The sequence below is a fragment of the Neoarius graeffei genome, chromosome 9 (assembly GCF_027579695.1).
Source record: "Neoarius graeffei isolate fNeoGra1 chromosome 9, fNeoGra1.pri, whole genome shotgun sequence".
Classification (NCBI taxonomy): domain Eukaryota; kingdom Metazoa; phylum Chordata; class Actinopteri; order Siluriformes; family Ariidae; genus Neoarius; species Neoarius graeffei.
The window spans coordinates 32,637,591-32,925,948 of record NC_083577.1 but is presented as its reverse complement, the minus strand read 5'-3'; the positions used below and the strand labels follow the sequence as shown (position 1 = coordinate 32,925,948).

Below are 288,358 nucleotides of genomic sequence, written 5' to 3'. Positions count from 1 at the left end.
AAATAATTGCCTCATTCCAGCTAGGAGGTATTTGTGCTTTTTTCAAGGTCCAGTTTAGTGTAGGGAGTATGACCGGCACTAACTCATTTTTAAACTCCTTGTACCACTCTGCTGTATAGCCATCCGAACCTGGAGATTTGCCTACTTTGAGCCTACTACAGTAATTGCTGCTAGCAGTTCGCTCTCTGTTATTTCAGCCATCAACTTTTGGCTCTGATCTTCTGTTAGAGTGGATAATTGCAAAGAGTTCAGGAAGGTGTCAATCTGAGCCACACTTCCTCCTGGGACTCTTGTATATAAGCCTTTGTAAAATGTCTCAAATGCTTCATGAATCTCATTTAGTCTGTTTTTAATCTCCTTTGTTCTTGGATCTTGTATTCTATGAACTGTATTTTCAGCTATTTTTTTCTTCAACTTCCATGCAAGTATTTTCATTGATTTTGAGCCACTTTCATAGTGTCTCTGTTTTAGATACATAAGGTTTCTTTTAGTATCTTGTGTGGTTATATTTCTGATTTCATTTCTAACTTTTTCTATTTCCTGAAATGTATTTTTATCTGAATCCATCTTGTGTCTCATCTCATCTCATTATCTCTAGCCACTTTATCCTGTTCTACAGGGTCGCAGGCAAGTGTTTTAATTCTAAATTCTTCAATTTTTGCTGTAGTCCTTCTAATACTTTCCTTCTTTCTTTTTTATTGCATGAAGCTATTGCTATAATTTTCCCTCGTAAAACAGCTTTCATTGTATCCCATAGTATGGGGGATGTGACCTCCTTGTTATCATTGAATTCTAGAAAAGTATTTATTTCTTTTCTAATGTCCTGTTTAAAATTAGGATCATTCAGTAGGCCAGAGTTTAACTTCCATATAGTACTTCTGGGTCGCTGGTCTAGGTATATGGGCGCAAGGTCACTCAGATCAATTGTCCCAATTTCGCAGGAATATATATTATCTTTATCTTTTCCAAATGTTATAAAATAATCTATTCTTGTGTATAAGGAATGAGGGGCAGAGTAATGGGTATAATCTATTCTTTGCGGGAACAGTTCTCTCCAGATGCCAATTAGTCCCACATCTTTGAAGAGTGTGTTGACTTTTCTATATAGGGACTTTGTTTCATTTGTTTTTCCACTTGAAGAATCAAGTTTTGGTTGTAAATGAATATTAAGATCCCCCCCACATATCAGCAGGCCTTCTGTTTCTGTTATCATAATATTAGTTATCTTTTGAAAGAAAGAAATATCACTTCCTGGAGGTGCATATACAACCCCGATTCCAAAAAAGTTGGGACAAAGTACAAATTGTAAATAAAAACGGAATGCAATGATGTGGAAGTTTCAAAATTCCATATTTTATTCAGACTAGAACATAGACGACATACCAAATGTTTAAACTGAGAAAATGTATCATTTAAAGAAAAAAATTAGGTGATTTTAAATTTCATGACAACAACACATCTCAAAAAAGTTGGGACAAGGCCATGCTTACCACTGTGAGACATCCCCTTTTCTCTTTACAACAGTCTGTAAACGTCTGGGGACTGAGGAGACAAGTTGCTCAGGTTTAGGGATAGGAATGTTAACCCATTCTTGTCTAATGTAGGATTCTAGTTGCTCAACTGTCTTAGGTCTTTTCTGTCGTATCTTCCGTTTTATGATGCGCCAAATGTTTTCTATGGGTGAAAGATCTGGACTGCAGGCTGGCCAGTTCAGTACCCGGACCCTTCTTCTACGCAGCCATGATGCTGTAATTGATGCAGTATGTGGTTTGGCATTGTCATGTTGGAAAATGCAAGGTCTTCCCTGAAAGAGACGTCATCTGGATGGGAGCATATGTTGCTCTAGAACCTGGATATACCTTTCAGCATTGATGGTGTCTTTCCAGATGTGTAAGCTGCCCATGCCACACGCACTAATGCAACCCCATGCCATCAGAGATGCAGGCTTCTGAACTGAGCGCTGATAACAACTTGGGTCGTCCTTCTCCTCTTTAGTCCGAATGACACGGCGTCCCTGATTTCCATAAAGAACTTCAAATTTTGATTCGTCTGACCACAGAACAGTTTTCCACTTTGCCACAGTCCATTTTAAATGAGCCTTGGCCCAGAGAAGACGTCTGTACTTCTGGATCATGTTTAGATACGGCTTCTTCTTTGAACTACCGTAGAGAGTTTTAGCTGGCAATGGTGGATGGCACGGTGAATTGTGTTCACAGATAATGTTCTCTGGAAATATTCCTGAGCCCAATTTGTGATTTCCAATACAGAAGCATGCCTGTATGTGATGCAGTGACATCTAAGGGCCCGAAGATCACGGGCACCCAGTATGGTTTTCCGGCCTTGACCCTTACGCACAGAGATTCTTCCAGATTCTCTGAATCTTTTGATGATATTATGCACTGTAGATGATGATATGTTCAAACTCTTTGCAATTTTACACTGTCGAACTCCTTTCTGATATTGCGCCACTATTTGTCAGCGCAGAATTAGGGGGATTGGTGATCCTCTTCCCATCTTTACTTCTGAGAGCCACTGCCACTCCAAGATGCTCTTTTTATACCCAGTCATGTTAATGACCTATTGCCAATTGACCTAATGATTTGCAATTTGGTCCTCCAGCTGTTCCTTTTTTGTACCTTTAACTTTTCCAGCCTCTTATTGCCCCTGTCCCAACTTTTTTGAGATGTGTTGCTGTCATGAAATTTCAAATGAGCCAATATTTGGCACGAAATTTCAAAATGTCTCACTTTCGACATTTGATATGTTGTCTATGTTCAATTGTGAATACAATATCAGTTTTTGAGATTTGTAAATTATTGCATTCCGTTTTTATTTACAATTTGTACTTTGTCCCAACTTTTTTGGAATCGGGGTTGTATATTTAGTAAAGTTATTATATTTCCATCTACATTTCCCTCAACTAAGACATACCTGCCATCCTTATCTTTTATTTCAGACATCTTTTCAAAATTGACCTGCTTAGAAATAAGAATCGCCACTCCTCTTCTATGACCTGGTTTATATGATGAAAAAAATATGTTGTTAAAGCCCATTCTTTTTAGTTTTCCATGTTCTTTATCATTTAGGTGGGTTTCCTGTAAGTATACCATATGTGCCCTTTCCCTTTTCATTTTAGAAAGACTTTTGGAGCGCCTGATTTGGTTTAACAGCCCATTAACATTATAAGAAATTATTTTAACTTTGTCACTGGCCATAGGTCATGTATATGCATTCTTATGTTGAAACAAAATTTAAGTGATATACTCCCTGAGAGAGCAGTCAATAACATTTTCACACAATAAAACAAGAAACAAACTAACAGTGATTCCAAGGCTGAGGTCCTTAAATGACCCTTAATTAAGCTAGAAGGAACATCTAGCTCCGGAGGAAAGCCTCTCCTCTCAACAGGTTGAGGGCCTCCACTAGGATTTCCCAAAGAGGAAAGAAAAAAAAGTCTCTGTCCATCCAAGTGCTAAGGCTAACTTAAGGACTAACTCCTCCATTGTAGCCTAGGTTAATTTGTATTTGTCAGGGAAAAAATTGTCTCAAACATAAATAGAAAAAAAAGAAAAGATTTGGGACATGAAATATTTTCACAAACATCTTTTAACCATATAGGTAGCCTACCCGTAGCGGGGATGGTGGGGGGGAATGTCCCTGTTAACTCGCAGAACTCATTCTTGCTCTGCATCCTCCCCTCTCCGTCCACAGGACTCTACTCTCTCCCATGCAGTGCGTGACAGCTCCACGATTAGATCCTCCTTTGGTGGAACCCTAATCGTGTTGATGGGGAGTCCTCTGTTATTCATACCTGTCGTTGCTTCCTCTGCTGATTGGTAGAGCCGTGTCCCATTCTCGTAGTACACTCGCAGTTTGGCTGGAAAAGGAGTTTGGAAACGAATACTGTTTTGTTTCAAGACTCGTTTTGCTTTGGCATATTCCTTTCGCTTCTGTAAAACAACTGGGGGATAGTCGTTGTCAAAAAATATTTGTGTCTCATCATCTAAGAACACTTTTTTTCTTCCCCCACGCTTTGCGTAGGATTTCTTCTTTAGTTTTGTATCTGAGAAATCTGATCACTATTGACCGTGGCTTGTCTTCCTTATCTCCCGTAGGTTTAGGCACAAGTGCTCTGTGTGCTCTCTCAATGTCGATATTTGTTGTTTCAGGTATTTCCAGTTTATCATGCAATAGCTTTTCCACAAAGTCCATCACTGATGATCCCTCTGCGTCTTCTGGGACATTGTATATTCGTATATTCTTTCGTCTGGATCTGCCTTCTTGGTCGAGTATTTTATTTTCGAGTCGGATCACTTCTTTTATCAGTTTTCCTAATACTTGCTCCACATTCTGAGTGCGGTCTTCTACTACACCAATTCGATTTTCCACCTCCTCAACTTTTTGGTCCACTGTAGTGAGTTCAACTTTGATGTCATTAAGTTGTTCCTTCATATCTTTGCGAAATTCCTGAATCTCCTCTATTACTTTTGTCAGGCTAGCTGCCGTGACTTGGTTTAAGCTAGCATCGTCACGAGGTGAACTAGCATTATCGCCACCAACTGCACTAGTCTGTCCAGTACCTTTTTTTCCAAGCTGTTCCCTTGTTTTTTGTCTCGCCCTGATATTTTGATCATGTATTATAAAAAGTCAATGGTATTTGACTACTTTTTGGGGCGAAATAGCTAAATTCTTGGGGGAGCTGTTATCTCAAGCAGCCATTTGCTGTGATGACGTCACCGGAACCCATATAGTTTAAAATATAATACCTACAATTAAAAACAGTTTGCTTTTATTGCATTTATTTAATTCCTTGACTCCCATCTGTAACAGGGGGTGATGTTGCATCCCATTAATACACTTTACAGTAGATTATTAGATTCTAATAGAATAGATGAGCCAAAATAATTGGGGATCTTTTTTAATGGGCCCCGACTCATTACAAGTATAAATATGTGGGCCTTAAAGCAGAAAAGGTTGAGACTCCCTGCTGTACATAATATTAAGAAATGTGCAATATCTAATCTTTTCTTAGTAGTTACTCTTTAATGTCTCTTTTATTTTCTATATAAAGACACTATATGGCATTGAAACAGTATTATGTATGAATTCAACAAGTAATTTGATTAGAATAACAATAACAGTAGTAAGTAATAAAAAATGTACAAGTAAGTAATATGTAGTTTACTAATTAAAGGTTAAGTATTAATTAAAAACCAGTTAATTAACAATTATTAATATTTTAGTGGGCGGCACAGTGGTGTAGTGGTTAGCGCTGTCGCCTCACAGCAAGAAGGTCCGGGTTCGAGCCCCGTGGCCGGCGAGGGCCTTTCTGTGCGGAGTTTGCATGTTCTCCCCGTGTCCGCGTGGGTTTCCTCCGGGTGCTCCGGTTTCCCCCACAGTCCAAAGACATGCAGGTTAGGTTAACTGATGACTCTAAATTGACCGTAGGTGTGAGTGTGAATGGTTGTCTGTGTCTATGTGTCAGCCCTGTGATGACCTGGCGACTTGTACAGGGTGTACCCCGCCTTTTGCCCGTAGTCAGCTGGGATAGGCTCCAGCTTGCCTGCGACCCTGTAGGACAGGATAAAACAGCTAGAGATGATGAGATGAGATAATATTTTAGGATCAGGTAAAAATGAAAGTTTTAGTTAAAGCTAGACAGCCTTTCAATTTCATAAAATCGGTGAAATTTATTTCCCTCTGAAATGTGGTCATTGTGATATATGTTTATTTCTGTAATATCTCACAAAATATCAGGCCATTCTGTGGCTGGGAAGTTATTTAATTTGAGGGGATTCCTGAGCAAATAATGTGCATGAAATCGCTTGCTTCGCGCAGTCAAGCAGACAGAGGAAGTCCGTATGCACATGCACAGGTTTACCTTCTTCTTCTTTTGGGTTTTATGGCAGCTGGCATCCACAGTGTTGCCTTACTGCCATCTACAGGTTTACCTTGACCGTGTACTGACAGTTACATCATTTTGTCTCTAAACGAACAGCTGATCACACCGAGGTGCTCGCTGACCGCCAATATTTATTAGTTTGGTCCTGCATTTCCTTTCCTTCGCAACATAACGTCTTTTCTTCTCACTTTTTGTTACTGTAGTCGGGCTTTCACATTTCATTCACACACTCATGCCCTCCATTTTTCTCTCTTGTTTCAAATTTGTATCCCACAATGCTTTGCGTGAACAGGGAAAACCCACCACGTGATGCATGATGTAGTATCTTGAATTGGGTCATGGTGAAGCAGGAAAAAATACTGGATAATTTTGGGCCACGTGGCCTTAAATTCATTTATTGTTCTATTTAAAAAAAACTAATAAAATTGGAAGTGTGATTTGAATTCAGTAGCTTTCGGTCCACTAAACAAAAATAATTGGGTGTCGGGAAATTTTTGTTATGACCTACATTTGAAAAATCTAAAAGGCAGTCTACCTTTAATATTAAGACATCAAAAGACTTTGTTCATTTAATTATGATTTAAAATGATTTTCCAGCCCAGTATAAAGACCATTTTCTCTGCACCACTTCGAGCTTCATCTGCTCTCAGTACAGAGGTGCAGTGAAAATATACTGTAAATCTTTGATCCTTAGATCAAAGATTTACAGATGAAAAACCCTGTCAACTTTCTAAATATCTGCTTTCAAATTGTATAATAAAATTAATGCATATTCTAGTGTTTCCTAAAATATTAACATTATATTATTACCCTTAACATCTCATCTCATTATCTCATTATCTCTAGCCGCTTTATCCTTCTACAGGGTCGCAGGCAAGCTGGAGCCTATCCCAGCTGACTACGGGCGAAAGGCGGGGTACACCCTGGACAAGTCGCCAGGTCATCACAGGGCCGACACATAGACACAGACAACCATTCACACTCACATTCACACCTACGGTCAATTTAGAGTCACCAGTTAACCTAACCTGCATGTCTTTGGACTGTGGGGGAAACCGGAGCACCCGGAGGAAACCCACGCGGACACGGGGAGAACATGCAAACTCCACACAGAAAGGCCCTCGCCGGCCCCGGGGCTCAAACCCAGGACCTTCTTGCTGTGAGGCGACAGTGCTAACCACTACACCATCGTGCCGCCCTACCCTTAACATATTATTTCATATTACTTTGACATAAATTGTTTATTACAGAACACTGAATTAAAATGTTCCCAGTACGTCTGAGTTTGCCTCCAGAAAAACGATGTGAGAATCTTTTCAGCTTTTTATGTCAGATTTGAAGGAAAGCACACTAACCAGCCTTCAGTTCTCTGTCTGTAAGATGTCTGCATATTTTAAGAATGAAAAGTTAGGACTTTAAGTTTTACAAATGACCATCATTAGTACAGATAGGACACTGTCATTAACAACTGGAATCAAATAACTGACTGCTAGAGTGGGAAAGAAATGTGTAAACACAATTTGTTCTGCATAATTCTCTAAGCAGCTCTCTGTGGCCAAACATCAGACCATGGAAATCTCTTGACTGCTGTTTTCTGATATGTGTGTGAAGTTAGTGTCCCAATACGATGTGCTGAAGCAATTTTCTTTTTAATATTTTGTGTCAAGTAATTCATTTGTTTTTCACAAATGGCAAGAATCGTATGCCTCCTGTTACTGAAAAACTGAATGTGTTCAACACTACATCTCAAGGTTCCAAACACGTAGTGATACAAATGGAAATATGCAGCTGCTGCTTTCAGTCAAAATTAGGGTAGTCAGTGCTTACAGGACAATGGAGAAAGCAATTTTTTTGTAAGAAAATTTTCAATGACTTTCAATGAAAAATTCATGACCACACAGAGTTATTCTAAAGGTAAAAAAGGAAATATCACTTGGTATTGCAAGGATGTGAATGACTGTAGCAGTATTAAAACAACAGCAACAACAACAACAACAAAATAAAACAATGACTTCCTGTTCTTTTGTTCTAATTAACACAATCAGATTTCTTCACCTTTGATTGATTTGACTTTCAGCCTATTGCGCTCACTTCTTGTTATGAAGATTTTTGAGCAGATTATAAAGGCGGAGATCTTGGGCACAACTCAGAGCAGTTTTGACCCTCTGCAATTTGCCTACAGAGCGGGGAGGGGTGTTGATGATGCTGTTAACACCCTACTCAACCTGGTACTGGGCCATCTTGAGGGGGTACATACTTTTGCTCGTTTGCTTTTTATTGACTTTTCTTCTGCTTTTAACTGTATACAACCACACATTTTAGCTGATCGTCTTAACAACACACACAATCTTGACCAGGGTATAGTAAGCTGGTTAGTTGATTTTTTAACTGACCGACCACAGAGGGTGAAGGTTAATGGCGTTTTATCCAACATACTTTTATCCTCCACTGGCTCCCCTCAGGGCTGTGTCCTTCCACCACTTTTATTTATTTTATATGCAAATAAATCCAAAAGTCAGCATTCTGATAGACACATCATTAAATTTGCTGATGACTCTGTGATCGTCTCACTTCTCAGCAATCAAGACACCAATCACGGTCCAGTGGTGAGTGATTTTATTGATTGGTGTGAGTGCTCATCTCTGAGCATTAATGTCTCAAAAACTAAGGAGATGATTATTGATTTTAAGAAGAGGCCTCCATCAAATTCCCCTGTTTTTATTCATGGCCAGGCGGTCAAAATTGTACAGCAGTACAAATACTTGGGTACTATCATCGACAGTAACCTGACGTTTGAGGCAAACACTGATGCAGTTTGTGCAAAGGCCCACCAGCGCATGTACTTTTATCGAAAGTTGAGAAGTTTTAGTGTGGATACCTCTTTTATGAAAATGTTTTTTTTTTTTAGTCTGTTTTAACCTTTTCTTTTATTTGCTGGTTTGGGTCCCTCACATTGAAAGACAGGAACAGGTTGAACAGCATTGTTAAAATGTGTGGTAAGATTGGTGGGATCTATTTTGAGGAGCTCTCTGTCTTGTACAGAGTTAGAGCCATCAGGAAAGCAGAAGCCATCCTGGCTGACCCCAGTCACCCGCTGTTCTCTGAATATAGGCTGCTGCCTTCTGGTCGTCTGTACTTGGTACCAAAATGTAGGACGAACAGATTTAAAAGTTTGTCACTGTAACTATTGGCTTCATAAACAACAGTCTGTCATGATCGGTCTCCCTGTAATGTCTGTGCACCTTGTTTTCATTGTGATTGTATACTGTATGTTTTGTTGTATTGTGTTTTATTCTCTGCTGGCTGGTTGACACTGCAGACCTAAAGAGGCCTCCAGATGGCGCCGTATTATGGCGACTCAGTGTTGCTCCTTGTTTGTTTTCTGTTTATGCTGTTTTGTGTTCTCCCAGAATCGTGCAATGGACAGAACGGAATGACAGAATGGAACTCCTCCACATTCGGGACATTATGCCAGTTCCACAGTCAATCGTCTTGGATCTACCACCAAATCTCTCCCGTGGGCGACTGAAACACCCGCCGAGGAAGAGAGGCAAAAAAGGAGGGGCGCTAGCTCGGCTGAGACGCCAGGGCCACAGACTACCTTTGCCGAGCCTCATCCTATCCAACGTCTACTCGTTAGCAAACAAGAAGGACGAGCTCACCTCCCTTATCCTCTCCCAACGGGACTTCAGAGACTGTGCTGCCATATGTCTGACAGAAACCTGGCTGACTGCAAACATCCCTGACGCGGCGCTTCATTAGGAGGGATTCACGTTCCACCGAGCTGATCGCACTAGAGAATCCGAGAAGCAGTGCGGCGGAGGTGTCGGTATCTACATCAACCAGAACTAGTGTACTGATACCAAAACCCTTTCATCCGGCTGCTCACCCGAACTGGAGCGTCTCATGGTGAGGTGTATCCCCTTCTACTCGCCAAGGGAAGTCTCTTCCATCATCCTGTGTGCAGCCTATATTCCTCCGAGCGCGGTGGCAGCTTCAGCCTCACAGCAACTAGCCGATCACGTCCACACCGCGGAAAACTCCAACCCGGACTCGGTTATTCTGGTGCTTGGGGACTTCAACCATGTCTCCATGAAGAAAACACTTCCTAGATACAAACCACAGATTCACATCCCCACCAGGCTGGACAAAACACTCGACCAGTGCTACTCCTCCATACCGGAGGCGTACCAGGCTCTAGTTAGAGCCCCAATTGGTGAGTCTGATCACAACACAATATTTCTTGTTCCTAAATACAGACAGAGACTTAAGACCTCGAAATCAAAGACTATGAGGGTCAAGAGGAGCTCTCCTGTGGCTATAGATATGCTATGATGCTGTTTTGATATCACTGACTGGGGCATGTTTGCTGCTGACTCGAACAATATTGACTTTTTCACTGATTGCATTATGTCTTACATCTGTTTCTGTGAGTCTGTTTGCATCCCCTCAAAGACTATTAGCATCTACAATAACAACAAACCCTGGTTTAACCGGGAAGTTAAGCGCCTCTGTAAGGAAAAAAATGACGCTTATAAGAGTGGGGACAGAGAGCAATACAAACTTCTCAAATACAGACTACAGAAAGCCGTAAACACAGCAAAACACAACTACAGAAACAAACTTGAAAATAAACTGCAAGACAACAACATTAAGGGGGTCTGGTGGGGCCTCCAGGAAATCACAGACTATAAGGTGAAACACCATATCTTGGACTGTGACCCCTCCTTACCAGAGCGGCTTAATGACTTTTTCTGCCGCTTTGACGACACCAGCGCCCAGACAAGTGCCCTACCTCACCCGCTGGGTGTGGGGCACACACACTCTCCCCTTTTCATCACAAAGCACGATGTGCGCAGACTGCTACGGTGCCAGAACACCAACAAGGCAGCCGGCCCTGATGGTGTGACACCAGCTACACTTAAGAACTGTGCTAACGAACTTGCTCCTATTCTCAGCTATATTTTTAACTGGTCTCTGAACAGTACTACTGTGCCTGCATGTTTTAAATCGGCTATGATCATTCCGGTGCCCAAAAAACCCAACATTACCTGTCTTAATGATTATAGGCCTGTCGCTCTCACTTCTGTTGTCATGAAAGTGTTTGAACGCTTAGTCTGTAGATTCCTGTCACACATTACACTGGACCCTCACCAATTTGCCTACAGGGCAAATAGGGGAGTGGATGACGCTGTCTCACTTTGCACCCACTTCATTCTACAGCACCTTGACTGTAAGTCCACCTATGCTCGTGTCCTGTTCATTGATTTTAGCTCAGCTTTCAACACTATCCTGCCTATCAGACTGTATAACTCTCTCCTGTCCATGGGTGCCAACCCATCACTTTGTCAGTGGCTACTTAACTTTTTATCTAACAGAATACAGTGTGTTAGAACCCAGTACCTACCCACAAGCCATCCGCCACTTGAATATGCACTAGCACTTTACAGTTACCTGGCACAGATAGATCAGGGAGGGTTGCATCAGGAAAAGTATCAAGTGTAAAACCTATGCCAAATAAAATATGCAGAACAGATCCGCTGTGGGGGTGGCATGGTGGTGTAGTGGTTAGCGCTGTCGCGTCACAGCAAGAAGGTCCGGGCTCGAGCCCTGTGGCCGGCGAGGGCCTTTCTGTGCGGAGTTTGCATGTTCTCCCCGTGTCCGCGTGGGTTTCCCCCACAGTCCAAAGACATGCAGGTTAGGTTAACTGGTGACTCTAAATTGACCATAGGTGTGAATGTGAGTGTGAATGGTTGTCTGTGTCTGTGTGTCAGCCCTGTGATGACCTGGCGACTTGTCCAGGGTGTACCCCGCCTTTCGCCCGTAGTCAGCTGGGATAGGCTCCAGCTTGCCTGCGACCCTGTAGAACAGGATAAAGCGGCTAGAGATAATGAGATGAGATGAGGTCCGCTGTGGCAACCCCTAATGGGAGCAGCCGAAAGAAGATTTTACAACAATACTATTGTTAAAAAATACACAAAAATTTACCTATTCAAGTCTTTCCGTGGACAATTTGTTACTGTGTGTAATGCTTATTTCAAATGATAATTCTGTTGACTGATGCCAATAATTGTGCAGTTTACAATAAATGCACAAATATTTATTCCACCAGGTGCACACTGTCATGAAAACTGCTATAATCATTTTTATGTCAATTTGAAATAATACTTTATTCAAGTGATATCAATTTCTGCTGATATAAGGTCTTCTGAAACGTTTGGAATCGACCTATGGCAATTTACATACTTCTGATATGCTAGAGGCACATGATGATGATGTGGTGACTTGTCAAACATCAATGTCACATACCGGTAATCACCTTTACTGTAACATATCAGAAGTATACTGAGGTACAAAGTCATGATGTCCTAATGTAAGCCAATATGTAATGTTATAATCTGCACTTTATTGTTTAGTGTATTGTATTTTGTGTAATTGTACAACATGAATGTCATCAAAAATCCATACCTCTGTACCAACTCAGGTGTTATGCCAAAGACAATCAAAACTTGCATCATTACAAACATAGACATTTGGCATGCCTGACATACTGTAATATGCTGTGGTAATAACTGATTTTCAATTAAAAAACAGTCTCATAGAATGCAACTTATTTGCAGCACCTTCTGTATGCTGAAGACCACCATCCTTCTACAAGCATGTTGTATAGCAACATGTCATGCTTTTTTGAAAATGCTGTATGAGATTTTCTGCACCAAAATAGTTTACCCAAGCAAATGTCTACCATTACAATATTTGAAAAATACAATCAGGCTTGCAAGTCACATGTTAATGTAGTACAGTAACATGGGCATTTTAAAAATTCAGAAAGTGTCTGCATTCTCAGTAGCCTAAAGATTACAGTGTAGAAACTATGCATTTTGAAAACTCCTGTGCTACCGTACCATATTACCATGTGATGTACAAAGCCTGCCTGCATTTGCAGAAGAGACAGTCAGCTTATTTCATGAGCCTGGTCTCATGAAAAAAAAGAACAGTTCAAAGAAATCATTGAAGGCTCAATATTGCCATGACATTCATGGCCATGTATATAAACTTCTGAACACAACTGTAACACAATAATGACATTTTCTCTATGAAAATAGTACAAAGACAACATATCAAATGTTGAAACTGAGAAAATGTATTTATTTAAAATCTATGCTCATTTTTCATTTGATGCCAGCAACACATTTAAAAGAAGTTGGGACAGGGACATGTTTACCACTGTGTTGCATCATCTCTACTTTTAACAACACTCTGTATTTGTTTGGGAATTGAGGGGACCAATTGCTTTAGTTTTGAAAGTGAAAAGTTGTCCCATTCTTTCCTGATATACAATTTCTGTTGCCCAACAGTTCGGGGTCTCCTTTGTCATATTTTGCACTTCATCATCTGCCAAATGTTTTCACTGGGAGACAGGTCTGGACTGCAGGCAGCCAATTTAGCACCCAGACTCTTTTACTACATGCAATTGTAATACATACAGAATGTGGTTTGGCAGTGTCTTCCTGAAATTAGCAAGGCCTTCCCTGAAAAGGATATCATCTGGATGGCAGCTTGTTGCTCCAAAACCTGGACATATCATTCAGCATTAATGGTGTCTTCCAAGATATGCATGTTAGGTCAGGCATGGAGCCTGCTACTGGTGACATGTAACCCAGTACAACCTGTCACATGGACGGGTGGTTGGCCTCTAAACTGTTTCCCCCACTGACTCTGTCAGTGAGGAGGGTAGAATGACACCCTCCAGGATGAAAAACAAAACCTGTAAAAGGGTGGATGAGCTCTATTTGAGCCGACGGCCATCATGCACTGCACAGCGGTACTGACAAGTCGACTTGGCATCAAGCAACGAGCTGTTCCTATGGCCATCTCAGCTTTGCTATGCCATCGATGAACAGGACCTCTTGCCAAGGGATGCTGGACTTGCGCCATGTAGTGTCAACATCTTTTGGTGTAGCCTCACAGTTTAGTTTTTATGAAGGTACGACTTAGGGAAGAAGATGATAGGGCTACCGCACTTGTGGCAGCCGATGTGCCACATGATACGGCAGTGGCAATAAGTGAGCGAAGTCTGTATAATACTACCATGTCATTGGTATGTTTATCACAGCACACTAAAGTCACCAGAAAACAGCCTTTCAACTTGGGAGCTTGGAATGTTTGCACAACAAATGACAGTGACTCATCAATAAGACGTCTGTGGTTGGTAGAAGAGAGCAACTGGACTTGCTTGAAAATTCTTGAAGACATTTCGCCTCTCATCCTAAAGGCTTCCTCAGTTCTGTCTGACTACTAGGGAGTATCAAGTATTTATCCTCTCGTGGATCATCATATAATCCGAATCAGAATGCTGATGGCTGCATTGTAGGTGGCTGATAAAAGATGTCATAGACACCCACCTCTGTTCAGTGATGGTCATTCCAGGTTGACAAAAATGAACGATCCTCTCTGGCTAAGATGTCTGCCAGTTTTCTGGAAGTCCTCTCATACTCCTGCACCAGTCGAAGGGATCTCATCCCAAAGTGCGTAGAAACATATCTGTGAAGAATCTCAGTCATCCAGGTACATAGTAATCTGTGGTTGGTAGAAGAGAGCAACTGGACTTGCTTGAAAATTCTGAGATTCTTCACAGGCTGGCCAGTTCAGTACCCGGACCCTTCTTCTACGCAGCCATGATGCTGTAATTGATGCAGTATGTGGTTTGGCATTGTCATGCTGGAAAATGCAAGGTCTTCCCTGAAAGAGACGTCGTCTGGATGGGAGCATATGTTGCTCTAGAACCTGGATATACCTTTCAGCATTGATGGTGTCTTTCCAGATGTGTAAGCTGCCCATGCCACACGCACTAATGCAACCCCATACCATCAGAGATGCAGGCTTCTGAACTTAGCGCTGATGATAACTTGGGTCGTCCTTCTCCTCTTTAGTCCGAATGACACGGCGTCCCTGATTTCCATAAAGAACTTCAAATTTTGACTCGTCTGACCACAGAACAGTTTTCCACAGTCCATTTTAAATGAGCCTTGGCCCAGAGAAGACATCTGCGCTTCTGGATCATGTTTAGATACGGCTTCTTCTTTGAACTATAGAGTTTTAGCTGGCAACGGCGGATGGCACGGTGAATTGTGTTCACAGATAATGTTCTCTGGAAATATTCCTGAGCCCATTTTGTGATTTCCAATACAGAAGCATGCCTGTATGTGATGCAGTGCCATCTAAGGGCCTGAAGATCACGGGCACCCAGTATGGTTTTCCGGCCTTGACCCTTACGCACAGAGATTCTTCCAGATTCTCTGAATCTTTTGATGATATTATGCAGGGGTGTCAAACCTGATCCATAAAGGGCCTTGTGGCTGCAGGTTTTCATTCCAGCCATGCAGCAGCACACCTGACTTGGCTCATTCAATCAACTGAACTGTCTTCACACAGTCAAATACTTGCAGCCACACCCACCCTTGATTAAAGGGTGGGTATGTCAGTTGATTGAATAAGCCAAATCAGGGTGCTGCTGCATGGCTGGAATGAAAACCTGCAGCCACACGGCCCTTTATGGATCAGGTTTGACACCCCTGATATTATGCACTGTAGATGATGATATGTTCAAACTCTTTGCAATTTTACACTGTCGAACTCCTTTCTGATATTGCTCCACTATTTGTCGGCGCAGAATTAGGGGGATTGGTGATCCTCTTCCCATCTTTACTTCTGAGAGCCGCTGCCACTCCAAGATGCTCTTTTTATACCCAGTCATGTTAATGACCTATTGCCAATTGACCTAATGAGTTGCAATTTGGTCCTCCAGCTGTTCCTTTCTTGTACCTTTAACTTTTCCAGCCTCTTATTGCCCCTGTCCCAACTTTTTTGAGATGTGTTGCTGTCATGAAATTTCAAATGAGCCAATATTTGGCATGAAATTTCAAAATGTCTCACTTTCGACATTTGATATGTTGTCTACGTTCTATTGTGAATACAATATCAGTTTTTGAGATTTGTAAATTATTGCATTCCATTTTTATTTACAATTTGTACTTTGTCCCAACTTTTTTGGAATCGGGGTTGTACTTCGGCACATCAACGATGTCTCATACAGATTAGAACTTCCCCCTCACAGCTGGATACCCCCCACATTCCATGTTTCCAGTTTGAAACCTGCAATTCCAGGGCCTCTCACTGAGAATGTGCCAGACCAGCAGGTGTTGGAAGACGGCTCAGACATGTTCTAGGTGGCTTTTCTTGTCGGGAGAGTAAATCAGGATGTCATCAATCACGAACTTGCCAAGCATGTCCCTTAGCATGTCATTGATCAAGCACTGGAACATGCTAGGTGCTGAAGAAAGGCCATAGGGCATTACCCTGTACTCAAAATGGCCAGCGGCTGTGCTGAAGGCGGTCTTCCATTCATCGCCTTTCTTTATTCTGATGAGGTTGTAGGCACTACGTAGGTCAAGCTTTGAGAAGATCTTGGTGGATCAAAGCTGTTCTAGAGCCGAAAGAACAAGAGGAAAAGGATATTTGACAGAGACTTGGTTCAATCCTCTATAGTCTATGCATGACTGGAGACCACCACCTTGTTTCTCCACAAAGAAGAAGCCTGCTGATGCGGCAGACTTTGAAGGATGGATGCAACCCTGTTTGAGGGCCTCTTGAATATATTCCTCCATGGCAGAGTGTTCCTTCTGAGAAAGGGGATAGATGTGACCACATGGAGGTAACATGCCTGGTAGAAGATCAATGGCACAGTCATACCGTCAGTGCGGTGGTAGCCCAGAAGCCTTCCCCTTGCTAAAAACTTCTTTCAAGTCCAGATAGCATTCAGGAACACTCTCCATGGAATCCGATTGTGGACTCTCCACAGAGGTGAAGGAGGGACTGATTTGGGGATGTGAGAGACAGTTCTGAAAGCAGGTGGATGACCAATGGAGAATTTATTTGTTCTGCCAAGGGATAAGTGGATCATGAAGCTGTAACCAGGGGTAACCAAGAATGATGTCATGATGAACAGTGGTGGTCATGTAGAGGGAGAGGAGTTCTGAGTGGAGTGCTCCCACCTGAATATGAATGGGAGCGGTACAAGTAGTGACAAGACCAGGGCTTAATTTGAGCCAGAACATGACGGAACAAGATCCGGAACCTCCGTCGTCGGATCCGGCAGCTATTTCCATTTCATTCGGTGTTCCGGCAGCTATTTAAATGGATCAGATCACCTCAGTGACCATCACAAAGGGGAAAAAAATCAAACAATAAATTAAATAAATAAGTAAATAAAAATTTGTTTGGTGTTCGGTTTTGATTTTGATATCTGTTGTTGATTTCTCTCCTATGACATCCACAAAATCTATGCGAAAGGGGAAGGGGGGGCATGGGGTGTATACTTCCGCTCAATAGAACACCGGGTTTTTTGTAGCCGTTAGCTTGCGCTGTGGAAAAAAATGGCAAAAAAACAAGAAAGCTTGCTAAAATTTTTCAAAGTCCAAGGACAGCCGGATCCTAAACAACCTAAATTGGACGACGTTGGACACAGTGACACTGCACCAGCACCTGCTGCAAGTTTACCAGTCCGCGGGAACGATCAAAAAGAAGATGATCAAAAAGAAGACGAGAAGAATGATGGTGGCGGTGAAGCTAAAAGTGTTAGTGCACCAACTGCAACCATCAGAGGGAATGAGGATGAGGATCGGGAAGATGAGACTGGTGATGGCAGTGAGGCAAGTGGGGCTATCTGGACCGATGCCCAGTTTAAAGAAAAGAAGAAGGTCTATCTGTGGCTGACGATGGGCAAAACTGGACTGGGCTGTGCTACGTGTAAATTAGTGGGCTCACTGGGCCTGGATAAAACAGCAGGTATGCGGCTAGCAAAAGAGTGGGTCACCAGCTCAGTGAGTTCATCTGCACCTGACCTTGCGAGATGACGGCAAGCCTTACGAAAAAAGGTTTTTGAGCATGACAGTACAAAAGCGCACGTAATGGCAGCAAATATCCTAGAAAAAGCAAAGGAAGACACGTTGACCAATGTAATTCTCAATAACGAAGCTGACCACGTCCAGACAACATTGAGGATTTTCCGTACTGCCTAAAAAGAAGCCAAGCGCCATAGACCAGCTTATGGATTTGAAAATGAAATTGAGTGCCAAGAGATGAACGGCCTGAACATGGGACGGATCCTTCACTCGAACGTGGCCTGTTCTAATATTCAACAACACATTGCGACAGAGATGAAACAAACTACTTGAGAGCATTGTGATGTGTGCTCCAAAAATTGGACTGATGTTGGATGAGGCAACCGGCCTGAATAAAAAGAGTGCATTAATTGTGTATCTTAGAGTTCAGTTGACAGACATGGAGTTACTGGAAAGCATCTTCTTTGATTTGATCGAATTGGATGATTTGGGTGCTGAGGGCATCGTCCGCAAGCTGTTGAGTGCATTACATCAAGCCAACTTATCCAAGGACTTCCTCGCCAAAACACTGGTAGGCCTCACCTGTGATGGTGCGTCAGTGATGCTGGGACGCAAGAGTGGGGTGGCAGCTCATCTCCAAAGCCGATTTCCAAATATCCTAGTGTGGCACTGCTCTGCGCATCGCCTCAAACTTGCGGTCGGTGATGTGGTCAAAGAAATGACGGCTGTGAACCACTTCAAAATCCTAATTGATAAACTTTACTCGTTGTACAGTACGTCAAACAAGAATCATGCGGAGCTCAAAGAATGCGCTGATGGACTGGACATCCAGCTGTGCAAGATTGGCTGAGTGTTGGACACAAGGTGGGTGGCATCAAGCCTAAGGACTGTCGAAGCAGTGTGGAGAAATTACCCTGCCCTCTACAGACATTTTACACAGGCAGCGCAGGATCCCACCCGTGAGGGAGCAACCCGAGAGAGCTACAATGGGCTGGCAAAGTGCCTGACATCACATCCATTTATCAACAACTTGGGGGTGATGTATGACGCTTTGCAAGAACTGTCAGAGCTATCACTCGAGCTACAAAAGCGCGACTGTAACATCATCATGTCACACAAAGCCATCTGTAGACAAATCCGTGTTTTCGAGGCGATGTCTGAGCGTCCAGGACGACACAGCCTGCTGAGCCAGAGCGGGATCGATGATAACTCTTTCCTTGGAGTACCCCTTCACAAAGGAAAGTTGACAGACAAGACATTGGATCACCGGGCATATTTGCTAGTCTGGCCAGAAATGTAGAGAAACACCTGTTATCCCACCAAACAGGATACTACAAGCTCATCGAGAATATGAAGGTGCTGTATCCACAGTATTGGCCACAGGAGGAAGGCAAGCTCTTCGGGGAAGGTGAAGTGGAAGCGCTCTGCCAGCAGTTTTGCATCGAAGAACCGCGGAATGTCATCAGGACATTCAGGGAATTCAGAGAAAATAATGGGGAGTTAATCCCTGATGGACTGAAAGACCTCTTAGCCGCGGTCAATACTGTCCCCATCTCAAGTGCAGCGGGGTTTCTCGCAGATTAACTTAATTTTCACAGCAAACAGAGCATCTCTTCTCCCCTCTACCATCGCCTCCTTACTCTTTCTTTGCCTCATTGGCCCACCACTTACCCGGTTTAACCCCATTCCTTACGTGAAGTCTTGGATTGCGAAAGGACATAGGACTGCATGGGACCAGAGGAGTAAAGAGAGAAGCAGGGAAATAGAGGCCAGGGGGTCTATGGATGCTGTGTGGGCTGTTTTGAACAAATAAGGTGTGTATCATTAAATTATTATTATTATTATTATGTAAGAGACAATAAGGCTCATCTTATCTTTCATTCTATCTTTAAGGACATTGTTCCGCTGGCGGCCCCTTCACGAGATGTTCCAGAGATGCACATGCTCCTCCACCCAACACACACACACACACACACACACACACACACACACACACACACACACACTCCATAGCGCTACAGCTGCACCATGGCCCGGCACTTCTCCTTATCCCGCCGCAGAATACACCCCACCTGGGTGATACCCACACACACACCAACGACAGCTCCGGTGCATTCTGAACCTGCCGACCACCTGCGAAGAATCCCAGTTACATAACAAATCCTTTTTTTTTTTAAATTAATATTTTTATTAGGAGGCAAGGCACATCAAAACAGGAAACAATGTCAAATCAACATTCAGTACCACACCATCCCTACCTCCTAGGATTTTTTTTCATACAAACAAGAACAAGACATTACACAATTCAAAGAAAATAAAAATAATTGATAAATAAATAAATAATGAAGTTCTATTATGTAATAATTAAATATTAAAGCTGCACAGTACAAATAAAACCAAAAGGCAAAAAAACCCCCAACTAAAATAAATAAATAAATAAATAAATAAATAAAAAGGGAGAGAGAGGGTCCATCAGTTAGGGGGCAGAGACTGGAGAGAGTGGAAGAATGTAAGAAAGGGAAGCCACTTGTTATAAAATTTAGCAGAGTTACCGTTCACTGAATATCTGATCTTTTCCAACTTTAGAAAAGACATGACGTCATTGAGCCACTGACGACTCGAGGGGGCTTTAGTCGACTTCCAGTGGAGTAGAAGGTGGCGTCTTGCCAGTAAGGAAGTAAAAGCTGAAATATCCAATTGATGAGAGGTAAACCGGTTATGGTCCTCTGGGAGCCCGAATATGGCAACATGGGGGGAGACTTTTATGGTCACTGAAAGTATTTTAGACATGGTATCAAAATAATACAACCAGAAGCAAGAGAGTAGCGGACAAGAGTAGAACATATGGGTTAAATTGCAGGATGAGGCATGACATTTGTCGCATTTGTCAGCAATACTGGGATAGATTTGAGACAATCGAGCTTTGGAAAAATGGACTCTAAACAGTACTTTAAACTGTGTAAGTGTGAGACGAGCACAGGATGAGCTTGTGTGAATTTTCTTAAGAGCAGTGTCCCACCAGTCATCCTCCAAGTTTAGATCCAGTTCATCTTCCCAGGCAGTCTTAACTTTAGTAACTGGTGAGCAATCAACAGAAAGAAGTTCGTTATAAACTTTAGAAATAAATGATTTTTGAAGTGGATCGCGGTTTAAAAACACCTCCCAGTGTAGAGTAGGTGGTAAGGAAGGAAAAACTGGAAACAAAGCTTTAGCGCAGTGTCTAATTTGAAAGTATCGAAAGAGATGAGAAGGTGGGAGATGCAATTTTTTTGAGAGATCTATAAAGCTGTGAAAAATACCATCCTTGTAAAGGTCTTTAAAACATTTCAGGCCTTTATTATGCCATGTGAGAAAGGCTGAATCTGTAAGCGGAGGTTGAAATAAATGATTCTTCAGTAAAGGAGCTAATGTAGATGCTGACTTAAATTTGAAGTGCTTCCTAAACTGATACCAAATTTTAAGTGTGGAGTGAACCACTTGATTATTTGTAAAGCCAGAGAGGTTAGATGGAATAGAAGAGGTAAGTAAAGCAGGTAAGGAGGATGAAACACATGACTGTGCCTCCAAGTTGCACCATGGCAGATTGGTAGATTTGAACCAAAATGAAATTATATGAATATGTGCCGCCCAATAATACAGTTGGAAATTCGGAAGTGTCAATCCACCATTGAATTTACACCTCTGAAGTATGGATTTATGGATCCTGGGAGCCTTTCCACACCATAAGAAATCAGAAATAGTTTGATCAATTGTTTTAAAAAACTGCTTTGGCAGGAAAAGTGGGAGACAATGGAACAAAAATAGAAATTTGGGCAAGATGTTCATTTTAACTGCGTGAATTCTTCCAATTAACGAGAGAGGCAAGCTTCTCCATCTTTGGAAGTCAGATTTAATTTTAGACATTAAAGGTAAAAAATTAGCAGAAAAAAGTGACTTTAACGGTGTGGTAACGCTGATCCCAAGATACCTAAAGCCAGACAGATTCATCTTAAAAGGGACATCTGACTGTGTAAGCTGTGATGCTGAAGCATTAATAGGATAGCATTCACTTATTCACTTTATAGCCTGAGAATGATCCAAATCTCTGGAAAGCAGATAAAATTGTGGGAATGGAAAGGACAGGATCTGAGACATATAACAATAAATCATCAGCATAAAGTGACAACTTGAATTCTGTGCCCAATCGTGAGATCCCTCTAAAAGTTGAGGAGGACCTCAAAAAGATTGACAAGGGCTCTATAGCTAGTGCGAACGATAGAGGAGATAGGGGACACCCCTGTCTGGTACCACGGGTTAGAGTAAAAAAACTGGATTGGATGCCATTAGTGGAGATGCTTGTTTGTGGAGATGTATAAAGGAGACGTATCCATGAAATGAACCCATTTCCCAGTCCAAATTTCTTTAGTACAGTAAATAAATAGTCCCATTCAACCCTGTCGAAAGCTTTTTCTGCATCAACTGAGATTACTACTTCGGGTGTTGTTGTGGTAGTTTTAGAGTAAATAATATTTAGGAGTGTGCGGACATTAAAAAATAACTGCCGCCCCTTAACAAATCCAGTTTGCTCATGTGAGACAATAGTTGGTACAATGTTTTCCAGGCGACAGGCCAAAGCTTTAGCAAGGATCTTAGCATCTACATTTATTAATGAGAGAGGTCTATATGAGCTGCAGAGATTTGGATCCTTATCTTTTTTTAAGAGGAGACTTATGGAGGCTTGCCTTAAAGTGGGAGGGAGAGTGCCATGTTCCAGTGATTCTTTATAAACAGCATGCAGTAAAGGGAGCAGTTTTTCCCGAAATCTCTTAAAAAATTCAACTGGGATTCCATCAGGGCCAGGAGCTTTGTTATTTTGCACGCTACTCACAGCGAGAGTGATTTCTTCTACCGTTAATGGTGAGTCAAGTTTTTTTAGCAGCATCTAAGCTTAATACAGGAAAATTAAGGCCATCTAGGAATTAATTCACTTCAGTGGTGTCAGGTGGAGATTCAGACGTATATAAAGAGGAGTAAAATGAGTGAAAAACAGAATTAATGGTAGTGGGATCCTTATGCAATGAGCCGGATGAATCTTTTATCTGAGGGATCATACGTGAGGCTGCCTGGCAATGTAGTTGATGAGCCAGGAGCCAACTTGCCTTGTCGCCATGTTCATAATACAGTGGCAGCCATTGAATTTGTTCCACGTTTCCGTGACTGGCCCTTGGCCGTCCCCTGACTGGTTCGTGACTGTCTGCCGATTGGTCCGTGCAGATAATTTATCCCCCACAATGACGTAGTCAATGCAGTCCTGACTGGTGACGCCCCTAAGCAGCTTGTGTGAAAACCAGCTGCTATCCCTCATTTTTCCACGGGGAGGAGCAGTGATTGTCCGTTTCACAAAGCAGGTTTATCAAACGCTGAGAACAGCTGATTTCAGTTAGTTAATTCAACCCGGAGGACTTTCACCGGGAGTTAAAAAGCCATAAGATTTTAATGCGCTCATACAGCGAGTTTGAATATGTTTATATATAATTGAAATAAAAGATAGATTGATTGATTGAAGTGTGTATGCTCTCTACATAAACACTGTCTAGTGCAGCATAGGCATAAATAAATAAATAAATACAGCCTCTGCTACTGTCTAGTCCCAGGGAGGCTCGGCATAGGCCACTGATGAAACTATTTGGCTGTCCTACTACTAGACAACTACTTGTCTACTTCTAATACTAGGCCTTTTGTAGTAGTAGTAATAATGATATTTGCCTACTGAAAGGTGATCAGGTGAAAAGTTGAAGCCGCAGCAAGACCTTTGCTATTAAGCCTTTTGTAGGTTAAACAGGCTTCGGCAGACAATGTTCTGGAAAGGCTGTGTTTTTCTTTGGTTTGATTAGCCTACAATTTAATCTTTAAACATTATGGTTTCAGCAGTTCGCTTAAACATTGGAGGCTGCAGAGTCGGGCTGCAAGATTTCCGGACACTTGTTTAAGATGACAAACTTCATAGTAAGGAGAAAATAATTCCACAGTATTTACTGCCTCGCCAGTCTCAAAAATTAATAGTGAAGGAGCAACGCGAATTAAGTCCCCAAAAAACATCTCGTAGGCCTATATTTTACATTTTCAAAAAAGTCCAGAATTGGAAGTCGGTCAGTGGAGTGTAATGAAGTGTCTCATTCACTAAACACAAAAGGTCGGAAAACAGTGGAGAAAACAGCGATTGCTTAAATAGGCTACTAATGTTTTACATTAGTAATTTAATGTATGTGACAAATAAGTTCATTGATTAAATAGATAAAGAAGCCAATACTCCGAAGCTCAAAATTCAGGAAAGTGGCTCCGGTGTCACAAGTGCACAAGAACAGTTATTTGAAAGTTAACCTAATGAATTTGTGCGTGCGATTTCATGAAGAACCGGGACAATTGGCATTCGGTGAAAGATTCACACCTATGACTCATTATATTCGCACGCGCCCTCTCGCCCACTGTTGCTTCGTTTTCCCGATTTACACGCGTGTCTGAAGATGGAGTTTTCAGAAATCTCCACTCTGCCCAGAGTTTGCAAAAGTAGCTGTTTTCAGTGACTGAAACCTCCGTATAGGTGTGAATGAGAGGTGCAACCGAATAAATAAATATGCGTCTTTTTTATCCGGCTACATGTAGGCTATCACTGCGCAAAGCCTCTAATGTTGAAATGGTAGTAATATTTGTTAAAATAATAGTAGGCTAATTTCCACATTAATCGGTAAAATGGCACAAGGGATGTGATGGGGGGATGGCCGTTTTATAAGGGGAATGATTTGAGATTTTTATTTCAGAAGGGGGATGCCTCCCCCTACACCCCCCCCCCCCCCAACTCGAGTACTGCGTATAAGGCCACCGGACACAGGCCCTTCGATTTCCATCACTAGAGCGCGTCAAATTACTTTCGATTTTGCCAGCATGGACGCGCTTCTTTTAAATGAAAGCACAGATGTGTCAGACATCGACAAAACGGTAAAGAATAAGTGGAGATGGGCTTGGCTAAATGAAATGGGTGATAATGGCAAGCCATTTAGTTCATGGTGCAAAAAGATGAAAATGGCAGGTGTGTGCTTTTGTGTAGTTTGCCATAAAAAAAGTCTATGGAAGCAATGGCAAAAAACTAGATGCCTTTGGCTTCACTGCGAAGAAGCAGAAAAAGTGAACTTTCACTTTACTTTTCTTGCAAGTTCTTTCTGTTCCACTCTTTTGAAAGCATGGTTAAAGTTCGAATGCACTTGCACTTTTCTCTTAACCACTGTTGTGCATTACTAAAGTATTGTTGAAATAAATTTGCACTTTGCTCTGAAAACTTGATGTTTCATCATTTATAGCCAGTAATGACAATGGTAAAGTCTTGTCTTAGCTTTAGTCATTGTTAAAATTATGTAAATGTACTATAAGTAGGGGCCGAGGGGATAATGGACAACACGGCGTTTAAAATTTGACGCATCGCTGATGTGGTAGGGGCCAACGACATGGAGCTTTTTTTTCAGTCAGATGATTTTTTTTTTTTTTTGCTTTAATCCATGAGTGCAGACATCCCAAGTCTCCCGGAAGTTCCGGGAGTCTCCCGCATATTGATAGTGGCTCCCTGATGCCTGCAAATTGGAGAATATCTCCTGGAATCTAGAGCAAGTGAGCAAGAACGTGCACGCGAAACATTAATGTCTGCATCGCGCATATGACGGAGTGCGTGAGGGAGCCTGTGTGTGTGCCTGTTCATGTAGCGCATGCTCGACAAAAAGCATCCTGATTGGTTTACAGACATCCAAACTCATTTAGAACAGTGTAGAAATGAACAGGAGAAAAACAGGGAGGGCTCAGAAAATGACTGGAGGCCGGAATCAAACCCGGGTCCCCAGATTTATGGTGTGGCACCTTATCCACCTGAGCCACAAAGTCCTGCTGGCATTACTTTTAAATAGCCTACTTAAAACCTTAAAATGAGTCATGTAACGCATGTCTTGTATGATCTGATCTCCAATGGTGAAATAAACCGGTTGTGATATGAGTACAGTCTGTTATTTTAGAAGATAAATTTAATATATAATTTAATATATAGCCTAATGAAAAATAATATTTTATAATATAATATCATGACATATTACTGTCTGTAACTGTTCGTCACTAAAGCGTTTTCTAAGATCATAATGTCTGATATCTCATCTCATTATCTCTAGCCGCTTTTATCCTGTCCTACAGGGTCGCAGGCAAGCTGGAGCCTATCCCAGCTGACTACGGACAAAAGGCGGGGTACACCCTGGACAAGTCGCCAGGTCATCACAGGGCTGACACATAGACACAGACAACCATTCACACTCACAGTCAATTTAGGCCCTGTCCACACGGCAACGGATTCAGGTGACTCCGATACAATTGCTTATCGTTTAGGCCTGGGGTCCACACGGCACCGGCGTTTTGGGTGCCCAAAACGCAATCTTTTTGAGAACGGGTTCCAGAGTGGAAAGATCTGGCAACGTTGCCATTGCGAAGTCGTCTGGATGAGTAGAACGGATTTGTTTATGATGACGTCACAACCACATGACTGTGAGTGCTTCACGCCGGGTAGAAGTGTAACGAACTCGATGCGAGTTGTCAACAAATCCTATAACTTCGTTCATGAAACGCGCTTACAAAATATTTTCACTGTGAATATTTATTGTGTAATGGTGCAAAGTGAGAGAGAGAGAGAGAGAGACTCTGCCCTTAGGGAAGAGTCAATCCCGCCAGCAAAAATAGGGAAAAAAAGGAGCGATCTCACCTCTTCAGATGTTGGTTTAAGTCCTACAATACATTCCTCAAAAAGGGCGTAGAAGAGCAAATTAATCCATCAACGTGTAGCATTCAATTTATTCCGGACCATTAAAGACGCCGCCTTCCGCATAGAATCATACGTCATCCTCGCCGCCATATTGGATAGGTCAAAGCGGAGAATAAAGATTCATGTGCTGCGTTTAACTGTACCAACAGGTTTACCGTCCAAACGAGATCACATGGGATTACCTTTCACAGGTGAGAAACAACAAATTAATCCATCAACGTGTAGCATTCAATTTATTCCGGACCATTAAAGATGCCGCCTTCCGCGTAGAATCATACGTCATCCTCGCCGCCATATTGGATAGGTCAAAGCGGAGAATAAAGATTAGCTGCGTTTAACTGTACCAACAGGTTTGCCGTCCAAACGAGATCACATGGGATTACCTTTCACAGGTGAGACTGGAAAAATACTTTTCATTGTATTTGGTCATTATAATGTAATTTTAAGAACAGATTTTCCTGACTTTGTGGCTAATATGAAGTCTCGCGCATAATAGTTTATGCGCATGCGTCCTTACTTCTTCTATTGTTCTGGTGTCTCCGAAGGGACCGTCTTACAGCGCCCCTAGAGGTGTGGCATGTGTATTGCATCATTTTCAGCATGCGTTGCATTGCCATATGGACCTGATATTTTACTGATCGTTGCCCATTTGGACGCGATATATTTTTAAATAACATCTCGTTGCCGTTGTCGTGTGGATGTAGCCTTAGGCTACGTTTACATTACGTCGAATCAGCGGATCATCAGATTAACGTTCTTAAAACGATTCGCGTTGACACTAAAACCGTTAGCCGTGCACACAGCAACACCAATACGCGGATACGCTCAGCTCCGCAGGCATCCTGCGCTCCAAATCACTCCGCCCTGAACAGCGAGTGCCCTCTGGAGGGTGCGCACTCCGGCCCTGCGCAGCTCACAGAGCGCGCGAGTGAAGTGAACAAGCCACGATTCGGGACTGAGCCGCTGTGTGTGAGATCCCAGCGCAGATCACTTATTACTTGCAAGTGGAAGGATGGCAAGCCTAAAGACAATCATAACTACACAATGGGCAGTATTTGCATCAGTATTTGCAGTATTTTCATACTTTTATACTCTTTAATGAAAGGTGATACAAGGCGGAAGTCTGCGCCGTTTTTCAGCAGTCGTGTCACATGACCAACGCCAGCGAATCAGGAAGGTGGATGTCACAGTGACGTTGTCCAATGAGACGCCAGCTAGAGCTCAGCACAGCGTATTCGCGTATTCTCAATGTTTACACAGCACCGGAGCTGATACGATCTAGATTGAATACGTGGACGCTGGCGGATTCCCGTTTCCCCGCTTTTTCAGGGGGGTTAATGTAAACGGACAGTGCGTCCGCGAAGAAAACGAGACAGATACGGTCTAGTGTAAACGTAGCCTTAGAGTCACCAGTTAACCTAACCTGCATGTCTTTGGAGTGTGGGGGAAACCAGAGCACCCGGAGGAAACCACACGGACACAGGGAGAACAGGCAAACTCCACACAGAAAGGCCCTCGTCGGCCGCTGGGCTCGAACCCAGGACCTTCTTGGTGTGAGGCGACAGTACTAACCACTGTGCCGCCATGTCTGATATTATTATTATTATTATTTTTTTTTTTTTATTACATATTAATATTACAACATCACTTTTAGCAATTTTAACAAAAGGTCTGCAAACATGTTTTTTTTTCTCAAGACCACATTTACACCGTAATGTAATCATATGAAAAATACCATTACAGACTGGTGGAGCAGTGTGCCGAAAATAATATGTATTTGGTCCAAGGTGTGGGTTTTTTTCATACGTCGCTGGCTCTTTTGCCAGTAGTGCATCACTTGCGCAGGTCTGGGGTTACCCTGCAATTTTCGGGTTGTTGTATTATTATTAGGCTACCGCATAAAAGCGGTCACATTGTGTGCTCAATACCTGTATACAGCGCTGAAATAAAAGTTTTGCAATGAATAAGAAGTGTTTTGAGTTAACAGCACATTTTTAACACTAGAAGGCCCAAAGTGCAGACTTTAGTCTGCAATGAAATCCCCCCCAAATTTGTGAATAAGTCTAACATACCATTACCTGCCTCCCATTGTTGTGTAAAGAAGCCTAATTATTGTGTTACCTGAGAAATAGCCTCTTTGTTTCTAACCCTAACCAGACTTCCTCACAACCAAGGCAACCAAGAAGGATCAGTTCTAACCCTAACCCCAAATCCTGGCTCTAACCCCAACCTGAGCTCACCCCTAACCCAACCCCTAGCCTCAAATAATAATGGAATAATAACCCAAATATAACATGGGGGTGCTGACCAGGCACTTGTGGAGCATTGAGGATGGGGCTTGGGAAGGACAGTGCACCCTGCAATAATAACAGAAGCACTGAACTTTGTGTACGTTGCCACAAATACACCTGTGGCAAATGTACCGTAGGAAAGACTCACCATAGGAATGTGGAAACTACTAGATGGGACAACTCTATGCTACATTTCTGTGCTTTGTATAGCCTCCACGTGTAGTGAGTCTGCTTTTCTTAATGTGAAATAAATGTTTATTTTCTTCCTGAAGTTATACCGTCTGTAGTTTTTCCAAGCTGAAATTGTGTTTTTTGGGGCACTAATTCCAGTCCTCTGTCCTCTGACATTGTATAAGCTTGGCAGAGTAAATTGTCACTGAAATTAGGGTGTAACCTAAAACCAAATTACCATTCATGAATAGCAACCTCAGTGGGGGGTGGAGTGGCTGTTCACAATATAATGGACACAGTTAGCACCTTGAGAGGAATACACAATTTTTGCAGAGAGGAGGGGGCATGCAGCAGAAGTGAAAATCTCTGGGCCTTTTTAATGAACCGTGTTTATCACATACGGTAACACATTATCAACAAAGAAAGAAAAAAAAACAATGCCAAGGATCAGGAAAAGAACCACAACGCTGTGATTAGTTGGGCTATCAATGACTGACAGAGCCCCGGCACATAACTAAGCATTATAAAGTTAAAAAATATTTTTATTGAAAAAACAAGAATGTAATGATTTCTAAAATTTCTAAAATTATTTTACCTAACGCAATTTTCTGCTTTAATCCACATTTGCTGGTGTTGAGCGTTTTTTTTTTTTTTGCTTCTCAAAATCATCTCATCACAGATCACTCGCTGCTGTGTGCGAGCTTCCCTGCCCCCTATTTGTTGAAAATCTTCTGTAGATGTCGGGGTTTTATATTGATTTATTATTATTATTATAATTGTTAATAATTAAACGTGATAAATCTGGTTATTAGGAACAAAGGAGGGCATAGTGGGAAATGATATGGTAACTGTCTCTTGTCGGTTCAAATACGATACTGTTTTGTGATTACACTGTACCAGTTAATAAAAATAGACAAATGGCATGAACCTCTCTACTGTCTCTTATTACACTAAAGAAAGGGCCTGGCCGAGTCATTGCGTATTACTGAAAAAAAGAAAGAACGAATGATACACGGATTGTGTATCATTCGTTCTTTCCATTTTTAATTGGCAATCAAAAAATGAAAAAAAAAATTGTTTTTCATTTCAATTTTAGGCTCATATAAAAAAATGAAAAACCAGTCATTTTTTCATTTTTTTGTGTTAAAATAAAAACAAATAACAAAATAACCAGTCACTTTTGCATTTTTTGATTTTTGATTGCCATTTGAAAATAGAAAGAACGAATGATACACTGATTCATGTCCTCTAATAAAAAGCAAAGTTGGTCTGACACAATATGTTGAAAGCGACAAAATGAATGCCATGTTGTTATTGTTATCATTATTTATTATTACTATCAGTGGTCGAGTTGTAAAATCAAACGAGGGGGGATGGTGAAATTTTTAGTCGCGTGTCGACCCATCGGTCGGTCCGTCGGTGGGAAACTGGTTTGCTTTTAGGAGGGTTTGCATACAACGTAGGTCTGTGGACCTTTTGTTCATTTACCAGACATACAGTATTTTGTGCTGATAAAGTGTGTAGTACACACTGTGTACCCTTTTTATTGTTGTAAAAAACATAATATACTGGTATTTTACTGTAAAACATGCACAGTGTGGATGTCGTGTCATATTTAGTCAGTCTCCTGGCTGACATACCTACCACATTCTCCATATTAGGGTGAAATGCAGATGACAAATTTGAAGTGCAACTTCATAGTCATGGTAGGCTCCTTTTAAACCATTTGGTAAATAATTTATTAAAACCTCAGCAGGCAATGTAAATGAACAACTGAATCTTTTCATATCAAGTCAATAGAATTTTTATTCAAAGCTGAACATTGGGAACATTGAATTAAATACAGAGGTAGGTAGGGAACCAATAAGCTAAAACAAGCAACAGTAAATTGTAAATCTTCAGCTGTTGGTTCTCCTGCTTGCTCCTGCTCCTGTATTGTCTCACACTCCGGGTCCTCCAGCTCCTGTCGCACTGTGTTGCAGTTGCTGCTGACTGTCATCTGGAATAAAGAGGAGTGGATAAGATAATTTAATTAAATATAATTATAATGTTATTTCTGATTTATTTATTATCTGAACGAGGATTTGAGCTTTGAAAAATGACCGGATTCTTTCTGTAACGTTGATTCCCGCTGTTATCTAGGTCACGTGACACCTTAACATTGACGGTTACCAAGGAGCTGCCTTGGATACTTTGATACTTTGCTTTGATACATACCAGCACTTTGATACATACTGGATACAAGCTAGCAAAATGAGTTAAAAGCAGGCATCTTTGGAAAGTTTCTTTGGAAAGGGGAAAAGGCCCATTGAGGAGACAGAAGAAGAGCCTATGACGAAGAAAAAGAAAGCTGCATTTTAGCAGACACTTTGCCAAGTCCTACACCAATCCTGCTCTGCCTTACATGTTGTGACCGGCTCTCTAATGAGGCAATGAAGCCTTCAAAACTGCTAGTGTCATTTATTTTAGCCTTCCTGTCTTGAATAACACTTTTTGTTGCCTGAAGAATAACAAACAAACGTCCAGGCTGATTAAATTAATGGCCTTATACAAGAAATCAAAGCTAACATGAACCTGAGTGAGCTATCGATAGCTGGATAGACTCCAAACTAACATTCATTATGATAGCTGTGTTGTTATCCGCCACCCACAAATTAGGCTCCATATCGGTAACTTTACAGCATGATAGTGGGCTCACAGAAAGTGTGACTGATATTCGTAACTCTTGACTTACCTCCTGAAATGTTTTTTTCTTGCGATCTTAAAGCCGAACTTGCTTAGGTCTTGCTGTCCACTCCGCTTGGCCATGAGGCTGCAATCCGCTGCTGTCACTGATGCCGAATGAAATAAAAACTAACGGAAGTCCAACTGAATGTCACCTCCTCAAACGCTTCGCTTGCGCGTGCCCTCTCTCGCGGTAGCTTACTGTATGCTCAGTTTCAGCAAAGCTATGTGGAATGGCATTTCTAATTCCAATGTTAAATAGAAGTAATGTCCACATTTATTGATAAAATTGCTCAAGGGAAGGGAGGGGGGATGCCCATTTTAGAGGGGGGATGATTTTGACCATTTTTTATTCCAGGGGGGATGGCATCCCCCCATCCCCCCTCAACTCGAGTACAGATTACCATTATATTGAGATAATAATAATTAAGAGATCATCAGCTTAACATTAACAGCTTAATATATTAAATGAATAGGATGTATGAATAAATTACTTGATATATACATGCACATGCAATTTTTCTGTTTCATAGACACAGAGATGATGATGGACTGTCGCTGAGGATCATGGGAAGGCTAATGTAGCGTGGGGAATAGAGAAAATCAATAATTGTAAATTAGAGTTATTATTTCGTTTTGGTTTCCCTGTTTATTATCTGTTCTGTTTTGAGTTGGAAAAAGGAAAACAAACACCAATCCCTCATTTTTTGGTCATACAGAAAAACAGGAAAACGAAATAGAGTGTTTTTTTTGTTTTTCAGATTGAATGGAATACTTGAATGATCGGATGATACAAGGACCTACATGTAACACTAAAAAGTGCACAGTGCTTCATTGCAAGAGTCATTTTTAAAAAATATTTATTTTTGAGCGAGTAAACCCAAGGCAAGAATCAAACCATGTTTCAGGAGTTACCGGTACAGGACATGTGCAGTAACCACCAGACTACCAAGACCTGCAGTTTTGTCTGCTCCTGCACTGAAAAAGTAACCTACCGTATAGAATTTACCCAATAAATCTGAGGTAACAATTTGCATTGACTTGTTTGGGGTAGATTTAATTCCATATATTGAGTATAAAATAACTGAAATAACAAGCTATGAAATACTTATATTGGGTAAAATTTACCTCACATTTATGTATCTATTCTACAGCTACAGTACTTTCTCACTGAAATCGGGAAGTGCAGTACAAAAGCTTCACACATAATTTCAAGATTTTTTTTTTTATGAGAGAAGCGCCATCTAATGGCGACACAGTGGAATCGAATGAATGGGCGTGTTTAGAATTAAAATAGGGGAGGAAGGGGGGTCTGAGCCATTCATGGCAGCCCCCTGGCGTTCAGCTGGGAACTGCACGGCAGTCGCATGGTAGTCGCATGGCCTGCGGTTGGAACGGGAAAAATTCAATTGCTGCTACTGTATGTGGAGCGTGATCGTAAGAGAAGTCGCTCTGCATCACTGGTGGTGATGAGATCAAATTCAGTCTGTAAATCAACATGTTGTTTAAGTAAATTGGGAGAGGGGCAAGTAGTGAGCTGTTGGTCCAATTTGGTGATATTGATAGAAAGTTCTTGCAATTTGGTTTTACGGGACTTATTCAAGTGGGGAGAATAGGAAATAATTTGTCCCCACAAGTATGCTTTTAATGATTCCCACAGCAGAGAACAAGAAACGGGTTCCATATCATTTTGATTTATAGAGATATAATCATCAATTTTAGTTGCAATAAATTTGGTGAACTTATCATCTGAGAGAAGTAATGTATTGAACCTCCAAGGTGTAGAGTACCGGGGTTGTGAAGAGAACTGAATATCTAAAAAAAGAGGAGCGTGGTCAGAAATAACAATCGGGTAGTAATTGACAGACAGTACTTTGGGAATTAGTTTAGCATCAATAAAATAATAATCAATCCGAGAGAAAGACTGATGCATCTGAGAAAAAAATGAATATTCCTTGGTACAAGGGTTATAAAATCTCCAGGGATCAATGCAACTGTTCTTGGACATAAAATCTGAAAGTGACCTCAACATTAAAGAAGGTGTCAGAGTTCGTGGGTTAGAGCGGTCTAGGTTGGGATCAATTACACAATTCATGTCCCCTCCAATTATAAGAAGGCTGTTGTTCAATGAGGGAAGACATTCAAAAAGTTTATTCATAAAGTGTGGATCATCAAAATTGGGGGCATATATGTTAACTAATAAAACGGGAGTATGGAATAGCGTACCTATAACAATTAAGTGTCTGCCGTTTTTGTCTGATATCACCTTAGAAGCTGAAAACTGAATTGACTTACCAATTAAAATAGCAACCCCCCTGGCTTTAGAGTTGAAATTAGAGTGAAACACCTCAGAAACCCAGGAACATTTAAGTCTGACCTGATCTTTGACGCGCATGTGGGTTTCCTGCAGAAACACTAGGTCAGCTTTAAGACGTTTCAAATGAGCAAATATCCTTGATCTCTTAATTGGACTCCCCATGCCTTTAATATTCCAGCTCAAAAATCTCACAGAGGACCCAATATGTGAAATATCAGAAGTATGAGCGTTGGTGGACATATGTTAAGTTCCTAGAGATAGAAATAGACTGAATGCGGACCCCCAGGGAAGGAAGGAAAAGAGAGGGGAAAACGCAAAAACAAAACACACACACAAAACACACACACACACAAAAAACAACAAAATAAAACAAAAAAGAAAACACACAGATTGAAACCCCCCCCCCCCACCCCATTGCACTTACAACGACCCCATCCCCAAATGATGGAGAACCCAGTGCTAACTCCACAAGGAGTCAGATCCCCAAAACAAAAACTTACGGCTTTAAGCATGACTATCGAGCTTCGGATTGAGCTCCTGCAGGCCTAGCAAGATTTGACATAACGGTACAACCAATCAAGTCCAAGTTGAAGTGAAAACTGAAAACCACACAGTGTGCGTATATGAGAATAGTAAAGAAAGAAGAAAAGAGGAAACAAATGAAATAAAAGTAATAACTGTCAATATTAACTGACACTGCTTCCTCAAGGTTGTGTATCATTTCTCGGTTCTCTCACTATTGAGCGACCTGATGAATGCGCTGGCCTCTTCTGGTGATTTAAACTCCTTCTCTGCACCGTTATGAGTGACCCGGAGGCGCGCCGGGTACAGCAAACCAAAGCGAATCCCCGGTATTTTGCGGAGTCGGCGTTGGACCTCATTAAAGGAGGCTCGGGCACGGGCCGTCCTCGGAGTGTGGTCGGGGAAGACAGAAAAACTCATGTCTCCAATCTTGATCCGTTGCTGAGCCCTGGCTCGGCGCAGTATGTCCACACAGTCTGTATAGTAGTGCAAACGAGCGATTATGGGGTGAGGGTGCTCTCCGGGCTTCGGCTTTGGCTGGAGAGTACGATGAGCGCGGTCCACGAAAGGCTTCTTCTCAAGCTTAAAAGCCTCCTTGAGCAGAGAGGAAACAGCTGTAGCAGTAAAGGAGGTGGAAAAATCTTCGGGAATGCCCACTAGCCGTATGTTATTGCGCCGCGATCTCGCCTCCAAATCCTCGCATTTATTGTCCAATCTCGTCAGTTCAGTTGACAGATGCTCCACTTTAGCCTGTAAGGTAGTAATGTCGTCGGCGCAGGAGGACAGCGATGTCTCCATTTCACCTACAGTAGTCTTCAGAGTGCACACATTGGACTGGATGTTTGTAATGCTACTGGATAATTCAGACTTCACTGCCTGTAGCTCAGTCTTTATAATTGACAAGTTTTCGGTCAAGGCAGCCTGAAGCTCAGTTTTAAAAATAGCCGACATCTCAACACGGAGTGACGAGAGCAGCTCGGCCTTAAAATCGTGGAAAGCAGTGCCGCCTGCAGCTTCGGCCAGACCAGAAGGGGAGTCACTACGAGGCGGGGATGCAACGTGCGAAGCAGGCCGCGGTGGTTGTACAGGTACTTTAGGCTTTGGCGGCATTTTAATCGGCAAAAAGATGGCGTTAAATTCAAATTATAATGGTGGAGAACACACACACCGAAAAAGGATACAAAAGGTGTACCTAAAATAGGTTTTTTTTAAAGGTTGCTGCAGGAGCTCGGAGAAACGCGTCCTACTCCATTAGTCGCTACACCGGAAGTCTACATAACAAATCCTTGACTATGTGAAGGGTGTAGGCAGATCGCTGCCCTGAAATAAAAAACATTACATGTCAACTCATTATTACTTAAGAAAAGAATTAACCGTGTTACGTACTTGAAAAAGAAAAAATGGTTCACATCACTTTTTAAAAAACCCGTTATTACTTACCCATTACTTGAATCGATTGCACTTATGGCTGCTACTTGAATCCTTGGAATATAATAAAACTTGAATCCTTAAAATGAATTCTCCAACTTGTTTTGTAAACCCTTTATTTCTTAACTATTACTTGAATTGATTGCACTTATGTTTGCTGGCACTGCTTTTAAACTTGAAATATGCTTGAAATCCTATGCTTTTAAATACCCTACTATACAGGTAAATCCTTAAAATGAGTCATTTAACTCATGCCTTGTGTGATCTGATCTCCAATGGTGAAATAAACCAGTTGTGATATGAGTACAGTCTGTTATTTTAGAAGATAAATTTAATACATAATTTAATATATAGCCTAATAAAAATAATATTTTATAACATAATATCATGACATATTACTGTCTGTAACTGTTCGTCACTAAAGCATTTTCTAAGATCATAATGTCTGATATGATTTTATTTATTTATTTATTTTTTTGCCAAGCGGGGGTACTTTCTTTATAATCTCAGTCAGATACACAAGCAAGATTAAGTCTTTACTCTGCTGTGTTTTATTATGGCCATCAATATATTGTAACCTGTGTTTGATTTGTTAATTATTGATCCAGTTGTTGCCTTAACGCAGGGGTCTGCAATGGCTCAGGAGCCAGATGTGGCTCTTTTGGTGACTGCATCTGGCTCGCAGATTAATCAGCTCACATTGAGATCAAGAAGTACACCTCCATTTAATGAAAAAGTCAGTTAGCTGTCCGCAAAGCAAAGCCTTTTGACAAAGAACATGGTGAAAAGGGAAAAAAGGTGACTGGTAGGCTACCGTACATTTCAACAGGAATGGACAGAGGAATTCGCCTTTGTGGGGTGAGAGGGTTCTGCTTTGTGTCCAATAGGCCTATACAATGACAAGATTGCATCGATGAAACAATGAAATAAAGCGGCACTTCGAAACACGCCAAGCTACGTTTGCGTCAAAATATTCAGCGGGGGACAGGAGGAAGACGGCATGTCAAGAGCCTCTTCATTATGGAAAAGAATATATTACACTCAAATTGTTGGTCATACATAAAAATGCATTTTAGTTGTATTCAGCATCACTTTTTATATATAGCTCTCACGAAAATGTATTTGAAAATATGTGGCTTTCATGGCTCTCTCAGCCAAAAAGGTTCCCGACCCAGTGGCGTAGGCACATAAGGGCAACAGTGGGCCGGTGCCACTATGATTGACGGCTGGCCCACCCTATCGGAGGTGTCCAACTTGATTGACAGCTGGCTCGCCCACCATAGAGGAGGTGTTTTTAACGTGAAATTCAATGAACAGCAGGATAACAATAATGTAACACGAAACAAAACACTTTGAATTAAGTATAATGTTACAACTATTTACAGAAATTATATTTTTGTCAGTGTTTTTTTTTTCTCTATAATCATTTTGATTGGCTAATGCCCGCGTTTTTGATAAGCGGCAAGAAGCAAACATCCGTTGCTATGCCAAAAAACGGAAGTCATCGCTGACCTAGAATGCTAGTTTAGCTGCGCTAACTTAAACAGAAAATGTCTAAACAGACATCGCTGTCCTCTTTCTTTAATAAGCCAAAAAGATCGAAATCAGAAGAAACAGATGTGGACAATGATGATAATGCCGTCCCGGTATCAAGTTTGACCTCCGCCACCACACCAGATGCAACCCGCTCCACTCTCCCCATGACTAGCCCTCCTTCTGCCTCTCAGCCCAGCAGCCCCCCTGCAGACCTGTCCGCTCTCCTGGAACCGGCTACCCAGCCCGATCTGAAAGAATTCCCACGGACCGTGATAAATGGAAAGGCCAGGTCGTTTTCGGCGAAATGGTACAAAGAATTTCGTTTTCTAGAGTACAGTATTTCAAAAGATGCGATATATTTTTTTTTTAAAGTAAGCAAAATAGGGGGGTGAAAGGGTAGGGTTGTCAACTGTCCCTTACAATACGGAATTGTCCTGTATTTCAAAACAAAAGATCTGACCTGCTCTGAGCTGAAACTTGACACAATTCTTAATCTTGCCATTAATCAGAGGGCTGTGAATCAGATGGGATTTGCTAATATATTCACCCTAAAATTGGTTAGAATGCAGGAAATTGCATCTAAGAAATACAATTTTTTCTGGGGGAGGACCCCCAGACCCCCCACTTACAATGGGGTACACTCTATTTCATAGAAGACCACAGTATTACAAATTTCTGCCTACACCCCTGTCCCGACCCCTGCCTTAACGTATGTGTGGAGAGCGAGAGTGAACTTGAGTGCCTGTTTGGAGAACATTCTGAGCGTTGTCCATTGTTGTCCAGGATTTGATAACTGGTGCTGTTGCAATACATGTCATGCAATAGGCGTGTGTGTGTAAAGTTATAGTAAACCGCCCCCCGCCTTTTTTTTTTTTTTTTTTGAGTCGCCGGACCCACCCACCTCCTGTGTTCCGGGACCTCCCACTTCACAAATTAAGCACTGGACAAGACCATCACTTACTGGTCCTCCATCAATGGTTCTGATGCTGAGTGGACTTTGCAAAGGGGTTGTGGGCAGGTTGAACTTCTGGACAATTATGCTGTTGATGAAGTTCCCCTCTGCCCCTGAGTTGACGAAAACAGACAGAACGTGTGTGGAGGATGCCAATTTTAACAACACTGGAACTTTAAAGGACTTAGCATTGAATTTTCTCACCGGACTCACCACGTGAGCTGGGTTTTCAGCTCGGCCGGTGCGAGATGGCTGGATGGGACATTGGTTGATATGATGCTCGAAACTCCCGCAGTAGAAGCAAATACCCTCCTTCCTCCACCTTTCACGTTCAGCACGTTTCAAATGAGTGTTAGAAACCTCCATGGGTGTAATGTCCTCAGAGGTTTGAACTGATTTGGAGTTCTCCTTGATCAAGGGTCAGTGGGTCAGTAAATTATCTAGTCGAATTGCTAAGTCAATGAGGGAGTCCAGCGTTAGTTGCTCATCTCTACACGCCAGTTCACTGAGAATTTCTGGATGAAGACCTTGGCGAAATACAGCTTTTAATGCTGGATCATTCCATCCACTGGCTGCCACTAGCGTTCTGAAGTCCAGGGTGTATTCAGTGACTCCTCAGGCTCCCTGTGAGATTGTGAGTAGACTTTTGCCAACTTCAATTCCCTCAGGTTTGTGGTCAAACACTCTCTCGAACAAATTGAACAAAGATTCATATAAAGTCATGTGCTCACCACCATTTTTCACCCATTGTAATGCTTTGCCAGTGAGGAATGACAGAAATTTAGCGATTTTGTGTTCATCAGAGAGATTAGGCATCATGGAGAAGTGCATGGAGCACTGAAGTAAGAATCCCTTACAAGCGAGGGCATTCCCGACATTTCTCCAGAATGGGAAGTTGCAAAGCAGGACTAGGAGAAGCCTCAGGACGGATTAGGAGGGCCTGCAACATCACAGTTGTGAGCTGCGCCATTCGGGTGTTGAGGTCTGCAAGCATCTGTTGGTGTTCTCCTAGAAGTCATCCTTGAGCATTCAATGCAGTTTGCTTTGCCTCTTCTGCTATGTCCATGATAGGCAAAGTACTATCCTGTCAGAATGCAGGCACTTACGGATGTATGTGCAGGGGAGAGCGGGGAGCAAACTGGAAACGAAGCCAAATTGCAAGACAAGAAGCATAGTCAGAAAGCAGGCAAGGGTTGGTCAATCAGCAAACAGGGCAATAGAGGCAAGACAGGTCACGCAAACAAAGAGCGATAGCGAGGGTCAGAAATACTAGAGTCAGGCAAAGATTGAAAGGCTTGATATGGACTGGAGAAACACAGAACAATACTTCGCACTGAAGGTGCGAGTGAGGGCTTCAGTAGCGTGGCTGATGAGTGTGAATGAATGACAGCTGATTTCAATAAGCCAGTGACAAGGGGCTCTGTGCTCTCTGGGAGTTATAGTTCTGAGTATCCATGTTTGTAGTTTGGCTCCTGCTGTCGTTCTCAATAGCTTTACTGACAGGGTAGTGTGATACACAGTATGACATACTTGGCACATGATTACATGCACCTGCAAACCAATGTTTACATACTCACTGTGTATCTATCCATCCATCCATTATCTGTCGCCGCTTATCCTGTTGTACAGGGTCGGAGGGAAGCTGGAGCCTATCCCAATTGACGATGGGTGAGAGGCGGGGTACACCCTGGACAAGTCGCCAGGCCATTGCAGGGCTGACACACAGACACAAACACCCATTCACACTCACACCTATGGTCAATTTAGAGCTACCAATTAGCCTAACCTGCATGCCTTTGGACTGTGGGGGAAACTGGAGCACCTGGTGGAAACCCACGCAGACATGGGGAGAGCATGCAAACTCCACACAGAAAGGCCCTCGTCGGCCTCTGGGCTCAAACCCAGGACCTTCTTGCTCTGAAGTGACAGTGCTAACCACTACACCACCGTGCCCTCCGCAGAGTATCTATGTACAGTGGTGCTTGAAAGTTTGTGAACCCTTTAGAATTTTCTATATTTCTGCATAAATATGACCTAAAACATCATCAGATTTTCACATAAGTCCTAAAAGTAGATAAAGAGAACCCAGTTAAACAAATGAGACTAAATTATTAGACTTGGTTATTTTTTTATTGAGGAAAATGATCCAATGTTACATATCTGTGAGTGGCAAAAGTATGTGAACCTTTGCTTTCAGTATCTGGTGTGACCTCCTTGTGCAGCAATAACTGCAACTAAACGTTTCCGGTAACTGTTGATAGTCCTGCACACCAGCTTGGAGGAATTTTAGCCCATTCCTCTGTACAGAACAGCTTCAACTCTGAGATGCTGGTGGGTTTCCTCACATGAACTGCTTGCTTCAGGTCCTTTCACAACATTTTGATTGGATTAAGGTCAGGACTTTGACTTGGCCATTCCAAAACATTAACTTTATTCTTCTTTAACCATTCTTTGGTAGAACGACTTGTGTGCTTAGGGTTGCTGTCTTGCTGCACGACCCACCTTCTCTTGAGATTCAATTCATGGACAGATATTCTGACATTTTCCTTTAGAATTTGCTGGTATAATTCAGAATTCATTGTTCCATCAATGATTGCAAGCCGTCCTGGCCCAGATGCAGCAAAACAGGCCCAAACCATGATACTACCACCACCATGTTTCACAGATGGGATAAGGTTCTTATGCTGGAATGCAGTGTTTGCCTTTCTCCAAACATAACACTTCTCATTTAAACCAAAAAGTTCTATTTTGGTCTCATCCATCCACAAAACATTTTTCCAATAGCCTTCTAGCTTGTCCACGTGACCTTTAGCAAACTGTAGATGAGCAGCAATGTTCTTTTTGGAGAGCAACTGCTTTCTCCTTGCATCTCTGCCATTGTTGTTCAGTGTTCTCCTGATGGTAGACTCATGAACATTAACATTAGCCAATGTGAGAGAGGCCTTCAGTTACTTAGAAGTTACCCTGGGGTTCTTTGTTACCTCGCCGACTATTACATGCCTTGCTCTTGGAGTGATCTTTGTTGGTGGACCACTGCTGGGGAGGGTAACAATGGTCTTGAATTTCCTCCATTTGTACACAATCTGTCTGACTGTGGATTGGTGGAGTCCAAACTCTTTAGAGATGGTTTTGTAACCTTTTCCAGCCTGATGAGCATCAACAACACTTTTTCTGAGGTCCTCAGAAATCTCCTTTGTTCGTGCTATGATACACTTCCATAAACATGTGTTGTGAAGATCAGACTTTGATAGATCCCTGTTATTTAAATAAAACAGGGTGTCCATTCACACCTGATTGTCATCCCATTGACTGAAAACACCTGACTCTAATTTCACCTTCAAATTAACTGCTAATCCTAGAGGTTCACATACTTTTGCCACTCACAGATATGTAATATTGGATCATTTTCCTCAATAAATAAATGATCAAGTATAATATTTTTGTCTCATTTGTTTAACTAGGTTCTCTTTATCTACTTTTAGGACTTGTGTGAAAATCTGATGATGTTTTAGGTCCTATTTATGCAGAAATATAGAAAATTCTAACGGGTTCACAAACTTTCAAGCACCACTGTACATCCAAAAGATTTAAAAGCAACATGCACTAGTTGATATCGCTGTCCATCAAAGTTTAGAGTTGAGCTGTAAAATGTTCAGCAATTGTATGTACAGCAACATTAAACAGATTGTGAGCGCTTTAAAATTTTCCACTGTCTTCATGATTGTTATGAGCTGAGCCTCAAATCTAAAACTCTGTCCTTATATTTGAAAGTATTTATTAATCTAGAAAATCCTGAAAGCTACTATGCAAAATGGCCCTTACCATAAGTTTGAAGGATACATGAGAGGTTTTTAAAAAACATTAATTTCAGACTTACTTATGCTGTTGTAGCCCAGCCATCTCAAGATTTGAAATGTGCATTCTGAGCTGCTTTTCTGCCCACCATGGTTGTAAAGTTTGGTTATTTGAGTTTGTGTTACACTGTCATTATATCAGTTTTCCTTTGTGAAGACAGCTTCTTGAAGAAAGATTTTAGTACTCTTTCACTGTACAGCCCCTGGCGCACAGTAAAACCTGTCATTTGGCACGCCAACTTCAAAGGGTTCACATATTTTTATTACATTACCTCAGCGTGAGTCAGGTACCATAGACAGAAGTGTGTGTGTGTGTGTGTGTGTGTGTGTGTATGTGTGCCATCCATCAATTTCCTATTTTTTCTCAGACACTGTCCATGTGCAATTATAATACCTTTACATAATCATACATGTCAACCTTTGGTCAATCAAACCTGTATAACCAACCTCCAAAATCCGTATTTCCCTTATAAAATCCTTATAAGATGCAAATTAAAATAATTTACCTAAAATTTGAATGATAATTAACAATGATATATCCAAGTTACTTTTTATTCAATATTAATAACAATAAACCTTCAGAATGAATACAAAGCTCCAATGTTTGACAAAAACACAAAGTGTTACTCTAATGTTCTGAATTGTACTCCATGACAGCTTTTTTAGCACTCTGCACCAATACCTCACTAGGCTGCATGTCACAGCAAGTGTCTGTGTTGATCTTGCCGGAGTACCCATTCAGAATCTTTTCAGTTGCTAGTGAAAGTTGCTCAGGTGGAAATACGCGTTTCAAACAAAATGTTACTTCCCGGGGGCGCTACTGAGCAGGCCATGGAGTAAGCCACGTTTTGGGAAGCTCTGCCAACTTTAAACTTAAAATGTGTATTTAGAGCGCTTACTACAGATGAGTAGTGGTCAGATAGACTTTTGAAGTCACGTATATGACCTAGGTAAAAATTTTGTCGAGATTTTGCCAATGTCGAAGACGAGCCTGCGAAAGTTTTCCTACACTCCTGGACGAAGTACGGCTAACAGCAAGCAAGCTAGCATGGCTGACGTTAAAGCCGAACTCCTTGCCTCTCTAAAACATGACATCTCGACATTAATCAGGTCGGAAATGAAAGATCTTCTTGCTAGTGAATTCAATGCTGTGAAAAGTGAAATTCAGTCGGTTAAAACTGAGGTTGTGAGCAGTGTTTCGCGACTTTGCACTGATCTAGACTCGATATCAACCAAGGTAGCTGATATGGAGCACAGCCTGACGACATGCTCAGATGATGTGACAGATCTCCAAACCACAGTTGGAAAACTTCAATCAGAAGTGTCGGCTTTGCAGCAAAAATGTACGGACATGGAGGGGAGAATGAGGAGGTCAAATATCCGAATAATGAATGTTCCTGAGGAGGCCGGAGCGGGCGCTCCATCTTTTGTCACGCAGCTACTAAAGGAAGTGTTCAACTTGGATAAAGATGTGATAGTCGACAGATCTCACCGCACCCCACAACCAGCGAAAGCTAAGGGCAAACCCCGTGCCATTATCGCGAAATTGCACTATCACCAGGACTGTGTGGATATACTGCGCAGGGCGAGGCAAGCGGGTGATGGCTTGAGATACGGAGCACTGCCTATTTCTATTTTTCCGGATTATCCTCCCTCTGTAGCAAGGGCAAGATCTGCGTTTAACGATGTTAAACAACTGCTGAAAGGTCGAGCTGATGTTCGCTATGGAGTCATGCACCCTGCCAAGCTCCACATCACCTTCAATGGAGTCAAGAGAGACTTTCTGGATCCAAACCAAGCAATGTCATATGTGAAGTCGGACATCATTGGAGAGAGACCCACATCTAATGACTGACAATTTGTTGTGACTATTCTGTTTCATTAAGGTATTGATGAATGTAGTCTATTGAAAGTAGCCACGAACTGAATATTGCCTACAGTTATAACAGGTAGGCTGTTCGCCTCCAATTTTTCATTGACTTTCATAATATAATTTGTTAGCATATTCCTTTTTAGTGCTGTAATTTCGCCACAAGTTTTTTAAGGCTAATGTCACTCGCCTAGACAACATCTTAAGTTTACCTATGGAGAGCGCCTTTTTCTTTGCTACAGCAGCCTATTTGGCAGAGCGCCCTGCTCGAGTTAGAGTTTTCTATAACAAACACTATGTGTGGATTACGCTGTAAGGGGTTTAGCGTTCACCTCGTTCTAGGTGACAGGGGGAGGGTTTCAATCGCACCAGATGTTTATCTTTTCTGTTTTATGGAGGACATGTTTTTGTTTGACTTACCGGTATTCAATATGGATTATGGTTTTGTACATGATGTCAAATGGTTAATTCACAATTAAGAGGAGATACAGGTTGTCCAGTAAATTTTATTAGCTGGAATGTCAAATCTTTAAATCACCCTGTTAAACGTAAGAAAGTACTTTCACATCTCAGCCAGCTTAATGTTGGAATAGCTTTTCTTCAAGAAACACATTTACGTATATGTGACCAGTCCAGATTGAGAGGGACCTGGATAGGCCAATTATATCATTCCAACTTTAATAGTAAATCAAGGGGCACAGCTATTCTGATAAATAAAAATGTTCCATTCGTAATGTCAAAGGTGGAGGCAGATACCTCTGGAAGATATGTTATAGTTACAGGCAGATTGTATGAAACTCCAGTTATTCTAGCTAACGTATACGCTCCCAATTGGGATGACGAGTCCTTTTTCTCAACACTTTTTTCTCGTTTACCAGATATAAATTCTCATTATCTAATTTTGGCAGGAGATTTGAACTCTACTTTTTCCCCTTTAGACCGTAGTTCACCAAGAGTGATTCCTCAGACCAGAGCAGTCCAAACCATTGAGCTATTTCTCCAAACATATGGTGTTACAGATGTTTGGCGTTTTCAGAACCCCACCTCTAGATGTTATTCCTTTTTTTCTCATGTTCACAAGACCTTTTCTCGTATAGATTATTTTTTAATTGACAACCGTTTTCTTCCCATTGTTAGTAAGTGTGAATATCAAACAATTGTAATATCTGATCATGCCCCATTGCTGATGAGATTGGACATGCCAACCTCACAAGATACTTACCGCCCATGGCGTTTAAACAGTTTATGGCTCAGTGATGAATGCTTTGTTCAGTTTATCTCATCTGAAATATCAGCGTTTCTAGAATATAATAAAACACCAGGCATGTCATCCTCAACTATATGGGAATCTATGAAAGCATATTTAAGGGGACAGATTATTTCTTACTGTGCCAAACATTAAAAGGAGGAAACTGCGCATCTCAAGAAATTAATAGATAATATCTCACAGGTAGATAGGTCGCTTGCTCAGACTTCCTCTCCTGATTTGTATAAGCAGAGGCTGATGTTACGGACAGAATTTAACCTTCTGTCGACTAAACATACTACAAACCTGCTCAATAAAACACGTCACAAAATATATGAACATGGAGAGAAAATAGGGAGGATTCTTGCCCACCAGTTGCGCCAAAGGTCTGCAGCTCAGTGTATATCTGAAATAACTGATGAATCAGGCACTAAACACGTCAACCACTCTCAAATAAACCAGACCTTTTATAGGTTTTACTCTAGGTTATACACTTCAGAGTCTCACAAAGATGACAATTTGTTCAGGTCCTTTTTTGATACCTTAAATATCCCATCAGTTAAGCAGCAAACGGCATCTGAACTTGACCAGCTATTTACAGAAGAAGAATTTTGTTCTGCAGTAAAGGTTATGCAAAATGGTAAATGCCCAGGGCCAGATGGGTTCCCCACCGAATTTTTTAGAAAGTTTGCCAAAGAGCTTGCCCCCCTTTTACTTTCTGTATTTCAGGAATCATTTACAGCTGGATCATTGCCCCCAACTATGCGTCAGGCTGTTATATCTCTTATTCTTAAAAAGGAGAAGGACCCTCTGTCATGTGGCTCGTATCGCCCAATTTCTCTGCTAAATGTTGATAGTAAAATACTGGCAAAGATGTTAGCCCTACGATTGGAAAGAGTACTCCCATTATTGATATCAGAGGACCAGACAGGGTTCATTAAAAATAGGCAACTATCTTCTAATATACGCAGATTGCTTAATATCCTTTATGATCCCACTCCACCCAAAGGCACTGAGGTTTTGATATTACTGGATGCCGAAAAAGCCTTTGATCGGGTGGAGTGGGATTATCTTTTTTATACTTTGAAGCGTTTTGGTTTTGGAGACAAATTTATACATTGGATTAAGATGTTGTACTCTCTACCTATGGCAGCTGTCCGAACCAATAATAACCTCTCACCTTTTTTCAATTTGCAACGTGGCACTAGACAGGGTTGTCCCCTGTCACCTCTTTTATTCGCCTTAACTATTGAGCCGCTAGCAATAGCATTACGTAACAGTATTGAAATTAAAGGCATAATGAGAGGTGGGACAGAACACAAGGTCTCACTGTATGCAGACGATATGCTAGTATATATGTCTGACCCTGAGATAAGTCTGCCAAAGATGCTAGAGCTATTAAGTTCCTTTGGTAAGATTTCAGGTTATAAGGTTAATGTGCAGAAAAGTGAACTTATGCCTATTGACCCCTCTTGCCAGTTTATAAGCCAACCCCTGCCAATTAAAATTTGCACACATAAATTTAAGTATTTAGGAATTTGGATAACCAATAGGTTTAAGGATTTATATGAAGCCAATTTCCCTCCACTCCTTAAATGCTTGAAAACAGACTTAGACCGTTGGAACCTTCTTCCTCTGTCTCTGGGGGGGGGGGGGGGGGGGGGGGGGGGCGGGGGATTAATGTTATCAAAATGAATGTCATGCCCCGATTTTTGTTTGTTTTTCAATGCATTCCTATTTTCTTAACAAGGTCATTCTTCATAAATATAGACAAACTCTTATCTGGTTTTATTTGGAATGGGAAAATCCCACGTATACGTAAAGAAGTGCTGCAACGACACAAATTGCATGGCGGGCTCTCCTTGCCCAATTTTCAGTATTATTACTGGTCTGCTAACATTAAAAATATACTGTTTTAGATTCATTGTCCTAGCCACGAAAACGGCCCTAAATGGCTACAGCTTGAGAGAGCGTCCTGCAAACAAGTTTCCCTACATGCAATAGCCTGTTCTAAAATACCCCTCAAAGAGCCTCTATCAACATTTTGCAGTAATCCCATTGTGAGGCATTCCCTCAAAATATGGACACAGTTTAGATGAGCCTTCTCTTTATGTGAGATGTCCAGGAGCGCACCTTTAGTTGGAAACAATATGTTCACTCCCTCTATAACTGACAATGCATTTAGGATCTGGACTGAAAAGGGACTGAGTACAGTTAAAGATTTATATGTTGGTGGGACCTTTGCTTCCTTTGAACATTTGAAAACACATTTTGACATTCCCGACTCACATTTTTTTTAGATATCTGCAACTCCGTAGTTTTGTCTCCATGCACCTTCCTTCCTTCCTTCCTTCCTTCCTTCCTTCCTTCCTTCCCATCATTACCAACAGATTGTCTTCTAGATAAACTGATTAAGATTCCTCCTTACGTTAAGGAGACAATAGGAACAGTGTACTCTCTACTTAATATGGATAATTTGAAACCTTTAACAGCATTAAAACACAAATGGGAGGAGGAACTTAACACAGATATATCAGATACACAATGGCAGATTACTCTTAAAAATATACACTCATCGTCAATCTGTCTAAGACATACTGTCACTCAGGGGTTAAATTGGGATTGGTTATGTGGGGGGGGCTCTGCCTCGTACCCGCCCCTGCCCCCGCCGCCCTGCCCCAATATACTTTTTGGAAAATAACCCTCTAATTTGATAACCATATCATATTGCACAGAGATATACACCTTATCTGTATGTTGTAGGCCTATGTGTGTCTTGTAGTGCCCCCCTACACATTATGGCAGTTTGAATGTAGATTGGTTGGCCAATGTAACAGATTGTACAGGTTGTTGTACATTGGTTTGAAGGAAATGATTAGTGGGGGGTCTGGGGGTCCTCCCCCAGAAGTTTTTTATTATCATACATGTTATTTGCTGAATTCTGGTGCATTTTAATAAGTTGTTAGCTGACTTTACAGAGGTAGGTTGAGCAATATCATGTTAAATCTTGTCACATGCCTACAGGTGAAAAATGTGAAGGAGAAATGTTCAGTGAGAAAATTTGAAGGCTTGCACAATCTTAAACCAAAACAGTTGATTTATTTTGGAGGATAAATGTTAAATATGCCAAAACACTGTCAGTCAAATTGTCAATCAAATATATTCATGCAGTGAATGCAACCAAATACAAACAACACTATAACATTGGAAGCATTTATTATTATTGTTATTATTACGTATTCAATTATTTATTTGGCATGTGGTGCTTTTTGTATTGTCTAGAACATACATAAGATGAGCATATTATAGCAGCAAAATAGAAGCACAATCATTTGAATGCAGCAAAAGTAATAATTACACTAATAATATTAACAATAAATAATAATAAATTAACATTAAATTAAATATTAACAATAAATAATAAAACACTAATAATATTAACAATACAGTGAACATAATCATTATCATATTTTTTATTATTAAAAACAAAATATCAAATAATACTGAAGAGGGGAAAAAATAATACTGATCTAAATATGTTGTGTTTTTATTTTTAGACAGTATGTGTTTTGCTAAACACATACTGTCTAAAAATAAAAACACAACATATTTAGATCAGTATTATTTTTTCCCCTCTTCAGTATTATTTGATATTTTGTTTTTAATAATAAAAAATATGATAATGACTGGGCGGCATGGTGGTGTAGTGGTTAGCGCTGTCGCCTCACAGCAAGAAGGTCCTGGGTTCGAGCCCCGGGGCCGGCGAGGGCCTTTCTGTGCGGAGTTTGCATGTTCTCCCCGTGTCCGCGTGGGTTTCCTCCGGGTGCTCCGGTTTCCCCCACAGTCCAAAGACATGCAGGTTAGGTTAACTGGTGATTCTAAATTGACCGTAGGTGTGAATGTGAGTGTGAATGGTTGTCTGTGTCTATGTGTCAGCCCTGTGATGACCTGGTGACTTGTCCAGGGTGTACCCCGCCTTTCGCCCATAGTCAGCTGGGATAGGCTCCAGCTTGCCTGCGACCCTGTAGAAGGATAAAGCGGCTAGAGATAATGAGATGAGATGATAATGACTAAAGCACAAGACGAGTGTTTTGTTTATGTTTGCCAAAGGTAGCTAACTTGAGGCAACGTTAGGCTCAACTTTTGGTCAATCTCAGTAGCTAACTTTAACTGACATCTCCCCCTTCCCCCTGGCTAATTTCTGTCGATAACTGGGGACTATGGAAATTGAACTCGCCAAATGCACAGACAGTTCGTTCAAGCACCTCTGATGGATTAGGATCGTATGCAGGTAAAAGGGGAGACGGTGTACAGAGAAAATTATAAACAAGTCACAACGCTGAAACACAAGCCCAAAAACCCGCAAACCACGACTTCTGATTTTTTTTTAAAGCGAGCTCACAAAAAAAGAAACCCCAAAGTCGCTTATAAAAAGCGGAATTGGCAACCCACGCAGTGTTCCAGAAACCAGAATCTCTGATCGCAAGTTCTGTTCTAAATAGCTTTGACAGGTCGTCTTGTTATCAGGAAAACTATGATCTATCTCATAAAAGTCATGGGTTTATTGATTAATAAAACGATATTTAATTATTCAGAACTGAAAATCGTGAAAAGGGTTTGTTGCTTTTGATGTGTGCGTGATCATATGCCATTCGCTCCGAGCTTATGTGCCGGGGCTCAGCCCCGGACAGCCCCGGCCCAAATTAACCCCTGCTGTCACTCAATTCAGAGTGGTTCATCGGTTACATTGGTCAAAAGCAAGGCTGGCGAGGATCAGATCTGACATTGACCCAATGTGTGACAGATGTAATACCGAGTCAGCTACACTATCACATATGTTTTGGAGCTGCCCTAAGCTATTTGAGTTTTGGGATTCAGTATTTGCTTTCTTGTCCAGAGCTTTAGAAGTTAATATTGAACCATCTCCAGTTGTTAGTATTTTTGTAGTAACACCTGAAGAACTTAGTATAGGCAACTGGGGCAAAACAGTTGTAGCATTTGCAACACTACTTGCCAGACGCGTTATATTAAGGAAATGGAAAGACAAATCCCCACCTACTTTTCAACACTGGATTAATGATGTCATGTACTATCTGATACTTGAAGAAATTCGGTATCATATACAGGGTAATAACCTTAAATTCTGTCACATCTGGCAACCTGTCCTTACATTAGTTGAAAAGACAGATTCTAATGACATTGTAATGATATAAATCCTACTGTGAATGTGGTCCTCCTTTTAATTTACTCTTTATTTACTTCTAGTTATCCCCTTTTTTTTCTCTTTTCCCTATTTGAATGTCTATTTATAGCAGTTGGAAGTATCACTCTGTACGATATAATATGCACCACGTAAACCGCTGTGAACCTGCTGTATGTTGTATGAATGCTTTGTTTTGTGTTGTCTTGCTGGTTTTGTTTTACTTTTAAAGTGGTGGTGCGATAGGGCTGGGTGGGTCGGGGTTTGTTGTTGTATGTTTGTTTGTCTTATGTCAAAATACAATAAAAAGACTTCAGATAAAAAAAAAAATGTTACTTCCCGGTTGGCGGGATTCTAGCAATGCGGTGTGCGCATGATCAAAAGTGGAACGAAGTCTCGCTACCACAAGATAACACGCGATTTCATAAGACTCTTTACTGGCTGTTTGTGCTTTCTGTAGTGTACAGTACATTTGTAAATGTTATGTACTCTTTTATCATCGTGGGAATTGATTATAGCTCTAAATAAATATTGAAGTTTTTTTTTAAAGAATCTCATCTCATCTCATTATCTCTAGCCGCTTTATCCTTCTACAGGGTCGCAGGCAAGCTGGAGCCTATCCCAGCTGACTACGGGTGAAAGGCGAGGTACACCCTGGACAAGTTGCCAGGTCATCACAGGGCTGACACATAGACACAGACAACCATTCACACTCACATTCACACCTACGGTCAATTTAGAGTCACCAGTTAACCTAACCTGCATGTCTTTGGACTGTGGGGGAAACCGGAGCACCCGGAGGAAACCCACGCGGACACGGGGAGAACATGCAAACTCCACACAGAAAGGCCCTCGCCAGCCACGGGCCTCAAACCCAGGACCTTCTTGCTGTGAGATGACAGCGCTAACCACTACACCACCATGCCGCGCTTTAAAGAATCTGTATAACTTTTATTTGTACGCCCGTATACTACATTTATTGAATCAAATCCGAATAAAATACGGACATTCCGTATAGGTTGACATGTATGCATAATACATAACTGCAGCATGAAAATGATCTTCCTTAGTCCTGGAAGACCTTAACAACTTCAGTTAAATAAAACTGACTGATCTGAGCAGACATCTCAGGATAAAACAGGTCACACATATTTTATATACAAATCTTGGTTTGAAGTATGCTGTCTCTAAAATTCTCCACTGACGTTATACTTAAGTGACAGATGAAGGTGCCATGAAAGCAAACCCAAGGTCTTTTGCACTCACCTTCGTTTAATATAAAATAAAACTTAATGACCTATAATGAAGACCTTTTCAGCTGTTTTTCTAATACTCTTGATTTTTTACCGGGTGATGTGACCACTGGTCATGTTCAGGGCAAGAACATTTTGTCTCATCATCTCCAGCTTTGTCTACAAATGTGTCTCTGTCACTTTCTAAAACATATTGTCACTCAGAGACTTTGTGTCTCTTTCATTTTAAAGTCCCTGTTATACCCGTGTATTAGCAGAAGCCCACTGAGTCAGTAATATGCACTTCCAGGAGTCTGACCAGACATTATTCCACACACGCATAAAATCTCTTAGGGAACAAGTGAAGCATGTCCGCTCTCTCACTGAGCCTCTGGGGAAGAAAGATAAGCATGGTTTTTCCTCATCTGGTGGAGAATTTCTGGGAGAGGTGTGGGTGATGAGAAAGTCTTTCTTGTTCTCATCTATGGTTTTGCACAGTGGAGTTTATTTAGATGCTGGACCTGATTCTCTGGGTCAGTTTTGTAAAATGATTTTTTCCCCGTATTTGACTAGCTGGAGATCCAAAAATCCGTTAAGTCTCAATGTGTTGATTAATTTTTTTTTTGTATAAATACGGAGGTGGGGTTGCACAGTGGTATAGTGGTTAGCACTGTTGCCTCACAGCAAGAAGGTCCTGGGTTTGAGCCCAGCGGCTGGTGAGGGCCTTTCTGTGTGGAGTTTGCATGTTCTTCCCGTGTCTGCGTGGGTTTCCTCTGGGTGCTCCGGGTTCCCCCACAGTCCAAAGACATGCAGGTTAGGTTAATTGGTGGCTCTAAATTGACTTGTGGCAGCGGGGGCGTGGTCAAGCGTCAGTTTGTGACCGGAGGGCAGAGTCAGGGAAGGTAAGTGGCAGAATCACTGTACCTGATGTCAGTTAACGTGTGTTTTGTGTGTCTTCCCCAGTGACCACGCCCTATATAAGGAGAGAGAGGGCAGAGGAAGGGAGCTCTCTCCCCAACCAGATGCCTTGTGTGTGCGTGCGTGCGTGTGTGCCTGGGAGAGTGGAAAATAAGTACACTGAAAAGTGGAAAATAAAATAGTTTTGTTGAACTCAGTTCTGGCCTGCCGTCCTTCTGTGCTCCACCCACCCATCAGAATTGCTACATGACTGTAGGTGTGAGTGTGAATGGTTGTTTGTCTCTATGTGTCAGCCCTGCGATGATCTGGCGACTTGTCCAGGGTGTACCCCGCCTCTCGCCCATAGTCAGCTGGGATAGGATCCAGCTTGCCTGTGACCCTGCACAGGATAAGCAATTACGGATAATGGATGGATGGGTGGATAATAATTGTTGTCAAATTGCTGCTGTATAAGAGAAATAAAACACTTCGGGACATGCTGCCATCGAAAAATATTCAATTTTGAGGTGGTTACAGTAAGGCTTACAGGTTTACTCTAAACCCTGTTGTTGATTATTTCAGTTGCATCATATGCAGGAGTAACAGACACTCATGTGATTACTGACTCCAGTCTCTTATTTGAAGGTCATGTGGATAATTTTCATCTCAGAAATATTGCCAAGATAAGAAATATAGTGATACTACATGATACAGAAACACTAGTTCACGTTATCTCTGGAATTGACTATTGTCATATCTTACTTCCAGCCATACTTCCATTAGGTGCATAAACAAGGTCCAATTAGTCCACAGTGCAGCAGCCAGAGTCCCTACTAGAAGCAGAAAAATTGATTATATTATCCATCACCCACACTACGTTTGCGCCGAATAAAATTTCACATAGATTATAAAATGCTATTAAAGAGTTGTAAAGTACTGAATTTCCCCACTTTACCTGAGTGAATTTTTGATATATTATGATCCACCACATTTGTTTTGAAAAAAAAAAAAAGATTCTGGCTTTGTATTAGTACCAAGAATAATAAACACTACAACAAGGGCAGAGCTTTTTCCTACAAAGTCCAGAGCTATGGAAAAGCTTTTCACTGAGCATTTGGGACTGAAACCTTACAGTGGTGCTTGAAAGTTTGTGAACCCTTTAGAATTTTCTACATTTATGCATAAATACAGTATGGCCTAAAACATCATCAGATTTTCACACAAGTCCTAAACGTAGATAAAGAGAACCCAGTTAAACAAATGAGACAAAAATATTATACTTGGTCATTTATTTATTGAGGAAAATGATCCAATATTACACATCTGTGAGTGGCAAAAACATGTGAACCTCTAGGATTAGCAGTTAATTTGAAAGTGAAATTAGAGTCAGGTGTTTTCAATCAATGGGATGACAAATCAGATGTGAGTGGGCACCCTGTTTTATTTAAAGAACAGGGATCTATCAAAGTCTGATCTTCACAACACGTTTGTGGAAGTGTATCATGGCACGAACAAAGGAGATTTCTGAGGACCTCAGAAAAAGTGTTGTTGATGCTCATCAGGCTGGAAAAGGTTACAAAACCATCTCTAAAGAGTTTGGACTCCACCAATCCACAGTCAGACAGATTGTGTACAAATGGAGGAAATTCAAGACCATTGTTACCCTCCCCAGGAGTGGCCCACCAACAAAGATCACTCCAAGAGCAAGGCATGTAATAGTCGGCGAGGTCACAAAGGACCCCAGGGTAACTTCTAAGCAACTGAAGGCCTCTCTCACATTGGCTAATGTTAATGTTCATGAGTCCACCATCAGGAGAACACTGAACAACAATGGTGTACATGGCAGGGTTGCAAGGAGAAAGCCACTGCTCTCCAAAAAGAACATTGCTGCTCATTTGCAGTTTGCTAAAGATCACGTGGACAAGCCAGAAGGCTGTTGGAAAAATGTTTTGTGGATGGATGAGACCAAAATAGAACGTTTTGGTTTCAACAAGAAGCATTAGGCTTGGAGAAAGGAAAACACTGCATTCCAGCATAAGAACCTTATCCCATCTGTGAACCATGGTGATGGTAGTATCATGGTTTGGGCCTGTTTTGCTGCATCTGTCATGATCTGCCCTGGACTTCCACTCCGGAGATTTACTATCTCCCAGTTCAGCGCAATCCGGATCCGGGACAGGACTTCCATCTTGCCGGGATTCACTTCCTGGTCTTAGCCACAGGTTTTTGCACTCATGTTTTGTCAATTTTTCATGCTTTTGCACTACGTTTTTTGTCTCCAGTTTTTGTCAGAACAATTTTTCATGTTTTTTCATATTAGCACTTTGTCTTTGTCTACCTCGTTGTTGTCTGGATTATTTTTGGTATTTTTGTTTGTTGACTCTTTTTGGACTTCTCATCTCATCTCATTATCTCTAGCCGCTTTATCCTTCTACAGGGTCGCAGGCAAGCCGGAGCCTATCCCAGCTGACTACGGGTGAAAGGCAGGGTACACCCTGGACAAGTCGCCAGGTCATCACAGGGCTGACACATAGACACAGACAACCATTCACACTCACATTCACACCTACGGTCAATTTAGAGTCACCAGTTAACCTAACCTGCATGTCTTTGGAGTGTGGGGGAAACCGGAGCACCCGGAGGAAACCCACGCGGACACGGGGAGAACATGCAAACTCCACACAGAAAGGTCCTCGCCGGCCACGGGGCTCGAACCCAGGACCTTCTTGCTGTGAGGCGACAGCACTAACCACTACACCACCGTGCCGCCCTTTTTGGACTTTAATGAAATAATTTTTTATTCATTGGATGTTCTGGTTTGTGTTCTGCTATTGGATCCTAACTCGCCACATCTCGCCACCCTTAACAGTATGTTCTGGCCAACATGGATCCAGTGGAACTTAACCATCTGAGAACAGCTATGCAGCAGCAAGGAGCCCTCCTCGGGACCCACCAACAAGAACTCAGGCAGATCACTCAGAACCTGGCCACCCTGTCCGACTCACTCAACCTCCTAACCACACAACTCCAGCACTACCAAGCTGTGCCTACCCCTGCCCAGTCGTCTCTTTCTTCACCTCCCGCCACCGCCACTCTCCACGAACCAAAACTCCCTTTGCTTCAGCCCTACAGCGGAGAACCAAATACCTGCAGATCTTTTTTGTCACAGTGTTCGCTGATTTTGGAGCTTCAACCTCTGGCTTTCCCCACAGAACGCTCCCGGGTAGCTTATACCATCACACTCCTCACCGGCAAGGCCAGGGAATGGGGGAAAGTGGTCTGGGACACTGACACACCCTGTTGTTCCAGCTTCAAGGAATTCTCTGAGGAAATGAGGCGAACATTCGACTGCTCTCTGTCCGGCCGGGAGGTGGCAAGAGAGCTCATGAAACTGCGGCAGGGGTCCCGATCTACCTCGGATTATGCCATCGAGTTCCGGACGTTGGCAGCATCATGCGTTTGGAACGAGAGTGCCCTGGTCGACACGTTCCTACATGGTTTATCCGACGCCATCAAGGATGAACTCGTCTCGCTGGAACTGCCGTTGGACCTCTCCAGCCTGATGGACCTTGCCAATAGTATTGATGCGCAGGTCCAACAACGGAGGAGAGAGAGGAGCGGCCGCAACATCAACCCCTCTCCACCACCTGCCTCATCCATCTAACCCATGCAGGTAGATCGGGTACGGGTGTCAGCGGAGGAACAACTGCGCTGATGGAGTACGGGGGCTTGTTTCTACTGTGGTCAGCAGGGACACATCTGAGCCTGCCCGCTAAAAGGATGAGCCCACCAGTGAATCGAGGGGCCGTGGTGGGCAATGCTCGGAACCAGTCCCCTGCTGACTGACCGTTGCTCCCCGTCATCATCACTCTCAACAATCAGCATCACTATCTTCAGGTGCTCGTTGACTCGGGGGCGGACAGAAACCTGATCTGCTCCGCCACTGCCAACGATCTCGGAATCCCGTTACTCACCCTCGAGGTTCCTCTCACCGTCCTGACACTCAATGGCACTGGCTTGACCACCATCACTCACCTCACCACCCCGCTCACCCTAAGGATTTCAGGCAATCACTTCCAAACTATACAACTTCATGTCATGAACAACCCTCACGTTCCCATTATTCTTGGATTACCCTGGCTGATGCAGCACAACCCCCACTTAAACTGGACTGACCAGACCATCTTAGGCTGGAGTCATTACTGCCTGGGCTCCTGCCTGAACTCCACTCTGCCTCCCACCAAACCACCTCAGCCAGTGAGTTTCCCGACCTTTCCCATGTGCCTCCGGAATATCTGGACCTCAAGCCTGTCTTCAGTAAGACCTGAGCAGTGTCCCTTCCCCCTCATAGGTCCTATGACTACGGTATCGACCTCCTGCCAGGGACGGTGCCACCCAAGGGACGTTTCTACTCTCTTTCCCCCGCTGAGAGACAAACCGTGGAGAAATACATCACTGACTCTCTGGCAGCTGGGATCATCCGCCCTTCCTCCTCCCCAGCAGGGGCACGATTCTTCTCCATGGAGAAGAAAGACAAGTCGCTCCACCCCTGCATTGACTATCGAGCTCTCAATGCCATCACAGTCAAGAACCGCTACCCACTACCGCTCATGACTACAGCCTTTGAACTACTCCAGAGAGCTAAGGTGTTCACTAAACTGTATTTGTGCAATGCCTATCACCTAGTTTGGATCAGGGAAGGGGATGAGTGGAAGATGGCCTTCAACACCACCACCACAGGCCACTATGAGTACCTCATAGTCCCTTTTGGCTTAACTAACGCTCCCGCGGTATTCCAGGCATTGGTTAATGATGTCTTGAGGGACTTTCTTAACACCTTTGTCTTTGTTTACCTGGATATCTTGATTTTCTCTCACTCCCTGGAGGAACATCGGGGTCAGGTCTGGCAGGTTCTTCAATGCCTGCTGGAGAATAAGCTGTTCATTAAGGCAGAGAAGAGCGAGTTCCACCAAGGCTCTGTCTCATTCCTGGGGTTCATCATTTCACCAGCCAAGCTCCAAATGGACCCCCTCAAGCTGGAGGCAGTCGCTGACTGGCCCACCCCATCTTTGAGATGAGAGCTCCAGCACTTCCTGGGGTTCGCCAACTTTTACATGCATTTCATCTGCAACTTCAGCACGGTGGCCAGACCTCTCTCAGTCCTGACCTTGACCAAGACCAAGTTCAAGTGGGGGAGGAAGCAGAGAAAGCCTTTTCCAGTCTCAAGCACAGGTTTACCACAGCACCCATTCTCACCATACCCGATTCTACCAAGCAGTTTATCGTTGAGGTCGACGCCTCCGAGTCAGGGGTCAGAGCCATCCTATCCCAGAGGGCCAACGACAACAAGGTCCACCCATGCTCCTTCTTCTCCCGCCGGCTATCCTCAGCCGAATGAAACTACAACATCGGTGACCGAGAACTACTGGCCGTGAAACTAGCCTTGGAGGAGTGGAGGCACTGGCTCGAGGGGTCTGACCTCCCGTTCCTAGTCTGGACCAACCATAAAAACCTGGAGTACCTCAAGTCTGCCAAACATTTCAACTCTCGTCAAGCCCGTTGGTCTCTCTTCTTCTCCCGATTCAACTTCACGCTCTCCTACCGCCCAGGCTCCAAGAATGGCAAACCTGACGCCCTGTCCAGGATGTTCTCTTCCCACCACAAGGAGTCCAAGCCACCTGAGACCATCCTTCCTCCACGCTGCCTGGTGGGAGCTGCTATTCTAGAAGTTGAGATGCACGTGCAGAAGGCCCTGGAGCAGGACCCTGGTGAAGGTAACTCCAACAATATTCCTTGTAACCATCTGTTTGTTCCCTGTCATGTGTGAACTCAGGTGCTGCAGTGGGGTCACAGTTCCAAGCTGGCCTGTCATCCAGGAGCTGCCTGAACCCTGGCTCTCATCCAGCAGCGCTTTTGGTGGCCATCCATCAAGGAGGACATCCAGGAGTTCGTGGCAGCCTGCGACACATGGTCCTGGAACAAGACAGCCAATCAACCCCCTGCTGGCTTACTAAGACCCCTTCCTACTCTGCATAGACCTTGGTCTCACATCGCACTGGACTTCATCACAGGACTCCCCAACTCAGGTGGCAATACATGCATCCTCACTGTTATTGACTGTTTTTCTAAGACTGTCCATTTCATTCCTCTGCCCAAGCTACCGACAAACGTTGCTCCAAGGCACCAACCTACTGAGTGGGTCAACGAGTTATGCTCTCCACACGCCACCTGCCACTTAGGGCCGTCTCTTGCAAGCTGGCACCCAGGTTCCTTGGACCCTTCCTCATCAAGAAGGTAATCAACCCATGTTCCATTAGACTGGCATTACCACTCACCATGCAATGTGTTCACCCCACCTTTCATGTATCACAGCTTAAACCTCTGGTTTCCAGTCCTTTGCTCCTACCCTCCAAACCCCTTCCTCCTCCCAGGTTTATTGATGGCGCTGAGGCCTACACGGTCAAGAAACTGCTGAAGGTGCAGCGGCGAGGCAGAGGTCTCCAGTACCTGGTGGACTGGGAGGGTTACGGTCCCGAGGAGAGAAGTTGGGTCCCCGCCAGGTTCATACTGGATCCAACACTTATCACGGAGTTCCACTGGCAACACCTTGACGCTCTTCCTAAAGCGCTTGGAGGCACTCATGGGGGGGGGGGAGTACTGTCATGATCCGCCCTGGACTTCCACTCCGGAGATTTACCATCTCCCAGTTCAGCGCAATCCGGACGGGACTTCCATCTTGCCGGGATTCACTTCCTGGTCTTAGCCACAGGTTTTTGCACTCACGTTTTGTCAGTTTTTCATGTTTTTGCACTACGTTTTTTGTCTCCAGTTTTTGTCAGAACTATTTTTCATGTTTTTTCATATTAGCACTTTGTCTTTGTCTACCTCGTTGTTGTCTGGATTATTTTTGGTATTTTTGTTCATGGACTCTTTTTGAACTTTAATTAAATCATTTTTTATTAATTGGATTTTCTGGTTTGTGTTCTGCTATTGGATCCTAACTCGCCACATCTCACCACCCTTAACAGCATCTGCACCAGGACGGCTTGCCATCATTGATGGAACAATGAATTCTGAATTATACCAGCGAATTCTAAAGGAAAATGTCAGGACATCTGTCCATGAACTGAATCTCAAGAGAAGGTAGGTCATGCAGCAAGACAACGACCCTAAGCACACAAGTCGTTCTACCAAAGAATGGTTAAAGAAGAATAAATTTAATGTTTTGGAATAGCCAAGTCAAAGTCCTGACCTTAATCCAATCGAAATGTTGTGGAAGGACCTGAAGCGAGCAGTTCATGTGAGGAAACCCACCAACATCCCAGAGTTGAAACTGTTCTGTACGGGGGAATGGGCTAAAATTCCTCCAAGCCAGTGTGCAGGACTGATCAACAGTTACTGGGAATGTTTAGTTGCAGTTATTGCTGCACAAGGGGGTCACACCAGATACTGAAAGCAAAGGTTCACATACCGTACTTTTGCCACTCACAGATATGTAATATTGGATCATTTTCCTCAATAAATAAATGACCAAGTATAATATTTTTGTCTCATTTGTTTAACTGGGTTCTCTTTATCTACATTTAGGACTTGTGTGAAAATCTGAAGATGTTTTAGGTCATATTTATGCAGAAATATAGAAAACTCTAAAGGGTTCATAAACTTTCAAGCACCACTGTATCTGCTAGTCAATCTTTTTTGTTAAAATGCTTTTCTCTTAAAACTTCTGTCTGGCTACAATTCCTCCATCTCGTAATCTTGTAGATTATGGTTATGGTCAATGCTAGTTAAGGTTAGTGGGAATGAATTAAATGAAAGAAAGCACAACTTTATTCATCACACACTTGTGAAATTTCCTCTCTGCATTTAACCCATCTGAAGCAGTGAACACACACATGGACACATACGTGAGCAATGAGCACACACACATACCCAGAGCAGTGGGCAGCCATGCAAACAGTGCCCGGGGAGCAGTTGGGAGTTAGATGCCTCGCTCAAGGGCACCTCAGCCCAAGGCCGTCCCATATGAACCTAACCTGCATGTCTTTGGGGGAAACCGGAGCACCCGGAGGAAACCCACGCAGACACGGGGAGAACATGCAAACTCCACACAGAAAGGCCCTTGCTGGCCACTGGGTTCGAACCCAGAACCTTCTTGCTGTGAGGCGACCGTGCTAACGAGGAGTAGCAAGTATATCAATGCCATACACACAACACATTGCTTGAAGAAAAAGCGTAGCACTTGAAGGCTTTTTTTTTGGTTATTGGATTAAACCCCCCCAGAAAGTCTGTCTTTTTTTTTGTGGTGGTGGTTTTTAGGTGAGTTTCAGCAACACTTAGAAAATGTGAAATTTATAATTATACATCCATCTCTTCAGTTCAGTAATGACAAAAAATAAACAAAACCAAAAAACCCTTGTTGAGTGTTTACAAGTGATTTCAAAATCACTGACTACATCTGCATCACATGGGAAATTCTTTTGTATCTCATTTCATAAGAGCAAAATCAATATACAGCACACCCCATAACATACAGTAGATGTCCCAAGCCACATCCTATTATTCTAAGTAGAAACACTTTTACTATGGAAAGAAACAAACACTGTTCACATATTATTGGGAACACTAGTGTTTGATGTGTGGTAATACCCACAGCTCTCTAGTATGTGCAAGTGATAAACTCAAAATGACAAGAGCCTGAAAAAATGAAATATTATGGCTATAAATCCACAGAAAAATTTATTTTTTAAATGCAAAACCTCCCATTATTAGTGAATAAAGTTTGTTTACATCAGCTCTTCAATCTCTTATACTTACAGAGCAGCTTTTAGAACAGGCCAGTGAGAATGCAAGTAATGAATTTATATTATGGTTTCTTGACATTACATAATGAATTAGCATATTCCTACTTCGGCTTGGAACAAAAATAGGTTACAAGATGCTCATGTAAAAGAAGACGTCTGCTTGTATTGACATGCAAATGCTTATCCCATTTTGAGAAGGCTAATGAACATTGGAGTACATGTTAATGAACATTGCTCTATGAATATTAATATTTCGTGAGGGTTGTCTGGGGTAAATAGCCATGACCTAAACAAAAAAGGTGTCTATAGTACAAAAGAATACTGCTTGAATATTGCTTGAGATCATCATTAACTCTACAAACAATATAAAAATGCCAGGATATAATAATAATAATAATAATAATAATAATAATAATAATAATAATAAAGTATGGGACCTTGAAGAGTGAGAACACAGACTCGAGGATGGCTTTAATTAAACAGCATGGGAAATCACTTTAAACTTTAATAAATTGACAAAAATAGAACACACTGAACAACCCCAAGGAGGAGATTTTAATTGCCAAAAAAAAAAAGATAAGGTACCTTGTGACCCCCATGGGCTTTGCGATATATCTTTAACAAATAGTACAGGCTCAGCATCAGATCACAATTGAACCAGCAATCTTTTTTGATTGTGGATGTCCAAAAGAAGGAGGAGAGCTCTTCATTTTAAATTCTCTCCAAAGATGCTGAGTGCAATAATTGAAACCCTGAAATTCAGGGTTATTTATCAAGAATAACAGCCATAAAATTATTCCATTATTTTGCTTATTTTAGGCACCAATGTTTCGCATTTGCTTAAGTTTAACTGATAAACAGACATAGAGAAGCGACAAACCTTTCTGTAGGGAAACAAACACAGGAGCTACAGCATAAAAAAGACAAATGGCTTGAATAGTGCTTTCCGCTGCTAAACCTGTGCTGCTGCTAAATATGTTTATCTACAGGTTTGACTTGGTGTAAGGCAGATGTGAGAAAACAGGTGGTTGTAGAGCACTGACACCACTGTCATGGCTGTTTTAGGTGTACCCACTGCTACTGATGCTAATGGAGGAAAATAGACTGTTGTGTTGAGACAGGGCACTTGTAAGCGCTGACTCTGTATTCCCTAACTCTGTGTTCAGCTGAATCAGCAACCTGACCTGTCTAAAGACTCAGAGAAATGAATAGAACTCATTGAAAGTATGCAGTAAAGCTGAGGGCAAGCTACGGTTGAGGGGAAATGTTTACATACACCTAGGCTAAGGATCTCAATCTTACATTTTAGTTTTTCCCAGCCCCATATTTAATGTTCCATTTCATGTTACCATACGTACATTTCTTTTGGCAAGTCAATTAGAACATCTTCTTTGTTCACTTCAAAGATAATTGTTAAAACAATCAATTCAAGACTTGTTTTAGCTTTAATTCACAATATCAGTATTCCAGTGGGTCAAATATATACATACACCAAGTGACCTCTTTAAACAGAAGGATCTAGAAATTAATGTAATAACTTTTAGAAGCACCTGATTGGCCAGTTTTCATAATTTGAAGTTAATAAGAGTGCACCTATGGCTGTAAAAGGGCCTAATTTTACTGTTTTTTGCACAGATGCCATGGAAAATTGAAGTAACTCAGCCAAAACTTTAGAAAAAAATTGTGAACCTCCACATGCAAAAAACCCAAAAACAAACAAACAAACAAACAAACAAACAAACAAACAAACAAACAAACAAACAAACAAGACCATGTAGAAATTGCATCATTCAAGGAAGAGACATAAATCAACTCACAGAGATCAACTTTGGTCCAAAAGGTTCAACTGAACCCTGAAGACACCAACGAGGGAGTTGGAGGCTTCAGGTACAAAAGTACAGTATGTACATCCACCATTAAGAGAGTCCTACATACATAAACATGGCCTGAAAGGCTGTTATGCAAGGAAGAAGCCCCTACTCCAAGACTGACACAAAAAGCCAGACTGAATGTTTGTAGATTATCACCAATATCTACAAGATGCTGTATTTTGGAGGAGTCTTCTCTGATCAGATTTTAAAAACAAAACACAAAACACACAAACAAACAAGCAAACACCTGCTTGTTCATTATGAGCAGTGCTATATATGGAGGAAAAAGATTTTTAATCTGAAGAACACCATCCCAACTGTGAAACAAGGTCAAGAGACCATGTCATAGGATTATTTTGCTAGAAAAGGGTCTGGTGCACTTCAGAAAATAATTGGCATATTTAGATGACATCACGAGGAAGGAGCATTATCTAGAAATACTGAAACAAAACCTAAAGACATCAGGCAGAAATTAAAAATAGGTTGTAACTAGGAATTCCAGCAGGACAGTGATACTAAGCATAGCTCCAAAGATGTAACAAAATGGCTTAAAAACAAGAAAGGTAAGTATTACAGTGGCCATCACAAAGACCTGACCTGAATCCTATAGAAAATTTGTGGACTGAATGAAAAATCGTGTTACACAAGTAAGGTACACTGAGAAGATGGTGGAAGGCTAATCCAATGGCATGATTGAAGTTCAAGGCAAAGTCATCAAAGTGCATGTAAAAGTTTGACCCACTGAAAACCTGATGTAAATAAGAGCTGAACTAATTCTATTTCTTAGCTATTATTTTGAAATGAGCTATTATGGAAATAGACACATAGACTGACTTAACACAGGAAATGTATGGCAACATGAAATTTGCAGAGTTGAGTTTGAATGTTAGCCTAGGTATGTGTAAACATTTGTCAACTGTATGACCTTAAAACATTAATAACCTTTCATTTGGTTGGTTTGTGTTAATTAGTATAAATCTATAAGTTTTAATCAGGGTAGAATCAGAGTAGTAGCTGAACTCGCTATGCTGGTACATGCACAGGAACAGGTTCACTGGAACCTTAACAGATAATAGTGATGTGTTCACAGCAGAACCAGGCCAGACACACCTGATCTAGCATTACATCCGGACACCCCCCCCGGGGTGGCAATTCGCCAACACCCCTATTGTGTTCCAGAGGCCTGCCATCATATAATCAAGGAGAAAGTGGCACAAACGCTGTGATGGGGACCATCAAGGAGTCCATCAGCCCCTGGTCAAGCCCCAAAAGCCCTGGTGGTGCCCAAGCTGGACAGAAGTCTGAGACTATGTAACAACTTCAGGAAACTCAATGCTGTCTCAAGACTTTGACAGCCACCCCCTGCCCAGACTGGATGATCTGACTGACAGGCTTGTGAGGGTCTGTTTCATCTCCACCATCGACCTCACCAAGAGCTACTGGCAAGTGGCCCTGACGCCCCAGGCCCGCCCCAAAACTGCCTTCAAGACCGCATTGGGCCACTGGCAGTACTGGGTCATCCCCTTTGGCCTCCATGAGGTGCCAGTGACCTTCCAGCAACTCATGGATATTGTGCTGTGCCCCCACCGAGAGTTCGCCAATGCTTACCTGGATGATGTCATCATCCACTCCTCCACCTGGGCCGATCATCTGCACCACCTAAAATCTATCCTGGGGATGCTGAGGAAGACTGGGCTCACTGGCAGTCCCTGGAAGTGCCATCTTGGGCTGACCAAAGCACAGTACCTGGAATATTGCCTTAGCCAAGGGCTGCTGATGCCACAAGAGAAGAAAATGGAGGCCGTGCAGAAGTACCCTTGACCCACCCCCAAGCACCAGGTACATGTATTCTTGGGGCTGGCACAGCATTATCAAAGCTTTGTGTCTAGCCTCTCCCCTTTCAGACCTCACCAACAAGGGCGAACCAGAAAAGGTGAAATGGACCAACCAAGCAGAGTAGGCATTCCAGGCCTTGAAGTAGGCCCTCACCACCACCCCCGTGCTCCAAAATTCAGACTTCGGCCTCCCATTCATTGTCTAGATGGATGCCTTGGAGACAGGCCTGGGTGCCATGCTCTCACAGGTCATAGAGGGTGAAGAGCTTTCTGTGCTGTACATCAACTGCAAGCAGCTCTCAGCTGAGAAGAACTATGCGGCTGTGGAGAGAGAAGCCTTAGCCATCAAGTGGGCAGTCACTGAGTTGAGGTACTATTTGTCCAGTCATCATTTGATGTTGGTCACGGACCATGCCCCACTACAGTGGATGGCGACTGCCAAAGACACCTATGCTCAAGGAACTTGATGTTTCTTGTCTCTACAGTAATTCTCTTTACAGGTCCAGCACAGATCCGGGACCAGCACGGGAATGCTAATGGCCTGTCAAGGAGATACAGCCTCTGGGCTGAGTCTGGGAGGATGGCAGACTTGGCGCTAAGGGGGGGAAGTGACAGTGGCCTGGGAAATCTGCCACCAAAGCAGCACATTACTCCTTGTGCTGTCGCTGCCACCATGCTGAACAACAGTGGTGCTTCATTGTTTTGGACAGCCCAAGACAGCATGGCTATGGGGTGGAGCCAATTGATCATGCATGGCTGAAGCGGCATAATCAGCACCATAATTCACCCTCCTTGAGCCACCATGGGGAGTATAAAAGGTGCTGAAACAAGCACAGGTTAGTCAGAGTGTTCCGCACTGAGAACTTATGTGCTTGCTCTCTCTCTCTTGCTGTGCCCAGGTCACTACATGGACATGGAAGACGAAGATGATGAGCTCGAGCTCCATGGACATCATGCAGGCAACCAGCATCATCAATGAACCACTCGCAGTATACAGTACAGCCATCTCCTGCCAGCGACCTCGCTCTAGGCCAGTTGGGCTCCCCGCTGCCTACACTGACTGCACTTATGACACCTTGCACCTTTCCAGCACTCCCCCTTTCCCTGCTCTTTCATAAAAATCACACCTGTTTTTGCACTGAAATCAGGGTTGTGTGTCTGTGCTCTCCCACCTTCACAGCACAAGATCTACAGCATCAACATGTTTTAAGTTCAAGATGTCACTTTTCAGATGACATTTTATATATCCATTTTTATTCACTTCCATGAAGGGTGCCAATGATTCTGGAGTGGCTATAGGGCTAATTGTTACAAGAAGTTTGACTAGATAAATGTTTGAGGGAGACAGATGGTGTTCTGATTTCCGTGGAAGCCCTGGGTAGCATGTGTTGTCTTCATGGGTGGTAGAACTGAGTATTTGTCTTGTTTTGATAAATATTAGATTTGCAGTAATCAGGCATGTGCATTTTAACTTTTCACCTTCCCTTCATTCTGCCCTCAAATAAATAAGCAACCAGTGTTTTTTCCCCCTCTAACTGGAAGCAGATTACATAGTGCCCATCAGCATATGTCATGACCACTTGTCTAAAACTATCATGCTGGTTAAACAAATGACAACAGACACGTGTGTACTGCATTGACTTATCAGAAAATGACACAAATCAATATGATTTTTATGTAAAGTGCAAGATTAAATTACAATGTCTCAGGAACAATATTCAGTCTGATCCATTTTCATATGTGATTATGACAAACATAATGTATCACTTACTGATGTGGGTGGAGCACGGAAGCACAGCAGGTGAGAGTTGATGTTTACACAAACTTTTATTTTGGCTTTTCAGCTTTCTTTCTTTCTTCTTTCTTTCTTTCTTTCTTTCTTTCTTTCACTCACGCACTCACACATGCATTGTGGTCAGGGAGAGAGCTCCCTTTCTCTGCTCTCTCTCTCCTTTTATACTCCATCCCTGTAACACACACACACACACACACACACACACACACACACACACACAGAAACACACACACACTAATTGACAGCAGGTGGAATGACTTAGCCACTTACCTTCCCTGACCCCGCCCTCCATTCACAGACTGCTGCTTGGCCACGCCCCCGCTGCAACATACCCCCACAGCCCGACTCAGGCCGGGGAGCCGTCCGGCCTGAAGCTGACTCCCCCCCGACGGGACAGGAAGTCCGCCACCACCATCTGCGCTCCCAGCCTGTGGATCACCTCGAACTTAAATGGCTGGAGGGCGAGATACCAACGGGTGATCTGCGCATTGGCATCCTTCATGCGGTGGAGCCACTGGAGGGGCGTGTGGTCCGAACAGAGAGTGAAAGGGCACCTCAGCAGGTAGTATCGGAGGGCGAAGACCGCCCACTTGATGGAGAGACATTCCTTCTTGATTGTGCTGTACCTGCTTTCATGCATCGAGAGTTTCCGGCTGATGTACAGCACGGGGCGCTCCTCGCCCTCCACCTCCTGGGACAAATCGGCCCCCAGCCCTCTGTCCGATGCATCAGTCTGCAAAATAAAGGGGAGAGAGAAGTCAGGGGAGTGTAAAAGTGGCCCCCCACACAGTGCAGCTTTTACCTCAGAGAAGGCCTGTTGGCACTGCTCTGTCCACTGGACCGGATCTGGAGCCCCCTTTTTAGTGAGATCGGTTAGTGGGCTGGTGACGTCCGAATAATTAGGTAGAAACCTATGATAATAGCCAGCCAGCCCCAAGAACCGTCTCACCTTTTTGGTCTTGGGCCTCGGGCAGGCCGCAATTGCTGTGGTCTTGTTAATTTAGGGACGCACCTGCCCATGGCCTAAGTGGAACCCCAGATACCGTACTTCCAACCGCCCAATCGCACACTTTTTTTGGGTTAGCTGTGAGGCCCGTTTGCCTCAGCGACTTGAGAACGGCCCTCAGGTGTTCCAAGTGCCGCGGCCAATCATTACTGTAAATTACGATGTCGTCTAGATAGGCGACCACGTAGGCAGCATAAGGGTGGAGGACCCTGTCCATAAGCCGCTGGAATGTAGCGGGTGCCCCAAACAACCCAAAAGGGAGCGTGACAAATTGGTGTAATCCAAATGGTGTGGAAAAGGCCGTTTTCTCTCGGGATAGCAGAGTCAAGGGGATCTGCCAATATCCCTTTGTTAGATCCAGTGTCGAATAAAAGTGAGCAGCGCCTAACTGATCAAGCAACTCATCAATGCGAGGTATTGGGTATGCGTCAAATTTAGACACCGCGTTGACCTTTCTATAGTCCACACAGAACCAGACCGACCTGTCGGTCTTGGGAACCAGGACCACTGGGCTGCTCCAGTCACTGTGGGACTCCTCTACTATGCCCATTTCAAGCATGGCCTTGAGTTTGTCCCGGACCATTTTTTTCTTGTGTTCAGACAATCAGTAAGGGCAGCTACGCACTACCACCCCCGGGGTCATTTCGATGTGGTGTTCTATGAGTTGGGTACAACCAGGAAGGGGCGAGAACACGTCGGAAAATTCCTTCAGCAACTTGGCTACCTCCGTGAGCTGAGCCGGTGAGAGGTGGTTTCCACAAGGGACCGGAGTGGTCCGAGATGTTATCTTTTTCACTTCCAGCCCCAGCTCCGCCTTCTCTGGGACTACCGATGCCAACGCCATGGGGACCCCCTCATTCCAGCATTTTAAAAGGTTGAGGTGGTAGATTTGCAGTCCGTTTGCTTCACCTCATAGTCCATGTCCCCAACTCACTGTGTGACCTCAAACGGCCCTTGCCACTTGGCGGCTAATTTAGAACTTGACGTGGGCAATAATATGAGCACTTTGTCTCCCAGCGTGAACTCTCTAAGGTGCGTGCCCCTGTCATACAGCCGGCTTTGATGTTCTTGTGCCTGCTGTAAATTCTCCTGGGTTAGGTGCGTGAGGGTGTGGAGTTTTGCGTGCAGGCCAAGAACGTACTGTATTTCATTTTTATTCGGTGAAGGTCCCTCCTCCCACTTTTCCCGTAGCACGTCCAGAATGCCATGCAGCTTACGCCCATATAATAATTAAAAGGGAGAAAACCCCGTGGAGGCTTGCGAGACGTCTCGTACTGCAAATAACAGGGGCTTGAGCCACTTATCCCAATTACACGCATCTTCACTTATGAATTTACGGATTATGTTTTTGAGTGTTTGGTTAAATCGCTCTACTAAGCCATCTGTTTGTGGGTGATAGACACTGGTGCAGATAGATTTAATCCCCAGTAACCCATACAGTTCGTGCAGTGTGCGTGACATAAACGAGGTGCCTTGGTCTGTCAGGATTTCTTTCGGAATCCCGACCCAGGAGATAAAGCAGAAGAGCGCTTCCGCAATACTGCATGCTGAGATATTGTGGAGAGGCACTGCTTCCGGATATCGCATTGCATAGTCCACTAGAACTAAAATAAAGTGATATCCCCGTGCTGACCGATCTAATGGCCAGACGAGATCCATCCCAATTTGCTCAAATGGGGTCTCGATTAGAGGAAGAGGGCGCAAAGGTGCTTTTGGAGTGGCCGTGGGATTTACTAATTGGCATTCACGGCATGCCGCACACCACCGACGGACATCCCCGCGAATCCCTGGCCAATAGAACCAGGCCATTATTTGGGCTAGTGTTTTATCTTGCCCCAAGTGTCCAGCCATGGGATTAAAGTGAGCCGCATGGAATATGAGTTCCCTACGGCTCTTTGGGATTAACAACTGGGTTATTCGTTCCTTAGTGTGAGTGTCCTGTGTCACTTGGTACAATCTATCTTTAATAATGGCAAAATAGAGGAAGGTCGGTGCTGCGCTTGGCTGAAGAGTTTGACCATCGATTACTCTCACTTGGTCAAATGCATGCCGCAGAGTCTCGTCGCGCGACTGCTCTAACAGGAAATCCCCAAGGGAATCCCTGAGAGAGGGAGGAGGAGCGGGCTGCTCCTCACTCTGACGCGGTGTTGACGTAGACGGCTCTGCGACAGCTTCTCCAGTCAACGCCACACCAGGATCTTCCCATGACCTACTAGTGCAGGACCCACTGCATGTTAAATATTCCATTAGGTTTTTAAATCCCAGCCAATCAGTACCCAAAATCAACGAGTGGGTAAGACGGGGACCAACCGCCGCCTTTATTCTATGCATTTGGCCCTGGAATAGAATACGGACAGGCACTAGAGGGTAATGGTGAACATCCCCATGCACACATAACACTTTCACTGCTTGTGCTCACCCCAGTGCCTCACCTTGCACCAGGCATTGGTGAATTGAGGTCTGATTACAACTGGAATCCACCAAAGCATGATATGTAGCCTCTTGAATACTCACCGGTATGCGACACGTTCCGGCCCGATTGGGGGCGGTTTCTGGCACGTCGGGGATCCAGATTACAACACCCACCTCCCTTGCTGAGCTCTGACCCTGGAGATGCTCCGATTCCCCACCACGCCAGCACACCGGCCCAGGCTTTCTGTCTGCACTGGTGTTATGGGTGTCACTCACCTGAGGGGGAGACAACACAGACACAGGAGAGGGAGAGGGGAGGACACCACGGGTGCGAGGGGCCGGCTGGGGAGGAGCCAGCCGCTGCCTCCGTGGCAGGGGAACAGGGTAGAGAGGGGGAAGAGACGGGGGAGAAAAGAGAGAGAGAGAGAGAGAGAGAGAGAAGAGAAGCGAGGGGAGACGCCTTGTCTGCCTGCTGTCAGAGCCGCCTCCAGATGGTCCTCCGCCAGCTCAATGGCTTGCTCCAGCGACGGCGGGTGATGACACTGGACCCATTTCACCGTTCCTTCCGGAAGTCAAGAGACAAACTGCTCCAGTGCCACCAGATTGATGATCTCGTCGGCGTCGCGGTCTTCCGCCCTCAGCCACTGCCGGCAGGCATCCCGGAGTTGCTGGCTGAATGCAAACGGCCAGACAACCTCCTCCAATGACAGTGCCCGGAAGCACTGGCGATGTTGCTCTGGGGAGCAGCCGAGCTGCTGCAGGATGGCTTTCCTTAGGTCCACGTAGACCAGCCAGCTGTCAGCAGGGAGCTGCTGTGCTGCGAGCTGCGCCTCGCTAGTTAGGAGCGGGAGAAGGCATGCCGCACACTGCTCCAGCAGCCACCCCCAGGCCTGGCTGCTTGCTCGAAGAGAGCGAGGAATGCTTCTGGATCGTCCTGCGGTCCCCATCTTCATGAGGGTGGCGGCAGCGGTGGTCGACGCCCCTGATAATGTGAGCAGGTGCCAGAACGCCTGGCAATCTTCCTGCTGGGCCAGCATCAAGGCTTCGAAGCATTGCTCTTGCTCCTTTCGGAGGGTGATCAGCACTTGATGCTGGTTCTGCTGGGTGGTAGCGAGGGTAAGGATGAGCTCTTCGAATGGCGAGGACTCCATGGGGTGGTTCCCTTCTGTGCTCCCTGGTTTCAGCACCACTGTAGCACTTCCTGATGTGGGTGGAGCACAGAAGCACAGCAGGTGAGAGTTGATGTTTACACAAACACTTATTTTGGCTTTCTTTCTTTCTTTCTTTCTTTCTTTCTCTCTCTCTCTCTCTCTCTCACTCACTCACTCACTCACTCGCACGCATTGTGGTCGGGGAGAGAGCTCCCTTTCTCTGCTCTCTCTCTCCTTTTATGCTCCATCCCTGTAACAAACACACATACACACTAATTGACAGCAGGTGGAATGACTTAGCCACTTACCTTCCCTGACCCCGCCCTCCATTCACAGACTGCTGCTTGGCCACGCCTCCACTGCCACACATAACTAAAAACACATTAGGCTAATGCACATTCTGTCATTTAGAGAAGCATTAACAAATGGCATAATTTCTGAAATCAAAAGTATTAATTATTTACTAACGTGGCTTTTTTTTTTTTTACGAAAATGCATTAGGAGAATGCAAAAAGACCATCTTGCAGTATTTCATTCACATCACATACACAGACACACAGAGAACACCAGGTCTGCAGGAAAATGATTGTCAAATTTGGATAAAACCAAACCAAACCAACAACAACAACAAATGCTTTATTCGAGGAAAACCCAGGATTACACGTACTTCTAATTTAATTTTAAATATATACAGCAAATAATCTGTAATCACATAGCCTGCAGTATAATCAACATTTAGAACATGCTTTTAAACTAAAGATCCATAATTATATACACTGAATAAGCAAGACCTTTGGCATTTACAAAGAAGAAACATCATGCCAAGAACATAATTCTCTGATTCAGAATATTTACTGCTTGTTAGTCAGTGAGTAGTGGGTACTGTTACCACCTCATAGCTCCATTGTTTCATCCTGAACTCAGGTAACAGAGTTTTTGTGCATATTTTCCAAGTACTAACATGGGCTTCCTCTAGGTTCTCCCACTATCTCAAAGCTGAGGGTTGGCTGGTTACTCTAAATTACTCTAGGTGTGAATAAGTGTGTGAGTATGTATGTGCATGGTGCCCTGAGATGGACTGAAGTCTGATCCAGGGTGTACTGAATATTGATTCAGTTCAGCCCATAGCTGTCCTTAGCCCTTGTGTAATACTTTTATATGCTACAAAAAATGATATCTTAGCAAGTGAAAATATCTTGAAAATAATTGAAATGATCTAGCATTTCCTATTAGAAGAATACAAGACACCAGTTCTGAGATTATTAAACTTAGTTCTAGATTGCAACCAACTTATTCTAAGATGTCTTATCAAGTAAAAAATATCTGTCCATGAAGCAAGATAATTTCACTAGTATTCAGTAATTTTCTCCTCAAATTCAGTTTTCAATTTTTTTGCAGTGTATAGATATAGTGATTGTCTGCAGTAGCTACGTAACTAGCACTTAGCACAAGTGAACTGGAAAGATGGTAGGAGTGAGTGAAACCTCTGGGAGAACAGTTTGCAGAGCAGAGTACTACAGAAGGGATTCAGCATTATTGTACTCATGTGCTAGCTCTCCAGGTTCCATAGCAATGCACCTGGTTATATCTATATTGGAACAGAACCAAGATCAAGTCTACATTATCTGATGACACATGATACATATGAGTCCAAATACAGTACAATATAAAAAAAAATAATTCACAATTTTGGGGACATTTCACAGCCTTGTCAGTAGACAAGAAGAATTTATCATTTAGTTGAGAGTGCAGATGATGATCTTGACTAAATGACATGGAGAGTGATTATGAATCTGGGGAGAACTTTGAGAACTTGGCCTGGAGTTCTATGCACCTTCTGATTTTCACCAGAAAGCCAGGTACCCTACTATAGACTCTTTGGGTGGGAGTTCTTGAATAGCAGGGAGGTTGTGGTGGATGTGGAATATTCATCACTAGTACAGAAATGTAGAGATGTGAAATTGTAGGACGTTAACTAGGAAGAAGGTGGATCTTCAGTTGCGGTATTTACTCTGACATCTTTCATAACTCCTTTCTGAGAGTGCAGAACCTACCCTCAATGAAATGAAATGGAGAGTGACTTTGGGCCTGTTAAAATTGGGAGGACTTGCAAAGGACCTCTGGGTGGCTTCTGCTTTCAGCTTGGTAGCCAGGTCCCCAAAGGAAATCCAAATTAAACTGATTTTCCATAGCTGTAGTGTGCCTAGAAGATGAGCTTCACAGTTCCAGTTGGAATGACAATTCTTGAAGGAGGTGTAAAGAGATCCTACTGAAGACCTCCTTGGTGAAAGCTGAGATTTTACTTAATGTGGTAACAAAAGAATGGCTTTTGGATCCTAAAATAGGATGTCCTTATTGACTGAAAAAATGATCAATTATCAGTCAATTAGAATGACTTTGCCTGCAAATTCAAGTCCCCAAAGGGTAAGGATGATGAAGTATAACTCATATGGTTTGAAGGCTTCCCTGGTTTAGAAAGAGAAGCGCTTTCTGTGATCCATGTGTTAGATGGCGTAGTATGGGTAGCGAAAGGTGTTGATGAAGTGATCCAGTCTATGCAATGCTCAAAAGGACCTCTCTCCTCAAGTGACAAAGCAGAAGCTTTGTCATTTGAGCAGAGACAGATAAGAATTTTTGAAGATAGTTAACTAAGAAGAAGGATGTGTACTGGTATTCTGGTGGTTCAAGCTCCATTTATTTGAGTGTGTGCTTTAAAAAGAACCCAACGACAAATCAGCTATGTGATAACAGAGAAGTGTTAGATCATAGTTTGTCTTAAGAGTGTAAGTTCATTCCAGGCACACCCTTATTTTTCATGCAATTCTTAGCAATCAAAGAATGCCATGATGATTGTGCAGTAGCTTGATCCTCCTTATCATATACAGTGCTCAGCATAAATGAGTACACCCCCTTTGAAAAGTAACATTTTAAACAATATCTCAATGAACACAAACAATTTCCAAAATGTTGAAAAGACAAAGTTTAATATAACATCTGTTTAACTTATAACGTGAAAGTAAAGTTAATAATATAACTTAGATTACACATTTTTCAGTTTTACTCAAATTAGGGTGGTGCAAAAATGAGTACACCCCACAACAAAAACTACTACATCTAGTACTTTGTATGGCCTCCATGATTTTTAATGACAGCACCAAGTCTTCTAGGCATGGAATGAACAAGTTGGCGACATTTTGCAACATCAATCTTTTTCCATTCTTCAACAATGACCTCTTTTAGTGACTGGATGCTGGATGGAGAGTGATGCTCAACTTGTCAGAATTCCCCAGAGTGTTCGATTGGGTTCAGATCAGGAGACATACTTTCACCCTGTTCTTCTTCAGAAATCCAACAGTGGCCTTAGATGTGTGTTTAGGATCATTGTCATGTTCGAAAAGTGCACAACGACCAAGGGCATGGAGTGATGGTAGCATCTTCTCTTTCAGTATAGAGCAATACATCTGTGAATTCATGATGCCATCAATGAAATGCAGCTCCCCAACACCAGCAGCACTCATGCAGCCTCACATAAGGACACTGCCACCACCATGTTTCACTGTAGGCACCATGCATTTTTCTTTGTATTCCTCACCTTTGCGACGCCATACAGTTTTGAAGCCATCAGTTCCAAAAACATTTATCTTGGTCTCATCACTCCAGAGTATAGAGTCCCAGTAGTCTTCATCTTTGTCAGCATGGGCCCTGGCAAACTCTAGGCGGGCTTTTTTGTGCCTGGGCTTTAGGAGAGGCTTCTTTCGTGGACGGCATCCATGCATGCCATTCCTCTGCAGTGTACACCATATTGTGTCACGGGAAATAGTCACCCCAGTTTGTCTTTCTATTTCTTTAGATAACTGCAGTGAACTTGCATGCCGATTTCCTTCAACCCTTCTCATCAGATGCTCCTGTCAAGGTGTTAACTTCCGTGGACGACCTGGACGTCTCTGTGAGATGACTGCAGTTCCATCTTTCTTAAAATTTTGTACCACTTTTGCTACAGTATTCTGACTGATAAGTAAAGCTTTGCTGATCTTCTTGTAGCCTTCACCTTTGTGGTGTAAAGAAATTATTTTCTTTGGGGAATTCTGAAGAGACAAGTTGAGCATCACTCTCCATCCAGCATCCAGTCACTAAAAGAGGTCATTGTTGAAGAATGGAAAAAGATTGATGTTGCAAAATGTCGCCAACTTGTTCATTCCATGCCTAGAAGACTTGGTGCTGTCATTAAAAATCATGGAGGCCATACAAAGTACTAGATGTAGTAGTTTTTGTTGTGGGGTGTACTCATTTTTGCACCACCCTAATTTGAGTAAAACTGAAAAATGTGTAATCTAAGTTATATTATTAACCTTACTTTCATGTTATAAGTTACTGTAAATAGATGTTATATTAAACTTTGTCTTTTCAACATTTTGGAAATTGTTTGTGTTCATTGAGATATTGTTTAAAATGTTACTTTTCAAAGGGGGTGTACTCATTTACGCTGAGCACTGTACGTTTATGAAAGTTTTCAGTCATCCACCTTTAAATGTGCGGCAGTAGGAAGCCAAGGTGATGTGGCTTGTGGTATAAGGTCCGCTCATTAAATGAGTGGTGAAATGTTTCAATATTATGCCACAGGTCCAGAAATCATTATTTACAAAGTCTCCTCATCATCTTCAGGGCCACTACTGGGAAGTGCAGGCAGTGACTCTTTTAGCAGAATGTCATCCACCTGCTTTGCACTGTCCTCTGACTCCTCAGGAATGGATGGTGGTAGGCTATCAGCATCTGAAGTGCTCAGCACATAGCCTGGCAGAGTCATGTGGGCACTGATGGACGGGGCTCCATTGCTGCGGTATACCCGACTGGAAAAGAGTGTGGTGGAGCGTGTACCTGGTGCTCCTGTGGCCAGGTGTGATTGGCTGCTGGTGCTGTTGTTGAGGCCCATTGGCACTGAGCCATAGCGGTAAGTGCCACACACTACTGGACCCTTCCAGTTGAAGGCCAGGTTCAATCGTGTCCATGTCTTTTTGATTTCTGTCTGGACCTGAGGGAGACAGATGCAGAGATGGATGTTATATTAGCACTTACCTAATCACAGTTACTAGTTTATCATTAGTGGTTTAAACAAAACAAATTCTGTTTATAAGATACAGTATTACAGGAGATTTGTACAACAGGCTTGAAAGAGCCTTGCACAAATGAGTTTTTAAAGACTCACCTCTCCATTGCAGTAACAGTAGATTATTGACACAAAGAAACCCTAGATAAGAAAAAAAAAAGAGAACTAAGCCAAATTTCCTGACACATCCTTAATTGGTTATTTGCAACAACTAAGTTTGTAAAAGATTCATCAGTGTATACTCTTTATTTCTCTTGTATAAATATACCAATCAATGAGTTTCCAACAACACACAGGCTATATAGTCACAAGAATCACTGTGGATCCTGGGACAGAATAAATAATTAGGAAAATCTTAATTTTATTTTTCTCATCCGAGAAACCAGGTGGGAGGTGATCAAAGAAATATCAAACATACTTCAATAAGAAGCTTTTGAGACTCTATCTACAGTTTTACTTCTCCAAGAATTCACTGTGGGAAATGATTGCTGTATTTACCTCCTTGTATTTCGTGATGGCACAGTGCTAGCTGGCAGCCTGTTGCAGTAGCGCCTGTGTTTTTTTAAATTTAGTTTTTTGTATTTTTTGTCATTACTTCTGTCCATATTTGCGTGTGATCCTTACAGCCACTTATCACAGATACTGTGAAACAATGGCTACTTTCTGTTTTAGAATTTTTCTCTCAGTTTTGTGGTATTTTTGTTGCTCCTGGCGACGGAAGGTAACAGACAACAGTGAGAGCATTGTTTACACATGCAATCAGCTGATCACACTGCGTAAACCTGTGCTGCTGCCCAGAGCGAGGCCTGAGATCCTGGAGCAGTGGCAGAAGAGATGCCAGGGTTGCAGAGCTGAAGCTCAGCTGAAAGCAAAGAAGAGGAGATATAGACCTGCTGTTCTAGTGATTATCACAGGGAACGTGAGGTCTCTAGGGAATAAGATGGATGAGCTCACCTCGCTGATTAAGACCCAGTGGGAATACCACGAGTGCAGTGTTTTGTGTTTCACTGAGACATGGCTACACTCGCACAGTGTGGTGGTACCCGGCTTCAGTACTGTTTGGGCAGACATGGATGTTACTAGTAGCAGTAAGAATAAGGGAGGAGGGATTGCACTGTATGTGAGTGAGAGGTGGTGTAATCCCAGACATGTGCATGTGAAGGAATGTCTCTGTAACCCAGACATTGAACTGCTTGCTGTAGGGATTCATCCCTATTATCTGCCTCAGGAATTCACGTCCACCATTGTCATCGCTGTTTACATTCCTCCATCAGCTGATACAGCCGTAGTCTGTAAGGTCATCAGCTCCACTGTTGCTAAGGTACAGACTCAACATCCCAATGCCTTTAACAGTTATCACTGGGGATTTTAATCATGCTACACTGAACAAAACACTACAAACTTTTCACCAATATGTTGACTGCCCCGTTAGCGACAATAAAACCTTGGATCTTCTGTATGCAAATGTTAATGATACATACAGCACCACAGCCCCCCCAGCAGATCTGATCACAACCCAGTCCTCCTAACCCCTAAGTATGTCACTCTTGTTCAGTGGCAGCCTGTCCACACAAGGACTGTGAGGAGGTGGATTAAGGAGGCTGCTGAGGCACTGCAGGACTGCTTTGAGTCAACAGACTGAGATGCACTCTGTAAGCCACATGGGGAGGACATCAATGACATGACAGACTGCATCACAGAATACACCAGATTCTGTGAATACACCACCATGCCAACCTGGACTGTACACTGCTTCCTGAACAACAAGCCATGGATCACCAGTGACCCGAAAGCACTCCTAAACAAGAATAAGAAGGCATTCAGGTCTGGAGACAGAGAATAACTGAGGAGAGTGCAGGATGAACTGAGAGAGCAACTGAGGGGGTGTAAAGACACTTACAGGAGGGAGCTGGAGGCCAAACTCCAACAGAACAATGTGAGGGATGTGTGGACTGGAATGAAGCAGATCACTGGGTGTAAGGTGAGAGACAGCCATCAGACAGCCAGAAGAGAGCAAACAAGCTGAACTGTTTTTTTTCAACAGGTTTAGCTCACAGCCCTCTGTTGTCTCCTTCACACATCCAGACACCCCCCCCCACACTTCCCCAAATGCTTCCACCCCTCCCCTGTAATGAGCTCTCCTGTGCAACTCCTCTCCTCCTCCTCCTCCACTGAATACATCAGCACCCTCCCCCGCATGACTGTGACTACAGGACAGGTTAGAAGACGGCTGGAAAGACTCCATCAGTGAAAGGCTGCAGGACCTGATGGTATCAGCCTCAGGATCCTGAGGACCTGTGCTAGTTAGCAGTCTATTGTCCTGCAACACCTTTACAACCTGAGCTTGAGTCAGGAAAGAATACCAGTGCTTTGGAAGATGTCCTGCCTCGTTTGGTCTCAAAGAAGTTGACACCATCGGACTTTAAAGACTATTGACCAGTTGCCCTCACATCTCACATGATGAAGGTGCTGGAGAGACTGGTCTTGGCTACTGAAAATCAGTGGTGTATAAAGTGAAAAGGAAAGGAGACAGCACATTCCTCTGTGTTGGTTAGTGGTATAGGAGCTCCACAGGGGACTGTGCTGTCTCCTTTCTTTTTCACCTTATACACCACTGACTTTCAGTACAACACGGGGTCATGACACTTGCAGAAATTTTCTGATGACGTGGCTGTTGTTGGATGTATAAGTGAGGTACAGGAGGGGGAGTATAGAGCTCTGGTAGACAACTTTGTGGATTGGGCTAGACGGAATCACCTGCAGCTGAATGTCAACAAGACCAGAGAGATGGTGATCGAGTTCAGGAAGAAGAGGACATCTTCCCAACCACTGCGTATTCTGGGAGAGGATGTGGAGGTGGTGGAGGACTACAAGTACCTGGGTGTTACCATCAACAATAGATTGGACTGGAAATCCAACACTGAAGCTGTATACAAGAAGGGGACGAGCAGACTCTACTTCCTGAGGAAGCTGAGATCATTCAACATGTGCAGCAAGATGTTGGAGATCTTTTATCAGTCTGTTGTGGCCACTGTGCTTTTCTTTGTGGTGTTTTGTTGGGGGAGCAGCATTGGCGCCTGTGACACCAACAGACTCAGTAAACTGATAAAGAAGGCTGGCTCTGTAATTGGCCGCAAACAGGACACTTTGAGGCTGTGGTGGCGAGAAGAACTGTGAACAAACTATTATCCATCATGGATAATCCTGACCACCCTCTCCACCACACTCTGGACAGACAGCAGAGCACCTTCTCCAACAGACTGCTACAGCTTCGTTACCGTAGGGACCAATACAAGGCAAGGCAAGGCAAGTTTATTTATATAGCACATTTCATACACAATGGCAGTTCAATGTGCTTTACAGAAGTAAAAACAAAAACAGTAAACAATAGAAAAATGAAATTACATAAAATAATTTTATTTTTATTCTAAAACAATTAATTAAAAGAATTAAAAGAATTAAAAGAAAATAATAAGATTTAAACAATAGTAGAAATAAAATAATAAAATAAAGTAGAAATAGGAGGAGGAAAGAAAACCCCCCCCAGCAGAACAGAATAAAATAGAATAAAGTTAAAACATGCAGAGAAAGTAAAAATTATAAAAGAAGAAGACAATATTAATTATTTAACAGAAAGCATCTGAAAACAGTTTGGTCTTTAAACTAGATTTAAAACTGCCAACAGCAGGAGCATTTTTAATGTCCTCTGGCAGTTGGTTCCATAGCTGTACTGCATAGTAGCTAAAAGCTGCTTCACCATACTTTGTTTTAACAACTGGTTTTATTAGTAAATTTTTCTGTTGCGATCTGGTAGATCTGATTGGGTTAGGCCGCTGCAACATATCAGAGAGGTAATTGGGCCCTGTACCATTTAGAGATTTGTACACCAGCAGCAATGCTTTAAAGTCAATTCTGTAGTTTACTGGAAGCCAGTGAAGGGACCTTAGAATTGGAGTAATGTGCTCTGTTCTTTTTGTTCATGTGATACAGGAAGTCTTTCCTGCCCCAAGCCACCATACTGTACAATAACTCACCTCTCTGACAGAGAACTCTGACCTCTCTATTGTATAGTCCTGTTTATAACCCTAGTCTAGAGCCCTGCACTCCCGCGGGAGTCCCGCGGGACTCGCAGGACCCGCCGCAAAGCAGTGCGGCGCAGGACAAATTTTGAAAGCTCATTGCGGGTGCGGGCGAGACCGGAAGTGCACATATGCGGCGCAGGCGGGAGCGGTGACAAGCTGCAGTCCCGCTAACTAAAAACGTGTTTGAAATAAAATTTATAAATTATTAATTTATGTCTATCATATATAATTTGTGCTGGATATTTTATTTGGCATTAATAAAAACATTTTAAGATGTCTAAATTTGCAGAGAGAGTCAGATTGCCAGATTGAGTGAGGAATGGTATCTTAAATTTGCCATTGATCACCCTAACGGGAAATCCTTTGATCACTCTAATGACTCGCAGTTCACACCCAGCTAGCAAGAGAACCATGAGTGAAGTGATTTACTGCTTGTGTTAGTCTACAACTCTAATCAGAGAGACAGGTTACACAGTGACGGTAGGCTTGACTCAATGCTATCCCAGAAATCCTTCCTATAATATGCAAATTTGGCTGTCCAATCAGAGGCGGCCAAATTTGCATATTACAGGAAGGATTTCTGGGATAGCATTGAGTGAAGCCTACCGTCACTGTGTAACCTGTCTCTCTGATTAGAGTTGTAGACTAACTCAAGCAGTAAATCAATTCACTTCTCTTACTAGTTCTGCTTTGCAATAAAAAAAAAAAAAAAAACACACACTATTGGTACAAAGCAAGCCCATTCACTTTTTTATGCTGATCAGAGAATTACAATGGTTTCTCATGTGATAAAAATGTGCGATTCGCGATTAAATATTTTAATCGCTTGATAGCACTAATTATTATTATTATTATTATTAGAGACACTACATGCTGAATTCAGAAACAAGGTAAATAATAACGAACGTGAGCTGTAGATATTTATGCTCAAATCCACTCAAAGTAGGGGGCGGGGCACCATCACGCTGTGTCAAGACAAGAACTTTCCTGAGAAATAACGCGAACGTCTGCATCATGCGGGATTTGTGGGTGGGAGCAGGACAAAATATGGCAGGCGCGGGCGGGAGCGGGACTGAAAATCATAATTTTTTTGTGGGCGCGGGAGGGAGCGGGACTGAAAATCATAATTCTTTGCGGGCACGGGCGGGAGCGGGACTGCACAATGCGGGCGCGGGCGGGAGCGGGACTGAAAAATCCGACCCGCGCAGACCTCTACCCTGGTCCTCCTGTAACTTTGCACCATCAGAGCTTTTTTGTTTACTGCCATTAGCCACTTTGCACCTTATAGTTTATTTGTTTTTCATTCATTCATTCATTCATTCATTTATTTATCAATCATCCATTCAATACTGGCACTTTTGCACAGTTTTCTTATTTTCATTCATTACAAATCTTGTTTTTAGCACTATTAATGCACATTCATCTGTACAAAGCACATGCATACAGTCGTGTTCAAAATAATCGCAGTATGTTTAAAAACGTGAGTAAAGCTCAAAATCCTTATAATAGTTTTTATTTCCATGCACTGGGAACACTGCACATTATATTCTACATCAAAACATGAAGAAAAATGTATCAATATTTTAATTACTTTACAGAAAATGAAGAAAAATGAATATTGGGCTGTTCAAAAAAATAGCAGTGTCTGCATTTTTCATTATGAACTCAAATACTGTATAAACTAAAAAAATCTTTAGGATTTAGCATTCCTGTGAATCACTAAACTAATATTTAGTTGTATAACCACAGTTTCTGAGAACTGCTTCACATCTGTGTTGCATGGAGTTGACCAACTTCTGGCACCTGTGAACAGGTATTCCAGCCCAGGATGATTTGACAACATTCCACAATTCCTCTGCATATCTTGGTTTTGCCTCAGAAACAGCATTTTTGATGTCACCCCACAAGTTTTCTATTGGATTAAGGTCCGGGGATTGGGCTGGCCACTCCATAACTTTAATTTTGTTGGTCTGGAACCAAGATGCTGCTCGCTTACTGGTGTGTTTGGGGTTGTTGTCTTGTTGAAACATCCATTTCAAGGGCATTTCCTCTTCAGCATAAGGCAACATGACCTCTTCAAGTATTTTGATATATGCAAACTGATCCATGATCCCTGGTATGCGATAAACAGGCCCGACACCATAGTAAGAGAAACATCCCCATATCATGATGCTTGCACCACCATGCTTCACTGTCTTCAGAGTATACTGTGGCTTGAATTCAGTGTTTGGGGGTTGTCTGACAAACTGTCTGCGGCCCTTGGACCCAAAAAGAACAATCTTAGGCTACATCCACACGACAACGGCAACGAGATGTTATTTAAAAAAATATCGCGTCCAAATGGGCAACGATCAGTAAAATATCAGGTCCATATGGCAACGCAACGCTTGCTGAAAACGATGCAATACACATGCCACACCTCTAGGGGCGCTGTAAGACGGTCCCTTCGGAGACACCAGAACAATAGAAGAAGTAAGGACGCATGCGCATAAACTATTATGGGCGAGACTTCATATTAGCCACAAAGTCAGGAAAATCTGTTCGTAAAATTACATTTTAATGACCAAATACAATGAAAAGTATTTTTCCAGTCTCACCTGTGAAAGGTAATCCCATGTGATCTCGTTTGGACAGCAAACCTGTTGGTACAGTTAAACGCAGCTAATCTTTATTCTCCGCTTTGACCTATCCAATATGGCGGCGAGGATGACGTATGATTCTACGCGGAAGGCGGCATCTTTAATGGTCCGGAATAAATTGAATGCTACACGTTGATGGATTAATTTGTTGTTTCTCACCTGTGAAAGGTAATCCCATGTGATCTCGTTTGGACGGTAAACCTGTTGGTACAGTTAAACGCAGCACATGAATCTTTATTCTCCACTTTGACCTATCCAATATGGCGGCGAGGATGACGTATGATTCTACACGGAAGGCGGCGTCTTTAATGGTCCGGAATAAATTGAATGCTACACGTTGATGGATTAATTTGCTCTTCTACGCCCTTTTTGAGGAATGTATTGTAGGACTTAAATCAACATCTGAAGAGGTGAGATCGCTCCTTTTTTTCCCTATTTTTGCTGGCGGGATTGACTCTGCCCTAAGGGCAGAGTCTCTCTCTCTCTCTCTCTCTCTCTCTCACTTTGCACCATTACACAATAAATATTCACAGTGAAAATATTTTGTAAGCGCGTTTCATGAACCATGTTATAGGATTTGTTGACAACTCGCATCGAGTTCGTTACACTTCTACCCGGCGTGAAGCACTCAGTCATGTGGTTGTGACGTCATCGTAAACAAATCCGTTCTACTCATCCAGACGACTTCGCAATGGCAACGTTGCCAGATCTTTCCACTCTGGAACCCATTCTCAAAAAGATTGCGTTTTGGGCACCCAAAACGCCGGTGCCGTGTGGACGCCAGGCCTAAACGATAAGCAAATGTATCGGAGTCACCTGAATCCGTTGCCGTGTGGACAGGGCCTTACTTTCATCAGTCGACAAAATGTTTCTCCATTTCTCTTTAGGCCAGCTGATGTGTTCTTTGGCAAATTGCATCCTCTTCAGCACGTCTTTTTTTTTTAACAGTGGGACTTTGCGAGGGCTTCTTGCCAATAGATTAGCTTCACACAGGCGTCTTCTAATTGTCACAGTGCTCACAGGCAACTTCAGACCGTCTTTGATCACCCTGGAGCTGATCATTGGCTAAGTCTTTGCCGTTCTGGCTATTCTTTGATCCATTTGAATGGTAGTCTTCCATTTTCTTCCATGTCTCACTGGTTTTGCTGTACATTTTAAAGCACTGGAGATCATTTTAGCCCAGCAGCCTATCATTTTCTGCACTTCTTTATACATTTTCCTCTCTCCAATCAACGTTTTAATCAAAGCACGCTGTTCTTCTGAACAATGTCTGGAACGATCCATTTTTCTCAGGTTTTCAGAGAGAAATGCATGTACAACATGTACTCCTTAAATTAGGGCCACCTGATTGACACCCGTTTTTTCACAGAATGAATGACCTCACTAATTGAACTCCACACTGCAATTATTTTGAACACACCGCTTTCACTTAATTATTCAATTACACAGACTCAGGAGCATGCATATCATGATTGTTGGGTCTGTTGGTTTTCTATGACTCTACTACACCTACTGGTAAATTATTTGCCATGTAGTAATATAATTTCTACCAAAAACAGTGATTGATCTGGTTAGTCATGTTGGACTGCTATTATTTTGAACACAACTGTAGATATATATTTTTACTGTTACATTTTTTCTGTATATTGTATAGTTAACTTGTTCTTGGGATTTTTTTAAAAATTCTATTTTATGTTGTACAGTGTGTCTTTTTCTTTTCACGTCTGATAACTTGCTGCTGTAACAATTTCCCAGCTTGGGATCAATAAAGTAAATCTATATATCTAAAACAGTGAATTGTAAAGAAAATGTCATAGATTTAACAAGTTAACACATCTGTTCATTGATCTAAAGCAACTTAATCAAATGTAAGCATAACAGTTGTGGGGTATGAGGGGGAAATGAGGAGACGGGAGGCAGGCTAGCGACAATGCAAAAGTACACGTTATTTTCTTGCAACTTTCACTTTTTAGCAATTTTCACTTATTCAGCACACGTGTGCACATAAACACAGCTCTGTGTTGCTCAGCTCTAGCTCTCTCTCTCTCTCTCTGGTTACAGGCCTCCTACAAGCACACACAAGACACAAATAAATAAACTAGCAGTAACCAGACACAGGTGAGAATCATGTTACCTGCCAGTTCGACCCAGACCCACCACTTCTCCATCCACCACTGACACTGACAATGCCCCCAGGAGTAAAGAAGTGCTACTTTGTTCACTGCTGATAGTGAGAGCAGCCATGCTGATTTGATATCACATGCTGTCCAAGAAGCAAGCCCCTGCTCCAAAATTGACACATTCAAGCTTGATAAAAATTTTCAGCTGACCTCATGGACAAATAAGTCATCTTCTGGAGGAATGTTTTATGGTCAGGTGAGACAAAGATTGAGTTGTTTGGCCACAATGACCAGAGGTTTGTTTGGAGGAGTAAAGGTGAAGCGTTCAACCCCAAGAACACTACCAACGAAGTGGATGTTCTAATGAAGGAGGACTTCCTCAAAATTCTTCAGCATAACCTCAAACCATCAGTGAGACAGTTGAAACTTGGACACAAGTGGGTGTTCCAGTAGGCCAATGACCCCAAATACATCAAAGCTGGTTGTAGAATGGATAAAGCAGGCTGTAAAGAAGCTTGTTGATGCCAAACAACTAAATCTTTGTCTAATCTGACCATAAAAATTTCTTCCAGAAGGCTTTTTCTTTGTCCATGTGGTCAGCTGCAATCTTCAGTTGAGCTTGAAGGTGTTGATTTTGGAGCAGAGGCTTCTTCCTTGGACAGCAGCCTCTCAGTCCATAGTGACATAAAACTTATTCTACTGTAGACAGTGACACTGGTGACCCAGCAGGTTCCAGTTCATGGCAGGCCAGTGCCTTAGTGGTTCCTGGGTTGCTCCTGACCATCCAAACCAATTTCCTCTTAGCTCAGGGTGACCGTTTGGGTCTTCTTTCAGACCTTGGCAAAGTGGTTACACCTTCCAATCACTTGTACTTGTCAAATAAACCCTTTTTGTATTGGCACAGAGAAGCTAGCAGTTGTAGTCAATCATGATCATGAACAGGAAGTTAAGAGGCCTTGGCCTTGACAAGTTGAAAGACATTTTGGAACTTTTAGCACCACTGATTTAATAATCAAAGGGGGTGTATGTATAAATTTGACCCTATATGCATAATTTTGACCCTGTGTTGATTTCAGAAAACCCCAAATAAATTAAAACCTGTGCACCAAATTCTTGATTTTATTCTATTAAAGTTGTATGTTCCTCAGAAAAAGAACAATTCAAAGCAATCATTGAAAGCCCAATATTGCCTTGACATTCATGTCCATGATGAGTGTATATAAACTATATGAGTCACAAATTCTCTCTCTCTGTATTCACTGCACTTCCCAATGAGGTCAGCACTGCTTCCATATTGTGTTTTGTTCTCCATTCTCCATGCACTTTTATTAATGTTTGGTTTTTATTTTCTCCTCACTTCTAAGTTCATCGTTTTTCATTAGTCTGTCTATTATCTATCTCATTTGCATCTTGATTTTACTTAAACACCCTCAGTATATGTGTTTATGTTCCTGGTCTTGATGTGTACAGGCTTTTTTTTTTTTTGCTTCTCTCATGTTTTGTGAGAGTTGTGACTTGCATGTAGGTGACTGTATGCACATGTGGAGTGCATGAATACAATTGATAAGCATAGGCATCAGTTTGTAAATCTATGTCTATGCATAGATATGAACACTGCCAGAAACTGGAAAAAAATACATATACAGTGTCTTGCAAAAGTATTCATCCCCTTGGTGTTTGTCCTGTTTTGTCGCATTACAAGCTGGAATTAAAATGGATTTTTGGGGGATTAGCACTATTTGATTTACACAACATGCCTACCACTTTAAAGGTGCAATTTTTTTTTTTAATTGTGACACAAACAATAATTAAGATGAAAAAAACAGAAATCTGGAGTGTGCATAGGTATTCACCCCCCAAAGTCAGTACTTTGTAGAGCCACCTTTCACTACAATTACAGCTGCAAGTCACTTGGGGTATGTCTCTATTAACTTAGCACATCTAGCAACTGGGATTGTTGCCCATTCCTCAAGGCAAAACTGCTGCAAAGTATAATAAAAGCTGTATTATTGGTTGAAGGGTTATGTTGGTGTACAGCAGTCTCCGAATTATACCACAGATTCTCAATTGGATTGAGGTCTGGGCTTTGTCTAGGCCATTCCAAGACACTTAGATGTTTCCCTTTAAACCACTCCAGTGTAGCTTTAGCAGTATGTTTTGGGTCATTGTCAACCTTCATCCCAGTCTCAAACCTCTGGCTGCCTCAAACAGGTTTTCCTCCAGAATTGCCCTGTATTTAGTGCCATCCATCCTTCCTTCAATCCTGACCAGCTTTCCTGTCCCTGCAGATGAAAAACATCCCCACAGCATGATGCTGTCACCACCATGCTTCACTGTAGGAATGGTGTTCTCAGGGTGATGGGAAGTGTTGGGTTTGTGCCACACATAGCGTTTCCCATGATGGCCAAAAATATAAATTTTAGTCTCATCTGACCAGAGAATCTTCTTCCATGTGTTTGGGGAGTCTGCCACATGCTGTTGAGCAAACTCCAAAGGTGTTTTCTTAAGCAATGGCTTTTTTTTCTGGCCACTCTTCCATAAAGCCCTGCTCTGTGGAGTGTATGGCTTAAAGTGGTCCTATGGACAGATACTCCCATCTCCGCTGTGGATCTTTGCAGCTACTTCAGTGTTCTCTTTGGTGTCTTTGTTGCATCTCTGATTAATGCCTTCCTTGCCTGGTCTGTGAGTTTTGGTGGGTGGCCTTCTTTTGACAGGTTTGTAGTGGTGCCATATTCTTTCCATTTTGCTATAATGGATTTACTGGTGCTCTATGGTACTGTATATTCAAAGTTTAGGACTTTTTTTTTTTAAAAAACCAACCCCAATCTATATTTCTCCACAACTTTGTCTTTGACCTATTTGGAGTGCTCCTTGGTTTTCATGTTGCTTGATTAGTAGTGTTGCAGAGTCAGGGTCCTTCCAGAACAGGTTGATTTATACAGACATCATGTGACAGATCATGTGACACTTTGATTGCACACAGGTGAATCTTAATCAACTAATTATGTGACTTCTGAAATTAACTGGTTGGACTAGCTCTAATTTTCAAGTTTCATACAAAAGGGATGAATACCTATGCACACTCCATATTTCTGTTTTTTTATCTTAATTGTTGTTTGTGTCACAATAAAAAAAAAAGAATTTGCGCCTTTAAAGTGGTAGACATGTTGTGTAAATCAAATGGTGCCCACCCCACAAAAATCCATTTTAATTCCAGCTTGTAATGTGATAAAACAGGACAAACACCAAGGGGGATGGATACTTTTGCAAGACATTGTATCATGACTTATCATCAGTACTAACTTGCTTTTGGTTGATGTTATGACCCACAGTACCCATTACTATGCTCACCTAAAGCCAGAGGTGGAAAAACCCGGGTGCAGAAAGTAAAAACCCTGCCACATTTTTGCTCCAGCCAATTCAATGAACCAGCTGATCCTAATTACCACATCCCCTAAGCCAGGTTGATGAGCTAATTGGTGAAATCACCTGTGTTGAGAGCACAGGCAGAAGGAAAACCTAAGCAGGACTTTTACTTTGTCAATCCAGTTTTTCCACCTCTGCCTAAAGCATAATGGAATAAGGCAGAACCAAAGTCATATTAGTAGTGTGTAGCTAGTGACGGTTCTGCCATCGAACTAGTCAGCGACTTTAAATTGGGCGTGAGGACGCACTTCCTGTTTCCTGAGTTGTTCGCGCCGAATCTTTTTTCCCGCGAGTGCCGGCGTTAATTACTAATCCTTTTTAACTTTTTTTCTATAAATAAATTTCCAGTATCGTCTTCATTTTTATTATACTGTCGCTTTCATTTTTGTACTTTTCACTTTCGCTTTCCTTTTTCCGGTTTTTTTTTTCCGGTTTTTTCTCTTTCTTTTTTCGGAAGAACCCCGAGACCGGAAGCTTTCTTTTTTCTCCTCCACAAGCGGAGGCCATCTGATCTGCTTTAATATCAACAGATCTTCATTTAAGGTACGTGAATCTTTTCATCATGGCACACCTTCAGCCTGTTCAGTGTGCTGAGTGCAGGATGTTTAGTCATTCTTCCTCCGTCACTAGCGATAGCTCTATTAGCTTTACTTGTGATAAGTGCAGATTAGTTAGCTCTCTGACGGAGAAGATTTCAGTGCTAGAAGCGCGTGTCCAGGCTTTAGAGCAGGTTAGTGAGCGTGAGAACAGTGTAGTTTCTGTTAGGGAAAGTCTGGACGCCCTAGGTGGAGTTAGCAATCCCCCAACTCCGGCATTAGAGCCCTTACAGCGGGGCGAATGGGTGACGGCTCGGCGGCATAAGCGTAGAGCCAAAGCTACCGCTGAGGCTCGCCCACGGGAGCACCACTCCTCTCCGCGTCACGTGTCGAACAGGTTTGCTCTCCTTAGTGATGCACCCACTGAGAAACCTGAAAGAGCTCTGGTTATAGGGGACTCTATCATACGGCACGTGAAATTAGCTCAGCCTTTAGGGGCACCAGCAGCTTTAGTCAGGTGTATACCGGGAGCCAGGGCGCCGGACATAGCAGGTAATCTTAGGGTCCTAGGCAAGCACAGGTTCTCAAAGATAGTTATCCATGCAGGAGCTAATGATATACGCCTTCGTCAGTCTGAGGTTACTAAGAGTAACTTTGTAGAGGTGTTTAAATTAGCGAAGGCGATGTCCGATGCTGTAGTATGCTCTGGCCCCATCCCAATGCGGCGTGGCGATGTAGCTTACAGCAGGTTATGGTCGCTGAACTGCTGGCTGTCCAGGTGGTGCTCTGAAAACAGTGTGGGCTTTATAGATAATTGGGCTAATTTTGAGGGCACTGCTGGCCTGTTAGGGCGGGACGGTATCCATCCCACTCGGGAAGGTGCTGCTCTCATTTCCTGCAGCATAGGTCATAGTCTCAGAACAGGCCTAGTTAATTTCTGACAATCCAGAGCCAAGGCCAGGGAGCAGACGAACAGGCTAAACCGACTGTCTGCTAGCTGCACAGAGTCGTCACTCAGGGCCCACTACATCGAGACTGTGTCTGTTCCCCGAGCTCAACAAAAAGGTAGAAATTTTCAGAGAGTTTGTTCCAGTAACCTAATCAATATAAAATTAGATCAGACTGACTGTACAGCTGCTGCCAGCACCTTTGATCTAAAAGTGGGGCTATTAAATATTAGATCTCTTACATCTAAAGCGCTAATGGTTAATGAACTCATTACTGATCAGGAGTTTAATGTACTGTGTTTAACAGAAACATGGATTAAGCCAAATGAATATATAGCATTAAATGAAGCGAGTCCTCCTGGATACAGTTATATACACCAGCCTCGTCTAACTGGCAGAGGAGGAGGCGTCGCGGTTATTTATAACGATTATCTAGGTGTAACACACAAACCTGGTTATAAATTTAATACATTTGAAGTTCTTCATACTCATATAATGTATGTAGCCTCAAAGGATAAGTCTGCCCAGTTAATTCCATTGCTTATTATTTACAGGCCCCCGGGGCCATATTCTGAGTTTCTTTCTGAATTTGCAGATTTTATCTCAGATTTGGTTATTTCCTTAGACAAAGCTTTAGTTGTCGGAGATTTTAATATTCACTTTGATAACCCAGAAGACCCTTTAAAAACAGCGTTTGTGTCCATCTTAGATTCAGTCGGGATTAAGCAGAATGTCATAGGACCGACCCATAATGGTGGTCACACCCTTGATCTAATACTAACATTCAGATTAAACGTAGACAATATAGTCATACTTCCACAGTCTGAAGTTATCTCAGATCATTGTCTCATCTCATTCAAAATATGTCTGAGTAATAATATATGCACCTCACCACGCTACTGTATTAAACGTACTTTCACGTCAACTACTGCACAGAGCTTTATAAATGATCTCCCAGAGTTATCAACTTTGATTGGGTCATTGTCAGCCCCTGCAGAACTCGATCAGGCAACTGAATGCTTAGAGTCAACATTCCGCCATACTTTAGATAATGTAGCTCCTCTAAAAAGGAAAATGGTCAGAGACAAAAAATTAGCACCCTGGTATAATGATGACACTCGCACATTAAAACAGACCACTCGAAAATTGGAACGTAAATGGCGTCAAACAAAATTGGTAGTGTTCAAATTGGCGTGGAAGGAGAGCTTCCTGAAGTATAAAAAAGCTCTTAGTGCTGCGAGATCAACATATCTCTCCTCCCTAATAGAAGATAACAAAAATAATCCTAGATTCCTATTTAATACTGTAGCAAAATTAACCAGGAATAAGTCCACTATCAACACATGCACACCTGCAGTATGTAGTAGCAACGACTTCATGAATTTTTTTAATGACAAAATTGAGAATATCCGACAAAAAATTCAAACTACTAATTTAAGGTTAGACAATGAAAGCGACCTTGTAGTTAACAATATAACTGTATCAGATCATCAGTTAGAATGTTTTACTCCCCTAAAAGAAACTGAATTACTCTCATTAATCTCTACATCAAAAGCCTCAACTTGCGTACTAGATCCCTTACCGACACATCTATTCAAACAGATAATGCCTGGAGTAATTGAACCGCTTCTAAAAATAATAAATTCTTCTCTTATGATTGGCTATGTACCCAAATCCTTTAAACTAGCAGTTATCAAACCCCTGATTAAAAAACCTGACCTTGATCCCTGTCAGCTGTCCAATTATCGGCCAATATCAAACCTCCCCTTTATCTCCAAGATCCTTGAAAAAGCTGTGGCACAGCAGTTATGCTCATATTTACATAGGAATAACATCCATGAAATGTATCAGTCAGGATTTAGACCTCATCATAGCACAGAGACAGCTCTGGTTAAAGTAGTAAACGACCTACTGCTGGCGTCTGATCAGGGCTGTGTCTCGCTACTTGTGTTGCTTGACCTTAGTGCAGCATTTGATACCATTGATCATTCCATTCTTCTGGATAGACTAGAAAATGTTGTGGGAGTTAAGGGAATGGCCCTCTCCTGGCTCAGGTCTTATCTAACTGATCGTTATCAGTATGTCGATATAAATGGTGATATTTCTAGACGTACCGAGGTAAAGTTTGGTGTTCCACAAGGTTCTGTCTTGGGTCCACTGCTTTTTTCTCTATATATGTTACCTTTGGGCGATATTATTCGTAAACATTGTATTAGTTTCCACTGTTATGCTGATGACACACAGTTGTATGTCTCTGCAAAACCTGATGAGAGACACCAGCTTAATAAAATTGAGGAATGTGTTAAGGACATTAGACACTGGATGCTTATAAATTTCCTTCTGCTTAACTCTGACAAGACTGAAGTACTTGTGCTAGGACCACATAAAGCTAGAAGTAAGTTTTCTGATTACACAGTAACTCTGGATGGCCTTTCTGTTTCTTCACGTGCAGCAGTAAAAGACCTCGGAGTGATTATTGACCCCAGTCTTTCATTCGAAACTCACATTGATAACATCACCCGGATAGCTTTCTTTCATCTCAGAAATATTGCAAAGATAAGAAATTTAATGTCATTGCATGATGCAGAAAAACTAGTCCATGCTTTCGTTACCTCCAGGTTGGATTATTGTAATGCCTTACTGTCTGGATGTTCCAATAAGTGCATAAACAAGCTCCAGTTAGTTCAAAATGCCGCAGCAAGAGTCCTTACTAGAACTAGAAAATATGACCACATCACGCCTGTCTTATCCACACTGCATTGGCTCCCAATCAAATTTCGTATTGATTATAAAATACTACTATTGACCTTTAAAGCACTAAATGGTCTCGCACCACAGTACCTGAGTGAACTTCTGCTCCTCTATGACCCGCCACGCCTACTTAGATCAAAAGGTGCAGGCTATCTGCTGGTACCTCGTATAGTGAAGGCTACATCAGGGGGCAGAGCCTTTTCTTACAAAGCCCCACAGTTATGGAACAGCCTTCCAAGTAATGTTCGGGAATCAGACACAGTCTCAGCATTTAAGTCTAGGCTGAAAACATATCTGTTTAGTCAAGCCTTTTGTTAATGGTGTTTATGAGGTAAAGGAGTAGATCTGGAGGGTCCTCAGACATAGAGTGTTTTGGTAAACTGGGATGTATGGATGCTGTCAGTCCCCACTCGCTTGCTCACTCGAGTTTGTTGACGGTGCAGTGGCTGGCTGCTTTATGTCCCGGGGCTCCCTCATGCCTGTGTTACCTTCTGGCTCTCTCCTTTTAGTTATGCTGTCATAGTTAGTTGCCGGAGTCCCTGCTTGTACTCGGTGCAATATGTATACTGTTCCTACTTATTCAGGTGACATTGGGCATACCTAACCACCTGTGTTTTCTTTCTCTTCCCCCACCCCCCACCCCCCACCCCAAATCTGTCCCTCTGAGTTACATGGAGTCAACAGGAAATCTTTTGGTGGAGACGGTGGGGACCTCGACTGGCTATCGTAGCCTGCAGGGAATCGGCCGTCAGACGTTCTGTCGCATGTCCCAGACCCGGTGAAATGTAACTGAATTGTCTTGGCCAGGCCTAAGGGTCCCATCTGCATCTCATCATTGCTGAGGAGTGTGCTCCCATCACCCAATCAAGCATCCAGCCAGAGCAGGTCATGATATATTTTTTACCATATTAACATGCCATTGTGCGTCATGCCTGATGTAAAGACTCTCGTCTCTGTGAGCCTATCACACAGATTTAATACTTGTCATTTTTAGGGCATACCTAACAACGTGTTTTCTTTCTCTCCCCCCCCATCTGTCCCTCTGAGTTACATGTTGATCCTGGGATTGAGATGCTGGCCTCTTCTGCCCCTCGGACCTGCTTGATCCATCCTGGTGCCCTGTGTCTGGTCGGAGTTTTATCGCCCCACTCCTGTGAAGGACGGCCCCATGAGGACAGTTGAGGGTTATACCTGTTAAAACTGTTAATATTATAGTCAGGCTGTCTGTTGTTGCCCAAATGAGGATGGGTTCCCTTTTGAGTCTGGTTCCTCTCGAGGTTTCTTCCTCATGTCGTCTGAGGGAGTTTTTCCTTGCCACCGTCGCCACAGGCTTGCTCATTGGGGATAGATAGATTAGGGATAAAATTAGCTCATGTTTTAAGTCGTTCAAATTCTGTAAAGCTGCTTTGCGACAATGTTTATTGTTAAAAGCGCTGTACAAATAAATAAACTTGAAACTTGAAACTTAAATATCTAGGCAGCTACAGCAACACTGCCTATGATGTTAAATACCGACTTGGTCAAGCTTGGGGTGCCTCTCATGCCCTAACAAAAGTATGGAAGGCCCCCATCCAAAAAGCCATGAAGCTCAAAGTCTTTAAGTTGTGTGTTGAGTCTTTCTTGCTCTATGGGTCCAAATCGTAGACATTAACCAAAACCTTGAGTAAAAAGTTTGACAGAAACTACACTCGCCTCCTTCATGCTGCCCTAAATGTTTCTTGGAAGAGCCATACCACCAACAAACAACTCTATGGTGGCCTACCACCAGTGGCGGCTGGTAGTCTTTCAAACAGGGGAGGCTGGTCGGTTACGATATTTCCAGATTTTAAAAGAAAAAACACATCAATTTTGCCCATACTCTTGCCTCTGATCTGGCTGATTGTTGGCAGCGTCACAAACTGTGAAATAACAGGTTCTTTTGGCCCATTAGCCTACTGTCCAATATACATGATGGTGGTGTTGGGGGGGGTGTATATTTGAACATTTTATATTTTAAAATTGTGGCATGTTGTTTAAAAATTGATCTCGGCTGTGTTTTTGTTTAAAAATGTTTTCCAAATTGTAGCGGTGTTTAATTCATATCCAGAGAAATATATATTCCAATATAATATACTCAGCATAAACATTTTAAATAAATTCTATATTTTTGGTCCATCCATGACATATTACTAAAGTAGCCTATTTACTGTTGTTGATGTGGGTCACTTGCTGTTAGCCAATTCACTTTCTCGTACCAGGAGAGCTCAAAGGAATGAGTATTATTCCCTACCTTTTTCACCAAGTCAATTTGAGGCGTTGGTCTACCCTGCTCTTTAATTTAAATTTTTTCCTCGAAAGGAAGACTGGCAAATGGCTTCGCCAAAATTAAATCAGCAATGCTTGGCATCCGTGAGCAGCTTTCTTGCTAGCTGACTAGCCCCCTCAAGTTCAAGTTCAGTCACTCAAATAAACGAAATTTCTGGAACTAAGATAGCAAACTTGACAACACTATATTTACACTTTATTTACAATGAAAATATGTACAAACTAAAAAAGCTGGTAGAAACCGTATGTAATGAATGAAATCGAAATGTAAGCCGATCTCTTACAATACACCACAGCACTTGCGAATCCGCATGGGACTGAACTGATGTTGCCAGATACTGCTGACGTTATCCAGCCCAAAATATGTTCAAAACCCGCCAAAATGCACTTAAAACCGCCCAATTGGGCGGTAAACCACCCAATCTGGCAACACTGTACCGCTGCCTGTCTATAGTTGAAACGAGCTGTCAATCAAAGAAAATATCCGGCCGCTTTCACCAATCACCAGTCTCCTCGCGGAAAGCTTTGCCATGTCCCTCCCATGTGAGGCTCGGAGTCCGTGGGTGGGCATTTTCGCAGTATTTGTCCAATAACCATCTTGCATTTTGATATTGAAAGCGCATAGCTCCCAAATGCCATTGAAGTGCACTGAGGCTGGGCTGCATTGCGCTGTCACGAGGGGGAAAAACTCACGCACACATTAGGCGAACTGGGGAAAGTTATAACGGAATGATTTCGCACTGTAGTTGGGTTGAGCACATATATTTCTATGATTCTGGATCTGAAATAGCAATGTTATAAGGTCAGCTATAACATAAGCCTAGCGGAATTCATCCTACACGATGTTCGTCATTTTTAGAGGAGGCTGAGCCTCCCTTGTTGTCTTAGAGCAATCGCCCGTGCCTACCACAGGTCTCATTGGTCATTCATAACCGCCATCTGGCCCTTGCTGGCCATGTGATGCGCCATGATGAGATGGCCACCAAGGTCCTTCCATGGCAACCAGATAACAAACAAAGACATGGTCGACCATTGCTGACCCTTAAGAAACTGATTGAGGAAAACGTTGGCCTGCAAAATGAAGCTCTCCTGTCTACCATGCTTGACCGGACTATCTGGAAAGACTTCACAGTGTCACCAACAGGTCTTGGATGACGCGGAATGGAATGGAAGTAGTGTGTAACCTATGCACCTACCTGTATAAACATCATTTAAAACAATGCAATTGCCATAATACCTGCAACCTGTCCATAATCAAATAATATTCCATAACATTTTTGCAACTGTCTCAAATACCAATAATACAGCTTTTATTATACTTTATTACAGTGTGCTGAGAAATATTTCAGAGAAGTTATTAAAAGCTATGGAAAGAATGCAAAGTGTATATACTAACAATAAGTGCAATAACTTAGAAGATTTATGAACTTGAAAAAAATCCTTTTCATGCAGTCAAATGACCAATTGTGTTGTGTAAGACTTCAATGATTTATTTAGCTTGTTCTAGGTCTGTGTAAGCCTCTGTTTGTCAGTGATTAATAGAAACTCATGCCTGAGCAGAAAACTACACAGAGAAAGCAAATAAGACTATTGTTTGCAAATCAAACAAAGTACAAATTAGTTTTACTTCATCTGCAATAGAGTCAGTGGTGGACTCCAACTGTGAGCATGCACAGCATGCAAACATGGCCAACACAAACTCCAGTACCCACGAGCAGTCTCCATGAATTCTCACACGCTCAGGCTCACCTTCTTATTAATCACACACCTGCCTCTCATTTCACACTACAACAGAGACTTTAAAACATGCACTCATTCATCAAGTTCAGTCTGTGATTGCCAACCCTGTTTGTCCTGTGTACTTGTTCTGGTTTGACCCTTTTACTAGTTCTCTGGCTTATGAGTTTGAATCATGTTGTCTGTTGTTGTTTGCAGTTCCCCTGACCCTCACCTGCCTGTGACACTGAATTAGGATCACATCTCTGATCGTTGTTTGCAGTTCGTCTGACCTCCTGCCTGTCCCTGACATTCCTCGCTGTCTGCTATTTTAGATTTGTCTGCCTGAAGTGTTTAGTACCTAAGTATCTAACCACATCTGTATTCTTTGTCTCTCTCCTTGGGTGTGAGATAAAGTATTTAAATATCAAACACTATGAATGTGTTGGTAACAATGCAGAAAATCAGTGTTTGGAGTTGCATTCAAACATGGCCACTCTAGACTGCATTTCCCAAACACTACAGAGCTCTGCCTCTCTTGAATTCTAGAAGTGCACCTGTTCCGCATCATGAGGCTAATTACAGCTCTACTTAAGCTTGGCAAACACTCACCTCTATGTGAAGTATTGTTCTGTGTCCTTGTGCCTGATCATACCAAGCCTTATCATTACTCTACCTGACATTTAGTGTGTTTGACTCTCACATTTATTTCTTGACTATGACTACTCACCTGCCCTCTGATATCCTGTTTGCAAATTGACCAACCCTTGCCTGACCCTGACCACGTCTGCCGCCTTGCGATTAGGATTTGGACTACAGTTTGCAATGCACCTGCTCTCCTCTGCGCCTGCATCTGCAAGTGCCTGCACCCTGACAGGATACTTTGTCTCAAATGGATACAGCAGAGGAGGCAAAGCAAACAGCTCTCAATGCACAGGGGTGTTTGTTGGGAGAACATCAACAGGTGTTGAGTGAGCTTAATACTCGTATGTCTCAACTAACTGCTGTTGTCTCATAGGTCCTCCTGACACCCTCCACATCTTCCACAAACACAGCCACCATGATGCCTCAACCTGAGAAATACTCCAGGGAGGTTTCAGAGTGCAAGGGCTTCCTTCTTCAGTGCTCATTGTACTTCTCAACCCTCACCACCATGACTGAAGAGCAGAAGGTGACCCAATTCATTAACCTCCTCACCAGCAAGGCTATGAAATGTGCAAGCACCATCTGGGAATGTGGTGGTGAGCATACTTCCTCCTATGATCACTTTGTGGAAATGCTTAAACGAGTCTTTGACCATCAGCCTGAAGGAGTAGAGGTTGGAGAGAAACTGTTAATGATCTGACAGGGAGAGAGAAGAGTAGCAGAATATGCCCTAGAATTTAACACGCTAGCCGCTGGAAGCGGCTAGAATGAACCAACACTGAAAGCAGTGTTTCGGCAGGGATTAAACCCCAAAGTGCTCATGGAACTGGCATGTCGCAATGAACAACTCATGCTTGACTCACTTACTGATTTGGCTATAAAACTGGATCATCTGCTACAAAACCAGCCTTCAATTTGGCACACTCCCACCATCAATTTGTCCACCTCCACAGTCCCCAACACCAGTGGAAATCTCCCATGCCCACACTCCATGTTCAGAAAGAGAAAGGAGACATCATGAGGGGTTATGTTTTTACTGTGGGGAGCCTGGTTACCTGCTTGCGACTTGTCCTGTTAGACCACCCAGACTTAGACAAGAGGGTGCCCATCAGGCTGAAGCCAGTTCCACCAGCCCAGTAAGTCATAAAGGACTGGAGTCCAGGGGTCTCAGTTGAGAGACATGGCATGGAAGGAAGGGTGAGCACGACATACCATGGACCTAGGTAACATCAGCCTGACTGTAGTGGGGTTAATAACTTTGGAAATGGGAAAAGGACCAACAAACCTGGGTGCCAGCTTACAGGAGGGAGTTTGAAGGGGAAGGTTGGTGGTGGACAACATAACCCCCTGTCCAGGACGATAGACTGAGGCTGGTGTGTGGCGTCAGTCTGCCTTCCTCTTATATAATTGGCTGAAATGTAGCAGATGATGCCTGGCATGTGCCCACACCCTGTGACAATGCCGAATGAATGCTTGGGCAGAAGTAAAAGATGCCTCCTCCTCTTGTTCGGGAAAGAGAGGTGGCTGGTACCTGAGACAACACTGACACAGGGTCAATCCAGTAGAGGACAAAGGGAGGCTATTGTGTGCATATTCAATCCAAGGCAGGGCCTGGCTCCATGAAGATGCATCACCCAAGATCAAGCACCATTGGGTGACCTCTAAGCTCTGATTAGTGCACTCTGTCTATTATTCTGAGAGTGGTAACCTGAGGAAAGACTAGGGATGGCTCCAATGAGTTTACAGAATTCCTTCCAAAAGTGAGCAGAGAACTGTGGGCCTCTGTCAGACATAATGTCCAGTGGCAGGCTGTGAATCCTGAAAACATTATTAATAAGTAGTTCAGCAGTCTCTTTAGCAGATGGCAGCTTAGGGAGGGGGACAAAATGAGCTGCTTTAGAGAAATGGTCAACAATAGTCAAGATACAGGTGTTACCCTTGGAACTGGGGAGACCGGTGACAAAATCCATGGCAATGTGGGACCAGGGACAATGAGGTACAGGTAGTGGTCATAATAGTCCAGCCATGGCCTTGTTACCAGTCTTGTTTCTGGAACACATGTCACAGACTGCCACAAAAAGTCTTGACGTCCTGCCACATAATTGGAAACCAGAAATGTTGCCTAAGGATGAAGAGGGTTTGGGCCACCCCAGGGTGACAGGCAAGAAGTGAATAGTGCCCCCACTGAAGCAACTGGGAATGTACACAATGGGGAACAAACAGAACATTAGGTGGTTTGTTACCTGGACCTGGATCACTGGCCAGAGACTCCTGAACAACCTTCTCAATGTCAAACCGGGTGGCAGCCACTAGGCAGTGGGTGGGAAGGATAGGTTCAGCAGCGTCTTGCTGAGAGTCAGATGAGAACTGTCTGAAGAGGGCATCTGGCTTGGCATTCTTGTAGTCCGGTCTGATGGAAAGCAAAAAAGTTAAAGCGTGAAAGGAATAAGGACCACCTGGCTTGGTGCAAGTTAAGTCACTTAGCAGATTTGATGGACTCAAGGTTCTTATGGTCAGTCCATATAGTGAAAGGGGTCTCAGTTCCCTCTAACCAATGTCTCCATTCCTCCAGAGCCAACTTGATGGCCAACAGTTCACGATCACCTATGCTATAGTTGCACTCAGCTGGAGTCAAGTGGTGTGAGAAAAATGCGCAAGGGTGCATCTTGCCATCCTTAGATGATCTCTGGGACAGGACTGCCCCACTCCCACATCAGAGGCATCCACCTGAAGCACAAACTAAGCTCCAGGGTCTGGGATGATAAGGATGGGTGCAGTGAAAAACTGCACTTTCAGCATGGTTGTTCCAGAGAAAGGGATGCTTGGAGGATGTGAGCTCTGTAAGAAGGGCAACACTGGAGCTATAATTTCTGATAAACCTTCAATAAAAATGAGCAAACTCCAAGAAGTTTTGCAGCTCCCTGTGAAAGGAGGGAATGAGCCAGTCTGAGACTGCCTTGACCTTGTCCAGGTCCACTTGGATCTTACCTAGGGAAATGATGAAACCCAGAAATGAGATTGTGCACTGATGGAACTCACATTTCTCAGCCTTAGCAAAAAGTTGGTTCTCTAGTTGCCACTGCAGAACTTGTCTGACATAGGACCAGTGAGTTTTGAGTGTGGGAGAAAGGATCAAGATGTCATTGAGGTATACGAAGATGAACTGGTTGATGAAATCTCGCAAGACATCATTGACCAGTGCTTGGAAAACAGCTGGTGCATTAGTGAGCCCAAATGGTAAGACCAAGTATTCGTAGTACCCAGTGGGTGTATTGAAGGCTGTCTGCCACTTGTCCCCCTCCCTAATGCGCACCAGGTGATAGGCATTGTGGAGATCCAGCTTGGAGAAAAATTGGGCCCCTTGCAGCAGCTCAAAGGCTGTGGACATGAGAGCTAGTGGGTAGCAGTTCTTGATAGTGATCTCATTTAAGCCTCGATAGTTGATGCATGGCCTGAGAGACTTGTCCTTCTTGACTATGAAAAAGAAACCTGCTCCCGCCGGAGATGATGAGGGATGGATGATGCCAGCCACAAGAGACTCTGATATATACTTGTCCATGGCCTCTCTCTTGGGGGTGAGAGGGAAAAGATGCAACCCCTGGGGGGAGTAGTACCAGGAAGCAGATCAACAGCACAATTATAAGGTTGATGAGGAGGGAGCGAAGTGGCCCGGGCCTTACTGAACACCTGACTAAGGTCCCGATATTCCACAGGGATGCTGGAAAGGTCGATGGACTCATCAGGACTGGTGACTTGGAGGGTGAGGGGACTCTTGGCAGAAGACAGGCAGGTGGCCACGCAGCAGGTGCTCCAAAAAAGGACTGTAACATTACTGCAATTCAGATGGGGATTATGTAGGCACAGCCAAGGAAGACTAAGAACAATATACTCATGGGAGTTATTCATGGTGAGAGAGCAATTCCATGTGGTTCCTCAAGACCTTAAGAGACAGTGGCTCTGTGATATGGGAGACAGGACTGAGTTCAGTGCCATTGACTGCCCTGGTGGCTAGAGGGTAGTCTAACTTTTGTAGGCTGACCCCCAGCTCCTCTGCAAAGAAGGTCCTGATGAAGCTTTGGTCTGCCCCAGAGTCAATGAGCGCCTTAACCGGGTGACAGTTGCTCTAAAAGATGATCTTAGTGGGAAGCACTGGCCTCTTGGCAGGGGAAAACTGTGTCAGTACACCCACATGTATCCCTGCTGCTACTGGTGGGCAGGCCCTTTTAATGGGCAATGAGAGATGAAATGTCTGGGTTTGCCACAGTAAAAGCAAGACCTGGTCTCACGGTGGTGCCTTCTCTCCTCGGGGGTGACCCGGGTTCTGCCTAACTGCATTGGCTCTGGTTCAGGGGAAGCAGCAGCTTTGGATGAGGAAACAGTGACCTTAGGTTCAAACCTGAGGCTCCTTCTCAGGTTCTGTTGGTGTAACCGGGTATCTACCCAACTGGCTAGGTTCAGGAGGCCATCCAGAGTCTCAGGGAGGTCGTGAAGGATAATCTCATCCAATATAGAACTGTTTAGTCCATGAAGAAATGTGTCAAACAGGGCACTGGCATTCCAGTCCACAGCTGCAGCCAAGGTATGAAACTCAATGGCCTAGTCATAAACCAGCCAGCGGCCTTGCTTGAGCCCCATTAGTCACCTAGCTGCTTCCTTGCCCTTGGGTGACTGATCAAAAACCTTTTGCATCTCTTCAGAGAATTCCTTGTAGCTAGAACAGCAGGGGGCCCTGGCATCTCAAACTGCTGTTTCCCACTCCCAAGCCCTTCCAGTCAGAAGTGTGATAATATTGGCAACTTGAGAACTCTCTGAAGGGAAAGCAGACCATTGACAAGGAGCACTGGGAAAGGAATGACTGGCAGGTCCCAGGCTCTCCATCATAAGGCTGTGGGGCAGGCTGGCATGGCTCTCGGTGGGGTTGCAGAGTCAGAATGGCTGTTGGGATAATGGGTGAGCTGACTGACACAGGTGCTGATTGTCTGGAGATATCATTTTGAAGGCTCTCCATCTGAGAGGAGACTTTCTGCAGCGTGTCTGTGATGGCCATCATGCTCTGGTGGACAGCTGTGATCTCCTGCTGATGGTAACTCAAAATAGAGCCTTGTTTGGTCAATGCTGCTCTGACCACTTCAAAGTCTGCTGGGTCCATTCCTATTAGCAAGATTGTTCTGTCATGGGCCAAATGGCCATAGGTGCTGGCTAGCACAAGAAGAGGAGAGCAGCAGCCAGCAAAAAAAAAAAATCTGGAATGGAGAATTAGAGGAACAGGAGCTAATGCCAAACAGGAAGTGTAGAAGACCCAGATGAGCACAAAAGCAGAAAAAAAAGTCACTGAGTCCTGAATGCAACCCTGCAGCAGGGAAAAAAAGAGTTCACAGTGTAAAACAAAAGTAAAGAGTCTAGAGTGCTCCCACGGCAAAGGAAATGTGCTCGCAGTCCCAAAAAACAAACGGAAAAAAGTAATCCAAAAGCAGGAGCAAAGTAATCCCAAAGCACACAGCAAAGTAGCAAAGGAATTGAGTCCAAAGCCAAACTGGGTGAAAAACAGGCAAAACAACATAGCATGAGGTGAAGACAATCCTGCGCTAAGAGAATCTCCAAGTGGTATAATATAGAGCCATAGATGAGCTGATGAAAGGCAGGTGTGCTGGCTGCAGTGCAGGAAAGGCTCAGAGAAAACCAGGGAGTGGAGTAAAAGACCGGATCAGGACCTAGACTTTCCCAGCTGGCTCATGACAAATAATAGGAGGTTCAGTGAGTTAAAACTGAATGTTTGGTAGAACCTTATACTAAATACAAAGCTGACAATATTTATGCATACAAACAGGATGGTTATTGGATATCTTGATGATGGTCAGATCATCTTTTCAGAGTGGGCATATATAAGGCAAATACATTGGAGAGCTGATCTGACTTTGTGTGAAGTGCAAAATTGACTGATAATGCTTTATGAATCTAACATTGATATTGCTGACTACTACTTAAACAAATGAGATATTTTAATACAATAATGTTATTATAGACTTGGAATGGATTTGGATTAATTGCTATCTGTGTAGCTTAGAAGCTTTGGTATGATGTTGCCTTTAATAGCCTCAAATAAGTTGTTTATCCTTATTTGTTAACTCCATTTGTCTTATTTATTTAGTATTTGGATGAAGAAGCCTATTTATGTTGAAGTGGGGGGAAGGGGTATAAATAGTGAGCATCCACAAAATAGGCTTGCAAGAAATGAGAAAAGACTGATATGACTGCACTTGAATTCAGAAAATTTTGTCCCTGCATTGAGAAGGGGTCTTGGGTCATACGGTAACATGCATTTTTGAACCAATTCCACTGCTTTTTGCCAAATCAAAACAGCAACACCCTGAAATTAACCAGCAAATTACGCTTGTATCAGCAAGAAAACAGAGACTCTCATATTAAAAACCATACAGGCAAGTTGATTTCCTTTTACCCCACTGAATATACATTCCTTTGAGGCTCTGCTTTCTACAGTTATACCAAACTTCAGTTATTTGCAGTTTACATGAGCTGGCAAAAAGTAGGTAGTTGCCACTAATATAATTTGTGAGGTCAGATTTCAGATGGATTACAACATTTATAAGGTATTGATGATTTTTTTGCATGCAAAACTATCCATCCATTATCTGTAACTGCTTATCCTGTGCAGGGTCCCGGGCAAGTTGGAGCCTATCCCAGCTGACTATGGGTGAGAGGCAGGATACACCCTGGACAAGGCGCCAGATCATCGCAGGGCTGACACATAGAGACAAACAACCATTCACACTCACAGTCAATTTAGAGCCAGCAATTAGCCTAACCTGCATGTCTTTGGACTGTGGGGGAAACCGGAGCACTCAGAGGAAACCCATGCAGACATGGGGAGAACATGCGAACTCCACACAGAAAGGCTCCCGTTGGCCACTGGGCTCAAACCCAGAACCTTCTTGCTGAGAGGCAACAGTGCTAACCACTACACCACTGTGCCGCCCATGCAAAACTAACATTTCATTAAATGGCAATGACTACGTTTACATGCACGTCCAAATCGAGCTGCTGTTGGTAATTGAGCAAAGGGTCCCAGCAGGGGTTCCAGAGAAATCCAATCCTACATGCACAAGTGAAATCGGGCTATTGTGCAAGGTACATTGTGCACCCGAGCCACACGTGGTGCTACATGCCCCATTGTGTTGGTACACTTCCGGTTGTCGTCATGAAGAAGAGCTATAGTGTTGCCAGATACTGCTGACGTTTTCCAGCTCAAAACATGTTCAAATCCGCTAAAATGCACTTAAACCCCCCAATCTGGCAACACTAGCAGTTCTGTGTTCAAGCTGTTAGGCTTGCTCTAACAGACTATGGCTACAAACTGTCCGGCGCAGACCACTGTTTTGTAAGACAACTTATTTTGCACAATAATATTTTTCTAAAGTCCATTTTTTGCTTACAAAAAATATATATATTTTTTTGCTTACAATTTAACTTATGTCTTAATAAACACACAAAAAGTTCAATTGTTTTGTTTTTATTGACATTCTTCAGATGTTGGACATATGTATATATATATATACACACACAAATACAATGACTTATGTACACAATTCACAGCTATGCAACAGCTGTACAGATGTATTTGGTGATACAGTAAGTGAGCTAAATTTTAACAGTGCAAACAATGCCACAAAAAGAAAAGATTCATGCCGTTGTCATGATTCGTTGTCATGCCGACCGAGGCTGTTGTGTTTCCCGCTTGTGGTCTCGTCACTCGTCACTTCCGGAAGTAGCTCGACAACTAGCTCGAGAGGGTATACATGCACAAAGTAGCTCGGCAGAAATCGCATAAACTAGGTCGTGTAGCTCGATTCCGAGAAATCAAGTTCGGTTCAATTTCAGCCGAATTAAGGTGTATACATGGCATTTTGAACTTCGATTTCAGTCGAGCAACGGCAGAAATTCGATTCTCTCTATGTGCATGTAAACGTAGTGACTGTCACATGCGCACCTGCTTGCACTCAATACTCCACTTCCCTGAATTCACAGTGGCCTTCAAATATGGCTGCCAATGACTACCTGCACCTCACTGCTCACAGTCTCCAGAGTTCTAATCACACACACACACACACACACACACACCTGAACTCAATCATGTCACAGTCACTCAGCCACAATAATTAAGGACTTCAGTTCCCTTAGTTCATTGTGAAGTATACATGCAGTTCCTTGTGTCTGACTTCACCAAGTATTCTATTGTTGTTCTGCTGCTTCTGATTTGACTTTGATTTTTCTTTTGGACTTTGTCTTTTGATATTTCCTCTGACATACTGTTTGTCCCTCACCTGGTGATTGCCTGTTTTTTATTCTGTTTTCTGCCTCGTGATTTGGATTTGTCTGCCAGTTTGCCTCAATAAACCCTCTTTCAACTTTTGCATCCATCTGTCGCCTGCATTCCTGACAAACAAATGGCATTTCAACAGATTTTTTGGCTGTGATGGCACATGCCAGCTCTTCCTGGATTAGTATTTGAGAGCGGTTAGGGGAAGGAAAAAAAAACTTTGGCAAACATTGTGAGACAGAGACCAAAGTGCATGCATTGGCTAGTAGTATATTCAGGTGATTTAAATGATCATGATCTGTCATCAGAAAACAACAAAAAAGGATCCAGAAAGTGGATATTAGGCCTGGCCTGTTTCCATTGCTTAATTTCTATGACTGTCTTGATGACTAGCCCAAATTACTCTGTAATATATTGGTAACATCTTATGTTAAGATTCCCTTCACAAAATATTGAACATAAACATGCCATGAACTTCAGCATTAATACATAATAATGTCAACAAAATAGCTAATTTTTTTTTTTTTAATAATACAACAAAGAAGCTAAATAATCAACACCTGCATGAATTTGTGGAAATAAAAACAGTGAGCAAAATTAAGCCCACGATGATTATGAACAAACACATTATTTAATTAAGCAATAAAATTTAGAACTGAGCATGAGTAGTAAGGGTTAATGTACAGCAACCCAGATGGGAAGCGGAGGGGTCTTGAATCACCCTGAAGGGATTTATTTTGCAATAATGACTGGCCTGCTGTACATTATCCTGTTTATTACATGGCTACTTACTAAATAAATTAATTATCAAGCACAAAATATAGATTTGTAAATAATTTTACTGAGCAAAGGAGCATATACTTTATCAAAACAGCAGGTGATTTGGAGGTCTCATGAAAAAAATGACTAAATACATAAGATTTGTGTTAGGACTGGGACTGTTTTGGCCTCTAGAGGCCGCTGTTATTTCCTTTTCTTGTCATGTTTGTTTTGGCCTCTAGAGGCCGCCACTGTTTCTGTGTTTTATGTTTGTTGTTTTCCATGTGTCTTGTGCCCCGCCTAGTCCTCATTAGTGTCACCTGTGTCCTATTTTAGTTTGTGTATTTATACCCCTGAGTTCAGTCCTCTTGTCACGGAGTCTTTGTGCTGTTATGTTTAGCTCCAGTTACCTCTGTTCCTATTTCCTCGCCTATGTCCTTGTGTTCTTTGTATTTTTGCTTTCTTTTGGACTTTGTGGATTTTGTTTTTGACTTTTTGGATCTTCTGAGCGTTTGGATTTTTACCCCTTCTTTTCTGGTTATTGGCTTTTGTATTGACTTTAAACTTTTGGATTTTTAATTTTTTTTCCCTTATATCTTCTGAGCGTTTTGGATGATACTTTTTGGATTTTTTGCGTGTAAATATTGTAAATAAACCTTTTGATACTTTTTCTACTTCCGCCTCACGCCTCTGCATTTGAGTCATCCCCCTGGTGGCCTAGGGGGGGTTTGCTGGATTATCACACCAGCAAACCAGGTTCGAATCCCAGCAAAACCCTAACAGAAAGACTCCGTCATGACTGACTCAGCAGAGGCTTCTTCATCTGTCTACCCGGCCAACCTTCAGGGAATGATGGCTGCATTAACACGCCTCGGATCCACCATGGACACTCATGGACGGACTCTCGCAAGCCAACGTGAGACCCTTGCTCGCCACGAGGTACTGCTTCAGCAGATTGGGAGAACCCTGGCACAGCTGACTTCTCTGCCCCCATCTCCTCCACCTGATTCTGCTCCTGCTCCACCATCCACTCCTGCTCCAGTGCCTCCTGCCATGCTGCCTTCTTCACCTCGCAAACCCAGCCTTCCTGCACCACAGAGGTATGACGGCAAGCACAGTGAGTGTCGAGAGTTCCTTACCCAGTGTCAACTCACCTTTGAGCTTCAGCCTACCACCTACACTATGGATCGCCGCAAGATTGCCTTTGTGATAACCTTGTTAGCTGGTAAGGCGCGAGCCTGGGCTACTGCTATCTGGCAGAGACAAGTACTCTGATTTCCAGCTGTTTAATGAGGAGATGCTGCGTGTCTTCGATCAAGCAGACATCAGTAAAGACGCAGCCAGAAAGCTCATGTCCATCCGGCAAGGGGGAAGCGTCGCAGACTACGCCATCTCGTTCCGGAAGCTCGCAGCAGTAAGTGGATGGAACGAGACTGCCCTGGTGTCAGCCTTCCACCATGGTCTGTCTGACCCCATCAAAGACGGTCTGGCTTCTATCGGATGCCCTAGTGACCTCGAAACACTGATCTCACATTCTACTCATCTGGACAACAGGATGAGAGAACGCCGCCAAGTCCTGAGCCTCCCCGGCCTCCCTGCCTCTACCTGGAGTCCGCCTACCTCCTCCAGTGACTGTCCAGAACCCATGCAAGTGGGCCGTACTCGCCTCTCCGCATCTGAGAGGGAGCGCAGAAGGAGGGACAAGTGCTGCATCTACTGTGGCAAGCCTGGTCACTTCCGGCTTGCCTTTTCATGTACCAAACTCTCGGGAAAAGGACCGCCCTATCCAGCCGAGGGAGGGTTGTGATGGGGCCTACCCTCTCTCCCGGACTCCCTGGCCAAGGAATCTACATCCCGGTCTCCATCTCCTGGGGTGAGTCCGTCCACTCTTTTCAAGCTTTGTTAGACTCAGGGGTGGCTGGAAACTTTATGGATATTCACTTTGCCCAAAGTATCAATGTCCCGACTGCACCTCTTGAAGTCCCACTGTCTGTGTCTGCCCTGGATGGCCAAGCCTTAGGTGACAGAAGAGTCACCCAAGTAACTTCTCCAGTCTTCCTCCAGTCTCAAGGTCACAAGGAAGAAATATCCCTGCACCTGATTCCTTCACCTGAGTTCCCAGTTATTCTAGGTCTCCCTTGGCTTACCCACCACAACCCTCGTATAGACTGGGTCACTAGCCAGGTTGTGGAGTGGGGTCCTGCTTGCTATGCCTCTTGTCTGCTCTCTAGCTTTCCTGTGTCTCCTGCCGAGCCTCCTGATCTCACCGAGTTATCTCAAGTTCCCACAGAGTACTGGGATCTTAAGGAAGTTTTCAGCAAAAGCAGGGCCGCCGTTCTTCCTCTGCACCGTGCCTATGACTGTGCCATCAACTTGCTCCCTGGGACTACCCGTCCTCGTGGCAGACTGTTTTCCCTCTCTCAGCCAGAACGCAAGGCCATGGAGGAATACCTCAAAGACGCCCTGGTCTCTGGGCTCATTCGACCCTCCACCTCACCCGCTGGTGCCGGCTTCTTCTTTGTCGGCAAGAAGGATGGGGAGCTCCGACCATGTATTGACTACAGAGGCCTGAACAAGATCACTGTGCGCAACCGATATCCCCTTCGGCTGATGTCCACAGCATTCGACCTGCTCCAAGGCGCCACCGTCTTCACCAAGTTGGACCTATGGAACGCATACCACCTCATCCGTATCTGACAGGGAGACGAGTGGAAGACTGCCTTCAACACCCCGTCTGGGCACTACGAATACCAGGGGATGCCCTTCGGACTCACCAACGCACCAGCTGTTTTTCAGGCCCTAATCAATGACGTCTTGAGAGACATGATTAACCTGTACGTTTTTGTCTACCTCGACGACATCCTTATCTTTTCCAAGACCATGCAGGAGCACCGCCACCATGTCCGCCAGGTTCTCCAGAGGCTGCTACAGAACAATCTGTTCGCCAAGGCCCAGAAATGCGAATTTCATGTTCCCGAGGTCTCCTTTCTGGGTTTTATTGTACGGACAGGCCAACTCCAAATGGACCCAGCCAAGACCCTGGCCGTCCGGGACTGGCCCACTCCCAAGTTCATCAAAGAGGTTCAGCGGTTCTTAGGATTTGCTAACTTCTACCGCAAATTTATCAGGAACTTTAGTTCTGTAGCAGCACCCATGTCGGACCTCACCCAAGGGACAGGTGGATCTTATGTCTGGTCTCCTCAGGCGGAAAAGGCGTTCAAAGACCTCAAGGACCGCTTCTGCACGGCACCCATTCTGGTCCTCCCGGACACCTCCCAACCATTCATCATGGAGGTGGACGCCTCAGACAGTGGTGTCGGCGCGGTGCTCTCTCAACGTTCGGAAGGAAAGCTGCACCCCTGCGCATACTTCTCCCACCGCCTGAGTCCTGCAGAGTCCCGGTACGATGTGGGGGATCGAGAACTGCTAGCGGTCAAACTGGCCCTTGAGGAGTGGAGGCACTGGCTGGAGGGAGCGCAACATCCATTCCTGGTTTGGACGGACCACAAGAACCTGGAGTACCTCCAGCAAGCCAAGAGACTGAACCCACGACAGTCTAGGTGGGCCCTGTTTTTCAGTCGGTTTGACTTCACCCTCTTGTACCGCCCCGGCTCCAAGAACACCAAACCTGATGCACTGTCCAGGCTGTTCTCTGCCACTAACAGGGAGAGTGAAGTCGGGCCTTTTATCCCTGTGTCCCGGATTGTGGCCCCTGTCCGCTGGGGTATTGAGGAGGCCGTCCGACGAGCCCAACACCAGGACCCCGGTCCTGGGACGGGGCCACCGGGCCTCTTGTACGTCCCACATCAAGCCCGGGCCAAGGTTCTCCAGTGGGGTCACTCTTCCCCTCTCACTGCCCACCCGGGAGCTCGGAGGACCCTGGACTTCCTGAAAAGACGCTTCTGGTGGCCTAACATGGAGAAGGAAATAAGGTCATTTGTCCTGTCCTGTGTGGTCTGCACCAGAACCAAGAACCTGCGACAGCGTCCCCAGGGTCTCCTGCATCCTCTGACCATTCCCCGGCGTCCCTGGTCCCACGTGGCAGTCGACTTCATCACGGGTCTCCCTGAGTCTCAAGGTAACACTGTCATTTTGGTTATAGTCGACAGATTCTCAAAGGCCTGCCGCTTCATACCACTGTGCAAACTCCCTTCTGCTCTTGAAACAGCCAAACTTATTTTTAATCATGTCTTCAGAGTCTTTGGTCTCCCACAGGACATCGTCTCAGACCGAGGGCCCCAGTTCTCCTCCTGAGTGTGGCACGGGTTCTGCAAGGTCATCGGAGCCACTGCCAGCCTCTCCTCTGGGTTTCACCCACAGTCCAATGGCCAGACGGAGAGGCTCAACCAGGACCTGGAAACCACCCTGCAAGGCCTGGCTATGGATAACCCGACATCGTGGAGCACCTGGCTGCCATGGGCAGAGTATGCCCACAACACCCTGCAGTCATCGGCCACCAAGCTGTCGCCATTCCAGTGCCAATTCGGGTTCCAGCCACCTCTGTTCCCGGACCAGGAGGAGGACGCGGGGGTGCCCTCGGTCAACCAATATGTGAGACGGTGTCGCAAGACCTGGAGCAAGGTCAGGAAGACCCTCATCCAGACCTCCAGAACCAACCAGACTCAGGCCAACCACCATAGAAGACCTGCCCATGCTTTCTGCCCTGGGCAGCAGGTTTGGCTGTCCACCAAGGACCTTCCGCTGCGGGTGGAGAACTGCAAGCTTGCTCCTCGCTACATTGGCCCCTTCAAGGTGGTGCGCAGGGTGAACCCTGTTGCCTACTGGCTCCAGTTGCCCCGGACTCTGAGGATCAACCCCACTTTCCATGTTTCCCTGTTGCGGCCCGTACTGACGTCCACGTATGCCCCTGCCCCTAGGAACCCCCCACCCCCCACATCTTCCAGGGTCAGACTGTGTTCACTGTGCATCGCCTGCTTGACTCCCGCCGGGTCCGCGGCGGGCTTCAATATCTAGTGGACTGGGAGGGCTATGGTCCTGAGGAGCACTGCTGGGTTCCCGCTCGGGACGTCTTAGATAAAGAAATGTGTTGGGACTTCCATTCGGCCCATCCAGATCGCCCTGGGAACGTCAGGAGACGCTCCTGGGGGGGGGTCCTGTTAGGACTGGGACTGTTTTGGCCTCTAGAGGCCACTGTTATTTCCTTTTCTTGTCATGTTTGTTTTGGCCTCTAGAGGCCGCCACTGTTTCTGTGTTTTATGTTTGCTGTTTTCCATGTGTCTTGTGCCCCGCCTAGTCCTCATTAGTATCACCTGTGTCCTATTTTAGTTTGTGTATTTATACCCCTGAGTTCAGTCCTCTTGTCACGGAGTCTTTGTGCTGTTATGTTTAGCTCCAGTTACCTCTGTTCCTATTTCCTCGCCTATGTCCTTGTGTTCTTTGTATTTTTGCTTTCTTTTGGACTTTGTGGATTTTGTTTTTGACTTTTTGGATCTTCTGAGCATTTGGATTTTTACCCCTTCTTTTCTGGTTATTGGCTTTTGTATTGACTTTGAACTTTTGGATTTTTAATTTTTTTTCCCTTATATCTTCTGAGCGTTTTGGATTATACTTTTTGGATTTTTTGCGTGTAAATATTGTAAATAAACCTTTTGATACTTTTTCTACTTCCGCCTCACGCCTCTGCATTTGAGTCATCCCCCTGGTGGCCTAGTGGGGGTTTGCTGGATTATCACACCAGCAAACCAGGTTCGAATCCCAGCAAAACCCTAACAATTTGGATTCAAAACTGCCATTAAAGATATCCATCCATTATCTGTAACCAGTTATTCTGTGCAGGATCACGGGCAAGCTGGAGCCTATCCCAACTGACTATGGGTGAGAGGTGGGGTACATCCTGGACAAGTCGTCAGGTCATCACAGGGCTGACATATAGAGACAAACAAACAATCATTCACACTCACATTCACACCTATGGTCAAACTACAGCCAGTAATTAGCCTAACCGGCATGTCTTTGGACTGTGGGGGAAACCAGAGCATCCGGAGGAAACAGACACAGAGAGAACATGCAAACTCCACAAAAAAAGGCCCCCATTGCCCGCTGAGCTTGAACCCAGAACCTTCTTGCTGTGAGGTGACAGTGCTAACCACTACACCACCGTGCCACCCCCATTGAAGATATATATTTTATAAAACATTGCACAATTATTGCAGTACCAATGTACACACCTACTGTGGAAACAGCAGCTTTCAAGAATACCACATATACAGCGCTGAGTAAAGTGAGAAATTTTCATCAAATTGTACTTTGATTTTGAAAACATTACTAGAATTAAAGCCGCTAGCGGCCTTGATGGTCCCTCGCACGTGTGGTTCTGCAACCCAGGACATTCCGCCACCCAACAAAACAGTCACATGTCATATATTCATCAAATGTTCAAAGGTGATGTGCATGTTGCAAATGCCATGACTGCTTGACGGATGAGAGATAGACAGACAAAGACTGTGTGTGTGTTTCTGTGGTGTAAAAATATATATTTGTATATGTACAAAACTATACGTGTCTCCACCTTATCTCCATTTCACGCTGTAATCTTAAGTCATCTTAGCTTTCCTGTGTCCACAGTGTGTGTTTGTGTGTGTGTGTGTGTGTGTGTTTGTACATGCAGAGTTTTCATATGTCTGCAACAAAATGCACAATGATGGCAGTAATAACAATACATTATTCATTCACAAAGAAAATTGGTGTCCTTAAAGGTTGGATTTTACCTCATTTTTCAGTTAAGACATTATATTAAGATCAATTCCCAAAAGATGATTCTTTTAATTCCTCGTTTTAGTCAACTTTAGCATGTGTATGTAAAGTTCTGGTTTCAACTGTAAATCTGTCAATTATTATTATTTTTTTTAACCATTTCCTACTTGGCCAGATGGTGGCGCTGTTCTAGACATGTGGATTACACATGGGAACATCATCACAATCATGACATACAATATTTTGTAAAGTTTTCGATTAATCAGTGAAGGCAATGCTAATTTCTGGCATATTTTCTGCTTGGCCAGGTGGTGGTGCTATAACAGACAGGTCCATTGAGTGTCTATATATCATCATAATCATAACATCTATTAAACTAAGAAGTTTCTGACCATACATTCAATACACTGTGCCTTTCTGACACATTTCCTATATATGTGGCAAGATACTAAAATCATAAGGCCATTTCAACATATTACAAGATATCAAAAATCCCTTCACAATTTAACATCAGCAACATCTCGTCATCATGTATGCCAAATTTCTTTCACATGAATCTGATGAACTGTCTAGGCAAAAAAAGAGAGTCCCATATATGTTTTCATACATTGGGGGAGTGCCTGTTAGAGAGCACACTTGTCCTGGGCCATTGGCATAGTGAGGTAGGGTGGCCAGTTCCTTTCCTCGCTGCCTTTACTTCCCCAGTGTTTCCACCAGTTCCCCATTCACTGCTGGGTGGACAGGAGGCAAGCCCCAGATCACCGTCCGAGACGAGGCTCGAACCGGGGACCGTTCACTTAGTGGTCAAGCGCGCTAACCACTTGGCCACTTCGCCTCTGAACTGTCTAGGAGGAGTATCTTAAAACTGATCATGTGTCAAAACATACATATTCAAAACGCTATTCTTTCCTTGGCCAGTTGGTGGCGCTATACCAGAAAGGTATATTGGGTGTCTACATGTTATCATAATCACGTTATCTACTAACCTGAGAAGTTTCAGACAAATCCTTAACTGTACTATGACTTTGTGACATATTTCCTGTTTATGTGGCAAGATATTAAAATTCATAATATTACCATTTCAACATATTACAACATATCAAAAATCCCTTTGCAATTTAACATCAGCAACATCTTGGCATCATGTATACCAAGTTTGACATGAGTCTGATGAACCGTCTAGGAGGAGTATATTAAAACTGACGATGTGTCCAAATGCATATAAGCCCAATTACCTCACTTCATGTTGGGCGTGGCTAATGCAATGTATATACGAAAGTTGTTCGTCTTGGGGAGCACTGCATACATACCGAATTTGGTGTGTGTAGCTGAAACTATATGCCGATCAGGGGACTCCATGACATTAGGGGGCGCTATGGAGTTCCTGAGCCATGCCCAGGGCCAAATCTCTGTGGCTGAGTAGCGGTTACAATGACCGATGTGTGTACCAAATTTTGTTCGTTTTGAACCATGGGAACCAGCTCAAAAAAGGCCAAACAAGGCAGGAAAAAAGGGAATAATAATAATTAAAGCCGCAAGCGGCCTCGACGGGCCCTCGCGCCAGCGGCCAAGGGGGGCGGGGGCATGCGTCCCCGCGAAATACCTTCCACAGCTTCTTCGGCAAGAGACATTACTCCCGCAATGGCGACAAAGCACAGAATTGGACACATGGCAACGATAGGGTCTCGCACTGTACGGTGCTCGGGCCTTAATAATAATAGCGCCCCAATAAGGGTCTTGTGAAGAGTTTGCTTGCCAAGTTTGACAAATCAGAAGCTGCAATATAATTTCTGCCATAACCAGCACCCCCAGGGGCGAAAGTGCACAAAATTTGGCGTACATGTCAGGTGAGCTATGAAGAGTTTGCGTATGAAGTTTGATGACAATTGAGTAAATAGAAGTTGAGATACAGATTTTTGAAGAATAAAATTTTTGGTTTTTCCCATGTCAGTAGGTGGCGCTATGCTGTACATGAGCGATAATGAGTTGGAAAAATAAGTGTCTACAACAGCAACGCACTATCACAAGGAAGTGGTGTGAAGGAAAAGCATTATGGAATTATTTACCAAAAACCCGTTTTGGAGCAATTGCGTCGGCCAAAAACAGTGCCCCCCATGGACGAAAATTCCCAAAATGTGGTATACATGACATGGGAGGTAGTAAGAGGGTGGCCGTGAAGTTTGACCAAATTTGAGGAAAGATTGCAATTTTTGCCCAAAAATAGCGCCCCCAGTGGCAAAATATCACAGAAAGTGGGTAACATGTCAGAAGCCCAATGATTGATCTGCGTGTGAAGTATGAGCAGTTTAGAGCAAGTAGAAGATTTGTTATGAATTTTTAAGCATGTAAAATGTTGCATTGAAAATTGATTGACGTATAACTTCTGAACGGTTGATGCTACGTGAAACGTATTTAGTACCTTTTGTCAGCCATGTCTGTAGATGATGTGGATCAATTTTGGTGACATTCCTATGAACGGTCTAGGAGGAGTTGCGCCGTCTTCGTGGCCATGCATTTCGCACAAAAGTGAAATTACCTCACTTCCTGTTGGGCGTGGCTAATGCCTTGGCATTACATTTTTGTCCGGCTTAGTGAGATACATATGCGTACCAAATGGCATGCCACTACTACAAACTACATGGCAACCAGGCACCTTAATGCGGGAGGCCAAAATCACAACGAGTTAGGGGGTGCTATAGAGGCCCTGAGGCCCGCCTGGATCTGGGCTTCTGGTTCTCAGTAGCGGTGGCAGTCTAAGAAAAAGGAGCCAAATTTCGTGCGTTGTCGACCATGGCAAGCGCCCCAATAAGGGTCTTGTAAAGAGTTTGCTTGGCAAGTTTGACAAATCAGAAGCTGCAATATCATTTTTGCCATAACCAGCACCCCCAGAGGCGAAAGTGCACAAAATTTGGCGTAGACGTCAGGTGAGCTATGAAGAGTTTGCGTATGAAGTTTGATGACAATTGAGTAAATAGAAGATGAGATATAGATTTTTGAAGAATAAATTTTTTGGTTTTTCCCATGTCAGTAGGTGGCGCTATGCTGTACATGAGCGATTATGAGTTGGAAAAGTAAGTGTCTACAACAGCAATGCACTATCACAAGGTAGTGGTGTGAAGGAAAAGCATTATGGAATTATTTACCAAAAACCCGTTTTGGAGCAATTGCGTCGGCCAAAAACAGCGCCCCCCATGGACAAAAATTCCCAAAATGTGGTATACATGACATGGGAGGTAGTAAGAGGGTGGCCGTAAAGTTTGACCAAATTTGAGGAAAGATTGGATTTTTTGCCCAAAAATAGCGCCCCCAGTGGCGAAATATCACAGAAATTGGGTAACATGTCAGAAGCCCAATGAGTGACTTGCGTGTGAAGTATGAGCAGTTTTGAGCAATCAGAAGATTTGTTATGAATTTTTAAGCATGTAAAATTTTGCATCGAAAATTGATTGACGTAGAACTTCTGAACGGTTAATCCTACGTGAAACGTATTTAGAAACTTTTGTCAGCCATGTCTGTAGATGATGTGTATCAATTTTGGTGAAATTCCTATGAACGGTCTAGGAGGAGTTGCGCCGTCTTCGTGGCAATGCATTTCGCACAAAAGTGAAATCACCTAACTTCCTGTTGGGCGTGGCTAATGCATTGGCATTACATTTTTGTCCGGCTTAGTGAGAAACATAAGCGTACCAAATGGCATGCCACTACTACAAACTACATGGCAACCAGGCACCTTAATGCGGGAGACCAAAATCACAACGACTTAGGGGGCGCCATAGAGGCCCTGAGCCCCGGCCAAGTTTGGGCTTTTGGGTCTGAGTAGCGGTGGCAATTCTCGGAACTGGTGCCAAATTTCGTGCGTTTTCGCCCATGGCAAGTGCCCCGAAAATGGCCCAACAGCGGAGAAAAATAAAGAAGACGGAAGAATAATAATAGTGAACTCTTACAAGAACAATAGGGCCTTCGCCCATAGGGCTCGGGCCCTAATAATAATAATAGTGAACTCTTACAAGAACAATAGGGCCTTCGCCCTATAGGGCTCGGGCCCTAATAATAATAAAATAATAGTGAACTCTTACAAGATCAATAGGGCCTTCGCCCATTCGGGCTCGGGCCCTAATAATCCTTCCAAATACAATAGGGCTTCGCACCGACCAGTGCGCAAGGCTAATGCGGCCCCGCGCACCTCGGTGCTCGGGCCCTAATTAACAGTTCTGTATGTCTATAGTAGAAGTGAATATTCTCCCATTGATATCTGGTCGAATAAGTAGACAGCAGGCTTTCATCTAAATGGGGGAACAGGGGCGCTGCGCCCTCTTACTCTCGGCGTGCGCCCCCTTACCGACTCCGTGAAAACATCCCAGCAACACTACGTGACAATGTGTCTGATCATCAAATACGTTATAATTGCTCCAAAAATATTCCAATCATAGTAGATACATCGCCAGACGGTGCAAAAACAATCCGAATTGGCGTTTTCCAGACTGAGGCGCCATGTTGTTTAGTTGTTTACTTGTCGCGGCTGCTCTCGCGAGATTTGACATGGGTTACATACAAGGTCAGCTGACCTGTAGAGCGAGATTTCTCGAGACTGAATGACCTTTCACCCACCGGCGCGAGAGCTTTTGACAGAAGTAGTTCGCGAGTTGTTTTTGTTGACACTTGGGCATTTAAAGATGTCATCCCGCGGCACGAAGCGGAAGAAAGCCAAAGACTGTCCGGGGCAGAAGAAGATTAGGCCAAAAAAAAAAAAAAAAAGTGTGTTTCCGGTAACCCGACCGATCGAGAATTTCCGCGTCGAAATTGCCGACCGTAAAGTTTTTATGACAAATTTCCCTCGATTTTTTAGTGTAAGCGGCGTTAGTTTGTCATAATCTTTTGTTTCAACGCATTCAAGTTGTGAAAGAAACGATAAAAAGTAAAATGTTTCGCCACTTCTATCAGCCCTCCTCCATAAACTGAGCCGAGCCGCCATTTTGAATCCTCATTCAAGGCTGTAATGCAAATTGCTTCCTTTTCAGTATACAAGTGCACTTCCATGGCAGGGAAAAACACTACATTTTGCCGCCTATGTAGTCCCCTATTTATACAAATAGGAGTCATTCAGGATTCAGCCATGTTTTTGCTCGACCCAAGTTCTACAGTAGGCTAGGCTAGGCCGTCTGCTTTTAATGGAAGTAGCCTAGGACGTTATTTTCACGTTATTTCTTGATGAGGTGTTTTCACGTTATTACATGAAAATATCATGAAATATCGTTTCCGTAGATCATAACTCGAACTCTCACGATATTTTTTTATTCGTTTAAAGATTTAAAACACTTATTTTATTATGATGTGTGGTATAAAGGATTCTGTGCCAAAATACTATTTTGTAAGATGTTTACTTGTGTTAATTTTTTCGAACAAAATAAAAAAAAAAGAAAAAAAAACTTTCCTACCTACCGACCTTATTTTAGTATTTCATGTTACCGGAAACACCCTTTTTTTTTTTTTGGCCTTCTTTCTTTTTCAATGTTGACAGACAATTTGTTACAGTTTCCCTCTCAGATAGCCTCAGAATGTCCCATTGGAGCATTTTTCAAAGGCTTTGCACAGCGGGGGGGGGGGGGGGGGCACCGGCACCATCCCCCCGCTTTGCTCCCTTGCCATGGTGAGCGCCCTCATACTAAATTTTTCTAGAAAAAACCCTGGACAGTTCTATTTCCTCTCAAAAGACTTTTGACAGTTTATTCACCTGCCGAATTTCCAAAATGTCCTTCTCAGAACAAACTAAAAAACATGGAGTACCAGTAAGAAAACTTAAATTGCAGTCTTTCAAGGTCTTCCACAGTTACAAGGTCTACATTATTAAAAACAGTCCTGTTTATTGAAGAAGAAGAAGAAGAAGAAGAAGAAGACTTTATTTGTCATGCGTACAGTCAAGCACAGACTTAAGCACACAATGAAATTTGTCCTCTGCATTTAACCCATCTGAAGCAGTGAACACACACATGCACACACACAATGAGCAATGAGCACACACACATACCCAGAGCAGTAGACAGCTATGCTACAGCGCCCGGGGAGCAGTTGGGGGGTTAGGTGCCTTGCTCAAGGGCACTTCAGCCCAAGGCTGCCCCATGTTAACCTAACCACACGTCTTTGAACTGTGGGGGAAACCGGAGCACCCGGAGAAAACCCACGCAGACATGGGCAGAACATGCAAACTCCACACAGAAAGGCCCCTGTTGGCTGCTGGGCTCAAACCCAGAACCTTCTTGCTATGAGGCAACAGTGCTAACCACTACACACTGTTCATTATACAAAATAGGTTTTACATAATTTTAACAACTTCTGTGGGTAACACTTTCCAATACTGTTCAATACCTCACAGGCAACTATGTGGGTACAAAACAGGAATGGATGACTAGTACTACATTAATAACTAAGCCATGGATACTGGATAATTACTCAATGAGTAAAAATAAAATAATGGTTTGCAGACCATTATGAGTTAAACCATAATTGCTGAGTCTCATATACCTACTGAAGAACTACTATCTAACAACTGATTAATTACTACTGATATCAGCTCCTCAAAATTTGTCTTACTTACCTACTGAAGTAGAGTACCAGTCAAAAGTTTGGATACCCCTACTCATTCATAGGTTTTTCTGTATTTAGGACTATTTTCTACATTGTAGAACAATACTGAAGACATCAAAACTATGAAATAACATATGGAACATTATATGGATTGTTGTGAACAAAAAAGTGTCAAAAAACAAAATGTTTCATATTTTAGATTCTTCAAAGTAGCCAGTGTTTACCTTGATGACACTGCACACTATTGGCATTATCTTAACCAGCTTCATGAGGTAGTCACCTGGAATGCTTTTCAATTAACAGATGTGTCTCATCAAAAGTTGTAATTAGTGCAATTTCTTGTCTTCTTAACGTGTTTGAGATCAAACAGTAAATAGTAAAAATACAATAAATAGCCCTATTCCACAACTGTAGTAATCCATATTATGTCAAGAACCGCTCAATTAAGTAAACAGAAATAACATAATATATCATAATATAACATAATATATCATTACGTTAAGACGTGAAGGTCAGTCAATCTGGTAAAATTGCAAGAACTTTCAATGCATCAAGTGCAGCTGCAAAAACCACAAAACCCCCAAATATGACAGTCCATCATTACATTAAAACATGAAGTGTGTTTTAATTAATAAAATTAAAGAAAAGCCATTGGATTAGAAGGTGTGTTCAAACTTTTGCCTTGTACTGTAGGGGTGCAGGGGCCACCTGTCTATTTACAGCCCCCCCCCCCCCCCCCAAAAAAAAAAAAGTTTCAGTGCATCCCTATACTGAAGAACAACTAGCTGTGGCAAAATAACCCATTCCAACACTTCATTACCTCTATATGTTTATCTATTATAATAATTTATTATTCATAAACATAAAAATGCATGCTCAGTGGAGGCAGAGGTCAACACGCCCATTATTCCCACACATTCTACACAAATAAGACTCTAGCTAAAACCCTAGTGTCTAGTAGAATAGATTTCTTTCCTCCCATCATTTTTTTCCCTGCCAGAGTAAGTTTCAGTGTTCATTCTGAATAATCCCCAATTACAATCACAAAAAGATAGCTCATAATTGATATATCACTTTGAGATACATTATTTAGCCAAAAGTTTGTAGACACTTGACTAAATTGTCAGGTTTGTCCCTAAATTGTCACAGAGTTGGAAGCAGACAACTGCATAGGATGTTTTTTTTATATGCTGTAGCATTAGATTCCCTTAACTAGAATTAAGTGGCCCAAACCTGCTCCAGCATAGCAGTGCCCCTGTGCACACTGCGAGATAACCATGAAAACATGGTTTGCTAAGGTTTATGTGGAAGAACTTGAGTGACCTGCATAAAGTCCTGACCTCAACCCCACTGAACACCTTTGGGATAAACAGGAATGCAGATTGTGCCTCAGGACTCCTTGCCTGATATCTGTGCTGGCCTCACTAATACTTTTGTGGCTGAATGGGCAAATCCTCACAGCCACATTTCATCATCTATTTGAAAGCTTCCCCAGAAGAGTGGAGATTATTATAATCGCAAAGGAAGCTAAATCTGGAATGAGATGTTCAAAAAGCACATACAGTTAGGTCCATATATATTTGGACACTGACACAAATTTTCTTTTTTTACCTGTTTACTGAAACATATTCAAGTTATAGTTATATAATGGACATGGACATAAAGTCCAGACTTTCAGCTTTCATTTGAGGGTATCCACATTAAAATTGGATGAAGGGTTTAGGAGTTTCAGCTCCTTAACATGTGCCACCCTGTTTTTAAAGGGACCAAAAGTAATTGGACAATCGACTCAAAGGCTATTTCATGGGCAGGTGTGGGCAATTCCTTCGTTATGTCATTCTCAATTAAGCAGATAAAAGGCCTGGAGTTGATTTGAGGTGTGGTGCTTGCATTTGGAAGATTTTGCTGTGAAGAAAACATGCGGTCAAAGGAGCTCTCCATGCAGGTGAAACAAGCCACCCTTAAGCTGCGAAAACAGAAAAAAACCATCCGAGAAATTGCTACAATATTAGGAGTGGCAAAATCTACAGTTTGGTACATCCTGAGAAAGAAAGAAAGCACTGGTGAACTCATCAATGCAAAAAGACCTGGACACTCACAGAAGACAACAGTAGTGGATGATCGCAGAATAATTTCCATGGTGAAGAGAAACCCCTTCACAACAGTCAACCAAGTGAACAACACTCTCCAGGAGGTAGGCGTATCAATATCCAAATCTACCATAAAGAGAAGACTGCATGAAAGTAAATACAGAGGGTTCACTGCACGGTGCAAGCCACTCATAAGCCTCAAGAATAAAAAGGCTAGATTGGACTTTGCTAAAAAACATCTAAAAAAGCCAGCACAGTTCTGGAAGAACATTCTTTGGACAGATGAAACCAAGATCAACCTCTACCAGAATGATGGAAAGAAAAAAGTATGGCAAAGGCGTGGTACAGCTCATGATCCAAAGCATACCACATCATCTGTAAAACACGGCGGAGGCAGTGTGATGGCTTGGGCATGCATGGCTGCCAGTGGCACTGGGTCACTAGTGTTTACTGATGACGCGACACAGGACAGAAGCAGCCGGATGAATTCTGAGATATTCAGACATATACTGTGTGCTCAAATCCAGCCAAACTGATTGGTCGGCATTTCATAATACAGATGGACAATGACCCAAAACATAAAGCCAAAGCAACCCAGGAGTTTATTAAAGCAAAGAAGTGGAATATTCTTGAATGGCCAAGTCAGTCACCTGATCTCAGCCCAATTGAGCATGCATTTCACTTGTTAAAGACTAAACTTCAGACAGAAAGGCCCACAAACAAACAGCAACTGAAAACCGCTGCAGTAAAGGCCTGACAGAGCATTAAAAAGGAGGAAACACAGCATCTGGTGATGTCCATGAGTTCAAGACTTCAGGCAGTCATTGCCAACAAAGGGTTTTCAACCAAGTATTAGAAATGAACATTTTATTTACAATTATTTAATTTGTCCAATTACTTTTGAGCCCCTGAAATGAAGGGATTGTGTTTAAAAATGCTTTAGTTCCTCACATTTTTATGCAATCATTTTGTTCAATCCACTGAATTAAAGCTGAAAGTCTGAACTTCAACTGCATCTGAATTGTTTTGTTCAAAATTCATTGTGGTAATGTACAGAACTAAAATTAGAAAAATATTGTCTCTGTCCAAATATTTATGAACCTAACTGTATGGGTGGGATGGTCAGACGTCCACAAACTTTTGGCCTTATAAAGTATCTTTTCCATATATTACTGAATGAGTAAGTAATTTGTATATGTTTGATAAGGACTGAAGTGTTACTGTGTCCTTCAAATGGAGACAGCATTATAAAGTCAAAGACATGATACTACTACTGACTCATTAGCCAGCATTTCCCATGTAGATATATAAGAGTCAGTACTAAGTGCTTAGTTCATAACAGTCGACCAAACCACTACTTTATTAGTACTTACTGACTATGTACCAAGTGTTCATTAATTCCTGCTTAGTCTGTGCATAGGGACTTATGTATCTATGTACCTTGTAAAGTGTTATCCTTGAATGGAGATTGCATACATCTTGCCTTGCAGAGTAAATTTGACATCTGATTACATTAGGTACGCAAGCACTTTACCAATGATTAAGTACCTGGAAAGAGTTGAAGAAGAGCTCGCAGTACATGCGCACTTCCCAGGCAAGTCCCTTGAATGTGTGTGGCATCCCCACAAACACAATGTAGTGGACACCAAAAACAAACACCAACACCAGTGTGGATTTAGCCAGCTTCCTGGTTACAGACATAAGGAATGAATGAGATGGAGAAGGAAGTCATTAAACTTATTTTGTTAAATATGAATGTATAAGTTAATAGATGAGATTTCAGAACATGAACCATGAATTTATAATAGCTAAACCACTTTTGGGAGTTTTTGGGGTAATGCTTTTGGGAGGTGGCCCAAAATTGGAGTGCCTGGACAAAATCCACATGGAAAACATGAGACTCTGCACAGACAGTAACTTGACTTCAGTGCCACCCCACCAATGCAAGTAATTATATTTTCCACAAAGTTCTGTATTATCAGGATATTTCAAAGCTTAACTTCACAGTATTAGAATAATTTCAGTATGACATTTCAGGGATCATATTGGAGTCTGTCATATGGGCAATGACTACAGACAATATTGGCTCAAAAATCCTCAAATGATCCACCACCCTTCACTAACCCACTGCCAATCCACAGAAGAATCAATGAGGTATAATAATGTTCTTAGTGACACCCAAAATCTAAAAGAAGATGAAAGCTGAGGAAATATACCTAACAAAGAAAAGTAATAAAAGTGGTGTGAATTTAATCATATAGTTAGCATTATATACTGAGAAATCAGAGATGGAGCTATTTAAGAGACCGCATTTAAACTACAAAATGTGACTGCACCCTTTTGTATAATTTTGTAAACCTGTGTAATGTGGCCTTGACTGAACAGTGGCATCTCGCCAGACTGGCATCTGTGAAATACTGCATACTGCAGTGGGATAGTGTCCAAAAGCACTGAATTGATTACTGTTATTAACCACACCAAATTGCATGCCTTCACAGTTTGCTTGCTTCCTGACTGAATGCTTATATGGACAAATGGCCTTTTGACATTAGAAAGCAAAAGGTAGTAATTGTCAGTCCTGCACGCTGTGGCGCGTGCACCGAGTGGACTCCAGCACGTGCGCCGTGAACAAGGCGTACCTGAACTCAATTAGAGAACTATGTGTTTACCTATTTAAGGACTGTGCTGATGCAAGTGCATAGCAAAGTATTACACTACGTTAAGCACGCATTACTTGTTTTGTTCTTGGTTTCCCGGTTTCTTGATTCTTGTGCCTGTTTCCCGTTATTGTTCTCACTTAGCCTTTGATGTACTGTTTGCGCCTCAACCGACCCTTTTGCCTGTTTTCATGTCTCTGATCTAGCCTGCCCATTTGGATTGTGTGCCTTTGTGTGTATTTGTATATATATGTACTTTATTAAACTGAACACTTCTGCACATACATCTGCCTCCCTTGCGTACCTGACAGAATACTTCGCCCTACAATGGATGTAGCAGAAACGTTTCAGTATGCGATTCCATGCTACTTCTGGGTTTCCCTGTCTCTGCCTCTTGCCTCGTATTTTCGGCTGGAGACTGACTGGAGTCCCCTGGCAATCTACTATGGAATATATCACTCTCTGGGATTCAGTCTGCAGTACAACTTCTTCTATGAGAACCTCAAAGAACCCAAGCCACCCGAACCCATCTGGGTAAGCTTCATACTAAGGTTTATTGCTGGACGAGCATGCAAATGGGTGGATTACCTAATCTAAGTTGAGCATCCATGCCTTTGAAGCTCACACACTTTCTTTGCCATGCTCAAGTTCATTTTTGAATCATTAGTAAAGGAGGAACCCCATGAAAATTTTTGGGGAGGGGCAATCACTCTAGTGGTCAACTCAGCTGAGGAGACCATTGCTCCAGAGCTTCCTCCAGTGGCTGATGTAGAGACAGCAGAGGAGGGTGTTCTTGAGCCCCTCTTAGAGGCTGTCTCTCCTGAGCTGGTTTCTCAGCCAGAACCAGCACCTGAGTTAAGGCCAGAACCTGAGCCTGTTCCTGAACCTGTGTCAGAGGACGTTGGAACAAGCTCTGCCTCAGCCGACCATGAAGACATCTGCATCATCCCGCTGTCACCCAGCCATGAAGATGTCTGCATCGTCCCGCTGCCGGGTCCTAATCAGGACCAAAGCAACATGCTGGCAGAGCTTGAGCCTGTACCTGAGCCAAGTCCACAGTTCAAAAGAGAGCCAAGTCCACAGTTTGAGCCAAGTCCAGAACTCCAGTCATCCGCAGAGCCCGAGTCCTCTCCTGAGCCCAAATGCAGCCTGGAGCCTGAGTCGAAGCTCGCTTCCTACTCTGAACCCAAGCCAGTTCCCAAACTCCCACCTGAGTCTTCTCTAGAGCTTGAGCAAGAGTCCAGTCCAGAGCTCGGGCCATCTCCAGAGCAGAAGCCATCTTCGGAGCTCAAGTAGACGTCCAGCCCTGTATCCAAACCAGTTCCTGAACTCCACCTCGAGTCATCTCCTGAGCTGGAGCCAGAGTTGTCACCAGAGCTCAAGTCATCTCCTGAGCTCAAGCCCAGCCCTATGTCCAAGCCAGTTCCAGAACTCTAGCTTGAGTCTTCTCCTGAGCTGGAGCCAGAGTTCAAGTCATCTTTGGAGCTCGAGCACACTTCCAGCCCCATGTCCAAGCCAGTTCCAGAACTCCAGCTTGACTCATCTCCTGAGCTGGAGCCAGAGTTGTGTCCGAAGCTCAAGTCATCTCCAGAGCTCAAATCCAGCCCGGAGCTTGAGGCCACCTTCAGTCCTGGATCCGAGCCTAGTCCAAGATTCAAGTCAGGTCCGGAGTCTGAGCATGATTCCGTCCCAGAGTCCAAGTCAAGTCCCGAGCTCAAGCCTACTCCTAGCCAAGAACCCAAGTCGTGTCCTGAGCCCCCACTGGGGCCAAGTATGATGGATTTTCGCCTTTGGGAGGGGGTTCTGTCAGTCCTGTGCGCTGTGGCGCGTGCACCTGAAGGCACGCCTCAGGCTGTGTGTGCGCCAGGTGGACTCCAGGACAAGCGCTGTGAACAAGATGCACCTGAACTCAATTAGATAACTATGTGTTTACCTATTTAAGGACTGTGCTGATGCAAGTGCATTGCGAAGTATTACGTTACATTAAGTACGCAATACCGATCCTTTCTACCCGTGTTTTTGGTTTCCTGGTTTCTTGATTTTTGTGCCTGTTTCTTGTTATTGTTCTCGCTTAGCCTTTGATGTACTGTTTGCGCCTCAACTGACCTTTTGCCTGTTTTCACATCTCTGATCTAGCCTGCCGATTTGGACCATTTGCCTTTGTGTGTGTATACACATACACACACACACAAAGGCAAACAGTCCAAGTGCATATATATATAAGAGAAGATGGCATCTGATAGCGGAATACAACCCCGATTCCAAAAAAGTTGGGACAAAGTACAAATTGTAAATAAAAATGGAATGCAATGATGTGGAAGTTTCAAAATTCCATATTTTATTCAGAATAGAACATAGATGACATATCAAATGTTTAAACTGAGAAAATGTATCATTTAAAGAGAAAAATTAGGTGATTTTAAATTTCATGACAACAACACATCTCAAAAAAGTTGGGACAAGGCCATGTTTACCACTGTGAGACATCCCCTTTTCTCTTTACAACAGTCTGTAAACATCTGGGGACTGAGGAGACAAGTTGCTCAAGTTTAGGTATAGGAATGTTAACCCATTCTTGTCTAATGTAGGATTCTAGTTGCTCAACTGTCTTAGGTCTTTTCTGTCGTATCTTCCGTTTTATGATGCGCCAAATATTTTCTATGGGTGAAAGATCTGGACTGCAGGCTGGCCAGTTCAGTACCCGGACCCTTCTTCTACGCAGCCATGATGCTGTAATTGATGCAGTATGTGGTTTGGCATTGTCATGTTGGAAAATGCAAGGTCTTCCCTGAAAGAGACGTCGTCTGGATGGGAGCATATGTTGCTCTAGAACCTGGATATACCTTTCAGCATTGATGGGGTCTTTCCAGATGTGTAAGCTGTCCATGGCACATGCACTAATGCAACCCCATACCATCAGAGACTCAGGCTTCTGAACTGAGCGCTGATAACAACTTGGGTCGTCCTTCTCCTCTTTAGTCCGAATGACACGGCGTCCCTGATTTCCATAAAGAACTTCAAATTTTGAATTTTGATTTGTCTGACCACAGAACAGTTTTCCACTTTGCCACAGTCCATTTTAAATGAGCCTTGGCCCAGAGAAGACGTCTGTACTTCTGGATCGTGTTTAGATACGGCTTCTTCTTTGAACTATTGAGTTTTAGCTGGCAACGGCGGATGGCACGGAGAATTGTGTTCACAGATAATGTTCTCTGGAAATCTTACTGAGCCCATTTTGTGATTTCCAATACAGAAGCATGCCTGTATGTGATGCAGTGCCGTCTAAGGGCCCGAAGATCACGGGCACCCAGTATGGTTTTCCAGCCTTGACCCTTACGCACAGAGATTCTTCCAGATTCTCTGAATCTTTTGATGATATTATGCACTGGAGATGATGATATGTTCAAACTTTTTGCAATTTTACACTGTCAAACTCCTTTCTGATATTGCTCCACTATTTGTCGGCGCAGAATTAGGGGGATTGGTGATCCTCTTCCCATCTTTGGCCAAGTTTACATTAGACCGTATCTGTCTCGTTTTCTTCGCGGATGCACTGTCCGTTTACATTAAAACGCCTGGAAACGCCGGGAAACAGGAATCCGCCAGGGTCCATGTATTCAATCCAGATCGTGTCTGGTCCGGTGCTGTGTAAACATTGAGAATACGCAGATACGCTGTGCTGAGCTCTAGCTGGCGTTGTCATTGGACAACGTCACTGTGACATCCACCTTCCTGATTCGCTGGCGTTGGTCATGTGACGCGACTGCTGAAAAACGGCGCGGACTTCCGCCTTGTATCACCTTTCATTAAAGAGTATAAAAGTATGAAAATACTGCAAATACTGATGCAAATACTGCCATTGTGTAGTTATGATTGTCTTTAGGCTTGCCATCCTTCCACTTGCAAGTGGTAAGTGACTTGTGCACAGCGGCTCAGTCCCGAATCACTGCTCGTGCCCTTACCTCGCACGCTCTGTGAGCTGTGCAGGGCCGGAGTGCGCACCCTCCAGAGGGCACTCGCTGTTCAGGGCGGAGTGATTTGGAGCGCAGCCGCTGAGGAGGAAGCGATGAGCCGCACTGACACATTTCTCAACTTACGTGCAGAATTAGTCATGTGATTAGCGTATCCGTGTATTGGCGTTGCTGTGTGCACGCGAATCGTGTATTGGCGTTGCTGTGTGCACGCTAATCGTTTTTAAAAATGTTAATCTGATGATCCGCTGATACGGTCTAATGTAAACCCCACGTTTACTTCTGAGAGCTGCTGCCACTCCAAGATGCTCTTTTTATACCCAGTCATGTTAATGACCTATTGCCAATTGGCCTAATGAGTTGCAATTTGGTCCTCCAGCTGTTCCTTTTTTGTACCTTTAACTTTTCCAGCCTCTTATTGCCCCTGTCCCAACTTTTTTGAGATGTGTTGCTGTCATGAAATTTCAAATGAGCCAATATTTGGCATGAAATTTCAAAATGTCTCACTTTCGACATTTGATATGTTGTCTATGTTCTATTGTGAATACAATATCAGTTTTTGAGATTTGTAAATTATTGCATTTCGTTTTTATTTACAATTTGTACTTTGTCCCAACTTTTTTGGAATCGGGGTTGTAAAACAGAATACCAACTGTGAGCAGAATCAAATTACATTATCTAAAAGCAGCTGTGGTTCATTGACTACAGTATAGCAATGTTTCTGAGTGCCAGGTTCATTGACTATAGCAATGTTTCTGAGTATAACTTATTTCAGTACTAACATTCCATGATTTATATTATAAATAGTATTTATGAAATGATGGAGGAAAAATCTCATGGCTGTTGCACAAACCTGTACTGTTTTCTTGTGTCATATCTGCCTGCATTGGTCTCCCGGATCTTGGTTGCCAGCACTCGAACAATATTCACAAACAGGATAAAGTTTAGCTGAGCAAGAGAGAATAAAAACAAAAACAAAAGCGAATCATTGGGGTGATAAATTGCTTACAGAAGTATGAAGCAGATATTTAATTGTCAGTCCAGTGTCTGCGATAAACCCTCCTCTCTGTCAGTGTAAGATGAATTAAATTATTCTCACTACAAAGAAATGAAACACATATTCAAAACAATTTTAGAGCACCCAAACACATGAAACACTTCCCCTCACATATACACACCTTGTATTCTTTATACAGCTAACAAAGTTTCAGAACATCGCCGAGTCAGACAGATAGAAATGTCCAAGCCCATCATCTACGAGTTAAGTTAAAGTGAGGTGACAAAATACAAGTTATTTAAATGGCAGGCTAGAAACAGAATTGTAAGAGACCCAAGTCTGTTCAGGTCATGCTCAAAGACAAGGCAACAAATTCATTAGGATTTGACAGGTGCTGAGCGCACAAACCATTTCACAGATAATAATCAATCAATATAACAATATTGTATAATTAAATACAAGATAATCAAATTGAGAATCAAAGCCTGTTACTGCGGGTTGCCACCAAATGGCTTTATTTGTTTGAATCTCAAGTGGTTTGTTTGGCGGTTGGATTGAGATGAATAGCTTTTTATTGCTGGTTGAGGAATTATTTGAAAACTACTAATTGCTTATGGAATATCCGTACACAGTTGGGGGCCTGTGAGTCAGATTTCTAAAAGGATTAAAATTGTTTAAACAGGGTTAGAGCTGAAAAATAAATACAAAAACAAATCTAACCTATGAAGTGAAACAAAACAAAAACAAACATAGCCTCTCATTTGCATCCTTTTAGTCATAAAAGAAGGGGTGAACTGACATTGTGGTCTAATAGAGACAGGCCTGTATTAGTGCCTGTGGAATTTATGTTATATTTATACATTTATATTTTATATGCATTCAAAAATATGCTTGTTAAAACCATTCTAGATGAAGTTTTATAGATATTTAGAGACATAGCCTAGGTTTATTGTCCCCTGTATTTTTTCAGCAGATGATTTAATGTTGCATGTATTAAATGAATGATCCAATATTACATATGTGAGTGGCAAAAGTATGTGAACCTCTAGGATTAGCAGTTAATTTGAAGGTGAAATTAGAGTCAGGTGTTTTCAATCAATGGGATGACAATCAGGTGTGACTGGGCACCCTGTTTTATTTAAACAACAGGGATCAAAGTCTGATCTTCATAACACGTTTGTGGAAGTGCATCGTGGCACGAACAAAGGAGATTTCTGAGGACCTCAGAAAAAGTGTTATTGATGCTCATCAGGCTGGAAAAGGTTACAAAACCATCTCTAAAGAGTTTGGACTCCAACAATCCACAGTCAGACAGACTGTGTCCAAATGGAGGAAATTCAAGACCATTGTTACCCTCCGCAGGAGTGGTCCACCAACAAAGATCACTCCAAGAGCAAGACGTGTAATAGTCAGCAAGGTCACAAAGGACCCCAGGGTAATGTCTAAGCAACTGAAGGCCTCTCTCACATTGGCTAATGTTAATGTTCATGAGTCCACCATCAGGAGAACACTGAACAACAATGGTGTGCATGGCAGGGTTGCAAGGAGAAAGCCACTGCTCTCCAAAAAGAACATTGCTGCTCGTCTGCAGTTTGTTAAAGATCACGTGGACAAGCCTATTGGAAAAATGTTTTCTGGAGGGATGAGACCAAAATAGAACTTTTTGGTTTAAATGAGAAGCGTTATGTTTGGAGAAAGGAAAACGCTGCATTCCAGCATAAGAACCTTATCCCATCTGTGAACCATGGTGGTGGTAGTGTCATGGTTTGGGCCTGTTTTGCTGCATCTGGGCCAGGACGGCTTGCCATCATTGATGAACAATGAATTCTAAATTATACCAGTGAATTCTAAAGGAAAATGTCAGGACATCTGTCGATGAACTGAATCTCAAGAGAAGGTGGATCATGCAGCAAGACAACGACCCTAAGCACACAAGTCATTTTACCAAAGAATGGTTAAAGAAGAATAAAGTTAATGTTTTGGAATGGCCTAGTCAAAGTCCTGACCTTAATCCAATCGAAATGTTGTGGAAGGACTTGAAGCAAGCAGTTTATGTGAGGAAACCCACCAATATTCCAGAGTTGAAGCTGTTCTGTACAGAGGAATGGGCTAAAATTCCTCCAAGCCAGTGTGCAGGACTGATCAACAGTTACCGGAAATGTTTAGTTGCAGTTATTGCTGCACAAGGGGGTCACACCAGGTATTGAAAGCAAAGGTTCACATACTGTTGCCACTCACAGATATGTAATATTGGATCATGTTCCTCAATAAATAAATGACCAAGTATAATATTTTTGTCTCATTTGTTTAACTGGGTTCTCTTTATCTACTTTTAGGACTTGTGTGAAAATCTGATGTTGTTTTAGTTTAGTTTAGTTATTTATGCAGAAATATAGAAAATTCTAAAGGGTTCACAAACTTTCAAGCACAACTCTGTGTGTGTGTGTGTGTGTGTGTGTGTGTGTGTGTATATATATATATATATATATATATATATATATATATATATATATATATATATACACACGCGCATGCACACACACACACACAGTATGGACATAAGTGTTTTACTGGGAAATACAGTATGCCACTTGTATTTTTCATACAAGCTACAGTACTGTATAAAAGTCTTAGGCACATGTAAAGAAATGCTGTAGACCAAAAATTGCTTAAAAATAATGAAATGAAATGTTTCAACATTAAAAAAATACTATCAATAACAGTAAGCCATAATAAATGAAACAAAGTCAATATTTGGTGTGAGACGACCCTTTGCTTAAAAATATAAATCGTAGTCTCAGGTACAGTGAATGTAGTTTTATAAGGAAATGAGCTGTCTTGCAGAACTGAGCATCTTGCAGAAGCAGCCACGGTTCTTCTGGAGACTTTGACACTTGCTTCTTAATTTTGCAGCAAAACCCAGTAGCCTTCATAATGTTTTCTTTTTTAATCTGAAAAGTGGTCTCATGTATTATGCTGCTCAGATACAAACTTTTTTTTTTCCTGTAACATTTAATTTTGTGCTAGAAAACAAATGTTTGGAACTCTAAAATGTTTTTGTACCAATTCAATAATGTAGAAGTTATAAAATAGAAATCTATAACAAAGTTTGTATGAAAAAAAATAGGGTGCCTAAGACTTTTGCACAGTACTGTACATCTGGGACATAGAAAACCATAATCATGACATAAATCTCTAACTGTCACTCGTGAGGAAATCAATGAATTGTTTGGATAAATTTGGGTACTTTTTGTTTATGAATGTGTCTAAAAGAACATTACAAGTTGGCTTGAAGATATTAAATGTATCTTTTCATGTTGAAAATCTTGCATTTTTCATCTTAAATATATCACGGATCTGAGTAACATATTTTCTGATATTTCACTCTGATTACATCACTCCCAGTGTTTTCCTGCTAAGTAGATGCGCATTGTCAATGTGAGAAAATGGTTCAAAATTAAAATGCTTTTGATTAACTTGTGTATTTTTTTGTTGATATGTCCAAATATTATAAAAAACATTACAAACAAAATAAAACATTGTCGCGAAGATATGAAGTTTATCTTCTCATGTTGGAAAAAAAACAAGGGGCGGCACGGTGGTGTAGTGGTTAGCGCTGTCGCCTCACAGCAAGAAGGTCCGGGTTTGAGCCCCGTGGCCAGCGAGGGCCTTTCTGTGCAGAGTTTGCATCTTGTCCACGTGGGTTTCCTCCGGGTGCTCTGGTTTCCCCCACAGTCCAAAGACATGCAGGTTAGGTTAACTGGTGACTCTAAATTGACCGTAGGTGTGAGTGTGAGTGTGAATGGTTGTCTGTGTCTATGTGTCAGCCCTGCGATGACCTGGCGACTTGTCCAGGGTGTACTCCGCCTTTCGCCCGTAGTCAGCTGGGATAGGCTCCAGCTTGCGTGCGACCCTGTAGAACAGGATAAAGCGGCTAGAGATAATGAGATGAGATGAGATCAAAAACAAGGGTCAGGATGTCAGGAATTGGGCCACCATGAGCAACAAAAACAGCTTCATTGCACCATGATATCAATCCTACAACTCTATGGAACTATTCTGCATTGATGAAAACCATTCTTCCAAAATATTTTCTCTCAGTTGGTGCTTTGATGATGGTGGTAGACAGCACTGCCTAAAATGTCAATCCAAAATATCCAATAGGCGCTCAATTGGGTTGAGATTTGGTAAGTGTAAAGGCCTTAGTATATGGTTTATATAATTTTTGTCCTCATCAATCCATTCAATAAGCCCTCATGCTCTGTGGATCAGGGAATTATCATTTTGGATGAGTGAGCATAGAAATGTTTCATCATAGGTGAAACAGTCAGAAGTCTGTTTTTATTGATTTGTGGTGATGCTTCTTTTGAAGGGACAAGTGGGCTCATCAGTAAAATTCAGCTGTGTAACCATTTTTTATCCAAATTTACTTGTTCAACTAATTGTTTCAAATCACCCATTTCTATGTATGCATAGGTGTGGCAGCGGGGGCGTGGTTGAGCGTCAGCTGTGAATGGTGAGGAGGCAAGTTGAACCAGTAATTAACATGTGATGAGGTGCACCTGCATCTAATTACTGGCTGTCTATTAACCTGTGTCTCTGTGTATCTTTCAGACAGCCAGGAATGAGAGACTTAGCTGTGACACCCTGTCATGTGGAGTGTGTTTATGTGTCATTATAAGTCACTGAAAAGTGTCAACATAAAAGAACACCCCTGTTCTGAAGCCTGCTTCCAGTTCCTCTGTTCCTCCAAAGTCAGAGAATTGTTATAATAGAGTGAACCTAAATTACACTGATTAAGTGGTTTATTCCATGCTTTAATGGGCAAATCTTGGGATTTTTGTTGAACTTCTTTCTTTTGAAAAAGAGAAAAACATGTCAAATTCCTCTGTAACAAATGGGAGCTGGAGGTGGTTGAATGTAATAGTTTCATTAGCTGATTATCTTGGTTAAATAGCTAGCAGGGGTCTCGCACAGGCAGTAATCAGAGAAAAATTGTTTCTTGAAAATGAGAAACAGACACTGCAGACACATCAATACTCAAGGATCTGTGAGAAACAAGGGAACATGGGGGGCACCGTTATAATAGGGACTACCTGTGTACCACAAGCTAGAACATGCAGACTTTATTTTATGAAGACTTCTTTGCAGTTCACATGATGCTGAAGTATTCTCAAAGTAAAAGGTGTGTGTCCTCACAACACACAATAAACATACTTTTTTTCCCACAGAGAATGGCTGTGTGTGATGAGTTAATTGAAAAATGCAATGAATTTCAAAATATAAACTCATTCCTTTTGCATTCCTGTGCATTACTTATTTAGTAATTGATCTATGTAAAGGTGCCATGTTCACTCTAGAATCTCTACTGAATGCCACTTTCCACAATGTACCTTTACCTAAAACATGCACACCTTGGACTACAACACCCACACACCACGTTCACTGTCACATTTACAATCACCTGATTACTGATTAGACACCCCTGGACTCAGTCAATGGAACAAACATATAAGCACCCTCACTGTACTTTCACCTCCTGAAGTATTCATTCAGCTCTGTTTATTCACCTGATGTACTAAGCCTTATATTCATGTTGTTTCTGATTTTGACCCAAGCAAGACCCTGACCCTTTTTAGCAACACAAAAGCCATCATCCTACCTTACAACTGTGCTATCAACCTGATGCCTGGACTCACACCTCTTAGATATTGTTCTTATACACTTTCCACTACAGAAATCCAACCTATTCAAGAGTACTTCTCCGAAGCCCTGGCCCAAGGCTTCATCAGAATCTTCACTTCTCTGGCATCTTCTTCATTGAAAATAAGGGAGGAGCCCTAAGAACATGCATCGATTACAGAGGGCTAAATCAAGTCTCAGTCAAATATTGCTTTTCATTACCCTTAGTCCCTGCTACCCCAGAGCAGCTCAAGGGGCCAAGATATTGACCAAGCTGGATCTGTGCAGTGCCTATGACGTGGTGTGCATCAGGGAAAGTTACTGATAAGAGATATATGTTTGACAGGCTTGCAACTGGTTTTGGCCAGTTTGCTTGCCAATTGTTTTCACTAGTTGTAGTTAAATCCTTGAAACTTATCTTTGCTCACACATCTGCTCTCTGCTTTCTTAAGGTTATCCTGACCAATGATGTAATGCTTCATCACCCATTGACATTATCCTGTCATACATAGATATTTCAGCTTTGTCAATCACCTCTTCCAATCATATAGAAACACCAAACTCTTAGATCCCATCTTCCAATCATATCACCATAACACATTCTTGAATGTGGATATTTACTCATGTTTGTCCAACAATAAACCAAGAAACATTTCTGAACAGCTGTTTCTGTGTCAGTGAATGTTGCTCCCGGATATATCTGTGAGGCAGAATCTCCTAAGCAGCAGAGGTCTACATTCTTAGATCATACTTTGTCAATTCAACTTCCTTCAGTACAGGCAGATCAAAACCTATCAGTTAAGAATAGAAAATGGCCTTCAGCACCAGCTCTGGTTACTAAGAATACTGCATGATGCCATATGGGCATCTCATCTCATTATCTCTAGCCACTTTATCCTTCTACAGGGTCGCAGGCAAGCTGGAGCCTATCCTAGCTGACTACGGGCGAAAGGCGGGGTACACCCTGGACAAGTCACCAGGTCATCACAGGGCTGACACATAGACACAGACAACCGTTCACACTCACATTCACACCTACAGTCAATTTAGAGTCACCAGTTAACCTAACCTGCATGTCTTTGGACTGTGGGGGAAACCGGAGCACCCGGAGGAAACCCACGCAGACACGGGGAGAACATGCAAACTCCGCACAGAAAGGCCCTCGCCGGCCATGGGGCTCGAACCCGGACCTTCTTGCTGTGAGGCGACAGCGCTAACCACTACACCACCGTGCCGCCCCCATATGGGCATATATATGCTTATATTAATGACATCCTGTTCTACTCCTTGTTGCAAGAGACTCCTGTGGATCATTTGCTCAAGGAAACAACAACTATATGAAGAGAGAGAAATGTGAATTCCACATACAGCAGATCTCGTTCTTGCACTATATCATAAGTAAGGAATGGGTGGTGAGTGGACTAAAGTAAAATGACAGCTATCAAAGAATGGCCAACCACAATCACAGACAAGGAGCTCCAATGATATCTAGGCTTTGCCAACTTTTATTGCCTTTTTATTCAAGGATTTTAATTGCCAGCCTACTTACCACCCTGCTCAAGAAGGGCTCCAAGAGATTAAAATGGATGTCAGAGGCCAACCAAGCACTGTAACACTTAAAAAAACACATACAGTATACCACAGCCCCCATGCTCAAGTATCTAGACTCTGCCAAACCCTTCATCATGGAAGTGGATATGTTGGACAGCGGCATCAATGAGGCGCTCTCACAGAGATCTTAGCCCAAACTCCATCCCATTGCTTTCTTTTCTAAGAAGCTCAAGCCTGCTGAATGCAACTATGGCATGGGAAACTGAATTCATGGCATTCAAACTAGCTTTGGAAGAATTAAGACACTTGCCCAAGGGTGTGATTCACCCCTTCAGTATTTTCACAGATTACAAAAGCCTGGAATACTTGAGAACTGCCAAATGCTTAAACTCAAGCATGATGGGTTCTGTTCTTCACAAGGTTTCATTTTAGTATCTCATTTTGACCTGGTTCCAAGAATGGCAAAGCTGATGCTCTCTCCCATATTCCCCCAGCAACTCCTAGGCAACATCAGGAGGAATCCATCCTCCCTGAATCATCTTCATCAGTGCCCTCATCTGGGATCTAGACTGTGAAATCACCCAAGTCAACCACCAACCAACACCAGAATTGTGTCCCACTGGAAAAACCTATGTTGTGTCCAGGTTATGGGAGAAACTCATCACAGGGGCTCATTCTTCAACAACAAAAGGATACCCAGGAGTGCATAAAACCCATGCATTACTGCAGAACAAGTACATATGGACATCCACCAACTCATATCCTGCTGTGCTATCTGCGGCCAACCCAAGATGCCCCACACACTGCCCAATGGTAACCTCATGTCTCTACTTTTTCTGCAATGCCTTTAGTCTCACCTGGCCCTGGATCTCATAACAGATCTCCCAGTATTCCAAGGAAAGAATATAATTATGGTCATAATTGATTGATTTCCAAAGTCTCTTTGCCTGATACCACGGTCTAAGCTACCAATGGCTTTCAAAACTGAAGACATCATGTTTAAACACATACTGCGGTATTTTGACTTACCAGAGGATATCATCAGTGACTGAGGCACACAAGTCATGTGACATGTATGGAAAAAAATTATGGAGAAGCTTGGAGTGGCCATTAGTCTCATATCAGGATATCATTCTCAAGCAAATGGACAAGTAGAAAGAGCCAATCAAGAGACTGGCCAGTTCTAGCACTCTTTCTGTGCTAAAAACCAGGAAGATTGGGCTCAGTTCCTTCCCTGGTCAGAGTATGCCCCAAATACAACCACACAGCCCTTCCAGTGTATTCTCAGTTACCAACCTCTACTATTCCCCTGGGACACCAGCCCCATAATGGATGAGTGCTTCTGGTGGGGATAACTAACTGCTAATTAGCCAATTTGTTGTCACACAATTATGGAGATATAATAGTGCAAAATTCTCCAATTATCTTTTCTTTTTCTTTTATTGGAGACCGGCATTCTACAAATATCAAATACAAAGTACAAAGCTGTGTTCCACAGCCATTTCCCCCCCTTTTCCCCCCTTATGCAGTGTTAGAACAGAGAAATAGAAAGAAAACACCCCCCACCCACCCCGAACTCTCCCAAAGAGAAAAAAAAAATCACAGAAAAGCAAAACATATAAAGAACCAAATAAAATAAACAGAACAGACAAAAATAAACAGCATAAAATAAAATAGGGAGGGAGATTAAATTAAATTAAATGGATGCTCAAGGTGCTCACCACAAAGAATAGATGCATCAGGTCAGTTGGGGTCCAGAGAGGAAAGGGTATTTACATACACAATAAAAGGTTGCCATCTTTTATAAAAAAATGGCTATTGAACCTCTTAAGGAATATTTCACTTTTTCTAATGACAGAAAAGACATTAAATCACTTAACCAGGATGCAGTAGAGGGTGGATTTGGGCTTTTCCACTGTAGCAGGATATGTCTGCGGGCTATGAGCGAGGCAAAAGCCACAACATCAGAATTTTTCTTAGAGAGACTAGCTGGTATGAGGGGTACCCCAAAGATGGCTATCAATAATGGACAGGGTTTTAGTGTGATATTGAGGGCTTCGCTTAACATTTAAAAAAAACAAGACCAAAGACTGGCCAATTTTGAACAAGAAAAAAACATGAGCATGATCTGCTGGAGAAAAGCCACATCTATCGCAGGTATCACCTGTACCTGAAAATATCCTGCTAAGTCTGGCTTTTGTGAAATGAATCCTATGGAGGACCTTAAACTGAATTAAACTAAGACGGGCACAGGAGGATGTAGAGTTGACCCTGATTAATGCCTCTTTCCACCACCCGTCTGTCACCTCAGACCCAAGCTCCCTTTCCCAACTACACCTGACCCCCGCAAGGGAGGCCACACTTGTAGATGATATGAGGTTAAATAACGCTGAGATCTTACCACTAGCCCTAGGAAGAGAAAGCACCTCAGTGACAAGAGATCCCAGTGGAGGCTGAGGGAAGGATGTAAAATGTGTGCGAGCATAATTACGTACTTGGAAATACCGGAACATATAAGATTGAGGTAAATTTATACTTTACACGGAGATCATTAAAGGTGGCAAATGAACCCTCTAAGTACAAAGCCGAAAAATGAGCCAGGCCTCTCTCTTTCCATGAAGTGAAAGCTGTATCTACATTAGAGGGGGGAAACAAGTGATTATTGTAAATGGGGCTGAATGGGATGGGGGCAGGAAGTTTGAAATGTTGCCTGAATTGTTTCCAAATTTTCAAAGTAGAAAGTACAATTGGGTTTCTAATATAAGTAGGATAACAAGAAGTCAGGGGGGCACAAACCAAAGCTACCAAAGATGAGGGGCGGAAATAATGATCCTCCATTATGCACCAATCCAAATTGGGAGAGTTGCACCAGGCATGAATTTTTTGAAGATTGGCTGCCCAATAATAAAATAATAAGTTAGGTAGTGCAAGGCCCCCGTCTAATTTGCTTCTCTGCAGTACTGCTTGATGTGCTCTCGGATTCTTACCAGCCCAAATGAACTCTGAAATTGTTTTGTCTAACATTCGAATAAATGATTTAGATAGAAAAATTGGAAGACACTGGAAAAGAGACAAAAATCTGGGCAGAATGTTAATTTTAATAGAATTTATTCTGCCCGTCAGAGAGAGAGGAAGAGAGTCCCAGTGCCTCAAATCTGACTTAATTTCCATAACCAACTTTGTAAAGTTATTTTTATAAATAAGTAAAGGAAGGGAGTGAGCAATGTTAATACCTAAATAACGGAAACTGGTACAGTATGGGTTAGTCGAAATGGTAGAGCACCTGATGGGACCTGCTTAGCTGCCTTATTTACAGGGAAACACTCGCTTTTACTGATGTTAAGCTTATAACCTGAAAATGATCCAAAGGTAGTCAAAGTTTGTACAATATTATCTACACAACTACTCGGGTCTGTAACATATAGCAGAAGGTCATCAGCATAGAGAGACACTTGATGTTCCAGTCCAGATCTATAAATGCCAGTGAAGTGTGGAGAGCATAGACATCCTATTATTACGTAGACGGAGCATCCAACGTAAATTCTAAAAGCGCTGACGAGACGCGGGGCCGCCATCTTGGAGTGGTGATACGCTGCACTCAGTGTAATGCGCTGGCAGCGCTGGCTCGCATTTTTTTGTCATACATGTAGCTATGATAAAGGATAGCGGCGGGGTTATTATTCATAGTTGGCTTCACGTTAATAGAATATCCTGATATTAAGTGAACAGACGTCGGAGATTGTTGAAGTTGAGGAAACGGTGATTAATATCCTACAAAAAATGTGTGAATACTAAATACATTAGATATAAACAGCTTAACGTTTTTCTATCGGCTACAACCACCAATCTGTTGCAATGGATAAGGTAAATTCAGGTAAAGTGGGACACTTTTTTTTAAATAAAATGCGTTTTTAACAATCTAAATCCATTATAATGATTCAAATGTGTGTATGTTTTCTTTAAATAGATTGTTAAGGACATATCAAAGGGGAAATTAATCTAGTCAGTGAATTTATAAGAGCCTTTTACATCCTTCAACACCATCTTTGTATCTTTTTAACTGTCAAACAATAACCGTTTATTGCAACACGCCTCATCTGTTATAAATAGTTGTGTATGAGGAACAATTTGTTCGCTCACTTCTCTCGAAAAGATCATGGAATGAGATGGCGAAGTGTAATCTTGTAGCATTTCCTCTACTGTTATTTACAGGTTACTTTAACCGACAAACTTTTTTTTTTGAAACCGAGAAAAATTTGACAGGTTAACGTAGGTTAACAGCCCTACCCCTAACACAATCTAGACTGTGCATTTATACCCATTGGCTTTCACAATCATCATAATTTCTTCATCATTTATTTCGACTTTATCATATTTAATTTCATTCATGTCTATTATTGTCATACTCTTATGTATTAGACTAGTGCTACCTGATGACGATTTAAGTATCTTAGCTCCTTCTCAGCTCTGGTAATATACTATTTAAAAAAAAAAAATAGTACGGTAATGTTAAAACTCGCTTTCGCTGTGAACACTGTCGTTATTGCTATCCATGCTGTAAAATTAATGCTATTCTCCTGAGAAATGCTGGCAAAAATGTATAAGATTTTTGATAATCTTATAAATAAATCTTATAAAAAAAAGATAAATGTTGACAAAAAATGCTACTGTGTTTGTTGTTGCTGTGAACGAGTGAGTCACCAGAGGTCCGTAACCGGGGTCCGTATTGTAGGATACGGACCTGTTCGCCAGCCAATCAGAGCGCAGGATTTGGACCGCAAAAAAAATTAAAGTAGTTATTTCCACTCACTGTATAGGTTTATCCAATTCCTTCTTGATATTTAAATCTATAATAGGGATAGCTAGGCTATCCAAGAAATTATCCATCGTAGTCCTGTTTACAGGGGGTTCAGATTTATAGAGATTAGAGTAAAAGGAGGTGAAGATGGAATTTATTTCAGCTGGATTGGTAGTTAGGGAGTGGGAGGAATCATAAACTTGAGATATGAAATTAGAAGCTGATTGACATTTTAGTTGAAAAGCAAGGAGACGGCTGGCTTTATCACCATATTCATAGTATGTCCCTCTGGTCCGTCTTAAAAGATGCTCTGCTTTGTCTGTAGAGATCAGGCCATAGTCAGATTGTAATTTAACCCTTTTGGCATACAGATCTGGACTGGGAGAGCTGGAATATTCTCTATCTATGCTGAGAATTGCATCAATAAGCTCTTGCTGTTTTTGTTTATTTTTCCTAACCAGATGTGTGTTGTATGAAATAATATCTCCCCGCATTACAGCTTTTAAGGTTTCCCATAGCAGCGAAGGCGATGTTGACTCAGTCCTGTTAATCTCAAGGAAGACACTTATTCTTTTTGAGATAAAATCACAGAACCCATCGTTAGCTAGTAGCCCTGTATTAAATCTCCATTGCCTCTTAGTATTAGGTGAGAGTGCTAAGTCTAAGATGTGAGGGGCATGATCAGAAATAACGATAGCAGAGTATTCTGTAGACTTCACAGCAGAGAGAAGAGCCCTGTCTATAAAAAAATAATCAATACGAGAATAACCTTGATGTACTTTTGAGAAATAAGAAAATTCCTTTGTGACCGGGTGGAGAAAACGCCAGGGATCTATGCAGCCTAATTGACTCGTAAGGGCTAACAGTGTCCTCGACATGCCAGAAGGTGTGAGTATTTTAGGATGGGAGCGGTCAAGCTTGGGGTCTATCACTAGGTTCAGGTCCCCCCCTAAAATGAGATGATGGGTATCCAAATTTGGAATTTTGGAAAACAGGGATGCCATAAAATTTGGGTTGTCCCAGTTAGGGGCATAAACACTCACCAGTACAACTGAAGTTCGACATAAAGTGCCACTTACTATAACATAGCACCCTTGGGGGTCGGATATAATCTGTGCAGGGGAGAGCTGGATGTGTTTGTTAATCAAAATAGCAGCACCCCTGGATTTGCTATTAAAAGCTGGATGAAATACTTGACCAATCCAAGGTTTATGCATTCTGCAATGATCATTTATACGCAGATGGGTCTCCTGAAGGAAAGCAATGTCAGTGTTAAAACTCTTGAGGTGTGAAAATACTCTGGATCGCTTCACAGGGCCCCCTAGTCCACGGACATTCCAACTCACCAGCCTAATTGAAAACCCATCCGTTCATCCCTGGGATATATTTGGATTAACCATTAACCACTAGTAAAGAATAAAAAAATATATATATTAAACCTAAAAGTAGAAATTAAATGAGCATCCAGGTAGCATCCAGAAAAAAATTAACATTAAATAAAAACCTCCCAATGAATAGCAGTAATCAAAACCTTCCTCCAGAAACACAAAAATACATTTTGACAGTGATTTAACTCAGAACCATACAATAAATCATTCCCTATGCTCCATAACAGAACAAGATGAGTTGCAGGATTGGAGTACACACAACCGATTTACCATGTAGTGGATTTCCCCTCCTGAGGATCCAGAGTATATGCCATATGAACATTTGTGACAGGTAAATAAAAGCACATTGTACAACCCCGATTCCAAAAAAATTGGGACAAAGAACAAATTGTAAATAAAAACGGAATGCAATAATTTACAAATCTCAAAAACTGATATTGTATTCACAATAGAACTTAGACAACATATCAAATGTCGAAAGTGAGACATTTTGAAATTTCATGCCAAATATTGGCTCGTTTGAAATTTCATTGCAGCAACACATCTCAAAAAAGTTGGGACAGGGGCAATAAGAGGCTGGAAAAGTTAAAGGTACAAAAAAGGAACAGCTGGAGGACCAAATTGCAACTCATTAGGCCAATTGGCAATAGGTCATTAACATGACTGGGTATAAAAAGAGCATCTTGGAGTGGCAGCGGCTCTCAGAAGTAAAGATGGGAAGAGGATCACCAATCCCCCTAATTCTGTGCCGATAAATAGTGGAGCAATATCAGAAAGGAGTTTGACAGTGTAAAATTGCAAAGAGTTTGAACATATCATCTACAGTGCATAATATCATCAAAAGATTCAGAGAATCTGGAAGAATCTCTGTGCGTAAGGGTCAAGGCTGGAAAACCATACTGGGTGCCCGTGATCTTCGGGCCCTTAGACGGCACTGCATCACATACAGGCATGCTTCTGTATTGGAAATCACAAAATGGGCTCAGGAATATTTCCAGAGAACATTATCTGTGAACACAATTCACGGTGCCATCTGCCGTTGCCAGCTTAAACTCTATAGTTCAAAGAAGAAGCTGTATCTAAATATGATCCAGAAGCGCAGACGTCTTCTCTGGGCCAAGGCTCATTTAAAATGGACTGTGGCAAAGTGGAAAACTGTTCTGTGGTCAGACGAATCAAAATTTGAAGTTCTTTATGGAAATCAGGGACACCGTGTCATTCAGACTAAAGAGGAGAAGGATGACCCAAGTTGTTATCAGCGCTCAGTTCAGAAGCCTGAGTCTCTGATGGTATGGGGTTGCATTAGTGCGTGTGGCATGGGCAGCTTACACATCTGGAAATACACCATCAATGCTGAAAGGTATATCCAGGTTCTAGAGTAACATATGCTCCCATCCAGACAACATCTCTTTCAGGGAAGACCTTGCATTTTCCAACATGACAATGCTAAACCACATACTGCATCAATTACAGCATCATGGCTGCATAGAAGAAGGGTCCGGGTACTGAACTGGCCAGCCTGCAGTCCAGATCTTTCACCCATAGAAAACATTTGGCGCATCATAAAATGGAAGATACGACAAAAAAGACCTAAGACAGTTGAGCAACTAGAATCCAACATTAGACAAGAATGGGTTAACATTCCTATCCCTAAACTTGAGCAACTTGTCTCCTCAGTCCCCAGACGTTTACAGACTGTTGTAAAGAGAAAAGGGGATGTCTCACAGTGGTAAACATGGCCTTGTCCCAACTTTTTTGAGATGTGTTGTCATGAAATTTAAAATCACCTAATTTTTCTCTTTAAATGATGCATTTTCTCAGTTTAAACAGTTGATATGTCATCTATGTTCTATTCTGAATAAAATATGGAATTTTGAAACTTCCACATCATTGCATTCCGTTTTAATTTACAATTTGTACTTTGTCCCAACTTTTTTGGAATCGGGGTTGTGATAGAAATTATAAAGCAGGCAAAATTAGAATTGGCCAACCAAAACTGAAAATATTTTAAATAAAGAGTAAAAGAAAAGCAACATCACCTTTCATCCCCACACCAAATCTCCGCTAGAGAGACACTTGTGAAAAACAATCTGGAGTGAAACTCCACAGTTAACTCGGAGAAGAAGGCGGGATAAAGGAAGGGGTGTTAATTGTACCAGACTGAGCATATCGTCCTCCAGCTAGGATGCGCACAACAGAGAGAGGAAAATTAAATTGAAACAACAACAACAAATTAAATAAATAAATAAATAAATAAATAAGGAAATAAATAATTTCAGGCTATATAGTTGTGAATCCAGTCCGTATATAAAGTAAAGAAAGAGCAGTGGAATATAGCACTCTCATATCAAGAGTATGAGCCTGTGTTTCCCCGTATACCAATTATCTTTCTTATCGAAACAGTTTTATGTAAACTGTCCAAAATTACATATTCTTTTTTCATGACAAGTGTTTGGAATAAATGATAATAACCCTTCTGTCAAACTGTAGGTGCAAAAGAAGGCAACTGGACTAGCTTGAAATCCTTGAAAACATTTCACCTCTCATCCAAAGTTTACCTCTCTCTGCCATGATGTGAGTCACTGAAGTCTCCTAAGTCTTGGTGTGGATGTGTATTCAGTTTTCTGGGAAGTGTGCTAAGGACTGCATTGTAGGTGGCTTATAAATGGTGTCTCAAACCACGTCCTCTGTTCAGTGATGGTCATTCCAGGTTGACAAAAATGGCTTCTTTCACCCTGTCCACACGGCAACGGATTCAGGTGAATCTGATAAAATTGTTTATCGTTTCGGCCTGGCGTCCACAAGGCACCGGCGTTTTGGGTGCCCCAAAACGAAATCTTTTGAGAACGGGTTCCAGAGTGGAAAGATCTGGCAACGGCACCATTGCAAAGTCATCTGGATGAGTAGAACGGATTTGTTTACGATGACGTCACAACCACATGTGCTTCACGCCGGGTAGAAGTGTAACGAACTCGATGCGAGTTGTCAACAAATCCTATAACTTGGTTCATGAAACGCGCTTACAAAATATTTTCACTGTGAATATTTATTGTGTAATGGTGCAAAGTGAGAGAGAGAGAGAGAGAGAGTGAGAGTCAATCCCGCCAGCAAAAATAGGGAAAAAAAGGAGCGATCTCACCTCTTCAGATGTTGGTTTAAGTCCTACAATACATTCCTCAAAAAGGGCGTAGAAGAACAAAATTAATCCATCAACGTGTAGCATTCAATTTATTCCGGACCATTAAAGACGCCGCCTTCCGCGTAGAATCATACGTCATCCTCGCCGCCATATTGGATGGGTCAAAGCGGAGAATAAAGATGCCTCATTCATGTGCTGCGTTTAACTGTACCAACAGGTTTACCGTCCAAACGAGATCACATGGGATTACCTTTTACAGGTGAGACTGGAAAAATACTTTTCATTGTATTTGGTCATTATAATGTAATTTTATGACCAGATTTTTCTGACTTTGTGGCTAATATGAAGTCTCGCGCATAATAGTTTATGCGCATGCGTCCTTACTTCTTCTATTGTTGTGGTGTCTCCGATGGGACCGTCTTACAGCGCACCTAGAGGTGTGGCATGTGTATTGCATCATTTTCAGCAAGCGTTGCGTTGCCATATGTACCTGATATTTTACTGATCCGTTGCCCATGTGGACGCGATATTTTTTTTTTTAAATCTCGTTGCCGTTGTCGTGTGGATGTAGCCTTTTACTCCTCTTTCATTTATCAGCCACTTATCAGCCATCTACAATACAGTCCTTGGCACACTTCCCAGGCTACGTTTACACTAGACCGTATCTGTCTCCGCCTGGAAACGGGAATCCGCCAGCGTCCACGTATTCAATCCAGATCGTGTCAGCTCCGGTGCTGTGTAAACATTCAAAATACGCAGATACGCTGTGCTGAGCTCTAGCTGGCGTCTCATTGGACAACGTCACTGTGACATCCACCTTCCTGATTCGCTGGCGTTGGTCATGTGATGCGACTGCTGAAAAACGGCGTGGACTTCCGCCTTGTATCACCTTTCATTAAAGAGTATAAAAGTATGAAAATACTGCAAATACTGATGCAAATACTGCCCATTGTGTAGTTATGATTGTCTTTAGGCTTGCCATCCTTCCACTTGCAAGTAGTAAGTGATATGCGCTGGGATCTCACACACAGCGGCTCAGTCCCGAATCACTGCTTGTGCACTTCACTCGCGCGCTGTGTGAGCTGTGCAGGGCCGGAGTGCGCACCCTCCAGAGGGCACTCGCTGTTCAGGGCGGAGTGATTTGGAGCGCAGGATGCCTGCGGAGCCGAGCGTATCCGCGTATTGGCGTTGCTGTGTGCACGGCTAACGGTTTTAGTGTAAACGCGAATCATTTTAAGAACGTTAATCTGATGATCCGCTGATTCGACGTAATGTAAACGTAGCCCCAGAAATTGAATACACATCCACACCAGGACTCAGCTGACTTCAATGACTCACATGATGGGAGAGAGAGTCAACGACCCACAGGTCACCCTAATGACCTTCTAGGCTGCTAACACCGTTCACACCCATCCTCCAGTGAGGTTGTTAAAACATCTGCATTTAAAAAAAAAAACAACAAAACAAAAACAATTTACTACCTGTTTCAAGAGAATTAAAATCCAATGAAGTTAATTGGTTGGACAAGCTTTTATTTTCGGAGTTTCATAAGAAAGGGGGTGAATAATTATGCATACTCCAGATTTCTGTTTTTTCTTCTTAATTATTGTTTGTGTCACAATAAAAAAAAAAAACAACAACAATTTCAGCTTGCAATAAAACAGGACAAACACCAAGGGGGGGGATGAATACTTTTGCAAGACACACACACACATACACACACACACACACACACACACACACACACACATATATATATATATGAGCATAGCGCCATGCATAAGTGCACAAGCATATTGCCGAATGAGTTAAAGTCTCTAAGCCATGGATATTTGATGGTGAGCAAATACCTAGCCCAGCAGCATGTTTGCCCAGTGGGCCAGTACATCATGCAGCCATGTTTAGGTTAAGTAATCTGTTAGTAATTATGAGCAATGGATGGATGTAATCGCTGGAAGTGTGTTTATTATAAAAACAAGCAAGCATACAAGTCCAAAACATTAGGCAGACTCAGAAACGGTAGACAGGCAAAGGCATGCAAGGCACAAACAGACTAGATGAGGTAGAGACAAAAGGCAAAGTCCAAAATACAGTGGGGAGTCAGAAAACCAGAACAATAGAAACAAAACGGCCCAGTAAGGTCAGACACTGGGAATTGATCAGCTACTTTGCAAAGTCTGTATGTGTTCAGTGTCCTTAAATGCATACACCTTGATTACCCTCTGATCTGGAACAAGTGCATTGTAATTAGTCCTTGAGGTGTGCGCTACTTGTTCAGAGCGTGAATGTGGATGGATGCGAGTGATAGTTTGAGGTGCGCCAAATGCAAACATGCATGGATGCGCATGGATGTGACAGATATGGCCAAATGTTCTGTTTATTTTTGCTCTACTAGAGGAAATAGATCCCAAAGAAGCCACACTCACTTTATAGCACGTAGGCTTGCTGGCTAGCTCACATTAGTTTGTACATTCCCATTAAAGGTGCTTCAGGTAAAATTGGTGTCCCTTCTTCCTTTGCATCATCATCTGATGAGTTTTCCTATTTTAAATCTAAAGTTATATTCTTGAAAATTATCATTTGCACTGTAAAAAAATAAGACATGTTTAGGGTATTTACATGAAACACTGGGATATTTAAATAATACTTCAGTGTCTTCTAGGAAGACATGGGTGTATATGGAGGATGCAAGAAAACACACGTCTATTATAAAGACACCGGCATCTATCAGTAGACACAAGACATGTCTTCCAGGCATTGCTAAATACCCTAGGCATGCCTTCCAAGTATTTTTAAATACCCAAGGCATGTCTTCTAAATGTTATATTTAGGGGTATTTAAAGAAGACATGTCTAAGCCCTTTTTATTTACAACCCCAATTCCAAAAAAGTTGGGACAAAGTACAAATTGTAAATAAAAACGGAATGCAATAATTTACAAATCTCAAAAACTGATATTGTATTCACAATAGAACTTAGACAACATATCAAATGTCGAAAGTGAGACATTTTGAAATTTCATGCCAAATATTGGCTCGTTTGAAATTTCATGGCAGCAACACATCTCAAAAAAGTTGGGACAGGGGCAATAAGAGGCTGGAAAAGTTAAAGGTACAAAAAAGGAACAGCTAGAGGACCAAATTGCAACTCATTAGGTCAATTGGCAATAGGTAATTAACATGACTGGGTATAAAAAGAGCATCTTGGAGTGGCAGCGGCTCTCAGAAGTAAAGATGGGAAGAGGATCACCAATCCCCCTAATTCTGCACCGATAAATAGTGGAGCAGGTCATCACAGGGCTGACACACAGACACAGACAAACATTCACACTCACATTCACACCTACGGTCAATTTAGAGTCACCAGTTAACCTAACCTGCATGTCTTTGGACTGTGGGGGAAACCGGAGCACCCGGAGGAAACCCATGAGGACACAGGGAGAACATGCAAACTCCGCACAGAAAGGCCCTCGCCGGCCACGGGGCTCGAACCCGGACCTTCTTGCTGTGAGGCAACAGCGCTAACCACTACACCACCGTGCTGCCTCCCTGTATAATTTGTATTAAATTAAATTTAAATAGACCCAATCTTAGTGTTTGTGCACTGTTGCCATTTTCATCTCATCTCATTATCTCTAGCCGCTTTATCCTTCTACAGGGTCGCAGGCAAGCTGGAGCCTATCCCAGCTGACTACGGGCAAAAGGCGGGGTACACCCTGGACAAGTCGCCAGGTCATCACAGGGCTGACACATAGACACAGACAACCATTCACACTCACATTCACACCTACGGTCAATTTAGGCTACATCCACACGACAACGGCAACGAGATGTTATTTAAAAAAATATCGCGTCCAAATGGGCAACGATCAGTAAAATATCAGGTCCATATGGCAACGCAACGCTTGCTGAAAACGATGCAATACACATGCCACACCTCTAGGGGTGCTGTAAGATGGTCCCTTCGGAGACACCAGAACAATAGAAGAAGTAAGGACGCATGCGCATAAACTATTATGCGCGAGACTTCATATTAGCCACAAAGTCAGAAAAATCTGTTTGTAAAATTACATTATAATGACCAAATACAATGAAAAGTATTTTTCCAGTCTCACCTGTGAAAGATAATCCCATGTGATCTCGTTTGGACGGTAAACCTGTTGGTACAGTTAAACGCAGCACATGAATGAGGCATCTTTATTCTCCGCTTTGACCTATCCAATATGGCGGCGAGGATGACGTATGATTCTACGCGGAAGGCGGCGTCTTTAATGGTCCGGAATAAATTGAATGCTACACGTTGACGGATTAATTTGTTCTTCTACGCCCTTTTTGAGGAATGTATTGTAGGACTTAAACCAACATCTGAAGAGGTGAGATCACTCCTTTTTTTTCCCTATTTTGCTGGCGGGATTGACTCTGCCCTAAGTCAAATCAAATCAAATCAAGTTTATTTGTACAGCGCTTTTAACAATAAACATTGTCGCAAAGCAGCTTTACAGAATTTGAACGACTTAAAACATGAGCTAATTTTATCCCTAATCTATCCCCAATGAGCAAGCCTGTGGCGACGGTGGCAAGGAAAAACTCCCTCAGACGACATGAGGAAGAAACCTCGAGAGGAACCAGACTCAAAAGGGAACCCATCCTCATTTGGGCAACAACAGACAGCCTGACTATAATATTAACACTTTTAACAGGTATAACCCTCAACTGTCCTCATGGGGCCGTCCTTCACAGGAGTGGGGCGATAAAACTCCGACCAGACACAGGGCACCAGGATGGATCAAGCAGGTCCGAGGGGCAGAAGAGGCCAGCATCTCAATCCCAGGATCAACATGTAACTCAGAGGGACAGATGGGGGGGGGAGAGAAAGAAAACACGTTGTTAGGTATGCCCTAAAAATGACAAGTATTAAATCTGTGTGGTAGGCTCACAGAGACGAGAGTCTTTACATCAGGCATGACGCACAATGGCATGTTAATATGGTAAAAAATATATCATGACCTGCTCTGGCTGGATGCTTGATTGGGTGATGGGAGCACACTCCTCAGCAATGATGAGATGCAGATGGGACCCTTAGGCCTGGCCAAGACAATTCAGTTACATTTCACCGGGTCTGGGACATGCGACAGAACGTCTGATGGCCGATTCCCTGCAGGCTACGATAGCCAGTCGAGGTCCCCACCGTCTCCACCAAAAGATTTCCTGTTGACTCCATGTAACTCAGAGGGACAGATTTGGGGTGGGGGGGGGGAAGAGAAAGAAAACACAGGTGGTTAGGTATGCCCAATGTCACCTGAATAAGTAGGAACAGTATACATATTGCACCGAGTACAAGCAGGGACTCCGGCAACTAACTATGACAGCATAACTAAAAGGAGAGAGCCAGAAGGTAACACAGGCATGAGGGAGCCCCGGGACATAAAGCAGCCAGCCACTGCACCGTCAACAAACTCGAGTGAGCAAGCGAGTGGGGACTGACAGCATCCATACATCCCAGTTTACCAAAACACTCTATGTCTGAGGACCCTCCAGATCTACTCCTTTACCTCATAAACACCATTAACAAAAGGCTTGACTAAACAGATATGTTTTCAGCCTAGACTTAAATGCTGAGACTGTGTCTGATTCCCGAACATTACTTGGAAGGCTGTTCCATAACAGTGGGGCTTTGTAAGAAAAGGCTCTGCCCCCTGATGTAGCCTTCACTATACGAGGTACCAGCAGATAGCCTGCACCTTTTGATCTAAGTAGGCGTGGCGGGTCATAGAGGAGCAGAAGTTCACTCAGGTACTGTGGTGCGAGACCATTTAGTGCTTTAAAGGTCAATAGTAGTATTTTATAATCAATACGAAATTTGATTGGGAGCCAATGCAGTGTGGATAAGACAGGCGTGATGTGGTCATATTTTCTAGTTCTAGTAAGGACTCTTGCTGCGGCATTTTGAACTAACTGGAGCTTGTTTATGCACTTATTGGAACATCCAGACAGTAAGGCATTACAATAATCCAACCTGGAGGTAACGAAAGCATGGACTAGTTTTTCTGCATCATGCAATGACATTAAATTTCTTATCTTTGCAATATTTCTGAGATGAAATAAGGGCTATTCCATTCCATACTAAGGGCTATTCCATTACACAATAAATATTCACAGTGAAAATATTTTGTAAGCGCGTTTCATGAACCAAGTTATAGGATTTGTTGACAACTCGCATCGAGTTCATTACACTTCTACCCGGCGTGAAGCACTCACAGTCATGTGGTTGTGACGTCATCGTAAACAAATCCGTTCTACTCATCCAGACGACTTCGCAACGGCAACGTTGCCAGATCTTTCCACTCTGGAACCCGTTCTCAAAAGATTGCGTTTTGGGGCACCCAAAACGCCGGTGCCGTGTGGACGCCAGGCCGAAATGATAAACAATTGTATCGGATTCACCTGAATCCGTTGCCGTGTGGACAGGGCCTTAGAGTCACCAGTTAACCTAACCTGCATGTCTTTGGACTGTGGGGGAAACCGGAGCACCCGGAGGAAACCCACGTGGACACGGGGAGAACATGCAAACTCCGCACAGAAAGGCCCTCGCTGGCCACGGGGCTCGAACCCGGACCTTCTTGCTGTGAGACGACAGCACTAACCACTACACCACCGTGCTGCCCCCCTGTATAATTTGTATTAAATTAAATTTAAATAGACCCAATCTTAGTGTTTGTGCACTGTTGCCATTTTAGTTGTCATTAATTAATGTGCTGCAAGACCTGGTTGGAAGGGTGCAAAAGGGGAATTAAATTTTGATTAAAAATTCACGTGTATTAAAACACATGAACTTTTAATCAAAATTTCATTCCACAAAAACTACCTATGCGCACAGACGCAGGGATAAGACTATATTTTCCTGACATCAATGGCTGCCTTAGAAGTCTTCTCCCATTTTGAAAAACTGTATATTTTTAACTTGCTTCATCAATGTCCATCTGATGTCAAGGACTGCATTATTGGGGCATTTATTCATCCTTTTCTAAATACCTGGAAATGTGAGTTATTTTTCTATATTTGGTACATAGAAATTAGCCTTCACAGTTTGATTCAGTGATGGAAAATGCAAGATATATGTAAAGGCTATTTCAAAGTCTGTTCAGGCCAATTTCCCCTGAGAACCCAAACCCTTTTAAAAGCAGACCTGAAGCTTTACTCTGCATTTAACTGCTAAATGGTTTAGTGGAAAAAACAACAACCCTTAGTGCTCCAAATTCTCAGTAATTCATTCTCTCTCTCTCAGTGTGTGTGTGTGTGGGCATACACGCTTGTGTGCAGCAGTAAGGCAAACTCAGCTTCAGAGCATGTCTTTCAATACTAGCATATCTTGAGACCATTGAACTACATAAATTACATTTTATACCACAGTACTGTTCTAAATTAATTTGAGATTCTGATTAGTCAGAAGAACGATTAATTTTTTAACAGCAGTTCTGATAATAGTGCCAGCTGTAATTTAAATAATAGATTTATCTACAGTACATTAATGCACTTGTTCCAATACTTTAACATTTCTTTTGTAACATAACTTACTCACAAGGACTTATATGGCTGACAAGTGACAACAGATTTTTAAAAAGTGCTGTTATTTAAGAAAGAAACCTGTGGTGAAGCTTTCTGTATGGACACATTTTTTTAACGTTTTTCTAAGGAGTCTCTAGTGTCAGTGCTTTCCAGAATATCAATAACAACTTGCAATTTTTGTCTTCTTAACTTCAAGAAAGAGAAAAAAGACTATGTAACTATAAAGAGTTAAAAATCACACATCATTAATAAATAAAAAATGCTGATGATTCACAAATTGTGGTATAGGAGGAATAAAACACTTTCAGACATGCTGATATAGGAAAATAATTCACTCTGCTGCACATCACACCACACATGCACTGATGATTTTAAAACAGTATGCCATGTTCTGTTCTGTGATTCTTAATAAATACATAAAAGTAATAATGTCATTATGTACACATAATTAAATTATAAAACACCCACATCTCAATGACTTACCAACTTTGTTTTAATTCACAATGTGAATAAATATTAACCAGTTTAAAGTGTAACTTCACCCCAGCTCTGAGCCTAAATACACCCACACTGTAAATAAAAAAGGGCTTAGACATCTCATCTCATCTCATTATCTCTAGCCGCTTTATCCTTCTACAGGGTCGCAGGCAAGCTGGAGCCTATCCCAGCTGACTACGGGCGAAAGGCGGGGTACACCCTGGACAAGTCGCCAGGTCATCACAGGGCTGACACATAGACACAGACAACCATTCACACCTACGGTCAATTTAGAGTCACCAGTTAACCTAACCTGCATGTCTTTGGACTGTGGGGGAAACCGGAGCACCCGGAGGAAACCCACGCGGACACGGGGAGAACATGCAAACTCCACACAGAAAGGCCCTTGCCGGCCCCGGGGCTCGAACCCAGGACCTTCTTGCTGTGAGGTGACAGCGCTAACCACTACACCACCGTGCCGCCGGGCTTAGACATGTCTTCTTTAAATACCCCTAAATATAACACTTAGAAGACATGTCTTGGGTACTTAAAAATACTTGGAAGACATGCCTAGGGTATTTAGCAATGCCTGGAAGACATGCCTAGGGTATTTAGCAATGCCTGGAAGACATGTCTTGTGTCTACTGATAGACGCCGGTTTCTTTATAATAGACATGTGTGTTTTCTTGCATCCTCCATATACACCCATGTCTTCCTAGAAGACACTGAAGTATTATTTAAATACCCCAGTGTTTCATGTAAATACCCTAGACATGTCTTATTTTTTACAGTACACTGCATAATTTTGAAAAATGCTAAAAAAAAAAAACCAAAAAACAAAGCAAGGGACTAGGTGGTGAGTTGAAAGGGGGCTGAGGGGGTGGTGGGGTAGGAGGTGTGTGGATGTGTGAGAAAGGAGTTGCTTCGTGATCAATAGATATTTGAAAGTGAGTGCGGTTTCACAGACTCCCACTCAAAGTCAGGGGCTGGGGGAGGTGTTACGATTAGAGGGTGTTAACATTCGTTTTTTTAAATTATGAATTTAATGATGTAGAGAAGTACCAAATGGCGACTCTGTGTCAGCATCGGCCTTGTAAGTTCAGGAAGAATTTTAAGCAGTAGATGGTGTTTTGAGCCATTTTCAACTCATAAAATGCTGAGTTTTATTGAAATGGTAATTTTGTCAATATTAACACCAGGATTGATGTGTTTCATTACAGTACAGTCACATCATTTAATTTACAACTAAAAAAACCACAAAGTGTACAGTACCTGTACCTATTTAAAACATTTTCTGTCTGGTTGTGCATCAGACACTTAAAATTTTGTTCTTTTTCTTTTGCAAAGACAAAAAAGTGGATTTTTTTTAAAATAACATATTCCTAACACCTGCGCTGAACACAAGGATTCCTGTGATATGCAATTAGTCCCCTGTTGAGTTCCCCCTCTTTCTGTTAGACTTGCTGTGTGTACTTGTCATAAAATCAAACCTGTGCTTGGTTTGATAGTTCTGCTGTTTTCAAACAGTATACTTGTTTATTGTACTGATTTACTAATCCCATTAATTGTAGGCATAAATGTTAATGCCTCACAGACAAACACACCTGAACACAGTAAGGAGGTGTTAATGTGTATCTGCTTTGCATGTCATATAGGCTTCAAGCTCCCAGTTGGTGGGGAGAAAAATAACATTTGGGTTAAAGCTGCCAATTTCCAATGACTTATACAACCCCGATTCCAAAAAAGTTGGGACAAAGTACAAATTGTAAATAAAAACGGAATGGAATGATGTGGAAGTTTCAAAATTCCATATTTTATTCAGAATAGAACATAGATGACATATCAAATGTTTAAACTGAGAAAATGTATCATTTAAAGAGAAAAATTAGGTGATTTTAAATTCCATGACAACAACACATCTCAAAAAAGTTGGGACAAGGCCATGTTTACCACTGTGAGACATCCCCTTTTCTCTTTACAACAGTCTGTAAATGTCTGGGGACTGAGGAGACAAGTTGCTCAAGTTTAGGGATAGGAATGTTAACCCATTCTTGTCTAATGTAGGATTCTAGTTGCTCAACTGTCTTAGGTCTTTTTTGTTGTATCTTCCGTTTTTGATGCGCCAACTGTTTTCTATGGGTGAAAGATCTGGACTGCAGGCTGGCCAGTTCAGTACCCGGACCCTTCTTCTATGCAGCCATGATGCTGTAATTGATGCAGTATGTGGTTTGGCATTGTCATGTTGGAAAATGCAAGGTCTTCCCTGAAAGAGACGTCGTCTGGATGGGAGAATATGTTGCTCTAGAACCTGGATATACCTTTCAGCATTGATGGTGTCTTTCCAGATGTGTAAGCTGCCCATGCCACACGCACTAATGCAACCCCATACCATCAGAGATGCAGGCTTCTGAACTGAGCACTGATAACAACTTGGGTCATCCTTCTCCTCTTTAGTCCGAATGACATGGCGTCCCTGATTTCCATAAAGAACTTCAAATTTTGATTCGTCTGACCACAGAACAGCTTTCCACTTTGCCACAGTCCATTTTAAATGAGCCTTGGCCCTGAGAAGATGTCTGCGCTTCTGGATCGTGTTTAGATACGGCTTCTTCTTTGAACTATAGAGTTTTAGCTGGCAACGGCGGATGGCACGGTGAATTGTGTTCACAGATAATGTTCTCTGGAAATATTCCTGAGCCCATTTTGTGATTTCCAATACAGAAACATGCCTGTATGTGATGCAGTGCCATCTAAGGGCCCGAAGATCACGGGCACCCAGTATGGTTTTCTGGCCTTGACCCTTACGCGCAGAGATTCTTCCAGATTCTCTGAATCTTTTGATGATATTATGCACTGTAGATGATGATATGTTCAAACTCTTTGCAATTTTACACTGTCGAACTCCTTTCTGATATTGCTCCACTATTTGTCGGCGCAGAATTAGGGGGATTGGTGATCCTCTTCCCATCTTTACTTCTGAGAGCCACTGCCACTCCAAGATGCTCTTTTTATACCCAGTCATGTTAATGACCTATTGCCAATTGGCCTAATGAGTTGCAATTTGGTCCTCCAGCTGTTCCTTTTGTGTACCTTTAACTTTTCCAGCCTCTTATTGCCCCTGTCCCAACTTTTTTGAGATGTGTTGCTGTCATGAAATTTCAAATGAGCCAATATTTGGCATGAAATTTCAAAATGTCTCACTTTCGACATTTGATATGTTGTCTATGTTCTATTGTGAATACAATATCAGTTTTTGAGATTTGTAAATTACTGCATTCCGTTTTTATTTACAATTTGTACTTTGTCCCAACTTTTTTGGAATCGGGGTTGTATAAGATCACCTCAGCCTTGCAGCTCTTTCGCAGGCACACCCAGCTTCTAAAGAAGTGTTTATTACATGCGTGATTTTTTTTCTTACTTACCCCAATGGCTGTCAGAATAGGGACTTGATAAATCCATTTGATATTGCCTGCGCTTAGCTCCCAGCATCTTCAGAGGAAACGAGAGATTTGAAAAAAAAAAAAGAGTAGATAATGTGGAGAAGGAGAAGGGAAACGCCAAGATGGTGAGTGATACAAGGAGGGGGTGGAAAGACAGAGACAAACAAAAGAAAACAGAAAACAAGTGACTATTATGTATTACTGAGAATTTTCACATAGCCAACATGGAATTTGCAGAATTAATGGTGTTCAGCTGCACTCAAACCTATAGAAACATTGTAGGTGTTATTTAAACTCTGTAGGGTATAATTTAAATCTGTATATAGGCATTTTCCAATGCAGAAAAAAGGTACTCAGCCTGCTTCACACATTATATGTCCCTTTTTCAGTATGAGTACTGCTCAGATACACTCCAGGTCCGATTTGAATTTTTCTGGCCTCCCTAATCTGGTTATTAATCTTCGCTCTGAGTTGCACAAAGGAGCTCTGAGGATAATAATCCCATCAAAGATGATTAGATCACAATAATAGAATATTTCTAAAGAGTATTTTTATGTATACAAACCATATCATACTGCCTTAATCACTGGTTGTATTTAAAGATGCTGACTCCAAAGTTGAATTCTGGGCAAAATGTTCTGGCTATAGCTATTTGAGTTTCGAGATGTTGCGCTGTTGCACACACTGTGCATCCTATGTGTAAATGTTTTGCCAAGATAAAATGCATTCTGCATTTTACAATTCTGAAGATTGCTGAAGCAAGTGAGCAACAATATCACGTGACCACCGTTTGACCTACTTTTAACCAAAACAAGCTGGTGTGGGCAAATGGCAGACTACGCTCTTCCGCCAATGAAAAGCCAGCAGAAGAGAAAAGGAAAACCTGCCTAGTGAGTGCAGCTGCAACATAGACAAGGTTAGATGATGTCATTTTTCTGGACAGATAACTAAATCATTCTAGCTAGTATTTAGCTACAGTAAATCCTCTAATACTGGCCTGTATTCCATTACTGGCCAGGACTCTAATATTGGCCGGTCTCGCTGTCGGAGGAGGTAAATAATGGCCGGACTCTAATACAGGCCGGGGCTATAACCAATGATGTTTCTGAGATCATAGTGGCCTTACACAATCGTTCCGATCTGAAAGACAATTGTGATCAGTGGCGCCGCCAGGCGTATGGCCGTACGCACTAGGCGTACCTTGGGGAGAGAGATATATTTTTTTAATTATAATTGTTACCTGAATGCTTTGGCAATGCAACATAATTTGAGAAAGAGAGAGAGAGAGAGAGAGAGAGACGTGTGTGTGCCGGCGCATTTGTGTGCTTCAGGAGTGGGCGGGGTGTGCGTAACCAAGAAAGCTCATTGGTCAATGCAGATATACTTTTCTTGCACCACTGAGATTCTCTCCAGTTTTGAGAAACGGAGACAGACAATCGTCAGTAGTCAGAGCTTGCGCGAGAATTTATTGAGAAGCGAGTCAAAAATGAGTAAACGAACCCTGAAACAAACGAGCTTGTTTCAGACTTTTACGAAAAAGTCCAAAAGCAGTGATCCAGGGGTGTCATCTGCTTGCCAGTCCTCTCCAGTATCAGCTAGTAACACGGCACCGGCAGCTTCCACTCCTCCGCAACCGAGCAGCAGTACGCTGCAGCTGGATGCTAGCTCAGTTCCTTTGAGGGAATTGCCTTCATCTACCTCTGAGTTTGAAACTAGCCATACATCCAGTGAATTTCATATAAGAACACCTACATCTCCCCATGTCCCTTACGATCAGAAGTAGATGGTTGCTCCACCTTGCTGACAAATGAGCCATCAGATAGCTTTACTAATGAGCCACGAGTCAGCCCGCTATCACTGACATCAGATTTATCAGACATAGGTAAACTTCAACCAGATGCCTTAAAATGTGCACCGGACTCTGTAAAGCTCAATGTCCTACAGAACCGCTTCAAACCAGACAGAGGGTGTGTGGCTCCTTCTACTCTGATTTTCGGTAAACTCAGAAAAATACCCGAGGAGTTTTTCAGCGAGTCTATGTACCCCACGTTGCGCTACAGTGTGTGTCAGAGTCGTGCGTGCGGTAGTGCTGAGCAAGTTCACTAGATTCTAATCGAGGCTATAAAGAGTTTATTGTTTATTGTCGTGTGTAGTTCACATATGTTGTTCAAATATCAGCCTGTGTTCATGGAAGGCTATTGTTCAATTTCAAGTTAAAGTTCTATCGTTGTTTTGTGTATAAGCCTATAGATCGACTCTTCATAGAAACTGCAACACGCAAGCGTTTTTTTTTTTTTTTTGGGGGGGGGGGGGGATTACACCGCTAGTGCGTACCTTACAGTTCAACCCTGCAGGCGCCCCTGATTGTGATTACCAGTAGGTCTGGTGGTAACCAGGCAACCAAGCATCAACTTGACTCGAACGTGAGACTTCAGTTTTCAGTCACCAGCATCTTTTTATTCATTCCACTGGTAGTCTGTTTTGCTCAAATAGAAATAGAGGCCTGCCTCTAATTCTGGCCTCCTTCCAATAATGGCCGGGGCCAAGATGCACTTGAGTGAAATAAAGGCCCCGGCCTATATTAGAGGATTTACGGTATCTTAGCCTTTGAATGCATGGGCTCAACTCCACGGTAGCAAGTATGGAGTTATATACCTCATGTTTTGATCGTACAGAGAAAGAAACCATAACACAAAAGCAGTAAAAGAAAAAAGATATATGTCTTTTTGTTTCACAGATCTATTCACAAATGTCAACCACAAATTACATACCTGTGACTCAAAACTCTCAGAGATTGATGCAGAGTCACAATGTTTTACGCACATCATCATCTTTGTGTGATGCAGTTCCATAGTTATGCTAATTAGTTAAAGCTCTTATTTCAGTAGAGCCATCCTGTTAACCTCAAGAGGTAGAATATTCAGTCCCAAAATGGAGAAAAGCGACCCTTAGCACATCAAAATGATCACATCTCGTCCGTGTAATTTTGTTCTTGCGAGACATCAGAAAATACCATGCACAATAAAAATAAATAAATAAATAAATAAATAAATAAATCAGATGACTTTGTAGTCAGCACCTTTAAGGACTCAAATACCAAGGGCTAAATCTTATTAATCATGACTCTTTTTCAAAGAAGGTTTAAGTTAGACTAAAGATATGTAACATATAACAACATAATTACAGAGCATAATGCTATTAGTTATATAACAAATGCTCGTTTTTAGTAACAACAAGTAGATGTCGTTACAGAAAACTCAAACAAAGTAATATATTACACAGTCTTACATTCTTATCAACTTCCCAAAAGGATCTTCTTTGCAACAGGATTTAAAAAAGGTAGATGCTTCAGCTCTTTACATGAAGCTAACACAGATTTAACTGAATGTGTACATGATTACAGGGAAATTTTTAAGCACGTATGACTAATAACTCATAATTTCACTTGCATATGACTTTTTAGAGAGTAGACGGTTAGAGAGTTTTCAGAAAAGCTTGAAACATTATAATTTCTGCAATTCATCTGGATGAATGTACAGTCTAAATAGCAATACCCCAAATTAAAATATGCAGGATATGCATATGCATATAGTATCTGTATCATACAAAGTAGGGACAAATTACTATGCCAAGTAAAAATGAGCTCATAATGAAAAAAAAAAATTATTATTATCATTATTGTTTTGTTTTTAGCGATTGTCCTTCATGTTCTAAACTTCAACAATTAGTGTCCTCAGATCCCAAACACTTACTGAGTGTTGTTAAAAGAAAAGGTGATCTAACACAATGCTAAACATGCCCCTGTTCCAACTTCGAAGGTTACAGCCATTCAATATTGGTTTTTGGCCTTGCCCCCTTTGTGCAGAGATTTCTCTGGATTTTCTGAAACTTCTGCTGATATTATGGATTGTTGATGGTGAAATTCCTAAATTCCTTGCAATTGTATGCTGAGAAACATTCTTAAACTGTTCTTAAACTGTTGTGAACAACTGAGCCTATTCCATGGAAACAGCCGAACATTCACCTGTAGAATGTTCCAAACAAGTGTTTTTTTTTAAGCATTCCACAACTTTCCCAGTCTTTTGTTGCCCCATCACAACTTTTTTTGGAACATGTTGCAAATTGAGAATGAGTGTATATTTCAAAAAACAATAAAATTTATCAGTTTAAACATTAAATATCTTGTCTTTGTATTGTATTCAACTGAATACAGGAAAAAGTACAAATCATTCCATTTTGTTTTTATTTATGTTTCACCAAGCATCCAATTTTTTTTAAAATTAGTGTTGTTGTCAATAACAGCACTGAAAACCTGAGTTCAGAGCAGCCTCCAAACATGGCCGCTCTGGACTACACTTCCCAAGAGCCACAGTGCTCCCTTCACTGGAATTCTAATCACTTCACCTGCAGCCTATTACCCCACAATCTGTCCTGTCCAATCTGAGAGCTCTATCCTCTCTCACCTGCACCAGCACCACCTATGTGTTAAAGCTGAGAAATGTGAGTTTTATGTCTGCCAGGTCTCATTCCTGGGATACGTCATCAGCTCAGAGGGAGTGAGTATGGATCAAGCCAAGGTTGCTGCTGTAACATCTTGGCTCACTCCCACTTCTGTCAAGAGCTTCAACGCTTTCTGGGGTTCGCCAACTTCTACTGCTGCTTCAACCGTGGCTTCGGCTTTGTCGCAGCTCCTCTCACTAGTCTTCTGAAGAAGGGACCCCGTCGCCTCCACTGGAGTCCAGCAGCTGATCAGGCTTTCAGCAAGCTGAAAGAAGCTTTCACCACAGCCCCTATACTTCAACACCCAGATCCTTCTAAAGCGTTTGTCATGGAGGTGGATACATCAGAAACAGGAGTTGGAGGGGTTCTATCGCAGCGCCTTGGAGAATGACCTAAGTTACATCCCATCACCTTCTACTCAGAGAAACTCACACGCACCAAGCGAAACTATGATATCGGGAATTGAGAACTCTTGGCTGTCAAGCTGGCCCTGGAGGAGTGGAGGCACTGGCTGGAGGGTGCAGCACACCCATTCACAATCCTGACAGACCACAAGAACCTGGAATATCTGAGAACAGCTAAACAATTAAACCTGCATCAGTCCAGATGGGCACTGTTCTTCACCAGATTCCAGTTTACCATTTCCTATCATCCAGGTTTCAGAAACATCAAAGCAGACGGAATTCACACTTCCACACCTCAACCGTCAGAACCTACCACAATCCTTCCATCGAATGCTTTCTGCAAGCCGTCACCTGGGATGTCAACAAAGAAATCAGACAAGCTTAAACCACAAGTCCACTGGAAAACTGCAATCCAAGTCTTTTGCATGTCCCACCTAGACTTAGAGGCAAACTGATCACCTGAGCACACTCTTCTCCTGCCACCGGACATCCCAGCAGCCAACACACCTACCAGCTCCTTCAACACAAGTATTGGTGGGAAAACATGATATCTGACATTAACCACTATGTCTTGTCTTGCTCTGTCTGTGCCCAAGCCAAGATCCCCTGAGTTCCTCTGGCTGGTAAACTATGTCCTCTCCCAGTACCCCAGTGACCCTGGTCACACATCACCCTTGACTTTCTCACCATCCTCCCACAGTCTCAAGGTTGCACAGTAATCTTGGTCATAATTGACAGGGTCTCCAAAACCCTCAGACTCATCCCACTACCAGGTCTTCCTACAGCATTTGAAACCACCGAACTACCGTTTAACCACATTTTCCATTATTATGGGATACCAGAGGACATCGTCAGTGACCAGGGTCCCCAGTTCATTTCACAACTCTGGTCAAGGTTCATGGACAGGCTGCGAGTATCTGTTAGCCTCCCCTCTGGATATCATCCTCAGTCCAATGGCCAGGTAGAGTGGGCAAATCAAGAAGTGAGCTGCTTTCTTCACATCTACTGCATGCAGAAACAGAAAGAGTGGGCACATTTCCTTCCTTGGGCCAATTACGCACAAAATTCTTTCAAACATTCCGCCACTCAGTTAACCCTGTTTCAGTGCATACTCTGCTATCAACCCACACTCTTCCCATGGGACGACACTCCCATGCAGATTCCAGCGCTTGACACATGGTTCCAGAAAAGTCAACAAGTCTGGGAGGAGGTACATCACAGGATGGAGGAGGTGAATGTCAGATATAAACACTACACTGACAAGCACAGAAACGCCACTCCAGAATATGCCCCAGGTGACAGAGTATGGGTGTCCATAAAAAACCTCAGCGCTCCCAACTCTTGCAAGAAGTTACAGGCCAGGTTCATGGGCCCATTCAAGGTATTCCACAGAATCAATGAGGTCTCATATAGACTCAAGGTTCCTCCTCACAGCAGAATGGCACCCACCTTCCATGTATCATGCCTCAAACCTGCTATCCAAGAGTCCCTAGCCTCAGACACACCCACCCAAGAAAACCCCTCACCAGACATCGAAAGCAAGCCCATTTACCAAGTGAACAAGATCCTCAACTCTCAATACATATAAAGTACCTCGAGTACTTGGTCGACTGGGAGGGTTATGGCCCAGAGGAATACAGTTGGGTCAGTTCCAAGGACATCTTAGACCCACTCCTCACTCAAGAATTCCACAGCCAGCATCCTGAAAAACCTGCACCAAGAAGGAGAGGTCGACTAAGGAAAGGGGTTGCTCCCAGAGGGAGCTCCTTGGGGGGGGGGGGGGTGTTCTGTCAATAACAGTGCTGAAAACCTGAGTTTGGAGCAGCCTCCAAACATGGCCACTCCGGACTACACTTCCCAAGAGCCACAGCGCCCCCTGTCACCGGAATTCTAATCACTTCACCTGCAGCCTATTTCCCCACAATCACCAACCCCATATAAGCTCAGCAGTCACAAGCGCTTCTCATGAAGTATCGTTCTGTGTCCTGTACTTGACTTTACCAAGCCTTGTTTATCTTCTGACTTCCTGTTAATGACCTCTGTTCCTGATCTCATTTGACTTAGTCTTCTCATCTGCCCTACGCTGCGCTGTTCGCCGATCGATCAACCCACACCTGTTTCTTGACTACGATTTCTGACTCACGTTTTGGCTTTGTCTGCAGTTTGCATCGCATCCGCTCTCCCCTGCAATTGTATCTGTAAGTGCCTGTGATCTGACAGTTGTGAGCGAGTGAGTGCAGTTGATATCTGTATTTCTGTTAATTTTCATTTTTTTTTATTCCCAGTGGTCATAATTGTAAAGCTAAATTAAAATTGAGCTATCTAACTCTGCAAGCTCTCAAGGCTGAGATATAATTAACAGACTAACCTTTGAAGTTGAGCTTCTATTATAGCAAATATGCAAATGGTAAAATATATAAAAGCTTGTTGCAATCTAAAAGATCACTCTTCAGTTTAATTTGCATTGATGCTTAAACCCTCTTGGTATAATCCAGTGAGAAATGAGGAGTCAGATTATCATTTTTTTTGGTCCATCTGAACAGTTAGGATGTAATGTAATGATGTCCTTTGGCAGCAAAGTTAGTGAAACATTTTTAAACACTAAAGCTCTTAATTTATATTTGACAGTGACCATATCGAGGACTGATGTGTCATATAAATGTTCTTATAACATTTTTGAAAGGCTACTTAGTCATTACATATTTTAAGTTCATTATAAGCCAAATGCCATGCCTTGTTTGCATTCACAGATTTTACCTGAAATGGTATTAAGCTATATTGAACTTGTATAAAATGCATACAAATAAAATTTTTAGCATGCTTAAGCTAGGCCCATAGCCATTTTCACATTAGATAATTGCTAATTATTTTTAGCAGTGAGCATACAAAAGCCCATCACCTGGAATCTGCCACTGTTGCCCTTACGATTGCCCAAGCTGACACAAAGAGGGCAGGTACACCTGAAATCAGAGACAGAGAAAAAGAACACCACAGTAATCAGAATGTGACCATCCGCTTTCCTTTGCCTATGTGTTGTCTCGAGCAAGTTCAGAGAACTAGGTGGAAAGTTATTTCTTTTCAAGCACGTGGTTGTAATGTACTGTTTTATGTGTACTTGCTTTATTTTTATGGCAGCATGGTGGTTCAGTGGTTAGCACTGTCATCTCACAGCAAGAAGGTTCTGGGTTCAAGCCCAGTGGCTGACGGGGGCCTTTCTGTGTGGAATTTGCATGTTCTCCCCGTGTCTGAATGGGTTTCCTCTGGGTGCTCTGGTTTCCCCAAAGACATGCCCAGAGGTTAACCCTCTGGGGTCTGAGGGTTTTTTCTGGCACTAATGAGTTTGGCATACTCCGATTTTGTCAATTTCAACAAATCTAAGCAGTATTTTCAAAATCATATGACTTTTTTTTGTGTGTGTTCAGCTACAATAATATCTATGTAATATGTATGTCATGATTGTACTTAAAATAACAGATAAATGAAGATGCTTTACAACAGCTTCATTTATCTGGTATTTGACTTTATTTTGGTATTTGACTCTATTCAGTGTGTCTTGAAATTAACTCTTGTACTATTTCTCAGTTCAAAGCCACAACCTACTGTTGCACAATTACTCTGTAATTTTGCTCCAACTCCAAATTTTACTCTCCAAATTCAAAATACAGGAAGATTAACTATTTTTTGATGAAAATACTGTTAACTCTGGAAAAATTGCTCAGTCATTTTTCTTGTGTATCCACTACAGTGCACGTACTGTATATCAACCGATATGGTCATAAGAAATAGAAGAAATATTTACACTTGCTCGAGTTGATCTTCGGCTGGATTGAGTGGAATTAAAAGCACCGCTCATCAGCGTCAGTTCTCAAGATTGAATTGAATCGCTGTCTTGAATCATGAATTGAATTGCTGTCCTGAAATTGAATCACTGTCCTGAATCATGAAGTGAATCAAGTGCAACTGACAAATAAATAAAAAAAATGCTTCATTATAGAGCCACATAAAAGGAAGTAAGTTATCAAAAAGAGGAAACCTAGGTGTTTCTCTAAATGTGATTTTATACAATTTGGAAGATACCATTACTGAAAGTTGTGCAAGGACAGAGGACACAGGAGAAGCACAACAACTTTCAGTTGGAAAGGAGGTGTTAACTGATTATGCAACACATGTCAAGCATATCTCATTAAAAAAACAAACAAACAAACAAACAAACAAACAAACTAAAGAAATGCTAGGCACAACTGGCAAATCAAGGAATGCTATTTTACAGTCATTTCCTAGGATGATACTTTGTTTTGTGGTTATGAACCAAATTGCTATTATCCAATTACTCAGCTTTTCCAGTGTTTCCATATGGATTTCTGTGGGAGTATGCAAGCAACATGTGGCACTATGTAATAAAGCACATATTAGGATAGTGATAATACACTGCTGAAAATTATACCAGTAAAATATGAGGTTCCTAATGTCTCAGATATGTTTCACATTTTCTTTTACCATATGTGACTTAACTTTGATGAAAATTCAAGTGTTTAAGTTACTCAATTTACATCATTAAGTTAATTACTTAACCAGTGTGGTTAATCTGCTGTTTGCCAATAAAGTTTTACATTTTTAAGCAACCTAAGATAATTTTCTTAAACCTTTTATCATTCTTTAGCAACAAACAAAATGCAGTTGTAATTTTGGTGGCTGATATTTAATTCTAAATAGGTAGGAAGGATAAATATCAGCATTTTGTTGCATCCATATAAGTGGAATGAATTTTTTCCAGCCCCAGATTATTATTATTATTATTATTATTATTATTATTATTATTATTACTGTAAGTTATTTATTTTTTAATTAATTCATCTTTAGTGAACACTTTATCCTAATCCGCGTTGCAGTGAATCTGGAGAAATAGAGATCTTGCAGTCACGTGACCGGAAAGTACACAACCGCCATCTTGTCGGTCAAAAACACCGCTGAATACTGCTGCACTCGTGTACAGAATGGATCAATTTCAACCGACGGACTACACGACTCATTTTTCTAATGAACAGATAACTAGATATATGTCTAAAATAAACGATCTACAGATTTGTGACCCTTATGGTTTTCCGGACGGAGTTTTCACGACCGGATTTTGAACTGCCAGGAATACCCAGACGTGTATGATTACCTCATCAACTTTCCCTCGCTGTTCAGTGGTGAAGCACTGCGTGCTTATAAATCTCTGGACAGTTTTCTTTACAGAAATTCAGGATTTGTCAGCGACTCAGATGTGGCATCTTGTAACAAGAAAATGATCCTCACTGGATGGGTAAGTCACTTAAGTATTGAGTATAGCACTGACCAGCCGATTATAGAATAGAATAAGGTAATTCCAACTCGTCCGTCTTGTTTACATGGATCTGGCGTTGGAGAGATAGAGGCTTGGCAGTGGAGATTTGAGTAGCTGTTTTCTGAGCTTAGTCAACAGGCCGGCTCTGCCTGTAGCCTCGCTTTTGCTTCGGCTCCCGGCGCCGCCTCCTTCGCTTTGCTTCCAGTAACAATCCACGGAGACCCCGCTGGTCTCGCACTCTGGTCTCGTCCGGAATGTTTTTTTTTTTTTCTCGTCCGGAATGTTGTGCATGCGATGGAAATCGCTACAAACCGTCATTTTCTGCTGGAAACCAATGTCCAGTAAGTCCATACGGTTGTAGTGGATATTGAAATCTGGTACAGACGAACAACACGCAAAAATACACACAAAAAACATAAAAAACGTGCACAGGTAGGGAGAGCTTGTAGCCGCAGCCGTTGTAGTAGAATTGTATATAGTAGGGTTTTCCAGAAGAAAAGGTAGAAGTAAAAGCAGAAGTAGAAGGCGGAATATGGCGTTTGACCTACAAGATGGCGTCTGTCACAATCTGGATCGGCTGTGACGTCACATGCAAGATCTCTATACTGGGTGTGAAGTGGGAATACACCCTGAATTTGACACCAGTTAATTACCATGCACACACATTCATACTGGCCAATTTACAGTCTTCAGTCCCCCTGCTGGCATGTTTTGGGGCTATAAGAGGAAACCGGAGAACCCAGAGGAAAACCACATGGACACAGGAGAAAAGACAAACTCTGTAGACAGTTACCAAAGCTTAGGCTCAAACTTGTGACCCTGAATCTGTGACGCTAATGTGGTACTAATAGGAAATGTATGTACAGTGCCCTCCACAATTACTGGCGTGCCTTGTAAAGATGAGTAAAAAGGGTTAGAAAATGAAGTAGCTTCATTTCACACTGGAAAAAAAATGGAAAAAATCCAACCTTTAATTGAAATAAATTTATTCAGAGAAAAACAAATCCCTCATCAAGAAATAATTTTCAACAAAAACAGGTGCCACTGTTGACACTAATGCATTTAATACTTTGTACAACCTCCCTTTGCCAGTGAAACAGCACTGAGTCTTCTCCTATAATTTTTTTTAGTATAAATACACAGGTGATTACAGGAAAACTTGTGCTGATTTATGTCCAGGTATTCTGTGTGCTGATTGGTCAATAAATTTGGACTATTTCTCGATAATCACCTTGAGAAACTTGGGAAAATGGTGGCCAATCGCTTTGTCACCGTAAGTGAGGAAGAATTAGAAATTATGAAAGAAAATGCTGTTCCTAAAAGCACTAAAGATGCTACAAAGTTTGGTCTAAAACTATTCAAAGGTAAGGTGGAATTTAGATTTATTTAATCTATTTCAAAACAAAGTATTTTATGTGACTCGGTATAGATAAGTGACACAAGTCTGTGCGCATTACGTTTGCATGCTGCTTTTGAAGTTTGAATTTTTTTTTTCACATGATTTAAATTTTTTTTTAAATAATCACTGGTGTATTTATACTTAAACAATTATCTGCCTCAGGCTCAGTGAATGTCAGTGCATAATAACCTCGACTTCATCTTGGTTATTATTCACCAATGCTCACTTCTGGCTTCGTCGAATAATTGTTAAATAAGGTTGGAGAATGCAGAGCAGGGCATCTGAGACCGTTCCTTTTTACAGAATCTCTCTGGATCATCCAGAGTCCTCAGGCCTCTCTTGTGCTCTCTCCTTCAGCTCACCCCACAGGTTTTCAATGGGGTTCAGGTCAGGGGACTGAGATGGCCATGGCAGAAGTTTGATTCTGTGGTCAGTGAACCATTTTTGTGTTGATTTGGACATATGCTTTTGCTCATCGTCCTGCTGGAAGATCCAATGACAACCCAGTTTTAGTTTCCTGGCAGAGGCAGCCAGATTTCTGATTTAAAATGTCCTGGTCTTTCATGGAGTCCATGATGTCATGTACCCTAACAAGGTTTCCAGGGCTTTTGGAGGAAAAACAGCCCCAAAACATCACAACTTCCACCACCATATTTTACAGTTGTGATCAGGTTCTTTTTACTATGGTCATCCTCCTTTTAGCGCCAAACCCACCTTGAGTGTTTATTGCCAAAAAGGTCTATTTTTGTTTCATCAGATCAAAAAATGGTTCCAGTCAAAGTTGTAGTAGCAATTCACAAATTTCAGGTGCTTATATTTGTGGTTAACTGACTGAAAAGGTTTACAGCTTGAAAGTTCCTACACACTACAATTAAATGTACAATTTAAATGAGAAAGATGCTTCAGTTACATTAATTTCCAGGGGTACCGATAATTGTGGCACATGCATTTTTTTTGTTGAAAATAATTTTTTTGATGAGAGATTTTGGTTTTTTTAAATTGGATTTTTCTCTTTTTTTTTTTCAGTGTGAGATGAAGTGACTTCACCAAAAGGTGGATTTTTTTTTCCTAACCCTTTTTACTAATCTTTACAAGGGGCGCCAATAATTGTGGAGGACACTGTAGTTCCATGAGTTATTTTATGACAGTCTGGACCTGCTATTGGTTCTTCTGATTTTAAGGGGTCAATTACTTTTGCAATGTGCTTCTGCAATAGGTTGATGCAACATCCAGCTACTTTTATATCATGAAACACAATTCAGTAGCACACAGAATACACAGAATAAACTGATGCTCTTGGTACATACCACAAGGGGAAAAACTACAATCTAGTAGTAGCTAGTAGTTACGTATTACTTTAGTGAACTAGCAGTTAACATAAATAGTTTTAAGAAACTGGGGTAGGTTTCCTCATAACATTGCACTTTAGAGCTAAAGAGCAAGTTTAAAGATGCTCTTAAGCAAGGAACATTGTCTGTACATGGTTTTCCTGAACACACGCATAAGAAGGAGTCTTAAGAGTAACTTTGCTAAGAACGTCTTTGCATTGCGCATCCTCAATATCGGCATTAGTAGTTGCTAAAGACATTTGCACTGTAGTTGTTAGAGGCATTAGTAGTTGCTAAATCCAGTCTCTGTCACATGACATTTGTTTTTAACCAAAAAACAATGAAATATAAAGTGTTTAAAATATGTTAACATACTGTATCATCATTAAGCATTACATGTACAATGTGGTAATTAATAATTGAAACTATTTTTTAAAATATTTTTGGATAACATTTTTATTCCAAGTATTTTTGTCTTTTTACTTAAATGAACAAAAGTTCACATGAAAGAATGAGCAAATAAGTTAAATAATTCAGTAAGTGTTTCCTCTGTGCCTGCTCATTTCACTGTTGCCCAATCATGCAGTCAGGATTATTTCAACAGTTATCCACAATGCCAAGTTGGCAGTGTTCTCCCTTACATATATTTAAGTTATTCCATGAAATTGAGTCATATATGGTATGTACTGTTAAGGTTTTGCTAGGATTCGAACACGGGTCGCTGGTGTGATAATCCAGCAAACCCCCACTAGGCCACCAAGGGGATGACTCAAGTGCAGAGGCATGAGGCGAAAGTAGAGTATCAAAAAACAGTTTATTTACACTATATACAATCCAATGGAAAAAACAAAAAGAAAATCCAAAAGCTCAGAAGATAAACCAAAATAAAAATATCCAAAGGTCAAATGTCCAAAAACAAAAGGAAAGGCAAAATGCTGAATGCTCAGAAGATCAAAAAAGGTACAAAGTCCAAAGAAAGCAAAAAATATCAGAAACACAAGGGCACAGGCAAGATATGTGAGACAGAGGAAACTAGCACAAGACAGCATAGCATAAAGACTCCGTGACAAGGGAACAAACAGAGGGGTATTTATACACAAAACAATTAAGGAACAGGGTGGGGCAGGAAACAGGCAATCAAGACAAACAAAAAACACAGTGGCGGCCTCTAGAGGCCAAAACAAACATGACAAGATAAACATAACAGCGGCCTCTACAGGCCAAAACAGTCCCAGTCCTAACAGGACCCCCCCCCCCCCCCCCCCCCCCGAGCGTCTCCTGACGTTCCCAGGGCGATCCGGATGGGCCGAATGGAAGTCCCGACAAAGTCCTTTATCTAAAATTTCCCAGGCGGGGACCCAACAGGGTTCCTCAGGGCGATAGCCCTCCCAGTCTACCAGATATTGAGGCCTGCCGCGGACCCGGCAGGAGTCAAGCAGGTGATGCACAGTGAACACAGTCTGACCCTGGAAGATGCGGGGGGGTGGGGGATTCCTAGGGGCAGGGGCATACGTGGACGTCAGTATGGGCCACAACAAGGAAACATGGAATGTGGGGTTGATCCTCAGAGTCCGGGGCAACTGGAGCCAGTAGGCGACAGGGTTCACCCTGCGCACCACCTTGAAGGGGCCAATGTAGCGAGGAGCAAGCTTGCGGTTCTCCACCCACAGCGGGAGGTCCTTGGTGGACAGCCAAACCCGCTGCCCAGGGCGGAAAGCATGGGCAGGTCTTCTATGGCGGTTGGCCTGAGTCTGGTTGGTTCTGGAGGTCTGGATGAGGGTCCTCCTGACCTTACTCCAGGTCTTGCGACACCGTCTCACATATTGGTTGACCGAGGGCACCCCCGTGTCCTCCTCCTGGTCAGGGAACAGAGGTGGCTGGAACCCGAATTGGCACTGGAACGGCGACAGCTTGGTAGCCGATGACTGCAGGGTGTTGTGGGTGTACTCTGCCCATGGCAGCCAGGTGCTCCACGAAGTCGGGTTATCCATAGCCAGGCCTCGCAGGGTGGTTTCCAGGTCCTGGTTGAGCCTCTCCGTCTGGCCATTGGACTGTGGGTGGAACCCAGAGGAGAGGCTGGCAGTGGCTCCGATGAGCTTGCAAAACCCGTGCCACACTCGGGAGGAGAACTGGGGCCCCCGGTCTGAGACGATATCCTGAGGGAGACCAAAGACTCGGAAGACGTGATTAAACATTAGTTTAGCAGTTTCAAGGGCAGAAGGGAGCTTGCACAGTGGTATAAAGTGGCAGGCCTTGGAGAATCTGTCCACTATGACCAAAATGACAGTGTTACCTTGTGACTCCGGGAGACCCGTGATGAAGTCGACTGCCACGTGGAACCAGGGATGCCGGGGAATGGTCAGAGGTTGCAGGAGGCCCTGGGGATGCTGTCATGGGTTCTTGCTTCTGGTGCACACCTCGCAGGAAAGGACAAATGACCTCACTTCCTTCTCCATGCTTGGCCACCAGAAGCGTCTTCTCAGGAAGTCCAGGGTCCTTCGAGCTCCCGGGTGGGCGGTGAGAGGGGACGAGTGACCCCACTGGAGAACCTTGGCCCGGGCTTGATGTGGGACATACAAGAGGCCCGGTGGCCCCGTCCCAGGACCGGGGTCCTGGTGTTGGGCTCGTCGGACGGTCTCCTCAATACCCCAGCGGACAGGGGCCACAATCCGGGACACAGGGATAATAGGCCCAACTTCGCTCTCCCTGTTGGTGGGAGCGAACAGCCTGGACAGCGCGTCAGGTTTGGTGTTTTTGGGGCCGGGGCGGTATGATAGGGTCAAGTCGAACCGGCTGAAAAACAAGGCCCACCTAGCCTGTCATGGATTGAATCTCTTTGCTTGCTGGAGGTACTCCAGATTCTTGTGGTCCGTCCAGACCAAAAATGGATGTTGCGCTCCCTCCAGCCAGTGCCTCCACTCCTCAAGGGCCAGTTTAACTGCTAGCAGTTCTCGATCCCCCACGTCATACCGGGACTCCTCAGAACTCAGGCGGTGGGAGAAGTATGCGCAGGGGTGCAACCTTCCTTCCGAGCATTGAGAGAGGACTGCGCCGACGCCGCTGTCCGAGGCGTCCACCTCGACGATGAAGGGTTGCGAAGGGTCCGGGAGGACCAGAATGGGTGCAGTGCAGAAGCGGTGCTTGAGGTCTTTGAACGCCTTTTCCGCCTGAAGAGACCAGACATACGATCCACCTGTCCCTTTGGTGAGGTCCGATATGGGCGCTGCTACAGAACTGAAGTTCCTGATAAACTTGCGGTAGAAGTTAGCAAATCCTAAGAACCGCTGAACCTCTTTGACGGACTTGGGGGTGGGCCAGTCCCGGACGGCCAGGGTCTTGGCTGGATCCATCTGGAGTTGGCCCGTCCGTACAATAAAACCCAGAAAGGAGACCTCGGGAACATGAAATTCGCATTTCTGGGCCTTAGCGAACAGATTGTTCTGTAGCAGCCTCTGGAGAACCTGGCGGACATGGTGGCGGTGCTCCTGCATGGTCTTGGAAAAGATTAGGATGTCGTCGAGGTAGGCAAAAACGTACTGGGTAATCATGTCCCTCAAGACGTCGTTGATTAGGGCCTAAAAAACAGCTGGTGCGTTGGTGAGTCCGAAGGGCATCACCTGGTACTCGTAGTGCCCAGATGGGGTGTTAAAGGCAGTCTTCCACTCGTCTCCCTGTTGGATACGGATGAGGTGGTATGCGTTCCGTAAGTCCAATTTGGTGAAGACAGTGGCGCCTTGGAGCAGATCGAACTCTGTGGACATCAGTGGAAGGGGATAGCGGTTGCATACAGTGATCTTGTTCAGACCCCTGTAATCAATACACGGCCGGAGCCCCCCATCCTTCTTACCGACAAAGAAGAAGCCGGCACCAGCGGGTGAGGTGGATGGTCGAATGAACCCAGAAGCCAAGGCGTCCTTTATGTACTCCTCCATGGCCTTGTGTTCTGGCTGAGAGAGGGAAAACAGTCTGCCACGAGGATGGGTAGTCCCAGGGAGCAAGTCGATGGCACAGTCGTAGGCACGGTGTGGAGGAAGAACGGCGACCCTGCTTTTGCTGAAAACTTCCTTGAGATCCCAGTACTCTGTGGGAACTTGAGATAACTCGGTGAGATCAGGAGGCTCGGCAGGAGACACAGGAGAGCTAGAGAGCAGACAAGAGGCATGGCACGCAGGGCCCCATTCCACAACCTGGCATGTTACCCAGTCTGTGAGGGTTGTGGCGGGTAAGCCAAGGAAGGCCTAGAATCACTGGGAACTCTGGTGAAGGAATCAGGTGCAGGGATATTTCTTCCTTGTGACCTTGAGACTGGAGGAAGACTGGAGAAGTTACTTGGGTGACTCTTCCGTCACCTAAGGCTTGGCCATCCAGGGCAGACACAGACAGTGGGACTTCAAGAGGTGCAGTCGGGACATTGATACTTTGGGCGAAGTGAACATCCATCAAGTTTCCAGCCGCCCCGGAGTCTAACAAGGCCTGACAAGAGTGGACGGACTCACCCCAGGAGATGGAGACCGGGATGTAGACTCCTTGGCCAGGGAGTTCGGGAGAGAGGGTAGGCCCCGTCACAACCCTCCCTCGGCTGGATGGGGCGGTCCTTTTCCCGAGAGCTCGGGACATGATGCTTGGAAATGGCCAGGCTTGCCACAGTAGATGCAGCACTTGTCCCTCCTTCTGCGCTCCCTCTCAGCTGTGGAGAGACGAGTACAGCCAACTTGCATGGGCTCTGGACAGTCACTGGAGGAGGTAGACGGGCTCCAGGTCGAGGCAGTGAGGCCGGAGAAGCTCAGGACTCGGCGGCGCTCTCTAATCCTGTTGTCAAGACGAGTAGAATGTGAGATGAGTTTCGAGGTCACTTGGGCATCCGATAGAGGCCAGGCCATCTTTGATAGGGTCAGACAAACCATGGTGAAAGGCTGAAACCAGGGCTGCTTCGTTCCATCCGCTGACAGCTGCGAACGTCCGGAACGTGATGGCGTAGTCCGCGACGCTTCCTTCTTGCCGGATGGACATGAGCTTCCTGGCTGCGTCTTTACTGGTGTCTGCCTGATCGAAGACACGAAGCATCTCCTCCATAAACAACTTGAAATCCGAGCACTCGGGTCCCTGTCTCTGCCAAATGGTCGTTGCCCAAGCTCGTGCCTTACCAGCTAACAAGGTTATCACAAAGGCAATCTTGCGGCGATCCGTAGTGTAGGTGGTAGGCTGAAGTTCAAAGGTGAGTTGGCACTGGGTAAGGAACTCCCGGCACTCACCGTGCTTGCCGTCATACCTCTGTGGTGCAGGAAGGCTGGGTTCGCGAGGTGAAGGAGACAGCATGGCAGGAGGCACTGGAGCAGGTGCAGATGGTGGAGCAGGAGCCGGATCAGGATGAGGAGATGCGGGCAGAGGAGTCAGCTGTGCCAGGGTTTTCCCAATTTGCTGAAGCAGTACCTCGTGGCGAGCAAGGGCCTCACATTGGCTTGCGAGCGTTCATGGTCGCTCCGAAGCGTGTCAAAGCTGACATAATTCCCTGAAGGTTGGCTGGGTAGACAGTTGAAGCAGCCTCTGCTGAGTTGGTCATGATGGAGTCTTTCTGTTAGGGTTTTGCTGGGATTCGAACGCGGGTCGCTGGTGTGATTAATCCAGCAAACCCCCACTAGGCCACCAAGGGGATGACTCAAGTGCAGAGGCGTGAGGCGAAAGTAGAGTATCAAAAAACAGTTTATTTACACTATATACAATCCAATGGAAAAAACAAAAAGAAAATCCAAAAGCTCAGAAGATAAACCAAAATAAAAATATCCAAAGGTTAAATGTCCAAAAACAAAAGGAAAGGCAAAATGCTGAATGCTCAGAAGATCAAAAAAGGTACAAAGTCCAAAGAAAGCAAAAAATATCAAAAACACAAGGGCACAGGCAAGATACGTGAGACAGAGGAAACTAGCATAAGACAGCATAGCATAAAGACTCCGTGACAAGGGAACAAACAGAGGGGTATTTATACACAAAACAATTAAGGAACAGGGTGGGACAGGAAACAGGCAATCAAGACAAACACAAAACACAGTGGCGGCCTCTAGAGGCCAAAACAAACATGACAAGATAAACATAACAGCGGCCTCTAGAGGCCAAAACAGTCCCAGTCCTAACGTGTACGCTGATAGCCGACGAGGCACGGCACGCTGAATAGGCTATAAGACATATACGATGAAATTGAGTGGAATGATTGTTTTCTTATATCCATTTTCACTGGATTTTGAGAAACAGAGCATTTTTATTTTTTGCAAATTCAATAAATAAAAACTTTATACAAAATGTCCAACAAAATAATTTCCACTTAGAATGTAAACAAACTCGCAAAAGGACAGTAGCAATTTGTGAAAAATGCTACAATAATAATTCTTGAAAAATAAATGTTTTTACCATTATTACTGCCACCAACTGGGCTGGAGTGTGGAACAGGCGATTGGGGGGACCTATATTTTATTTAACTATTTCTGTTTCTTTTAAATACTTGATAAAGTAATATATCTGACTTGATATGCGCCACCATTTTGTTTTTCTCTACTCACGGTATGAGCTAATATCCAGTAGTACAGTAGCCAATCAGAGTATATATATTTCAATACGTTATGGAATTACATATGGATATTGTAATGTCATACTGATATTGCCACATTTTAATCAACTTTAACTCCATTAGCCAAGTGATTTATCTAATTTAGTGTCATAAATGAGAAATTTCTGCACCTCTAACATAATAAGCACTTGGCTAATGGAGTTAAAGTTGACTAAAATGTGGTGATATGAATGTGACATCACAGTATCCATATGTAATTCCATAACGTATTGAAATATATTTATAATGTTGTGTATATGTATTTAATAATTAATTAACTCAATGTACTTGCAAAGTACAAGAAAATTAAACACCGGCAGCGTATTCAACACCAGTTTCTGCCCATTGATTGTCAGAGTCCCTTGAAGGCACATGCACATTCTGTTTTCAGCTGTGAGGAGACACTCTTTGCTGTGAAATTGATCCAGGTCCATCATTGGCTACAATGTTGTTTGGGAAAACTACATTAACTTAACGAAGGATCTTAAGAGGCAGTTAAAGATGCTCTTAGCCTTAAGAAGCTTTTGGGAAACCCACCCCTGAGCTATTGTAAAGGAATAACTTCAAACATTGGTGTAGAGTGTACAGACAGATATTTCCTCAATTGTAATTATTATACCGCTTTGCTAATTTGTGGTGCACATGCGCAGAATAATTCATAATAGCGGGAAAGCATATGAGCAGTACTCCTATTAAAGAGTATTAAGAATCATCTTATTGAACCCACTGTCAATTCTGTATAAATGTCATTCAACAGTCCCATGAATGCATAATTTTTCTCCCTTTTGATTTCCAGTGAAGAGAAATAAGGTAAGCTGCTGTAACCATGTGAACCTTTCTTTATTTTTTTAAGGTACAATGTCTAAGTGTAGTTAATGTGAAACAGCATCATAGAATCTCAATGACTAAATCTCAGTCTTAAAGGTTAAAGTAAGAGTATAATCAGAGGCACTTCATATCAGGCATCTGGTGAAATAAAGACATAACACTGAGGCTTAAAAAAGGATCGCTTGTCTGAGTTGTCAAAGATCAATACAATCACCCACACAGAACAGCTGAATAAGAAGAAATGCCCTGCTCTGTACTCACCCCATCCAATCAAAGTGAATCCCCACAGGTACTTTGTGTCTGACAGGAAGGCCATGAAGATGAGGCTGTGCAGGTACAAACCTTCCACAAGGATCCAGTAGTAGTTTGTTGCCAGAAAATAAATGAACAGAAGGACTGTCATCTTACAACCTATCTAGAAATGGAAGAGAGACATCAGCATCACAATTTTAAAGATTGACACATTGACTCATTTTATCTCCTCAGTGGGAAGCTGAACAGTAAGGTAAAGCTGTGGTCTTTGGGTTTTGTAGAAAAAGGACAACTTGATGAAATCCAGTAACAAAATGGCACTTTGCTTCACTCTGATGGTAATCGATCCTGAATGTGGGTCACAGTCTGTGTGCAATTTCACTCCGTGTCTGCATGGGTTTCCTCCCACTTCCCAAGAGCTGGATTGCCCCTAGGTGCAAGTGTGTGTGTGTGGGGTGTGTGTGTGTGTGTGTGCCATCTACAGTGTGCTCCTGCCTCGCATCTGGTGGGCTCCAGGTTCACTGAGGAAAACCATCAAAATAATTCCTATATTGAGCAGTGACCCATAACTGGATGGATCGATTACTGAACGAACGAAATGCATATTTACATCACAAACTGTGGACTTAATTTAACTGATTTAATTTCACTGAAAATGTGAAAGACTCCATACTCTGACAGATTTCCCTTTTTTTTTTTTGTCAGTCATGACACCCTCCACCTTACATGATTTGCTCAGAATTAAACATAAGTCCTGACCAATGAGCCCAAATAAATAATCTCACAATGTTTCATGAACACACATGGAAGAAAGTTCAGCTCAGCTGTCACTGGTTATTTAGTTTTACGCATGATGTTAAGATTGCATCTTCACACAAGCTTGTCGATGTTCTGTCACGCTCTGCCCCAGACATCCACTCCTGAGCTTGCAGATCTCCCACGTCAGCTCCAATCTGGGACAGGAATTCCATCCTGCCTGCTTCCTTGTTCAGCAAGTGCTCACCTGCATTCACTTCCTGATCATCACTGCTGCTTTTTTAAACGCCGTTCTCAGCCACAGACAGTGGCAGAACGTCTTGTATGTAGACTCTAGCCATTTTTTGCCTTGAGAGTTTTTCCATGTCTTTGCCTGCCTTGTATTTTAAGTCAAGTTTCATGGTTTGAATTTCCCTCCGAGGATTAATAAAGTGATTCTGATTTTCTTTTTATACCTGGACTATTTTTATTGTTTCTTAACCAGTTTTGTTTACATTTTTGCCACACTCTTTTCTGGATTAAACCCACTACACTTCTTGAATTAGTCTGTGTGCGTGTTCTGCTTTTGGGTCCTAATTCACCACACCTCCAGCAACCCTAACAGTACGTTCTGGCCAGCATGGATCCAGCAGAATTCGCCCATCTGAGAATGGCCGTCCAACAACAAGGGACTTTCCTCGGGACCGATCAACAAGACCTACGACAAGTCCATCAGAACCTCGCCACCTTGTCCGACTCACTCAACCTCCTCACTACATGGATGCAGCATTATCAAGCCATGCCTACCCCTGCCCATCCACCTCCGACTCCAGCTCCTGCCACCACCTTTCTCCGCGAGTCGAGACTCCCAGCACCTCAACCCTATGATGGAAAACCAGGCACTTGCAGATCTTTCTTGTCTCATGTTCATTAATCCTAGAGCTGCAACCTCTGGCCTTCCCCACAGAATGCTCCCGGGTAGCATATACCATCACACTCCTCACCGGCAAGGCCAGGGAGTGGGGAACAGCGGTCTGGGACGCCGATGCACATTTCTGCTCCAACTTCAAAGATTTCTCCGAGGAGATGAGGCGAACTTTTGACTGCTCTTTGTCCGGCCAGGAGGTGGCTAGAGAACTCATGGAGCTGCGGCAGGGGTCCTGATCTACCTCAGACTACGCCATCGAGTTCCAGATGTTGGCGGCATCGTGTGGTTGGACAGAGACTGCCCAGGTCGATGCGTTCCTGCACAGCTTGTCTGACACCATGAAGGACGAGTTAGTATCACGGGAACTGCCGTCGGACCTCTCCAGCCTCATGGACCTCACCAACCGTATCAATGCCCATATCTAGTAATGGCGGAGAGAGAAGACTCGCCCCAGCTTCACCTCCTCTCCATCTCCCGCCTCGTCCATCAAACCCATGCAGGTAAACCGGGTTCGGGTGTCAGCTGAAGAATGACAGTGCCGGCGGAGCACAGGGGCCTGCTTCTACTGTGGTCAGCTGGGACACATCTGCTGAGCCTGCCCATTAAAAGGATGAGCCCACCAGTGAATCGAGGGGCCCTGGTGGGCATCGCTCGAAACCAGCCCCCCGCTGATCGACCGTTACTCCCTGTCATCCTTGACAACCAGCATCACCACCTCCCAGGCCCTTGTTGACTCAGGGGCGGACAGGAACCTGATCTGCTCCACCACCGCCAAGCGTCTGGGAATCCCGCTACTCACTCTCTGCGTTCCTCTCACTGTCCTGACACTCAATGGCACTGGCTTGACCACCATCACCCACCTCACCACCCCACTCACCCTGAGGATTTCCAGTAATCATTCTGAAACCATCCAACTTCATGCCATGAACAACCCTCACGTACCCATCGTTCTAGGATTACCTTGGTTAATGCAGCATAACCCCCACCTAAACTGGGCTGACAACTCCATCTTAAGCTGGAGCCAGTCCTGCCTAGCTTCCTGCCTGAACTCCACTCTGCCTCCCGCCAAGCCACCACAGCCTTCAGCCAGTGAGTTTCCCGACCTCTCATGTGCCTCCAGAATACCTGGACATAAAGCTTGTCTTCAGTAAGACCCGAGCAGTGTCCTTCCCTTCTCACAGACCCTATGACTGTGGAATTGACCTCCTGCCCGGGATGGCACCACCCAAAGGATGACTCTACTCTACTCTCTCCCATCGAAAGGCAAGCCATGGAGAAGTACATTTCAGAGTCCTTGGCAGCTGGGATCATCCGCCCTTCCTCCTCCCCAGCTGGGGCAGGATTCTTCTTCGTGGAGAAAAAAGACAAGTTGCTCCACCCCTGCATTAATTATCAAGGCCTCAACGCCATCATGGTCAATAACCGCTACCCACTACCGCTCATGTCCATGGCCTTTGAACTATTCCAGGGAGCCAAGGTATTTACCAAGCTGGATCTATGTAATGCTTACCATCTCATCAGGATCAGGGAGGGAGACGAGTGGAAGATGGCCTTTAACACTGCCATGGGTCACTACAAGTACCTTGTAGTCCCCTTCAACCTGACCAATGCTCCCGCAGTCTTCCAGGCACTCGTGAATGACGTCTTAACAAAGATGTTGAGAGAGTCCCTTTTCATGTACCTGGATGACATCCTGATCTTCTCCCGCTCCCTGGAAGAACATCGGGGTCACGTCTGGCAGGTCCTCCAGCACCTGTTAGAGAATAAGCTGTTTGTCAAGGTGGAAAAAAGTGAGTTCCACCAGAGCTCCGTCTCATTTCTGGGGTTCATCTCCCCAGTGAGATCCAGATGGACCCCCTCAAGCTTGAGGCAGTCGCTGACTGGCCCACCCCATCCTTGCGGTGAGAGCTCCAGCGTTTCCTGGGATTCGCTAATTTCTACAGGCGCTTCATCTGGGACTTCAGCACAGTGGCCAGACCTCTCACGGCATTGACCTCAATCAAGAGCCCATTCAAGTGGGGGGAGGAAGCAGAGAATGCTCAAACGCAAGTTCACTACAGCACCTATCCTCACCATACCCGACCCGGCCAAGCAGTTCATTGTGGAGATCGATGCTTCCAAGTCCGGGGTCGGAGCTGTTCTCCCCCAGAGGGCCAATGACAACAAGGTCCACCAATGCTCCTTCTCTTGCCAGCTGTTCCTTGCTGAGCGGAACTCTGACATCGGCGACAGAGAGCTGTTGGCTGTCAAGCTGGCCTTGTAGGAGTGGAGACACTGGCTCGAGGGGTCGGATCTCCCCTTCATTGTCTGGACCAACCACAAAAATCTAGAATACCTCAAGTCCGCCAAACGTCTCAACTCACGTCAAGCCCGATGGTCTCTCTCTTCTCCCAATTCCAGTTCACGCTCTCCTACCGCCCAGGCTCTAAGAATGGCAAACCGGATGCCCTGTCCAGGATATTCTCTTTCAGCCAGGAGGAGTCTAGAATGCCCGAAACCATCCTCCCTCCATGCTGTATGGTGGGGGCTGTTGTACTTGAGGTAGAGACATTCGTGCAGAAGGCCCTGGAGCAGGACCCCGGGGCTGGTAACTCTAGCAATATACCACATAACCATCTGTTTGTTCCCTGTTCTGTGTGAACCCAGGTGTTGCAGTGGGGTCATGGCTCCAAGTTGGCTTGTCACCCGGGAGCTGCTCGAACCCCGGCACTCATTCAACAACGCTTCTGGTGGCCATCGATCAAGGAAGATGTCCAGGAGTTCGTGGCAGCCTGTGACACATGTGCCTGGAACAAGACAGCCAATCAACCCCCTGCAGGCTTACTGAGACCCCTCCCAACTCCTCGTCGACCCTGGTTACACATCGCCCTGGACTTCGTCACAGGACTCCCCAACTCAGGTGGCAACAGATGCATTCTCATTGACTGTTTCTCTAAGTCAGTCCACTTCATCCCTCTGCCCAAGCTTCCCACAGCTAAAGAAACTGCCGAACTACTCATCCTCCACATCTTCCGCATACACTGACTCCCCTCTGACATCATCTCTGACCAGGATCCTCAATTCACTGCGCAGTTCTGGAGGGCCTTCTGCAAACTCATTGGGGCCACCTGTAGTCTCATCAGGATTCCACCCTCAAACCAATGGCCAGGCAGAACAGGCAAATCAAGACTTGGAAGCGGCACTCAGGTGCATGGCATCCAGGGATGCCGGTTCTTGGAGTAAGTACCTACCTTGGGTTGAATATGCTCACAACACTCTGCCTTCATCTGCCACAGGTCTCTCGCCCTTCCAGCGCTCCCTAGGCTACCAACCACCACTCTTCCCCAACCAAGAGGAGGTCTTGTCTCCCGCAAGCTGGCTCCCAGATATGTAGGACCCTTCCTCGTCAGTAAGGTAATCAATCCATGTTCTGTCAAACTGGCATTACCACTCACCATGCGACACGTTCACCCCACATATCACAATTGAAACCTCTAGTCTCCAGTTCTTTGTCCCCACCCTCCAAACCCCCTCCTCCTCCCAGGCTCATAGATGGCAGCGAAGCCTACACTGTCAAAAAGCTGCTGAAGGTGTGGAAGCAAGGCAGAGGACTTCAGTACCTGGTGGACTGGGAAGGTTACGGTCCTGAGGTGAGAAGTTGGGTCCCTGCCAGGTTCATCTTAGACCCAACCCTCATCACTGACTTCCACCGGCAACACCCTGACCGCTCTTCCTAAAGCGCCTGGAGGCGCTCGTTGAAGGGGGGGGGTTACTGTCATGCTCCGCCCCGGACATCTGCTCCTGAGTTTGTGGATCTCCCACGTCAGCTCTGATCCGGATCCAGGATGGGAATTCCATCCTGCCTGCTTCCCTGTTCAGCGAGTACTCACCTGCATTCACTTCCTGATCATCACCACTGCCTTTTTAAATGCCGTTCTCAGCCACAGACAGTGCTAGAACATCTTGTATGTAGACTCTAGCCATTTTTTGCCTCAAGAGTTTTTCCATGTCTTTGCCTGCCTCATTTTTTAAGTCAAGTTTCACGGTTTGAATTTCCCTCCGAGGATTAATAAAGTGATTCTGATTTTCTTTTTATACCTGGACTATTTTCGTTATTGTTTCTTAATCAGTTTTGTTTACATTTTTGCCATGCCCTTTTCTGGATTAAACCCACTACGCTTCTTGGATTACTGTCTGTGTGCGTGTTCTGCTTTTGGGTCCTAATTCACCACATCTCCAGCAACCCTAACATGTTCACTGTCACTCTCACTGTATTATGCGGAGTTATAAATATTGAGCATGCTGGACTTTACACACTCCACAATGTGTGATTCATATTTTAAAATGCATGCTCTATTACTTTGAAAATTTCTGCAGCTAAATCTGTTTCATGACATGTCTAGTTGTAGCTATGTTCAACTCTAGGGTATACTCTGGATGAAAATCTGGGACATTCTTTCATTTCAAACCACAATTTGGAAACCCAGTGTATTGGTTTGCACTTCATATTTAAATCATTACCTTTGTATTGGACTCATCTATAACATATATTTTAAAGTTTGTTTTGCCAATATAACCTTAACCCAGAAGTAAAAGTCATTTCATCTCATTTTTAACTCAGCTGGACTAAAGTGATATAATTTTTTTTCAGTTCTTTTTTTTTTAATCAAAGTATGCAAATTAAAGTCCATCCAACCCTACCAAGTGAATTTCAACTGCATGTCAATCCTCAATCCAAAGACCCTTAAGAGTAACAAAAAATGTGTATTTTCTTTGCATTTTTATAAATGAAGGAATATATTTTAAAGTTTGTTTTGCCAATATAATCTTAACCCAGAAGTAAAATTGCAAGAAACTTTAAATGCATGTAATAAAGAAACCGACAGATATCGGGTATTAGAAAGTTTTCACCAGATCCTGTTATTTATCCAAGTTTGGTCTGTTTTGAATATGACTTGTTTCAAGTTACCTGAGATGTTCGTGCACCCTGAACAATCCTGTATACGGTAAGTAACCCCAGAACCCTCTCCAGCTCATGTAATCCTCATCTCATTATCTCTAGCCACTTTATCCTGTTCTACAGGGTCGCAGGCAAGCTGAAGCCTATCCCAGCTGACTATGGGCGAAAGATGGGGTACACTCTGGACAAGTCGCCAGGTCATCACAGGGCTGACACAGACAACCATTCACATTCACACCTATGGTCAATTTAGATTCACCAGTTAACCTAGCCTGCATGTCTTTGGACTGGGGGGGAAACTGGAGCACCCGGAGGAAACCCACGGGGAAAACATGCAAACTCCGCACAGAAAGGCCCTCGCTGGCCACAGGGCTCGAACCCAGACCTTCTTGCTATGAGGCGACAGCGCTAACCACTACACCACCGTGCCGCCCTCATGTAATCCTATCCTATCTAATTTGTAAATGACATACTATTCTAAATAACCGACTGTTTACAATGAATAAAAGCAAGAGACTGAAAAGTGTAGATGAAAACAGCATTAAAAATTCTACTTCATATTTTTGTTGTTCACCAAGCCCAGCACACGTTCCTCAAGTCTAACAAATAACAGAGTAAAATGGGGTTAATTTAGTGCTGGCATATCATTCTTCTTTGTCTCACACCAGCTGCCTATTAATTAATTTTTAGGGCACTCTAGTTTCAATCATCTTATTGAAAACATGCTACCTGAAGAAACATACAGCCTTCACACAGAGATTGTTTTTCAATGAAGCTTAAATGAATATGGGGTATCCATGATGACAGGCAAGATTATGATGCCATGTATTAAAATATTACAGCCTTTTTCCATAGTCCTTCCACAGCCTTTAAAACAAAGCAACCATAAACCCATTATTATATATGAAATATAAGATTATTTTTGCCATCTGTGTTATTCAGCTTTTGAAATCAAATTGAACATGAAATGGATCGGAAACAGCCAAAAATTACATATTTTTTCTAAAACAAAGAAAATATTAAAAACCTCATAATGCTACACAAATGCCATGAACCTGTCAGAGAATCTGTAGCCTAACAATCTTTTACCTTTTATCAACATAAATGGTGCACCATGAGAACAGAGCGATTTCTTTTATTGAAGTCAGTCATTTTGAAAACCTGAAATGAAGAAAGGACTCTCAAAACATTTTCTCACAGAATGCTCCATCATCACCTTTTGAAGCACAGTGACAGGCTAAATTATCCAGACCTGTATATGTCAAAGGAAAATCCATACACATGTGGCTCTCAGTGAGAACTCAGTCAAGTCAAAACTCAAATTAAGATTCAAGTTACTGAATAAGAAGTGCAAACTACAGTATAAGTTATAATGTAGGCTATACCTGTTTCTATATTTTAAATAAATAAATATTGAGGAACCTAGCTTTGCAATGAAGGCTCTTTATTTGGCCATTTTCTCTCAAACCATAAAAACAATATTTTTTTTGAGACAGTAAAATGGCAACTAAAACCGGAATGGGATGATTGGTTGGAAATATGGCCTCTGTTCACCAAAAAATCTAATTAAGCTTGGTGAACAATGTATATCCTAGTAAAAGGATTGAAGAAGAAGGACATCTAGTACCTCACATTTCCCTGGCTGACTCCTATAGATGAACATTCTATACTCTTTGTGTAGAATGCTCCTTGGTCATGATGGATGAGAACTATTTTACATACAGTACCAGTCACAAGTTTGGACACACCTACTCATTCATAGGTTTTTCTGTACTTTGACTATTTTCTCCATTGTAGAACGATAAGTGGTGTAAGTGGTCTTCTCACAGCAAGAAGGTTCTGGGTTTGAGGCCAGCGGCCAGCGGGGGCCTTTCTGTGCGGAGTTTGCATGTTCTCCCTGTGTCTGCGTGGGTTTCCTCCGGGTGTTCCGGTTTCCCCCACAGTTCAAAGACACGTGGTTAGGTTAATATGGGATGGCCTTGGGCTGAGGTGCCCTTGAGCAAGGCACCTAACTCCCAATTGCTCCCTGGGCGCTGTTAGCATGGCTGCCCACTGCTCTGGGTATGTGTGTGTGCTCATTGCTCATGTGTATGTGCATGTGTGTGTTCACTGCTTCAGGTGAGTTAAATGCAGAGAGGAATTTCACAAGTGTGTGATGAACAAAGTTGTGCTTTCTTTCTTTGCTTTCTTCTTTTCTTTCGATACTAAAGACATCAAAACTATGAAATAACAACTAAAAGAAATAACAGTCCATCATTACTTTAAAACATGAAGTGTTTTTTTTTTTATTAATACAAATAAAGAAAAAACATTGAATTAAAAGGTGAGTCCAAACATTTGACTGGTACACATTTGGATGTGCAAAGTTCTCTCTGAGAAAACAGTAGATTGCAACAATGGCTTCCCAAGGACAGTACAGATGAGGAATTTTCTTTCAAGAATAATAGTTTGTTTACTTTTTACACATTATTTATGAAATGCCAATAAGTATAACATATTCTTGTTAGAGGAAAGGTAAGTAGTTTTTCAGATTGATTTAGTGAAAAATTCCATCCACATTTTTTTTTTTATATGGTCATTTTGCTCATTTTAAATAAGGGTGTAAATAATTATGCTTGGTGCACATTGTCTAAGATAAAATTCTTTCAGATTTCTTATTTTGCAGGTACTATGATATATGTTCTTTACAAAATGTTTTCTGTACTCCAGCCCACTGAACTGTCAAGTCATTCTAATATTACGACATTACGTATGTGCATCAGTGGGAGGGAAAAGCTTCTGCTGTCATTGACCTTGATGCTTAAGTACAACTCAGGTTTTCACAATACACACGCAAGAGGAAAAGGGAACCAGCATATTATTGGAAAGCACATATCAGGTACTGTTCATTATTAACCTAAAGTCTTAAACATTTTAGCCAAGTAGAAGATCAGACAGCTGCTGTAGACTTTTATTATTAATGAATGTCTAATACTGCAGTCTTGTCAGTGGTAGCATGGAGGAAGTTGATGTATCTAATTGGTTTAGGTTGAGTTTGTTCATCTAACAAGTTATGCTCATACAGTCAGTATTATGAATTGACATCAAGCACTGTTGTCGTCATATGTACATATGCACTGCAGGTCTTCACTTTATCCATGTCACTGAAAAGCAGACAGTGTAGATTTTTATATCTCTACACTGAGATGAATTTTAAGCCACTCTGCATTCATCTTAGATATAGGCCGAATCCCATTTCACCCCTTGGACCAACCCCTTGGCCCTTCCCCTCCATTTTGCGCGTTCACGTGAAGGGGTAGGGGTATCCCAATCCCAGTTAACGCGGAGGGGTAGGGGAAGGGGTAGGGCTTCTGTACCCCTCCAAATGGAGATTTTCCGGGAGCTGACTCCGAACGAAGGGGTTTGAGTGATTTCCCACAATGCCATGCGGATTTCAGCGAGATTTCATGCGGATTTCAGAAAGATGGCGGTTCCCGCGGCGAAAGATTGTCATAAATGTATTTTCTCCATTATTTACGTGTTTTAAGTTGTTATCCAGAGGAAACACGCCGCTTGATTCGCTTTCGAGCTGAGAATGAGCAGCGATTTCTGAAATCCAAGCTGCTGCTAAAAAGCTTTGGGAGTGAGTATTGTTTTCGGTTGCTTGACTGCGTACGTTTTGTTCTGTTATTCTCGCTTTTATTGTTTACATGAGTGTTCTGACACCTCATTCTGTCGGATGTGGTGCACGAAGCGCCAAAGATATCCCATTCAGTGGTGTTAGTTAACAAATCACACCCTGCCAGCAGAGATTTCTGGTTCTGGCTCTGACTGTGGTGGCTGGTCGCAGCCAATGACGCATTTGGTCGCGTTTTGCTAACGTAAACGCTAACGGAGGTATGCGATGACGTATGCGATCGTTGAAGGGCTATCCCAATACGTAAGGGTTGAATTTCAAGCCCTATCCCTTGTAGCTCAGTTTCAAGGGGAAGGGCCAAGGGGAAGGGGGAGGGGTAGGGGTAGAAATTAGAATTGGGATTGGGCCATAGCATTGATATTTTAAATATTTTTTAATATTGGCACTAAGATCTAACTTTAATTTAATAACATTCACATCATCCTTTATTCTATCCATAGTCACTGGATATGAGCAATTGTGCACTCTGATTGGCTACTCTACTACTAGTCTATCAGCTCATACCATGAGTAGAGAAAAACAAAATGGCAGAGTGCATCAAGTCAGATATATCACTTTATCAAGTATTTAAAAGAAACAAAAATAGCTAAATAAAAGAATATAGTCCCTCCCCACCAATATCTCCTGTTCCACACTCCAGCCCAGTTGGTGGCAGTAATGCACCTTTAAGTTGGTTTGCCAGCTGCCAAAAAAAGAAGAAAAGAAAATGGCAGACCATGTTACTGAACCAACCGAGGACGAAATAAAAAACTCGACTCGAACCCCCAGGAAAAAATAAAAAATACAAAAAAGCAACACAATATGGAATAAAAGTATTTCATGGTAAGAGTGTATCTTTTTTTTTTCAAGAATTATCGCATTTTTCACAAATTGCTACTGTCATTTTGCTGGTTTGTTTACATTTGAAGAGGAAATTATTTTGCTGGATGTTTTGTATAAAGTTTTCATTTTTCAAATTTGCAAGAAATAAAAATAAAAAGGCTCTGTTTCTCAAAATCCAGTGACTGTGGACAGAATAAAACAGCTATTCCACTCAATCTCATCATATATGGCTTATAGCTGACTCGGCACTCCATGCCTTGTCAGCTATCAGCTCATGTATGCAGGGGTGCCGCCAGAAATTTTGGGCCCCATGAAAGATTAGAATTTTGGGCCCCCCAACTTTGCCCACCCTCGTCACAATTGCACTATTGTCATTATTTGACTTTTGATAGCCCATGGACCTTGAGTTTGTGACTGTTATTACATTTTATGTATTAACCTACCAGGGACTAGATGAAAACTGGTCAGTGACTAATTCTGGTGCATTTACAATCACAAATGAAAATTCAAGATTTTGCCACATGCCTTCTTGTGCTAGGACAATTGGTAGTGAAATGTGTGATGTGACTGCTAATAAATCATAGAAAAAGTTTTCTACCCAGCATCAAAATACCTATGGAAATCCCATGGATTGTTATGTGTTAGGTAGAAAGCTGTGTGTACTGTTCTGCAAAAAGGGAATATGTTCAATTTGAAACCAATGGTTTAGAACGTGTGAACATTCCACACACGTAACGATGTCAAACACTTGACTGGTGTCCGTTATTAGCAACACTTTAATCTAGTAAACTGTATATGGCGCTCGCTCATTAAAAACTTCAATCCTAAAGCATTTATGGGTTGTATTGCTGCTTACCTCCTTCTCCAAAGGGGGGGTTCAGTGGTTTGGTAGGGCGGAGGTCCCCCTGAGGCTGAATCTGTGCTTATTTAGGGCACCCCATTAGTTATGAAACTGGTTATTAACACTAGTTATTAGCACCAGCATAACGTAATATTTCATCTTGTTTATCACACAAGTCAGTTCCGTTATTAAAATGGAAAAAATGTCACTGTACAAACTGTAAAAGTGTTCTCTTGATAGGCTAATCCAAGCATGTTCATACTGTTCATTTACCATTCGCTAATATTTTGAACACACGTGAACGATAACTACCTTTCTTTGGGAAAAACTGAGTGACCAGTTGCCTGCCTCTCCGGTCCCTCTCAGCTTTCAGCTGCCTTTCTTTACGTTTTTGACAGCCACTCTTCATATTTAGCGATCATAGACTGTACGCACTCCACTGCTGGCTGGCTGGCTGCTGCACTGCGACACAGCAGCAAGTGGCGTTGCACTGATCAGCACACAGATTTAACGCATCGCGCTTCTACCAGAACTGGACCGTACCATTTCGCAAAAGGGGGAGGGTTAAATGACTATGTTGAAGAACTCAAGAAATAGACAACCTTGTTCAATTAGCTCATTTTACCAGATGGAATATTGCATTGTTGTTGTTTCAAAAGTCTTATTAAAATCATTAAAAGCATATTATCAGCCCCTTAAAGGGCCCCATGGCAGTGCTGGGCCCCTAGAATTGTTCTAACCTTTCCCCCCCTGGCGGCGCCCATGCATGTATGACTCAATTTCGTGGAAAACTGTTCAATATCTGACAACAATAAGTCTGTATAAAATATTCTACCTACTTATTTACCTGTCTATTGCTATTGTACCTGCTAAGGAGATAGATCACTGATCTAATGCACACATACCTTTTTAATTAATTTGAGTCAGCAGATGGGCTTGCCTCTGCTACCTAGATTTTCACAAATAAGAAATTATCCTCCATTGGGAATCCAGGTCTTGAACTAATTTGACCAAAAAGCACTTTTAATGTTCTTGCAGTCCAAGTTACCTTTTTGTCATTTATAAATTCAGGCCTATACAAATTTTTAGAACTTTGTTATTTCTGGAGTAATTTTACTTTCATTCTCACTGTGGAAAGGCCTCTTATGGACATTAGAGCCTTATGTTGAATCAAGGGGGTCTGTTAGAAATCTATGAAACTAAATCAGGGACTTTAAGTTTGACATGAAAAAACAACCATCAAATTGCCATTGTTTAAAAAAAAAGAAAAATATAAAATTAGCATTAAAGCATGTTGAAATTAACTTTGGCCACTGAAAATATTTCTTTCTGAAACAAAAGACGGTCAATAAAATAATCCAAGCTTCTAATAAAGAACAAATGTAACACACTTGATCCTTTTTGACCATAACATTTGCATTTTGATGTGCTTTTTCAATGACACGCTTTTCTTTCTTTCTTAATGTCAGCCTTTTTCAGGGCTATATTGTGAGAACAGCACTGAGTGTAAAATGAAAAGCTTTGTGGAGTCGTTAAAATCTGCTGTGCATACAGCATTGCTTCTGACATAAAACTGGCTTAATCTGCCAATTAAAAGCTACCTGATTACTCTGTTCTTATTTAAGGCACTTTTTTCATGGATGTCTTATGGATGTGGGAATAACAAATACTTGAATTGTGATTTTAGTTTTCAAATCTTACTACTTCAAAAATGCAAAAAAGCTCCTTGAATTTTCTCTCCAAAAGAACATCAGGCCTAGAAATAAATATATTTTTTTCACCAGCAGCCGGACTAGTTACCTTCCAAAGTAACTAGCCAAACAGAAAATCTCATCTCATCTCATTATCTGTAGCCGCTTTATCCTTCTACAGGGTCGCAGGCAAGCTGGAGCCTATCCCAGCTGACTACGGGCGAAAGGCGGGGTACACCCTGGACAAGTCGCCAGGTCATCACAGGGCTAACACATAGACACAGACAACAATTCACACTCACATTCACACCTATGGTCAATTTAGAGTCACCAGTTAACCTAACCTGCATGTCTTTGGACTGTGGGGGAAACCGGAGCACCCGGAGGAAACCCACGCGGACACGGGTAGAACATGCAAACTCCACACAGAAAGGCCCTCGCCAGCCCCGGGGCTCGAACCCAGGACCTTCTTGCTGTGAGGCGACAGCGCTAACCACTACGCCACCGTGCCGCCCCAAACAGAAAATCAACTCGCCAAAATTTGTTCATGTATGAATTTTACTTCTGTCAAAAATAACGCAAAAGAGAGTAGTTACCACTGTTCATGACTAATGTGCATTTATTTCAAGACCCGAGTATTTTGATACTGTTGTTAAATACATAAATGAGAACGACACAGAGCACCATAATATAATATCAACAAATAATAATATATTGGAAAACTTGGCAACTTGGTGTATGAGTATTGAAAACAAATATACTTACTATCATGACTATAGCATCCAAAATATGTCCAACATGCTTTCTGTATTTAACCATTTATGAGAAAGAAAGCATTAGGAGCTTCATATTGACTAGGAATCAACTTGAAAAAAAATAATTATTCCATAAAAATCGTATCGCAGCCAAGGCCTACCCTGCTCCCACGTTTGCTTATAAGTCCTTTGTCGTTTCTCCTTCTCGTATGCTTTATCGGCGGCCTTTTTCTCCTCTTCAGACTGAGGTCGCTTTGTCCCTGTCTCTGGCGGTTTCTGTACACCTTTCAGAAAATTCCACATCGCAACGTAGCTTTGGCAGATGTAGATGTAAACAACAAAAACGTGTTAAAATGGGCGATAATGTGGCCACATCTACTGAATTTGATAACGTGATGTGGCAGCGGGCGCGTGGCCAAGTGGCGGTCTGTGAATGGAGGGCGGAGTCAGGGAAGGTAAGTGGTGGAATCCTTGCACCTGATGGGGATTAACATGTGTTTGTGTGTCTTCCCCAGTGACCGCGCCCTTTAAAAGGAGAGGAGAGCAGAGAAAGGGAGTTCTCTCTCCCCAACCAGAACATGTGTGTGCGCACGGCTGGGAAGTGATAAAAGGCTGAAAAGCTAGCAATAAATTGTTCATTGAGAACTCAGTTCTGGCCTGCCGTGCCTCTGTGCTCCACCCACCTGGTCCAATACTACACGTGATTACCACGATATTCAATGAGATGCGTTATATGCATGCGCAGTAGTGAAAAAACCGACAGCCTGACTCGTACACGATATGATTCGGAATTCTTCGGTAGTTTCCGTCCTGCCGATAAACACATCGATTAACACAGACATGGCACACGCTTAATATGTGGCAGCTTTAGTTGACGGTGTGTCTGAATCTTCGTTTCATATATATTTTTTATTTTCAACTAGCCAGCTGGGCTGGCTAGTGACAGGAATTACCCGCCAAATGACAAATTAAGTCGCCTCGGGCGACCAGACCACCGCGAATTTCGAGCCCTGAACGTTTATTGCTGTCACCCAGTTTGCCTATTGTTACTAAAAATTGTTATTTAAAAAATCATTTATGTTCTTATTCATGAAGGTTTTTTTTTTCTTATATTTATCCATGATAGCCCTAAGCAAAGAAGTGCACCTCAGTGCCCTCCTAAAAATGTAATCAGGTTGGCTTCAGGTATGTCTAAACCCTTAAAGTGTTATGTTAGATCTTTCTGTAGCAAACATAAATCTATTCTAGTTTGACAAATGAATGTTATTAAAATACCAGAGATAAATGAATAGGGGTGGCACAGTGGTGTAGAGGTTAGCACTGTCGCCTCACAGCAAGAAGGTCCTGGGTTCGGGCCCAGTGGCCGGCGAGGGCCTTTCTGTGTGGAGTTTGCATGTTCTCCCTGTGTCTGCGTGGGTTTCCTCCGGGTGCTCCGGTTTCCCCCACAGTCCAAAGACATGCAGGTTAGGCTAATTGGTGGCTCTAAATTGACCGTAGGTATGAATGTGAATGTGAATGGTTGTTTGTCTCTATGTATTAGCCCTGCATTGACCTGGTGACTTGTCCAGGGTGTACCCTGCCTCTCGCCCATAGTCAGCTGGGATAGGCTCCAGCTTGCCTGCGACCCTGTACAGGATAAGCGGCTACAGATAATGGATGGATGGACAAATGAATAGAACCAAAATGTACTGCCATTAGTCTGGTACTCAACTACTTAATACTTAAAATATAACTGTCACATCATGTAGATTTCTTTTTTTCTTTCAGAAAAAAATCACTTGACTTAAAAGGTGTGAAAATAGCATCCGAAAAATATCAAGTGTGTCAGCCAGATAACAGCTTTACAGCAATCACTCATTTCAGTTGAATAAGAAAAAAAAAACCAAAACTTTTTTTAATCAAAGAAGTACAGCTAAGTGATTTTATTATCAGCAGAACACTAACCTGTCATTTTCAAAGTTTTCACTGAGTGGCTTCACAGATTTTAAGCTGTTTGGTCTTGTATTTTCAACAGTTAGGCTACATCCACACGACAACGGCAATGAGATTTTATTAAAAAAAAATATATTGCGTCCACATGGGCAACGGATCAGTAAAATATCAGGTACATATGGCAACGCAACGCTTGCTGAAAATGATGCAATACACATGCCACACCTCTAGGGGCACTGTAAGACGGTCCCATCGGAGACACCAGAACAATAGAAGAAGTAGACGCATGCGCATAAACCCCTTCCTCTACCTGGTGTGAAGCACTGTCAGGAACAAACACACAAGAAGAAGAAGATGGCTGTGACTACGCGAGGAAATCGTGCCTTCTGTGTGTACAAATTAGTTTTATTAGTGTGCATAGTTTTATATATAACTTAATTTTCTTATTGTGTGTGGACATTTTGAAAAGCATTTTTATATAATTTATATAACTTTTTATATTGTGTGTGAACATTTTGAAAAGCAGTCTTATCCAATAAAAAAAAAGAAATTCAAGAAATGGTTCAGTTACTTCTCATCTCATCTCATTATCTCTAGCCGCTTTATCCTTCTACAGGGTCGCAGGCAAGCTGGAGCCTATCCCAGCTGACTATGGGCGAAAGGCGGGGTACACCCTGGACAAGTCGCCAGGTCATCACAGGGCTGACACATAGACACAGACAACCATTCACATTCACACCTACGGTCAATTTAGAGTCACCAGTTAACCTAACCTGCATGTCTTTGGACTGTGGGGGAAACCGGAGCACCCGGAGGAAACCCACGCGGACACGGGGAGAACATGCAAACTCCGCACAGAAAGGCCCTCGCCGGCCCCGGGGCTCGAACCCAGGACCTTCTTGCTGTGAGGCGACAGCGCTAACCACTACACCACCGTGCCACCCTGGTTCAGTTACTTGTTTATTTAAAAGAAAAGCTGTATACAAAAGTGAATGCAATGCAGTGGTTCTTACAAAACAGCGAGAGTGCTGCTTGTTCTAGTCATGTGGTTGTGACGTCATCGTAAACAAATCCGTTCTACTCATCCAGACGACTTCTCAAAAAATATCGTTTTGGGGCACCCAAAACGCCGGTGCCGTGTGGACGCCAGGCCGAAACGATAAACAATTTTATCAGATTCACCTGAATCCGTTGCCGTGTGGACAGGGCCTTAGATCCACAATCCATGCCTATGCGAGGACATCACAATCTAACACAAATATGCTTACATAACCACAGTCATAATCCTAAACTGCAGTGAATTTAACAGGTTATAGGGTGAATTTTTGCTGATCCATTTTCAAATGACTGTGGAAGCTCAAATAATTTTTTAAATCCTTCAGACCTGGTACTGGGCCCAATAGAACACTACTGTAATTGACATCCAGTAAAAAGTTCAAAAAATGCTGTTTTGGTAAGTTCTTTGGTACAAAACTTTTGTAGTATCTATGTAATTTATGGTAATTCTTTCTTTTTTCTTTGTCCAGTTGCAGTCAAGGAATTACTGAATTTAAAAAGTGGCATCTTTTGCATGGGACCATTGCTATAATGGTGTTATCCACTGTCTAATCTCAAATAAACTTTTGACAAGGATAAAAAAAAAAAAGTAAATTTCTCATTTGGTTTCTCAAAATTTACATATTATAAACTTGAGGCCTCTATGGAGGTCTTGGATATCCATAGAGACCAAGTTTATGTATATGGATCTGATAATTATGGAATTATTTTTTATTAATTTTGGGTGTCTGTCTAGGTGAGCCACACCTCCCAGCACCCTAGGCTTGAAGAGGATAAACAGATGAGGGGGCACATGTACGAAAGCAATAATGAATTTATGCACAATTATAAACTTATTGAACCATACAATCTAATTTATTTCCTGCAAAACAAATATAGTAATATTCATCCTTTTGCCATCAGTGGATGAATTAAATGAGACCAGAGACAATTTCTGACACCTTGCCAGCATCTCCCTGTGCTCCTTCATGTACCTAGCAGCATCTATGGGAATCACACCTCCTTTAGGAAGTTCTTTTATTTGATCAGTTACAAATCATCTGAGAGCTTTTTGAATATATTTACCGGACTATCTGGATTACAGCATGACACATGGGTCCTGAAATGGAGTAGCTTCCGCATTCTGGAAATATTTATACTGGTTCTTCTTGGTGCACTACATAGTCCTTATAGGTGGAATTTAGCACGAGTAGTTTATATAGTATGCCATTAAAAATCCATCTACAATCATGCAGTCTCTCCTATGAACTTGTTTTATGGACATGGTCTTGTGTTGCTCCAGCAACAAGTTTGAATATTGTCATGTCAATTTTGTCAATTTTTCAAGACTGTACAGCTTTTATCAAAGTGTAACTATCACCTATCAACCTAAGTAAAATATGATACAATCATCACACGCGAGCAGAAATTAATGGACCTAAATGAATAAAGGGAATTTATTAGGGGAAAGTGGTAGCTACTGATTAGAAGGCTGTGAGTTTGAATCCCAGCACCACCAAGCTGGTTCTTAAAACGGCTCTTGACTGCTCAGTTGTATAAATGAGAAGGGTGTCTGCCAAATGCTGTAAATGTAATATCTAGTTTTTAAGTGTTTCTTTTTTCTTTTAGCAGTGAATCTGTTATTGTGCTTATTGTGATTCTTTTAAAGTTGAAACATTTCTTCACCAGATAATGTTAATGTATATCCTAGTCAAATGATTGAAGAAGGAGAAGAAGAAAGACAGTCCAGTGAGTTTTTTTTGTTTTTAATACATATTCAGGAACTTCCTTTACATGTTAGGAAGTTGGCGTCAGACAGCAGGGTTAGCCATGATACAGTTACCCTTGGAACAGACTGGGTTAATGGTCTTGCTCAAGAGTGGCAGCTCTCTGGGGTTGGGGCTTGACCTTCTGATCAGTATCCCAGGGCCTTAACAACTGAGAAATATGGAACTTCAGGCATTGCGTTAAATTATAATTATTTAGTGTCATGCTACCAAAATTAAAAAAAAAATCTGTAAGAAATATACTGACATGTCAATATGTATCTGAGAGCAGAGAAGGATGCAGGACTGTGCCATCTGCAATCAGCCCTGCATTCCAATAGTTTCTCCAGAAATGTGCTTTAAAAAAAATAATGAGCAACAGTTTAAAAGCAGGACAAACAATTTTATTTTCAAATAATAACAAAACCCTTTCATTGATATTGCTACTGTATTAATCCATGTATCTCTCAGTGACTGCAACCTTTATGACAGATGATCAAAGAAAAAGCACGCTTTGGTTAATCTTGTATTTCTGCCTAAATAAATTTTTTTTCAAAGCTTCGACCTGGTAATCAACTGCAAACTTGAGTCTGCCTTTTTATGCCAGTCTTTGAGTAAGAGATTCTTCCCTGTGTAACAGCCTTTCAGACCATGGTGATGTCAGACTCTCTTAATGCTGGATGTACATACTTTAGTACCTGATGCCTCCAACTCCTTCACCAGTTCTTTTGTAGTCTTGTGGTTAAGTTGAACCTTTTGTACCAAAGTTTTTGTCCCTGGGAGTTAACTTGTGTCTCTTTACTGAATTATGCCATCTGTGTGGTCCCAAGAGTTTTATAGTACCAATCAAAAGTTTGGACACACCTCATAATTCAATGAGTTTTCTTTATTTTTATTAATTAAGACACGTAATGTCTTAAAGTCATGACAGACTGTTGTTTCTCTTTACTTAGCTGAGCGGTTATTGATATAATATGGATTACTACAGTTGTATTTTATTATTTACTATTTACTGTTTGATCTCAAATAATACAGCCACCGCGGGTGCATAAGCGTACTCTTGGTGCCGGTCCCAAGCCCGGATAAATGGAGAGGGTTGTGTCAGGAAGGGCATCCGGCGTAAAACTGTGCCAAATCTAAAGCCTCACTCACAACCCGCCGTAAGTGTTTTGGACATGCATGGGTCGCAGGGTTTAGTAGTTCGCAGCCGTGCCGCAGGGTTGCTGTGAACCCGGGGGGAAAGTTTGAAGGAGGAGTACAGGCAAAGTACTTGTCAAGTACAGGTTGCACGCCTGACTTCCTCGAGGTGTGGGAAAAATTGCGCCATCAGCCCGTGGAAAGCACATGCCTGATGCACGTGATCAGTGTGTGTTCAGTGAGTGTAGAGTGCATGTGACTTGCATTTTACCAGTATCCTGTGCTATGAGTACGGGCTGCACTTGTGAAGCACATGTGACACGTGTGATTAGCACGTTACAATCACTCATAACTTGCGTGTGACGCAAGCCAGGAGTGGGTATAAAACCAGCGTGTCTGCAGCATTCTGCATCTGTCTTTCAGCTGAAGAACATTGGATATTTTGTGGGAAAAATTTAAACATTTTCAGTTTAAAGTTTAGAAAATGGGACCCAAGAAGAAGCTAGCAAAAGTGAAGTAACCCAGCCTGAAACAGCAGAGGGGGAGGAGGAGGAAGAATTTGATGATGGCAGCAGCACCAGCAAGCCCTGCACGGACAGGGAGAACTATGCCTTCAAGCCGGCAGAAGGCACAGCACCCCGCCAGAGGTATTTTCACAGGTAAATACATATGCTTTAAACATTCATTTCAGTATCTATATTCTTATGTAATTAATATTATATATGCTGATTTTCATGTTGTTAGGACTTGGACTGTTTTGGCCTCTAGAGGCCGCTGTTATTTCCTTTTCGTGTCTTGTTTATTTTGGCCTCTAGAGGCCGCCACTGTTCCTGTGTTTTGTGTTTTTGTTAATTGCCTGTTAGTCCTAATTATCTTCACCTGTGTCCTTAATTAGTTTGTGTATTTATACCCCTGAGTTCAGTCCTCTTGTCACGGAGTCTTTGTGCTGTTATGTTTATCTCCAGTTTCCTTTGTACTGTGTTTTGTGGATCTTCTGAGCTTTTGCATTTTTGCCTTTTTCTTTTTGAATTATACTCTTTGTTTTTGTTTTTTTTGTTTTGCCCTGGATTGTATATAGTGTACATAGTATAAATAAACCTTTTGTTACTTTTTCTACTTCCGCCTCACGCCTCTGCATTTGAGTCATTCCCCTGGTGGCCTAGTGGGGGTTTGCTGGATCATCACACCAACGAACCAGGTTCGAATCCCAGCAAAACCCTAACAGAAAGACTCCGTCCTTGGCCGACTCAGCAGAGGCTGCTTCAACTGTCTACCCGGCCAACCTTCAGGGAATTATGGCAGCTTTGACACGCTTCAGAGCGACCATGGACGCTCATGGACGTACGCTCACCAGCCAACGTGAGGCCCTTGCTCGCCACGAGGAACTGCTTCAGCAAATTGGGAAAACCCTGGCACAGCTGACATCTCTGCCTGCATCTCCTGCTCCTGATCCAGTTCCTGCTCCTGATCCAGCTCCCACTCCTGCTCCAGTGCCTCCTGCCATGCTGCCTTCTTCACCTCGCGAACCCAGCCTTCCTGCACCACAGAGGTATGACGGCAAGCACAGTGAGTGCCGAGAGTTCCTTACCCAGTGTCAACTCACCTTTGAGCTTCAGCCTACCACCTACACTACGGATCGCCGCAAGATTGCCTTTGTGATCACCTTATTAGCTGGTAAGGCGCGAGCCTGGGCTACTGCTATCTGGCAAAGACAGGGACCTGAGTGCTTTGATTTCCAGCTGTTTTCTGAAGAGATGCTTCGGGTCTTCGATCAGGCAGACATCAGTACCGACGCAGCCCGAAAGCTCATGTCCATCCGGCAAGGAGGAAGCGTCGCAGATTACGCCATCTCGTTCCGAACACTCGCAGCAGTAAGTGGATGGAACGAGACTGCCCTGGTGTCAGCCTTCCACCATGGTCTGTCTGACCCCATCAAGGACGGTCTGGCCTCTATTGGATGCCCAAGTGACCTCGAAACCCTCATCTCACATGTTATTCGTCTGGACAACAGGATGAGAGAACGCCACCAAGCCTTGAGCCCCCCCAGCCTCCCTACCTCTACCTGGAGACCATCTACCTCCTTCAGTGACTGTCCAAAACCCATGCAAGTGGGTCGTACTCGCCTCTCCGCATCTGAGAGGGAGCGCAGAAGGAGGGACAAGTGCTGCATCTACTGTGGCAAGCCTGGTCACTTCCGAGCATCATGTCCCGAACTCTTGGGAAAAGGACCGCCCCGTCCAGCCGAGGGAGGGTTGTGACGGGGCCTACCCTCTCTCCCGGACTCCCTGGTCAAGGAATCTACATCCCGGTCTCCATCTCCTGGGGTGAGTCTGTCCACTCTTGTCAAGCTTTGATAGACTCAGGGGCGGCTGGGAACTTTATGGATATTCACTTCGCCCAAAGCATCAATATACCTACTGCACCTCTTGAAGTCCCTCTGTCTGTGTCTGCCCTCGATGGCCAAGCGTTAGGTGATGGAAGAGTCACCCAAGTTACTTCTCCAGTCTTCCTCCAGTCTCAAGGTCACAAGGAAGAAATATCCCTGCACCTGATTCCTTCACCTGAGTTCCCAGTTATTCTAGGCCTTCCTTGGCTTATTCGCCACAACCCTCGCATAGACTGGGTAACAAGCCAGGTTGTGGAATGGGGCCCTGCATGCCATGCCTCTTGTCTGCTCTCTAGCTCTCCTGTGTCTCCTGCCGAGCCCCTTGATCTCACCGAGTTATCTCAAGTTCCCACAGAGTACTGGGATCTCAAGGAAGTATTCAGCAAGAGCAGGGCCGCCGTTCTTCCTCCGCACCGGGCCTACGACTGTGCCATCGACTTGCTCCCTGGGACTACCCCTCCTCGTGGCAGACTGTTTTCCCTCTCTCAGCCAGAACGCAAGGCTATGGAGGAATACCTCAAAGACGCCCTGGTCTCTGGGTTCATTCGACCCTCCACCTCACCTGCTGGTGCCGGCTTCTTCTTTGTCGGCAAGAAGGATGGGGGGCTTCGACCATGTATTGACTACAGGGGCCTGAACAAGATCACTGTGCGCAACCGATATCCCCTTCCGCTGATGTCCACTGCTTTCGACCTGCTCCAAGGCGCCACCGTCTTCACCAAGTTGGACCTACGGAACGCATACCACCTCATCCGTATCCGACAGGGAGACGAGTGGAAGACTGCCTTTAACACCCCGTCTGGGCACTACGAATACCAGGTGATGCCCTTCGGACTCACCAACGCACCAGCTGTTTTTCAGGCCCTAATCAACGACGTCTTAAGGGACATGATTAACCTGTACGTCTTTGTCTACCTCGATGACATCCTTATCTTTTCCAAGACCATGCAGGAGCACCGCCACCATGTCCGCCAGGTTCTCCAGAGGCTGCTACAGAACAATCTGTTTGCCAAGGCCCAGAAATGCGAATTTCATGTTCCCGAGGTCTCCTTTCTGGGATTTATTGTACGGACAGGCCAACTCCAAATGGACCCTGCCAAGACCCTGGCCGTCCGGGACTGGCCTACTCCCAAGTCCGTTAAGGAGGTTCAGCGGTTCTTAGGATTCGCTAACTTCTACTGCAAGTTCATCAGGAACTTCAGTTCTGTGGCAGCACCCATGTCAGACCTCACCAAAGGGACAGGTGGATCTTATGGCTGGTCTCCTCAGGCAGAAAAGGCGTTCAAAGACCTCAAGGCCCGCTTCTGCACGGCACCCATTCTGGTCCTCCCGGACACCTCCCAACCATTCATCGTGGAGGTGGACGCCTCGGACAGTGGTGTCGGCGCGGTACTCTCTCAACGTTCGGAAGGAAAGCTGCACCCCTGCGCTTACTTCTCCCACCGCCTGAGTCCTGCGGAGTCCCGGTACGATGTGGGGGATCGAGAACTGTTAGCGGTCAAACTGGCCCTTGAGGAGTGGAGGCACTGGCTGGAGGGAGCGCAACATCCATTCCTGGTTTGGACTGACCACAAGAACCTGGAGTACCTCCACCAAGCCAAGAGACTGAACCCTCGACAGGCTAGGTGGGCCCTGTTTTTCAGTCGGTTTGACTTCACCCTCTCGTACCGTCCCGGCTCCAAGAACACCAAACCTGACGCACTGTCCAGGCTGTTCTCTGCCACTAACAGGGAGAATGAAGTCGGGCCTATTATCCCGGTGTCCCGGATTGTGGCCCCTGTCCGCTGGGGTATTGAGGAGGCTGTTCGACGAGCCCAACGCCAGGACCCCGGTCCTGGGACGGGGCCACCGGGCCTCTTGTACGTCCCACATCAAGCCCGGGCCAAGGTTCTCCAGTGGGGTCACTCTTCCCCTCTCACCGCCCACCCGGGAGCTCGGAGGACCCTGGACTTCCTGAAAAGACGCTTCTGGTGGCCTAACATGGAGCAGGAAGTAAGGTCATTTGTCCTGTCCTGTGAGGTTTGCACCAGAACCAAGAACCCACGACAGCGTCCCCAGGGTCTCCTGCATCCTCTGACCATTCCCCGGCGTCCCTGGTCCCACGTGGCAGTCGACTTCATCACGGGTCTCCCTGAGTCACAAGGTAACATGGTCATTTTGGTCATTGTTGACAGATTCTCCAAGGCCTGCCGCTTCATACCTCTGTGCAAACTCCCCTCTGCTCTTGAAACAGCGAAACTTATATTTAATCATGTCTTCCGAGTCTTTGGTCTTCCACAGGACATCGTCTCAGACCGAGGGCCCCAGTTCTCCTCCCGAGTGTGGCACGGGTTCTGCAAGGTCATCGGAGCCACTGCCAGCCTCTCCTCTGGGTTTCACCCACAGTCCAATGGTCAGACGGAGAGGCTCAACCAGGACCTGGAAACCACCCTGCGAGGCCTGGCTATGGATAACCCGACATCATGGAGCACCTGGCTGCCATGGGCAGAGTACGCCCACAACACCCTGCAGTCATCGGCCACCAAGCTGTCGCCATTCCAGTGCCAATTCGGGTTCCAGCCACCTCTGTTCCCGGACCAGGAGGAGGACGCGGGGGTGCCCTCGGTCAACCAATATGTGAGACGGTGTCGCAAGACCTGGAGCAAGGTCAGGAAGACCCTCATACAGACCTCCAGAACCAACCAGACTCAGGCCAACCGCCACAGAAGACCTGCACACACTTTCCGCCCTGGGCAGCGGGTTTGGCTGTCCACTAAGGACCTTCCGCTGCGGGTGGAGAACCGCAAGCTTGCTCCTCGCTACATTGGCCCCTTCAAGGTGGTGCGCAGGGTGAACCCTGTCTCCTACCGGCTCCAGTTGCCCCGGACTCTTAGGATCAACCCCACTTTCCATGTTTCCCTGTTGCGGCCTGTACTGACGTCTACGTATGCCCCTGCCCCTAGGAACCCCCCACCCCCCTGCATCTTCCAGGGGCAGACTGTGTTCACTGTGCATCGCCTGCTTGACTCCCGCCGGGTCCGCGGCGGGTTGCAATATCTGGTGGACTGGGAGGGCTATGGTCCTGAGGAGCGCTGCTGGGTTCCTGCTCGGGATGTCCTAGATAAAGAACTGTGTCGGGACTTCCATTCGGCCCATCCGGATCGCCCTGGGAACGTCAGGAGACGCTCCTAGAGGGGGGGGGTCCTGTTAGGACTTGGACTGTTTTGGCCTCTAGAGGCCGCTGTTATTTCCTTTTCGTGTCTTGTTTATTTTGGCCTCTAGAGGCCGCCACTGTTCCTGTGTTTTGTGTTTTTGTTAATTGCCTGTTAGTCCTAATTATCTTCACCTGTGTCCTTAATTAGTTTGTGTATTTATACCCCTGAGTTCAGTCCTCTTGTCACGGAGTCTTTGTGCTGTTATGTTTATCTCCAGTTTCCTTTGTACTGTGTTTTGTGGATCTTCTGAGCTTTTGCATTTTTGCCTTTTTCTTTTTGAATTATACTCTTTGTTTTTGTTTTTTTTTTGTTTTGCCCTGGATTGTATATAGTGTACATAGTATAAATAAACCTTTTGTTACTTTTTCTACTTCCGCCTCACGCCTCTGCATTTGAGTCATTCCCCTGGTGGCCTAGTGGGGGTTTGCTGGATCATCACACCAACGAACCAGGTTCGAATCCCAGCAAAACCCTAACACATGTATGTTTCAGCTAACGACGCCCAGGAATGAGGACACTGCAATCCCATCATTGCTGTCAGGCCATTGTGCCATGCTTAAGGCCAATTTATGCTGACAACCCAGTCCTCGCAGATAGCGTCGCAGACAGTGTCTGCGTAGCCCCCCCCCTTCGCAGACGCTCTGCGCGCACCTCCCAAAAATTGTGACCACCGCAGAAGCCTCGCAGACAGCACCGCAGACAAGAGGGCTCTGATTGGTCCACTCTACATCTGCTGTACACGCACTTCCGCTTCCCTACTTTCCCAGTTTGGTTTGTTTTCACGACCGGCATTTTTAAAAACACGAGCAAAGATGGAGCAGCACGAAGAGCGGTTGATTGAGGAAGTACGTACATCTATACGACTCCAGTTCTAGTCATTATAAAAAAAAAAAAGTTCTAGTCATTATAAGTAACCGGAGGATAAACACTCCACTAACCACACCCACCAACTACTCCTAGCGACTTAGCGCCCACTTGCGTTGTGCCGGTGAATAACATCGCGCACGCCTATTACTCCCCGCTCAACGATAAATTACAACTGTCTGCGAAAAGCTATCTGCAAAAGCCTTGTCGCAAGAGCATGCAGAGGCCTTTAGTGATAAGGACAAGGACATCCCGTCCCACCACTCAACAGGAGTAGGAGCAGGACAGTAGCTTGGAGTCAGAGTCAAAGTGTGTTTCAGTGCTCAAACTGTTGGGCTATTTAGTTGGGATTTTTTACAGTGTAATAAAATGCATTATTCCCTTAAACTCATGTTTTATTATTTGACGTTTGCATGGTAAATTAACTCAAATAAAAACAGCAAATGAGATGGTCGTCTTCCCTTCTATAATGCTCCACGCTACATGATCGGTTCCTTGGTTCCTCCCCAATATCTATACCCAGAGTCTTGCTCCTCATGTCGCGTGCGGGTCATGTGCGCTGCGTGTGGGTCACGTGCACGCCACACATAGGGGTAGAAAGTGAGATGTACTTCTGTCTTTGGGGCTGCACAAATAGCAAGAGTGGAATACTTGCGTAGTACTTCTGAGGCACGTCACTCGTACAATGACTGTGCGTCACTCATGTGTCTTACTGTCATTGCAAAAAGCCCCTATTAGTCGTTCTGCTGACTTGGTTCAGGCATACAAAAGGAGTATGGGTCTTGTATGTAGTGCATGTGTTTTTCATTTGTCGCAAGACCCATAGAATTTGCATGTGCAGGACCAAAAGTCTCCACGGGCAGTCTGCGACCTTCTATGGTGCTGAACACACGCAAGTCTCAAGCACGGTTTTGCCAAATTTTTTACCGTAGACCGCCCTGTAACAGTTCCCACTAAGGGTGGAGCACAGAGGATGGCAGGACAGAGATCAGGTTTGTACACTACGGCTTTTATTGCCACACTTTTCAGTGAAAACAATACGGTTAATGCAGACACACACACAACCGGCATCTGGTTTCGGGATGAGCTCCTCTGCTCTCGCTCTCCCTCCTTAAATAGGCCACGGTTACTGGGAAGACACACACAAACACAGGTTAATTGCCGTCAGGTGTAGTTATTCTGCCACTTACCTTCCCTGACTCCGCCCTCCTGGGAGAGGAAGAGAGGAGAGAGAGAGGAAGTCCGCCACGACTATCTGCGCCCCCGGCCTGTGGACCACCTTAAAATTGAAGGGTTGGAGTGCCAGATACCAACGGGTGATCCGCACGTTGGCATCTTTCATGTGGTGGAGCCACTGGAGGGGCGCGTGGTCCGAACAGAGGGTGAAAGGGCGCCCCAGCAGGTAGTAACGGAGGGCGAGGACCGCCCACTTGATCGCCAGACACTCCTTTTCAATGGTGCTGTAGCGCCCCTCACGCACTGACAGCTTCCGACTGATGGAGAGGACGGGGCGGTCCTCCCCCTCCACCTTCTGGGACAAAACTGCCCCCAGCCCCCTGTCCAACGCATCGGTCTGCAACACAAAGGGGAGAGAAAAGTCAGGGGAGTGTAAAAGTGGCCCCCCACACAGTGCAGCCTTTACCTCTGAAAAAGCCCGCTGGCATTGCTCCGTCCACTGGACCGGATCTGGGGCCCCCTGTTTAGTGAGGTCAGTCAGCGGGCTGGTGACCTCCAAATAATTAGGTATAAACCTACGGTAATAGCCAGCCAGCCCCAGGAACTGTCTCACCCCCTTTTTGGTCTTAGGCCTCGGGCAGGCCGCAATCGCTGCCGTCTTATTAATTTGGGGACGCACCTGCCCGTTGCCCAAGTGGAAGCCCAGATACCGTACTTCCACCCGCCCAATTACACACTTCTTTGGGTTGGCTGTGAGCCCCGCTCGCCTCAGCGACCTAAGGACGGCCCACAGATGTTCAAGGCGCCTCGGCCAGTCATTACTATAGATGATGATATCATCTAGATACGCGGCCGCATACGTGGCGTGGGGGCAGAGGACTCTGTCCATCAGCCGCTGAAACGTAGCGGGCGCCCCAAACAGCCCAAACAGAAGGGTGACGAATTGGTGTAAACCAAACGGTGTGGAAAAGGCCGTTTTTTCTCGGGATAGGGGAGTCAAGGGGATCTGCCAATATCCCTTCGTCAAATCCAGTGTCGAATAAAAGCGAGCAGTGCCGAGTCGATCGAGCAACTCATCAATATGAGGCATTGGGTACGCATCGAATTTAGACACCGCGTTGACTTTTTTGTAGTCCACACAGAACCGGACCGACCCGTCGGCCTTGGATACCAAGACCACCAGGCTGCTCCAGTCACTGTGGGACTCCTCGACGATGCCCATTTCGAGCATGGTCTCAAGTTCTTCCCGAACCACCTTTTTTTTGTGTTCGGGTAGTCTGTAAGGGCGGCTACGCACTACTAACCCCGGGGGCGTCTCTATGTGGTGCTCTATGAGGTTAGTGCGACCGGGCAGGGGCGAGAACACATCCGAAAACTCGGTCTGCAACTGGGTGACCTCCGTGAGCTGGGTCGGGGAGAGGTGGTCTCCACAGGGGACTGGAGGGGTACGTGATGTCAATGCCCCTTTTTGAACCTCCGGCCCCAGCTCCGCCTTCTCCGGAGCCACCGACACCAACGCCACGGGGACCTCCTCCTTCCAGAGTTTAAGCAGATTGAGGTGGTAAATTTGTAGCGCCCCACCCCTGTCCGTTCGCCTCACCTCGTAGTCGACGTCCCCGACTCGCCATGTGACCTCAAAGGGTCCTTGCCACTTGGCGATCAATTTGGAGCTCGAAGTGGGCAACAGTACAAGTACTTTATCTCCCTGTGTGAACTCCCTAAGGCGCGTACCCTTGTTGTACAGGCGGGCTTGCCATTCCTGGGCCTGCCGCAAATTCTCCTGGGTTAGGTGGGTGAGCATGTGGAGTTTTGTGTGCAGGTCCATAACGTATTGAATTTCGTTCTTGCTTTGTGAAGGTCCCTCCTCCCAATTTTCCCGCAGCATGTCTAGGATGCCGCACGGCTTGCGCCCATATAATAATTCGAACAGGGAGAACCCCGTGGAGGCTTGGGGAACCTCTCGCACTGAGAACAACAAGGGCTCGAGCCACTGATCCCAATTACGTGCGTCCTCACTTACGAATTTTTTAATGATATTTTTGAGGGTGCGATTGAACCGTTCCACTAAACCGTCCGTTTGTGGGTGATACACACTGGTGCGGATCGGCTTAATCCCCAATAACCCATACAGTTCGCACAGTGTCTGTGACATAAATGTAGTGCCTTGATCAGTCAGAATCTCTTTCGGGATTCCGACTCAGGAGATGACGCGGAAGAGTGCCTCTGCAATACTGCATGCTCAGATATTGCGCAGAGGCACCGCTTCCGGGTATCGCGTTGCATAGTCCACCAGAACTAATATAAAGCAGTACCCCCATGCTGACCGATCTAACGGCCCAATGAGATCCATCCCAATTCTCTCAAACGGGGTCTCGATCAATGGAAGAGGGCGCAAAGGCGCTTTTGGAATGGCCGCTGGATTTACTAACTGGCATTCGCGGCATGCCGTACACCACCTACGAACATCGCCGCGAATCCCCGGCCAATAGAATCGGGCCATTATTCGGGCTAGTGTCTTTTCCTGCCCTAAGTGTCCAGCCATGGGATTAAAGTGAGCCGCCTGGAATACCAATTCCTGGCGGCTCTTCGGAATCAAAAGCTGTGTGACTCGCTCTTTAGTTTGAGTATCCTGCGTCACTTGGTATAACCTATCCTTCATAATCGCGAAGTAGGGGAAGGACGCGGTGGCGTTCGGCTGGAGCGTTTGACCATTGATTACTCTCACTTGGTCAAACGCATGTCGCAGAGTCTCGTCTCACGATTGCTCTAATGGGAAATTTGCGAGGGATTCCCCAAGAGAGAGAGGAGGGGCCGGCGGCTCCTCACTCTGATGTGGAGATGATGTAGACGGCTCTGTGACAACTGCTCCCGCCAAAGCGACACCGGGACCTCCCCCCGTTAAATGGCAGGACCCACTCTTGACTAAGTGCGTCATTAAATCCCAGACAATCAGTCCCCAAAATTAAAGAGTGGGTAAGGTGAGGATTAACCGCCGCCTTCACTATAACTTTTTCCCCTCTGAAAAAAATGTGGACCGACACCAAAGGGTAGCTGTGAACGTCCCCGTGCACACACAACACCTTCACCCCCTGTGCTCCCCCCAATGCCTCGTGTTGCACCAGGCTTTGGTGAATTGAGGTCTGATTACAGCCAGAATCCACCAACGCCTGATATGTATCCCCTTGGATACTCACCGGTATGCGATACGTTCCGGCCCGATCGAGGGCGGCCTCTGGCGCGTTGGGGATCCGAACCACCGCACCCAGTTCCATCAGCGTGCACTGCTGTTGAAGGTGGCCCGGCTCCCCGCAGCGCCAGCAAACCGGCCCGGGCTTTCCCTCTGCACCGGTGTTCTGGGGCTCACTCACCTGAGGGGGGGGAGAGACAGACGCAGAAGGGAGAAACGGAAGGGCACTGTGGGTGCGGCGGGCCGGCTGGGGTGGTGCCGGCCCCCGCCTTCGCGGTGGGGGAATGGGGAGAGGACGGGACACAGGAGGAGGGGGAGAGAGAGAGAGAGAGAGAAGAGGAGAGACGAGAAGATGCCGTCTGCTGTCCTGCCGCTGGGACAGCCGCCAAATGGTCCTCTGCCAGCTCGACTGCCTGATCCAGTGACGCCGGGCGGTGGCACTGGACCCACTCTGCGGTTCCTGCTGGCAAGCGAGCGATGAATTGTTCCAGCACCACCTGGTCGATGATTCCCTCGGCGTCGCGGTTGTCGGCCCTCAACCACTGCCAGCAGGCGTCCCGGAGCTGCTGGCCAAACGCGAACGGCCGGCCGACTTCCTCCAAGCGCAATGCGCGGAAGCACTGGCGCTGCTGTTCTGGGGTGCGCCCCACGCGCTGGAGGACGGCCCGGTGGAGGTCCGCGTAGGCCAGCCGGCGGTCGGCGGGGAGCTGTAGCGCGGCCAGCTGTGCCTCTCCCGTTAGCAGGAGGAGGAGGCGCACCGTGTGCTGCTCCATCGGCCACCCCGAGGCTTCTGTGACTTGTTCGAAGAACGTGATGAACGCCTCGGGGTCGTCCTGCGGGCCAATCTTGGTGATGGTGAGGGGAGACGGGCCCGCGGTAGGAGCGCTGGTGGACCCCACCGACACGAGGAGGTGCCGGAACGCCTCTCGGTCTTCTTGCTGGGCCAGCAGCAGGGCCTCGAAGCGTCACTCTTGTTCCTTTCGGAGGGTGACGAGCGCCTGGTGCTGGCTTTGCTGGGCCGTGGCGAGGGCGTGGACCAGGTCAGCAAATGGGGAGGACTCCATGGGGCTGATCGGCTGGTACTCCACTTCCTGGGTTTCGGCACCACTGTAACAGTTCCCACTAAGGGTGGAGCACAGAGGATGGCAGGACAGAGATCAGGTTTGTACACTTTGGCTTTTATTGCCACACTTTTCAGTGAAAACAATACGGTTAATGCAGACACACACACAACCGGCATCTGGTTTCGGGATGAGCTCCTCTGCTCTCGCTCTCCCTCCTTAAATAGGGCACGGTCACTGGGAAGACACACACAAACACAGGTTAACTGCCGTCAGGTGTAGTGATTCTGGCACTTACCTTCCCTGACTCCACCCTCCTGTCACAGACCGGCGCTTGACCACGCCCCCGCTGCCACACGCCCGTAGTAGCACGTACGGCGGGTTGTGAGGAAGGCTTTACATGTGGATTGAAGAAAGAAATATCATATCGGATTGGTCGGGGCCCGGGTTAACAACGGCTGCCTCCAATACTGTTGGTCAACAGGGTGCCGGTGGAAAATATGCTACTGTTGCATCAAAACCGAGAAGGAGGAAGAGAGGGGGAAGGCGTGTTAGGAGAGAGCATGAAAGATGGAAGGGAAGGAGCTTAGAATTGAGGGTAGGAACACAATGTGGGAACATTGACTGGTAGAGCGAGAGAGTATAGCATGTATGATGGAAAGAAGGAAGTTGGACATTTTGTGTGAGCAGGAGATGAGGTGGAAGGGAAGCAAGGCCAAGAACATTGGAGGTGGATGCAAGTTGTTTTATTATGGAGTCGATAGAAAGAGAAATGGTGTTGGTGTTGTTTTGAGGGGAGAGTTGGTCAACAGTGTGATTGATGTGAAGAGGGTGTCAGAGTGATTGGCATGAAGTTGGAGATTCAAGGAGTGGTAATCAATGTTGTGTGTGCGTATGCCCCACAGGTTGGATGTGAGAATGAAGAGAGAGTTTTTCTGGGAAAAGATGGATGAAGTGGTAGAAAGTATACCGAGGGATTTCAACTGACATGTTGGTGAGGGAAACAGAGGAGATGAGGACATGATGGGCAGATATGGTGTAAGAGAGAGAAATGTGGAAGGGCAAACGGTGGTTGGTTTTTCAAAGAGGATGAATTTGGCAATAGTCAATACATACTTGGAGAAGAAAGAGCAGCACAGGGTGACATTTAAGAGTGGAGGAAGAGCTACACAGGTGGACTATATACTCCGCAGAAGGGATAACCTGAAGGAGATTGGAGAATGTAAAGTGATGGCAGGGGAGAGTGAAGCTAGACAACATTGAGTGGTCATATGCAGGATGAGCTTGAAAGTGAAAAAGAGGAAGCATGAAATAGTGGAGCCGAAGAGTAAGTGGTGGAAACAAAAAGAGGTTGAACATTAGAAGGAGTTTAGGGAAGAAATGAGACGAGCACTGAGTGGTAATGGAAGTCTGCCAGAAGATTGGGATACTACTGCTATACTAGTAAGAGAGGCAGCAAGGGAGGTGCTAGGGTGGTCATTGGGAAGGAGGAAGGAAGACAAGGAGACATGGTGGTGGAAGAAAGAAGTGCAAGAAATTATAAAAGAGAAGAGGCTAGCAAAGAAGAATTGGGATGATCAGAGAGATGAGGAAAGCAGGCGGTTATACAGAGAGACAAGACAGAAGGCAAAAAGAGCAGTAGCGAAGGTGAAAGCAGATGCATACCAGGAGTTGTACAAAATACTGGAGACCAAAGAAGGAGAGAAAGACCTGTACAGACTAGCTAGGCAGAGAAACAGGGACGCGAGGGATGTACAGCAGGTAAGAGTGATGAAAGATGTAAATGGAAATGTGCTGACAGAGTGTATTAAGAAGGTGGAAAGAGTACTTTGAGGATTTATTAAATGAGGAGAAGCCAAGAGAGGAAAGGTCAAATTCGTTGGAGACAGCAAATCAGGAAGTAGAGTTAGTAAGGATGAGGTGAGGGCAGCCATGAAAAGAATGAAGACTGGGAAAGCAGTTGGACCAGATGGTATCCCGATTGAGGCTTGGAGATGTTTGGGTGAGACGGCTGTGGAGTTCCTAACGAGATTGTTTGTTTAATAAGATCTTAGAGAATGAGAAAATGCCAAATGAATGGAGAAAGAGTGTACTAGTCCCAATGTACAAGAATAAGGGAAATGTACAGAGCTGCAGTAATTACAGAGGGATAAAATTGATGAGCCACACCATGAAGTTATGGGAAAGGGTATTGGAGGTGAGACTGAGAAGAGAGGTAGCAATCTGTGAACAGCAGTATGGGTTTATGCCAAAGAAGAGCACATCGGATGCAATTTTTGCTTTAAGAATGTTAATGGAGAAGTACAGGGAAGGCCAGAGAAAGCTACATTGTGTGTTTGTAGACCTGGAGAAGGCATACAATAGAGTGCTGAGAGATTAGTTATGGTATTGTAGGAGAAAGAGTGGAGTGAATGAGAAGTATATTAGGAGTGGTGCAAGACATGTATGAGAACAGTGAAACAGCAGTGGTGTGTGCAGTTGGAACGACTGAATAGTTCAAGGTGAAGGTGAGACTTCATCAAGGATCTGCTTTGAGTCCTTTCTTGTTTACCAGTGATGGATAGCTTGACAGATGAAGTGAGGCAAGAGTCACCATGGAACATGATGTTTGCAGATGATATTGTGATATGTGGTGAAAGTAGAAAGGAGGTTGAATTGGGTTTGGAGAGCTGGAGGTATACACTGGAATGAAGAAGAATGAAGGTGAGCAGTAGCAAAACAGAATACATATGCATCAATGAGAATGGGGATGAGAGTGTAGTGAAGATGCAAGGAGTAGACATAAAGAAAGTTGGTGAATTCAAATACCTGGGGTCAACTGTGCAGGAAAATGGGGGCTGCAATAGTGAGGTGAGAGAGAGAGTGTAGGCAGGGTGGAGCAGTTGGAGGAGGATTTCAGGAGTCATTTGTGATAGGGAAGTCCCAGCAAAAGTGAAAGGTAAGCTGTATAAGACAGTAGTGAGACCAGCTGTGATGCATGGATTGGAGACAGTACCCTTAACAAGGAGACAGGAGGCAAAGTTGGAGGTGGCGGAGTTGAGGATGGTAAGGTTTGCGATGGGAGTAACAAGGTTGGACAGGATAAGGAACGAGCACATCAGGGGGACAGCACATGTGGAGAGCTTGGGAATTAAGCTAAGAGAGATGAGACTGAGATGGTATGGGCACATCCTGAGAAGAGATGCAGAGCATGTTGGAAGGAGAATGAGGATGGAGCTGCCAGGCACACGAAAATGAGGAAGGCCAAAGAGGAGATACATGGATGTGGTGAGAGAGGACATGAAAGTGGCAGGTGTGGTAGAGGGATGCGGAAAACAGGGAACAATGGAGACGAAAGATCCGCTGTGGCGACCCCTAATCGGGAGCAGTCAAAAGAAGAAGAAGACTGTTTGATCTCAAATGCATTAAGAAGGCAAGAAATTCTACTAATTAACTTTTTATAAAGCATATCTATAAGGTTTGCAAAGAGCTGATGGATGCAATTGCGAGGGAGAGCATGTGACCCCATAACTTTCTGTTCCTTAAAACAGGCCAATTTCATACAGTCCATCAAACTTTAAGTTAGCACAGTATACAGCAGTAGTCTTTCCTTTACTGTCAAACACTTTGTATCATAGTACTCATGCAACTACTCACATTCCCTGCTGTTTTTCCATATGGAATACAAATTAAAATATTAAAAGAAAAACATAAAAATAACACATCTACAATGCATTTTACAAGTCTATTCGACTAACAGCTGTAAGCATAAAGGTTTAAATGAAACAGGATGCTTGCACTGACTCCAGTTCAAGATATAGTGTCAATGTTCTGTCAAATATAAGGAGTCAAAATTTATAATGTGACTTCAGGCACACTAACACAGAATTCTGCTTCAGTTTTGCAACCATGTCTTTGAACTACATAACCATATGAATATAAGTCATAGCATAAAACAACTGGTCCCCAAAGTCCATCCACCCTCAGGCACTGGCAATATGAATGACATAATTCTCATGTTGGCTGCTGTGGACATGGTTAAAGTCTCAGTGTGGGCTATACTATATGATCAAATCCCACAAAAATGGAAGCACTATATTGAATAGCAGCACCAGGAAGATTTGTAGGTGGTTATGAAGAAGAAGACGACTCACTACATACAGTGCCAATAAAGACTTTGCATGGTGTGAAATGATGCCCTGTGGCTCTGGATAACTTATCACTCACTGCAGAGACAGCACACATTTATAGCTCACTGTAAACAAATACACTGCCTTTCAGCCTTGTGGAGCATTTGGCACAATCAATCTTGCAGGTCATTTCTGCACTCCAATTCTACCAAGTTTTCTCATAGAACCCAAAAATATTAGAATAAACATAAGAATATTTAGCTCATTCAACCAAAGTCAAAGTCAGACCTCTATTTCGCCAAGACAACACTTATCCACGCCTCAATTTGACCTCTTTTAGCCCAAACCTATACTGCAGATTAAATAATCAATAGTGCCCGTTCTGAATTGAATTTGTGAGGTCCATGCTAATGAACACTGGGGCAGTTATGCATAACATTAGAAATGACTGCAAAAACTATAACCTGAGGAGGAATGTTATTTCAAAATAATTTCAACACACTATCATGGCTGTTTGTTTTTGGCCTTTTGGTCATAGGTTTGTTATGATTTATGTTGAGATTTATCTTGTAAAGAAGTAACTTATTAGTAAGCAGAATAATGTGTAGAAAAAACCCCAAACAAATATATAAATCATTGTATTACACAGCTCCTGCTGTGGAAGTAGCAAGAGTCAGAGTCAGCCAAGGTGTGTTTGTGCATCTCTTAGTGTTTATGCCGCTAACTGCACAATCTGAGAAAGGTAGACTCCAAGTGCAGAGATTTTTTTTTTTTTGGAATAAATATAGGACACAAAGCAGGCACAAGGGTAAAAGGTCAAACTGAGAAATAACAGGCATTAAAATGATAGACAAAGGGTTTTAACTGATAAACATTCCAGTACCAGAAATGAGAAAATGCAATAAAAAAGGGGAAAAAAAAGAAAGAAAGTCTTTGCTAATGAACACTGAGGCTAACCACTTTTCCTTGACCTTGACGGAAAAAGTCATGAGGTCAAGGAAAGATGTGAAGGAGAATTAATTAGGACAAAAGACAATCATGGTACTAAGAGAATTCAGCTGCACTTACACTAGGCAACGCAATTACACAAAGGTGAGGCTATTGACTTGGGTCTTTAAATGTTGCTGCCACAAGGAATTATTTGAAATTTTATAAATGACATGGGGAAGGATATGTTTACAATAGTCTACTCAGTTGCCTCTACTCTCAGCCAGGCTGTTGATGCCAAACTGCTTTTCAACAGCTGCAGGCTCCTTTGTAGGATCTAAAGTTGGTTCTTAATGCTAAGAAAACCAAATTCATGATCTTTTCCAGGGCTCATTCCCAGATCACAGATATTGTTGGCATTCATACCTTAGGAGGGGACCCAATTGGAAAAGTATCACCCTACAAGTACTTGGGTATTTTTTCCACCTATATGTTCTCTTTTAGAGCACATGATGAGAACCTTGTAAAGAAATTGAAGGTCAGGCTGGGTTTTTATCATCAAAATAGGGCCTGTCTTAATTTAGCAATTTGGAAAATGCTTGTACAGGTTACATTAAGTGTTCTAGATTATAGGGACATTATTTACATGCAGGGCGGCACAGTGGTGTAGTGGTTAGCACTGTTACCTCACAGCAAGAAGGTTCTGGGTTTGAGGCCAGTGGCTGACAGGGGCCTTTCTGTGTGGAGTTTGCATGTTCTCCAGTGTCTGTGGGCTTCCTCCGGGTGCTCCGGTTTCCCCCACAGTCCAAAGACATGCAGGTTAAGTTAACTGGTGGCTCTAAATTGACCATAGGTGTGAATGTGAGTGTGAATGGTTGTTTGTCTCTATGTGTTAACCCTGCGATGATCTGGCGACTTGTCCAGAGTGTACCCCACCTCTTGCCCATAGTCAGCTGGGATAGGCTCCAGTTTGCCCATGACCCTGCACAGGATAAGCGATTATGGATAATGGATGGATATTTATATGCATGCTGTTTCCTCTGTACTTCACTGCCTTGATGCTGTGTATCATAGTTCTTTTCATTTTATTTCTAATCCACTGTCCAGTACACATCACTGTGTACTTTATGATCTGTTTTTTTTTTTTTTTTTGCTTTCAATACACCTTATGAGACAGCAGCATTGGTATGTTTTACTTACAAAGCAATACTGGGTAAATTCCCTTCTTATCTATGTAATCTTCTTTGACAAACCCCTTCTACAAACCTCTTCTTCTACAAAATAGAAATGGGGATGGGGAAAGTCTGCAATACTAAAGATGACAGTTGTATCCCACCCTCTCTCCCCAAAAAGCCAATCATTTGGTCTCTTCCCTATTCATCTACTAACCCCATTTCCAGAAAAGTTGGGATATTTTCTAAAATGCAATAAAAATAAAAATCTGTGATTTGTTAATTCACATGAAGCTTTATTTAACTGACAAAAGTACAGAGAAAAGATTTTCAATAGTTTTACTGACCAACTTAATTGTATTTATATAAACGAAGTTAGAGTTTGATGCCTGCAACATACTCAAAAAAAAAAAAAGTTGGGAAGAGGCATTGCTACCATTGTGTTACATCACCTTTCCTTTTAACAACACTTTTTAATGGCATGGTATCTGAGGATACTAATTGTTGTAGTTTTGCAATTTGAATTTTTGTCCATTTTTGCTTGATACAAGACTTCAGCTGCTCAACAGTCTGTAGTCGCCTTTGTCTGATTCTCTTCTTCATGATGTGTCATACAATCTCAATAGGAGGCAGATCTAGACTGGCAGCAAGTCAGTCAAGCACATACACTCTGTGTCTATGAAGCCATGCTGTTGTAGCCGGTGCAGAATGAGGCCTAGCATTGTCCTATTGCAATAAGCACGGACTTCCCAGAAAGAGACATTGCCTTGATGAATGTCTCTCTTAAATCCCAAGATATGCCCCAGTATGTCAATGGTACCTTCATACACATGCAACTCGCCCATGCTGTGGGTGCTGATGCACCCCCATACCATCACAGATGCTGGCTTTTGCACCTTTCTCTGATAAACTGGATGGCTGTGTTCACCTTTGGCACTGAGAACTCGATGTCCAGTTTTCCCAAAAACAAGTTGAAATGTCAACTCATCTGACCACAGCACACATTTCCACTGTCTTTCGGCGGTTCTGCATAGAATTGATGAATGGCTTCCTCCTTGTGTAATAGTTTCAGGTTGCATTTCTGGCTTCAGCGGTGGACTCTGTTAAGTGACAACAGTTTTCCGAAGTACTCCCAAGTCCATGTAGCTATATTTGTCACATTAGCATGATAGTTTCTCAGGCAGTGCCGCCTGAGGGCTCGAAAGTCACACACATTCAACAGTGGTTTCCCACCTTGTCTTTTACACACCGAGATGTCTCAGAATTCCCTGAAACTTTTCACAATATTATGTACTGTAGATTTTGAAAGACCTAAAATCTTGCATTGAGAAATTTTCTTTTTGAATTGATTAACAGTTCTCTCATGAATTTTGTCACAAAGGAGTGAGCCACGACCCAGCCTTGCTTGCAAAGACTGAACCTTTGGTGCATGCTCCTTTTATACCCAATCATGTTACTAATTAACCTGCTTATTGTGGAATCTTCCAAAATGGTGTTACTTGAGTATCCTATAAAATTTTCAGTCTTAGTTTGCTTCTGTCCCAACTTGTTTTTGAGTGTGTTGCAGGCATCAAATTCTACCTTCATTTATAATAATAATAATAATAATAATAATAATCTCATCTCATTATCTCTAGCCGCTTTATCCTGTTCTACAGGGTCGCAGGCAAGCTGGAGCCTATCCCAGCTGACTACGGGCGAAAGGCGGGGTACACCCTGGACAAGTCGCCAGGTCATCACAGGGCTGACACATAGACACAGACAACCATTCACACCTACGGTCAATTTAGAGTCACCAGTTAACCTAACCTGCATGTCTTTGGACTGTGGGGGAAACCGGAGCACCTGGAGGAAACCCACGCGGACACGGGGAGAACATGCAAACTCCGCACAGAAAGGCCCTCGCCGGCCACGGGGCTCGAACCCGGACCTTCTTGCTGTGAGGCGACAGCGCTAACCACTACACCACCATTCTGCCCCATAATAATAATAATAATACATTTTATTTATAGGTGCCTTTCAGGACACTCAAGGTCACCATACAAAGACAATAATAAAAGCAATCGATAAAATGAAAAAGATAATCAAAATAGTGCAAAACATAATAAAACAGAAATAAAGTGCAGAAATAAAGTATTGTATTTTGTAATTATATTTACAAAATACAATTAAGTTGGTCAGTGAAACTACTGAAAATCTTTTCTTTGTACTTTTATCAATTAAGTAATCGCTCATGTGAATTAACAAATCACAGATTTTTGTTTTTATTGCATTTTGGAAAATATCCCAGCTTTTCTGGAAATGTGGTTAGTAGATGAATGGGGAAGAGACCAAATGATCGGCTTTTTGGGGAGAGGGGCAGGATATGTGAATACAACTGCCATCTTTTGTGTTGCAGACTTTCCCCAGCGATTTCTATTCAGGATTCTTTACATGGTTTGTCTCCTCCCTTACAACATCTCTGAGTCTAGTCTATGCACCTATTAATCTGCTAATTTAAATGAGGTGTGATGATTTCTTTAAAGTTGTGCAGCCCCTAATCCACAGTGAAGCTGAACCAGCTGAAGATGTTTTGAAAAACTGAAATGATTTGCAGTAAAGCAACAACAAAAAAGTATATACAGTAAAGGACAGCATCTAAAATGTGTAAAACACCACTGATAAGCCCTACATACCTAGAGGTTTTTTTCCCCCAGAACCTTTTAATGCATTTAAAGACTATTTAACTTTACAACACTATCATGTGTAACAAACCTTGTATATACCTTGTAGAATACACAATTGTGTAACATTCTCAAAGCACAGTGCGAAAAAAAAGTCATAAATGCTACACATATCAATAAAGAAACCCGAACCTGCAATCTAGCAGGGAAAATTGAAAAATGGGTAATTTAGAAACATGTTGCTTGAAAAAAAATCATCCACTAATAAAGAACAAATACAGATACACATACAGAACAAAACTGAGAAATGTTATCACTACATTCTCTACATCAGTGGTTCTGAATGCCAGTGATTTCTCAAACCTATCATGGGGTGTGTTTGATTTGTTAAAGCAGTGAAAGTACAAAAACATGAAGTGCAATTGTTGGTACATGGATGCTGATGCTTTATGAAGTGATGGATCTAAGGAGGTACCATTTCCACAGGCTCAACATTACTCACATACTGAGAAGTGTTCACTGGTGCCACATCCACTGTGTTTGTAAGGTTATTCATGAGCACAGCATCAAACTCCTGGAGGCCAGCACTAGTGTGCACCACCTGGTCTTTTATGAAGATGCTTATAGCACGTAGTATGAAGGACACAAACAGGTGCATGTGGATGTAGTTCCTTGTGCAATGCAGGCGCCTACAAATATGTACAGGTGGGTTAGAATGGTGAAATATTCATGTTTTGAAGAAAGAATAATAAAAAATGTCACAGGTACAACATGCTACTGTGTTTTATAAATATAGTACAGCTTTATAATGGAATTCACTTGTATAGGTCTTGTTCTACACCATATTATACAGTGATCCTTTTTTTTCTTTTTTTTTTAATGAACAAAGACCATATGATACCTACCGATTTACAACCCTGATTCCAAAAAAGTTGGGACAAAGTACAAATTGTAAATAAAAATGGAATGCAATAATTTACAAATCTCAAAAACTGATATTGTATTCACAATAGAACATAGACAACATATCAAATGTCGAAAGTGAGACATTTTGAAATTTCATGCCAAATATTGGCTCATTTGAAATTTCATGACAGCAACACATCTCAAAAAAGTTGGGACAGGGGCAATAAGAGGCTGGAAAAGTTAAAGGTACAAAAAAGGAACAGCTGGAGGACCAAATTGCAACTCATTAGGTCAATTGGCAATAGGTCATTAACATGACTGGGTATAAAAAGAGCATCTTGGAGTGGCAGCGGCTCTCAGAAGTAAAGATGGGAAGAGGATCACCAATCCCCCTAATTCTGTGCCAACAAATAGTGGAGCAATATCAGAAAGGAGTTCGACAGTGTAAAATTGCAAAGAGTTTGAACATATCATCATCTACAGTGCATAATATCAAAAGATTCAGAGAATCTGGAAGAATCTCTGTGTGTAAGGGTCAAGGCCGGAAAACCGTACTGGGTGCCCATGATCTTCGGGCCCTTAGACGGCACTGCATCACATACAGGCATGCTTCTGTATTGGAAATCATAAAATGGGCTCAGGAATATTTCCAGAGAACATTATCTGTGAACACAATTCACCGTGCCACCCGCCGTTGCCAGCTAAAACTTTATAGTTCAAAGAAGAAGCTGTATCTAAACATGATCCAGAAGCCCAGACGTCTTCTCTGGGACAAGGCTCATTTAAAATGGACTGTGGCAAAGTGGAAAACTGTTCTGTGGTCAGACGAATCAAAATTTGAAGTTTTTTATGGAAATCAGGGACGCCATGTCATTCGGACTAAAGAGGAGAAGGACGACCCAAGTTGTTATCAGCGCTCAGTTCAGAAGCCTGCATCTCTGATGGTATGGGGTTGCATTAGTGCGTGTGGCATGGGCAGCTTACACATCTGGAAAGACACCAATGCTGAAAGGTATATCCAGGTTCTAGAGCAACATACCGTATGCTTCCATCCAGACGACGTCTCTTTCAGGGAAGACCTTGCATTTTCCAACATGACAATGCCAAACCACATACTGCATCAATTACAGCATCATGGCTGCGTAGAAGAAGGGTCCGGGTACTGAACTGGCCAGCCTGTAGTCCAGATCTTTCACCCATAGAAAACATTTGGCGCATCATAAAACGGAAGATACGACAAAAAAGACCTAAGACAGTTGAGCAACTAGAATCCTACATTTTTTTAAAAAGATTTTTTGGGGGCTTTTTTTCACCTTTATTGGATAGGACAGTGTAGAGACAGGACAGGAAATGAATGGGAGAGAGTGACGGGGAGGGATCAGGAAATGACCTCAGATCAGAATCAAACCTGGGTCCCCGGACCCATGGCATGGCGCCCTAGCCACCCAAGCCACGACACCCCGGAATCCTACATTAGACAAGAATGGGTTAACATTCCTATCCCTAAACTTGAGCAACTGGTCTCCTCAGTCCCCAGACGTTTACAGACTGTTGTAAAGAGAAAAGGGGATGTCTCACAGTGGTAAACATGGCCTTGTCCCAACTTTTTTGAGATGTGTTCAGGGATGAGAATTTTCCGCCGATTGGCGGATTTCCGACTTTTTCAGACCAAAATGATCATTTTTGAGATCGATGTAAATCCGTTGAGAAATTTTTTTTTTTTTTGGGGGGGGGTATGATTAACGATCTGTGGTCACCTTATAACGCAGACATCCCAAGTCTCACGGAAGTTCCGGTAGTCTCCTGCATATTGATAGAAGCGAGCAAGAGCGTGCGCGCGCAACATTAAGGTCTGTATCACGCATCTTAGAATGTGCACGCGCGAGGGGGTGCGCGAGGGAGACTGTGTGCAGTGTTGCCAGATACTGCTGACGTTTTCCAGCCCAAAATATGTTCAAAACCCGCCAAAATGCACTTAAAACCACCCAATCTGGCAACACTGCCTGTGTGCCTGTTCATGTAGCGCATGCCAGACAAAGAGCATCTTGATTGGGTTACTCAGCAAAATAAGCCAATCACCTTTCAGTGTGGGCGGGCTTTTATCTCTTTTCTCGAGGACCGGAGTTTTCAGTTGAGTCAGTGCAGCCTACAGGATCGGCATGGCAGAGAGAGAGCGCGCGCCCCAAAAAATATATATCAATTACATGTCATATATAAGTGTGTATCTTTTATAAATGGGGTTAGCTTATCTAATGTAGCATGTTGGGGAGAATCATAGTATCATATCTATATTTCTGATGAAATTTTAAGTATGATAGCATGTATAACTCTCCTACTTATTGCTCATTTCATAGGGGGACGGAATTGCTGGCATGTGCCGCGTGGGAGCGTCTGCCCAAATTTTTTAGGCCGAGATGAAGTTATAGTTTTTGATTTAAAAAAAAAAATTCCAATATGTAATGCCCATTTTACATGCCTGTTCTTTAATTCAAAATCACCATCTCAATCTTCAAATTGACCATATGGTATCTGTATTACATTACACAGCATCCTGTCCAGATAAAACCGAGTTAGTCCACACAACAGTTGAAAGGGAAGTGATAAGTGATGTTGAATGTTGCCTGCTTAATATGCAAGACCTCCTGCTACCATGATAACATCAGAAGAAAGCTTAAGAGAATTATATGATATAACTTTTTTCTGGTTTGCACTTCATTTTAAAGGATTAGAGTATTCAAAGACATGAATAGCTAAAATGCAGAAATATAATACTGTAGAGCTCATTTATATTAAAAGGTGCATTGATTTTTTGAAATCATCAAATGTGAATTGATTAAAAACAAGTCTCTTGTACCATATTAATCATTTTCACCTGGGAGTCCACCAAGAAGGGGAATTTATTTCCAAATAAATTGCAAATTTTTGCTGATAAAATTAATGGTTTGGGGGTAAAAAAAAAATAGCCAAAAATCATTAGCCCCATGCCCCCCCCCCGGGCCCCGCCCCAGTTTTTTCAGACTTTTAAAATATTTTTCATTCTCATCCCTGATTTATGGGTCTATTGTTCCAAAACCTAAAAGGTTGCACTGAACATGCTGAAAAAGTCAAACAAGGTGGGATATGATATTTAAGAAAGAACACTTGTCATGATACAAAAGTTTCAGTTGATGGCATGTTGAATTGGGATATCAACTTCGAGAAAAATACATATATTTCATTGCTAAAATTAATGGGTTTTGGGTGTTTAAATCGCCAAAATCCATCAGCTTCGCCCCCTGGTCCCTCACCGAGACGTTGCCCCTGGACCCCACTGGGGACCTGCGGGCTGCCCCCCCCGCTACTTTTCAGATTTTTTTCTCAACATGCACTCTCATCCCTGTGTGTTGTTGTCATGAGATTTAAAATCACCTAATTTTTCTCTTTAAATGATACATTTTCTCAGTTTAAACATTTGATATGTCATCTATGTTCTATTCTGAATAAAATATGGAATTTTGAAACTTCCACATCATTGCATTCCGTTTTTATTTACAATTTGTACTTTGTCCCAACTTTTTTGGAATCGGGGTTGTATTTCCACCAATATCAGATGGGTCATTTAATATAGGCATTCATTTATGGGGCATAATTGCACAGTGGGTAGCACTGCATTATGTGGGTTCCCTCCAGATTTTTCAGTTTCCTCCTGAAACATGTCAGTAGGTGTACTGACTACTCTAAAATGCCCCTAGGTGTAGTAAAAGACATTCTTCATGTTTATGCATATTTCCTCTCATGAATTTGGACTGTATTTAAATGTGATACATTTTTTGTTATTTACTAAGAATAAATTTACTTCAGTTAAAGGTTATTTTTTCTCTCATATCTTCAGTGTGAGATTAACCTACTTAACAACAAAGACTTTAAAAAAAAAAATTTAATAAACTTTTTAAAACAAGGGTGCCGGTAATTCTGGAGGTGATTGCAAGTGACCCAAGGCTCATCAATTTTAATCAAGTGTTCTACAGAAATGTAAATACCTCTTATTATCTTCTTTTTCACAAACATCACAACTGTATCCGATACTGACGGCTTATTTAGCTTTTAAATTTCCTTTCTTCTGAAATCAAGCACTGTTTTCGGTCCTCTGTCAAAATGTGTTAAACTGAGTTAATTAATGAGAAATCTTCTCAGTGATCTGGTACAATATGAAACTTGGAAATAACAATGACTGGCAATAATGAAAGAGCTTTAAGCATGTTAGGACTAATATTTTAATTTTGTCTTGGTTATCATTACTATAGTATTAGACTAGTTATTTCCCCTACAGTTTTACCAAAATGCATTTCTTTTTGTCTTAGCTGTTAATTTCTCTTTCTTTCTTCCTTCTTTGAGACAAATGGGAAGCTAATGGATTAAACGACACTTTTGATGTATTTGTTTTAGCATATACATTACAGGTAGATAAGACATGTCTGCATGCCTCCATTCAAATAAAGGAGCTATTATTTCCAATGAAGTATGCTAGTCACCAAGGAAACCACGCAAATACGTAGATGTGTGCTCCTTTGTGCACTCAGTGTCAAGTGAATCACTGCAACATCCCTGCCACCCTTCTTATTACACCCTTTGTCTTTCCTCTGGAGCATCACTGTCTAGTAATTGACAAGATCTTCACTACTAGCATGTAAAACAGCTCTCTGGCTACCTGCAGGTGCACACAGCTCTGAAATCAGGAAGCCTCACAAAACTACATAATAACAATGGTGAAGATTCTTTCTGTCTCGAGGCTAAGACACATTCATTGATATATGGGTAAAGTATCATAATGAATGGCCAGCACATTTAAGGCGAATTAACTGAGACTTCCTCCATCTCGGTCATAGCTGAAAAGTATAATTTGGATGAAATAATTTATTCCTGGTAACACTTTTTTTTATTTTGTTTCAGTAACACTTTTTTGTTTTGTAACCCTTTTGGTGAACTTACAAAATGTGATCCCAATGAACTGCTCAAATGTTCAAAGATTGTGGATGGAGATATTCAGCAGAACCTTTTTTTTTTTTAATTATTATTATTTAAACAACAGAGCTAGAAATCTCCTACAGGCCCAGTTCAAAACTGAACCAGGTTTCATTCTGCACACAGCCATTCGTCCTGCCTAAGAGAGTTTGGAAGAACTATCTTCAGAAGATACGATCACAAAAGAGCTTCTGAGTGCTACATACCCTAAAGGATTGTTCTATGACTCATTTCACACTTCAGTTACTGACAGTACAGTGCTGTGCCTGTTCAGCCAAGCTTCAAATGCTTAGAGCCTCTTGCATTGAGCATGCAGATAATTCTGCAACTAAAAGTATTTTGAAATTTTATATTACTGATTACTGAATCAAAAAAAAAGTGCTCCCACTCTCTAAACATTACATGAAGTGTATAATTACTTGACTTGGCCGTTCGGCTCAGTGTAAGTAATGTCCTTAGCCTATAACTTTTTAATGGTTTTTAATATCCCTCTCGTTTCTAAGGCCCTGTCCACACGGCAACGGATTCAGGTGAATCTGATAAAATTGTTTATCGTTTCGGCCTGGCGTCCACATGGCACCGGCGTTTTGGGTGCCCCAAAACGACATCTTTTGAGAACGGGTTCCAGAGTGGAAAAATCTGGCAACGGCCCCGTTGCGAAGTCGTCTGGATGAGTAGAACGGATTTGTTTACGATGACGTCACAACCACATGACTGGCAGTGCTTCATGCCGGGTAGAAGTGTAACGAACTCGATGCAAGTTGTCAACAAATCCTATAACTTGGTTCATGAAACGCGCTTACAAAATATTTTCACTGTGAATATTTATTGTGTAATGGTGCAAAGTGAGAGAGAGAGAGAGAGAGAGAGAGAGAGAGAGAGAGAATAGCCCTTAGGGCAGAGTCTTTAGTCCAAAAACTGCGGAAGTACTGAGCATAACCAAACCGCGCACCGCCCGTGCGCTTTCCAAAAACAAAAACAATCCCGCCAGCAAAAATAGGAAAAAAATAAGGAGCGATCTCACCTCTTCAGATGTTGGTTTAAGTCCGACAATATATTCCTCAAAAAGGGTGTAGAAGAACAAAGTAATCCATCAACGTGTAGCATTCAATTTATTCCGGACCATTAAAGAATTCTGGAGGATATCAGAATGTTGGTGTACCGGCTTCCATCTACCCCCATTCATTCCTCTTTCCGCGTCTTTCGTTTTACGCTACTGATTAATAATCAAAACTTTATGTGGCTAATGCTACAGAAGAAGGGGTTTATGCGCATGCGTCTACTTCTTCTATTGTTCTGGTGTCTCCGATGGGACCGTCTTACAGCGCACGTAGAGGTGTGGCATGTGTATTGCGTCGTTTTCAGCAAGCGTTGCGTTGCCATATGAACCTGATATTTTACTGATCCGTTGCCCATGTGGACGCGATATTTAAAAAAAAAAATCTCGTTGCCGTTGTCGCGTGGATGTAGCCTAAATCCCATTATGTTTTAAAGACACATGCCTGGACCATTTGGACAATTTGAATTGAACAATCTCCATAACTCCCTCTGTATTATCAGCTTTTGTCACTGTGTTCTCATCAACTGGCTATTCTCTCTCTCTCTCGCTGCCTACGTATGCCACTGTTTCTGCAGCTGTCTGGCTTTCAATCTCAATTTCAGTTCAGTTCAGTTATTATTTGCATATGGCATTGAATATGCCACAAAGCTTTGCAGAGATCCAAGTACTTTAATGAACAAGTGGAGTATAGCAATATCTCCCTGGGAAGGCATGAGAGTATCCCCAAAAAGTGAAATCATCTTTATCCCCTTCGGACACAAGGAAAAATGATATGGAACTTCATTTGTACAATTGTACACATTATGTCCGAAGGAGTTATCTGAGTGGGAACAGATGATGTAGGCACACCAGATATATGTAGATGAAATGGTGCATAAGTAAGGCTAAAAAATATAAAGACCTGTGGGATCTTTAAATGGTAAAAATGTCTCATTGTGGTTAGTTCTGAGAGCTTGTGAGGTAGCCCAGTAAAAAAGAAAATGCTAAGAACAGGTCAAATTCACACTCACCAGTCACTTTCATACGAACCCCTGTACACCTGCTCATTTATGCAGTTATGAAATCAGCTAACCATTTGAGAGCACAATGCATAAATCATGCAGATACAGGCCAAGAGCTTCAGTTAATATTCACATCAAACTTCAGAATGGGTAAAAATGTGATCTCTGTGACTTTAACTGTGACATGGTTCTTGGTACCAGATGAGCTAGTTTAAGTATTTCAGAAACTGGGATTCTCAGACACAGCAGTCTCTGGACTTTACATGAAAAACAAACAAATATCCTGTGAATGGAGGGTCTGCAGACTGAAACTCCTTGTTGGTAAGAGCGATCAGAGGAGAGTTACCAGCCTTGTCTGAGCTGACAGGAAGTCTATCGTAAATCAAATAATTATTCTTTACAACTATGGTGATCAGAAAAGCATCTCAGGACACACATCAAACCTTGAGGTGGATTGGCTACAATAGCAGAAAAGCACACCAGGTTCCACTTCTGTCAGCCAAGAACAAGAATCTGAGGCTAACATAGATGTGCAGTTGTACAGGTGTTTCTAATAAAGTGGACAGTGAATGTATGGACTAGTTATCTGAGCCACTCACCATCACTAGGGGTTACTAGGCAGTTTCTATTTAAATATCCAATTTTACCCTTTTTTTTCCAATATCCAAATTTTGAATGGACGTGATGCACCATGATGTACATAAGTTAGAGAGAATTTTGGCTTAGATGTAGTTGCAATGATGAACATACGATTCACTGCATACAGGGTTATCTTAATATATAAAGATATCTTGAATAAAGGAAAAGTTACCTAATATTCATCATTATGAGATTAAAAAAGACCATGAAACTGCTTTTTCCTTGATGCTTGAAATTGTCTTATTCTATTGACAGATAATTTTGCTTCTTTTTAGAAATACAGTGGTGCTTGAAAGTTTGTGAACCCTTTAGAATTTTCTATATTTCTGCATAATATGACCTAAAACATCATCAGATTTCCACACAAGTCCTAAAAGTAGATAAAGAGAACCCAGTTAAACAAATGAAACAAAAGTATTATACTTGGTCATTTATTTATTGAGTAAAATGATCCAATATTACATATCTGTGAGTGGCAAAAAATATGTGAACCTCGAGGATTAGCAGTTAATTTGAAGATGAAATTAGAGTCAGGTGTTTTCAATCAATGGGATGACAATCAGGTGTGAGTGGGCACCCTGTTTTATTGAAAGAACTGGGATCTATCAAAGTCTGATCTTCACAACACATGTTTGTGGAAGTGTATCATGGTACAAGCAAAGGAGATTCCTGAGGACCTCAGAAAAAGCGTTGTTGATGCTCATCAGGCTGGAAAAGGTTACAAAACCATCTCTAAAGAGTTTGGACTCCACCAATCCACAGTCAGACAGATTGTGTACAAATGGAGGAAATTCAAGACCATTGTTACCCTCTCTGGTGGTATGGTGGTGTAGTGGTTAGCACTGTCGCCTCACAGCAAGAAGGTCCTGGATTCGAGCCCAGCGGCCGATGAGGGCCTTTCTGTGTGGAGTTTGCATGTTCTCCCCGTGTCTGCGTGGGTTTCCTCTGGGTGCTCCAGTTTCCCCCACAGTCCAGAGACATGCAGGTTAGGTTAATTGGTGGCTCTAAATTGACTGTCAGTGTGAATGGTTGTTTGTCTCTGTGTCAGCCTTGCGATAACCTGGCAACTTGTCCAGGGTGTACCCCACCTCTCGCCCGTCATTGTTCGTTTAACCTCTTGTCAAACAGAGATGCTCTTGAGCCATTTGGCTGTATCGGTGTCAAGTTCTATTAGGCCTTCCAGGCCATTTGGGGGTTGGAAGGTTGGGCAGGCATGGATTAGGTGCTGCAATGTCTGTGGCAAACCACATTTACAGGTATCGTTATCGCACACACCAATGGATTTAAGGAATGAGCGAGTCCTGCAACAGCCAGTGCTTATACAATTCAATCATGCCCAGGCCTTACGATCCAGCTGATGGCCACTGGGCTTGGCGGTGGGAGTCTTGATGAACATGTGGAGTCTTGTGTCAAGAGTACTCCACTCCTCTTGCCACCTGTTCTCTACCCAGGACGCCGACAGTGGTAGATGTTCTCAAAGCTTTGCAGCTCTAGTAGTAAAGTGTTGTCTCTGGATGCGTTGCTGGGCTGCTGTAGGGTCGGATAGGAGTACCAGGCTACCCCTCTCTTTAGCCTTCTCAGCCAGTTTAAGCACCTGGTAGTCGCGTCGAATGGAGGGAGGAAGGATGTCAGAGATCACAGGTAGCATGACCGTGGGGGTGGACTTTAGCATTCCTGAAATCAGCCTCATTTCACCGTTAAGGACTGTATCAACAGCCTTGGTGTGCATACTGTGCGACCAGCCAGCGGCAGCATATTCTGCTATAGAATAAACCAGGACCAGGGCTGACGTGCTTAAGGTAGTGAACTTGGCACCCCACTTGGCTCTGACAAGCTTCCTGATGATGTTGACCCGTTTTGAAGCCTTCTCCACCGTACTCTTCAGGTGAGGGCTGAAGGTCAGACTGTGGTCCAGGGAGACTCCAAGGTAAACCGGCACAGGGTCGAACCTAAGCTTCTTACCATCCAGCTTTATCTCTAGTTCCGTCTTTGCCAATCGATTGGCCAAATGGTATATGGAGCATACCGTTTTGGTGTCACTTAATTTGAGGTGCCAGAGAGCAAGGTATCTACAAAGTGAAGTAAGATCAGCTTCCAGGGTAGATTGTATCTCTTCATAGGTTCAGGATGAGTAGCCAATAGCGCTGTCATCCATGTACAGGTACTTGGTTGATATAGTAGATGGATAATCTGCTATATAGATGTTGAAGAGTATAGGGGCCAAGACAGACCCCTGAGGTAAGCCATTGCGGAGCTTCCATTTCCTACTACATTCGCTGCTTGAGGTTGTTATGTAGAAGGTGCGGTTTTGAAGCATAATCATGATGAACCTCACAAGCGTCACGTCAGGAATGAGTTGGAGCAGCTTCCAGTACAAGCCGTGATGTCAAACAGTATCGTATGTGGCTGTTAAGTCAATGTACATGACGCCAAACTTCTCCTTTCATTGGAATGTGGCCTCGATGTCGTGGACCAGGCAAACAATTTGGTCTGTAGTGGACCTCCCTCTGCAAAAGCTGGCCTGCTCGTGGGGCAGGTGAGCCTCGATGATATCACTAATGCGGGCGAGGATAACCCTCTCCATCAGATTGTATATTATGCAGAGGAGGGAGATCAGCCAGTAACCCCGGGCCCATAGTCAGCTGGGATAGGCTCCAGAACAGGATAAGCGGCTACAGATAATGGATGGATGGATGTTACCCTCCCCAGGAGTGGTCATCCAACAAAGATCACTCCAAGAGCAAGGCGAGTAATAGTCGGCGAGGTCACAAAGGACCCCAGGGTAACTTTTAAGCAACTGAAGGCCTCTCTCACATTGGCTAATGTTCATGAGAACACTGACAACAATGGTGTGCATGGCAGGGTTGCAAGAAGAAAACCACTGCTCTCCAAAAAGAACATTGCTGCTCATCTGCAGTTTGCTAAAGATCATGTGGACAAGCCAGAAGGCTATTGGAAAAATGTTTTGTGGACGGATAAGACCAAAATAGAACATTTTGGTTTAAATGAGAAGCGTTATGTTTGGAGAAAGGAAAACACTGCATTCCAGCATAAGAACCTAATCCCATCTGTGAAACATGGTGGTGGTAGTATCATGGTTTGGGCCTGTTTTGCTGCATCTGGGCCAGGACAGCTTGCCATCATTGATGGACAATGAATTCTGAATTATACCAGCAAATTCTAAAGGAAAATGTCAGGACATCTGTCCATGAACTGAATCTCAAGAGAAGGTGGGTCATGCAGCAAGACAATGACCCTAAGCCGACAAGTCGTTCTACCAAAGAATGGTTAAAGAAGAATAAAGTTAATGTTTTGGAATGGCCAAGTCAAAGTCCTAACCTTAATCCAATTGAAATGTTGTGGAAGGACCTGAAGCGAGCAGTTCATGTGAGGAAACCCACCAACATCCCAGAGTTGAAGCTATTCTGTACAGAGGAATGGGCTAAACTTCCTCCAAGCCGGTGTGCAGGACTGATAAACAGTTACCGGAAACGTTTAGTTGCAGTTATTGCTGCACAAGGGGGTCACACCAGATACCGAAAGCAAAGGTTCACATACTTTTGCCACTCACAGATATAAAACATTGGATCATTTTCCTCAATAAATAAATGACCAAGTATAATATTTTTGTCTCATTTGTTTAATTAGGTTCTCTTTATCTACTTTTAGGACTTGTGTGAAAATCTGATGATGTTTTAGGTCATATTTATGCAGAAATATAGAAAATTCTACAGGGTTCACAAACTTTCAAGCACCACTGTAAATGCTTGAGATAATCACAATGATCTGCCAATAGAATGAGAACATTTAAACTTGAAATGAGTAAAAATATTTTTGAAACAGATTTAAAAATCTTCTATTTCTTTAAAAACAAAGAGAAATTCTAATAAGGAGAAATATGAACTGAATTTGCCTATATTCAATATATTTTTACTTGCTATCATGTTCTGCAGTGCTGTTGTGTCTTCAATATGTACTAATAATATCAATTTCAGCAACATAAAATATAGATCCACAACCTCACCTAAAATAGCCAATGATGACGATGGCCACCAGAAGAGACGCAAAGGACACTGCATACCCCACAGTGTACATGATGTGAAGCTTCTCAAAAAATATGTGCTGGAAGTACAAATTATGTGTAACAGTACAAAATAGTGGTTTATGCACAGTGGGAATATCTGCATAAGAGTACAATAAAAGTAGAATATTATTTGGCAATAGCTTACTCGCTCTCTGTTGGGCCCAGGAGATTTTATACACTCTGTGTAATTGGCCCACGTCTTATTCAAGCCCTCTCCAAGCACCCACAAACCGTTGGATTCACACTTCCTGTAGGCGTAGCCTGTAAAAGAGAAAATACATGTTACTAGATGTACTATAGCATACAGTATATGTTTATTAAACAAAAGACTCATGAAGATGGAATACACAAAAAATCTATTTTTCTCATTCTCAAATTGTTCACAGCTTTATTCAAGACAATAAATGTAATTCTGAATGTACCTGTGAGTGGCTGTTCTTTTTAGACATTTTAAAACATTTAGCTGTCACTGGGTATCTTCAAAGAAAGACTGAAGATCTACCTTTTAACTTGAGCACTAATTAAAAAAACTGCGTTATTATTGTACTAACTTGTTTTTGTAATAACAGCTTTCGAACAAAATTTTAGCTTGATAGTGTTCTTACACCCTGACCTATTTGTAATAGCATAACATTTTTTTAAACTACAAAGCACATTGAAACTCACTCTGGATAATGATGCTGGCTGAAATGCTGTAAAATTAAATATCATACCTGCATGGTTGAAATCATAGATGTATCTGGGACAGGGCACTTTGGTCAGAAATCCAGGGGAACCTTGTGGCCAACAGATCAAACCATCCCATTCTGGAGAGCACACATCTGCTTTTTTCCAAGGAAAAGAGAAGTATTCATATAAATTATCACTGTATTGTGATGTTTTCTCATTAAGCATATGTTCAGAATAAGAGGGCCACATCCAGGGTTCAAATGTATTAGTTATTCATGCTTCAATGTATTAATTTAATTGATTAATGCTGTTTTATCTCCAAACAAGTGTTGCAATTCATAAAGACATAATAATTAATTTTTGCACTCTTTAAAGCAGTTGAACAAGTTATCCTTATTCCTTCAGAACACACACACACACTGTGTGTGTGTGTGTGTGTGTGTATATATATATATATATATATATATACACACAGTTGAAACCGTATATTTACATACACTTTAGGAAAAGACACAATCTTTTTTTTTTTCCTCATAGTCAGACATGAAATCAGACAGACATTCACTTTAACTTTTTCATGTCTGTCTGAATATTTTAAATTATTTCAATGTACTTAATGCCAAATTAATCAGAGAAGGAGTTTTTTATTCAATATTTTAATTGCTTTTATCAAATCAGAAGTTTACATACACTGCAGTTTGTGTGCCTTTAAACAATGTAGGAACGCCCAGATGATGATGTCATGTCTTTGGAAGCTTCTGATAGGTTAATTGGCAACATTTGAATTAATTGGAGACACACCTGAGACACACACCTGTGATTGTATTTTAAGGAACACCTCAAACACAGTGCTTCCTTGTACACAACATGGGTAAATCTAAAGAAATTGATCAAGATCTCAGACTAAGAATGGTTAACTTGCACAAGTCTGGCTCATCTTTGGGGGAAATTTCAAGAAGCCTGAAGGTGCCACGGTCTTCAGTTCAAACCATTATACGAAAGTATAAACAATGTGGGAATGTCGAGCCATCATACCGCACAGGAAGGAGACGGATTCTGAGTCCCAGAGATGAGCGGGTTCTGGTCAGTGCTGTGCGTAAGAACCCAAGAATGAATGCAAAGGACCTCGTGAAGATGATGGCTGAAGCTGGTAAGAGTGTGTCACTGTCCACGATGAAACGAGTTCTGCACCAACATGGGCTGAAAGGTCACTCTGCCAGGAGAAAGCCATTACTCCAACACAAACATAAACAGGCCAGATTACAGTTTGCAAATGAACACAGGGGAAAGGATCTCAATTTTTGGAGACATGTCTTGTAGTCGGATGAAACTAAAATTGAGCTGTTTGGCCATAATCAACAACGATATGTTTGGAGAAAAAAAGGAGACGCTTACAATCCTAACAACACCATACCAATAGTGAAACATGGCGGAGGCAGCATCATGTTGTGGGGTTGTTTTGCTGCAGGAGGTACTGGTGCACTTCACAAAATCAATGGAGTAATGAAGAAGGAACAGTATGTGGAGATACTGAACCAACACCTGAAAGCATCTGCCAGGAAGTTAAAGCTTGGCCGCAAATGGGTCTTCCAAATGGACAATGACCTGAAGCACACCGCCAAACTGGTCAAAAAATGGCTTGATGACAACAAAGTCAATGTTTTGGAGTGGCCATCACAAAGCCCCGACCTCAACCCTATTGAGCATTTGTGGGCAGAGCTGAAACGACATGTGCATGCAAAGCAGCCAAAAAATATGGCCCAGTTATACCAGTTCTGTCAAGAGGAATGGGCCAAAATTCCTGTCAAGTATTGTGCAAAGCTTGTTGAAGGTTATCCAAAATGTTTGACCCAAGTCAGACAGTTTAAGGGCAATTGTACCAAGTACTGATGAAGTGTATGTAAACTTCTGATTTGATAAAAGCAATTAAAATATTGAATAAAAAACTCGTTCTCTGATTAATTTGGCATTAAGTACATTGAAATAATTTTAAATATTCAGACAGACATGAAAAAGTTAAAGTGAATGTCTGATTTCATGTCTGACTATGAGAAAAAAAAAAGATTGTGTCTTTTCCTAAAGTGTATGTAAATATACGGTTTCAACTGTATATATATATAAAATGTCTTGCAAAATTATTCATCCTCCTTGGTGTTTGTCCTGTTTTGTTGCATGACAAGTTGGAATTAAAATGGATTTTTGGGGGATTAGCACCATTTGATTTACACAACACGCCTACAACTTTAAAGGTGCAAATTTTTAATTTTTTTTATTTTTTATGGAACATTAACAGTAATTCAGATGAAAAACAGAAATCTGGAATGTGCATAGGTATTCACCCCCCAAAGTCAATAGGTTGTAGCTTTAGCTGCAATTACAACTGCAAGTCTCTTGGGATATGTCTCTGTGGCAGTTCTTGTGTATGGGCGGAGCACAGAAGACGGCAGGACAGAGCTCAGGTTGATAAACCGTTTTATTGTCACACTTTTCAGTCTAACTTAGTTTGAAAACACAGACACACACACAACTGGCGTCTGGTTCGGGGAAGCTCCTCTGCTCTCCCTCTTTAAATAGGGCGCGGTCACTGGGAAGACACACACAAACACCGGTTAATTGACGTCAGGTGTAGTGATTCTGCCACTTACCTTCCCTGACTCCGCCCTCCCGTCACAGACCGACGCTTGACCATGCCCCCGCTGCCACATACCCCCACCGCCTGACTCAGGCTGGGCGGCTGTCCGGCCTGCAGCCGACTCCCCCCCCCCCCCGACGGGAGAGGAAGTCCGCCACGACCATCTGTGCCCCCGGCCTGTGGACCACCTTATAATTAAAGGGTTGGAGTGCCAGATACCAATGGGTGATCCGCGCATTGGCATCCTTCATGCGGTGGAGCCACTGGAGGGGTGCGTGGTCCGAACAGAGGGTGAAAGGGCGCCCCAGCAGGTAGTACCGGAGGGCAAGGACTGCCCACTTGATGGCCAGACACTCTTTCTCTATGGTGCTGTAGTGCCCCTCACGCACCGACAGCTTCCTGCTGATGTACAGAACGGGGCGGTCCTCCACCTCCTGGGACAAAACGGCCCCCAGCCCTCTGTCCGACGCATCGGTCTGCAACATAAAGGGGAGAGAAAAGTCAGGGGAGTGTAAAAGTGGCCCCCCACACAGTGCAGCCTTTACCTCAGAAAAAGCCCGCTGGCATTGCTCCGTCCACTGGACCGGATCTGGTGCCCCTTTTTAGTGAGATCAGTCAGCGGGCTGGTGACGTCCGAATAGTTATGTATAAACCTACGATAATAGCCAGCCAGCCCGAGGAACTGTCTCACCCCCTTTTTGGTCTTGGGCCTCGGGCAGGCCGCAATTGCTGCAGTCTTGTTAATTTGGGGACGCACCTGCCCGTTGCCCAAGTGGAAACCCAGATACCGTACTTCCACCCGCCCAATCGCACACTTCTTCGGGTTGGCTGTGAGGCCCGCTCGCCTCAGCGACCTAAGGACGGCCCTTAGATGTTCGAGGTGCCTCGGCCAGTCATTACTATAGACGATGATGTCGTCGAGATAGGCGGCCGCATAGGTGGCGTGGGGGCGGAGGACCCTGTCCATCAGCCGCTGAAACGTAGCGGGCGCCCCAAACAGCCCAAACGGAAGTGTGACGAATTGGTGTAAACCAAACGGTGTGGAAAAGGCCGTTTTTTCTTGGGATGGGGAGTCAAGGGGATCTGCCAATATCCCTTCGTCAAATCCAGTGTCGAATAAAAGCGAGCAGTGCCGAGTCAATCGAGCAACTCATCAATACGAGGCATTGGGTACGCGTTGAATTTAGACACCGCGTTGACTTTTCTATAGTCCACACAGAACTGGACCGACCCGTCGGCCTTGGGTACCAAGGCCACCGGGCTGCTCCAGTCACTGTGGGACTCCTCGACGATGCCCATTTCGAGCATGGTCTCAAGTTCTTCCCGAACCACCTTTTTTTTGTGTTCGGGTAGCCTGTAAGGGCGGCTACGCACTACCACCCCCGGGGGCGTCTCTATGTGGTGCTCTATGAGGTTAGTGCGACCGGGCAGGGGCAAGAACACATCCGAAAACTCGGTCTGCAACTGGGCGACCTCCGTGAGTTGGGTCGGGGAGAGGTGGTCTCCACAGGGGACCGGAGAGGTACGTGATGCCAATGCCCCTTTTTGAACCTCCGGTCCCAGCTCCGCCTTCTCTGGAACCACTGACACCAATGCCACGGGGACCTCCTCATTCCAGAGTTTAAGCAGATTGAGGTGGTAAATCTGTAGCGCCCCCCCATCCGTTCGCCTCACCTCGTAGTTGACGTCCCCGACTCGCCGTGTGACCTCAAAGGGTCCTTGCCACTTGGCGATCAATTTGGAGCTCGATGTGGGCAACAGTACGAGTACCTTATCTCCCGGTGTGAACTCCCTAAGGCGCGTAACCTTGTTGTACAGGCGGGCTTGCCGTTCTTGGGCCTGCCGCAAATTCTCCTGGGTTAGGTGGGTGAGCGTGTGGAGTTTTGCACACAGGTCCATAATGTATTGAATTTCATTCTTACTTTGTGAAGGTCCCTCCTCTCAATTTTCCCGCAGCACGTCTAGAATGCCGTGTGGCTTACGCCCATATAATAATTCGAATGGGGAGAACCCCGTGGAGACTTGGGGGACCTCTCGCACTGAAAACAACAAGGGCTCGAGCCACTTATCCCAATTATGTGCGTCCTCACTTACGAATTTTTTAATGATATTCTTGAGGGTGCGATTGAACCGTTCCACTAAACCGTCCGTTTGTGGGTGATACACGCTGGTGCGGATCGACTTAATCCCCAATAACCCATACAGTTTGCGCAGTGTCCGTGACATAAATGTGGTGCCTTGATCAGTCAGAATCTCTTTCGGGATTCCAACTCGGGAGATAACGCGGAAGAGCGCCTCCACAATACTGCGTGCTGAGATGTTGCGCAGGGGCACTGCTTCCGGGTATCACGTTGCATAGTCCACCAGAACTAATATAAAGCGGTACCCTCGTGCTGACCGATCTAATGGCCCGACGAGATCCATCCCAATCCTTTCGAACGGGGTCTCAATTAATGGTAGAGGGCGCAAAGGCGCTTTTGGAATGGCCGCTGGATTTACTAACTGGCATTCGCAGCACGCCGTACACCACCTACGGACATCGCCGCGAATCCCCGGCCAATAGAATCGGGCCATTATTCGGGCTAGGGTCTTATCCTGCCCTAAGTGTCCAGCCATGGGATTAAAGTGAGCCGCCTGGAATACTAATTCCCGGCGGCTCTTTGGAATTAAAAGTTGCGTGACTCACTCTTTAGTTTGAGTGTCCTGCGTCACTCGGTATAACCTATCCTTCATAATAGCGAAGTAGGGAAAGGACGGGGTGGCATTCGGCAGGAGCGTTTGACCATCGATTACTCTCACTTGGTCAAACGCATGCCGCAGAGTCTCGTCTCGCGACTGCTCTAATGGGAAATCTGTGAGGGATTCCCCAACAGAGAGAGGAGGGGCCGGCGGCTTCTCACTCTGCCGCGGAGATAACGTAGACGGCTCTGCAACAGCTGCTCCTGCCAAAGCGACACCGGGACCTCCCCCTGTTAAATGGCAGGACCCACTCTTTACTAAGTGTGTCATTAAATCCCGAAATCCCGGCCAATCAGTCCCCAAAATTAAAGAGTGGGTAAGGCGAGGATTAACCGCCGCCTTCACTATAACTTTTTCCCCTCGGAAACAAATGTGGACCGACACCAAAGGGTAGCTGTGAACGTCCCCGTGCACACACAACACCTTCACCCCCTGTGCTCCCCCCAATGCCTCGTTTTGCACCAGGCTTTGTTGAATTGAGGTCTGATTACAACCAGAATCCACCAATGCCTTATATGTATCCCCTTGAATACTCACCGGTATGCGATACGCTCCGGCCCGATCGAGGGCGGCTTCTGGCGCGTCGGGGATCTGAACCACCGCGCCCACCTCCATTGCCGTGCACTGCTGTTGGAGGTGGCCCGGTTCCCTGCAGCGCCAGCAAACCGGCCCGGGCTTCCTCTCTGCACTGGTGTTCGGGGGCTCACTCACCTGAGGGGGGGGAGAGACAGACACAGAAGGGAGAAACGGGAGGGCACTGCGGGTGCAACGGGCTGGCTGGGGTGGTGCCGGCCCCCGCCTCCACGGTGGGGGAATGGGGCGAGGACGGGACACAGGAAGAGGGGGAGAGAGAGAGAGAGAGAAGAGGCTGTCTGCTGTCCTGCCACCGGAACAGCCGCCAAATGGTCCTCCGCCAGCTCGATGGCCTGATCCAGCGACGCCGGGCGGTGGCACTGGACCCACTCCGCGGTTCCTGTGGGCAAGTGCGTGATGAACTGCTCCAGCACCACCTGATCGACGATCTCCTCGGTGTCGCGGTTGTTGGCCCTCAGCCACCACCAGCAGGCGTCCCGGAGTTGCTGGCCAAACGCAAACGGCCGGCCAACTTTCTCCAAGCGCAGAGCGCGGAAGCGCTGATGCTGCTGTTCCGGGGTGCGCCCCACATGCTGGAGGATGGCCCAGTGAAGGTCCGTGTAGGCCAGCCGGCAGTCGGCGGGGAGCTGTAGCGTGGCCAGCTGCACCTCTCCCGTCAGCAGGGGGAGGAGGCGTGCCGCGCGCTGATCCATTGGCCACCCCGAGGTCTCCGCGACTTGCTCAAAGAGTGTGATGAAAGCCTCAGGGTCATCCTGCGGGCCCACCTTTGTCAGGGTGAGGGGGGACGGGCCCGCGGTGGAAGCGTCGGTTGTCCCTGCCGACGCGAGGAGGTGCCGGAATGCCTGTCGGTCCTCTTGCTGGGCCAACACCAGGGCCTCGAAGTGCTGCTCCTGCTCCTTACGGAGCGTGACTAGCGCCTGGTGCTGGCTTTGCTGGGCCGTGGTGAGGGCATGGACCAGGTCGGCAAACGGGGAAGACTCCATGGGGTGGTTCAGCATTGGTGCTCCAGTCCCGGGTTTCGGCACCACTGTGGCAGTTCTTGTGTATGGGCGGAGCACAGAAGACGGCAGGACAGAGCTCAGGTTGATAAACCATGTTATTGTCACACTTTTCAGTCTAACTTAGTTCGAAAACACAGACAGACACACACACAACCGGCATCTGGTTCGGGGAAGCTCCTCTGCTCTCTGCTCTCCCTCTTTAAATAGGGCGCGGTCACTGGGAAGACACACACAAACACCGGTTAATTGACATCAGGTGTAGTGATTCTGCCACTTACCTTCCCTGACTCCGCCCTCCTGTCACAGACCGGCGCTTGACCACGGCCCCGCTGCCACAGTCTCTATTAGCTCAGCACATCCAGTCACTGGGATTTTTGCCCATTCCTCAAAGCAAAACTGCTCCAACACCTTCAAGTTAGATGGGTTGCGTTGGTGTACAGCAATCATCAAGTTATGCCAGATTGGATTGAGGTCTGGCCTTTGACTAGGCTATTCCAAGATATTTGAATGTTTTCATTTAAACAACTCCAGTGTAGCTTTTGCAGTATGTTTAGGGTTGTTGTCCTGCTGGAGTGTGAACCTTCGTCCGAATCTCAAACCTCTGGCTGACTCAAACAGGTTTTCCTCTGGAATTGCCCTGTATTTAGTGCCATCCATCTTACCTTCAGTCCTGACCAGCTTTCCTGTCCCTGCAGATGAAAAACATCCCCACAGCATGATGCTGTCACCACCATGCTTCACTGTAGGAATGGTGTTCTCAGGGTGATGGGAAGATGGCATTTCCCATGATGGCCAAAAGTCATCTGACCAGAGAATCTTCTTCCATGCCAAGTCAAGTCAAGTTTGTTTGTATAGCGTTTTTAACAAAAGACATTGTCCCAAAGCAGCATTACAGAATTTGAATGACCCAAGACATTAGCCAATTTTATCCCTAATCTATTGCCAATGAGCAAGCCCGTGGCGATGGCGGCAAGGAAAAACTCCCTCAGATGACACAAGGAAGAAACCTTGGGAGGAACCAGACCCAAAAGGGAACCCACCCTCACCCAGACAACAACAGACAACATGACGATACCATTAACAGTTTTAACATGAAGTCAGTTTCGTTGATGCTATAACTCTTCGTTAATGGAAACTTGAGTGCAGAACTGTTCATGACAACTGCAGTCCTAAAGTTAGCAAGTCAACTGTAGTCCTCATGTCTGTGAAGATTCTCAGTCATCCAGGTCATAGTAACTGTGGGTGGTAAAAGAGAGCAACTGGACTTGCTTGCTTGTCCCAAAGCAGCGTTACAGAATTCAAGCAAGTCCAGTTGATCTTTTACCACCCACAACTGTAGTCCTCAGCCATAAAAGCATTACTGTAAGTGTCCAGAGCGTCTTCCAAGTGTGACTTTCAACTGTCCATATGGGGCCGTCCTCCACAGGAGCGATGTAATGAGACTCCAACCAGACATAGGGCATCAGGATGGATCAGGCAGGTCCGAGGAGCAGAAGAGGTCAGCACCTCGATCCCAGGATTGACATGTAACTCAGAGGGACAGATTTGGGGGGAAGAGAGAGAAAACACAGGTTGTTAGGTATGCCTAATGCCACCTGAATAAGTAGGTACAGTATACATTTTGTGCCGAGTACAAGCAGGGACTCCAGCAAAACTAACTATGACAGCAGAACTAAAAGGGGAAAGCCAGAAGGTAACACAGGCATGAGGGACATAAAGCAGCCAGCCACTACACCGTCAACAAAATCGAGTGAGCAAGCGAGTGGGGGACTGACAGCATCCATACATCCCAGTTTACCAAAACACTATGTCTGAGGACCCTCCAGATCTACACCTTTACCTCATAAACACCATTAACAAAAGGCTTGACTAAACAGATATGTTTTCAGCCTAGACTTAAATGCTGAGACTGTGTCTGATTCCCGAACACTACTTGGAAGGCTGTTCCATAACTGTGGGGCTTTGTAAGAAAAGGCTCTGCCCCCTGATGTAGCCTTCACTATTCAAGGTACCAGCAGATAGCCTGCACCTTTTGATCTAAGTAGGCGTGGCGGGTCATAGAGGACCAGAAGTTCACTCAGGTACTGTGGTGCGAGACCATTCAGTGCTTTAAAGGTCAATAGTAGTATTTTATAATCAATGCAAAATTTGATTGGGAGCCAATGCAGTGTGGATAAGACAGGGGTGATGTGGTCATATTTTCTAGTAGTGCCCCTAAAATCACTGAATCATTGAAATTGAAAAGGATCCCTCCACCCCTGCACAGGCACTCTCAGGTGATCATGTCAGGGCAAAATTGGCCTTTGGTTATTTACTCTTTACATTAATGTTATAGAAAACATATTGCTCTCAATGGTGCATTTTGCCCATGTTCAGGGTGGAAAATAAAAAAGAAAGATTCAAGTAAGACAAGCCAAATTGGTGTTTTTAAAAAGAAGGGATCATGGAAAATAAAGAAAAAAATATTTAAAAAATCTGTGCACATTCCCACAAGGTGTTACGTTGCTCTGAAAATGACATCCAAAATGATTTGTCAGACTTGTGAGGTCTTCTGTTCAAACACTGATAGAGTTTCCTTTCTGTTTATTGCTTTTTTTGAGAGTGTTTCTACTTATCTCAATAAGGGAAAAAAAATCAAGAGCCTATGTTGGGTAAAAATATGTCTTCTGAAGGCCTAAACAGAGCACAGCCAAAAACTCCAATAAAATTTTGATCATCTTTGAGGGAGTGCTATGACCATGCAGGATCATCCAGACCCAAAATGACAGTTTTGCTATGTACTATCCCTATTTATGTACCAGCCTGCAAAATTTGAGCCTCCTACATAGTTTAGTTCTTGAGCTATGGGCTTGTGAACTTTGACAAAAAAAAAAAGTCTGAACAAAATTGACACCCCCCTCCCCCAGTAAAACTGGCTGTAACATGGAAAGTATACATCTTACATTCAAATAAAGTTACAGTGTTTCTCCTAGGTAACATGGGTACATCTGGTGATTTTTTTCAGAATTTTTTGAGACCTAAGTGCGCGGGCCCCAGTTGAATTGACGTGGAATGACCCAGAAAGCTATCCGGGTAATGTTATCAATGTGAGTTTCGAATGAAAGACTGGGGTCAATAATCACCCCGAGGTCTTTTACTGCTGCACGTGAAGAAACAAAGACCATCCAGAGTTACTATGTAATCAGAAAACTTACTTCTAGCTGCATGTGGTCCGAGTACAAGTACTTCGGACTTGTCAGAGTTAAGCAGAAGGAAGTTAATAAGCATCCAGTGTCTAATGTCCTTCACACATTCCTCAATTCTATTAAGCTGGTGTTTCTCATCTGGTTTTGCAGAAACATACAACTGTGTGTCATCAGCATAACAGTGGAAACTAATACAATGTTTACGAATAATATCACCCAGAGGTAACATATATATAAAGAAAAAGCAGTGGACCCAAGACAGAACCTTGTGGAACACCAAACTTTACCTCAGTATGTCTAGAAAAATCACCATTTACATCAGCATACTGATGACGATCAGTTAAATAAGACCTGAGCCTGGAGAGGGCCATTCCCTTAACTCCTACAGCATTTTCTAGTCTATCCAGAAGAATGGAATGATCAATGGTATCAAATGCTGGACTAAGGTCAAGCAACACAAGCAGCGAGACACAGCCCTGATCAGACGCCAACAATAGGTCATTTACTACTTTAATCAGAGCTGTCTCAGTGCTTTGATGAGGTCTAAATCCAGACTGATACATTTCATGGATGTTATTCCTATGTAAATATGAGCATAACTGCTGTGCCACAGCTTTTTCAAGGATCTTGGAGATAAAGGGGAGGTTTGATATTGGCCGATAATTGGACAGCTGGCAGGGATCAAGGTAAGTTTTTTTTAATCAGGGGTTTGATAACTGCTAGTTTAAATGATTTGGGTACATAGCCAATCGTAAGAGAAGAATTTATTATTTTTAGAAGCGATTAAATGACTTCAGGTATTATCTGTTTGAATAGACACGCAGGTAAGGGATCTAGTACGCAAGTTGAGGCTTTTGATGCGGAGATTAATGAAAGTATTGGAATTCGATTTCTCTAAAGGGAGTAAAACATTCTAACTGCTGATCTGATACAGTTATATTGTTAACTACAGGGTCACTTACATTGTCTGACCTTAAATTAGTAGTTTGTATTTTTTGTCGGATATTCTCAATTTTGTAATTAAAAAAATTCATGAAGTCGTTGTTACTACATACTGCAGGTGTGCATGTGTCTGTAGTGGACTTATTCCTGGTTAATTTTGCTACAGTATTAAATAGCAATCTAGGATTATTTTTGTTATCTTCTATTAAGGAGGAGAGATATGTTGATCAAGCAGCACTAAGAGCTTTTCTATACATCAGGAAGCTCTCCTTCCAAGCTAATTTGAACGCTACCGATTTTGTTTGATGCCATTTACGTTCCAGTTTTCAAGTGGTCTCTTTTAAAGTGTGAGTGTCATCATTATACCAGGGTGCTAATTTTTTCTCTCTGATCATTTTCCTTTTAAGAGGAGCTACATTATCTAAAGTATAGCAGAACGTTGACTCTAAGCATTCAGTTGCCTGATCAAGTTCTGCAGGGGCTGACAGTGACCCAATCAAAGTTGATAACTCTGGGAGATCATTTATAAAGCTCTGTGCAGTAGTTGACGTGAATGTACGTTTAATACAGTAGCGTGGTGAAGTGCCTACAGTATGTTATTACTCAGACATATTTTGAATGAGATGAGATAATGATCTGAGATAACTTCAGACTGTGGAAGTGTGACTATATTTTCTATGTTTAACCCGAATGTTAGTCTTAGATTGAGGGTGTGACCACCATTATGGGTTGGTCCTATGACATTCTGATTAACCCCTACTGAATCTAAAATGGACACAAACGCTGTTTTCAAAGGGTCTTCTGGGTTATCGAAGTGAATATTAAAATCTCCGACAACTAAAGCTTTGTCTGAGATAAAATCTGCAAATTCAGAAAGAAACTCAGAATATGGCCCCGGGGGCCTGTAAATAATAAGTAACGGAATTAACTGGATAGACTTATTTTTCGAGGCTACATACATTATATTAGTATGAAGAACTTCAAATGTATTAAATTTATAACCAGGTTTGTGTGTTACACCTAGATAATCATTATGAATAACCGCGACGCCTCCTCCTCTGCCAGTTAGACGAGGCTGGTGTACAACCTGGATACAGTTACATACAGTTGTACAGTATGTAACTGTATCCAGGAGGACTGGCTTCATTTAATGCTATATATTCATTTGGCTTAATCCATGTTTCTGTTAAACACAGTACATTAATCTCCTGATCAGTAATAAGTTCATTCACCATTCGTGCTTTAGATGTACGGTAAGAGATCTAATATTTAATAGCCCCACCTTTAGATCAAAGGTGCTGGCAGTGGCTGTACAGTCAGTCTGATCTAATTTTATATTGATTAGGTTACTGGAACAAGCTCTGAGTATTTCTACTTTTTTGTTTAGCTCAGGGAACAGACACAGTCTCGATGTAGTGGATCCTGAGTGACGACTCTGTGCAGCTAGCAGACAGTCGGTTTAGCCTGTTCGTCTGCTCCCTGGCCTTAGCTCTGGATTGTCAGAAATTAACTAGGCCTCTGAGACTATGACCTATGCTGCAAGAAATGACAGCAGCACCTTCCCAAGTGGGATGGATACCGTCCCGCCCTAACAGGCCAGCAGTGCCCTCAAAGTTAACCCAATTATCTATAAAGCCCACAGTGTTTTCAGAGCACCACCTGGACAAACAGCAGTTCAGTGACCATAACCTGCTGTAAGCTATATTGCCATGCCGCATTGGGATGGGGCCAGAGCATACTACAACATCGGACATCGCCTTCGCGCCCTGGCTCCCGGTATACACCTGACTAAAGCTGCTGGTGCCCCAAAAGGCATCCATGTGTTTGCAAACTCCAAACATGTTTTCTTATTTATTTTTTTTTCTTTCACCAATGACTTTTTTTTTTGGCTACTCTTCCATAAAGCCCCACTCTTAAAGTGGTCCTATGGATGGATACTCCCATCCCTACTGTGGATCTCTGCAGCTCCTTCAGTGTTATCTTTGGTGTCTCTGTTGCATCTCTGATTAATGCCCTCCTTGCCCGGTCTGTGAGTTTTGGTGGGTGGCCTTCTCTTGTCAGGTTTGTAGTGGTGTCATATTCTTTCCACTTTGCGATCATGGATTTAATGGTGCTCTGTGGGATATTCAAAAGTTTGGGATTTTTTTTAATAACCCAACCCTGATCTATACTTCTCCACAACTTTGTCTCTGACCTGTTTGGAGGCTCCTTGGTTTCCATGCTGCTTGCTTAGTAGTGTTGCAGAGTCAGGGTCCTTCCAGAACAGGTTGGTTTATACAGACATCATGTGACAGATCATGTGACACTTTGATTGCACACAGGTGGATTTTAATCAACTAATCATGTGACTTATGAAGTAAATGTTTTGGACCAGCTCTTATTTAGAGGTTTTATATGAAAGGGGGTGAATACCTGTGCACACTCCAGGTTTCTTTTCTTTTTTCAACTTAATTATTGTTTGTCACAATAAAAAAAAAAGAAAACAATTTGAATCTTTAAAGTGGTAGGCATGTTGTGTAAATCAAATTGTACTAACCTTCCAAAAATCCATTTTAATTCCAGCTTGTAATGGGACAAAACAGGACAAAACACCAAGGAGGATGAATATTTTTGCAAGACACTGTATACTTGGATTCTATAAATAGTCATACAACCTCACTATGGGATTAGGCCTATAAAACCTATACTATATGCTGCATGAGCAATATCAGCAGTTCCATAAAATGTAATGCCATTATAGATAAATAACTTAAATATTAAAATAATGACTGAGTTAAAATTTGCTTCTGCCAGTTTAGCACCAGCATGTAATTACAATAAAAGTATAAATCACAAATTAATCCGCCGCCATGATATTCTCCTCATGCTTACATGGGTTTCCTCCAGGCACTCTGGTCTCCTTCCACAGTCTGAAGACATGTGGATTAGATCAACTGGCTACCCTAAACAGCCTGGTGCTGTGAGGCAGTAAAAGGCCCTATTTTGCACTGTGTTGTGCACAAGTGAGTCGAGTTAATTCAGTACTAATTGTAATTGGATCACTTTGATACTATGTCAATTGAATTAATACTACATTAGTTGTATTCTGTTACATCTGCATGGAACATTATACCACCAGAGGGCACACTTGAGTTGGTGTACTCATTTCATGTCATCAGTATACTGTATATGAACCATATGGATGTAAAGAAATTGTGATCCCTTGCCATTTAGTACTATTTGTGTAAGTTCTGAGCCACTGTGTACTCTACCTAGACCTTTGTGTATGAGTGCTACATCATCTCTTGGGTTTTCAAATATGTATATCCCTTTCGTTTTGAGATGTACAGTATGCTGTACTGACCTTTGCCTGACGGTCTGACTACATTTTGGAATTGTCTTTTGGACTTGTTTGCCATCAAATTTATGTGTTTGACCTGACCTGTTCATTGTCTGAGTTTTTCGATATATACCTCATATACCTCAAGCACATAGATCCAAATCACCCTTCTGAGTCCTGTTCATGACACCCACTTTATGCCCAGTGTTACTGGAATATGCTCCGTATCCACCGCAATCCTGATCAGGAATAAGTAGCTACTGAAAGTGAGTGAGTGAGTGAGTGAGTGAAAGTCATAACCTTTCATTATTAAGATATTGCACTAAAATATACAACCCCGATTCCAAAAAAGTTGGGACAAAGTACAAATTGTAAATAAAAACGGAATGCAATAATTTACAAATCTCAAAAACTGAAATTGTATTCACAATAGAACATAGACAAAATATCAAATGTCGAAAGTGAGACATTTTGAAATTTCATGCCAAATATTGACTCATTTGAAATTTCATGACAGCAACACATCTCAAAAAAGTTGGGACAGGGGCAATAAGAGGCTGGAAAAGTTACTGTAAAGGTACAAAAAAGGAACAGCTGGAGGACCAAATTGCAACTCATTAGGTCAATTGGCAATAGGTCATTAACATGATTGGGTATAAAAAGGGCATCTTGGAGTGGCAGCGGCTCTCAGAAGTAAAGATGGGAAGAGGATCACCAGTCCCCCTAATTCTGCACCGACAAATAGTGGAGCAATATCAGAAAGGAGTTCGACAGTGTAAAATTGCAAAGAGTTTGAACATATCATCATCTACAGTGCATAATATCATCAAAAGATTCAGAGAATCTGGAAGAATCTCTGTGCGTAAGGGTCAAGGCCGGAAAACCATACTGGGTGCCCGTGATCTTCGGGCCCTTAGACGGCACTGCATCACATACAGGCATGCTTCTGTATTGGAAATCACAAAATGGGCTCAGGAACATTTCCAGAGAACATTATCTGTGAACACAATTCACCGTGCCATCCGCCGTTGCCAGCTAAAACTCTATAGTTCAAAGAAGAAGCCGTATCTAAACATGATCCAGAAGCGCAGACGTCTTCTCTGAACCAAGGCTCATTTAAAATGGACTGTGGCAAAGTGGAAAACTGTTCTGTGGTCAGACGAATCAAAATTTGAAGTTCTTTATGGAAATCAGGGACGCCGTGTCATTCGGACTAAAGAGGAGAAGGACGACCCAAGTTGTTATCAGCGCTCAGTTCAGAAGCCTGCATCTCTGATGGTATGGGGTTGCATTAGTGCGTGTGGCATGGGCAGCTTACACATCTGGAAAGACACCATCAATGCTGAAAGGTATATCCAGGTTCTAGAGCAACATATGCTCCCATCCAGACGACGTCTCTTTCAGGAAAGACCTTGCATTTTCCAACATGACAATGCCAAACCACATACTGCATCAATTACAGCATCATGGCTGCGTAGAAGAAGGCTCCGGGTACTGAACTGGCCAGCCTGCAGTCCAGATCTTTCACCCATAGAAAAACATTTGGCGCATCATAAAACGGAAGATACGACAAAAAAGACCTAAGACATTTGAGCAACTAGAATCCTACATTAGACAAGAATGGGTTAACATTCCTATCCCTAAACTTGAGCAACTTGTCTCCTCAGTCCCCAGACGTTTACAGACTGTTGTAAAGAGAAAAGGGAATGTCTCACAGTGGTAAACATGGCCTTGTCCCAACTTTTTTGAGATGTGTTGTTGTCATGAAATTTAAAATCACCTAATTTTTCTCTTTAAATGATACATTTTCTCAGTTTAAACATTTGATATGTCATCTATGTTCTGTTCTGAATAAAATATGGAATTTTGAAACTTCCACATCATTGCATTCCGTTTTTATTTACAATTTGTACTTTGTCCCAACTTTTTTGGAATCGGGGTTGTACATTAAATAAACATCTCAAGCTAAATTAAAAGTAAGTTGTTGCACACTTCAGCATTCAGACAGAATTATCGCTGAACTTGAGCTCTAACAGGATAGTTTCACATGATGTCAACAAAAGAGAATGAAGAAAAATACAGAATGACATTTGGCATAATCAAAAAAAAATGATCAAATGAGGAGTTATGAAATGAGTGCTTACAAGTATTTGTTTTGAAAGGGGTGGTCTCGATCTAAATGGAAAAAAACTCCTGCTTTGAGATCACTACTTAAGAAAAACCTGACAACCTCATAGGCGTGAAGTACACAGAGGCAATTTCAATAATTTGAAAAGGCTACATTGAAAGTAAAGTTTAGGCCCCACATACAGTGTCTTGCAAAATTATTCATCCCCCTTGCTGTTTGTCCTGTTTTGTTGCATTACAAGCTGGAATTAAAATGGATTTTTGCGGGGTTAGCACTATTTGATTTACACAACATGCCGAGTACTTTAAAGGTGTAATTTTTTTCTTAATGTAACAGAAAAAATAATTCAGATGAAAAAAATAGAAATCTGGTATGTGCATACTTTGTAGCTCAGCACATCTAGCCACTGGGATTTTTGCCCATTCCTCAAGGCAAAAGTGCTCCAACTCTGTCAAGTTAGATGGGTTGCATTGGTGTACAGCAATCTTCAAGTTATGCCACAGATTCTCAATTGGATTGAGGTCTGGGCTTTGACTAGGCCATTCCAAGACATTTAAATGTTTCCCTTTAAACCACTCCAGTGTACCTTTAGCAGTATGTTTAGGGCCATTGTCCTGCTGGAATATGAACCTTTGTCCCAGTCTCAAACCTCTGGCCGACTCAAACAGGTTTTCCTTCAGAACTGCCCTGGATTTAGTGCCATCCACCTTTTTTTCAATCCTGACCAGCTTTCCTGTCCCTGCAGATGAAAAATATCCCCACAGCATGATGCTGCCACCACCATGCTTCACTGTAGGAATGGTGTTCTCAGGGTGATGGGAAGATGGCATTGTCCATGATGACTAAAAAGTCATCTGACCAGAGAATCTTCTTCTATGTATTTGGGAAGTGTGCCACATAATGTTGGGCAACCTCCAAATGTGTTTTCTTATTTTTTTTTTCTTTCAGCAATGGCTTTTTTCTGGCCACTCTTCCATAAAGCCTTGCTCTGTGGAGTGTACAGTGGTGCTTGAAAGTTTGTGAACCCTTTAGAATTTTCTATATTTCTGCATAAATATGACCTCAAACTTCATCAGATTTTCACACAAGTCCTAAAAGTAGATATAGAGAACCTAGTTAAACAAATGAGACAAAAATATTATAGTTCGTCATTTATTTATTGAGGAAAATGATCCAATATTACATATCTGTGAGTGGCAAAAGTATATGAACCTTTGTTTTCAGTATCTGGTGTGACCCCCTTGTGCAGCAATAACTGCAACTAAACGTTTCCAGTAACTGTTGATCAGTCCTGCACACCAGCTTGGAGGAGTTTTAGCCCATTCCTCCATACAAAACAGCTTCAACTCTGGGATGTTGGTGGGTTTCCTCACATGAACTGCTCACTTCAGGTCCTTCCACAACATTCTGATTGGATTAAGGTTAGGACTTTGACTTGGCCATTCCAAAACATTAACTTTATTCTTTTTTAACCATTCTTTAGTAGAACCACTTGTGTACTTAGGGTTGTTGTCTTGCTGCATGACCCACCTTCTCTTGAGATTCAGTTCATGGACAGATGTCCTGACATTTTCCTTTGGAATCTCATCTCATCTCATTATCTCTAGCCGCTTTATCCTTCTACAGGGTCACAGGCAAGCTGGAGCCTATCCCAGCTGACTATGGGCGAAAGGCGGGGTACACCCTGGACAAGTCACCAGGTCATCACAGGGCTGACACATAGACACAGACAACCATTCACACTCACATTCACACCTACGGTCAATTTAGAGTCACCAGTTAACCTAACCTGCATATCTTTGGACTGTGGGGGAAACCGGAGCACCCGGAGGAAACCCACGCGGACACGGGGAGAACATGCAAACTCCGCACAGAAAGGCCCTCGCCGGCCACGGGGCTCGAACCCGGACCTTCTTGCTGTGAGGCGACAGCACTAACCACTACACCACCGTGCTGCCCCCTTTGGAATTCGCTGGTATAATTCAGAATTCATTGTTCCATCAATGATGGCAAGCAGTCCTGGCCCAGGTGCAGCAAAACAGGCCCAAACCATGATACTACCACCACCATGTTTCACAGATGGGATAAGATTCTTATGCTGGAATGCAATGTTTTCCTTTCTCCAAACATAATGCTTCTCATTTAAACCAAAAAGTTCTATTTTGGTCTCATCCATCCACAAAACATTTTTCCAATAGCCTTCTAGCTTGTCTACGTGATCTTTAGCAAACTGCAGACGAGCAGCAATGTTCTTTTTGGAGAGCAGTGGCTCTCTCCTTGCAACCCTGCCATGCACACCATTGTTGTTCAGTATTCTGCTGATGGTGGACTCATGAACATTAACCAATGTGAGAGAGGCCTTCAGTTGCTTAGAAGTTACCCTGAGGTCCTTTATGACGTTGCCAACTATTACACGCCTTGCTCTTGGAGTGATCTTTGTTGGTCGACCACTCCTGGGGAGGGTAACAATGGTCTTGAATTTCCTCCATTTGTACACAGTCTGTCTGACTGTGGATTGCTGGAGTCCAAACTCTTTAGAGATGGTTTTGTAACCTTTTCCAGCCTGATGAACATCAACAACGCTTTTTCTGAGTTCCTCAGAAATCTCCTTTGTTCGTGCCACGATACACTTCCACAAACGTGTTATGAAGATCAGACTTTGATAGATCCCTGTTCTTTCAATAAAACAGGGTGCCCAGTCACACCTGATTGTCATCCCATTGATTGAAAACACCTGACTCTAATTTCACCTTCAAATTAACTGCTAATCATAGAGGTTCACATACTTTTGCCATCCACAGATATGTAATATTGGATCATTTTCCTCAATAAATAAATGACCAAGTATAATATTTTTGTCTCCTTTGTTTAACTGGGTTCTCTTTATCTACTTTTAGGACTTGTGTGAAAATCTGATGATGTTATAGGTCATATTTATTCAGAAATATAGAAAATTCTAAAGGGTTCACAAACTTTCAAGCACCACTGTACAGCTTAAAGTGGTCCGATGGACAGATATTCCCATCTCCGCTGTGGATCTTTGCAGCTCCTTCAGTGTTATCTTTGGTGACTTTGTTGCATCTCTGTTTAATGTCCTCCTTGCCTGGTCTGTGAGTTTAGGTGGACGGCCTTCTCTTGTCAGGTTTGTAGTGGTGCCATATTCTTTCCATTTTGCTCTAATGGATTTTGCTATAATGTCTGGGATATTTTTTCATAACCCAACCCTGATCTATACTTCTCCACAACTTTGTCTCTGACCTGTTTGGAGCGCTCCTTGGTTTTCATGTTGCTTGCTTAGTAGTGTTGCAGAGTCAGGGTCCTTCCAGAACAGGTTGAGTTATACAGACATCATGTGACAGATCATGTGACACTTTGCACACAGGTGGATCTTAATCAACTAATTATGTGACTTACGAAGTGAATTGGTTGAACCAGCTCTTATTTAGGGGTTTCATACGAAAGGGAGTGAATACCTATGCACACTCCAGATTTCTGTTTTTTTCCCCTGTTAATTATTGTTTGTGTTACAAAAAAACAAACAAAAAAAACAAAACAATTTGCACATTTAAAGTGGTAGGCATGTTGTGTAAATCAAATGGTGCTAACCCTCTAAAAATCCATTTTAATTCCAGCTTGTAATGCAACAAAACAGGACAAATACCAAGGAGGATGAATACTTTTGCAAGACACTGTAACTACACGTGTTAATATAAATAACTTTTTCCATGTCTGTAATGTAATAATCTTTTGAACACAAGTCTTCAACATGATTTTTCAATCAGGTAGGTTATACTGTAAAAGGTGGGGCGAGCATTTTAACTAGCTTTTTTTTTGTCCACAGTGTCAAATGAATTGGTGAGAAGACTTTAGTTGCTTTTATAACATAAAGTCTCATTCATTTTAATCAAGAGGTTTCTATAATTAGTCCATACTATCAGCATCAACCAAAGTGGCTGTCCTCTCCAACCTCCAAAGCTGACAATTCTTCTATTTGGGATATTTCAACAGTGGGTTATTCCACATGTTTTGCTTATCAAACTAAACAGTAATATGGTTTGCAGTCTTGGATGACAGTGGATTCCCCCCCCACACACACACTTCAAATTCCTATCAGTGGCAACACCTGAATGGATGTAGCTACTGTAAAGTGTTTACCTGTAGGACACTACACTAATAGTGCACAGTGGGCTCTTGATAGACAGCCTTTAGAATCAACACAGGAAATTATTTCAAAACCACTTGAACACTGGGAAGCAACCTTCTTGGAATAATCGTCTATTCTTTTCTTAACGGTTGACATGTAAGCATAGATGACCTTTTGAGATAAAATTCTCATATAAATACTGATATAAACCACAGAGGTCTCACCCACTACACTTTCAACTCATGGTTAAGAACTTGATAATACATGGCCGCTCCGCACTTCACACTCAGGAGATCAGACAGCCCTTTACGCATGAACAAAGCAGAGATCCTTGACTTCACTGGTTCTTCACATTGTAATCAGTCAATCAGTTAGATAGCTCTGAACATCTCTTTAATGCTTGTTGTATGCTTAGTATGCTCACTCCATTCAACATGCACATCTACATGATGCTGTGACTGATTTTTGCAGGGTGCACTTAGCAAAATATCATCAATGTAGTCAAATGTATCTAATATTTTCTATTATAAGATTACCATAAGACAAATATAAAAGATTATTACTTTTGATTTTTAGATTTTAGAATCTTAGATTATAGTTTATACCTATAATATATAAACTATATATATATAAACTATATTATATTATATATAAAACTATAATATAGTTTTTTTTTCTTCAATTGATGGTTGATTGAATGAATGTATTGAATTGTATAGAATTTTAACTGTATATGATTTTATTGTTGGACCCCAGGAAGAATAGCTGGGTCTGTGTCCAGCTAATGGGGATCCTAATAAACTAATAAACCTGCCCACTTCTCGATTTTCCCCCTAATTTCAAGCTTGAAATTGTCTTGTTCTATTGCCAGATAACTTTGCTCATTTTAAGCATTTATTTCTACAAAGATTATATCTCTCCATTGAAGAAAAAATAAGTTAAAATGATAATATGAAGCTTAACATGAATAAACACGTTTCAAAATAGGTTTAATAGTCTTATATTTGGTTTATTTATTGTAATCTTATGAATAGAAATACTAGATTTTGATGATATTCAATATATTTTCACTTCGTAATATGTCAGTTTTTGCAGTGTATTTGCACTCAATCAAGCCAATTCGTCCCTTTCACATATCCCACAATCCACTGCATGGTTGGGAACTTCCAGTGGCCAGCCCCAGGCTGCTGATAACAGTACAAAAAACAATATTGGGCTATATAATCAGTTTCGATGTTCAAATATCGGATGTTCAAATATTATTACGTTCAAATATGTTCAAATTTTATTACCAAGTTTACATGGTCTCACAGATTTTTTTCAAGATTAATACTGCTCGAAATGATTGCACATTTACAATTTGTCATCAGTGTAAATGTACACTTAATGATGTTGGCCAGAGTTATAGTACTGAGTAGTTGGAACATGTATTTCGTGTAAACAATGCAGAGAGTGAAAGTGAAAGGGCTGTATGGGTGATAATATAAGGATGCCCGAATAAAAGCTTCTGTGCTGACAAAAAATACCATGGGACCAGGAACTAGACATATAAAAGTAATCTAATAACATCACGTTTCAGCTTGCAGCCAATATTTGAACATTGAAACTGATGACAAATTTACATTGATGACAAATTGTAAATGTGCAATCATTTCAAGCAGTATTAATCTTGAAAAATTCTGTGAGACCATGTAAACCTATAATAATATTTGAACATCGAAACTGATTATATCGCCCAGTATTGGTTTTTGTACTGTTATCAGCAGCCTGGGCCTGGCCACTGGAAGTTCTCAACTGCACAGTGGATTGTGGAATTTGTGAAAGGAACGAATAACACGCATCTGCCTTTTAACTTATGTACTGTATATTCCATGCAAAATCCAAAATGATCATCGAATTATTACGTTTAATTGTTACAATTAAATGCTTATGATCACAATGTACAGAAATGTTATTACAGATTAAGGTAAAATATCCCATATCATATATGATGAAAAGAAGTCAAGTCAAGTCAAAGTCCCTCTCATGCCAGAATCTAGTCTTCCCAGGCAGTCTCCTGTCCCAGTACTAACCAACTCTTTAAAGGAGATACGCAGAACCATGGCCTCACTTTTTGTTTATAAATGCCTTGAGACCTCAAGAATGGCATAGGAATAGTTTTAAGCATTAATAAATCTAATATAGTAATTTTTACGATTAAAATGATTCATATAGGTAGCGGTCTGAGTGAACGACCTTGACATCTGTGACGTTACGCAGGAAGGCTATCGGTTTCATAGCCATTTCTGCTATACTAAAACAGAGCTGACTGCAACTTCGAGCTTCCATTTTGAGCTAATTTATTGCCATGCCATGTAGATGTGTTGCTGCACCCACCAGCAACATGACAAAAGGTGAATTTACATTGCATTCATGGTCCAAGGATGTTCAAACGGCAAAGATTTGGACGCGTTTTTCGAGAAGTTCACGGGCACATTGGGCGCCTACAAAGTGGTCTCTCCTCTGCTTTGCACATTTTACTGAAGACTCATATGAGACCTCTGATCTGTTGAGGAGCGTTGGCTATAAGCCTGTATTGAAAGAGGATGCAGTAGAAACAATTAAAGGAAAAGAAAACTACAAGAAAAGGAAAGTAAGTTCAGTTGCACCAGTTCTCCTGGAATGTGAGCTGAGGGTTGTTGCTAAAACCCGTGATGGAACATGACGTGACATGACATATTATCGCTCGGGCAGTGACCTCCCTGCGGTTGTTGCTAAAACCGGTGACATCCCGTCTCGGGTTTTAGTAATTACCTGAGTCGAGCAGTAATGGTGGAGTACTCAGTATGGAGAAAATGGAGAATGAGTGGACCAGCCATCTGATTTCTCTGCTGGATATGCTTGTCTCAGGGCAATTCCATGTAAATGTCAACCTCACCATGCAAAAATAAAGCAACATGTAATACATCAAAACCACTCCCAGAGATATCACCTAGGCCTGTATTTTACAGATGTGAATAAGTTGAACCAATTTGTAACCAACCTAATATGTCACTGTCAGTCTTTCGTTCTTATAATGTAAAACCCAAGCTAAAATCAACTTTGATCATGTACAATTCTATATTATTGCCACAAGCCACAGAAATGTATGCTAAAATCCACAAAACAGCAAAACAATAGCCATCCTAAATATTATTTAAGAACTTTGATAGTTTTCGCTGATATTTAGAGAGTTTTTCAAAGGGTTATGGTGGTTAAATTGCTGATTTTCTAAACATATGCCATGTCTATTTCAGACGCGTCACATCCATAACGGAATTTCGTCACATCCATAACGCTGACTTTTCCTTCCGAAACTCTGCATGAAATACAAAATATTTTAAACAAAGATTTTTTAATATTCACCTTGGACCCCTCTATCAAATGGATATCTCCATTTCGACATTAGGTTTACAATTTCACAGAGTTTGATAAAAATGTACAGTCACCCAAGAAAAGTGATACTTTTTCTGTCACATCCATAACGCATCTTTTATTGGCATTTTCTGGCATGCCCTAGATGTACTATGGGAATTGTTCTTGTTCTATCACTTCTCCAGTATGGTACAGCCTTAAAATATGCAACACCTGTTTAAATACTGGGAGACAATAAAACATGCACTGGGTCATTTGTTGCCATTTTGAGTTCAAGTGTCACGTCCATAACGCTGGAATTGCTCATCAGCAGCAATATCTTGCCCTTACATGGAAGAAGCGAATGAACAGAGAACTGAGTGAACAACTGAAAGCCAGATTGTTTCAAAACAATCGGCCACAAGGTCGGCCTTCAAGAAGCGAGAACACAGACTGGTAAGCTGCAACTCTTTTGGATACAAAACAACACAAACAACAACACTCATTATTTACCTGCATTTAGATTAACACATGTAACTTGTATTGTGTGTTTAAGTTAACGGTATAAGATTATTTAATTTGCTTCAGAATGTGATTGTCTCAGTTCATCTGATTATTTAATTAGCCTTTAATGTTTTATCAGTGAAAATGCATGCATATACATGTATGTTGCATGAGTTATAACACCCATCCTGTTTTAATGACAGTCAACCCACAATCAGTGAAGTCAAATCAGTCTTAGTTGAGCAAGCCGGTAATGGTATTTCTTACTTTCACCGTAAATGTTTATTTATATGACTTTGGTCTCTAGCTGTCAAAGGCCTCAGCCTTAAAACCGATTCCTGCTGTGACATCACCCACTCAGGGCTGGCTGGCTCAGCGGGGCAGCTCGAATGCCAACTTTGCGGTCGATTTTAACTCTCAAAAAAAAAAAAATATATATATATATATATATATATATATATATTTTTTTTTTTTAATTCCCATTTATGCAGCATACAAGAGTCAAGGATGGAGATATGGTACTATCCACTCAGAAATGTATTTAAAAATAAAGATTCTGTGTATCTCCTTTAAGGTGTATGGGTGTGGCGCCAATCTCCGTTTCGATAGCCCTCGGCCTCTCGCCTATTGAGGTATTTCACCTGACGTCACAGGGTCACGTGACGCCCCGGTGTCCGCCATTTTGGACGGCAAGCTAGCTAATGTCAACAACAGTAGCTAGTATGTTACTGTAGCAATGTTTATGTTCAGTCATTTGGATGACTGTTAAAACCTTTCAGTCTCAAGTTTTTCCTTTACTGGATTTACTAGTTTACTGAGCCAGCGAGCCCCGGAGCGCTAGCTAGGCGGCCAGCGAGCCCCGGAGCGCTAGCTAGCCGGCCAGCCAGCCCCGGAGCGCTAGCTAGCCGGCCAGCCAGCCCCGGAGCGCTTGCTAGCCGGCCAGCCAGCCCCGGAGCGCTAGCTAGCCGGCCAGCCAGCCCCGGAGCGCTAGCTAGCCGGCCAGCGAGCCCCGGAGCGCTAGCTAGCCGGCCAGCGAGCCCCGGAGCGCTAGCTAGCCGGCCAGCGAGCCCCGGAGCGCTAGCTAGCTAGCGCCAGCCAGCCCCGGAGCGCGCTCAGTAAACTAGTAAATACAGTAAAGGAAAAACTTATAACGGGCCATGTCTCAACAGACTAAGAAGTTATTTCAATGACATTTAATAACATTTTGTTTATCCTGAGGACCGAAAGTAAATGAAAATGTGAACAAATCTTAGCTGTCAGTGAACAATCCTGGTGGAAGCAGGTAAATGTCATTCTCTAAGCCTGCTAACCTCAATTTTTGCAAATACCTCTCCCTCTGCTCGCCCTGTAAATGCCCTACGTCGCTGGATAGTGAAGGTGTTTTCTGCATCTCGCTCCTTTTTCTTTTATGTTTTTTGTTTGTCGCCTTCCTTGCATTCAAACTGATTCGAGCCGTGCCGTCCAAAATGGCAGCATCACATGACTTGGTCACGTGAGTGAAATACCTCAATACAGCTAGGGTTACAGTGGGGGGCTGGATGAAAATAAGCACCTGGAGAAAAACCTATTCTGTGCTCATGGGCAGACATCTGCACACTCGCTCACAGTCTCTCCTCCACTTGATTTAACGGAATGCAGAACCCTTTGTAGCAATTTGATTGAAGATGAAACGGTCAACCAGGATTACTTTCTCCAAGTCTCTATATACTGTTTATTATTCCATATGTACATATATTCCACATATCCAAGTCCATATATTTTTACATTCAAGCAACATAGCAATTTCAAGAAACTAAAGACAAATAAACATGTTGTATCATATGAAACACCTGGGAGTGCTTATCTGTGACCTGTGCTGTGCACAACAGTTCTTTCTAGTATGCATTCTTGTCTGCTTACAGCCCAGCAGGCACTGACAAGAAACAGCAATGTCCACTTACACCAGCTGATCGTGTCTTCTAACAGCCTGAGAGTAGTCTGCAACTGAGTCATCTTCAAGTAATAATGATAATAATACATTCTGATAAATGCCAAACTCTTCTAAGGTGTAATGGTTTCTCATTTAAAACCATTAATCAAGAGAAGGAGCTCTGTGCTGGTTTGAAAACCTGCTAAGATTTTATTATTGTCCCCATAAAGTTGTATTTTAAGTGATAATATATCACTCATCTGCATCAACTTGTTAGTTACAGCCATCTATATTTTATCCTCAAGCTTTTACATTAATTACAATTAAATTAATGAATGCATGTTTCTCTGTGTACTGTGTATCACTGGTGGATTGGGTGGATGGAAAGATGTGAGTGACCTTTGATCGGTTAGTGTTACGATTATAATTTGAGTTGGTGAAATAAAGGCTTCTTGCCTTCTAAAAAAAGAAAGTGTGTGGCAATGTGTGTAGTGTGTGTGAGTGTGTGTGCGTGTGTGGGGGGGTAGTGTGTGTGCCTGTGCGCTCTAAAATCTAGGTTTAAAATGGCTCAACTTGCAGCATGACATGACACTTCGCAGTCTAAAATTTTTTTTTTTTTACATGATCTACATCGTACTGGGTATATTAACAGAGAGAGTGTATGGCATGGTTCAGGAAGGACGTGTCAGAGTTGGAACGGTGTTGATATCTCAAAAGCTGTAGGAGGAGTAGCGGTGGCAAAAAATGGGCGAATAAATAATAATAATAATAATAACAATAGCATGCTTCATGCTGCTTTGTGCTGAGCAAGAGCGCTAATAGCTCTCCTTACTGTTTTCCCCAAGTAGCCATGAGTCCACCAAGTGAATTGTCTAAGTTGCATAGTGCAGAGACCTGTAAAATGAAAAGTCTTTGTCTTAAAAAAGATATAGACACCGTTCCAACTCTGACACGTCCGTCCTGAACTGATGTAGTGTGCTTGCATACAGCTTTTGGATAAACGCACCTGTTCTCTCTTTCTTGTCATTTTTCTGTCATTATTTTTTTTACCATCGAGAATAAATAGGGCTCACGAACTGAACCGTCCTGCTTGGACACACTTCATCGGAGACCCACCAAGCTTCATGTGATACTTCAGGCCAACTCCCCCGACAAATATATGCAGTCAGTTCTGACCTGCACTCGTCTTTTCATTTCTTTTCGCTGAGCCCTTCCCCCCATTCACTTCCATTCATTTCCCCTAATTCAAATGAATGGAGTTTTGGGAGAAAAACTTGCACCATGTAGATCATGTAAAAAAAAGATTGTAGGGCACAAAGTGTCCTGTCATGCTGCGAATTGAGCCATTTTAAACTGAGCTTTTAGAGTGCGCAGGCACACACACTCTACACACACTTTGCCACTCTCTCTCTCTCTCTCTTTCTGTAGATCATGTAAAAAAGATTTTGCAGCACGAGGTCTCATGTCTGATCCAGTTTCTGTCGGTGACACTTTGCTACAGCTGAGCGAGCACATTTTGCATTTTTTCTGTGGAAATGCCGTCTAGTTCCAGCTTGTACTTTCTTTTTAGCATCATTGTGGCATTTATATGGTACACAATGAAGTATATTTATTTAAAAACTGATAAATTCAGTAAAATACTTGTAAAACTAACAAAACTATGATGTAAACCGAGAATATAAACAGCTGAGTTGCTCCAAGCGACCATGATGTCATCGCATACGTCACCAATGCAGGAAGCCCATCAGGCATGTTAAAGAAGATTCATTTTTCTCAAACACTATTTGGTCTCTGAAAAGGAAGCTTTGATTTTTTAAATCTGCAACTACTTTTACTTAAAATAAGTTTGAGAATAAATCCCCTGGAGGATCCCTTTAACTAATCCTGTACATTTCATTAGTAACACTTGGCTGCTAATTACTCTTTTCATGATTATGGAGGTGGGCAGCACGGTGGTGTAGTGGTTAGCGCTGTCGCCTCACAGCAAGAAGGTCCGGGTTCGAGCCCCGGGGCCGGCGAGGGCCTTTCTGTGTGGAGTTTGCATGTTCTCTCCGTGTCCGCATGGGTTTCCTCCGGGTGCTCCGGTTTCCCCCACAGTCCAAAGACATGCAGGTTAGGTTAACTGGTGACTCTAAATTGACCGTAGGTGTGAATGTGAGTGTGAATGGTTGTCTGTGTCTATGTGTCAGCCCTGTGATGACCTGGCGACTTGTCCAGGGTGTACCCCGCCTTTCGCCCGTAGTCAGCTGGGATAGGCTCCAGCTTGCCTGCGACCCTGTAGAAGGATAAAGCGGCTAGAGATAATGAGATGAGATGAGATGAGGTTTCCAAATGTTGGTTTACGTTTTAGAAAAAAACAAAACAAAACCTACATATTAAAATAAGTTGTTTTTTTTTTTTTTTTTGGCTGTTGTCATCTGAAGTTGTTTGTTTGTTGATAGTTAGTGAGGACCACACTATTGTTATTTAGGCCCTGATAAACAAAAACATTGAATTGAAGAAGGGTGCACTTTCTTTTATAGTATGTGTCCTGAAATAGTAATCACAGATTTAAAATATCTGGGGAAAAATTGGTCAGGTTATGTTTTCTTACCTTCCAGGTTATGCATAGAGACAGTGTGGAGGCACTTCAGTTTGGCATCCAGGAGCATCTGGACCTGTTCCTCTGCTGTGATTTCCCCATCTGGCCCAGTCTGTGTAAACAACAATAGCTCTTCAGTCCCACTTATTTAAAATTCAGAGACAGGAAATGGTCCATTACAAGCACTACAAATTAAATTTTCGCCAAACTGTGACATTGGGACATTCATCCCATCCATGTCATCCTTTATTTTTAGCCAAACCCATCCTTCTTTTTATGCCCTCCACAAAAAAAAAAGAAAATGAAAGAAATCCACCTTTTGGTGAAGTAGCTTCATCTCACACTGAAAAAAAATGAGAAAAATCCAACCTTTTAATTGAAATAAAATTGAAATAAATTTATTCAGAGAAAAACAAATCCCTAATGAAGAAATTATTATTTTCAACAAAAACACATGTGCCACTATTATTGGCATCCCTGGAAATTATAGTGAACAGGCCCGCCGACAGGGGGGGACAAACGGGTATGTTGTCCCGGGCCCGGGGGGGCAGAACTGGGCTCTCATGAAGTTGCAATTATTTTATTTCATTTCAAAATGTGATTTGGGGGAGAAATGTGTTATATTTGCATTCAATAAATGATTTCTAGATCTTTTGCCTTTATTGTCTTTGAAAAAGGCGTCAAGAACCCCCTACCACCCCTAATGCAAAAATGCTAATCCTCTTTGATTAAGGGGAAAAAAACGACATCGTTCGATCATAGCGCTTCGACAATCAGCGTGCGTGCCATTTGCCAACATGCACAAGTCAGGAGCACAGAAAAGAAAAGAAAAGAAAAGAGAAAAAGAGAGGAAGAAACCAAGAGACTCAGGGGCTCACTGCATAAATATTTTAAAAAAGATTCGGATGATGCAGCAGGTACTAGCAAAGGCAGTGGGGCAGCTGAGCCAAGTAAGACCAGTGTTGGGCACGTTACTTTCAAAAAGTAATTAGTTATAGTTACTAGTTACTTTTCCCAAAAAGTAACTGAGTTAGTAACGGAGTTACTTTGTCATAAAAGTAACTAATTAACAAGGAAAGTAATTATTCCGTTACATTTTGTTCCCCCTCAAAAAAAAAATCAAATTCAATTAGTGTAATCATAATAAAAGTGAATCTTAAATGTGTTTAATGACTGAAATGGACACTTAACAGAACCAATTAGTAATGTTATCTACACTATATTAATATTTTTGTGGGACAATGTGAGAAGACATCTATCAAATGTAATATATTTTTGTAGTTATTAAAATTATGTTACTAATTACTGGCCACTGACGAGGACAAATGCTTTGTTCCTCGACATAATGTGCATTGCACGTAAACACTCTTGCCTTTTATTTCAAGTAATGAAAAGTCGTGGCTGTATTTCCAATGTGAAAGCGCAGTGCTGGGCTGACCGCTCGCCATCGCTGTGTCTTCCGATTGAAAGAGCGCACAGTAGTGCAGTAGGCGTGGCCTACCTACGTATGTTGTCCAAATCTACTCTGATTGGGTTACTGTGCCGTTGTCTCGTGTCTCCCCGCCCCACACTAAAGCAGAGTAAAGAAAGGCTGAACGAGCAGCGTGCCAGATGAGAACAGCTTTAATAAAGTAACGCATAGTATTTTATTGTAAGTAACGGGAACAGCGTTATAACGATGTAAAAAGTAATTAGTGAGATTACTCGTTACTAAAAAAAGTAACACCGTTACTAACGCCGTTTATTTGTAACGCCGTTATTCCCATCACTGGGTAAGACACAGCCAACTTTTTCCAGCCCTGTAAAGTAACCCCAACCAAGGCATATTTTTGCTATTATATATTAATTTACCATAATAATCCTTCCTACATCTCCTTATGATACTTTTTTCAATATTAATTTTGATTGTTAAACATTCTAATAAGTTATCAATCACCGTTGTCATGCCATCTATTAACTTATAATTCAAATTACAGTCCACATACACCGCCACTCCTCCTCCACCTTTATTTTTCCTATTTATATAATTAAATTCATATCCAGCCAGTTCGAAATCCACTCCTTCCTCCAGGTCAATCCAGATCTCTGATATGGCAATTATGTTGAATGGATGAGTAAACTGACTTAAGTATTTCTTGATGTGTTTGAAGTTAGTGTACATGCTTCTGCTGTTGAAGTGCATTATTGATCATTTTCCCACAGTCTCAATGGACTGATTGTACTGTTCCTCTGTGTGATAGTGGCAATTGTAATTAATGGTTGAGAAAAAGTTATTGTCCGGGTCTATGTCATTATCTATATCCAATAGTTTATGGTCAGTGAATTCATGTGGTTTCAGTTCCAGGTTTTCATAATCAACAAGCATTTGCGTGAGCCGAGTAGTGTTCCGGGTAATGGATGAAAGAGTTATTTCGGTGTGTGTCATTATTTCGGTCACTATTGTCATTATCTTCACCAGCTTTCATGAGGTAGTCACCTGGAATGCTTTTCATTCAATAGGTGTGCCTCATCAAAAATTAATTAATGCAATTTCTTCCCTTCTTAATGTGTTTGAGATCAAAGAGTAAATGGTAAACAATTAAAATACAGTAAATAGCCCTATTCCACAACTATAGTAATCCACATTGTCAAGAACTGCTCAAGGTTCTATCTGAGGTTTTTTTGTTTGTTTTTTGCAGAAACAAGTTAATGTCAAAGACGTGTTATTTATATGTCATTTAAAAAACATGCGGTTTTACAGCAAAATATTAATTAAATGTACAAAGTAAAACATTTAAATTCCTCACCTCACCTCATTATCTCTAGCCGCTTTATCCTGTTCTACAGGGTCGCAGGCAAGCTGGAGCCTATCCCAGCTGACTACGGGCGAAAGGCGGGGTACACCCTGGACAAGTCGCCAGGTCATCACAGGGCTGACACATAGACACAGACAACCATTCACACTCACATTCACACCTACGGTCAATTTAGAGTCACCAGTTAACCTAACCTGCATGTCTTTGGACTGTGGGGGAAACCGGAGCACCCGGAGGAAACCCACGCAGACACAGGGAGAACATGCAAATCCGCACAGAAAGGCCCTCGTCGGCCACAGGGCTCGAACCCGGACCTTCTTGCTGTGAGGCGACAGCGCTAACCACTACACCACCGTGCCGCCCACATTTAAATTGTACTGTAAAATTTTACAATAATTTACTGGCAGCACAGTTGCCAGTAAAGTACTTTACTGTAAATCCACAGTAAATACATGTAACACATTAACAGTAAAGTCCTATCACATTTTTACATTGTATAAAATAACACATAGTTAAGTACATTTGCTCATTCTGCTGGTGCTGTAAAAACAAGGAAAATAGAATATAACTGAGCAGAAGGTTTAAGCATCTTGCTCAAGGACCCAACCGTGGCATCTTAGTGGTGCTGAGAATTGAACACATAACTGTTTGAACTGTGAAACAAAGCCTGATCTGCTGAGCCACCTCTAGCTTGATTAGCTTGCATTAATTCAATCAACTGAACCACTGAATTAACTCATGCAAAGAGATAAGTTTCAGGGTTTTGCAACACCAAAGTTTTTACCTGCATATAAAATTAAACTCAAAAAGGGGTTGTAAAATAATGCTCTGTCAAATAAATTGCACGAAAAAAAAAATCATACTCTGATTTATGGACATGAGGAGAATGCTTACTATTCTCACCCGCTTCCAAAAAACTTTCGATATCCCAGTATGCATTGTGTTTTCTTGTATTTTACTCTAAGCCAATGTCCTTGGATAAATGTTGACAGTTCAACCCTGTAAAAATAGTAAAACAGTATTCTGCAGTAAAAAAGGATACATAGTGTAAATTTGCAGCATTTTTATGAAAGAAAGTTGAAAAGTTACATCTGCTTTGGCCTTATTTAGGGTCAAAATGTTGTGGCTCAGTATCTAAGCATTACAAAAAAAAATGCCAAAACTTTATGACTGCATCATAAAGAAAGAAAGAAGGAAAGAAAGCACAACTTTTATTCATCACACACTTGTGAAATTCCTCTCTGCATTTAACCCATCTGAAGCAGTGAACACACACAGGCACACATGCACACACGTGAGCAATCAGCACACATACAGTGGTGCTTGACAGTTTGTGAACCCTTTAGAATTTTCTATATTTCTGCATAAATATGACCTAAAACATCATCAGATTTTCACACAAGTCCTAAAAGTAGATAAAGAGAACCCAGTTAAACAAATGAGACAAAAATATCATACTTGGTCATTTATTTATTGAGGAAAATGATCCAATATTACATATCTGTGAGTGGCAAAAGTATGTGAAACTTTGCTTACAGTATCTGGTGTGACCCCCTTGTGCAGCAATAACTGCAACTAAATGTTTCCGGTAACTGTTGAACAGTCCTGCACACCGGCTTGGAGGAATTTAAGCCCATTCCTCCATACAGAACAGCTTCAACTCTGGGATGTTGGTGGGTTTCCTCACATGAACTGCTCGCTTCAGGTCCTTCCACAACATTTCCATTGGATTAAGGTCAGGACTTTGACTTGGCCATTCCAAAACATTCACTTTATTCTTCTTTAACCATTCTTTGGCAGAACGACTTGTGTGCTTAGGGTCATTGTCTTGCGGCATGACCCACCTTCTCTTGAGATTCAGTTCATGGACAGATGTCCTGACATTTTCCTTTAGAATTCGCGGGTATAATTTAGAATTCATTGTTCCATCAATGATGGCAAGCCGTCCTGGCCAAGATGCAGCAAAACAGGCCCAAACCATGATACTACCACCACCATGTTTCACAGATGGGATAGGGTTCTTATGCTGGAATGCAGTGTTTTCCTTTCTCCAAACATAACGCTTCTCATTTAAACCAAAAAGTTCTATTTTGTTCTCATCCATCCACAAAACATTTGTCCAATAGGCTTCTGGCTTGTCCACGTGATCTTGAGCAAACTGCAGATGAGCAGCAATGTTCTTTTTGGAGAGCAGTGGCTGTCTCCTTGCAACCCTGCCATGCATACCATTGTTGTTCAGTGTTCTCCTGATGGTGGACTCATGAACATTAACATTAGCCAATGTGAGAGAGGCCTTCAGTTGTTTAGAAGTTACCCTGGTGTCCTTTGTGACCTCGCCGACTATTACACAACTTGCTCTTGGAGTAATCTTTGTTGGTCGACCACTCCTGGGGAGGGTAACAATGGTCTTGAATTTCCTCCCTTTGTACACAATCTGTCTGACTGTGGATTGGTGGAGTCCAAACTCTTTAGAGATGGTTTTGTAACCTTTTCCAGCCTGATGAGCATCAACAACGCTTTTTCTGAGGTCCTCAGAAATCTCCTTTGTTCGTGCCATGTTACACTTCCACAAACATGTGTTGTGAAGATCAGACTTTGATAGATCCCTGTTCTTTAAATAAAACAGGGCGCCCACTCACACCTGATTGTCATCCCATTGATTGAAAACACCTGATGCTAATTTCCCCTTCAAATTAACTGCTAATCCTAGAGGTTCACATACTTTTGCCACTCACAGATATGTAATATTGGATCATTTTCCTCAATAAATAAATGAACAAGTATAATATTTTTATCTCACTTGTTTAACTGGGTTCTCTTTATCTACTTTTAGGACTTGTGTGAAAATCTGATGATGTTGTAGGTCATATTTATGCAGAAATATAGAAAATTCTAAAGGGTTCACAAACTTTTAAGCACCACTGTACATACCCAGAGCAGTGGGCAGCCATGCTAACAGTGCCCGGGGAGCAGTTGGGAGTTAGGTGCCTTGCCCGGGGAGCAGTTGGGAGTTAGGTGCCTCGCTCAAAGGCACCTCAGCCCAAGGCCGTCCCATATTAACTTAACCGCATGTCTTTGGACTGCGGGGGAAACCAGAGCACCCGGAGGAAACCCATGCAGACACGGGGAGAACATGCAAACTCCACACAGAAAGACCCTTGCCGGCTGCTGGGCTTGAACCCAGAACCTTCTTGCTGTGAGGCGACCATGCTAACCATTTAGACCACCGTGCTGCCCAATTTAAAAAAAAAAAAAAGTAGAATTATTTGCTCCCAAATAATCCCCATTTTATTAATCAATCAATCAATTGGAGTTCTTGCGGTGATTTTATCCTCCCCCCCATACACACAATACAGGTACAGTGGTGCTTGAAAGTTTGTGAACCCTTTAGAATTTTCTATATTTCTGCATAAATATGACCTAAAACATCATCAGATTTTCACACAAGTCCTAAAAGTAGATAAAGAGAACTCAGTCAAACAAATGAGACAAAAATATTATACTTGGTTATTTATTTATTGAGGAAAATGATCCAATATTACATATCTGTAAGTGGCAAAAGTATGTGAACTTTTGCTTTCAGTATCTGGTGTGACCCCCGTGAGCAGCAATAACTGCAACTAAACATTTCTGCTAACTGTTGATCAGTCCTGCACGCCGGCTTGGAGGAATTTTAGCCCATTCCTCCGTCCAGAACAGCTTCAACTCTGGGATGTTGGTGGGTTTCTTCACATGAACTGCTTGCTTCAGGTCCTTCCACAACATTTTGATTGGATTAAGGTCAGGACTTTGACTTGGCCATTCCAAAACATTAACTTTATTCTTCTTTAACTGTTCTTTGGTAGAACAACTTGTGTGCTTAGGGTCATTGTCTTGCTGCATGATCCACCTTCTCTTGAGATTCAGTTCATGGACAGATGTCCTGACATTTTCCTTTAGAATTCGCTGGTATAATTCAGAATTCATTGCTCCATCAATGATGGCAAGCCGTCCTGGCCCAGATGCAGCAAAACGGGCCCAAACCATGATACTACCACCACCATGTTTCACAGATGGGATAAGGTTCTTATGCTGGAATGCAGTGTTTTCCTTTCTCCAAACATAATGCTTCTCATTTAAACCAAAAAAAGTTCTATTTTGGTCTCATCCGTCCACAAAACAATTTTCCAATAGCTTTCTGGCTTGTCCACGTGATCTTTAGCAAACTGCAGATGAGCAGCAATGTTCTTTTTGTAGAGCAGTGGCTTTCTCCTTGCAACCCTGCCATGCACACCATTGTTGTTCAGTGTTCTCCTGATGGTGGACTCATGAACATTAACATTGGCCAATGTGATAGAGGCCTTCAGTTGCTAAGAAGTTACCCTGGGGTCCTTTGTGACCTTGCTGACTATTACACGCCTTGCTCTTGGAGTGATCTTTGTTGGTCGACCACTCCTGGGGAGGGTAACAATGGTCTTGAATTCCCTCTATTTGTACACAATCTGTCTGACTGTGGATTGGTGGAGTCCAAACTCTTCAGAGATGGTTTTGTAACCTTTTCCAGCCTGATGAGCATCAACATTTTTTCTGAGGTCCTCAGAAATCTCCTTTGTTTGTGCCATGATACACTTCCGCAAACATGTGTTGTGAAGATCAGACTTTGATAGATCCCTGTTCTTTAAATAAAACAGGGTGCCCACTCACACCTGATTGTCATCCCATTGATTGAAAAAACACCTGACTCTAATTTCACCTTCAAATTAACTGCTAATCCTAGAGGTTCGCATACTGTTGCCACTCACAGAGATGTAATATTGGATCATTTTCCTCAATAAATAAATGACCAAGTATAATATTTTTGTCTCATTTGTTTAACTGGTTTCTCTTTATCTACTTTTAGGACTTGTGTGAAGATCTGATGTTTTAGGTCATATTTATGCAGAAATATAGAAAATTCTAAAGGGTTCACAAACTTTCAATGTAGATACGTATCAGAAATGTTTGGTAAAGACTTTGCAGCACGATATATTAAAGACTAGACTACATGACCATGGAAAGGAGGAAGGCTGATGTTATGGATGCTGACTTACCTGTGCATGTACCAATCTCCAGACCACAAGAAATCTGGCCAAGTTCCACCAAAGTGTGTGTTTCATGTTGCCAGGTGGTAGAAATAGCTGAGAAACGAGAGCCTGTTATATTAGGAGTACATTCCCATTCCCCAAAGCCCACGTCCCACACATATAACACATGCAAGTCCAGACATCACGTCAACTTCCCCGTGATGCCACCCGTCACTCCTCCACCAGCACTGGAGAGGCGGGCGCTCGTTCACTTTTCCATCCCAGTAAATGAAAGTGGAAACACGCGAATCGTGAGAAGTCTTGGGATGAAAACTGTGACGGCTGCGTCTCTTATCATCTCTTACGCGACCTGCTCCAGCATCACATTCCAGCACGTGTGCGCGCGCGTCCGTGAGCCGCGCCGGTGTCCTTGTCGCCTTGCGCGCGCTCAGAGTGTCGTTTCCAGCTGAATTGGTGCAACAGTAGAACGTAAAGGGGCGTGTCCATGCGCGTGACTGACTGATCCAGATGTTTGAATTGGTGACAAACTCCGCTGGATGGTGTCCACAGAGCACCAGAACCGTGAGCAAGTGTTTTCTCAAGTGATGCCTATTGATGAGCTCTCCGCGGAGTTTGTACAAAGCATGTCAGCATTGGTAAGTACAGGTTAATTTAAAATAATAATAATAATAATAATAATAATAATAATAATAATAATATAGGCATGTCTTATAATTAAGAACAGCATGGTGTAATACCAGACAATGCATTTCTTGAAGAAAATACAAGTGATCAAGCACTAAAAAGGATGGGTGTGGCTCATGATGGATGGATGTGTGTGTTGAGTTGGTCTGAAATGAAGTTTGATAACTATAGAATGAATCATGACTGAGCAGGACAGCTTGGCTTCTGATTGCCAGTGTATATTCCTCTCAGACAATAAAAAATAAAATTGCATTGTTGCCAATGGGAGAAAAATGGATGGACGAAAAGCAAGAAAAAGACCAGTGCAGGTCATAGCTGATTCTATGTACCGTATGCATTGGGTGAGTTGTCCTGAGGTGTTATATAAAGTTTGGTGGCTCTCTGATGAAGTGGTTAGCACTGTCGCCTCACAGCAAGAAGGTCCGGGTTCGAGCCCCGTGGCCGGCGAGGGCCTTTCTGTGTGGAGTTTGCATGTTGTCCGTGTGGGTTTCCTCCAGGTGTTCCGGTTTCCCCAACAGCCCAAAGACATGCAGGTTAGGTTAACTGGTGATTCTAAATTGACCGTAGGTGTGAATGGTTGTCTGTGTCTATGTGTCAGCCCTGTGATGACCTGGCGACTTGTCCAGGGTGTACCCCGCCTTTCGCCCGTAGTCAGCTGGGATAGGCTCCAGCTTGCCTGCAACTCTGTAGAACAGGATAAAGCGGCTAGATGAGATGAGATGAGATGAGATGAGATGAGAACGATAATGAGTGTATCTTTTCAAAAATTGTATACAAGCACAGGATAGTTTCACAATGCATTGAATGTTTTTATATGCAATAAATAGTGTTTTCTCAAGTGATGCCTGTTGATGAGCTCTCCACGGAGTTTGTACAAAGCATGTCAGCATTGGTAAGTACAGGTTAATTTAAAATAATAATAATAATATAGACATGTCTTATAATTAAGAACAGCATGGTGTAATACCAGACAATGCATTTCTTGAAGAAAATACAAGTGATCATAACAAAGCACTAAAAAGGATGGGTGTGGCTCATGATGGATGGATGTGTGTGTTGAGTTGGTCTGAAATGAAGTTTGATAACTATAGGATGAATCATGACTGAGCAGGACAGCTTGGCTTCTGATTGCCAGTGTATATTCCTCTCAGACAATAAAAAATAAAATTGCATTGTTGCCAATGGGAGAAAAATGGATGGACGAAAAGCAAGAAAAAGACCAGTGCAGGTCATAGCTGATTCCATGTACTGTATGCATTGGGTGAGTTGTCCTGAGGTGTTATATAAAGTTTGGTGGCTCTCTGATGAAGCGTGACCCAGCCTTTGATTCTGAAGCTCTATGGGGCAAAAAGACAGAAAGAATGATAATGAGGGCGGCACAGTGGTGTAGTGGTTAGCGCTGTCGCCTCACAGCAAGAAGGTCCGGGTTCGAGCCCCGGGGCCGGCGAGGGCCTTTCTGTGTGGAGTTTGCATGTCCTCCCCGTGTCCGCGTGGGTTTCCTCCGGGTGCTCCGGTTTCCCCCACAGTCCAAAGACATGCAGGTTAGGTTAACTGGTGACTCTAAATTGACCGTAGGTGTGAATGTGAGTGTGAATGGTTGTCTATGTGTCAGCCCTGTGATGACCTGGTGACTTGTCCAGGGTGTACCCCGCCTTTCGCCCGTAGTCAGCTGGGATAGGCTCCAGCTTACCTGCGACCCTGTAGAAGGATAAAGCGGCTAGAAATAATGAGATGAGATGAGAACGATAGAGTGTATCTTTTCAAAAATTGTATACAAGCACAGGATAGTTTAACAATGCATTGAATGTTTTTATATGCAATAAATAGTGTTTTCTGAAGCATCTTAAAAAGCAGGGAAATAAGGTAGACTAGAAAATGTAAATGTGACTTTGATCTAGTACTTCTGTATAGATACAGATTTTTAATTGGTGTGCAGGGTTCAGTGTATAGAATAGAATGCCTTGATTGTCACTGCATGAATGTACAATGAAATTTTAGTTCATCCTAGGAGAGCAAAACCGCTGCGTACGTGCGTGCTGCCACTCTTGGGTACATCGGCCCAAGGCCACCCCATGTTAAGGTAACTGCGTGTCTTTGGACTGTGGGGGAAACTGGAACATTCTCATCTCATCTCATTATCTCTAGCCGCTTTATCCTGTTCTACAGGGTCGCAGGCAAGCTGGAGCCTATCCCAGCTGACTACGGGCGAAAGGCGGGGTACACCCTGGACAAGTCGCCAGGTCATCACAGGGCTGACACATAGACACAGACAACCATTCACACTCACATTCACACCTGCGGTCAATTTAGAGTCACCAGTTAACCTAACCTGCATGTCTTTGGACTGTGGGGGAAACTGGAACACCAGGAGAAAACCCACGCAGACACAGGGAGAACATGCAAACTCCACATAGAAAGGCCCTCGTCAGCCACTGGGCTCAAACCCAGAACCTTCTTGCTTTGAGGCAACAGTGCCAACCACTTACACTACCATGCTGCCCATAAAACACAGAAGTTCATTATACAGGGTGTTTAAAAAAATTTTATATTATTTGAGATGTAAATATTCCAGAAACTACATAGTCTAGGCAAATGAAACTGAACAGGCTTAATGTTGAGCAATATAAGATTTATTCCTCAAAATCTGAATGAGAAATTCAAAGGTATATGGATTCCATGAACAATTTCACAAAGTTTCAATATTCACGAACCCGATCAACCGTCTCTTCTGATGTTGGTGGTTGTCCAGATCCTTTTGTCCTGCACAGTCAGCCTTCCTCTTTTAACTTTTTGTGCCATGTCCAAATCTGCATTGCAGTTGGTGCATTTTTAGAGAATTCTCTCATAAATGCACGCTGCACAGTCTTGTGCACACAAAATGCCTTTTATTTTCCAGTGACTGGTATTTCATACCTAAAAAGATAAAAACATAAAACATAAAATTTTGACCTGTTTCCACACATGCAGTTAAAAGTTGAGGTCAACTGAACGAGAAGTGGCAAAGTTAGATTGTGAAGTGATACCAATTTTTTTTCATCCTGTGTCTGTGTGTATATATATATATATATATATATATATATATATATATATATATTACATACTTACACACACACATGCAGGGGTGGCATGGTGGTGTAGTGGTCATCACTGTGTAAATATACAGTGGTGCTTGAAAGTTTGTGCGCCCTTTAGAATTTTCTATATTTCTGCATAAATATAACCTAAAACATCATCAGATTTTCACACAAGTCCTAAAAGTAGATAAAGAGAACCCAGTTAAACAAATGAGACAAAAATATTATACTTGGTCATTTATTTATTAAGGAAAATGATCCAATATTACATCTCTGTGAGTGGCAACAGTATGCGAACCTCTAGGATTAGCAGTTAATTTGAAGGTGAAATTAGGGTCAGGTGTTTTTTCAATCAATGGGATGACAATCAGGTGTGAGTGGGCACCCTGTTTTATTTAAAGAACAGGGATCTATCAAAGTCTGATCTTCACAACACATGTTTGTGGAAGTGTATCATGGCACAAACAAAGGAGATTTCTGAGGACCTCAGAGAAAGCATTGTTGATGCTCATCAGGCTGGAAAAGGTTACAAAACCATCTCTGAAGAGTTTGGACTCCACCAATCCACAGTCAGACAGATTGTGTACAAATAGAGGGATCACAAGACCATTGTTACCCTCCCCAGGAGTGGTCGACCAACAAAGATCACTCCAAGAGCAAGGCGTGTAATAGTTGGCAACGTCATAAAGAACCTCAGGGTAACTTCTAAGCAACTGAAGGCCTCTCTCACATTGGCTAATGTTAATGTTCATGAGTCCACCATCAGCAGAATACTGAACAACAATGGTGTGCATGGCAGGGTTGCAAGGAGAGAGCCACTGCTCTCCAAAAAGAACATTGCTGCTCATCTGCAGTTTGCTAAAGATTACATGGACAAGCCAGAAGGCTATTGGAAAAAAAATTTTGTGGACGGATGAGACCAAAATAGAACTTTTTGGTTTAAATGAGAAGCTTTATGTTTGGAGAAAGGAAAACGCTGCATTCCAGCATAAGAATCTTATCCCATCTGTGAAACATGGTGGTGGTAGTATCATGGTTTGGGCCCGTTTTGCTACATCTGGGCCAGGACGTCTTGCTATCATTGATGGAACAATGAATTCTGAATTATACCATCAAATTCTAAATGAAAATGTCAGGACATTTGTCCATGAACTGAATCTCAAGAGAAGGTGGATCATGCAGCAAGACAATGACCCTAAGCACACAAGTCGTTCTACCAAAGAATGGTTAAAGAAGAATAAAGTTAATGTTTTGGAATGGCCAAGTCAAAGTCCTGACCTTAATCCAATCGAAATGTTGTGGAAGGACCTGAAACGAGCAGTTCATGTGAGGAAACCCATCAACATCCCAGAGTTGAAGCTGTTCTGTACGGAGGAATGAGCTAAAATTCCTCCAAGCCGGTGTGCAGGACTGATCAACAGTTACAGGAAACGTTTAGTTGCAGTTATTGCTGCAACTAAACGTTGCACACTGTGTGTGTGTGTGTATATATATATATATATATATATATATATATATATATATATATTAGGGCGGCTCAAAAAATTATTTTATAGATATTGTTCAAGACACCCCCTATTTTTTTTTCTTTTCCCACAAAGACTTTTCACAAAAAGTTTCAGGTTTTTAAACAAAGGGGAATTGGATGCTCACTGATGCTCCAATTTTGCTAATTTAGCTAATAGACAGCAACGCTTACTGGCAACTCCACACTCATATCCAAAGAAGTTTTTAGTAGGAAACAGGAGGACTGACTTCAGTGACTTGCACATAAACTGTGTAGTGTAACAACAGCTCAGTTTTCTTGTCCACAATTGATATTACTGAATACTAAGACCTTCTAAAGCATACTACAAGACACTGCCAAAGATAACATTGTGTTTTGGTGGACAAGCTAGGATGGCCACCACAAGACTAAGTAGGGAAATTTTCCTGATTGGTTTATGTGAGCTAAATGCACTTACATGCCTAAGACAGCTGCCAACAACAAGACAAGCTCGAGAGAGATTTCATCAGCACCTAAAGGATAAAAGGGATGTAAGAAATGCCAGCCTGGCAACATCAGTAGAATTGCTTGGCATTTGGGAAAAGGCAGCCATACTAACAATGCTTAAGAACCATGTGATTGAAAAAATGGAGAACATTCACAAGAACTGGCTTCTGCTGAAAAAGAACAAAGGAAGAAAATCAGGAACCCAGCAAAGACAATGAAAGCTACTGCCAAGGTCAGGACCGACTAAAAAAAACTGTGCGTTGTGAATGACACTGCCGAACGCGGTGTCAAGTTCTTCCAGGAATTGTATCTGTACGGTCAATTTAGAGTCACCAGTTAACCTAACCTGCATGTCTTTGGACTGTGGGGGAAACCGGAGCACCCGGAGGAAACCCATGCGGACACGGGGAGAACATGCAAACTCCGCACAGAAAGGCCCTCGTCAGCCACGGGGCTCGAACCCAGACCGTCTTGCTGTGAGGCGACAGAGCTAACCACTACACCACCGTGCCACCCCAAGAAAAAACTTTGAGATAAATTTCAGCTAGCCCGAATAATTAATAATAATTACCTTCTGCTGTGAGTGATCAATGCTTTCTAATTCCTGGTGGGACTTAAGTTTCAGTGGAAAATCAATGATGGAACAGCACTAATATACTTTACAGTCGTATAGCAATGCTAACAAGAATTTTCTTAAAAGTGAACTATATGAAATTGAAGAATTGAATTAAATGGCTATTAGTATTCTTTGTAACTGTAATAGTGGTTATGCTATAATAATAATAATAATAATAATAATAATAATAATAATAATACTGTAATAATAACAACAACAACAATAGTGAGGCATTTTTTGCAATTACAAGAAGTCCCTTCATCCCTTCACGGTGTTCAAAAGATTGATGATGGAGGTAATGATCAAACCCAAATTAGGGTCCATGAGGCATTACTTTTGATTTTGTTACAATGGTAGGAATCACAGGACATTTTAAACACAGAGTTTGGTACAATTGTATGCATGTACCAAGGGATTAAACTAAAAGTAATTTACTTCCTATTTCCTGGAGTTCCTCTTAATTATATATAACATCATCCCTATACTTTACTTGTATGTTAGTTAGAATATATGAATCATTTATTCACTATTGGCTGTACGGCTTGTGGTGCAGTAAAAGTATTTCATCAGGAGTTTCTTTCACATATATAATTTTTTTACCCTTCTATCCTGACATCTAAAAAAACAATAATTTTTTTCTTCCTTGATGAATAGTTGGTCTTGCTGTGAATTTTTCTTTGAAATTTTTTAACCTTTTTTCTGGATTGTTTTTTATTTTTCCCACATGCACCTAGATATGTTCCTGGGATCCTCCAGTGTTTTGGGTCTTTCAAAACGGTCTTTCATGTGACCTATTATTGATGGTTTTCAGCCAGAACCATCTCGCAGCAGCATCCATGTTAATGTTGCAATGGATGGCTCCTTTCCAGGATGCAGGCTCTTTGAGGTGACTGGTCAGTATAGTCTCTTATGCTTACTTCTGCATGTGAACACTATCTTCCATCTCTGCCTCCAAAAGAATATTAACCTACTTGTCATACTTTCATGCTTTCTTTGATGGTCTGATTTCTCTATTTTTCCAAGGCATTATTAGTTTCATCAAGATAATCTTTTTGCCATTCTGCAAGAACTGTTTATGTGCTGCAGGAATTTTAAGTGCTTACCCAGGACTATTCTCAGATGCAAATCCTTGGCAGAAGCAGTTACTGGCATATTTTCTTTGCTTGGTGTCTGGGTTGTTCTTCTGCTCTCATTAATACTATGGTCTTGATCAAGGGCTGCATGATTTTATAGGTTCCCAGTCCTTTCATTATGAATTCTACAGTTGGTTTCAACATCTGTTCATGTCTGGCCAGGAGCTGCTCTATTCACTGAGTGCACTTTGGTGTTTTGACCCAGTCCAAGTTGAAGTAGGAGAATGATAAGATTGGGAGAGAGAAAACAATGCACAAACTATAGTTCTCTTATGGGTAGGCAGAGTATCTCAGGGGGTGGGGGTGGAGATGTTGTCCATGGATCTGTGAGGCAGGAGTTGCTCAGTGACTCATGATCAGCATATATTTGAAAATGAGTGCAGTTTCACAGACTCCAACTCAAGGGTGGGGGCTGGGGGAGGTGGGCCGCCCACTTCTGGTTAAAATGTGGAAATATTTTTTAAATGGAATATTTCATGAAGTAAAGAAATACCAAATGGTTGACTCTGTGTCAGGTATCAACTTTGCAAGGTTGAGGATGATTTTAACAAGTAGATGGCATTTTGAGCCATTTTCAACCCATACAATTCTGATTTTTATTAAAATGGTAATTTTGTCAATATTAGCACCAGCACTGGTGTGTTTCATCACAATACAGTCATATTATTAATTTCCAGATACAAACACATTTATGTGTGTAGCACTTCTTTAAATGAATAAATACATAAGGTATTATTATTATTATTATTATTACTACCGCTGCTGCTACTACTACTACTAATAATAATAATAATAATAATAGGGCGGCACGGTGGTGTAGTGGTTAGCGCTGTCGCCTCACAGCAAGAAGGTCCGGGTTCGAGCCCCGTGGCCGGCGAGGGCCTTTCTGTGTGGAGTTTGCATGTTCTCCCCGTGTCCGCGTGGGTTTCCTCCGGGTGCTCCGGTTTCCCCCACAGTCCAAAGACATGCAGGTTAGGTTAACTGGTGACTCTAAATGGACCGTAGGTGTGAATGTGAGTGTGAACGGTTGTCTGTGTCTATGTGTCAGCCCTGTGATGACCTGGCGACTTGTCCAGGGTGTACCCCGCCTTTCGCCCGTAGTCAGCTGGGATAGGCTCCAGCTTGCCTGCGACCCTGTAGAACAGGATAAAGCGGCTAGAGATAATGAGATGAGAATAATAATAATAATAATAATAATAATAATAATAATGGGCTTTGTCAGTCATGTTTAAAGCTGCTGTCTTGGAACTACCCATCTCACCCATCAAGAGATTTAGTTCACATCTTCCATATTCCCCAACCACTGGCAGGCCAATATAGTGAATAGAAAGATGGTACAGCAGAGCCACCATTTATTCCTTTGATTGGTCATCTATCTGTATACAGTACATGCATAATTGTCATATCAAAATTCATAACTTTTGCTTCCGTATGTGTATTTTGTACATCTTTGGCAGTTGGGGGTGGGGTTTTTTTTTTCATATGAACCGGGATCCTCAAATGTTTTGGGTCTTCTACTACATCTCAGCTTGATCAGGTCTCTACTTGTGTCCATAAGATAAGTCAGTACCCATGGAACTTCAATCTTCAGCCACAGCTGTCTAGACTGAATATAAATCATAATTTAAAAAAACAAAAAAAACAACAACACTGAACTAGTATTCTGGTGGTATTTTATGGTTTTGATTTCATGTTGCAGTGGGGTTTAAAAACAAAAGAAGAATGGCATTTTAGTTCAACTTCTCACAAATCAAGAGAGCCCATTTTGTTCATGGCCAATTCAAGAATGATTGTTTGCTTACCCTTGTTCATAAATCCAATATATCTTTGATAATAGCTTCTAAATGTCACACAAAGCAAGAACACATGTTCTTTCATAAAGAGTAAGAACATTCACTTTTTATTATTTATTTTATGAACTGAATTATGCTAATAATCTAATAAGCTTTCACAGTTGGACTAACCACCAAAAATAACATCGAAATAAATATATTAATTACTCAGACAGTTTTGTTTTGGGGCCTGGAAATACAGCATCCCTAAAATAATTTCGTGTCCGGATGATGAGCATTATTTTCTTGTGCCTGTTAAGTGTTGGACTGAAATGTTCTTTGGCAGGTTTCACAGAGCATCAATTAATTAAACACAAATGCAACACTGAACATTGACACACCAGTCAAATGCCAAAACTGCTTCACGTCCTCAAAATGGCTTTGTGCATTCTTTTGTGTCAGGCATTTCTTAGTATGCTTTAATTTCCGCCTGCTGACATTTATGACTAATCTACATTTACACATAAGTGTGAAAGAAAACTGCAGATTAGTGTCAGGCTGCAGGTGTGTGAGCCTGCAAAATGTGATGTCTGTGTAGATATCAGTCAAGTGAGTTCATGCATAACCTTGAGCTTGTATCATTTGGAGTCCGTTTTTATTAATTTGAATGACAGTGTTGATTTCTTTATTTTTCACTCAACTTTGTTTGACAAAAAAACACAAAGAAACAAACAAAAACATTTTTTCTTTCATGGGGATGCGAGACAAACAGAGACCATATTCATTAACATGTGGTACATTCAGAATGTTCATTTATTGAACCCTTGAGAGTGTGTTCTCTAGGTCTCATCTCATCTCATCTCATTATCTCTAGCCGCTTTATCCTGTTCTACAGGGTCGCAGGCAAGCTGGAGCCTATCCCAGCTGACTACGGGCGAAAGGCGGGGTACACCCTGGACAAGTCGCCAGGTCATCACAGGGCTGACACATAGACACAGACAACCATTCACACTCACATTCACACCTACGGTCAATTTAGAGTCACCAGTTAACCTAACCTGCATGTCTTTGGACTGTGGGGGAAACCGGAGCACCCGGAGGAAACCCACGCGGACACGGGGAGAACATGCAAACTCCACACAGAAAGGCCCTCGCCGGCCACGGGGCTCGAACCCGGACCTTCTTGCTGTGAGGCGACAGTGCTAACCACTACACCACCGTGCCGCCCCGTTCTCTAGGTCATGAGGGTTCAAATTAGGTTAATGGTAAGTTTATGTTTTGAGAAGTAGAACCAACTAATTTAGAAGGAAAATATCACAGGCAGGTACAAACAAAAGTAAGAACTGTATCAAGCAGAATTACAAAGAAAGTCCTGCATGCATCAGAGCTAGGGATGTAAACGGTTAATCGACTATCGGTTAATTGTCAAAAAGAATTTAATCGATTAAATTAATTGTAGGTTAACTGAATCTAGGGCCATTTTCCACAGGAGTTTTTTTCAGTGAAATGTCATGGTGTTGCCAGTTGAGTGTCATTGCTTAATCTAGGCCACACCGAACGTACTTGAACATCACGCGGGATTCTCACGGGCGGCGAGAGACCCGGCACACAAACATGAGGCGGTCAAAACGGAGTAGAGTATGGGAGCATTTCAAACTAATTAATGATGACAAAGACGCTCAATGTAAACTCTGCGGTACTACGTTTAAGTTCAGCAGCTCTATGAGTTTGCTAAGATACCACCTTCAAAACCTGCATGCAGCCGTGTTGCAGGGAGGAAGTCCATCGCCTTCACAACCGACTATCGCTGTGGTGATGGGAAGGCGAGTATGCGACGACAGGAAAGCTGAGGGCATTACTCAGAGGATTTGCGGCATGATCGAAAAAGATATGATGCCAATTAGCACCACTGATGGCGAGGGATTTTGGGAGTTACTACACTTCATGGAGCCAGGTTATAATATCCCTTCTCGAGCGACCATAACTACCCACCTGGAAGCATGCTACAAAAACAAGAAAGCTGAGCTAAAAACACAGCTAGCCGCGGCTAATGTGGCTTTGACGACGGATTGTTGGACGGCACTGACTACAGAAAGCTACATTACAGTGACTTGCCACTACATTGAAAACGACTGGCAGGTAAAGTCAGCAGTCCTTCTCACCGAGACCTTCTCCGAGAGACATACAGCTGATAATTTAGCTGACAAACTGAACCAGGCTGTGGAGTCATGGGGACTCACCGGGCGTGTAATAGCCTGTGTTCACGACAACGCTCGGAACATTGTCTCGGCAAACAACCCCACATGTCAGTTGGAAATCAGTTTCGTGCTTTGCACATACTTTAAATCTGGCCGTCAACGACGGATTCGCTGCTGCTGGTGTCAACCGAGTAATTGCAGCTGCTGGCAGGTTGGTGAAACACTTCCACCACAGCACTCCAGCAACGAAAGCGCTAGAAGCAAAACAAATGCAGCTACGGTACCAGCTCATCGGCTCATTCAGTCCTGCAAAACCAGGTGGAACTCTGTATGTGAAATGTTTGGCAGACTCATAGAACAGCGATGGGCCATGTATGCTGTACTATCAGACCGCTGAGTGACCAAGCTTACAGATGTGAGGACGCTGGAATTGAGAGACGACTTCTGGCAGCTGATGGAAGACATGGCGCCGGCACTGGAGGCTCTCAAATGTGCAACTACTGTAATGTCTGCAGATACTGAGGTATCCATATCCAACACGCACCCAATCACATTCAGTCTGGTCAACACGCACCTCAAGACGGCAGATAGAGACGGCAGCAGAGTGGCGGAATTCAAATCTAAAGTGCGCACTTCGTTGGTTGAATGGATGAAGGTAAGCTATGGCCATTAATTAATTAAATTCTCAATCAACATCACATTTGAGCTCTATACAGTGCCTTGTAAAAGTATTCATACCCCTTGAACTTTTTCACATTTTTCCACCTTACAACCACGAACTTAAAAGTTTTTTATTGAGATTTTATGTGATAGACCAACACACAGTAGCACATAATTGTGAAGTGAAATGAAAATGATAAATGGTCTTCAAAATTTTAAACAAATAAAAATCTGAAAAATGTGGGGTGCATTAGTATTCAGCCCCTCTGCGTCAATACTTTGTAGCGCCACCTTTTGCTGCAATTACAGCTGCAAGTCTTTTGTGGTATGTCTCTCCCAGCTTTGCACATCTAGACACTGAAATTTTTGCCCATTCTTCTTTGCAAAATAGCTCAAGCTCAGCCAGATTGGATGGAGAGCGTCTGTGAACAGCAATTTTCAAGTCTTGCCACAGATGCTCAATGGGATTTAGGTCTGGACTTTGACTGGGTCATTCTAACACATGAATATTCTTTGATCTAAACCATTCCATTGTAGCTCTGGCTGTATGTTTAGGGTCATTGTCTTGCTGGAAGGTGAATCTCCTTCCCAGTCTCAAGTCTTTTGCAGCCTCCAACAGGTTTTCTTCCAGGATTGCCCTGTATTTAGCTCCATCCATCTTCCCATCAACTCTGACCAGCTTCCCTGTCCCTGCTGAAGAAAAGCATCCCCATAGCATGATGCTGCCACCACCATGTTTCACAGTAGGGATGGTGTGTGAAGGGTGATGAGCAGTGTTATTTTTCCGCCACACATAGCGCTTTGCATTTAGGCCAAAAAGTTCAACTTTGGTCTCATCTGACCAAAGTACCTTCTTCCACATGTTTGCTGTGTCCCCTACATTTCTTATGCCTGTCTTTCAACAATGGCTTTCTTCTTGCCACTCTTCCGAAAAGGCCAGATTTGTGGAGTGTACGACTTATAGTTGTCCTGTGCACAGATTCTCCCACCTGAGCTGTGGATTTCTGCAGCTCCTCCAGAGTGATCATGGGCCTCTTGGCTGCTTCTCTGACCAGTGCTCTCCTTGCTCGCTCTGTCAGTTTAGGTGGACGGCCATGTCTTGGTAGGTTTGCAGTTGTGCCACACTTTTTCCATTTTTGAATGATGGATTGAACAGTGCTTCTTGAGATGTTCAGAGCTTGTGATATTTTTTATAACCTAACCCTGCTTTAAACTTCTCCAGAACTTTATCCCTGACCTGTCTGGTGAGTTCTTTGGTCTTCATGATGCTGTTTGTTCTTCAGTGTTCTCTAACAAACCACTGAGGCCTTCACAGAACAAGTGTATTTATGCTGAGAGTAAATTACACACAGTAGGACTCTATTAACTAATTAGATGACTTCTGAAGGCAATTGATTGCACTGGATTGTATTTAGAGGTATCAGAATACAGGGGGCTGAATACTAATGCACATCACATTTTTTAGATTTTTATTTGTTTACAATTTTGAAAACCATTTATCATTTTCATTTCACTTCACAATTATGTGCTACTCTGTGTTGGTCTATCACATAAAATCTCAATAAAAAACTTTTAAGTTCATGGTTGTAAGGTAGAAAAATGTGAAAAAGTTCAAGGGGTATGAATACTTTTGCAAGGCACTGTATTAACAGATTGTGGAGTGCATAATACTTATCACTGACACATTGCCACAGTATAAACTGCATTTTTATGCAGTTGTTACAGTACCCTTGTCATGTCAAACCTTATTAAATAAAACTCTGATGCTAGCTTTCTCATTTATTTCATTTTTAACAGGTTGAGTCTGAAGACCTCACATCAACAACGGCAATGATAGCAACAATGCTGGACCCACGGCATAAGCACCTGGGATTTCTGGTGCCAGCAAGCAGGATCTCAGCTCATTCCAAGCTGCTTGAACTGGCTATGGCAGAACATGTGAGCTGCACATCAAGAGATAATGAAGCCACCACTGGAGATAATGCGCAAGTCCAGGGAGCTGCACTTCAGAGGCACACTTCTGCTATGACTCTTCTACTGGGTGAAAACTATACCACTAGCTGCAACAGTGACATAGAAAAAAAAGTGGACATGTTTCTCAAGGATCCCTCACCACTCCTTGATTCCAGTCCCACAGAATGGTGGAAAGTCAATGAAGGGCGATTTCCGAGGCTGGCAAATGTGACACGACAATATCTATGCATACTGGGCACGTCTGTCTCATCTGAACGTGTATTCTCAGCAGCTGGCCTCACTGTAAACAGGCTGCGCACACGACTTACTCCAGACCATGTTAATATGCTTATTTTCCTGAACAAAAATACAGGGGTCTAGGTCAGGAGTCTATTGAAAACACATTGAGACAGGAATGTTTTTGTTTCAGGAGAGGTAGCCTATATCTTCATTTAATTGTTTAATAGAGGCCCTCTAATTTTACTGTCACCGTCCTCAGGGATGATTTAAGTTGTGTTCAGTACTACATGTTACTGTAAGATTCCAGAGCTAGTAATCTTACTGTTACCTTTCTCAGAACAAGGGGGATTATAAGTGCTGCTGCTAATGTTTCAAGTTTTTCATATAAATACTTCACCAGATAATTATATGTAGGCTTAATATTGTATAAGCTAAGCCCATATTGTATAGATTTAAAATTTATTTTATGTTGCTTAATGTTTCACATGCAACAGGTGAGCCAGTGCACAATTTTTTTTTATGTATTTCACTTTTCTGTGCAGAATTTATTTTGGTTAAATGCCATTATCTGTACTGTATCCCAACTGGTACAATAAAACATTAATTGGGGAATATAACATGCATTTTTTTTATTCAGTATATAAGCAATATTTTGCTTTACATTAAAGACCAGGGCTCTACATTAACTTTTGAAACCACTTGTCCTGTTGGGCAAGTTAAAAGGAAATTTACTTGTCCGAATGTGAAGTTGACTTGTCCGAAGAAATATTTGAGAGAAAAAAAAACACAAATAAACTATCTGTACCCCAATAATCTTTATTGCATTTGCATCACACCGCTTGTGGCTTGTACTCTTGCCATGAGACACTAGAATGTCTCACCTATATGAAGCTGTACCTTTTAAACATGCTGCTCGAGACATCAGCATAAGTAGGATGCGATATGCACAGAGAACATTGCATTCCATCTCCGGTGTCTTGGACCCATTCAAATTCATCCTTCCAAGAATTGAGAAATTTCCGCTCTCTCTTGCTTTCATAGTTTTGCTGTGATTTGTTTCCTCTTCTTTTCAGCACCAGATGCCTTGGATTCACTAGACTTCTTTGTGAAGCCGAACTTCAGGAGGGACATTTTCTAAATGTCTAAATTCTTATAATGAACACCATCAACAACAATTCAAAGATTTGGAAATTGTCTCCCAGTAACTATGTCTCCTAGTCAATGCCAAACCAGCTTCACTGGGAGACCAAATTTTAAACCAAGTTATGTCTTATCATTTGGTTCAATCAGTTGCAATTAATTAATCAAGTACCATGTAAGTATACATTTAACAAGGAAAACTTGGCACTGCATTAACTATGTTGATACTATGCTGGCTGAAACAAGGATTCGTAATGCGGCAATTTGCATCACAGAATATGCTGCAGCGGTGCAGCCGCATGGACTGTGGGGCCTGTGATTGTATTGCCCAGACCAGTTGGTCTCCTAGTGGAAAATCCTTAAAAAATGCTCTGCCGGTTTCGCAAGTGGAATATTCAGTCCCCCCAGGATTTTGCAGGCCTTTTTTGTGATTGTTGCGGGCTAAAATGTCTGATGTTGCGGGGATTTTTCCAAAAAAATGTTTTGAAAGTTGCGGTATTTTTTAGGTTTTTGTTGCAATTACATTGCGGGAGGAAGTGAAAGTTGCGAGAAATTGTTGAGATTTTCTCTTTTTGTGATTAAAATTGAGTGATATGTTAAATATTAAGTTATTACTGAAAAACTATTGATTAAAAAACAAAGACACTGAGAAATGGTCCTATAAACAACTTTACCAATACAAAAGATTACCAGGACTACAAAAATGCAGAAAAATAGGCTTTACTTATCCAAATGCACCTGTTGGTTCAAAAGTTAAAGTGCATAGAACCTCACAGCACAACATGAAGTTACCTTAAAATATAATATAAATGCCTCAGCTTTCATGTAAGAAAAAAAAAAAACTATTAATACTAGTACTGTGTGCAGGCAGTCTCTCCTGAAGACTAAATTAAACAATAATTATAAACTAATAAAATAAATGGCTCAGGCTTCATAGAAGAAAAAAAAAACAATTTGAACAGAATCTCACAATATGATGCTGAAGCTGCCTAAACAATGGAAAATAAAATACCGTTTTGGCAAAAATGTTGGCATCCATTAATTTCTTGTATTAAGTAAAAAAATAATGTAAAGTGCACACAGTCCTTCACTGTAAACATAACACACTTTCAGTAACAGAATTTAAGCCTATATAAACACTGACTCACACATGCTGCTTCTCTTGAACATATAATGGAAGTAAGGCGGAAGGTAGTTTGTCGGCGTCACCTCAAGACGACGCCAACGATTGGTCAAATTTGCGGGAAAGTTGCGGTGATTGGATATAATTGCAGCACCGCCCTGAATTTGTGGGGATTGGTTGAATTTGCGTTGATGTTGCAACATCGCGAAATCCTGGAGGGTCTGAATATTGCGCATGCGCACATCACTCTTTCCAAATAGAAACATCCGGCGATTCATCAAAACAATATGTCGAGTGAGATGCTTTGGAAATCATGTGAATAAACTGATAAATTTGATATGTAACCCGAATATCGGCGTATTTTGGCACTTGTCCAATCGGACAAGTAACTGAGACAATGAACTTGTCCGACATTAAGTATCACTTGTCCCGGACAAGCGGACAACCGTTAATGTCAAGCCCTGAAGACACCGTGAGAAATGTATGTTCTCAGGAAAAAAGCCGCTTATCAGTTAATCCTTAATCGATCAATAAGGTCAATCAACTAACGATTAATTAATTAATCGATAATTTGCATCCCTAATCAGAGCCAGTATTCACACACCATGTTGACACTGCTGCCATTTCTACATCTGCTTTTTCACGGTCTGCAGGGGCAGAGAGTTAGGTTAATATTTAATTTTTTTTAACTCTCCCCCCATAGCCATGTCCACTTCACCTGAAGTGGAATTCTAGGGTGTATTCAGACCAGGATAGTTCGATAGTTCACTTGCTTTGGTCCGAACCAAATGTTTTTTTTTATTTTTTCATTTTGGTGCGGTTCGCTTTCACACTGTACATTTTAGTAAGCGGACCAAAATCTGTCAACAAAGCCACGCGCCCTGAGGTCGTTCAGCTATTGGTCAGAGACGACACGCGCACAAAGCGTTAAATTCAAAAGTAGTCATGGAGGCTTTCCGTGCTGTTATTCTTTTTAATGTCATCAAAGCTGTTTTTTTCCAGTTTTTACTGTTTTCACAATTGTGCGATTACTATGCTGTTGTACAAGTAATTTATCAACGACGACTTCAAAGGGCAAGGCGGCTACGGAGGATAGCGCTGATGAGCGCACATCATGTTGTGACAGTTCTGGCTCTTCACGCAAGACGGAGGAGGTATGTGTCGGGATATTCGCCTTATCTATCGTAATAGATGAATTTTTTTTTTGCGTCGCTAGTACCGCCACTTTTTGAAAGAATGTCTCTGATTTTAATGTAGGTCTGACGGAGTTTCTTCACTTTTAGCCGACATTGTTCTGGGGAGCGCGTGAACCCCTTCTCCTTCATTTTCTCACTGAATACAGCAAACACGTCGGCATTTTTGTGTGTTCTCTCCAAAAGCTCAGATATGTGGACATCTGCCCATATATCCACAAGGGTACGCGTTTCTTCCTCGGCCCACGTTTGCCCCCTACTCATTTTTTGTACTCTGTAGTCTAGCCTACCACTGGTCTGAATGACTGAACGACTGTTGTAAGGTTCCCTTGACAACCGAAACAATGTTTGCACTTTGCGGTGGAGTGTCAAGACTCTGTTTCCCATAATGCTCGACAAATAACGGAAGCTCCCGAGGTACAAAAAAGCAAAACTGTCGGATTAGGTCCGGTCTGCTTTCACACCTCCAAAAGATCCGCACCAGGGTTCCTTTGGTCCGGACCGAGTCCGACCTTGCAGCTCG

The 288,358-nt window shown here is 42.9% G+C and overlaps 1 protein-coding gene across 1 annotated transcript; it reads right to left on the bottom strand.

Moving 5' to 3' along the window:
• Nucleotides 1-76,379: 76,379 nt before the first annotated feature.
• Nucleotides 76,380-270,128, bottom strand: pth2ra (parathyroid hormone 2 receptor a). Its single transcript, XM_060928657.1, has 13 exons — nucleotides 270,063-270,128; nucleotides 262,211-262,310; nucleotides 233,193-233,303; nucleotides 232,625-232,740; nucleotides 232,420-232,517; nucleotides 220,291-220,477; nucleotides 178,802-178,955; nucleotides 165,961-166,021; nucleotides 158,140-158,206; nucleotides 129,975-130,069; nucleotides 124,042-124,180; nucleotides 76,947-76,988; nucleotides 76,380-76,772 (listed from the first exon to the last, which is right to left on the bottom strand). The coding sequence occupies exons 1-13, from the start codon at nucleotides 270,126-270,128 to the stop codon at nucleotides 76,380-76,382; spliced, it is 1,629 nt and encodes a 542-aa protein (XP_060784640.1).
• Nucleotides 270,129-288,358: the final 18,230 nt, after the last annotated feature.

Coding starts and splice junctions, on each gene's coding strand:
- pth2ra (XM_060928657.1), bottom strand. CDS start 270,128: ATGAAACACACACTTTGGTGGAACTTGGCCAGATTTCTTGTGGTCTGG. Junction 262,311..270,062: donor GGAGATTGGTACATGCACAG/GTAAGTCAGCAT, acceptor TTGTTTACACAG/ACTGGGCCAGATGGGGAAAT. Junction 76,773..76,946: donor ACTGTTACTGCAATGGAGAG/GTGAGTCTTTAA, acceptor TGTCTCCCTCAG/GTCCAGACAGAAATCAAAAA.